Source organism: Cryptomeria japonica, chromosome 6, assembly GCF_030272615.1.
Source record: "Cryptomeria japonica chromosome 6, Sugi_1.0, whole genome shotgun sequence".
In the NCBI taxonomy this organism is placed as follows: domain Eukaryota; kingdom Viridiplantae; phylum Streptophyta; class Pinopsida; order Cupressales; family Cupressaceae; genus Cryptomeria; species Cryptomeria japonica.
The window spans coordinates 117350401-117638758 of NC_081410.1; the positions used below are offsets into that span (position 1 = coordinate 117350401).

At 37.1% G+C, this 288358-nt stretch overlaps 3 protein-coding genes, 1 long non-coding RNA gene, 2 other non-coding genes and 1 pseudogene across 7 annotated transcripts; 4 read left to right on the forward strand and 3 right to left on the reverse strand.

Moving 5' to 3' along the window:
• The first annotated feature begins 16849 nt into the window (after positions 1-16849).
• Positions 16850-38582, forward strand: LOC131074812 (cytosolic Fe-S cluster assembly factor NBP35). The gene is made up of 3 exons (XM_058011502.2): positions 16850-17072; positions 17185-17286; positions 37468-38582. The coding sequence occupies exons 1-3, from the start codon at positions 16997-16999 to the stop codon at positions 38370-38372; spliced, it is 1083 nt and encodes a 360-aa protein (XP_057867485.1). The 5' UTR covers positions 16850-16996; the 3' UTR covers positions 38373-38582.
• Positions 38583-43766: 5184 nt separating this feature from the next.
• On the reverse strand, positions 43767-43838 carry TRNAT-UGU (transfer RNA threonine (anticodon UGU)). Its single transcript has one exon. It is a non-coding gene; the product is annotated as a tRNA-Thr (tRNA).
• Positions 43839-49969: 6131 nt separating this feature from the next.
• LOC131074785 (uncharacterized) lies at positions 49970-50725 on the forward strand. Its single transcript, XM_058011465.1, has one exon. The coding sequence runs from the start codon at positions 49970-49972 to the stop codon at positions 50723-50725; it is 756 nt and encodes a 251-aa protein (XP_057867448.1).
• A 26103-nt stretch (positions 50726-76828) lies between these two features.
• LOC131074813 (phosphoglycerate mutase-like protein) lies at positions 76829-166066 on the forward strand. 2 transcript variants are annotated; one of them, XM_058011505.2, is made up of 12 exons: positions 76829-77044; positions 84126-84207; positions 92958-93019; positions 93196-93303; positions 93905-93984; positions 94239-94401; positions 124964-125038; positions 125243-125331; positions 133726-133845; positions 165188-165232; positions 165377-165523; positions 165625-166066. In XM_058011505.2, exons 3-11 carry the CDS (start codon positions 92960-92962, stop codon positions 165486-165488), a joined length of 852 nt encoding a protein of 283 aa, XP_057867488.1. In that variant the 5' UTR covers positions 76829-77044; positions 84126-84207; positions 92958-92959; the 3' UTR covers positions 165489-165523; positions 165625-166066. The 2 variants fall into 2 exon arrangements, with proteins under 2 accessions (XP_057867488.1, XP_057867486.1); XM_058011503.2 differs by lacking the exon at positions 84126-84207 and having other exon boundaries at positions 76831-77044.
• On the reverse strand, positions 83614-161469 carry LOC131074814 (uncharacterized). Its single transcript, XR_009113122.2, has 3 exons — positions 161271-161469; positions 84029-84293; positions 83614-83827 (listed from the first exon to the last, which is right to left on the reverse strand). It is a non-coding gene; the product is annotated as an uncharacterized LOC131074814 (long non-coding RNA).
• A 12645-nt stretch (positions 166067-178711) lies between the features above and the next one.
• Positions 178712-181136, forward strand: LOC131074786 (NAD(P)H-quinone oxidoreductase subunit 5, chloroplastic-like; annotated as a pseudogene).
• A 571-nt stretch (positions 181137-181707) lies between these two features.
• On the reverse strand, positions 181708-181779 carry TRNAN-GUU (transfer RNA asparagine (anticodon GUU)). The gene has a single exon. It is a non-coding gene; the product is annotated as a tRNA-Asn (tRNA).
• Between the last annotated feature and the right edge of the window lie 106579 nt (positions 181780-288358).

Genomic DNA, 288358 nt, shown 5'->3' on the forward strand with positions numbered 1-288358 from the left:
GGTGTTCGGAAATAAGATGGATGAAACCGGTAAGGTAATAAGAAAAAAGGCAAGATTAGTCTATAGGGGCTATGCTCAAGAAGAAGGTTTGGACTATGGAGAAACCTTTGCACCGGTAGCTAGACTGGAAGGGGTCAAAATTCTACTGGCCTATGTTGCTTATAAAAGGTTTAAAGTATACCAAATGGATGTCAAATCGACATTCTTAAATGGGGTGTTAGAGGAAGAAGTATACATAGAGCAACCGAAAGGGTTTACATCTGAAGATGGGAGGAATATGGTATGCAGATTGCAGAAGGCTTTGTATGGGCTAAAACAAGCACCGAGAGCTTGGTATGAGAGGTTACACTCATATCTGCTAAGCATTGGGTTCAAAAGAACCAGTGATAACAGTAACCTGTATTTGAAGAGTGGAGCTGAAGGCAAACACCTAATTACTGAGATCTTTGTAGATGACATCATCTTTGGGGGAGATGATGAGATGAGCAGAAGCTTTGTAGGACAAATGCAACAAGAATTTGAGATGTCCATGATTAGTGAGATTAAGTTCTTTATTGGCCTACAAGTCTCTCAATTAAAGAATGACATCTTTATCAGTTAGACTAAGTACATAAGAGAAATTCTTAAGACTTTCGGAATGGAAGATTGCAAACTTGTTGGAACTCCAATGGTTATAGGTTGCAAGCTATCTGAACATGATGAGGCTGAAGAAGTGAATGGGACACTTTACCAGTCCATGATCGGTAAATTGCAGTATGCAATACATAGCAGACTGGACACAACACAAGCTGTTGGCTTGGTTGCCAGATTTTTTTGCAAATCCGAAAGAAACTCACATGATGGCAATCAAAAGAATATTCAAATACCTAATGGGGACTGATGAGTATGGTCTCTGGTATCCACACAAAGGAGACTTTAGTTTAAGTGTCTTCATAGATTCAGATTGGGCTAGAAACATCGATGACAAGAAGAGCACAAGTGGAGGAGCATTCTTTCTTGGAGAAAGGATTGTATCTTGGACAAGTAAGAAAGAAAACTGCATATCTCAATCTACAGCTGAGGCTGAGTATGTAGCAGCTGCAATTAACTTCACATAGATAATTTGGATCAAGTAACTACTGGAAGGAATTCAAGAAAAAGTGGGGACCGGTAGTGATTCATTGTGACAACACCAGTGCCATTGACATATTTAAGAACCCAATGATGCACTCCAAAACAAAGCATATAGCCATCAAAGATCACTATCTAAGGGAACAAGTTCAAGAAAAGGAAGTGATGTTGGAATACATACCAACAAAAGAGCAGGTGGCTGATATATTCACCAAGCCACTATAGAAGGACACCTTTGACTATCTCAGAGGTAAGCTGGGGGTTATGCCCCTCCATTCAGTAAAGTAAGCAAATAGGGGTCTACATCAATCTGGTATGATTTCAAGTTTTTCAAATGAAAACAACTAGATTGATGAGTGTGGACTACTCCGGTTAGGGGGAGCAGTCTTGTAAGTGTTCAGAATGGACTCTTTGGCATTGTTGTCAAAGGGGGAGATATGTTTAGAGTGTTTGTTAGAGTGTTTGAGCATTGGCATATATCAATGAAAAGGGGAGATATTCATCACTTAGGGCAGAATGACTGGATTGTTACAGAGATGAAGAAACGTGCATCTAATTAGCCAAATTTTGAAGTGTTTGCCATCAATTCCAAAGGGGAGATTGTTTGATTGTTGGCATCGACAAAACCGATCAGTCTAGAAAACTGGTATATGTGCTAAGGTTTGTCATTGATGTCCAACACTTACCGGTGAAGACACTAATCGGTGAAGTGGTATAGGTAGAGTGGTGTTGCTTTTCAGTAAGCAATAGTGAATGGAAACAACATTGGTATTGAATGATCAAAGGTTACTTCAGCTAAAGGAAAGATAAATTAAGTCAACCAATCTATCATTCAGGAAGATCAGTCACTTTAGTGATGGTGAAGTCACAAAAGGTGACTTAGGCAAGAAAACTTGTTTGCTCTAACCAACCGGTAACTCACTGGTAAATAGGGGAAGAGACTTGGTGCTAGCACAACAAACCGGCAATCAAAGGATGAACCGGTAATATAAGAAGTGTAGTTGCATACCAGTACACCGGTATGACAGAAGGAAGATAGGTGATCACCATAAATCTAAGAGCATTGATCAGTTATTTAGTTGCGGTGGCAAAGGATGAGTTGGTAAGCTTGTGTCTATGCCAAAACATTTGTTGGTAAGGTTAACTTTCAGTTATCACACAGTCAAGCATGATTACATGCGGATTTTTTGGTACACATTTATTTGGCTGAACAAAACTCAGAAGTTTCTATCTTTGGGAGATGCGGTGGTAGAATTGGTTGAACACTTGGCGGAATTGCTATAAGGCGCACAAAGAAAGAGTGGGAGATTTTGAAATTGAAATCTTCTGAAATCCTTGATTAGTTCGATTGAGGATATGCCTGAAGGTGTTGATAGAAAATGTATAAAGAGTTCTTGAGCTCTTTCATAAATTTTTTATCATGAAATTTGAAACAAGGAAATCTTGTTGAAGGCGATCCAAGGTGAAGAGCAGAGCGAGAGGATGTGCTAAGAGGTGTTAGCACAGTTGAGTGTGTGTGTGTGAGGTAGACCAGCTGAGTGCAGAGCCGAAGGATAGAGAACCGACTGAGTGCAAAGCTGAAGGATAGAGAACCAGCTAAGGGCAGAGCCAAAGGACAGAGGATTGACAGAGTGCAGAGCCGAAGGTCAGAAGACCGACAGAGTGGAGTACCGAGGGATAGGTGACCGACTGAGTGAATAGCCGAAGGTTTAAGAAGGAAACCCATGTTGTGCAAAGAAGACACAACCAGTGTGTATTAAGTGGGATGCATATTGAGATCTGATCAAGCTATCAGTAGCTAATTCAATAGATCATCCATTTGTTGCTTTCTAACAACTGCAACATAAATCCCTTAACTGGGTGGACTTTAACAGGTCCCTATTGTAAAATCCCTTAACTGGGTAATGTATTAACTAATGTTCTAAGTCCTCTAACTAGGCTACCTTTAACAGGGTAAAGGCACTAACCAACCTTGATAAAAATCCCTTAACCGGGTGGCACCTAATAGTGTCTTTGTAATCTTCTAACAGGGATGTCTCTTAACCGGGTGTACTCCAGAAGAGTGCAAATTTTGTGAGTTCCTAATCACACTGTGGTTTTCTCCCTATTGGGTTTCCACAAGATTACTCCTTGGTGTCACTGTCAACTTTTCATGCTTGCATATTTTACTTCTGTGATTAAGTATATTATTGGATCTTAGATGAATGGAGATTTAAGATAAAAGTTAAATTGAGAAAATTTGTTTAAGTGTTGATTCACCCCTCCCCTCTCAGCGCCAGTTGGGACTAATAGTTTGGGTATGTTATCTATACCATATCTATGAGTACCATATTGAATATCTGATATGTGGTTCATGTAGCTAGATGGGAAAAGTACCCAACAACTCTATTATCCACATAATCACAGTTTGTAAAATCTTCCACTTGTGCTTTGGTGCTCATGGTTGATTTTTTTCTTGTGAGGGCCAAGAAAGCATATTGGCAGCCTCCTTTTTATGTACACCAATTGGAATTTCTGCAAGGACTCATTCTATTATTGTGCCTTGTTTGTTTCAATGTTCTACTTGAGATATCGAAGGTTTCGTTTCTTGTGGTGTGTTATCTTCATACAACCTTTTGTTGTAGGTGCAATAATCTATTCCAGTGCTAGGAAACATCTACAACCGATAGCATACACCTCTTTATTTGAGTAATGTGTCTGTAGCATAGTTAGAGGCATCAACCTCCACTTAAAAGGTCTGTCGTATATCTGGTGGATCATGAACTGGGTCTTGTTTTATTCTTCAATTGAGTTCTTCAAGTGCTTGTTGTTGTTCCTTCTTGTCATTTTTCAGGCCATGATAAGCAGATTCTGGTCTCAGAAACTGAGTCCTAAAAATAGGTAGCTTAAAACACAAAAATTTCAATCAAAACATAAATTTCTTAATATGCTAATCGACAAACATGAACTACTAAAAATATGTACAACAAATTCACAGTATTGAACTCTCAAACCAATTGTATTCTCTTTAAATCTGAAAGGAAATTCACTACATGGGAATGCAATTTTAGAAAAGAGTCTTTGTTCATCATAATTAAAATTAGAATATACACCATTTACTTAGACAAGTTTACTAAGAATCTAACTTAGAGAATTTTGTCTAATCAATCAATCTAGTCTAACAGCTAGTAACTCCCAATCAACGTTGTCGAGGCCAAGTCACATCCATAAATCACTTGAGTCTCAAATAGTTAATAGGATGTTAATCTCAAAATAAGGCTTTCTAAATAGCTGGGCTTTATTCTCCTATATAATTGTATACCCTTCATGTTGATCTTGCAGCTGTGCACGGGTTTGGATCTACTGTTGTCACTGTTGTTCTTTCACTATGAGAAGACTAAACAACTCAAGGTGAAAACTCTTAACGCATCTCACAAATTTTAAGTGGATGTGAGAGAATGTAAGGGTGCTGCAATTTGAGAAAGGAACAATTTTCCTATTTGTTGGGTAATCATGAAACTCACAATTCTTACAATTGACATACAATTGATTGTTCTTTTGCATCTTTATTACTAGTTGAGGATGGTGCATACTAGTCCCATGTGCCATTATTCTTTGGGATGAGTACAATTTCTGATCTACATGGGAGAGTGTTTGGGATGACCACTTGCTTTAACCATTTGTAGAAAATACTTCTTGATCTTTTCCTTTTCAATAATTGATTGGTAGTAATGTTTAATAACTCAGAGTGGAGTTCATATTTGTAATATCCCCATTTGAAATGGGATTTAATAATAAATAATGATAATAAACTAAAATATAAAAATAAAGAAAAATAAAACATAATATAATTAAACGTTAATTAAGTTTAATGAATGGTCAAAAGGCATGAAATAAAGTGTTATGGGTCATGACTATCAAAGGATTAAAGGTATAAAGGGAATAAAGGAATCAACCAACCAAGGAATGATCCATACGTCAATCAATAATCAATCAATGAAGAAGCAAATAATCGAACAATCAATTTGGGAACTGAATTATTATTCTCAAAAGGCAGCAATGAAGGCTGGTGACTCATTTCTTTTGAATTATGGCGACTCTTCCAAGAAATGGATATAAGGGGCAAATTAGTTCATTGACAAGCAACCAATCAATCGGCAATTCACCTTGGAATCAAGCAAACAAACAATTCAGCAATCAAGAAATAAATCAGTCAAACATTCAATCAAAGAATCAGCCTTGAATTTGAGGATGTGATCTGCAAATAAGGAGGATGAAACCCCTCCCAAGTTCATAAAGGGACTTAAGGACGAAAACCCTTATTTCTTCTTATCAAGCTTGGATGAAAACCCAAAAGCTTTGAAGGACAATCATCCTCCAAGGTTGAACAAAGAGTTTAAGGACGAAAACCCTTAAATACTCTTGGCAAGTTAAGGACAAAAACCCTTAATTTTGTCACTGCTGAGTTAGGGACGAAAAACTCTGATTGAGGAGATTTGAAAGCATTTCCAAATAATTCAAGTTATGATTGATTTTCATAATTATGTCATGAAATTATTAATCTAAATACTATAACAAATTCTTAATATTTGACAAAGCCATTATTGTCAAGGTTTGGAGGAGAATTATTGTAGAAAATCAAGATAAGTTTTATTTTCAAAATTATTGCATCATAAGTTTTAATCTAAATATTCTAATAAAATTTCATCATTTTAGATAAAGTTGTTTATAAATATAATGCAATTTTCATTTTAAGTTGGAATTATGATTTCAAGGCAAAAATAGAAAATGTCGCAGAAAGGGACATTATGATATTCAACCATCCTGTTTGGTGGAATTCCTTTAGGTGAGTGTAAAAATTCCTTTAATGCATCAATAATACTTTCTAGTTTGCACTTGTGACCTCAATAACACTTTCTACTTTCTAGTTTCAATAATACTTTCTACTTTCTAGTTTGCATCAATAATACTTTCTAGTTTGCACTTGTGCATCAATAATAGGCCAAAGTCGATAAGGTTTACATACCCTACCCCCTTGTGGGATTTGAACTTGTGACCTCTCTTTCAAGAGCACAAGTTCTCTACCACTAGGCCAACTCAAGTTGTACAAATATATAAGGTTTTTATTTAATAAATAATAAATAAATATAGTAAAAAAATGTATCTAATATCTATTAATCTAAACATAAATAATTTTTAGTATCTAATATATACATACATATGTATATGTATGTATATACATATACATATACATATGTATATGTATATATATATATATGTGTATACATATATATACATATACATATGTATATGTATATATCTATATGTATACATATGTATATGTATATGTATACATATGTATACATATACATATACATATGTATATGTATGTATATACATATACATATACATATGTATATGTATATATATATATATGTGTATACATATATATACATATACATATGTATATGTATATATCTATATGTATACATATGTATATGTATATGTATACATATGTATATGTATATGTATACATATGTATACATATACATATGCATATGTATACATATACATATGTATATGTATACATATGTATACATATGTATACATATACATATGTATATGTATACATATGCATATGTATATACATATACATATGCATATGTATATAGATATATATGTATATATATATATGTATACATATATATATATATGTATACATACATATATATATATGTATACATACATATATATCTATATATGTATCTATATATATACATATGTATATATATATGTATATATATACATACATATGTATATATATATGTATATATACATATGTATATATATGTATATATATACATCTATATATATACATATATATACATACATATATACATATGTATATACATATATATACATATGTATATATACATATATATATACATATATACATACATATATATATATACATATGTATATATATATACATACATATATATATGTATATATATATACATATGTATATATATATGTATGTATATATGTATATATACATATGTATATATATATATATACATATGTATATATATATGTATGTATATATATATATATATGTATATATATATATATATATATATATATATATATATATATATATATATATATATATGTATATGTAGATACATATACATATGTACATGTAGATACATATACATATACATATATATATGTATATACATATACATATACATGTATATACATATACATATACATGTATATACATATACATGTATATACATATACATATACATATATATATACATATACATACATATACATATATATATATATATATATATACACACACACATATATATATATACACACATATATACACACACACACACACACACACACACACACACATATATATATATATGTTGATTTGAATATAATTATAACATATTAATATATAATATCCATAGCATTCATGTTGGTATCAATGTATTTAAAATTATAAATAAATAAGTAAATTAAATATATTAATAATTATATATTTTTTATAAAATATATACACTATTAAATATTAATATTTTAATTTTTTTTTTAAATCTTGGTGTGGGCGGAATTCACATAAAATTTTACAACCATCAAGTTTCCCATCCCTAGAAAGAAGTCATGGAAACCCAAATCAGGTGTTTTGTCTACCCCTTTTGTGGTTTTTTTTGCTCTCCATGAACAAATCACCTCGCTCGCATCAAGGAAGGGAGCTAATCTAAGTTGTTGATTGACTAACTAGGGGGAATGAGTACATGTAGACGACGACATTGGAGAGCTATGTGAACTAGACCTCTTGGACTTGATCATTACTTATTTCCAAGAGTCTCGCCCCCTTGTCAAATTCATAAATTTTATATGCCCATCTATAAATGCATTGTAATATATAGATGCCTTTAAAATATACAACTATTTTGTTTTATCTTCTTGTGGGATTTTTAGTGCATGTATTTCACATTTTGCCTTGAAAACTACTAGTTAAGATTTTTTGCTCCATTCACTCTTTGCAAACATAAAATAATGAGATTTTCAAATATTTTAAAAACATGATTTACAGAGGAAAACTATTGATTCATCGTAGTATCAAAGAAAAATGTGGAAAATTCATAATGGGTTTTCTTGGGTTCATCATAGACGAAGCCGCAATGCTTTTCGAGGATCTATACGAGATCCCCCTTGCAAATTGAGCTTGAATCCATATTTGGGCTAGATCGGACCCAAATTTGTAGGTTGAAGGGGGCAAATCAGTAACATTGTTTTTGACCTTAGCATGGGTGGTACAAACTTTTTACTCTCATCAAGCAACCATTTGATTTGTTTGGTGGGGAGGAGGGAGAAGCTTTTTCTTTTCTTTGTGAATGTATACAACATAAAATCAACCATCCATGACAAATCTATATTTCTGAGAGAGCATGTCTCTACCATAAGCATGGATGGTCAGTTATGATGCCAAAAACATCCAATGAAGCAATATCACATGTAATCTCATCAATGTAGCAAGTGGTGATCCTTAACTTGAATGTGCATTGCTTGGCGTGTTTTTCCTTAGCTTTTTAATTTATATAACCAAAGGATTATGAGTGGTGGTTAGGATGAGTGTTGAGCTTTAGTTCTTCAACAAACTCTTCAAAGATTAGTTTCTTTTGATAGTTAGGGCTTGTAGTGCATGTATTTTCATATTTTTGACTTGCATATTAAAGATAAAAAACCACCGTTCACTTCTTCAAGTGTTGTATGGTCAATAATATGCATAGAAGTGTTAGTGGCTACTTGCTCTTCTTTGTGGGACAATGTTACATTTTTGGCTTTTACGTTCACATTATTGGCTTCATTTTTTAGCCTTCATGGCAGCCTCGTCATAGAGCAGAGATTATTGTCCTACTGTTCACATCTCATGCCCCATTCATTACCCATCAATTATAATTAATTCAAGAAATCTTAATGGGTTGTCCTACTCAAATATGCCCTTGGTGGTTATATTCACCTCTCCTAGGCTTCAATAAAAAACAGACTTGAAAAAATCCAAAATGGCCAAGTCCTTAGTCTTGTTGGCAAAAATTCATGGTTTTGAAGCCTATTTCGGGTCCTAATGAGGTTTCAAAAGCTCCTTAAGTATCGATGAAGTTATCCTTCAGTTTTGGCTTTTTTTGGTAGAAAATTCTCATGGTTGTGAAATCTTGGTTGGTGCTCGATAGGGTTCTCAAAACTTTACTAAACTCTGACAAAGTCATCTTTCTTTTGAAAATGCGTGTTGTCTTTCGGTTTTCTTCATTGGTTTCAAAATCGCCATTGGGTTTTGACATGGATGTGACAAGCTTATCGCTCCTTGACAAGGTTCTCGAAACCTTCCTATGTCCTGACAAGCTCTTCATTCCAAAGTTTTATAAAGTCTTTTTCTTTTGAGTCGGAAAAGTCTCGAGGTTTCGAAACACGAGTCAGATCTCGACAAGGTTCTCACAACTTTGAAGAAGTACTAGCCCTTTGAAGGGAGAAGTTTCAAAAACTCCAGATTTGGTCTTCAACTATGAAAAGGGGTTTGGAAACTATTGTTGGAGTCCAATAGGGTTCTCGAAACCAATGTAGGTGCTGACCAACTATTGTTGGAGTCCAATAGGGTTCTCGACATTATATTATAATAATTGTAGTAAAATTATTAAATTGTTTTTTGTTTTTGTTTTTAATGGGCCGAAACCGAATCACTTTTGATTGGATCTATAAACCAAAAAGACTATATTTTTGTTCGGCAATAACACCCTTATATCTCCTTGTGTCATCCTATCTTCAACGCCTAGGTGTCACCTTATCTCTCCATTGCCTGTGCGTGAGACATATGGGTCTCGAGTAAAGTTGAACTGAAGACCTCCCATGTAGAAGACTCGCAGCTAACCACTGTGTTGTGGGGTCACCCCTGTAAAATTATTAAATTATTAGAAAATATTTTTTTATTTTTTTAGCAAGAGATTTTTTTTGAGACATGTAATATAGCACTCCATAACATTTTGTTTATTTATTTTACCTATAGTAATTACAATTATCATGGTAATTTTATTAAAATAAAATAATACTAGCAATTGCACCTTGGTGTACAATAGGTACACCAAATAGATGTGGAATGATTATTAAAAGAAAATTGATCTATTTTTCATACATTTGTGCAACACATGAGATCAATTAGTAAACCATTTAGTAAATGATATTGTTTATTCAACAAAGGTCTCAACATTTGGAGATTTTATAGATTCAAATCAACTATTTATTCACCTTAATGGACAAATATAATCAAACAAAACCTTTAAATTGGGAAGATAATCAAGCTCAATTACCAATAGGCTTATGTTTTGTTTGTAATAAGGAGAGAAGGAGAGAGGGAGATATAGGGGTATAAAAAGAGAGATAGAGGAGGAAGAGTGAGAGAAAGGTAAATGAGTAAGGAGATAGAGTTAGGAGATAAAGATAGAGAGGAAGATAGAGATCAAGATGGATATGGATATGAAGAAGAATAGGGATATCTAGATGAGAGGGAGAGATAAAGAGAGAGGAGAGAGGAATCGATAGAGATAGAAGAGATAAATATATAGAGAGGCAGAGAGAGAATGTGTGATGGATAGAAAGATAAAGGTAGAGGTAAAAGATGATATACAAAAGTAGAATTATTTAAACCATATTTGTTATTACATGTTATATAAAAGTATACATTACTAAATATAAATATTATATAAATTATATATTTCATTGATAATATTAATTAAATATAAGCAAAATATATAGTTAAAGATGATATATAATAATAATATAATTTATTTAAAATTCATATATGTAGTATATATGCTATGGAGTGCATCTTTAGTAGATATGAATAATTGTCACCAGAGTTTCTCAAATTTAACATAATTCTATTTTTCATTTAACTTTAAATTTCTTAGAAATTTGATATATATGTACTTATTCATTTCAAATTAGGGTAGGATTACAATATGATCTATCTCTTTTCTATCCTTCCACCCTAAAATATCCCATAATCATAATACATGTCAGAGCTTATTCATTGACTATTTTGTGCACTTTTATATTGGATTATGTTATGTTTTTATCATTCATTTTTTCTTAACATATCTATTTTTGATATATGTAAACTTTTCATGTGATGGATATGAGTGTCTTCTTTCTAGAGATTTTACTTTGAACCATGCATTATCTCTCTCATCCTTCATTGAGATGATTAATGTATACCTTCATATGTTAGATATGCCTAAATATGAATTTTGTCTATACCTTCCATGATGTTCTTATAATTTATAAAAATGATTAGCATGCCTTAAGAAAGGATCTATCATGTAATTCATTTTATGACATGACTATGTTTCATAGTGACACATCATGTATTTGTCATCATAATCCTATTTCCACATATTCATTTACTTTGAATGCATTTCATTTATCTCTACATGATGATGAGCGTTATTATATATTATTACATTTGTATTACATAAAAAATATTTTACATATTATATTATATTTATATTTAATAATTTCTAATCATGTGTAAATTCTCTTAAGTCAATATTTGAATTTTTCTCCCTGGAAGAGATATAGATAGAGGTAGAGAGGGGGAGAGATATAGGAGTATAGAGAGATGAAGAGATGATGAGATATATATCACTGGAGAGATGGAAGATGAAATATGGAGAGATAAAGATAAAGAGGCAAAGAGATGTAGATATATAGGTCTAGGAAGAGGGAGAGGGAGAGATATGGATGGATAGGGAGGCATAACTATATAGAGATAAAGGTGAGAGATGAAGATAGGGTAAGAGAGGAAGAGGGATACAAATATATAGATAAATAGAGAGAGGTAGAGGAAGAGATAAAGATAGAGAGATATAAAGGAAGAGAGAGAGGGGGGATAGAGAGATGCAGATGGTGAGATAGAGTTATAAAGAGATGGAGATATAAGGGGATTAGAAAGGTGGAAAGAGATAAAGAGACATAAAAACATAGAGAATTAAAGATAGAGAAACATAGATGGAGAGAGGGAGAAAGAAATGGGGATAGTTATAGATATATGAGAAGAGAAAGATAGAGAGAGATGAAAATATATGGGAAGAAAAAGGTAGAGAGATAGAAGGGAGAGAGAAAAGAGGGGGACAAGGTAGATATAAAGAGATAGGTAGGGATAAGGAAACAAATAGAGAGATAGAGGTAGTGAAAGATATGGATATAAATAGATAGAGAGACAAGTGAGAGGGAGATATAGAGAGATAGATCTATACTAGGATAGATGGAGGGAGAGACAGAGTGAATGAGAAAGATAGAGAGAGGATCCAAAACACAAAACACAAAATATTTGTAACTATGATATTTTACATGTTATTCATTATTATACTAATTGGTAGGATGGGTTTTGTAGAGGAGAAAGTGCCAAGGGAGAATGTTATATGGAAATTGCATGAGACATGTCTTTCTTCATTGGATATGTATGAAGTTTTTAAATATTTGTTGTTTTGACTTTGTTACGATTGATCTATTGTATTTTATTTCTCACTTTCTTTTTTCTGTACTTGTTTCTCACCTTTGGGAGTCTTAAATTAAACTATGTCATTATTCCTTTATACCCATGCTTTGTTTTAGTTTCACGTACAACCTTATGACTATAAAGAAACATGGACAAAATAAGTTTATGGGCCATGGAGAGGCCATAAAAACTTCATAATTAAGTGTTGTATGTTCAATAAATAGTTTAATTATTTTTATAGTAATTGCATAAATAATTAATTTATATTTAAAAGTTGAAATTATTACATTGATCTTCCTTTCATTGGAATGAACAAGTTACTCTTTGCTATCAACCAACATATAATAATTACAAACAATCATAAATTAAATTAATTCTAATATCTTTCATTTATTATTTTTAATGAACAAGTTTGTTTTATTCAAGTGGTTCTTTCTACAACTACTACCATACAACTCTAATAGTGAACATCCACCAAAAACTTTTTTCAATCAAATCATTTTCAAATCTTATATTTGTAATAACAACCATAAACTCAAAATCTGCAATTGTAGAAACTTGCATAATAGACATTATACCTTGAAATATTTAAAATCTCTCTACAATTGTAATTGTAATTGTTCCAAATTTCAATTTGATCTACGCAAGCAAGGCTTAAACAAAATTATGGACATTTCACCTCCCTTAGCCCCAACGACTATTCAATCATAAAACAAAATACCTTATCTTTCTAATTTCCTTTCCAAAATAATAAATGTGATATCTCACTATGTTAAAGTTATTTAATTTCTTTTACATAAATATAAATCCAACTATACTAAAAATATATATCTAAATTCAATTCTTAATATTTAATATAAATTAACAAATATTTATTTATAAAATAAATGTTTGATTTCAACTCTTAAATTCAATCTAAATTACTAAATAGCTATATACACAGTTTATCAAATTCACCTAAACTTAAGATTGAAATGAATGCAATAATACTAAAAATAAAATTGGATATTTAGGAAACAAAAATAAAACTAAATTCACCTAAACTTAAGATTTTAAAAATGAATGTATTTATTCTAAAGCGGATCTGCAGAGTGTAAGTGCAGAAGGTGAAGAGGAGCTAAAGCGGATCTGCATTGGCATTGAGTGCTATTACCAGATCATTGTAATACCTGTTGATCTCTAACCACTTCAACAGTTGGGAAATCCCTTAACAGGGTAGCTTTAACTGACTTACTGTAAATCCTTTAACAAGGTGACTCAAAACCATTGAGTTCTTGAAATCCTCTAACAAGGTAACCTTTAACAGGGTTTAACCCTTAACCGGGTATTCTAGCCATCCCTTAACCAGGTGATCCCTAACAAGATCGGTTCCTAACATAACCTATTGTATCAGTCTTTAACTGGACAAGGCTCCTAACAGAGCAGACTTCTAAAGAGTTCAAAAACAGCTTGTGGGTATTCATCCCCACCGTGGTTTTTCCCAGTTGGGTTTCCACATGAAAAATCTTTGTGTCATGTGTGGTGTTATTCATGTGATGGTTTAAGTGATTTGTGTCTGAAGGTAAATCATGTTGATCTAGCTATTTTATATATCTTTTGATGATAGATTACCTGTTCATGCACTAGGGTGAAATGGAAACGAAGTATTAGATTGTATGAGAAGATAAGTGTCAACCGGTTTATACTTGTCTCAGTTATTCTGGGCTTTGCCGGTTGTACTCTGTTTAAGACCGGAGTTACTGTCTGTCTGCCTATGCACAGTCTCTGTTGACAAACCAAGTACTATCCGTTCATCATTGAGTTATCACCTTCATATGTTAGATATGCCTAAATATGAATTTTGTCTATACCTTCAATGATGTTCTTATAATTTATAAAAATGATTAGCATGCCTTAAGAAAGGATCTATCATGTAATTCATTTTATGACATGACTATGTTTCATAGTTGACACATCATGTATTTGTCATCATAATCCTATTTCCACATATTTATTTACTTTGAATGCATTTCATTTATCTCTACATGATGATGAGCGTTATTATATATTATTAAATTTGTATTGCATAAAAAATATATTATGTTTATATTTAATAATTTCTAATCATGTGTAAATTCTCTTAAGTCAATATTTAAATGTTTCTCCCTAGAAGAGATATAGATAGAGAGGTAGAGAGGGGGAGAGATATAAGAGTATAGAGAGATGAAGAGATGATGAGATATATATCGCTGGAGAGATGGAAGATCAAATATGGAGAGATAAAGATAAAGAGGCAAAGAGATGTAGATATATAGGTCTAGGAAGAGGGAGAGGGAGAGATATGGATGGATAAGGAGGCATAACTATATAGAGATAAAGGTGAGAGATGAAGATAGGGTAAGAGATGAAGAGGGATACAAATATATAGATAAATAGAGAGAGGTAGAGGAAGAGATAAAGATAGAGAGATATAAAGGAAGAGAGAGAGGGGTGGGTAGAAAGATGCAGATGGTGAGATAGAGTTATAAAGAGATGGAGATATAAGGGGATTAGAAAGGTGGAAAGAGATAAAGAGACATAAAAACATAGAGAATTAAAGATAGAGAAATAGAGATGGAGAGAGGGAGAAAGAAATGGGGATAATTATAGATATATGAGAAGAGAAAAATAGAGAGATAGAAGGGAGAGAGAAAAGAGGGGGACAAGACAGATATAAAGATATAGGTAGGGATAAGGAAACAAATAGAGAGATAGGGAGATAGAGGTAGTGAAAGATATGGATATAAATAGATAGAGAGACAAGTGAGAGGGAGATATAGAGAGATAGATCTATACTAGGATAGATGGAGGGAGAGATGGAGTGAATGAGAAAGATAGAGAGAGGATCCAAAACACAAAATATTTGTAACTATGATATTTTACATGTTATTCATTATTATACTAATTGGTAAGATGGGTTTTGTAGAGGAGAAAGTGCCAAGGGAGAATGTTATATGGAAATTGCATGAGACATGTCTTTCTTCATTGGATATGTATGAAGTTTTTAAATATTTGTTGTTTTGACTTTGTTACGATTGATCTATTGTATTTTATTTCTCACTTTTCTTTTTTTTGTACTTATTTCTCACCTTTGGGAGTCTTAAATTAAACTATGTCATTATTCCTTTATACCCATGCTTTGTTTTAGTTTCACGTACAACCTTATGACTACAAAGAAACATGGACAAAATAAGTTTATGGGCCATGGAGAGGCCATAAAAACTTCATAATTAAGTGTTGTATGTTCAATAAATAGTTTAATTATTTTTATAGTAATTGCATAAATAATTAATTTATAATTAAAAGTTGAAATTATTACATTGATCTTCCTTTCAGTGGAATGAACAAGTTAGTTTTTGCTATCAACCAACATATAATAATTACAAACAATCATATATTAAATTAATTCTAATATCTTTCATTTATTATTTTTAATGAACAAGTTTGTTTTATTCAAGTGGTTCTTTCTACAACTACTACCATACAACTCTAATAGTGAACATCCACCAAAAACTTTTTTCAATCAAATCATTTTCAAATCTTATATTTGTAATAACAACCATAAACTCAAAATTTGCAATTGTAGAAACTTGCATAATAGACATTATACCTTGAAATATTTAAAATCTCTCTACAATTGTAATTGTAATTGTTCCAAATTTCAATTTGATCTACGCAAGCCAGGCTTAAACAAAATTATGGACATTTCACCTCCCTTAGCCCCAACCATGACTATTCAATCATAAAACAAAATACCTTATCTTTCTAATTTCCTTTCCAAAATAATAAATGTGATAACTCACTATATTAAAGTTATTTAATTTATTTTACATAAATATAAATCCAACTATACTAAAAATAAATATCTAAATTCAATTCTTAATATTTAATATAAATTAACAAATATTTATTTATAAAATAAATGTCTAATTTCAACTCTTAAATTCAATCTAAATTACTAAATAGCTATATACATTTATCAAATTCACCTAACTTAAGATTGAAATGAATGCAATAATACTAAAAATAAAATTGGATATTTAGGAAAAAAAATAAAACTAAATTCACCTAAACTTAAGATTTAAAAAATGAATGTATTTATACTAAAAATAAAATTTGATATTTAATAAACAAAAATAAAACTAAAACAATACACATTACCTATCTCGGTCTTTTTCATTTTGCACTATAATTCAAGGCAATGCAAGGTAAACATCGTATATTGCAGGACTGTCATACATTTTTATTTAAAAAAATTCGGAAGGGTTCTTGATATTTTTTGATAAGACAAATCTGAGCTACGAAAATTCTCAGACCATGGAGAACGGAACGACAGAGTATGTCAACGGGGGCTCTTTGCCAGCCGGGCAAATTCCTGAAGACGCCAATGAACGTAAGATCGTTTTTTTCATTAGCTAACAGGTCACGGGTTCGATTCTCTCCCTCGTTTCTCCATTTCCTTTAGATTCATAATCTAAGTTTAGGATTCTTGTTTTTATGTGCAGATTGTCCAGGGCCGGAGGCAGAATCGGCAGGGAAGACAGACGCTTGCGAAGGATGCCCTAACCAGCAGATATGCGCCACCGCTCCCAAGGGACCTGATCCAGGTTTGTACAAAATATTATTCCTTAACATTTTTACCATGCGGTCTCATGGAGAAGGTTAATCCGTATTTTCTTGGCGGGTGCTTCTGAGAAAATTTGGAGGATTTTGCATTTTTGTGATCCCATGCTCTTCCTAAACCTGCTCGAAAAATTCACGAATTTATGAAGCTGAATTTAATTCTCCCTAATGTTATAGAATCCGACCAGCTAAAACTCTTATAATCCAGATGATGTCTTTTTGGTTGTATCAGGCATCTGTGGTATAAGACAATTACATGAAACTTGTCTATAGGAGAGAAAAATATCTGTACTTTTTATTTTCGTGCAGCCTTTATTGAACGCAAAAGATTTTATTAAAAAAGGACAATATAAGAGAAATTTAAGACCTCAATGTATAATGTTTTGAAACATTCAAAAAGAAATTGTGCCGAGATTTCATAGGATTGATGTTTTCGAACACACACTGTGGTCCATCATCTTGATCGGAGTAGTGTTTGGTTCACAAAGTTCAGACTGCAGTTTTGTTTAACAAAGTTTGCACTGCACTATATGGAGTCATTCAGTGTGAGGATTGACCAAAATTAATGATCTGAAACTTAGATCCTATCGAATTTGTATGGTCTGATATGTCAATATATTTAAATTTTTATGCCGTTTTTCCCAAAACTTTATTTCAGAACTTATAATATTATTTATAATTTTTTAGAAAGAGAACATGTTTAATAGAGCTTATATTCTATCTGTAATACTAGTATGCAAAACATGCAAGTAACAAAAGCACAAACTTGCTGTTGTGTTATTAGAAGAGAAAGAAACTGGCCTAGGAACGTGGAACGATAATTCAATGGATGTACTTCTTTATCTCTTCTCAATCAACTTGTTGGGATTAATTCTAAGATTGAAGATGATGATGCTAAAGCAATTTTATTCAGTAGTATGCCTTTAACTTTTGATAATGTTACACTCATATTAAACTAACTCAGTCTGAGTTTGAAGCTGTGATTTCTTTCTTTATTGGTGAAGAAAGTCAACTCAAGAAAAATTACTTGATTAATTCAGAAATTACTTTACTTATTAAAAAGTCAACTCAAGAAAAATTACTTGATTAATTCAGAAATTACTTTACTTATTAAAAAGTCTGCCATTTCAGTAGGGAAGGATAAAGTTTTTAAATGTTTCTGTTGTCATGAAAGAGGAGATTTCCCGATGAATTGATTCAATGTGCCAAGGATCTCATTGAAGGAAAGTTGAAGACAGATAAAAGCTGTGGCTGCCACTAAAGGCAAGATTGAAGATTGTGGTTTTGCAGCACACAATCAACACTCGCCCCGCCATGACATGAGGAGGAATATATATGCATCCATGTATGCATCCATGCATGCATGTATGTATATAGTATATAGATATATAGGTAGATACACATACACATATGCATACATATACATGTACATACATATATAAATACATATACGGACATATATAAATACAGAAACAACCAATTTTTAAGATCCGTCGATATCGATATAGCTAAATATGACAATTATAGAAATACATGTATATCTATTATTTATATATCTAGTGGAATGGAACAAATTTCAAAAATGTTTATTTTGTTATGTTTTTTAATTGTTATAGTTGCAACATTTGAATGTTTTTCATAAACTCTAAATTAGATATAGAAGATGTGGTGCCCTATCCAAATTTATCAGATATGGCCCAAATATTGTCGTCTTTAAGGATATGTTTGTGTTGGATTGTTGGCATTGACAAAACCGGTCAATCTAGAAAACCGGTATATGTGCTAAGGTTTGTCATTGATGTCCAACACTTACCGGTGAAGACACTAACCGGTGAAGTGGTATAGGTAGGGTGGTGTTGCTTTTTAGTAAGCAATAGTGAATGGAAACAACATTGGTATTGAATGATCAAAGGTTACTTCAGCTCAAGGAAAGATAAATTAAGTCAACCGATCTATCATTCAGGAAGATCGGTCACTTTGGTGATGGTGAAGTAACAAAAGGTGACTCAGGCAAGAAAACTTGTTTGCTCTAACCAACCGGTAACTCACTGGTAAACATGGGAAGAGACTTGGTGCTAGCACAACAAACCGGCAATCAAAGGATGAACCGGTAATATAAGAAGTGTAGTTGCATACCGGTACACCGGTATGATAGAAGGAAGACAGGTGATCACCATAAATCTCGAAGTAGTGATCGGTTATTCAGTTGCGGTGGCAAAGGATGAGTTGGTAAGCTTGTGTGTACGCCAAAACATTTGTTGGTAAGGTTAACTTTTAGTTATCATGCAGTCAAGCATGATTACATGCGGATTTTCTGGTTCGCATTTATTTGGCTGAACATGACTCAGAAGTTTCTATCTTTGGGAGATGCGGTGGCAGAATTGGTTGAACACTTGGCGGAATTGCTGTAAGGCGCGCAGAGAAAGAGTGGGAGATTTTGAAATTGAAATCTTCTGAAATCCTTGATTGATTTGATTGAGGATATGCCTGAAGGTGTTGACAGAAAATGATCGTGAAATTTGAAACAAGGAAATCTTGTTGAAGGCGATCCAAGGTGAAGAGCAGAGTGAGAGGAAGTGCTAAGAGGTGTTAGCACAGTTGAGTGTGTGTGTGAGGTAGACCGTCTGAGTGCAGAGCCTGAGTGCAAAGCCGAAGGACAAAACCGGCTGAGGGCAGAGCCGAAGGACAGAGGATCGACAGAGTGCAAAGCCAAAGGTCAGAAGACCGACAAAGTGCAGTGCCGAGGGATAGGTGACCGACTGAGTGAATAGCCGAAGGTGTAAGAAGGAAATTGGTTCTGTGCAGAGAAGACACAACCGGTGTGTATTGAGTGGGATGCATATTGAGATCTGATCAAGCTATCAGTAGCTAATTCAACAATTCATCCATTTGTTGCTTTCTAACAACTGCAACATAAATCCCTTAACTGGGTGGACTTTAATAGGTCCCTATTGTAAAATCCCTTAACCGGGTAACATTTTAACTGATGTTCTAAATCCTCTAACTAGGCTACCTTTAACAGGGTAAAGGCACTAACCGACCTTGATCAAAATCCCTTAACCGGGTGGCACGTAATAGTGTTTTTGTAATCTCCTATCAGGGATGGCTCTTAACCAGGCGTACTCTAGAAGAGTGCAAATTTTGTGAGTTCCTACTCACACCATGGTTTTCTCCCTATTGGGTTTCCACGAGATAACTCCTTGGTGTCACTGTCAACTTTTCATGCTTGCATATTTTACTTCAGTGATTAAGTATATTGTTGGATCTTAGATGATTGAAGATTTAAGATAAAAGTTAAATTGAGAAAATTTGTTTGAGTGCTGATTCACCCCTCCCCTCTCAGCACCGATTGGGACTAACAATTGGTATCAGAGCATTAGGTCCCTAGAATCAGAAGAAGCTTAACTGGCTTAGGGAGAGATCCAAGATGATGCGTAAGCAGGGCCCTAAGATCTCTAAGGAGAACTACACCTTATGGTGTGGAAGAATGAAACTTTATCTAAGATCTCTAGGTGAACACTACTGGAACCATGTGATCACAGAATACAATGAACCTTCAGGGACTCTTACTCCGAACCAGATAAAGGAAAGGCAAGATAATACTGCTGCTATGGATCTGATTGTTAGCACTCTTTCAGATAATGAATTTGCTGAAGTACAAGATTTGAAAACAACTTTTCAGATATGGAATAAGCTGAAGACAGTCTATGGGGGAGATCCCCATGTTCAAAAGGCCAAAGTAGACAGCCTAAGAGGAAAATATGACGAGATGAGAATGCAGGAAAGTGAAAACATAATGTGTTCCACTTGGTAGGTTTGCGCATTGTGACATTTTCACACATCGCCCCATTGCAAATGTGGACCCCCATTTTTATGCTTGGTAGCGTTAGTTGTCTTAGCTTAGTCGTCTAGCTTGGCAATAATTTTCGAGCCTTCAACCTCTTGCTTGTGAGGGAATGCAATGCCTTTGTTGTCAGGATGTGATCGATTCGGGTAGTCAGGTCTCTCTTTAGGTTAGAGTGGAGTCATTGTAGCTCTCAATGCTTAAGTAGGGAATAGAAGTCAAGGTGATCATTAAGTGATGCTTCATAGGGTGACCTTCAAGTCAAGTCAGGGTATGAGTCTTATATGTGATGAGTAGTCAAGTGGGCAAGTGGATATCTTCAAGTTAGAACATAGAAGCGAGGAACAATCAAGGAGAGATGAGCAATAAATTGAGATGAAGTCCTTGATGAGGATCAACCAAGACTGAAGTGATGATGAAAGAGAAGGAAAATACCAAGTCAATCTAACAATTGGTGAAAGCAATGGAGTGATCAACTCGAAGTGGAAGTAAGTGTTTTTCCCTCACTCAAATCCACAAGCAAGGTAACATCCTTCCCTCACTCACTCACTCAAAATCCCCGACCATCTTTACATTCTTCCTCCACTGCCCCAAATCCACGACCTTCCTTGCAAAATTCCTTTGCCTCCCAAAATCCCGACCATCACCAAAATCTTCCCTTACCTCCTCATATTCCCCGCCATATTGAAAATTTTCCTTGACATGCCCAAATCCATTGCCTAAGTAAATTTTTTCCTTGGCTTATTCAAATCCACAACATCCTTGGGTTGAGGAAATCCATAGCTTGGCAAAGGTAACACAACTTCATGATACTTGATCAAGCAAATGGCCAAGTTTGATGAAGGGTGAAAGTGATTAAGGAAACTACAACTTGAGAGAGGCAAGCAATTTCTTCCTTGGCTGGCTAAAATCCCTGGTCATCCTTGCAACATTCCTTCACCTCCCAAAATCCATGACCTTCCTCAAGTACTTCCTGGACCAACTCAAATACATGGCCAAGATAACATCCTTCCTTTGCTTGCTCAAATCCACGGCCAAGGAGGAGTTTTTCCCTCACTCACCAAAATCCACGGCCAAGGAAGAATTCATCCTTGGATTGAGGAAATCCATGTCTCAAGCATGAAAGATAGCTAGATTGATCCTTGAAGTGAAGATGAGACCTTGAACCCGCTCAACCCTTCCTTGGAACAAATTGAAGGATGATCAACATCATATTGAAGGTTAAGTGAATCGATCAACTAAGTGCTTGAAGTCAGCAAGCTTGAACTACAAAGAAGATTTTATTCCTTCACTGCCTCAAATCCACAACTGTCATCAAGATTATTCCTTTACCGCCTCAAATCCACGGTAGTCACCATCTTGTCCTTCACTCACGAAGATCCACGACGAAGAGCAGATCAGGGTGAAATCAGACTGGCAAAACTGAGGAATCAGACCTTTAAAGGATGAAAATCAGACCAAAAACATCACCATTTCCAGACCTGAAACTTCAGTTTTTCAAGTGAAAAATGTCATTTCCAGATTTTGAAGGGCTTCATGAAGTGAATTTTGTGAGTATTTTGCATTTTTACTTAGGGTTTTGTTTAGGGTTCATTTCCAGATTTTGAAGGGCTTCATGAAGTGAATTTTGTGAGTATTTTGCATTTTTACTTAGGGTTTTGTTTAGGGTTCTTTCCTTGTTTTTCCATGTTTGACACAAGCGAGGGATAGAGGACATGGAGCATGGAATGAAGAACTTTCCACCACATGAAGAGGGTAACACTTACAATATCTAGATTCATGCTTCAACATGGTGAATCAAGGAAGGAACATCTCAACATAGCAAGTGTGAGGATCAACACAAGGAAGGAATTTTACAACTATCTTGAATTTCTTCTGGAAATCCAAAAATTGTTGCCAGTACAACAAGAGAGGAATCCAAGGTGAAGGCTTAAGGTGAAGGGATCGAGGATCAAGGATAGGTGAAGGTGATCAAATTGAATAAGATGATGCAATTTGGGAATATCTCCCACCATCATCACCTCAAGCAATTGGAAATGTTGAGTATCAAGAGATATTGCTCAAATCACAAACTCTTCTTTGTGATCATCTATAAGGCGTGTAATTAGTTGAGGTGGCGCTTAGTCATCACCAACCCAATCACTTCATTCCAAGTCAAGGAATCTAGATTCAATGCAATTGACTCATCCAACGAGGAAGATAACTACCACATATGGAGGCACAAAGTTCGATATACCTAACCTCATCTCTCATTGGTCAACATTCAAAGGACATGTGTCTTATTTATTGTAATCAAATCATCGGTCAAGCATTAAATGTTATGTAGTGGGTGTAACAAGCCCTAATTAGGGTTTCTATCTTTCTATCTTGGCCGTTGATTTGGATTTGATCCTAGCCATTTATTTGTAATAAGAGCACTATAAAAGGCTTGCTCCCCTCTCTTGCAAAGGTTAATAGTTAGTAGACAATAATAGATAGTAGAAGCAATTAGAAGTAGCAGTAGAATAGGAGAAAAAGAGATTGTTGCCAAGACTTTGTTGCAAGAATCATATATTTTTATTGAAGATATGGTGAATTTCATGTGTTGATTCAACATTTGCATGGTCTCTACTTCTCATTTGTTTTGATGTTGATAGGATGGATGGAAGTTATTGTGGATGATTAATGGTGAAATTCACATGTTCACACTACCTGTATTTTGCTGATTGCTAAATACTTTGCGTGTTCAATCGAACTCTTTATATAAGCTCAACTTCGATTGCTACTCACCCATTGATATGCATCACATTGATGGTGTTTGTGTTGTTGTTGGTGATTTGAACATCATGAGATTACCTTAGAAGATTGCACTAGCTTTGTGGAGTTGTTCTTTGCATGGCAAAGCAAAGTCTAGTAGAGTTTCACTATGTCATTCATAATCTCTTACATTCTTAAGATTAGATTAGCTTTCTAAGTCCTTAATCTCTTTTATCTTTTTTTAATCAAGTAAATTTCCATGTTCCAGCCACATTCAAGCAAGAGTTCAAGTGCAAATGTAAGTTCCTCTTGTGATTCTGGCAATATCACATCAAACCATTGAGCTTATCCACATGTAGACTTGACATTTGGAACCTTGGAGTCACCTCAACTGATCACTTAGTTCAGCATTTGAGGAGATTTTGTTCAAGAGAGGATACGATACCTTGGTATTTTAATCTGTGTATCAAGTGCATAAAAACATATTAACATGCACATTTGCAGAGGCATGAAGATGGGATCACCTCCTAGACGCAATGGTGCGCTTTTATGACATGTGTTATCCTTGACACCATGGCTGTTCCTCATTTGTTGATGATTTTTCAATGCACGTCCTTGACTTTTCAAGTAGTGGGCAATGAGGCAAAGTGATGGCCGTCAATCTATTTGATTGACGACTTTGTTTTAAACTTGTATTGGAGCCCCTTGCACGATTTGATAGCTCGCCAACCAATGCTGATTGACAGTCAACATTTAAAAATTAAATAACAACTATGGCAATGAGTTTGTTTTTTGTAGGGGTCAAGTACAGAGCACAAATTATTGGTCCAATCGTCTCCAATGACATTTTCTTGGGCCTGAGGTTGTGGAATGACGCCATTACTCATTCCCCATTTAGATTTGCTCGAGGCCGTGGTTCTTTATGGCTTGTAGGGGTACTTTTCACCTAACAAAATGTCTTTGCAGATCTCAAAGGCCGATTTGTTGTTGTGATTGCCCATTTCCAGCCATTGAATTTAATGCTGATCCATCATTCTGTGCCAGGAAGATATTCTTCACACGTCTATAATCAGATTGTGCGTGGTTGGGTTGATTTCCATTTTTTGTTAACCCTGGTATGGTTAGGGTTCAAACCTTGATTTGTAATTTCTTATCTCAGTAATGCCTGACCTTAAAGGCAACTTTGTAATATTTTGTAAGTGTTCTTCTTGTTCTTCCCTCAGTTCTCTACAAAGACTCATGCATTTTTGCACCTGTCACTGTAACTTGGCCTTTGTCTTTGCATTAATGAGAATTACCCTTTTTTACCTCTTCTCTCCTTTAGATATGTTGTGTAAATCTCTCTTGCCTTCATGTCTGAATGCATTTTTTCTATTTTCTATGTTTATTTGCTGTGTTATTTATGTTTTGTAGGTGCTGGTTGTGAATGTCTCCTTTCCTTTCAACATTCTATCAAACCCTAACCTCCATATGTGCCTCTAGAGACTAGTAACATAGAGAATTGTGTTAGTTCTAGTTGTTTTCATCGATGCATTGTGCTGTTTTGGGCAGGAAGAAATATGTTCTAATCCTGGTGCATCACCTCCTTTTATTTCCTGCACTCTCTCTCCCTTTTCCTTTGCAAGCTGGTTGAATAGATTTAGCTATAGGGTTGGATCAACACCTTGCATCTAGATTAGAAAGGAAGCCGGCCTTCTTCGGAGACTCAAACCTCATTCACAAAGGTGCCACGCCTTGAGGTTGTTTCCATTGTGTCATTGGAATGCTGGACCCAGTCTAGCAGGGTGCAATTTAATGTGACGACCCCTACATTATCTTTGGAGATAGTATGGGCTGTTTGAGTGCATGGCAGCATGCAACCTTGTTGTCTGCATCACCAGTACAACTTATTTCATTACTTAAATAATATTTAAGAGCTATAATCTTTTCACCTTAGCCTTTTTTGGTTTTTGGATGCAACTGTGGCATTAGTTTCTGAAATAACCCTAGGGTTTAATATTCTGCTCTAATCAGACTCAGATGTTAACAGATCAAAACTTGAAACTTTAGAAGTTTAGACCCACTGAATTAACCAAGCAATTTCTGCAGGTCAGTTTACCAGTTAACCAAATTGAAATTTGAATTCACACAGTTGCACAGATGATAACAGTAATTAATTCAGATCTGGAACAATACAATAGGTATGGACCTGATACAATGCGTGTTGGAATATTGCTGTTGGTGAGGGTGAACTAGTAGAAACTTCGCAGATAGACTGGCCTTGGAAACCTCACATTCTCTAGACCAGATCTGCTGTTGATCCTTGGGTTGTGTGGCAGGTATGCTGGGGCAGGTTATTGCCTACAGGTAGCTGGGAAAATCCCACAATTGGTGTTCACCCTAACTTTAAGGCATGAAGCAAATGCACATCCTCATAGTACTGTCTTTTTTCTTCACTAACACTGCAGATGAAGCAAATGGACTGGAACTAGGTTGTATGTGCCTCATGTCCACTAACCTTGCTATTATTATTAAAGTTGTAATAAACACATTTTTGTTTGAATAAAATTGGATATCACTGAAATAGGGGGTGCAGGGGACATAATGGCTTCAAACAAAAGCCCTTGGCATAGCAATCGATTCCACAATGCTCACATATGTTTGTTGGACTTCAGCAAGCTTGGATTGTGTGGACATTCTTCTTCATGTTATTCTGGCTTCCTTGCTTTCTTTGGCTTTTACATGCTTGATTGCACATGGAAGAGTTAAAACTTGAGCTTGCTCTTTGCTGCATTTTGCCATTTTCTTTAAGATACATAGCTTTGATGGATGCTTCATCTCCATCCTTGGGATCAAAATGGATCATCTTCTTTCTAAAGCTATATTACAGCTCACTTACATACCTGAAAAGCACATCAAATTTAGTCAATAATGCTCTCATGAAAATATGCAATTTTTGAAATTTATTAGTTTACTCTTCAATTCTGTGGTCTTGCTTTTGCCTCAGGTATCTGGCTTCATTTTGAACTGATGCCTGTGACCTGTGGAGTAGAACTTCTTATGAATGCATCTGTTGAAACCTCCCCTGTTAGTGAATAAGGACTGTTTAATAATTCTAAGAGATTCCACATCATAGGTTAAAAACTCAGAGTTGGCAAGAACTTGGCAGGCCTAAATTTGAAAAAGTCAGCAAAGTTTCTGAACATTTAAAAACAGAAATTTGTAAAATAGTCTAAAAAAACTAGGCATAAAACTGAATATACAGAGGTTATCAGTAGGTTTTCCTTATTTTTAGAAAATTCAAATCATAGTGTCATATGATCATAAATTACAGATCCATATTAATATTTAACAAATTTCATCCTGGTAAAACATGGGGCCAAAACAATTTATTTTTGGGTTTTTAAAACAAGAGTGGGAGTTTCAGGGCAGCGTTCACTGTGGGCTTGAGGGGCAGCGCCTCCTTGCAAGGTCCAGGGATAGCACCCCTTGCTTGTAACCTGTTGTCATACAGAGCAGGGTCGAGGGGTGGAGTCCCTGCCACCAAGCCCAAATTGAGGCTGTTGAGACCACATGGACCTTAATGGCTCATGACTTTTTTTAAATGCAAATGAAAAACCCTCTAAAATCATTCAATCCTCACTCCAAATCACACAAATTTCCAGCAAATTATTGGCTAGTTTTAAGTGAGGTTTTGACAAGTTACTTGTTGGGCCTATTTTGATTTCAAGTTGCCGAGTACTCACAAGTCAACATGTACTCGCTTGGGTTTTGATCTATATTCCACGTAATGGATTCATTATATGCAAGCAGAGGTTATTATATTATTAACAGTTTATGTAATTTATCATCATCCTCACATAGGGTATCTTTTTTCAAATTTTCCATTATAATAGTCACAAGAATGGAAGTACCTCAATATGCCCAAACCATTTATCTTTTTTTCAAGCAGTAACCTTCATGTGAAAAGACTTCATAACATAATGTAATTTATTATCAGGTTTGATCGACATAGGCATTTTGCTTTGGCCCCAAGCCTTACTTGTAGACTAGAGGCTAGAAGACATAAAAATATGCAGATGTCTGTTTCCCAATAATCATTATACATTATTATGCCTTAAATTAGATTATTAATACTAAGGAACAATTAATATCCATAATACAAGTGATAATTACCATATTTAAGCTCCCAATCCTTACTTCTTTCGTAATCATCAACCCTAATGGAGGATGGGGAATTACTTATTAGATGGGTAGGAAACGTATTCTCCACAAATAGGCTCAAGAGTTTCAGGAACACCCATCCATACCACCTCTTGGGGCTCACTTATTTTGGGATGGAATTATTGCAGCCTTTGATGAATAATGATGAGCAACTAAGGTCTTGACCAATACTGAGAGGGGGGGGTGAATCAATACACACAAAAACTTCACAACACTTTATCATATTAAAACACAGCTGACCGGTTGTCTTCACCACTGAGCATAACCATGGCTATACCGGTTAAACACAGATACTTTAGACAACATTCCACGGATCTCAAATCTTGATGACTATTTTACCGATATAATCATGCATGAGTTTTATCTACAATACCACAACCATTTAGCACTGCTTGCATAACAAACTTAATCAGAAACACACAATCATCACATGAAAAACTCACAACCCATAACACAAAGATTTTTCACGTGGAAACCCAAACGGGAAAAACCACGGTAGGGATGAATACCCACAAGTTTGTTTTGAACTCTTTTGAAGTCCGCTCTGTTAGGAGCCTAGTCCAGTTAAAGACTTTACAATAAGGTTCTGTTAGGAACCGATCCTGTTAGGGATCACCCGGTTAAGGGATGGCTATATACTCTGTTAAAGGTTGAAACCTAGTTAAAGGTTACCTCGCTAGAGGATTTAAATAACTCAATAAACTTGAGCCACTTGGCTAGAGGATTTACAACAAACCCTGTTAAAGCTACCCAGTCAAGGGATTTTCCTTTTGTTGAAATGGTTAGAAGACAACAGGTAAAACTCCGATCTGATAACAACACTCCTTGCTAAAGCAGATCCTTTTCAGTTCCTCTCCTCTGCAATCACACTCTGCAGATTCCTCACTCTGGTTTGGCAAGTATCTAATCTCCAACATGCGGACACACACACAACTTTTACCAACACTTACAATAACAAAACTCATCGACCTTATAGACAAAGGTTAGGTCGGTAGCATAAACCCTAAATATTTTAGGTTTACAATTACAAGCGTTCCAATCTTGACCGTCCAAACACATTACATAGAATGAAATGATCTAAGACAGATCTCAAGACATTCTGCATCATCCAATCTTCACTGCATCTGGAAAATAGTAACCCATCACGCGCTCTTCACACACCGCTCAAAAAATCGCACATTCTCGAGATAGGCATTCAATGCATTCGATCTTCACGCGTAAGATCCTCAAGGAAATTCGTCACGTGCACACAGCTGACGTGGCATCCCGATCCTTATCCTTATCGTTCACAAAACACCATCGGTTGCACCCACAGGCCATACCGGAAACCCTAGAGCTGAACAGAGACTACCAACCGGTAGTCACACTTAGTGAACCCCGACACCAGTCCACTCCATCCCGGTTGACCATAACCGCTTCCAATCTTCATATTGGTGCATACCGGTTCACCTGCTTGAGCATATATTAACATCAATGACAACATGCATTGTCACCGCTTCATCATATGCCAACAATCTCCTCCTTTGGCATTGATGGCAATACTCAGTGTATCATTGCTCAGTATCTGCACCATGCTCATTAACATGTACCGGTTGACATATGCTGGTTCAAAGATCACCACCACCACCATCTGGACTCGTCAGTGTGCACTTTGCCATATGTCTTCATCATCAGATATCTTCTCCCCCTTTGACAGTAATGCCAATGTGGAGGCACAAGCTTCCAAGCTCCACTATGTTGCTCCCCCTATGGAGTAGCATCCTTCAACACATCAATCCTATAAGAGCTGACACGGTAGTACCTGACTGATGTGGAGCACACAACTTCAGTTTACTTCATGAAGGGGCAGAACCCCTAATTCACCTCTCAAATAGGTAAATGCAGTCTTCGGTAAGGGCTTAGTGAATATGTCTGCTAGTTGCTCCTTACTGGAAACATGTTCTAATACCTCTTTATTCTGAACCTTTTCTCTCAAAAAATGATATTTGAGCTCAATGAGCTTAGTCCTAGCAACAGTACTGGATTTTTGGAAATGTTTATTGCACTGGTATTATCACAAAAAATACTCACCAGTTCAGATATAGTCATTTTGAAGCCATTCAGTACATGCTTCATCCAGATTGCTTGAGTGCAGTTCATAAATGCTGCCACATACTCCGCTTCAGCTGTAGACTGGGAAATACAGCTCTGCTTCTTGCTCGTCCACGAGACTAGTCTTCCACTAAAGAAGAACGCTCCATCGGTTGTGCTCTTTCGGTCGTCCACATTACCTGCCCAATCTGCATCGGTAAACACTTTAATCAAAGTCGCCATTGTATGGATACCACAATCCATAATCAACTATCCCTTTCAAGTATCTAAGAATCCTCTTTACCACTACCAAGTGGGATTCTCTTGGACTCTTCTGAAAACGGGCCACTATGCCCACTGCATGAGCAATATCCGGTTTGCTGTGCACCACATAGTGTAGCTTACCGATCATTGACTGGTACTCCTCATTCACCAACGCTGAATCATTCTCCTTAGTCAGTTTGCAGCTAGTCACCATTGGTGATCCAACCGGTTTGCTCTCCTCCATACCAAAGGTCTTCAATACCTCTTTGATATACTTGGACTGGGTAATGAAAATACCCTCCTTCATTTGTTGAATCTGTAGACCAATGAAGAACTTTATCTCTCCAATCGGTGACATCTCAAACTCTTTCTTCATTTCATCTGCAAATGCATGACTCATTTCATCATCTCCTCGGAAGATTATGTCATCTACAAATACTTCACAACAATATTTGATCACTTTTAGATTTCAGGTATATGTTGTTGTCCTCACTTGTTCTCTGAAATCCTATCTTCACAAGATGAGAGTGTAACCGTTCATACCATGCCCTTGGTGCTTGTTTCAATTCATACAGGGCCTTGTGTAATCTACACACCATGTTGCTATCTTCTGACAAAGCAAACCCATCCGGTTGCTCAATATACACTTCTTCTTCTAGGATTCCATTCAAGAATGTAGACTTCACATCCATCTGGTATACCTTGAATCCCTTGAATGCTGCAAATGCAAGTAGCATTCAAACACCTTCCAGTCTAGCCACTGGGGCAAAGGTTTCTCCATAGTCTTCTCCTTCTTCCTGAGCATATCCCTTAAATACAAGTCTTGCCTTGTTTCTTACCACTGTGCTTTCTTCATTCATCTTATTCTTGAAGACCCATTTGGTACCAATGACATTCTTGTGTTCCGGTCTGGGTACCAAGGACCATGTTGCATTTTTCTCTATCTAGTCCAACTCCTCTTCCATTGCCTTTATCCAGTCTTCATCGGTAAGTGCCTCTCTAGTGGTCTTAGGCTCAAATTCTGAAATCATGCAAGAGTTTTCTTTCACCTTTCTCCTTGTAAGTATTCCTGCATCTTTGTCTCCTATGATCTTCTTCGGATCATGATGCAGTCTTACATACCTAGGAAGGATCGTAGCAGGTTCTTCTTGCTTTTCCTCTTCTTTTTCCGCTTCATCTTCTTCTTCACCCGCTGAAGCTTCTGCCGGTACAGAAACACTGAGGTCTTTGTAGTGTTTGTCATTTGTTTCATTCTTAACTGGTTCCCAGAAAGCTAAACCCGGTTCATCTTCCGTTTCCTTGCTGCCGGTTTCCTCAGCCTTCTCAGGGGATTCATCAACCCTGACATTGATACTCTCAACAATCTTCTGGGTCCTTCTGTTGTAGCACTTGAGAGCTTTGCTTTTAGTGGAATATCCAAGAAATATTCCTTCATAAGACTTAGCATCAAACTTACTCAGATGCTCACCTCTTTTGATATAGCATTTACTCCCAAACACTTTGAAATAACTCACATTGGGAGTTCTTCCATTCCAGTACTCATAGGGGGTTTTGTCTTTACCTTTCTTGATGAGTACTCGGTTCATGGCATAGACTGCAGTGCTCACCGCTTCTCTCCAAAATGTGTGAGCAACATTTCCTTGGATCAGCATAGTTCTGGCCGCTTCCACTACAGTCCTGTTATTCCTCTCTGCTATGCCGTTCTGCTGTGGTGTCCTTGGGGCAGACAACTGCCTCTTGATGTCGTTCTCTTCACAGTACTTGTTGAATTCATCAGAAGTGAATTCACCTCCTTGATCGGTTCTAAGACATTTTATTTTTCTGCTGCTCTCCTTCTCAACTAATGCTCTAAAGGCTTTGAACTTTCCAAACGCCTCAGACTTGTCTTTCAAGAATGTGACCCACATCATTCTTGAGCAGACATCGGTAAGAATCATGAAATACCGATCTCCCTGAATTCTTCTTGTTTTCATCGGACCACACAGATCGGTGTGCACAAGATCAAGTAAGTTCTCTGTTGAAAAGGACTTACCTTTGAATGTTGAGGAAGACATCTTCCCAAGTTGACATTCTTTGCACAAAGCATTCTCCGGTTTGCTCAACAAAGGCAACCCTCTTACTGCCTTGATCTTACTCGCTTTTACAATATTGTCAAAATTCACATGACAAAGTCTCCTTATGCCATATCCAACTGTCGTCAAATTTTGCCATCACGCACTGACTAATCTTGGCATTCAGCTGAAATAGGTTTCCTCTGGTCTGCTTACCGGTGGCAATAAGTTCACCACTCTTTCCAATTATTCTGCAGACTCTACCTTTGAACTCCAGAATGAGTCCTTTGTCGTTCAGCTGAGCAACACTCAAAAGGTTGTGCTTAAGGCCTTCCACCCAGTAGACATCATCCGCACTGCTCTTTTCATTCAGTGAGATAGATCCTTTTCCTTTCACCATGCAAGGTGCATCGTTGCCAAACCGGACAACACCTCCATCATATTCTTCCAAAGTCAAAAACTTTCTCCGGTCACCAGTCATGTGGTGAGAACACCCGCTATCAATGATCCACTCGTTGGAGTTGTCAATGCGACAGACAAGGGCTTTTTGGTCAAACACCTCTGCCCTGACAGCTACAAACACTATGACCTCACTCTCTTCATCCTCAAATTCTTCATCGGTAACACCTTCATCCACTGCAACAAGACAATTTCTCCTACCTCCTCCTTTATACTTTCTAAACCTTTCCAGTTTATCCTTATTGTCAATGTTAGGACAGTTAACAACTATATGTCCTATCTTATTGTAGGAAAAACACTTCAGAGGAAGCTTACCTTTGTATTTACCGGTGCCTTTTGGAAGTCTCTTGGCAAGAAGAGCTTCAAACTCCATCAGAATCTCCTCATCGTCCATATCTTTGCTTGGCTTGGATTCATAACTGGTACTAACCTCTTTTCCTTTCCTGGTCGGTACAGAGGAAGCAGATGCTCTAAAGGCAGATTCGGTCTTCTTAACACTACCATCATAGCTATTCAATTCATATGTAGTCAACTTTGCAATAATAGAGTCTAAGGATACCTTGGTTTTGTCGATAGACCTTAGCTCTTGAATAGTGGCAACCCTGATTGCATAGACTGGTAAAAGTGATCTCAGAACTTTACTGACAATAGTGGCATCATCAATTGTTCCACCAGTGCTCTTGATTTCTCCAACCACTGTCTTGATTCTTATGCCATACTGCTGAATGGTCTCTCCTTCAACCATCCTCCTATCTTCAAACTTTCCTCTCAGGCTTTCTTCCTTAGCCTGCTTGACATGTTCATCACCGCCATACATGGATTCCAGTTTGTCCCATACATCTTTTGGATTGTCCTTATCTTGTACATCAATGAACTTTATATCGGACAAACTGCTAATAAGGGCTTCCATGACTTGCCCATTTTCTTGTATCTCTTTTTTCCGATCATCGGTTAGAGTGCCGGTGGGGATTACATAGGCATTCTCAATATGTTTCCAGTGTTGTGCACCCAAACTCCTGATATATATCTTCATTCTGTCCTTCCATATTGTAAAGTTGTCCCTGTTGAACTTAGGACCTTCCCTCTTCATCATTACAACAGGATCTTTTGCCTCAAGCGGTTAAGCTTATATCACTAAGGACCTGGATGTGCTCTGATACCAATTGATGAATAATGATGAGCAACTAAGGTCTTGACCGGTACTGAGAGGGGGGGTGAATCAGTACACACAAAAACTTCACAACACTTTATCATATTAAAACACAGCTGACCGGTTGTCTTCACCACTGAGCATAACCATGGCTATACCGATTAAACATAGATACTTCAGACAACTTTCCACAGATCTCAAATCTTGATGACTACTTTACCGATATAATCATGCATGAGTTGTATCTACAATACCACAACCATTGAACACTGCTTGCATAACTAACTTAATCAGAAACACACAATCATCACATGAAAAACTCACAACCCATAACACAGAGATTTTCCATGTGGAAACCCAAACGGGAAAAACCACGGTGGGGATGAATACCCACAAGTTTGTTTTGAACTCTTTTGAAGTCCACTCTGTTAGGAGCCTAGTCCGGTTAAAGACTTTACAATAAGGTTCTATTAGGAACTGATCCTATTAGGGATCACCCGATTAAGGGATGGCTATATAACCTGTTAAAGGTTACCTCGCTAGAGGATTTAAATAACTCAATGAACTTGAGCCACCTGGTTAGAGGATTTACAACAAATCCTGTTAAAGCTACCCGGTCAGGGGATTTTCCTTCTGTTGAAATGGTTAGAAGATAACAAGTAAAACTCCGATCTGATATCAACACTCCTTGCTAAAGCAGATCCTTTTCAGTTCCTCTCCTCTACAATCACACTCTGCAGATTCCTCACTCTGGTTTGGCGAGTATCTAATCTCCAACACGCGGACACACACACAACTTTTGCCAACACTTACAATAACAAAACTCATCGACCTTATAGACAAAGGTTAGGTTGGTAGCATAAACCCTAAACCCTAAATATTTTAGGTTTACAATTACAAGCAATCCAATCCTGACCGTCCAAACACATTACATAGAATGAAATGATCTAAGACAGATCTCAAGACATTCTGCATCGTCCAATCTTCACTGCATCTGGAAAACAGTAACCCATCACGCGCTCTTCACACACCGCTCAGAAAACCGCGCATTCCCGAGATAGGCATTCAATGCATTCGATCTTCACGCGCAAGATCCTCAAGGAAATTCTTCATGTGCACACAACTGATGTGGCATCCCGATCCTTATCGTTCACAAAACACCATCGGTTGCACCGCACAGGCCATATCGGAAACCCTAGAGCTGAACAGAGACTACCAACTGGTAGTCACACTTAGTGAACCCCAACACCGGTCGACTCAATCGCGGTTGACCATAACTGCTTCCAATCTTCATACTGGTGCATACCGGTTCACTTGCTTGAGCATATATTGACATCAATGACAACATACATTGTCACCACTTCATCATATGCCAACAGCCTTTCCCTGACAAAACCAACCTACCCTCATGAGGGGCAATATAGAATGACTAAGGATTAGGTCATTAATATGCTAATCTCTCTGGTATTATGATTATATATGTAAATTAATGAAATTAAGTATAATTGTTATATAGATCTGATTACGCTATTACTAACACATATAAATCTATTAAATGTATATTTAAGAATAAATGAAACATGTTTGTATTATAGGCCATGTAGGTGCCCTTATTCCTAATCGAATTTGAATATAATATGACTGTAAATAAGTATTTAATTCATAAGTAGGACACTGCATACCAATCTGTTGTAATAGCAATGATTACCAGTAATTTTATATTATCTGCCTGTAAATTAATGCGATCTGCAGAGAGTATGATCTGCCAATAATTAATAATGATCTGCTCCTTTCATGCCCCTTACTTGAGGGTCAGTTTGCTGTTTATATATCCCTTTCATCGAATGGAAGGGTGTGTCTCTTCCTCAAATACCTTCCTTGTAAGAGTGGCAACCCAATTATGTGATCCTTGCTATTAATTACAATTGCTATGTTGATTGCCTCTTTCCACGGGTTAGTAATTCCTTAATCCCGTTGCCATCTTACTAACTTTTATTTGGATCGCTGCCTTATACCCTTTGACCCTGTGCCTCTTCATCTTACGTGGCTTTTGGGAATCTATTTTGTTACTGATTTGTTTCTTTCACAATCTGCCGATTAGGAGGAAGAGTCTAATATATATTAATCAATTTTGTCTGTAGTAATCAGTTTGGGATCGGCTCAGGGAGATGGAAAATGGCGAAGTCTTACTAGTAAGGCCATTTTCTAATTTTGTATAAGTTGCAATGGAGATACAGCATGGCGGGGGCATGACATGTATATGTATATAGAAGCATTTATATGGTCAGACAGAAATTTAGCAAATGAAACTACTCAGGAATTTGATAAATTCAAGAGGCAAACAATAAAATTCTTGAACAGGAAGTCAATACAGAACAACACAAAAACCTTTAAATGCCTGATAAACTTTGTGAGTCTCAATGCATGTTTTAATCTCAAGAGAAACAGACAAGTGGTACAAGAAAAAAACAGATTTATGCTTATTCTGCAAACTCATATGAATTCAATGTACAATATTTTTGTGTTCTAACATAATTTAATAATCTGAGGTTTGAAGCTGTTGAATCTGTTTAGACATGTGAAGCAAAAAAGATACGTCAAAAGAATCTAAAATCCTTAAGCATACTTCATTCTACCTAAATCCCTCATTAAGTCCATTTAGGCAATCCTGTTTGTAAAAGGGCAATCTTTACCTGATGTCTTTTGTGATTCTCCAGAAAGTTGTTGCAAATAAATTACCCATCGCCAATCAATGAAATCTACCAAGGATATTAAAAAAGACACTCCTAGTGGGTTGCAGCAAATTGTAAATCCTCATCAATCTCTTGTTTCAATAAACATGAAGTGGGCATGTCCAATGCTGAGGTATTTATTGGGCATGTATAAAAATCAACACAGCTATTAAGGAGGTGTGTCCTATTTACTTTTCATCAAGCTGCAATAAGTTGTGCATGTGCAATATATCTCTCTGTATTTTATTTACTGTTAATATATGAAGGTGTGTCCTATTTACTTTTCATCAAGCTGCAATAAGTTGTGCATGTGCAAGATATCTCTCTGTTTTTTATTTACTGTTAATATATGATTGATATTCAAGTTTGCCCATTGTTCATTTTAGCTTTAAGGATTTTGAATGACAGCCATAGTATTTTTATGGGCATCTACACACAAGTGAGTTGCATTTGTTAGTTTGTGCATTGTTAAAATTGTAAATAATGGCCTTTATGCTGTGTTACAGTTGTTTAAGCTTTCTTTATGTCTCCAAAAATGATGGTGCCTATGTAGACACAAGATATATTTGCTTTTGTGTTATGATATAGATTCCTTATTATCAGTTTACATGTAAAATCAAAATATTGCCTCACATTTGCTTTCCATCTTTTTGCAGATTTGGTTGCTATAGCAGAGCGTATGGCTACTGTGAAACACAAAATTTTAGTGTTGTCTGGAAAAGGTGGGGTGGGGAAGAGCACATTTGCAGCACAGCTTTCGTTTGCTTTAGCAGAGCAAGACAAGCAGGTTGGACTTCTTGACATTGATATATGTGGTCCTAGCATTCCCAAGATGCTTGGATTGGAAGGTCAGGAAATACATCAGAGCAATCTTGGCTGGTCTCCTGTGTACGTAGAAGACAATCTTGGTGTGATGTCTATTGGCTTCATGCTGCCAGATCCAGATGAGGCAGTCATATGGAGGGGACCACGCAAAAATGGACTGATCAAGCAGTTTCTGAAAGATGTTTACTGGGGAGAGTTAGACTATCTAATTGTGGATGCTCCACCTGGGACATCTGATGAACATATTTCTATAGCACAGTATCTGAAAGCAACTAATGTGGATGGTGCGTTAATAGTTACTACACCACAGGAAGTATCAATAATTGATGTTAGGAAGGAGATAAATTTTTGCAAGAAGGTTGGCATTAATGTCTTAGGTGTCGTAGAGAACATGAGTGGTATTCAACAACCCATCTCAAGTTTCATATTTAAGAAGATTGCAGATGATGGGGAGGAGGAAGATGTCACCGAGGAGACATTGAAGAGCATACAAACACATTCCCCTCAGTTGTTATCTTTATTTGCTTATACTGAAGTCTTTCATGTAACTGGTGGTGGAGCAGAGAAGATGGCTAAAGATATGAATGTTCCGTTTTTAGGCAAAGTACATATGGATCCGGAGTTGAGCAAAGCAGCTGAAGAAGGACGCTCTTGCTTTACAGATCCAAAATGCAGATCAAGTGCATCTGCGCTGCAAAGGATCATTAAAAAGATTGAGAATATCACAGAGCCATGATATTTGTAGATTTTAATATACAGATTTTGAACAAGATCATTTGATACACAACGTAGTATACTTTTGGTGGTTTCATTTTTGTTGAAATTATATTGGGTTTCTTTATATGTATGAGAAATTAGAAATTTTGGAAAAATATACCACTGTATTTGTAGTATTACTCATGTAACATTAATATCATACAGCATTGGCTTGCTAAAGCATTCTTTATCCTACGTGCATGCCCCCACATGTTAGATTTCTTAAGTGGATTTCATTTGGCCCTGAATAGTGCAAAACTCGGAACTGCATGCCTTGAAAGAGATCTCCATAACAGGGTATATTATTATTTTGAAGCAACACATTATTTTATCCTATTAATCTAGTAATGTAAATTAAGAAAAAAGATTGCTTGCAAGAAATCTGGGATCTCATGCATGTGAAATAATTGCGTGCTAGCACAGTAGCTGATTTTTTAATAAAAGTTCGATAATTTTGTGTTTACTTTAGAAACTTACATTACTTTAAGATATCAAGTTCTGGAGATTTGAGTCTGAAAGTGATTTACACACTGTTTAAGGTATGAATATATTTGCTACTTTTAAAAAAAAAAATTCATCTGCAATGGCAGGAGTGCTGTTGAATTTTAACAATTATCACCTTAAATTACCATCATAATTGCATGTTTATAACTTTAGGCTATGTATTCTCTGTATACATTTCCACTTTCTATTCTGATCTGTGAATCAAGCTAGCTGCAGTTGTCTACAATTGCATCCTCGAGAGACGGTGATGATTACCTCTGCCCCTTCGCCCGTTCACAGTATTGTCTTAAAACTTTTGCTTCTAGGGAAGACTCTTTGCAGGGATAATTTGCTTGACCTTTTTAACCATGACACAGAGAACATAGCGCACTCAAAATTCCTGATTTCAATGGTAAACATCTGCAATCAACAGATGAAGCCTTATAATCACTAATCATTAATCATTAATTATCTATGAAGGAAAATGACTCAAAATTGTGGAAATACTGGGAATATGAGGGCTGGAAACCTTCAGGACATATCAACCTTCTGTAATAATGTGTGTTGGGTTATTTTATTGACAAAGATGCGGTCTTAAAAGGGGTTTCCTGGACTGTCATTATTTTTTTTTCATGTATGAAACCACAGAATCCTGCATCAAACTCAACAGAAGAATTTCAGAGCTTGGTTCTGGTATGGTATGTATTCCCTTGTTACTTAGGAGAACATGTCAATCCTCATAGCAGACTTGGAGTCAGGAGGTCGTTAACTATTCTTGAATATATGTTAGCTTGAATGTAGAAAAACCTTTCCCAGATATAAGCCTGCTGGATTTTGCAGGCATTGTTTGGGTACCCTTAGATTATGAGAAACATACCTTAAAAATATAGAAATTCTCATTAGTATAGGTATTATGCTTGATCTTGTACAGTCAAAAATCGAATATTGGATTTTGAGCAATTCAATCTCATGTATCTAATATGGAGTGTGCACAGGGCATTTTCACATGGTGTAACGTATGAGAAGGAAAATGCTATATAGCATACCAATTGATGATAATCTCAGACCAGTGATGCGTCTTTGACCCCCTAGGATGCGTCTTGGACCGCAAGATGCATTTCCTGTACCAGAAATGCATCTAACAAACTTTCTATGATTGTGAAGCCCTCCATTTGCTTTATGCACAAGCGTTGAAGTGATTGTAGAAAAAACCACTTGATAATGCACAAATAACATGGTCCTTCGGTCCAACCACAGCTTTAACAGTTTGGATTTACTTTTCTGATACATCTTTTAGTGTCTTCATCCCATTTATCGAATGGGTCACTTGTAGAATGTGTTTTCAAATATAAAAGAGATTAGAAATAATGCAGCTATAGAATAAATAATTCTTGATAGAAACTAAGAAATACATACACGTTCTCATCATTGAATTAACGAGTTATAAATATGCCCTTGCAATCTTGAAGCTTAGGCATCAGGTCCTTTTCTAAGCCCATTGTTTTTATTGCAATGTAGGTTCGTATCATGAATTGTGCTGGTAAACTTGACTCCACTTAAATGGTCATATTATATTCAAATAATATAATATGATGGTCATTTTTTAACACCAGTCTCAGCTGCTTAGATGGTCATAATAATGGTAACCCCAATATCCATTAAAGAAGCCCCAGTTAGGCTCTGTCATGACTTGCTGTTGGCTCCAACTGGATCTTTTAGGCATCTGTTGTAGGAACTTCAAGTCAACATTGCTTACAATAATGAATAAACCCCTTAGCCAAACAAACATAATGAATTTGCATTACTCACAATTTCAGCATTAGGATCCACTGGGACTGAAACTGAAAACCTGTTGAAAAATTATTCAGTAATTGTAAGTTGTTTCCCCCTAACCTAAACAAACAGATGGCTCATCTTATCAAAATAAGAAATTAAGATGATTGATACACATCAAGGTAGCACCAAATGATGAAATATTTCTAAAAAGATTGTAGATTTCTGTGATCAATGAGTGCTTTCAAAAATAAGCTCAGATGCCTTTTTCAAAAGTGGCCCCAACTAATGGTGTATGTCTTATCATAAACTTCCACTTTTTGCCCAATCAAATCCTGTGTAGACCATTCCCTGAATTCTTTAAACAAAAATTAATAAAAAAAGAATTGATCTAAGGAACATATAATTCAAAAGGTCTTCATGTTTCACCTTTGGAAGTGTCAAAAGCCTCTACAATTCAATAATTTTTCAAACTAAACATTAGAATGAGGATCCAACTTAGGTATTCTAAGGGACAACCTGCTGCAAAATTATTCAGTAGCTAGCTTATACAGACAGGTGATTGACTCATCTTATAAAAAATGGGAAATTTTTATCAGTGATAAACATCAGGGTAGCGCCAAACTTTGCCATATTTCTAATAAGATTGTATATTTTTGTGATCGGTGAGTGCTATTGAAAACAAAATCAGATGCATTTCTTTTTGGGAGGTCGGTTAACATCTATCTATTTGTTTTACATATAACTTTTTTTTTATGATATATGTATGAGGGTGATACAGTTTTTTTTCACAATCAGAAGGTTTTTTTTTTGGTATATACTAACCACATCTTTTTTCTATGTTGTCTAGCTCTTACTTCTGTTGTGATATACCCTTACCTAGAGGATTATATCATTTTTATAGAAGTACAGATAAAAATGAATTTATCATTAAAATTTAGAATAAACAACTCTTATAATAATAAAAATTATTTAATTGTCACCACAATATAAATACTTGCAAACATTAATGGAACATTTTACAAGCTATAGTTCATATGCATATAGAGACTTTAGGTAGGCCTTCTAAAAGTTTCTCTTCACCATACTTTGGAGACCCTTTCATTTAACTATGCAAAATGACATGAATTAATGAGAAGCTTTTGTAGTTTCTTTTCTCACTCAAATAAGTTCTTAATAACTCGTGTACTATCCGTATGAGATCTCTAAACACCAAAAAAAAAGTATCAGCCTTAATAAATCATTTTAGAGTTTTAAAATCCTTATGCTTGAAAATACACCTTGAATTATTGATTCCACTATATATGGTATTCTTTTATCATACTTCCATAAAATCAATGTCCCTAGAATTAATTGTCACCTTAAAAATAAACGATCATGAATATTTGTAAATACTTGCAGTTGTTTTTGAATTACAATTCAATCAAGTTTAATAATTTTACCAAGATCATACATAGTTCACATATACATAAACAAATCAGCTATTTTTCAAAAGACTAAAAATATGTTTGGAAATGTGAGAAAAGAAGACTAAAATTAATGTTTGGAAATGTGAGAAAAATCATGTTTTTAGCACCACGTTCATAAAGCATCCACCTATGCTTCATAATAGCAGAAATTAAAACTAAATGAATCAAGTTATAACAAATAAACGTTATACACATCCACAATTGTGACAAGTTAAAGACATTCTAATTATGTGAAAATAAAATAGAACAAGCCTTGAAAAAGCCTATGCCCATCCCTTCTATAATGGATCTCATGTCAACTTAAATTTCCATGTAAAAAAGAAAATAGCACACAAAGAGGAGTTGATCTAACAATGGGTGCATTCTATCAACAAGATCAAATATAAGAGATACCATGGTCCACATAACTTAAGTATCCTCTAGGATTCATGCATCCATCAACAATTAGTGTCAAACACAAGAAATCAAGGTAGGGTTGAAGGTTGGGCAAGATCATTGACACATATTCAAGATGTTGAGGTGAAATGATATGTATGTGGCATGATGTATTGGTCAGTGCATATCATGGATATGATGTTGAAACTACAGATGTGGAGACATGCTAGCCATTTCAAAAACCCTAAGATGAGGTTAATAAAATTTGATCAAATTTTATGTTTAATGGTTAACATAGATTAATGTTAATCTATTGAAACCACAATAATTATGATTAGTTCTAAGATCTATATTTCATAAAGAATAAAACTATATAAATAAATCAAATCTTCTCATATGAGAATTTCTTCAATATATAATATTTTTACCATATCTTTCACCTATATCTAAGAAGAAGAGGTATGAAGAATTTCAATGTTTATGAAGTGAGTTCTCATATTAGCATGTCAACAAACATTTTTTAACATCTTTTATAAAATTCATGGCTAATCTATTGACCAAACACCACTTTATAATTTATAACACATTTTATACAAATTACAATAGATGTAATCATTGCAACTCTAATATTTTGCGTAAAATTTCCAAGTTATTAACTAGAACAAATAGACCATTAAAAGCATGAAGTAAAAATTCAAAAATAAAAATTATAGCTTGAACACACATCATCAATCCAAGGTCAAGATTGTATTTGAAAAATGTATATAGAAAAATACTAATTACACATGTAAGATATTGTAAATTAAATTAGTGTATCTTCTATAGACATAGAGAATTGTATTTTCTAACATATTGACTTATATATATTTTTCTATTGGTGAAACCTTTGCACTTCCTTTTCGATGCAAATGCTAGTTTATTAAGAAATACATAAATAATTATGAAAAGAGACATTCTACATTCGACAACTGTCAAAAGCTTTGAATAACTCTTAATAAATATACATTTTTAAAACTTTATTCTTTAAAGCTAACACTAAATAAAATTTAAATTTATTTATTTATTTTTCTATAATTTAACCACTCTTTTGTAACCTATTTATAATGATAGTAAATATATATGAAAAAACAAAATAGAATAAAACAAAACAAGAACCATTACTTTTAAAATTCACTCAAAATAAATATCTAAAATTTTCTACAACATTAACTTTTAAACCCGACACCTCCTGCTTCTGAGTCGCCTTGTAAACAACAAAGGGGATATTTCAGCATTGCCTCCACGCAGGATCGAACTGCGGACCTTCAGTTTACAAGACTGACGCTCTACCACTGAGCTATAAAGGCAGTTGTCAAAACACATACCATTGTTTATAATCTGTAGCCAATGACCATAAATTTGGAAACACCATTGTCCACATTGCTGGATGAAATCAAAATGTGAAAGTAACTTCAATCCATTGGGATGTAGTTCAAACGGTAGAGTGTTCGATTTGGGCTGAAGCTATTCTGGCTCCAAAACAGACCTTTCGTACAGCATGATAGCGACATGTTAGTCGATCGCAACTATTTATTATAAAATTGACGGTGTAAAACGCGCGACTAACACGCGTGTTAGTCAATTCGTACTGTCATTTTGGAGCCAGAATAGACGCGTCCCTCGCTTTGCATGCAAGAGGTATGGGGTTCGATACCCGGCATCTCCAAACATACTTTTTCCATTTACCACATCGCTATCTGATTTTTAAATATTCCTTTATCATCTGCCCCATCCATCTCTATCGATTTTCCTCTTTTTCCAACCACTGGTCTAGTGGTAGAATTATACTATGGCATGAAACAAATTTGGGTTCCATGTCATTATCATTCCTCATTCATTCAATTTCTTAATTATTATCTTAAAAAATAAAATATATTAAAATATTTCAATAATTGTTCATTTGTATAGCTTATAATTTGAGGTGTGCAAATAGATAATGGGTCATTTCTAAATGACCATTTTATGACTTTTGTGCACATAACAAATGATTCCATATTTTTTGTAACTATCTAGAAATTGAAACAATGGGATTAAGCTTTTAAGTCACATACGAAGAAAACCAAATTTGAGAGTACTTTGCCATTATTTGACCAACTAAACCAAGGTGAACTCAAATTTGTAGATTCGTTACATACTCTGCCATAGAACAAATTTGGGTTCCATCTATCCATGTTGTAATTATCGTTCACTCCTTGTTCATCCAACTTCTTAATTATTATCTTAAAAAAAACAAATACAAGAGAATTGAAAGTCCACTAAAATATTTCATATATACTAATAGTTATCCACTTAATCCTCTATTAGTTAAAATTTAAAGTTGTCACTCATGCAGGATAACTGTGTAACGACTTCTACCTTCTTCTCTAATTGATCTTAATACGAATGTTGGTGCATTTCATGCACCTTAGTTTGTATATTACATATTTCTTTGTAATAATTTGGATTACAAATATCTTGAATAGATTAAATAGATTGGTCATCTAGTTAGTTTAGATAACAAATTGAGACAAGTGTATTTGTAATTCAATTTCAACTATTTTGTTAAAAGTTGTTAAAATATATAAGAGATTGATTGATTAGTTAGATTGAATGTCATTTTATTGAGATGTACAATTTAAATAAAAGTTGTTAAACAATATAAGAGATTGATTTTCATCAAAAGTTAAATGACATAAGAGATTGATTGATTAGTTAGATTGATTATCATTTTATTGAGTTGTACAATCAACTTCTTTTTTGCTACTCAAATTTATTCAAGATTCTACTTGAATTGGAGAGAAAAGATTTGTGGGCAATGACTTTTTTTGGAAATTAAAACGTTCTTGTTAGACTTTCAATAGCTTTTGGAGATAAATCCAAGTTTCATGTTTCTCGAAGAGGACTAATTTTTACTTGCCCTTAGACTAGTAGAGATATCTTATATGCATCCATCTAAAGAAATGTTAAGAGATATCAATTGAAGACATTTTATTTACCTTAAAATTATTTTATTTTACTTTAACTTATATTTACTACATACAAAGACATTTAAATCTTATCGTATCTACATTGTTTATTTGTTTCCCTAACACAAATTTTAATTTTAAATTCTGAAATACGATTATCGACATCTATTTTTTTTTATATTTGAGTTTTAAACTTCTTATCATTATTTAAAAAAATATTAAAAATAAAAATTTATAAAACATATTTTTTAACTAAATTAATTATCTTTAATGTTTACTAATAATTAAAAAAACACATATTTGCTACATTGTAATTATGAAATGATTGATTACTTTTTAAAAATACATTTTTATATGAGGGTTTTTATTTTTTTAAATATTATGTTTACAATTAATATTAATATTGTAAAATAACATAGGATGGAGCGCATGAGGAAGTTAGGGTTTACAGGCAGAGGCGATTTTCAGTCGCGAGGGTAGGAGAATGGACCAAGAAGAATGGAAAACAAGTGGCCTTGGTATACACCACGATCAAACCAGTGGCAGTGGCAGGACACGGGACGAAGGAGGAGGGAGGGAGCTAGTTTTGGTGAAACCAGATTCCCTTTTGAGGACGACAAAACCAAATGGGGGCATTCGCGATTTTTGAACTTCCCGAAATGGAGCAAGCAGCAAATGGAAGAGAGATTGAGGAAGAAGGTTCTGACTCCTCTTATCACTGGTGAGAAACCAGAAACGTCTGAAAAGAGAACTGTCAGCATTTGCATTGACTCAGAGGCTTGGAAGGAATTGGTAGAAGTCTTGCGAGCCAGAGCTTTCTTCTTAAAGTGGGGAGGGGATTGACCAACTTTTCCAAAAATTAGGACCTAGGTCGATGAAGAATGGGGGAGCCACTTTGAGATTATCATCGCTGGGTTTTTCCTTATCATCACTGGGACAACTGAGGAGAAGATTGCAATGATGAATTCTGGGCCGTTTTTGATGATGGGAGTAGGGTTTTATATAAAGGACTGTGTTGAGCACTATTTTTGAAAAAAATAAAAAAATAAATAATATATGTTTCCATAAGCATGAAGGCTAATGGATATTTCGGCCAGTAAACTGTATCGAGCACTGCAGGAGAAGTTTCATCGAAAGAGCGTTTTCATCGACACAGGTCATATAAAGCATTAAGCAAAGGTATTTCGGCAAAAAGTTACCTTCGATGAACGCAAGAAACCGCTCATCGATACTCCAAGTTTCATCGAAAAGGTAAAAGCAAAAAGCGAAAAAGGCAAAAGGTGATTTCGAAGGAATGTCGTTACCGAAGAAACTCAAGAGACATTCATCGAAATGCAAGTTTCATCGATGAACGTGGTGTCGAACAAAAGAAAAGCTGTTTCATCGATAAAAAAAGGATATCGATGAAAAGGGGATATCGATGAACACTCATAAGCCTTCACCGAAGAAAGAAACTCATCGAAAGTATGGCATCGATGAAACTCACGAGCAACTTGTCGAAAAAGGGGTCTATCGATGAAAAGGTGATTTCGATGAGTCTTAAAAGTGGCTTCTCGACATGAGCCATTCACCGAAACAGTTGTATCGAAGAAAATGAGCTTTCGATGGAAAGTTTGAACACTCGGCCGAAGACAAGGGTTTCATCGATAACTTGAAACGCGCGCACTTTGAGCGAACTGTACTTCCCGCGAAAGAATTAAAGGCCCAACTGAAAGGTGTCACATCTGCAATTAAGTTTAAACACTTGAGTAGCCGTTATGGATGCAGAACATTAACTGTGCACAAGTTGCCCATACAATCACAGTTGAACTGAGTAAATTCTCGCAAGAATCAGATCGATGCTGAGAGATTGGAAGCTGTGAAGAACTTGCAGAGACTTGCAAACGATAACCAGAAGGGTTGAGCAGTCTACCAAGTAAGTGTTGTCTCTCTTATTTACTGTAACTATGGAACCTTCGTCTTCTTCTTCTAAGAAGAGTAGGAAAGGAAAAGAGTTAAACCCTGAAGAGAAGCCCAAGAGCCAGAAGAAAAGACTGAGGGCAATGCGTATATGGACAATCATGTCAAACTCGAAGATATGCTGAGAAGAGATTTAAAAGAATTAGATGATGAAAAACCCGTTGGAATGCCCTCCGTCTACAAGGAAGGAGAGGTAATAACCTTGGAGGATTTACGAAAAGAACTTATCAGCGTCAAGGATTGGGCCTTGTCATAAATTGATCGAAGTAAGGATATGGCCCCTACCGTCAACCAGATAATATTCAAGTATCTGACGCTGGGGGATGAATTGAAAAAGCAAACGCCTCGAATCAAAACATTTAAAGACGATGATTACATTCATCATTTGGGGCTTTTGAATCTCTTTTTACTTAAGTTTAGAAATGTTCAAGTTAATGATTAATTTTGTAAAGGGTCGTGTCTCTTCGTGAAGAGCTTTCATCCTCATATATATATGAGAATGATTTTTGTAATGTAGGGGATAGATTATTAGATAGGATTAAGAGCGAAAGACCGACAGCCTGTAAGTCTTCTGTGTACGAACTTCAATGGAATACAAATCTTGATCAATTGTTTCCCTGCATATGTGTTGTGGATTATTTCATTTTCTTTTGGCAATCGTCTGTGATATTGTCTGATAAAGATAAGGTTATTCATGTTCTTAAGATCAAATCTATGCTTTATGTTATAATGTTGCAACAAAAGTTTTGCTTGCGGATTATAATTGTTCCTTGCAAAGCTTAATTGACTGGTCCCTTAAGGGTAGGGTTAAATTCACTCAATCAGCATATAATATAAGCATTCATTTGGTTTTAACAGAAATAGTAACTGACAGGTTCATAAGGGATGAATTAAAAACTGTCTCACAGATTCGCACCATAAGTCCTGAAGAAAATTGTAATGACTCTGCAACCCAATTAACGAAGAAGGCACTGGCTAAATTACAAATTACCCTCATCATTTCTTCATTTTGACAGCTATAGAAGTAATTAAGAAACACAAAGCAAACAATTATCATAACAACAATCTTGAACTCGTCTGCTATATCTCCATTCAAGGAACTCATGCCATTTCAAGATCAGGAGATATCAGATTAGGATAACATATCTGCTATAAAAAGCACTGTTTATTGGAGACATTCAGTGAATAGGTATACCCGCCTTGGTCCTGCAGAGCCTAAAGTGAGAGAGTAAGCAACCAAACAGGTTCACTCTACATGTTGGCCAAGTCAATTGGAGGGTTTGACCATAGGGACTGGCATTTCCTTAGAACCTATCCAATCTGTTGATTTGAGACCCAACAGACTGGATCCCTAACTTTGACCCTCGACAAGCCACTGTAGAGGAAATTCTTGTTTGGATTAGGCTCTACAATCTCCCGAATGAGTATTGGAAGGAGGAAGTTTTTAAGAGCATAGGTGATAAGCTAGGGAGATTCATTAAGTCGGATGAAGCGATTGACAAGTTGAACTCATGCATGTATGCAAAAATCTGTGTCATGTGGAAACCACACCCAGGGCTTTCGAAGATAGTTGAGCTTAGATCGCTAGAGGGTCTTTGGAGACAAGAGATCGAAGTTGAAGAAATCATGGTTAAGTGTAAACTTTGCAAAGATTGGGGACACGAGGATTGTGATTGTCGGGTAGGCCAGAAGGGGAAGGGAAGGGTAGACCGCACTTTGGAGGAGCAGTTGATAGCAAGGTTGGAGGTGACGAAGCAACCATCCGGTCACACAGATGCCATCCAATGTTCGGATCAGGCTGTTTCAGTGGCTGGGAAACTTCATCATAGTTCAAAAGTTTTAGGTGGGTTGATAGTGCCATTGGATTTTTGCCCTGTTTAGGAAGCGTTGTTGAAGGTCTTTGGTCCTCCTGGAGGTGAGGTTGATGTGGTCGCAAATGGAAAATTAGGAGAGATTTCTGTGGACCACCCTCAAAATCTGGCAGGATGTGCCGAAGGGGTGCAGGTGCGCCAAGCTAATAGTGAAGAGTGTGGGGACGCTTGCTTCCACATAGAAGGAACAACAACAAAAGTTGATCTTGTGTCTTTGAGTCATGACTTTGTAGTAGGCAGTGGGATTCCTTCTTAGCATAGGTTTTACTCTACTTTTGAGACTAGGCTGGAGAACCTGGAGAAGGGATTGAGTGTAAAGCCTCTGGAGAATCAACTTTAAGACGCTTTAGCTGGGAGTGTAGAGGACAAAGTTACTTGCGTCAAAGACATCCACATGTCCCTGGGTAAGGTGGATAATGGCCTTCCAACAAAGATGGATTCAGATGAGGAGGATGGGTTAAGCAATGATTCTTTAGGGCTGTCTGTTGAGTTAGGGGAGATAGAGATTAGAACCATCAAACAGACCAAAACAAATCCCTCTAAGTCCAAAGGGAATTTGAGAGGAAGGAAAAATAGGCAGAAGCTGCTTGAGGAAGCAGGCAATATGAAGGGTCAGACAAGACTGCTTCGATCCGGGAGAGACTTGTTCTCTCCTGGGCAGCAATGAAGTTCCTAACTTGGAACGTCAAGGGCTACAATGCACCTGACAAGAGACGCCTGATCAAAAGAGGATTTGATCAGATTAAGCCGGAAATAATTTGTATTCAGGAAACAAAATTGGGAAGAGAAGATGCAGCTAGATTTTTTGGTGTTAGGCAGAGGTGGTCTGGTTTCTTTGTGGACTCAGAAGGGGCCTCAGGAGGGCTAGGCATTTTGTGGAATCCATTGGTAGTTCAGGTGGATCCTGTTTCTTGCTCTAAACATTGGCAGATGGTTATGGTGATTTTGAAGATCATGAATTTTTCTTGTTTCCTCATCAACGTCTATGGACCCACATTGGCTGCGGAGAAGTGTCGGTTATGGGAGGATATCTCCAAGCTTTTAGCGGAGGTGAGGCCGACCTTAGCTATTGTTGTTGGGGATTTCAAAGCCACTCTTTCTTTCTCGGAAAAGCGTGGAGGGGTGAGTAGGATGTGCAGGACACAATTGCACTTTCAGACATTTGTGGATTCTAGTGCCCTGTTTGAAGTGGTTGCTAAAGGGGGGAGCTTTACTTGGACAAATAGACGGCAGGGCTGTTCCAACATAGTTGAGAAACTAGATAGGTTCTTCCTTGCAGGGGATTGGAATTTGGCTCCCTTAGTCTTTGAGGCAGAAGTCTTAGCAATTTCAGGTTCGGACCATTTCTCGATCTCTTTGGTTGTGCAAAAAGATGGAATTCCGCTTCGGTTCCCTTTCAAGGTGGAAAAATATGGTTAAGAGAGTCAAGATTTAGAGATCGGGTGGTGGGTTGGTGGAAGGAGGCTCCGGTGGTGGAAGGCTTCTTGGCATTTAAGTTCTTCAAGAAGCTTAGTTATGTGAAACAGAAACAAAAATCTTGGAACAAGGATGTGTTCGGTAATATATTTGATGAAAAGAAAAGGATTGAAGGGGATCTGGGGGCTCTGAATGCGAAATTTTTGGCCGAAGGAATGTATGAAGTGGATTTCCTCATGGAGAAAGATCTGCTTAGTAGATATGGGGAAGTTTTGCAGAGGGAGGAGATTTATTGGAAGCAAAAATCGCGAGAGAACTAGCTTAAAGCAGGCGATAGAAACACACAAAAATTTCATAGTTCAGTGAAGGCAAGGAGATACCTCAATAGGATCCTCTCCTTGAGACTTATGGATGGCACGTCTACGAAGGACCCAGATCGCATTAATCAGGAGGCAATGGACTTCTTTGGTAATCTTTGGAGGAGGGACGGGGCTGGTCAGGCGTGCTTGCAGACCAAATTTTTAGAGTTAATTCCTCCCATAGTCTCTAAGGATGATAATAGGATGCTTGAGGAACCAGTCTCATTGAAGGAAGTGAAAGCTGCTATTTTTGGTCTAGGTGGGTGGTGCAAGAGCACCTGAGCACCTGAATGCTCAAATCCTAGCAGGTATAACATTTTATTGCAAATTAAGCATGTGTGTTTATTTTTATGCTTCTAGTAGGTTTAATAGGTTTTTTTTGTGGTGTAATAAGGTTTGGAACTCATTTTGTGAGTTTCCAAGATTTTTTTTGGTTTTTTGCTCGGTAGGCTAAAAATTGTCAATTTTGGGTCCAAATGAGCATTTTTGAATTTTTGATGTTGTAAAGCCTTGAAAGGCATTGGAGCATGTTTATTTAGTGTTTCTAAATGATGTTGAGTCATTGGTTTGAGTGCCAAGTCACCGGAAGTCAAAATGCAATTTTTGAGCAACAAAAAGTTGTCAAAAAGTTGTCAAAAGTTGTCAAAAAAGTGGTTTTTGGTGGTTTTGGTTAGTTCCAGCCTGTACCTATCCATACAAGGGCTTCAATAAGTTGGCACATGTATAAAAACCATATTCCAATCATTGTATGGGTTGATCATGTTGGAAAAATAAGAGAAATACTTGTTTGTGCTTGTATTTTGTGAGTTTTTAACTAGTTTTCTGCACTTTTTAGAGTACAGTCCGTACCATGGCTCCATGAGTCCGTACTGAACCTGTTTTTGATTGATATGATCTCCTTTGATGTTTTAGTAGTGATCTCTGATCTTTTCTTGGGGTTTGGAACAAGTTTTGTTTGAAGTGCTCTTGAGAAAGGCATTGTTTTGTGGTTCCAATGGAAGATCATTCATGGTCCAACTAATTTCTTCAAAGTCTCTTCATCCATGGCTTTGAGGGAATTTGTTGGATCTGTACATACTATACCATACATCCATTTTCCTTTTCTAACAATGCACAGGTGTTTGTAAACCCATGGCAAGTATGTGGAGTGAGCAACTTGGCTTGGGTATTCATAGATTTGTTTGAATGGTACTTTGTTGTTCATAGCACTGTACTTTTGAAATGTTGAAGAAGAGTTAAGTTGGCAAGAGTTATCATTGCCTTTTACCATCCTTGTCTTTCTCATGACTTGGTTGGATGCAAGAAGCAAAAGTGTAATCAGACTGTAAAACTGTGAGTCACTGTTTTCATTATTAAAACCTCATTTGCCAATCTTCCAAGACAGTATGGAATGATGGATTCTTGTTTTTATGCATCATGGAATGTATTTGTAAATGTATTCAATGCTAAGAAGACAAGGTACACTATTTGGTTGTAAAGGACCTAAATAAGGATCCTAGAAAGGTGTATTTTCTGTCATAGTCTCATAAGGCTGTCATGTTTTGTGGCATCCCTTGAGTGTTCAACTTTTAAGATCTTTAAGAGGCTATATGTATTGTTTTTGCCTTGCCATTAACACCCCTTTGCAGGCCAGGGATAGATTGAAGAAATAAATTAAAACAAAGAAAGAAAGTGTAAACAGTTTTAAGATTGTTAAAAGTGCAGTGATGGCGGTGTATGAACATCAGTCATAAAAATCCCTTCTTATTTGCTTTGCAGGGTGTTCAAACTCATGTTAAGTCTTTTTTGCATCCATATTTGATACACTTTCATTGTATTGGGTTTACAAATGTTCAAAAAGTATGCAAAATCTTAAAAACGTTGTTGTCCCAGTCATCTAGACTGTTATTTCTGTGTAAGGGCAGCAGTATGACACTTGTTTGATATCATGACAGTAGTCTAAGATGAAGTTTGATTCCTTGGGAGTGTTTGGCATATGTCATAGCAAGGTATAAAACATTTAATTGGGTCTAGTATCATGGAGAAGACTTTCAAATTGCAAACCCTCACTAAATCCCTCAAAGACCCTTGAAAAGTGCCTATTTTGTGGGGCAGTCCTCAAACAGTCCGTACAGTACTTGCCATAGCAAAAATCCTTGAGTCTTCATCATCAATAGACCACATCTCCAAGGGTTTTCCATGAAGTATAGCAGATTGAGCAGGGTGAACAAATTTCACTAAAAACTAGGGCTTATTCTAGTAGCCTTTTTGGAGCAAATTTGACAATTTCATGAAATCGGTAAGGAAGGAGGAGTAAGTGATGGTTTCAAATCATCAAAAATGATAAGTTAAGACCTGAGATACCCTACTACAAGCTCCTCAGCATTGCACTAAGTCATTTGATCAAAATGACCATTTGAACCTAGAAGTTGCCTTGAGTAAACCAACGTTCTTTGCACCCAACTTGAAAATTTTCATTCTTGAAAGGTGAAGGACAGTCATCACACTTTGCAGACCTGTTTAGATGCTCAGTCAACACATTAATATGATTGAAATCCTTAAAGGTGCAAACAAGGTTGGGTAAACCATGGTTCTCCAACAGTTGCCCATTCCTGGAAGAGAGGAGATTCAGCTAGTTGGACAACCAAACTTGTTCATTTTTGGTGACACACAAGAGGATCTCATTTCAGACTTGAATGCCTTAGCATGGAAGGTAAGGAGGAGTGATGTCCAATACAATAGGGTGCAAGCAGTGTTGAATAGAGAGGAGGAGATAGGAGAAAGGTTTAGAAGAATCCCATTTGTGCCTAGGGATTGATTTGGGAAGCACATTGAGAACAAAGCCCACCAACCTCAAAAGAAGACTAACTTCTATTCTACCTCCTCATCAGTGGGGAGAAAGCACTAGGCCCAGATGGGTTTCAGGCTTTCTTTTACCAGTTCTTTTGGGATGTGATTGGTGGAGAGTTGTTAGAAGTGGTCGAAGAGTCAAGGTCAAGGGGATTTATTTTGAAGGAATTCAACTGTACTCTGGTGGCGCTTATTCCCAAGAAAGCCAAGCCAGTTGGGTTTGAGGAATTTCGTTCAATTTCGTTGTGTAACACTATTTATAAAATCATAACAAAATCTGCTGCTAACAGGCTCAAATTAATTTTAGATAAGCTGACTTCTTGTGAACAGAGCGGTTTTACCCTAGGGAGGAACATTGTGGATGGGGTTATTGTGGCCCATGAGGCGATACACACAACCATGAAGAGTAGGCAGAGAAGAATGATCCTTAAGTTAGATATTCAGAAAGCCTACGATAGAGTTGATAGGTCCTTCCTGATGGCTGTGTTAGTAAGGCTTGAGTTTTGTAAGGCTTGAATTAAGTGGATTTCTAGTATGATTATGGAGTTCTCAGCCTCGGTTTTAGTCAATGGCAGTCCTCAAGGTTTCTTTCCCACTTCAAGGGGCATTCGGCAAGGGGATCCAATATCCCCCTTTCTCTTTATTTTAATGGCAGAAGTTCTTGGCCGATCAATTGCTCGAAAGCGTTCTCAGGGGATGTGGAAAGGCATTGAGATTGCACGAGCGGTGGATTCCACAACTCATTCACAGTTTGTTGATGATACTTGTCTTTTTGGAGTGGCCTCAATGCATGAAGCAACGGTTATCAAGAAAGTATTGGATAGATATAGTTGGGCTACTGGACAGGAAATTAATTGGGATAAATCGGAAATCTTTTTCTTCCACACTGAAGTTGGGCCACAAAGAGCAATCACTAGACTGTTTGGGATTAAGATTGGTCAGCTTCCTTGGAAATTCCTTGGTATGCCGCTCTTTGCTGGAGCTGGCAAGGCAGAAATTTGGAAAGGATTGCTAGATGGGTGCAAAGCAAAGATGGAGGGCTGGAAGAGCAAGTGACTCTCTTTGGCTGGTCGTCTTCTGATGCTGAAGATTGTTGTATCGACTATGCCTATTTTCCCTATGGCCTGTTTTAAACTCCCTGGTTTGGTCATTAAGAATATGCAGCAGAAGATGAGGAAGTTTTTATGGAATGGAAATCAAGAGCAGGACAAAATCCCGCTCATGGCTTGGGATAGAGTGTGCAAACCCAAAGGAGGAGGAGGCACGGGGCTTCGCAATTGGAGACTTATTAACGAGGCTATGGGGGCCAAGCTAGTGTGGCAGATGTACAGTAAGCCAGAGCAGAGGTGGGTTTGTATTTTACAAGTTAAGTATTTGGATAGTGGGGAAAAGGAAAGGATCCTAACGGCGGAAGACCCCTCGAGAGGATCCGCTCTGTGGAATTTTCTGGTGAGCTGCAAGAGTTTGATTATGAATCATATATCTTGGCGGATTGGAGATGGGTGAAAGGCGTGCTTCTGGCAAGACTCTTGGGACGGGCGACCATCGCTGGATTGTCAGGCTCCCCAGTGGATAAAGATCAAGACTACTCAGCTCTGGGGTTCAAAGGTGAGCGATTTCTTGTCACTAGATATGCCATTTTTGGGCCAGCGTTGGAACTGGAAGGATCCCCGAGAGTTAAATTTGGGGTAGGCGGATGAACGGCTGCTGAGGAATATCCTGAACAGTAGAGAGGTTTTGGGCTCTAGAGATGAGGATGAGATAGTTTGGAGTGGTGCCAAAAGCGGCAATTACTCTATTAAGTTGAGATTTACTCTTTTGGAGACTGAGGGCAGGGCAAAGGAATGGGAAACCAAGATATGCTGGAACAACGTTTGTTTACCAAAGGCGGGAGTCTTCTCCTGGCTTGCTGGCAATAGGCGGATTTTGTCAGGTGACCGTCTCAAAAAAATGGGGTTTGCAGGCCCCTTCCGTTGTGTGCTCTGTGAAAAAGCGGAGGAAGATGTGGACCACCTTCTAAAAAAGCAGAGGAAGAATTTCTATTCAAATTTTCGTAAATTGTTGAAGGACTTTAACAATGACTATGTTTATCATCAAAAACTAAATTATGTTTTCAACGTTATAAACTGTGGGAACAATTGACTTTGTTTTTTTTTATCGGAAAAGGCAGAGTCGAGATTCATATTATTTTTGAATTAATTACAATATTGTCATAGCTGAGTAGCATAGCATAAAAAACCATTCTCAGCATTTCAAACTAAAAATGGTTTCCAAGCAAGCAGAAAACCATAAGCATCATGATTTATCCTTATAAAACCTAACGAAATTATGCAGTCTTAAAATAATAAGCTAAAAAGAGTTTAGATGGCAGATTCTCAACTACCTAGATAATAGAGATTTTAAACATAAATAAGTAGCTAAAATAAACTATAGACAGTCTTGGATTAAGCTTAAAAAAAAAAGATTTTTCTCTGGAGGGTTCAGATTGGGACGGTTCAATTCTCACTCTCCCACGACCTCTGCCTGGAGAGCGGCCATGACCACCACCAGAACCCGAATTTGTTAGTTCAGTTAATTAGTGTTAGTTTTCTATTTACGAAACTGTAGATGTTTGTGCCCCCTTTGTGATCATATTCGAGCAACGAAGTCTTTTACCTGGGACAAGGAAATAACATCTTTTGAGAGTTATTGTCTATATCCTCTTATTAGACAAGATCGATTTACAAGCATGTGTGAGATTATTGGGAGCTCTAGCCCGTACGAAACAAAATTGGTATGTTGCATATACAGAAGTTTATACTTGGGTGTTTTGCTCGCCAGACAGCTACGATGAATACTAATAGTAGCTTTATGTGTAAATCTTGGTTTTGAGATTGATTTTGAACTAGTTATCTTAAGTTCTTAACACTAGTCAGTGATTTATTTGTGCATGCAGGTTTGCTAATTGTGAACTTCGATCATTTGTTATCTCTGACAGAAGGTGAAATTTTTTCACTTGTTCAAAATTCCATACATTAATTTAGGCAATCTGGTTCCTGCTGTTAAGTTGTCATGTTGTGTTAGTTTTTGCATTGTTTTAACTTTTAACATTCAACTCTTATGTTATTTACAGTGCCATTGGTACTAGTGTTCCTGTAACAGATTTTCCAGGGTGCGTTCCTACTGGTCCCGATGCCCCTAGTGACAATGGTTGGGTAGAGAATACACAGAATGAATATGCACTAGCTTCAAAATAATCACTATCCTACCAAAACATTGTAAGCGTTCAAAGAACTCCATTAAAAGTAATTCGTGATGAAGACAACACAATTCATTCAGTCATAATTTTGGTTTGCATGAACACATATTGGTAGCAAAATAAATGCTACGAGTTGGATACTTAGGCTGCAAGAAAGCTTACCATTTGCAAAGCCGAGGAAGTCTTGAGAGATTTAGTTGTGTCAAAATCAAATTGCAGTAATGCAGTTGCACAACCAAATTTGACAGAATTCGAAGGAAAGCAGCTGAAACTTCTTCGTGATTAATCCCCACAATTCAAATACCTGTTCCTTATAAAAAAAATTCTGTGGAGACATTTGTGATGATTGTGACCTTTAACTAACGACATATGTTTTTCATTCTGTTTTTTTCTATAAGCATCTCCTGTTTTCATTATACAACAATGCTATTGTACCATCAAATCTATGGAGAGTCTTCTATGTTTGATTTAAGTTGAAATGGAGTGCTCTTTTCTTTAAAAATAAAAAACTGATATGTTAAGGTTGGAGTCTTATGGAGGGGTTTCAGAATCTTTTTTAAGTAGATCTCATGAAGAAAAAAATTGCTACAGAATTATTTCAAAATCTTTTTTTAAATAGTAGTATCTATTTCGTTGGTTGAAAATTTTGTACACCCAAGAGGATTTGCAAAATTGTGATTTTAGCCACAGTGTGAATATAAACTCTCCTAATTTTAGGGAAGGCTCTCCTTTTTCTACTAACTAATTAAAACTAATTTAATCTAATATGAATAGAATAACAACCTTCTTTATTTTTATTTTTTTTTCAGGAAGACTACTTTTTTCTCTTCACAAAAAAGTAATAACAATTGTAAAGAAAATGATAACTACTTTTTAAAATAAAACCAAGAGAGGAAATAAAGTTTCTTGAAAGCACAAAGTCTTGAGTTTTTCAATTCCTATCTACCTTTTTCAGGATGATGAAATAAGAACAATGTACAACATACAACAACACAAAGTCTACAAGTATGTTGTACCTTCAAGTTACTTTAGATGGGAATTACTACAAACACAAAGTCTTGCAACTCTTCTCAACTTTTAATAACAAATTAAATTAATTCCAATTTTGATATTTGCAACACAAAGTTTGCAAATATTTAGAGTGAAGCTATTCTTAACAATTTTCCACATATTCAAGCAAGTACAAAGGAATGTTCCAATATGACATAAGAACACAAATGACACAACATATGGCTTCAACACAAAGTTTGAAATTCCAACTCTTTAATATTAATTGAGAGAACAATTTATAACTTCAAAACTCAATTTTTTACGAGTGCACAAATTTTGAGAGTTTTTTTGCTTGCCAAAAGATAAAAATTACAATAGACCCTCTCTAGTATATATAGGAAAGGAGCCTTGAGAAAAAGGTGGGAGGATCTTAATTAACTTGAGAAATTCTCTCAATCACCATGACTTATTCTATCTACAGTCCTAATCTAACTCAACTTGTGGATGCTTTACATGAAATTACATTTTACAAAAATGCTAGTGAAAGTGAGACATGCAATTACAAAATTTGTTTCTATATATAACTTGTCAAAAACAAAATATATAAAATAAAGAGTAAATGTCATGAGACACTTTTTATTCTTTTCCATCTCTGGCCCTGAAAGATTGGAAATTGTTGATGAATCTTTACAACTCATCAAGATTAGGACCTCCTGTGTTCCTGGCAACTGTAACAATTTTAATTATAACATCATAATATTTTACTGTTGCCTCCATGACCATGTGCTCTTCAAGAACGGTTTGCATTTTATCGAATAACACTTGGTAAATTACAAACTTATGGAGCAAATCCATAGTAAACTGTTTTGACTCTTGCGCCTGGTGAGGGCTTGATACCATTTCAATAATTATTGAATTTGTTGCAAGCAATTCTCCATCATGACTAAGAATTTTGCAAGATGTCTTGTCAAAATTAGAGAGTATGTCTTGTTCGACTTTGTCACTCATTTCAAGTGTAACCTGAACATCCTTTTTGAGCTCTTTGATAACCAATGACTTATTTGTCAAAAGTTCATCAAATTCAATATATTTTTCTCTACCTGGTATCACCATATTGTTGCATAAAATTTCTAGTTTGATCTGATCTATCTCGTGCCAAATCTTCAAATTTTCTTGGATTGAACCTAGACTTTGAAAGCTTCCAAAGTTTCGTTCAACTTAACTTTTATTGCTCTAACATTGTTCAATACATGCAATGCCTTCTTCACCACTTGGGTACCTTGATCAATCAACCGATATACCCAAGAATCAACTGCCCTGACGTTTTGAGCAACCTTTTCCAATTGCCTAACAAATTCTTCAGATGTGGAAGAAGTCAATGGATCAATCTACTTTGAAGAATTTGTTATTTTCTGAATTACCGTGAGGAGTTGTGGATTCTTCTCCTTGAGCTCGTTCTTCTTCGCCAGTAATTCATCATAATTCTAGACCAAAGAGGCTAGTGAATTTGTGACATCATGCATGATACCTGTATGTGTTTGCTTCCCAAGTTCTATCTTGGTGAGCCTATAATTTGATAGCTGCATCTCTTCTGGCGACTTCTACTTCTGCATATTTTATTCTATTCTTGTCGGCTACCACTGCCTTTTTAACAACTTTGGGCTTAAGTTTCACAAGTTGTCAAAAATCAAATATATCATGAGAGATCTCCTACTTCTTCCTCTTAGGTGTGATTGAACTCAACCATGGGGGTAGTTCTAATGAGTTCACATTAGAGACAACATTTGTGGTTTCTGAAGAAACAAACTCTACTTGTACCATAGTTGTGATTCGAGGAGAAGCTTCTATTTGGACAACGACGATCCTTTGCTCAAGTGGCAATTCATGACTTGCCTTTGTCACGATCTTATCAAAATTTAAAGCAGAAGTATCAACTTTAGGAAAAAAACACTAGACAAGATGGTGTACGAGGGATTCACATCAAAAACATTCTCCAAGCCATCGTGAGAGGTCTCAACAGGTACTTCAATACTAACACAAGAAGATGTTCTGGGTTCCACAGGTTCCACATGAACGGTGGAGAAAGAGTCCACATCTGTATCAATTGGAGACATGGGTACATCCAATGACAATTGGGGAAGGGTTGTATGAGGAGAATCTAAACCAACAAAAGGTGGTGATCCTGTTGTATTCTCCTCATGAGTATCATTGTTAGTATCAACAACCTGTATTTGCACTTCTAGCTTTTCCTTCCCTTTTTATGATGCTTATGATGGAGAAATAACCAAAGCTTTGCTTACTCTCAACTTGATCCTTATGCTAGAAGAAGAAGCACCTTCTTTAGACTTGACCCTGACCTCAGATCTTCGCCCAACAGGCCCAACTAAATCATTTTCTATCTCGACTTTGACCTTGATTGTCTTGACGTTATTATCCTTTAGCCATGTGTTAGTGTTAGCAAAGATGGGCTGAAATATGTCAATGATTGAGTCAGATTCCTTTTTGGACCATTGTGGAGAAGGAAGAGGAGCTTCTGCCACTCTTTGTTCAACGTATTCTAGATATCTTTCCATCATCTACCATGCCTTCTGGAATCTTGGTTAAATCAAGATCAACAATTTGCTCCAAAGAGAGTCTACTGTAATCGATTCTCCTGATTTCATCTTTAGTGTGGAGATCAATCCAAATATCCTCCAGACGATGGACATTGGTGAAGGCCCTCTTGATTTTGTCCTCCATCCCCTGGTAATCAAAATCCTTCCTTGCTATGAACTTCTTCAACTTAATCTCTTGAATTTTAGTTTCCATTGCTTTGGCTCTCACATAAGTTTTCAAGGAATATCGACCAATCTGCAATAGATTATGTGAAGAAATATTGATACCCAACTTATGATTGGCAAGTTGTATTGCATGAACTGCCATCAATTGTCTTGCCAATTCCATTAGAAGAATCTTATCAGTGGGGTATCAGGGTAACATGTATGGCTGCCCCCAAAACATCCAATTCTCATGTAAGTGAAAGTTGGGAACTACAGGAACAAACATTCGTACTCATTTACTTTTCTCCATGTTGCCTCATAAACTCTTTTGTTCTTGAGTGTCTTGTCAAAGAGACACATGAAGTGACCAAAGAATGCATCCTGCACTCTTCTATAATGAAGCCTACTGGGCCTCAGAGTCAACTGATCATAGTACTTCCACACTGGCACTAGCGACCTATCACCCTTGGTAGAAAGACCAGGAAATTGTTTTGAGTGACGCTACAATATACACCAAGTATGAATTCATATAAAAAGTGAAGGTAGTGGGAACTTTTGATAACTGCTCACACAGGTTGTCACTGATGATTTCTCCCCAGAAAATGTGAGATTGTCCCTTCCTCATGACTACGATATACTTGTACATCCAAATTTCAAACACATTGGAATGCCTCAAACCCATTATTTTGCTGAGAAGTGTGATCATATCGCCTACTTCTTTGATGAAGTCAGAACGGTACAACTTGGGCCATCTGCAAAAACAAGTTTGGGGAGTCTTCAGCCACTTAGCATTAATGTGCATGATGCAATCTGACCTTCTTTAATTGTAATGATCCAAGGCTCTCTTCATAGTGATGTTCGCATACACAAGAGTTGCGGGGACTTTGAAGATTTTATCAATCGTTTCTGGATCCAATCTTATTATAACATTCATCTTCATCTCTGATTGTCCTCGTTTCTTGGTCAAAATGAGCAGTACATGCGAGGACAAAATCAGGTTCTAAAGGAGCGACTGAGAATGAAGACACCAAATGAATATTGCTATTTAGGAGCAATGACATCTCATGGGTTGGCAAACACTCCGTTATTTCTAGAAATTTAGACATATCAACATGTTCAATCTCTGTGTCTCGGATATCATCAATGAGAGAGACCACTTGAGTGGGAGCAACCTCATTTTTCGTATTTTTCGTACTTATACTTCATTTTCTTGTTTGGAGGTGATGTCAACTCTTCTGTCATCGAACAAGAATCTACAACACTGCGATGAAAACTTAGAAGGGTAAAAACATCTTTAGCAACAATAGGTGATTCCATGATGCCAAATCCTTTGAAAAACAATGCTCCCATCAAAACTTGTGAGGGTATTTAACATGCAACAACTTGGAATGAATCAAAGATGCCTCAGGGATATGCTTTGGACGACGACATGAAGGAATTTAGATCTCAAGAGGCTGACTACAAGCGTGGAAAAGCTATAATTCACACATATAATCGGGTCTCCAAGACCCGACTGCAAGTATGAGTGTATTGAAGGAAAGTAAAATGGATACTTGTAGTTGGGTCTTGGAGACCCGACTACAAGTGGCTAATATGTGGCATGACATTTTGGAAAGTGCCTTGAGCATGGAGGGGTATGACTGAAAATAAAATGAGCTCACCATAAAGACAATTTTCATACTTGCAGTCGAGTCTTGGAAACCCGACTACAAGTGTGCAAAGGAGAGTAAAACAATATTCTTATATACTTGTATTCTGCAAGCAAAATGTATTTGCCAAGCACATGAAATTTGAAAATTTCACCTTGGCAACGAGAGTTTAAGGGGGAAAAAATATGCAGAAGGTATACTTGTAGTCGGGTCTTGGAAACCCGACTACAAGTCTATTTGCACTAGACTTGCACTTGTTATAAAACCCGATTGCATCTAGGCAATTTAAGCAAACTTGTAATCGAGTATATAAAACCCGACTGCAAGCAAACCACGCCTTGCAAGCAAAAACGACATACTTGCGAATGAAAGAAACTTGCCATCGGGTTAATAATGCCCGATTACAAGTAGCTCAAGGGAACACAAAGAATAATGGGAAAGACAATAGGATGAACTTCACACTGCAAATATACTCAAGGACGGAAAACGACTAGCAACCACAACATATAAGCAAAAATGCAAAAAAACCTTGCACAAACAATATAGAAAGAGCAATCGAAAGATCATACTTGGAAATAGGAAGTCATCCAACCAAGAAAAACATGACTAGAAGAAGCAACGAAAACTTGATGAGCTTTGCAAGGATAAAGCTCACACTTATAGGTGATATAGAAGAGAGACTCCCCTTTGGATGCAATCACTTCCACATTGATTGGACTCCCCAAAAATCGTAGACAATGATCAAGGGAATCAAACTCTTCGAAAAACTTGCAAATGAAAAATGAAGAACACACTTCTACTTGTAATCGAGCTATAACAACCCGACCACAAATACTTATAAAAAGCAAAAGACTTGTAGTCGGGTTAGAAACATCCGACTACAAGTAACTTAAAACACACACAAAAAAAACACTATCATACTTGTAATCAGGTTATTATAACACGACCACAAATAAAACAAACACTTGCACTTGCTTTACTAAAACCCCTTAACTTGTAAATAGATGTTCAAGACCCGATTAGAGCTTAGCAAGCAAAACAAAACCCTTTTTACTTGTAATAAAGTTTTAAGAGTCCCATTACAAGTGTTATAAAAGTCACTTGTAATGACTTCAAAAAACTCCTACAACTTGTAACAAGAGGCTAGAAACCCGATTTGGAGTGAAAAGAGCAAATACACATGACTAAAAAGCATTAAAACTTTATCTAAAAAGACCAAAACTCGCGTAAGAGCTTAAACACTAAACAAGGTACAAAAAATTCATTGAAAAGCGTGCATTAGAGAAACAACAATACGAATTTTTAAAGAAAAATCCGTATAGGCTATCCTCAATTTGTTTTACAAAAAGTGAGGACAACATACTTTTTAGAATTGTAGATTTGAGCAAGTGGAAAAGGTGGGGGGCTAGAAAGTTTCTCACCAACTTAAGCTATTTTCCTATCATTTGTCAAATTATAGAAGTTTTCCAATTTTTATCAAAAATTTTTATTTTATTTTACATTTATTTATTCAATTTAATTAAATATAGTAAACAATAAAATTCATGGGACCATCAACTTTCATAATTTTCAGAACTTAAAATTTCTAAGTGTAAACTACTAAAAAAAAATAAAAAGTCTGTCTATATTAAAATAATATTTAAAATGATCAACAACCCTTTAAAATTATGAAGTCATTCAAATTGAAAAATATTATGAAATTTCAATGAACAACCCTTTGAACTATTGATTATGATGTTGGCTTTTGAAAAAGATTATTGTGATAAATTTGAAGAAGATTTGCTATGGGTCATTAGTTACTAAATTGCTAATTTGGCTCAAGCTCCTTAAGGGTGTTAAAAAACCAAATAAGAAACCTAACATATCAACTTTTGTAAGGGTTAGAAAATCAATCGAGAAACTATTTTCTTTGAAGATATTTATTTTGGTTTCTTTTATTCACGTTTGATTGTTTTTCAAACTATTTGTCATAGCATTTTGAACTCATCTACAATTCATTCAAGTGTGACAAGTTTAAGATCAAAGATTGTGATGATTTGTGTGTTTAATCTACATATGAAATTTGATGTTTATGCAAGCTATTTATCTTTATAAGTAATGTTTCTATAGAATTGTATAATCTTGTATTTTAATTGTGTAAAGATTGGTTAAGTGAAAGATCAATTTTGATTGGATTTGTCTATTTCACATGTTTACATTTTAACTATGGAAAATCCTTGAAATTTTAGAATTTTTTCTATTTAGTTAATTTTGAAATTGATTTAGGCTTTTGTTTTGTATTTGAATTGTTAAATATTTTTGGTGAGAAGTCTTTATCATTAGTGTGCTCCAAAATGAATGTAATGAATGAATTTAATGTAATTTATTTAAGACCAAAGTAAGAACAAAGTTTATCTAAAAGTAAGAGTTTCGCTCTATATTCTTTTAGCTTTATGTAACCTCTTGAGTAGAACGATTATTGACTTTTAGGTTACTTAATTGTGTCAAGATGTGGTGATATAAACTATGGGGGTAATGATTCCCTTTCACAATTTGAACAAGACCAATTTTTCACTTAATTTAGTGTGTCAAAACATATATTATGCGATTGATGGTAGAAAGATGACTATTTGAAATTTAAAAATTAAAAGTATTTCGGTCTATTTTCTAGTATGGAATTTTTGTTATCAAATGGAATCGAGGGCAATTGTCACAAACTCAAAGTTTAGTGAAGGTGGCTTTGAGCTACTATACCTTCTTGGCATAGAGAGATTAGAGTTACCAAAAGAAAGCATAAATCTTGAACTAATCAATCTATACGCTTCGCCTAAGGTTATTATTCCAATCTGCCAACCTTGTTGATGTTCCTCATTATCACTTAATAGGCGACCCAACTCCATGGCTAGTAAAAATAGTTCTTCAAAACAAATCAAATGAGATAATTAACTTATATGTACATTCATTAGAGCTTAACATAAAACATGAAAAATTAATTGACCATTATATAATTTTTTTTGCAATTTAAAATGTGATGAAAAAAATTATAATTACTTTTAACAAAAACAATGACCATAATAACTTAGAAGGTAAATGCCAATAAGACTATACACATAGGACATTAAGGACTATAACCAATATTCATAAATGAGGATTATACTATTTTCTTTGCAAGGACAATTAGCAAAGCAAATTGTGACTTACAATAAATGATTATTCTATATGCAAATGCTTTAAAGAAATTCAAATCAAAGGACTTAATGATAACCTAGAATTTAGTGATCAACAAAACCAAAAATAAAGGAATGACAAATAGGCATATATCACAAGTAGGCATATATCACTAGTTCCTTAAATATTGGTCGATTGACAAATATATGTCTACAATCCTAAATAAAGATATCTTTGATCATCCTTAATGAACAATTTGATTATTATCTAGCCACCAAGTAGAGATACTTGACTTACCTAGATAATTGTTTGGATTATAAATATCATTTTTCATTTCATTTTTTCTTTGTAAATGTGACCTAGGAGTCACTCTCTTTATAAATACAAGAAGTTATAAAAGATTATTTGGAATGAACATCATACATAGAGAGAAAACGTTTGCCATCTTGATGGTAAAATGGCTAAACAAACATAGAATAACAAGCCCTTATTATCATTGTTTAATCCCTATAACAAAGCTAGTAAAATGATTGCCAAGTTGTACAAAAATCCATGCTAAATAGTAATAGGCCATGAAGCTTAGGGGGACTATATTGTCAGATCCATTTCCGAACCCCCTAAATGGTGTGCGATAAGTCAATTTTGCATGTTTTGATGCAATATGATGTTATGAAGTGATTTTGAACCAGTTACATCTCAAACTAATAAATTGGATGTGATATGTGAACCAGTAGCAAGTTCTAGGGTTGAACGGTGATTAGGGTATGTTCAACCAGTTTAGCATTAAATGCAGTTGGTAAAAGGCAAATATAAAGGTGTTTTATAGTCTCATTTTTTCACTTAGCATTTTTGAGAGCACATTTGGAGAGCGACAAAAACATAGGAGAGCATTTTATTGCTACTTTGGTGAAGTTGATAGATGATTGTGAAGATTTGTGGAAAAGTGAATCGGTGGAAGAGCATTCAGATCGGAAACCCTAGTTGCGAAGAAGTCTAATGCTTTCAACAAGTTTAAGGCATTCAAAGCCTTAGTGGAGAAAGAAACCGGTAAGAACCTAAAGTGTTTGAGATTTGACCGGGGTGGAGAATTTGCATCAGTTGAATTTATGAAATACTGTAATGAGAATGGAATCAAGAGACAATTATCTGCACCAAGGACACCACAGTAGAATAGGATTGCAGAAAGGAGGAACCAGACCATAGTTGAAGCAGCAAGAACAATGTTAATACAAGGGGATGTACCTAACATGTTTTGGAGAGAAGCAATTAGCACTGCAGTATACACAATGAACCAGATATTGGTCAAGAAAGGTAGTGACAAAACTCTCTATGAATTATGGTATGGTCATACTCCTAATGTTAGTTATTTCAAAGTCTTTGACAACATGTGTTACATAAAGAGAGATGAGTATATCGGAAAGTTTGATCCTAAAAGTGATGAAGGAACTTTCCTTGATTAATCAACTAAGATCAAAGCATTCAAGTGCTTTAACAAAAGAACCAAGAAGATTGTGGAAAGTGTTAATGTGAAAGTTGATGAGTATTCTGACATATTTGATGATATTAGCAAGTCTGATGCAGTAGATGAACAAAAGATAGTGATTATTGAATCGAAAGTTCAAAATGATGCTGAGCAGAATAGTGTGGAGGATGTTGCTCAACCGGTGGAAGATGAAGAAGAAGAAGAAGAGGCTTCTACATCGGAACCGGTTATACCTAGATATGTAAAATTGAATCACTCTACAGATCAGATAATTGGTGACAGGAATGCTGGAGTACAAACAAGAAGAAAGATCAAAGAAAGTGCTTGTCTGATTTCCACAATTAAACCTAAGACAATGAGGTAAGCTCTCAAGGATGATGATTGGATAAAGGCTATGAAGGAGGAGCTTGATCAAATAGAGAATAACAACATTTGGTCACTTGTCCCTAGACCAGCTGATAAAAATGTGATTGGTACTAAGTGGGTGTTCAGGAACAAATTGAATGAAAATGGTGAAGTGGTTAGGAACAAGGCTAGACTAGTTTGCAAAAGATATGCACAAGAAGAAGAAGGGATTATGGAGGAACCTTTGCACCGGTTGCTAGACTTGAAGGAGTAAGAATGCTACTTGCATTTGCAACATTCAAAGGATTCAAGGTATACCAAATGGATGTCAAGTTTGCATTTTTGAATGGAATTCTAGAAGAAGAGGTTTATATTGAACAACCAAACGAGTTTGCATTGACTAAAGACAAGAACATGGTGTGCAAACTTCATAAAGCTTTATATGGGTTAAAGAGAGCTCCAAGGGCATGGTATGAGAGAGTCCATTCACACTTGATAAAGATTGGATTTCAAAGAACTAGTGAGGATGACAACATTTACTTGAAGACAAAAGGAGACAAGTTATTGATTGCATAAGTGTTTGTAGATGATATCATATTTGGAGGAGATGATGACATGAGTTTAACTTTTGCAAAAGAAATGAAAAAGGATTTTGAAATGTCTTTGATAGGTGAAAACAAAATTTTCATTAGTTTGAAGGTCCAACAGATGAAAGGAGGAATCTTTATCAGTCAGTCCAAATATGTGAAGGAGGTATTGAAAACCTTTGGATTGAAAGACTCTAAACTAGTTGGAACCCTTATGGTTACTGGTTGTAGATTATCCAAAGAAGACGATTCAGATCCAATGGATGAAATTGAGTATAGATCAATGATTGGTAAACTACACTATGTTGTTCATAACAGACCGAATATTGTTCATGTAGTTGGTATAGTGGCTAGATATCATAAAAGTCCTAAAAGAAACTCATATGATGACAGTGAAGAGAATTTTTAGGTATCTTAGAGGAACTATTGATTACGGATTATGGTATCCATACAAAGGAAACTTCTCTTTGAATGTGTTCACAGATGTTGATTGGGCAGGTAATGTAGATGACCGAAAGAGCACAACCGGTGGTGCATTCTTTCTAGGAGGAAGACTGGTATCCTAGGCTAGTAAGAAACAAAGTTGCATTTCTCAGTCTACAACAAAAGTAGAGTATGTGGCTGCATCTATGAACTGTACTCAAGCAATATGGATGAGACATGTATTAGAAGGATTCAAGGAGAATATGACAGAATTGGTGGTCATATATTGTGATAATACAAGTGCAATAAACATTTCAAAGAACCCAATAATGCATGCTAGAACAAAGCATATTGAATTGAAGTATCATTATTTGAGAGAAAGACTGCAAGAAAAGCAAGTCAGGATGGATCATGTGTCAAACAAGGAGCAGTTGGGTGACATCTTCACTAAGCCATTGCCTAAAGCAACCTTTGAGTATCTCAGAGGCAAGCTAGGGGTTATACCCCTACAAAAGGTCAACTAAGATGATGTTGCAACATCAATCCAGTGGACTAATTGAAGGTCTTTCACTGTGGATTGATGAGAAAAGGGCTACTCCTTAGGGGGAGAAACATAGATGAAGAAAAAAATTGCAGACACTTTGCACCTTTGGCATTGTTGTCAAAGGGGGAGAAGAAAAGTAAAAGGAGAGAAGAACAATGAAGAGCAAACATAGAAGAACTAATGAAGGGAGAAGAATAGTACAACAGTCATAACAATTAGAGTTCCAATTTTGCATAGTGAGCTTTTGGTGTTGCCATCAATGCAAGAGGGGGAGATTGTTGGCATAATTGATGGAGATGATGATGAGATGAGAAGATGACCGGTAAAGTTGATATGACTAGGTATATGATGTCAAGGGGAGATTGTTGGCTTGATGATGATGATATAATTGTAATAGGATGTTTGATGACTTTATTTGTGTTGTCATTGATGACAACCATGTTTGTTTAGTCATCTAGGTCATCTAGACAACCGGTATAGCCTAACCGGTAGTGGAATCAGTTAGACAACAAAATTGCTAAGTTGCTGTCAACCGGTAAACAGGAACAAAGCGATGATCAAGTGACTGGTACGGACGATTGGAGAAGATTTAGGTGTTGTGGTTGAGAATATATGTTCATAACATTGGCATGAGTCTGTGATTGAAATCGCATCAAGTTTGGTGAACTGGAAAACACATTTATAATTGACTGATATGAACTTTGTGAAGAAGATTGAATACCGGTATCAGATCTTTAACTGGTAATGATTTAAGGTTTGGCGGTGGATCTTATCATGATCATAACTTAGTGATGACATGTCATAATCCATGTTTTAATGATAAGAAGGTATTTGAGTGCGTACAAGGATCAAATTTCTTGGGAAACAACAAAGTGCTTAGGAGAATGAAACAAGGGTTTGATTGCCTATCAAATCAATGTGTGGTGATCATTCAACGACAAAAATCATCTAGAAATTTGTTGTAATGATCTGTAATGTATTTTGGTGGAGTGTTTTGTAGCGCTAAAAGTAAATTCATTGTACCTTGTTGATGCAATTAGGGTTTGTATCCGCCCTTTAGAACTGAAAAGTGTATTTAGGGCTAGTTGGAGAAGATACTTTGTGTTAGTAGTTTGAGAAGAAGGTATTGCCGAACTAGATTGAAGTGTCTGCATGTGTGTAGCATAGTTGTGTTAAAAAGGATATGTACTAGCAAGCAAGGAAGTGTTGTAATCAAATCATTTTCCCTGTTGTTTCCTAATAGTTACAACGGTTTGAAATCCCTTAACCGGGTAGATCCCAACATGTCTTATATTGTAAATCCCTTGATCGAGAGGCTCATTAACTTGAATTTAAAATCCACTAACAAGGTTACTCTTAACAGGGTAGAGCTCCTAACAGGGTTGAGGCAAAATACCTTAATCGGGTGACTCCTAACAGGGTCTTCTCTTAACCGGGCATATTGTAAGCTCTTAACCGAGCTAAGCCTTTAATCGGGCGCATTCCGAAAGAGTACAAAATATTTTGTGGGTGCTAATTCCCACTGTGGTTTTTCCCAGTTGGGTTTCCACGTGAAAAATCATTGTGTTATGGTTTGCATGCTTTGTTGGATGTTTTCTTATGTGGTTATATATTTTGCATGCTTATTGATTATCAAGTTGGTGAAAGTAGTTATTAGATTTATTAGGTTTTTGCTTGCACTAATTCACCCCCCCTCTCAGTGCCTTATAAGTTTATCAATTTCTAGGTAGGGGACCATTGTGATAATCAAAGGATAAAATTCTAAAATTCTTCACCTAATACCTTGATTGCAACAACCTCATCCAAACAAACTCAAAAGTCTTTAATTTGAAATTTATGAGAGGCCTAAAGATGATACAGTAACAATGACTCTTTGGTTACTACTAGTTTTTTCTTGATTCAATTCACAAAACTACCTACTTAATCAAAAGAATCTTCCATCTAATTCAACTTCATAACATCTCTAACCACAGTTATGGTGATATCTTTACAGTTGTAGTGTCATAAATTGTACTCCTTTAATTTTTAGTCCAATTACACACTCTTCTTAGCAGTTATTTTAGTTTTCCCAAATTCCTCTAAGCACTATAGAACCTATTTTTGCCTTTGAGTCCTATGTTACTTTAATCCTTCAACACTTTCTTATTTGGGCCCTTATTTTAAGTGTGCCCTTTCTCCTATATCATTTTCAGCTTATATGGGTCCTATCTTATTTTAGAGTTCAATGCACTTTTTTTCCCACTTAAATACTGTCATTTTTCATATTATCTTGATCTAGTATTAGGGTCCTATTATCTTTTGACTCTTAAAAGTTGAACCTATTTTGTCAGGACTATGTGGCATAGCCACAAAGTTTGACACTTTTTGGTTAAATTTTTCAAAGGTTAATGTGTTGGTATTGACATCCAGATCTATCTTCGATGTAAAAAAATGCTTATTTTATGTCAGCCAAAAAATGAATTTACCTTGACAACCCTATATAAGACATCACTCTCTAATTCATTCCATAATCTCATTATCATCCCATCATTCCAATTCAAGAGGAATTATCATTCTTCAAGAGCATATCTGAGTCTAAGGAGTAGCAAGCTACATCAAGGCATCTTCAATAATGTTTTCATGATGAATTTTGTAGTGATTGATCATGTTATTGCATCAACATATGGAGGATTGCCTATGATACTTTACAAGATGTAGATGAAAAATTTGGGGTACAGATAGAAGCCTTGCATGCAGAGTTTCAAAAGTTCAAAATCAACGAGATTCAAGAAGCGATACATTTTAGCAATTAGTCGTTGATCCACATCATTAGAATACTCAAAGATGTGGAGAAATCGGCCCAACCAACAAATCCAAATTCCTAACACTCTTTCAGAGATCGAGTATCTATAAATACAAATTAAGGTACATTAAAAATAGTTGCAGTAGTCTAAGGCACAATGAGATAGCACTTTCACTCATCTCAAATAAATCTATAAGGACATTCTTCATACACAACGAGAAGCAAAATGGGCTTCAGGACAAGCCAAAATTTTGAGAAGGAGGGATGATGCTAGCAGGATAACAATAGAGCTTGTACAAACAACATAAATCTCGTGTGAGAAAGATCCCACAATTGAGGCTTCTATTGAATTACTATGAAGTCAATGATGATTTTAATGTTGTGAATACGAGAGACACAAATATTTTTATTGGTATGCAATGGCTTCATTCTCTATGTTAAATCACCTTGAACTTAACCATGGAGTTGATACTTCATAATTAGTGTTGAGAGGAATGGCAAAGGAGGGATCTTATATGGCTACATGCAAGATGATGCAAGGAATATCCGATCATGGGCCAAAAACAAAGTCACAACGAGGTAAAAATAATTTTCAAATATTGGTTAATCCCCTTTTGACATGGACATAGAGTTAGCATTTCATAATCCTCCTTTTGAGATGCATGTTGATAGTTTAGGGGAGAACACGTTTTTTATGATGGGTTTTTTCCTATGATGCATTATGGTGGTTGGGATCAATAATGGAATGGTGGATGACCTTGTGGATTCACCCTAAGGAGAGGAGTACTATATTACTTATAGGTTGATGGGGTTAGTAGCATTAATTTTGAGATTTCTAACATCACCAAATGCCCCCTAGATGAAATTCCTATGTTGATCAAGATGACACATCCTCAGCATGGTGAAGCCACTTTGGGGGTATCTATGCCCAAGATCATGAACATGGATTGTTGGGAATTAGAGATAGTGGGAGAGGCATACCATGGAAGGTTATGGATCAAAAATAAGAAAAAAATGTTGTTGTCATTTCTCATTACAGTTGTCTTATGACTTCATTTATGTTCATACAAGTAGATTGGAGGGTAGTTTTGATTAAAAAAATGGTATTCTACTAAGTTGGTGACTCTAAAAAGGCAATTTCAATTGAGGTAACGATCAATTTGATTTGGCTAATGGTTATCAGTGTTGAAGTGATTGTCCTTTATTTTGGGTGTTAATATTTCAAAATCAAAGTATAAGTTGTTAATTTCAGACTTGAACAATTGCAAATTTACACCATTTAAGACCATTTAGCCTCATGACTAGGTTAGTTTATGGTTTTGACTTTTAGATGAAGGGAATTACTAATGTACATAACTAAGTTCAGTGGTGGATGGGTGTTTAGGAACTAAACTATTGTTATTTACTGTTTCCAACTAGCACTTGTGGTTTGTACAACGAATTACTTTGCAGTTGTGACCATTATCTTGGAGTACAAAATGTTGAAAATGAGGGAGTTAACATTTACTTTCTCAAACTTTTTTCAATGGTGCCATAGATTCTTGACAATTGGGAGCAATTTTATAAGGATTTGATTGAGATCTTGTGGAGTTTGGTTGCCCTTTTTACGGGTCAACTTTAGGAGGTTTCATTTGAAGGTTCCTAGTTGTGTAGTGTCCCAAATAGAAGGAATGGCATACCTCTTAGACTGGGTTAGAATCTATGGATATTATTGATGATTTAAGGTTGATTTGGCTCTAAAACTAGCAATTTCTTGAAGGCAAGTGATTTTGGGGATGGAGAATTGTAATGTCCCCATTTCTATGCAATGTTTTTCCATGAGCATTTGGCCAGTTTTTGGGTTTTTTGAAAACCTATGGATGTGTTGTGAAGATCTCCAAGGATTTTGGAAAGCTAGGGCTAGTTTTTCTTAGCTTCCCACAACAATATAGTGATCATTTGACGTTCTAGTTTGTTATGACACTCTTTGTAGGGTTTTTGGCCTTCTAGATTGTTCTCTATAGTTCTTAGAAGACATCACTATTAGAGTAATTCGGATAATAATCTAATTATGTCATTTATTACTTTATTACACTTAAGCTAAACTTGGGAGTGTTTTTTTAATCTTTTATTAGATTGAGCTATATTTAGCAAATATTGTCTCGTTCATTATGATGTGGACACTTGTCAAGCTCTCTTTTAATCCTCTCCTAGGGTTTGCATCTAAGGTTTTATAAGTATGTTTTTATAAGCATTCATTGTAATATATCTAAAACATTACAACTTAATCTCAATATAAATATCTTCTTTGGATCAATCTCTCTCTCAAGGTTGCATAGCATCAATCATAACTTTATCTCTTTAGGTATGATAGACTTTTTGGTTGTAGGATATTTTTGGGAGCTGTGAGGTTAGCTATCAACTCCAATATGGTATCAAAGCACTAGATTTGTGACTTCTTGTTTATTTTCTAAGAGTTCCAAACTCGAGGAGAAAAATCGTCTCATTTTGGAGAATAACAATTTGTGGGTTTTGTTCATGGACACGAAAAATCATGTGGGTATTCATCAGTTTGCCAAAATTCATCAAATTTTGAAGAAGAAGAAAAAGAAAACAAAAAAAGATTTGGCCATAACTTTTTCTTTATAAATTTTTGAGAAAAAGGATTTTTGAGTTTTACTTGCAACCTCGAAAATCCAATTAGGTATCAATTAGATTTTGCATGTAGTGAGTAAATTTTGCAAAATAGACCAAAAGGGTCATGTTTGGTGTTTATCAACTAGCTAAATTTAGCCCATTTTCTTTTTTTCCATAACATTTGCATGCAATGTCAAAATTGGGTAAACAAGATATCATTGGAAAGCTGGTTCTGAGCACTTCTTAGTGGTGGAAGTTTCATTTTCATGTCTACTCTAAGTTCCTGTTATTTTTAGTCAAATTTAGATCATCATTTTCTACTTCAAATCATATGATTCAAAGCTCTCTAATTTTCACAATTCTTGTGGCTTTGGAAAGGCGATTCAAAGCTTTTCATATCCAAATATGCACTTTTTCTAAACTTTGCCCCAAGTACATTTTATTCAATTTTTTTGTATTTTCACATTCTAGTTAATTACTTAAATGTTTAGGCACTTGGAAAGGATCTATTTGCATGAGATTTTTTCATTTGATTTGTTTTATATGCACTGAAGTTATTTGGGTTTGATTTCATTATTTTGAGGAGGTATCAGGGTTTTTTTTGTTCATCCCGTTGTTGTCATCCTCGCAAAGGATAATTATGAGTCTTGGTGAAATGACATCTTGACAAATCTCAAGTGGCTAGATCTTTTGCCTTACTTGTATGGACTGAAACCTAAATTAGACACACCAAGGGGTAGATCAACTTGGGGTATTATCATAAACCATGTTTTAGGATTGATTTGTTCTAGTGCGGTACCAAACATTGTGTTATATTAGACATTGATTATCATCACATGCTATGGCCTAGATTTTAGGAGATCCATGGAGAAGGCCCTAATCTCTCTCCATTCGTAGAGGATCTTGCAATAGATTGTCTTATTCCCCTTGCATGTATGTAGATTACATACCCTATGATGATAATACTTTAGAGGAGATTTGAGTATATCATAGGTTTTGCATGTTCTAATGGATCAAAGATTCATGTTCCTACTCATATTGAGATATCATATGGAGCTTGAGTATATTGAGACCCCCTAGCAAAATTTGAGCAGTTTCCAAAGGCACACACTGTGGATTTGGATTCTCAATTCTTCTAGTTTATGGGAATGACACAAGAGCTACTTCTTTGTGTGGGGAAGTCTTATCCTCATTTTCTCTTCTATGGGGGGACATTCATTGTACTTGCATGACAAAAGCGGTCCTTGGGAGGTCACACAGAGTCCTTCTATCCTTCTATCACTAGTGTAGTTATTTCATTTTTTATTTTTTTTGAGATGAGTTTTTTCCCATATGGTTCCCTTCTTTTCTCTGATTATGAAAGATTGCATTTGTTTGTACATGGGTACCTAATCAAGCCTTGTTATTAGGATCCAACCATTCATGGATTCATCATTGTGGTTTTAGCCTCTCCCTTAGTTCATCTTAAGTGGGGGTGTTAGACTAATTAGGATAATCAACTAGTTAATTATCTAATAATTAGGTCTCGTGTTTTGTCTTTTTAGTTCATGTCTATATGGATTGAGGGTACAACACTAGTTCCAACTCCTCGACAACCCTAACAACATGATGCCTCTTTCTTTTCACACACTTTGACATGATGGCCAACTTAGTTACAACTCCATGAATCCATTCCTACTTTCTTGTTGGTGTTTTCATTTGAAAGTTGATATGATGAGACAATTTGCTTAGGATAAAGATCGATGTAATATCTTTTCTTATAAAATTGATACAAACTTTATGATTGATAAATGCTCTCAATTCCTTTCTCTAAATGTGATATATACTCCTCATATATCTTATGGAACTATTAACCTAAACCTTAACTTTGAATATGAAAATCTAAACCTCAATTTGAACACTTTAACATATAAATTGACAAGGAATGATCAAACTTTTGAATTACAATAGCTTAGAATAAGCAAAACATGAATTTCAATTAAATACATATAATTAACTAGCAATTCTATAGAGAGACATAATCCCGGCCACAATTATATCAGAAATATATAAATAAATTCTAAATAAAACATATAAATACATAAATGAAAGGTTAAAAAAATCTATGAAATTATACGTCAAAAAGAAAGAAGAGTGCGAATATGCATTGTTCAAAATTTCTCCTCAGATATTTTATAAAGTAAAAGACAGCTGGAGCAGCATTGATGCACGCCAATCTTGAAACGCAATTTTCAGTGGCCCCACTTGACTGATAATTTTCATACAAATGGCATGCAGGGCTGCTAACTTTTAAAATTCTTCTTTATGAAGTCGAGGTGTCCTTCAAAATTTGGCTTTTAGAGGATCTACATGGTTCCAAAATCGAATATTCGTCCACTTCGGACGAGATCGAATAGGCACATTCTTGTAGCAATTGTACGCAGTGTTGACTGGACTATAGGCCATTACTTCGATATTTTAAAAACGTTTACATTTTCAATTCATTTGATACATTCTGTCCTCTTTGCTCTTCTCCCTTGTTCTGCAACGCTAATCTCAAATTTCATACATTACAGGTCTTCATAATCAAAGGTGAGCTGTTATTTTCCATGTCTTTTTTTCAATGGTGTTTTCCTCTGTAAAATTTTACGCGAAAACTATCCCTGATTTGTGAGGATTGGTCGCAATTTTGTAGGTTATTTTTGTTGATTAAGGCAATCAACCCCACATATTTGTGATGCACATTTTGCCTCTTATGTTATTGTTAAATTTTGTTGAAGACAATGGCATCAGTTAGGACGTCTTAGGACCTTTCAAGGTATTGCAGGGCAGGCGCTCTGCCCAACCAGTGTCAACAGGGGAGAACTCTCCAACAAAAGTGAGGGATGGACTTGATCGATAGATCGAACTCTTCCAGTTACCTTAACCTTTCCTTAAATTTTCCTCTCCCTTATTACTTAAATCATCTACAATTATGGCCGATCATCATCTATGTCGAATGCTTCTTTTAGAATTTAGTAGGGATTTCCTCAATCATAGGTTTTAATTATTTGCTTATGAGATTTTAATAATATCATTAGTTTAATTTTTTTTAGGTAAAAGGTGGAACTTTGAAATATTAAATTATATAAAAAAATAAGATCATAATTACATAAGAGAATAACAGAATCAGAAAAGAGGGTAGTCCATCAACCCTCCAGCACTAAGAAGACCAAATCTAGACACACCCAATAGAGATACATTGACCAAAATGGGGAGGAGAACCATCAACCCACCGATACAAAGTAGCCAATAGCCAAAAAGAATCCCCTGCACTAAAACATATTGCAATAGTCATCCCAATACAGCGGGATAAACAAAATTCTGGAGAAAAGATAGAAAAGCCATCCCATAATTAAAGACCATTGATCATTAGTTTAAATATTGATCAAGAAGAATGATTAATTTGATCGAATACATATGTTGGACTTTATTGATTATTGACATTTGTTTAATTTTCATGAGTTGTATTTCGTGAAAGCAGAACAGATCTATTGTTTTTTATTAAGCAGACGTTTTGAAAGGGCTCAGACCTTTTTACAAGAAAAAAGATATAGCAAGGACAACAAGACAACAAAAGACAGTCAAGGAACAACACAACCTTACAAACTGCCAACCTAAAATCAGGGTGGTTGATAAAATTGTTCCAATGATATTTGTTTAAACATAGTAAAAGGATCCTTACCCTCTAAACTTATTTTTCTTGTAACAAAAAATAATTATAAAACCACAAGTAGAATCCTCTTCTAGTCCCGAACCTTTAAAAAAAGAATCCAACATTATACTATCTACAAAAGATTTCCCTATATTGTCCTCCTTCTGCACCTCCTCAAAGGAAGTAATAGACTCCTCAGTGGTAGTAGAGTGTGATCCTTTTTCCTCCAAACAAAATGACATTTCTTGTTGTTCGAACAACTAACTCATAGTAGTATGACCCATAGTTGTAAGACTCGTGGACTCGCCACGGACTTGCGAGTCCATGGGAGCCACGAGTTGACTCGCAAGGTGAGTCCTGGCGAGTCCATATGAAAGACCCGTGAGTCTTTTGCTCGGACTCGCGAGTCTTTCATATGGACTCGCGTAGTCCAAAAAACACGCCATTCAAGCAATAAAACTCAGTTTTTTTTTTCCCCTCATTTGGCATTTTTGCTTGGTTATAACAGGTTTTTAGGGTTTGAAGGAGGAGAGGAAAGAAGATAAAATCAGAAAAATTGAGCTATATTAGGAGAAATACAAAGAGGAAGATATAGTCTTCTCTTTAGTTTGTTCATTGTTGTTTTTCACATTTGGAGTTGGACATATCATTATATGTAATTTTGTAAACATTTGTAAACATTTATAAACTTATGCTGCTATTATACATTTTAGAGTTGAACTATGAGTATGAATGATGAAATTTCAAATATTGCGTGTTTGTAGATCATATGACATGTGTAATGTTTCAATTATGGCTCTTATGTTCTCTAAATGCATTAATTTCTTTATGTTTTATTTTTTGCCGAGTCTTTCACGAGTCCTTCATGAGTCCGAGTCCGAGTCCAAATTTTTGGTTTGCCGAGTCCGAGTTTTATAACTTTGATATGACCCACTTTAAAACAACAATGACAATTAAAATCTTCTAATTCAATCTACTGCATCCAATTCATATTTTGAAGATATAATAATCTGAATAAAAAGCACCATTTTTTTTTTCTCTTTTTCCTCTTTTAACCTTATAATTAATGGCCAACACGACTTGGTTAACAGAGGTTTTATTATGTGAATCCTCCTGTAACACTTTGGTCAGCATGCACCTAGGCACACCCTCTTTTGAGCTAGAAAGGGCTTCCTTTATTCAAAGTTTTGCTTTCTTTATTTGGGGTATCTTTGCTTTATTTAAACAAGCCAGTAATTTTATTCCTGACTATATCTTTATTCATGGAGGAGACCACATTGGTGAGATGGGCAAGTCGATCCGAATTAGAATCAATAAAGATATGAATGAGATTTTACAATTAAAAACGTCATCCTAGCTGAGAGATAGAAAAAGATTAAACACCATATTTATATTTAAGAGGCAAAAAAAAATTGTTGCCTAACAAGAATTTTACTTGAAATGAATATTAAGAGAAGCAATTGAATAAGAATTTAAATTCTCGTAATATCAATTTTTGATGGCCTTATTCTGAGCGATTCCTGGAGACCTATGATTAACTTGATCACGAGCAATGCTATTGTAAAGAGAGCTTAAAGTGAAATCTACATAGATTTGGAGTTGCAGGAAACCACAATTTATTTCGCTCATAAAGACATATTGTGTGGAAAGAGTGAAAATTCTCATAAAATTTCATATTTATTGTGAATCAAGAACATTATTTCCTTCGCAGAAAGATTAATTATTTTTTTACTTGAAGGTGCATCTTGAAGACTATATTCAAACAGTAGATCAGAAAATTTCACGGTGATCCCAGAAACACTATATTATATCCTTACATGGAAGGGCCATCTATAATGAGATACAACTACAGTTAAATTGGGCTAGAAGGTATTATATCTAGGGCTTTTCTAAAGGATAATGGAGTAGCTCCAACCTTAGTGAAGGTCGATCGATTACCATGTGCTCAACAAAGAAGTAACAGAATATATATCAATTCTGACATTGTGTTGGTTAGGTTAGAAAAAAAAGTTAGGAAAGATTTAGATTCCTTATTCAAGGATCTCTTGAATCTACATCAAGAGTTTAAAAATCTCTTGGACAAAATATTTATTCCTTATGGATACATGGACAAATACATGGAGAGATAATGAAATTTAGAAGTTTGTGAAAGACGTGAGACTAAAAATCATATATTCCTCAGGGGATACCATGGGCAGTGATGATGAAATTAGTTTAGCTCATTAAGACAGTGAATGCTCGGGGGCGTGGGGAGTCCAGGAGTTTGAAAGCTTTTACATATATTATTCAATTGAGTTTTTTTTGGACTGAGGAGAATAATGGTCAAGATAACACATAATCAGAGAATGAAGGTGAGGACAAAATAAACATGTATTAATGAGATGATCGAAGGTGAGGACAAAATAAACATGTATTAATGAGATGATAGATCATGAGGTTTGATCTTAAATATTAATGATAAAAAATTCTCACAGTCAAATTAAAAAATATGTGATAAACATTTTATTTTGCTTTCAAAGATAAGGTAAATGAACATAGGAAAGATTTGTAAAGTATATATACACACTTGAAACAATTACAGTTCACCGTAGAGGTGGGGTATAAAGGAAATGCCACTTAATATTTTTCTCTTGAGAAAAAGCAGATGGTTCACTTACTAATGGGGTGTATAGAAATAAAACACGCGCAACTCTATGGTTACAATTGGATTCCCACCATAGCCTAGTGCACAAGACATCAATTCTTGAATATTAGTAACCCCTGCCTCTAGAATCTTAGACGAACAACATATTGAAAAACAAGAGGCTCAGCTGTCCAAATACATAATTATTCAGAGACATAGGAAAAAACCATTTGTAAGCTCAATCAAAATGCATGTGGCCAAAATGAAATGATACACAGGAGGAATCACAAATTATCATCCTCTCTAGAAAGGACATATCTGAGAAGCAGCCAAGGATTCTAAAGGACAATATGAGGAGGTCTTTTACTCTTCAAACACCTTGAGAAACATGTTTGATACAATAAAGAATCCTCTCAAACCTTAACTACAGAATGGTGTATATCGTATCCATTGTTCATGTGGGACAACTTACAATGGCGAGACGGAAAGGTTAGGCAAAGTTGTAGTCAATGAATAAGCAAAGAACATTTTACATGACTAAGTTCAAAAGTCTCTTCGTTGAACGCATGCATAAGTTTAAACTTCATATTTCTGTTGAAAATGCCAAAATCATTACGAAGAACACTACATGAAACAGGGCAAAGGTGAAGTGATAGAGATAGAAAAAGATTCTAATAATCTCAATAGATACGAGTCTTAATCTAAACGACTCACGGAGACCCATGAATAATGTGATCAAGAGCAATAGCAGCGCAGAGTGAGCTTAAATTGATATTTCCAAAAAAAAAATGGAGTTATATAAAATTATTTTATTCAATATTATTAGATTCAATGGTTAAATAGTAGTTGTTCCTCTTATTCATTAAGAAGATTAAATAATAATTCTACTCTTATTTGCCAAAATTTATCTTTTACTAAATATTATTTAAACATTGCCATTAAAAAAAACATAATTATTCTGCTTATAAAAAATATTAATTATATGGAAAGGGTGACATGTCAAAAGATTCTCATTAATTATATTTCTTTGGCACCTGTGATGTTAAAAGCTAAAGATTAAAATATTTCTCGATTGAAGATGGGCTTAAAAAAAGGATTCCAAATTTTGGGTCTTAAAATCTCTCACATAATATTCCAGAAGCAAGCTGTCAAAAATTTAAATGCTGCGAAGCGTGAGCCTAAAAACACTCAATAGCTGTTTATCTTTCAAGCCTTCAGTAGATGGGATTATTGACGATGAAACTAAGTTGGTCAGCTGATAAATTATTAAATCCACGCCGGTCCTCATCCATTTCCACGACTTTAGCAGAACTGAGTTCCAACAGAAAAGGGAAGAGAAGAAGGAAGTGGCACAAAACCTTGCACACGGTCCTCATCCATTTCCACGACTTTAGCAGAACTGAGTTCCAACAGAAAAGGGAAGAGAAGAAGGAAGTGGCACAAAACCTTGCACACCATTAAGAGAGGTCTTCCGTAGAAAATATATTATCTGCACTCTGAATTTGTGATTAAATATGAATTTGTAGTGGAAAAAACTTGATAAATTTGTATATAATATGAAAAAAATGGAAAACAAAGATAATATCTGATATTTCTATTTGGAAAAAATCGTCAGATGAAAGCTAACAACGTAAAAGTTTTTATTATTGCAAAAACTTAACTGTTTTCTAATACAAAAATGAATCTCTTTTACTTCACAATTTTGTAAATTAGATGAAGTCATGCAAAAGAGAAACATGAGTGCTTTGAAACATCGGCAAAAACATAAAAATTTAAAGCAAAACCCTTTTCTCCAAAAAATACTAACTGTCCAATATTTAGTGAGGTTGATCCCATCCAAACTATTGAACATGACAAATATACAACATTTATAAAAAGAAATCAACTATTTTACAAAATTTCTGAAATATCCCACCCTTATTTTGCCTTGTTTTTCTTGATTGCTGGTCTGAATCTTCTGAGTTTGTTTTTGAGTCCTTTGGTTTGGTTTTTATCTACGTTACCCGGGGACACATCCCTAGGATAAAATCCCCCGTCCCCGTACCAGGACATTTCACAGAATTGGAGATGGCCAGGGGACATCCCCCCACTGTCCCCAAAATTGCAAAATCTGTGGGAAACGTCCTAGAAACTCGAGGACGACAATGATTCTCAAAGGGGATGCCCCTCCCGTCTTCTGGACGATTCAGGACGACAATGACTCTCAAAGGGGATGTCCCCAATCGTCCAACGCCTGTGATGTCCCCTAACCGTCCCGAGGACAGCCAGTCGTCCCCCTTTTCGCAGCACATTTAAAAATAAAAAAGGCTAAAATGCTTAAAATAAAACATATTTTTATTTCTTTTTGTGATCCCCACCCCTCAACAATAGTACATTTCTAGGATGGGGGATTCATTGTATTTTGAGAGTGAAATATTGATGGTTGCCATTTTTGTTCAGTTTGTTTCAGTAAATAAGTTATTACATATTCAAATCTATTGGTTGCCCACATTTTGGAAGGCATGTTGCATTATATTTATAGATCAGACATTTAATAAATTTCTGGGAGGTAATTTTGATTAGGTAATTTTCACTGATATGAAAGGTAAACAGGTCTAAATCATAGCCAAACGCACTCAGAAATATGAATAACAGCTTGGTAATAAGTTTTACAAACACCCAAAACTTGGTAGTGCATAAAGAAGCAGTTGTAGGTCATAATAGTAATGGAATACTATCAAAATATCTTCCAACCAGACAGAAACAATGAACTACATGCAAACAAGTGCTGGCATATTGATAATGAATTCTGAATTCTGAATGCATATTGAGTATTGACAATGAATTCTGAACACGAATGTGGTATGTTAAGGTTCATGATGTACATATACATGCTTTATCCATGTTTTCATATGAATATAATGTATATATACAATATATACATGCTTTATCTATTTTTCATATGAACATTTAAAATTTTCCTATATTTTATATAGCCGCCCCCTTTGCCGTCCCCCTTCCGTCCCCAAAATTGGCAAAAAAATTTGCTGTCTTGGAAACTCATCCTGCCGTCCCCATCCTGGAAACTTGGGGTAACATAAGTTTTTATGAGTTTTTAGAGCATAGAATGTTTTCACCATGATATGAAGCAATTATAGAAACATTTAACATACGAAATAACAACAAATATATGGACTGGAATTAAAATTAAAAGCCTGATATAGTTCTAAACAACAAGGTTTTCATATTGTATTCAATGAATTTCAATACAATGACATACCCGATTGTTGCCTTCAATGTTATGATGAATAAAATGCCAATCAACAAGGTATGGATGCTGATTACAAATCTGAATATAAATCTGATTTTTATGGCAGACCTAAAACAAGGATGAGGCTGTCTCAAATGTCTGAAATAGCTCCTTAAATCACCTCCAAAGGTTAGCGCTAAGTCTCCAAGGTAAGCGCTCAAATCCTTTGTACAGTTTAGCAATGAAGTTCTATAAGCCTTTGCTCAAACAAATCCAAGCCCTTTCAAATTGAAGCCTGATAAAAAATTGGTCAGTTCTGAAACACAAATCTGAATGATGATAGATGCCAACAATCACATGAAACCCTTCCAAAACATGGCGTTCATCTCCAAAAAAATGTCATCTAAGCTATTATGAAAATATGGCAAATAAGCTTCCAAATCTGAAGCAATATATTTTCCACCTGTCAAACCTTCCGGAGAGATTTCCAATTGAAACCTCCAACAATCTGATAATGAAGTGCAATGGTGAATTTTGGATGAATCCACACCAAAGATGGATTTGGTTTCCATGCAAACCACTAAAAAACTCCACGGGCGCTCTCAAACTTCTTAGAGAGAAATAAAATAACTCCAAATGAGCCCTTTTATAATTCTCCAAGGAAGCTTCTTGATAACCCATTTAATTTTCCCTCTTTTTTAATATTCATATTTACTCGCAATTGGGAATAATAATAAAGTGACCCCTTATATAATTTTAATTAACTTAAAGTCACTTTATGGAAACAAATTAAACATCACTTTAACCCCTTTATGTTGTCATATCATAAAGTCATTTAATATAATTAATATTATTAAAGTTAAACTTGATTTAACTTTAATAATTTAACTTTAATAATTTAACTTTAATAATTTAACTTTAATAATTTAACTTAAATCATTAAACCCCTGATAGTTGCCAATATCAACTCATGGGAATAATCCATCCACTTTCCAACTACAGATATGATGCCAACCGGCCAACTTGGTGACTTCCTATAAATAGTAAGTATGAGCAAAACATCCAAGTGACTTACTAAAAATAGTAAGTGTGAATCAAAGTGTCTTTAATAGAGTTCCCAAACTCACCACGAGTCAGTCGAGTTTGCCGTGTTGGCGAGTCGAGCCAAGATCGGCGAGTTTTGACAACTCATGACTCAGACTCGACGAGTTTTGCTCATAACTTGCTGAGTCTGAGCTCCAGGACTCGCACTGCGGCATGTTAGACATGGCAGATAGAGAGGCTGGGGTTGTGGCTATGGCAGAGGAGGAGGATAGAGCACGATCCAGCACGAACACAACTGATGTTGATCATTGTGGCACCTCACAGGCGGAGACTATGGCTACTCAGTCATCCAGGACCTACCTTAGATGCCTTTGTAGGAGGCAGACATACTACTCTAAGGGTGAGGCTGAGGATGAGCTAGAGCTTCTATTTGATGATGTTATAATGTCTTTAAGCTTTATTCAATAATGGGTGCATGAAACAAGTTTTAAATCGTTAAAAATCTCTAAATTTCAAGGGGTTTTTTATTTTGTCGAGTCGTTGCTGAGTCATAGCCGAGTCACGAGTCGAGTCGGCCTTGCCGAGTCACGAGTCGAGTCGGCCTTGCCGAGTCTGAGTCTAGGAACTTTGGTCTTTAATGATCTCCGAAAGGCACACCACAAATAAACTAGGACACTAAGCTGAAAAATACTAAAATAAGCACCAAAAGATCAGCTGAAGAGCCATAGAACACCCTTAGAAGGGTCCCCTAATCACCATGTTAGCCTATAGGGACCAAAGTCATAGGCTAACCTCTAGAAATAGCTGATGCCTAAAAAGGAGACATTACAATTTTAGAGTATCCTAGATGTGTTATTTTCTTAGGCTTTTTATAACAAAAATCATGAATAAGCTACGAGAAGGCCATCATATTTTTTATAGAACTTTTGAAACCTCATAAAGTTTTGTTTTGGGAAGGGTTGCACTATGGATGTTTTCAATGTCTCATCTTATGTTTAATAATGTTTTTAAGGGTCATCTTAGTTTTCGTCTTTAGGTCTTGCAATGATATGTATTAACTAGGGGATTGCAACATAACAAATGAGAGCTCATTAGATGTTTTGGACTGAATGGAAATATGTTCATTTGTACGGATTATTTGGGTTCCTTCTCCTGGTGCAATGTGTTTTTGTGCTCCCAAAATATTGCAAAGAAATAAAGAATAAAACTAATAATTTGCTTTATACAAAAAACCTTGGTGATTTAGATATAAAATTTAGCAATTTGATATTAAATTTGTGGTGTTAGGCATTCAAATATTTGAAACTTAAAAAATAAATGAGTTATATAGTGTGAGGATGGAAATTCCAATCCAACTAAATTGTGTCTCAAATTGCTTTAGGATTTGGTAGCACTCAATATTTATATTGACTCTCAAACTTCATAATTCGTTAACAATAAATTAGGAGAGGCAACCATGAAATTTTATTTGTATTATAAAGTCAAGAACATATTGTATAATGTTAGTTATTTTCAAGTCAATGAAGTGGGGAAATACATTTAGTATGTGAGGTACTTTTAAAAATAAATATATTTGATGGCTAACAATCCAATGCCTTTGGGATATTCAAATCTATTTGTCAAGATAGTCCTTGGCTCTAGTCCTATATGTGCCTAGTACTGAAGGATTTGGTTACCTCCTGGTTCACTTCGTGTTTGAGGGGCTGGTCAAAGATATTGCTTTACCTAATTGCTCAGCCTAGCTTGTTAATGGTAATTATGTAGATGATTCGTTCCTCACTCTCCTATAAGAGGAGCAAAATATCAAACAAACACTTGAGTGCCTATTTTTTGCAAAGCGTTTGGTTCTTCCATTCAGTGGCATAAGACTCAATGATATAGACAATTGTTCCTGTGTCTTCCTAGCTCAAATCCTATAGTTGAAAATTGATTGGTCATTGAGAAGTTTTTAGATTCCCGAGCATTCCTTTTGCCATCTAGGCTTCACAAGTATCTCTATGGCAAGCTATTCTTACTAAAATTTAAAAAAAGCTGGCATATTGGACCTTGAAACCCCTCTTTTTGGTAGAGAAATTTCAGGTTTGCTCCAAGATTCTTGTGATCACTCATGTGCATTATTCCTCATGTTGGAATCCTTCTAAAACCTTTTACATGAAGTTGGGAAAACTGCTATGTAATTTTCATTGGGCTTCCTTGGAAAATCACAAGAGATTTCATAGGGTGGCTTGGGAGTTTTGCTATCTCCCTCGAGATTTTAGAGTTTTGGGGCTTTTATTCACCCAACACTAGGGTTTGGGTCTTTGCACTAAGTGGATTATCCATGCCCTTCAAGGTAAAGAAGCTCAGAAAATTCTTATATAGCATTACATTGCCTTTGGCCATCCTTTTGGACGGCCTCCTTGGAAGGGGATTGGGCTTCAAACCCTTCTCACCATGAAATGTGGGGTGTAGATTCAAGAGACTTTTGTGATAAAAAGTATTTGGAGAGCTTGGGATGCCATGAAGCCTTGGGGCTTTTGGAATGGTTTTGGATTATGCGATGGGCTCTCCATCAACCAACAAAATATGTGGTGGTCCCCCATTCACAACACCAAGACCACCCATTGGCAAGGTTGCCATGGGTGCATGCCTTGAGATTTCATAGGAAAGGGTTTCAAACTATGCTAGACCTCTTCTCGAAAGCCTTAATGAATCTCTTGACTTGAATGAAGCTAAAGCCAAGTTTCACCTCTCTAATAAGGGTTGTGAAATTTTTGATACAATCATGGAGACAATCCCAATTGGTATGGTTCACAAAATTGGTATCAATTCTTCCCAATCCTAGTGGAAAGTTTGGAAGTGAGTTCCAAACACCAACTTTCAAAATTATAGACCTCTGCATGGATATCGTTGGCTCTCTCCCCACTTGCCCATGGTTCCTATGTCAAATCAACAATGGCATCTAAAATTGTGGTCTCAATTTGGCAATGTAGATTTAATACCATTTGGCTGGTTGTTTTGGAACCCAAATTGGCCCACTTTGCTTGGTCTATTCTTTTCCAAGGCCTTCTCGTGGGAATTCCAAGTTATTTCATTTGGGTTTTCCAACCCCTTTTGTGGGTAGTCAAAGTCTTTTAAGGGACCCCCCGGTTTTGTGCCTTTTTGTCTTTGCGGAAGAGGAAGGGGATATGAAGGATCAAGTTGATGAGTGATGGAGTCTGGAATGTCATCTTGATCTCCAAATGCCTTGAAATTTGGCTAAGTCTGGAATTTCTTGACCCTGAAATTTGGCTAAGTTTGGAATTTCCTGACCCTGAAATTTGGCTAAGTCTGGAATGTCCTGATCCTGAAATTTGACTAACTCTGAAAAACTGAGGAATCCTCCAAAAACTAGAATTTGCAATATAACTCCTGGAGGGCCGAAACCACTCTCAAACATCCTGAAAGTATATATGGAATATAACTTAAAGTATAAGAAGGAAATGTCACTTATACTTAAATGTTATATTCCATAAAATGATCCTTCAACGAGATCTGGACAAACTCGTCCAAGTGCCCAAGCTCGCACTTCTTGAAAAAAACGACTAAAATCGCTAAAATGCCCAATTTCGGACCCAGAAGCAAAAATTGCAAAATGTTTAAAAGTCTCAAAAAGCCTCCAGAGGTCCGAAAATCACTTAAGTCCTCCAATTTCGAACCCTGGGGCTAAAATGCAAAAAAGTGAAAAAGTTGACAAAACTGGCTGGAGGTCCGAAATTCACTTAACTTGCCAAAAGTGCTTTTAGGTCCGAATTTCACTTAAACGCCCAATTTTGGACCCTGGCTCCGAAATTTGAAAGTTTGTTATAAATTTGCAAAAAGACCCCAGAGGTCCGAAAATCACTTAAAATCCCCAATTTCGGACCATGGGGCAAAAAGTTGAAAAAGTAAAAAACTTGCCAAAAGGTGGTTTAGGTCCGAAAATATTCCCAGTTCGCCCAAAACGCTTGAAAACTCCGAAATTCCAAAAACGCCTAAGGACCCGAAATTCGTAGAATTTGCAAGAAAGGGTAAAGGGTCCGAGGTTTTTTTTTTTTTGCAAAAGTGTTAGATGGTCCGAAAATGCCTTTGGGCACCAAAACGTTAAAACCTCCGAATTTGCAAAAACGTTAAAACCTCCAAAAATCTGAACTTCACTTTAAAATTCGCAAAAACGTTGAATGGTCCGAAATTCTGGACAAGTTGTAAAAAGCGCCTTAAGCTCCGAATTTGGCATTAAAAATCGTGAAATTTGCAAACGCGTTTATAGATCCGAAGTTTTACAAAGGGCATTTAGGTCCGAAATTTCTACAGGTTACAAAAAAACGCTAAATGCTCCGAAATTTGCAAAACAGGCCAGAAGGTCCGAAAATGATAAAGCGTTTAAATTCATTCAAAACACTCCGCAATTTGCAAAAGGTGAAATAGCTCCGAAATTTCAAAATATATATCAAACTTGCAAAAAACGCATTTAGCTCCGAAATTTATAAAAATGCTGAATAGTCCGAAATTCTGGGCAAATTGCCAAAACCCCTCCAAGGTTCGAAATTGGCCATAGTGCCCAGAATCGCGACGCATAGGTCCAAATATAAGGAATGCGAAATTGATAGATCCCCATTCTTCCGAAGAACACAGCGCAGAAAGTTTATTGGACAAAGCGCGAAAACGCAGAGTTCATAATTTGGAAGATGGAGACGTAAAGTTTAAAGTCTGCAAAAGGGCTCTCCATTCTCCGAAATTCACCAGAAAAGGCATGAGAGTTAGAGTTTTAAAATTTGCAGAAGCTCTTCAAACCTCTAGAGTCGCGCTATAAGAAGTTTTCAAAACGCCCAAGACTCCAAAGGTAAAACACGCAGAAGTAAATCGCCCAAACACCATCAAGACCAAGGATCAGATTTCACGTTCGAAGAGAAAGGAGAAGCATTGTCAAGATACATCTCACAAAGAGCTTCTCAAGCTAGACGTCGTAATTAGATTTAATATTTGTTAAATTAATTAATTAATTTTTCAAATTAATTTAATGAAGTGAAATTGGTTGATTGATCGCAGGACGTCATTAAAGAACCAGGAGAAAGCCTCAAACGCAAATCAAGGAAGGATCGTAATCCAAAGCCAGGCGCCAAAGATTGGAAAAGAAAAGATGGGGGAGCGCGAGAACAACCAAGCATTGGGAACCGTGCCACTGAACAAAGATGAAGTCCACCACCGAGACCAAAGACCAAAGAACACTGAATGCTGCAAAGTTTATGCCTTCTTGAGAAAAAGCACACAGATGGATTTAAGTCCAGAAATTCAGTTTTAAAACTGAAACTACTTTATTGTAAATTGCCTATGGGTCCCGTGCAAGATATTTTTGTGGATAACTATTCCCAACCACCGAAAAGATTGGGTAGACCTGAATTAAAGCCAAATAGTGGCAAGTAGTTGAGATAGTTGCTGGTTGGATAACTGAGAATTAATTCGGCATGGGTTCAAGCTGCCAGCTTCTGGAAGGCAGATCAGGGCCCTTGGATGTAGTCCATCCTAGCCTTCGATTCAAAATTGTAATATCTATAAAAGGCAGAGGCCTTTCTTTTGTAAAGGGTTAGATGGTTAGATGGTTAGATAGTTAGATTTTAGAGTTAGAATAGGTTAGATCTTAGCAGTAGCATAGAGATGCTGCAAAAATTGTTGTAATAGGCAGATGAGATCAATATATAAACATTGATTTGGTGTTTATTGTCTTGTTTTCATCCTGTTTGCATGGTTTCTTTTAGTATTTTAGATAGATCTGTCTATTTTGGGTGTGCAGGTATTTGATAGATTCAGGCTCATACCACTGAGGATATACTGATTGTGTATCCTTTTGTGTGGTTAACCTGAGCCTTTGATTGTGCTTAGTTCAATTGCAGATGTCCATCTAAGCTGCACCAGAATTGGGTGTTTAGCCGTGTGTCTCCAGTCTGAAAATCTTCCAAGTCCCTTTGAAGATTGCACCGTTCCTGCAAGGTTGTGAGCTATTCTGGCCAAGTAGGAATTGGTTATGTTGAATCCGTCTACCCACATACCCGTGTTGTTAGTTTTAGATCTCCTAACCCTTTCCTTTTGCTCTTTATTGCGTAATTCGAGAATCACAACAGATTAGCTTGTTGCAAATCGTAAGTCCCCTTGTGTTTCCAGCATAAACACATCAAGCCACTGAGAGATCCCGCAGTCAAGACCTGACAAAAGAAACCTTGAGGTTGTCTCCTTTGATCAAACTTAGAAAACAACATTAGAGACTTCCTTATCTCAAGAGAGAGTAGGATAATCAGTTGGCTATTCTATTCTGCGTTGGCCGTATGGAGTTTGCAGCAATGTGACTTCAGACATGTCAACATGTCCCACAACATAGAATTTGGGACCTGCATCCATGACTTCTTCAAGCCATTCAAATCAAAAAGCATTTCATGGCATATGGTTCTTTTAGGTTATTTGGCTTCACATCCCTCACAAATTGAAGTAGATCTAGGATGTTTTTTGGGTGGAGATTCTCTTCAGCATTGGAAAGATAAATAATTCAGCTATTTTTGTCAATTATTATGTAGATTGACATGTTTTTCTTTTTTTTAGCTTAGCTATGATTTGTTCTAATGTCTTAGCTATGATTTGTTCTAATGTCTTATTGCAAATTCAAATGCAAGATAAAGTTGCACTTGAGGTAGCCAACTTATAGGTGCTCCTTGACCACTGGGACAATGCCACCTGTACAGTGATCAATGTTCCTTTGTCTCTCTCTTCTTCTCAGGGCTACTTGCCTCCTCACGAATATCAGTGTGGAAGGAATCTTTTTGCTCAAGGTAATTAGGAGACACTCCTAGGCTTCTCCCCCTGCTACAAGAAGGGACCATGGTCAACAAGATTGATTGTGGCCTGCTCATTGACACTCCACCTCGCCGTCCCCAGTGGGAGGAACCTATGGGTGGCCTACTAGTGGTGCTTCCAACTAGTTTGACTCTAGCAAGTTTTCTCAATTGGCTCTTCCCTTTTTGCTAGCTTGTGCTATTGAAGAAGAAGAAGACAAAGCTAAAGAAAAGGACGATGATGGATGGGACCCTCTTGTTGATCCTCTGGACCCTACCGATATATGGGGAAAGACAAATGATTGCGATCCTCCTCCTCCCCCCTTTGCTTCTGCATTAGCTGCCTAACAGCTTTGTATTTGTTTTTATGTTTTATGCTCCAGGCTTTACCCCATATGAACTCTAGGGGTGTGATTTTATATTCACCCGCGATTTTTAGGAATGTGTAGTATTTACTATTATTTTATAAATGATAATCTAGACACTTATTCATAAAAAAAATTATATATGTTTTATGTAGATTAATTTCTCAGATAGCTGGCAAGTTCAGCTGTAAATTATGAAAGACAGCCAAGCGAAGACTTGATTTTTTTTATATGTCAGAGATCACAATTTTCTAAATTCTTTCTTTTCTTTTGGAAATATTGCAATGGGTTGAATACTTTTTATATCCTAGCATCAATAGGGCTTCATTGTAATTTTGGATCTAGAGCTGATTTTTTTGTCATCCTCCCTGAGAAACTGACTGTGTATGTCATCAACAAATTTTCTTGCAGCTAATGGTGTTGTTCGTGTAGGGTCATTATATTAAATTTAGTGTTAACCCCTGAAAAGTCTTAGTTGGAAGGACTTTAGTTGTCTGGACTAGCATAAGATAAGTGATAATTATGAAGTATTTCCTATCCAACTAACTGGCAAACAGAAAAATGTTGGGAGTCTGAATGCAGACTAAGCAAGTTTTCGGTAGTTATAAATTAGTTAATCATATTACTTAAACGTGGTTGAAATGGGTTTTTGTTATTAAGAAGACTTTTTGTTGCTTCATATGCTCTTTAATTGATAAAATACTGTTTTTTGGGTTTATTTGATCTCTGCAGATATGTCTAAAGCTCCAGATTGCAGCTTATACCCTTTGCACCGCTGCAAAATTCTGCACATGGTATTTTGTATGCTGTTAAGTCGTTTTTTTGGCTCTTTAAAATTTAAACTATAATATATGTTCAAATTTTGATGTGCCCTTCTTCTCACGAGTTTGATTAGGTGAGTGAAAACTCAACATTTATGATCTGGTTTGTCGGTACTGATAGGGATTCGTGTGCTTTAATATATGTTCAGGTAAGGCATGCACAGGGCTATCACAATGTAGCTGGAGAAAAAGACCATAAAGCATACTTGTCCTATGAATTTGTCGATGCAAGCCTCACTCCTTTGGGATGGCAGCAGGTATATGTGTGTTCTCTAGTGGCTTCAGAAGTTTTTAATCTATAATGTGTGAATGGCCTTTATAAATAATTTGCAGATTTAAGAGACCTTAGGAATCAAAATGTGAGTGCAAGGGAGACATACTTTCTAATATTATATAGAGGCAGGTAGCAAACTTATATTTTACATTGTAGATTTTAGTTGGGCACAAGAATATACATTCTGTTTCTTAGTTATATTTTAGTGTAGTTCTAAGATGGGGAGATACATATGTAGATTATACACAGCTGATTTTTGTGTTTATTTTTAATGTGGCATACACGTCTGGTGCAAAACAATAGGAATTGTATCGTCTCTATCTTATTAAGCTCTTGTCATTTGTGAACAGTATGGTACATATATAGAGCATGCAATAAGCAATTTTACTGCTCTATAATAACTTCTGTCAGCAGGGCTAACCCTCTTTCTATTACTTCCACTGATATTAATCTCAATACTTTTGAGGAGGAAATCCGTTTGTTAGCATATGGAGCTTTTCTGGAAGTGTAAACTGTAAAGCATTGGTGTGCATGACATATTGTAATTTGTAACAAAACTATCTAAATTAACATATTCAAAACAGGTTGACAATCTTCGTAGGCATGTTACTAATAGCGGGATTGCATCTGGGATTGAGTTGGTTGTGACTTCTCCTTTGACAAGGTATTGACATGATTGGCATGCTTATCTCTATGTATTTTTGATTAAATCTAATGTCGAATTGAAATGGATGAAACCAAGAATAGATGCTTTCTCGTGATAGGGAAATAAAAGTTTCATTAGGCATACAATTATGTGGGCCACAAAATGAAAAAATGTCTGTGCTCTCAATCATCATGTAAGGCCAAGTACATTTTTTTTACCTGGAACATTAATCTTAAACAACACATGGTACATTAAGTGGAATTTCGTTACAGGACTATGCAAACTGCAGTAGGTGTTTTTGGTAGTGGAAGCTATATAGATGCTGATTTATCTCCTCCATTAATGGTTGCTGGTGGTGGCAAGAGTGATCATAATGCAATTTCAAGTTCAAACTGTCCACCTTTTGTAGCTGTGGAATATTGTCGAGAAATGATGGTAAGTATATGATATATTACAAGTTTTCTTTATAGTTGTAGTAGTATTATGTGTTACTCTCTATCCTTGTATTGTTCTGTTGGGAATGTTCTAGTGCTTTGTGAAGTTTACTATATTGTGTAGGTCTATTACATGTTATTTTTTTCTTGTATTGCTGTATGTGGAACATTCTAACAATGTACCAAAACCTCTCACCTTACCAATTATAAACAATACCAGGGATGAATTATGAAAATCTAGAACTAGCATATTCTGCTACCTGAGAAATAGTCCAGTTTAATTTCCAGTGCCTAGAAGGATTTCAAATTGCTAAGTATTTTCTAAATTATGCTTCCTAGAAATATATTTCCTCTCAATTTTAGGTACGAATTTTTGTTCATCCCTTTAAGTTTTCAGTTCCGCTATCTCAATTAGAAAAATATCTTTTGATGTTGACGGTCAAAGTTAGTTTATGTAAATAAGGCCAGAAGTAGTTCATTATATTGTTGTGGAGGGGAGTGGTCACCATTCCCTGTAAGACATTACTGCTGCGCTTACTTATTGCTGTTACATCCAGGTCACACTTTTCTTGACTATTTTGTCCAGACACCAAATTGAAGATTGTGAATGTACCTAACATAATATGCCTTAATGTCAACTTTTGCAAACAAACCAATTTTACAAAGATTAACTTTTATACATATACCTCTCTGACACTGCACCATGTGGAGTATGGTTTCCTGCTTCACCATGTTGTGATTGCTATTTTACTCTCTGTTGATTGCATGGTCCTTTCTCATTTTCCCGACAGCTTGATGCACTTATTGAGTTTTGTAATCTTTATCAGCTTGTGGTCAACCTTAATAAAACTAAGGTCATGGTCTTTAAAACCACCAAGGATTCTCTTTCTAGGTTTCCTTTCTTCTACAAAGGGAGCTATGTGGAGATAATGACTAATTATATTTATTTAGTTCAGTTTACAGGTCCTCCTTTCTCCTTTTGACCCGCCTCTCAGTCTCATCTTTGCAGGTGATATGCCTTGCTTCTTGTTCTTGACCAACAATTCTTTTAGGTACATTTCTAAGCTACCCTTTGAAAATGTGCCTTTTCAATCCAATGATTTAGCTTCCAACATTGTATGTTAACATTTGCAAAGTGCAATTTATAAACTAATTTCACAAAGATAAACTTTTTTAAACATATCTCTCTTAGATAGTGCACCCATGTGGAGTATGGTTGCTTGCTTCACCATGTTGTGATTGCTATTTCTCTCTTTGTTGTTGCCGTCGCCCTTTATCATTTCTCCACAACTTGATTCACTTTTTGAGTTTTGTATTTTTTTTCAACGTGTGGTCAACCTTAATAAAACTAAGGTTCTCTTTCTAGTTCATTTTTTGTAGAAAGGGGAGCCATGTGGAGATAATGACTAATTATATTTATTTAGGAGTTCAGTTTACAGGTCCTCTCTCCTTTTGACCTGCCTATCAGTCTCGTTTTTGCAAGGGATATGCTTCACTCTTTGTTCTTGGGCACCAATGCTTTTAGGTACATTTCCAAGACACCGTTTGAAAAATATGCCTTTTCAATGCAATGAATTAGCCTCCAGTAGTGTATGGTTTTGAAGTTTGGGGCCCTAGCTTGGGTTCTTGCGATTGTGTACTATTCTGGTCAAATTTTTAAAACCAAAATACTTCAATTTTCACAAGTTATGGTGCATGGGCATTTTGACAAGTAGTTTGCATTCCAGTTATTTTGGGGTTTGTTTGGACTTGTTTCGAGAGATATTACAAATAATTGTCATACCATCAACTTTAAATATTGCTAACAATTTTATTCATACAAAAGTATTGCATAATATAACCAATTGACAATTTTGTTATAATTTTGTGCATAGTTCACAAACTCAGATTCGGAAATTACTCTGCAAGACCAAAATTTTTGACTCAGAAAAAACTAGGCAAATTACTCGACAAAAACTCAGCAACTTAGAAAGTACTAAAAACTAAAATTTCTTACAGAATTTATTTTTTTGCAAAATTCAATTACAAAATGTATTAAATTAAAAATTGACATCTTGAAAGAAAAAATGCATGGTTTCATGGCAAAAATATGTGAAAAATGCATTTTAACTAGCATTTTATCCATGTTGGCATTTCTATCCACGTTTTTCATGCGTCTGTAAAAACTTGCAACTTAAACATGTAAAAATTTGCCTAGTAAACAAACAGAGTACTTGGCAACTCATAGAGTACTCACAGAGTTTGCAAACTATGCTTCTGTATATTGCTGTTATAAAAATGATATACTCAGAAATTTCTTACAGCAGTAGTACGCTTGATAAATCAACAATAATTACGAGTCAAAATTGCTGATCTGTATTGCTGAATAGTCAAACACCAATGAGTAACTCTTCATTTTCCCTTCAGCTGAGTAGCCTTCTCCACACTAGTACAACAGCCTTAGAAAGTAACGCCTCCTTAGAATATGTAGCAGCTAGTTTCAAAAAGCCTTGGGAATGCTATGTTGACTCTAGGAAAAAGTATTTTAAGCCCCCAAAGTATGAATCGACTCCTCCATCCTTGCTCCAAATGGTAAGACCCTCTTGGGGAGCCTTAGTGGGTTACGATTGGGGGTAGTCCAGCACAAATAAATATACCTTTTCTCTTTCTTTTCTTCACAGCACACAGAGCACATTACCTCTATTTCTTCTGCACTCGCACACACAACACATACAAATTTATTATTCTTTCCTAATCACATCTTTCTATATGATCATTTGTTGCCTTAACTATCTCAAAGCCAAATGTCAATCGACCATTAATTTGACTAAGAAGAAATCTTCCATCTTGAAGCCAAATACCTAATAGGGTTTTCGTTCTAGGGTTCGAAGTTGAACTTGTAATCCAAACTTCGCAAATGAGAGAAATAAAATGACCAAGCTATGAAAATGAGTTCCTTCATTCCTTTTTTATAGATTTCAAGGGAACTTTCAAGAAGTTATATTTTAAATTCACCTTTTTTAAATAATAGCCCTTTAGGCCCATAAAAAGTGACTTTATATTATTTTTGCGTTTTTACTTATGCACTTCATCAAAATTAATCAAATACAAGTCACCTGCAATATTTATTTAAAACAACTTAATTAATTAATCAAATTATTTCTTTTTTAATTCTTCGAATTAGCATACGAGAATAAAATAGGCAAATGGAACTTCCTTGAAAGCTTAAGTTGAAGAAGGGGACATTACAATCCTCCCTCCTTGAAATTGCTTGTCCTCAAGCAATAGTAGAATTGGGTGCGGAAGAATCTGCTCTCCTTCCCAAGTGGCATCTTTTGCAAGCAAATCCTGCCATCTAAGTACTCTAGAATACTCCTACTCCAAAGCCTCCCTAACGTTAATAATGGTTTTCAAAATTAGAACCAGTTTGCCCTCATCCAATGGTAGTAAATATGCAGAGGGTGTCATGTGCTGCCCCGTGTAATGCCCCCTTATGTAAATTCTATGCAATAAGGGATTGTCAACACACAAAATCAATTGCAAGAGACTTCTTTCCAATGAAAGATTCCAAAAAAGTAACTGATACCACTTAGTATAAAAATAATATATAAGGATTTGCTTATGAATGTTTATCCTTAGGATTTACAATTGCTACCACTTATAATATGATGATATAATACTCATCAATAGAGTATCACTGCTATCTCTGATATATCGATGGGATTTATGCAAGCTGATCTTGCCTATATATATCTGATCTGCACTTCTGCTATAACAATATAAAGTGTGCAATCAATATTGCTGATAGCTGTCTCTGATATGGCACTAAGGAATAGGCTAGAGTCTGCTTCTATCGCTTATAGTGATGATATATCTTGCTATTCCTGATCCATCTTTATAAATATGCAAATGTCTTCCACCATCGCTTACAGCGATGATATTGCTGTGTCTGGTCTGAACTTTATAAATGTGCAATGAATGGGCTGTTCCTGATAGCAATCTTGGATTATATGCCAAAAGGCAATTGCTCTAATAGAGTGATCCAAACTGGATATAAGAAACATGTTGACGGGAATAATCATTATGTTATGTTGGTATATTATGTTTATGTTGTCGTCGGTAATAATGAGTTACGGCGGTCAGTTAGTTAGCCGACGGGTAGGTAGTTGGAGTCGCGACGGTTGTGTCGCACCCCTTCGGCTGTCATATATTGTACCACCTCCGGGTGTTGGAGGACATGTAATGTTGACGACAGATTATAATATGAACATCTTTTGACATTAATGGCAAGCTTATTCTGGTACTTCTTTTGTATTTGCATTATGCATTGCTGTTTGATTTCTGTATTCTTCCTGTTTACCCAGTGAGGTAAACATTTGGCGCCGTTGCCGAAATTATTTCGGGAGGGACGGGAATATACTACATGGCACAGGGATAATGGGACAACCATTGCCCGAGGGGACGAGTAGTAACCCTGACGAGGATCACCAAGAACTGTTCGAAGGAGAACGAGCACTCACAAAAGATTTCTCTTGCATCCTTCAGGCGGCCATCGAAACACACATACGGAGGGAAGCCACCATTGAGGCTGTTCCAGAGGATGCTGTGTGGAGCACGCTTGGGGTAAGCCCGGCGGTGAATCGGTTGATGAGCAATTTGCCTAACCTTCTGGCTCAAGCATTTTTGGCTCTTCAAAACCGCAGAGAAGACACCTACCGGGAGAACCGACGACAACAAATCTTACGAGAATTTCACGAGCGCCGCGATGACGGACGTAGAGAAGACCGACGAAGGACAAATAATCCTTAATTTTTGAAGGGAGAGAAATAAAGAACACTGTTAGAAGAAGAATTATGTTGATTGTATACAAAAGAATGAATTAATAAAGACGTGTTGTGTTTTGATCTATGTGTTGTGAAACATGAAATTGTACCACAATTAATGCCCAATTTATTGAATAAAGACAGAAATAAGAAATTAGAAACCGACGAGTGGGAGGCTGCGCAGAAGGCTTTGATTCTGGAACAACGTGTAGAACGTAGACGGAGGCTGAGGCAACTTGCCGAAGGACGACCTGCCGAAGGGTTGCCCGAAGGGAACCAAGGAGGTGTCACGGAAGGTGCAGAAGCCGAGGGGAATTTCTACGCGTCGCCAGACTACGGTAGAGCGAGAAGCCTTGAAGAGTTTCTGGAGGAAACTAGGTTACGGAGAGAACTAGTTGAAGCGACTCGAGATCGGTTCAAAAACTTATCTCTCACGCCACAAAGGGAGGATCACCGAAGGGAGCCGGGCACGGGTGACGACGAAGGGGAAGCTAACCGCACGGTAGGTATAAGGCAGAACACCGTACCTTCGGTCACCACCACAGGAGACATCAGCGGCATTGGAGGAAGTAACCGCACGGTAGGTACAAGGCAGAACACCGTACCTTTGGTCACCACCACAGGAGGCATCAGCGGCATCGGAGGGAGCAGCGCCGGAGGGCAGACACAGCCACAACCACCTCCAAGTAGACGATTTCCATCAATGGCGACCAAACAGAAGTTGCCCAAATTCAACGGGGATAGCAAAGATGATCCCGCACGGCATTGCCGTACATGCGAAACCATCTGGACAGCCAACGGGGTGACTGACCAGGATGAATGGATGAAGCAGTTTCCCGCCACACTGAGAGGAGTGGCTATTGACTGGTATTCAGACTTGGATAAAACCGGGGTAACTACGTGGGATGAATTGAAGAAAGCATTCGAGAAGGAATTTCGGCTTCTTCGAGATGATAATGAGATCGTCTCTGAAATCTATGGAACAAAGCAAGGAAAGAAGGAGACCGTACGGGCATATGGCCGCCGGCTAAAGGAATTAGTCGGAAAGATGGAAAGCCAACCGGCTGATGGCTTAAAGAAGCGGTGGTTTGTCGAGGGTCTGAACCCTAAGCTACGACGAAAGATGAAAATTGTGCCTCCGACATCCTACGATGATGCATACAACCGGGCCATGGGCTTGGAAAATGAAAATAAGATGGCCAAAAAGAAGAAGAATAGATCTTCGTCATCCTCTGAAGATGATACGTCGGAAGAAGAGAGTAGCAGTGATGAGAAGCCGAAGAAGAAAGTCACGGCCCTTCAGAAGGATATGGAACGGATGTTAAAAGAGTTTAAGACAATGAAGGGGACCACAAGCAAGGATGATGAACTGTGGTGCACGAATTGTAAGGAGAGCGGCCACTCAAAGGGTGCCTGTCCCAAGAAGGCATTCTGTGACATCTGCCAGATCATGGGACATTCTACGAAGGAATGCCCATACAATCTGAAGGCACGTAACCAGCAAGTGCTCTTTGCACATGAGCAGCCCTCCACATCGGATTCAAACAATAATGCATCTTCCGGAGGCTACCGAGGAAACCAACGAGGCGGACGGGGGAATAATAATAATTCCACCAGAAACAGGGTCCAATACGACGCGAAGGGATGCCCGATGATTCAATGTAGGGCTTGCAATCAATGGGGTCATTACGCACGAGAGTGTAATAACAATGACACCGCTCAAAAGCTATGTCGGTGGTGTGGCCCCGGTGACCATGAAGATGCCGATTGTCCGAAGTCTGGCGTAGGGGCCAATCTGATTGATATCGAAGGCAACACACGAGGTAAAGAAGCCATCCTTGCTCTTACCCGAGGGCAGGCAAAGGAAGCCCGATACCCCCATCCCGCACCGAGAAGCAGAGAATGACGGAGGCAAGGGAGGAAATAGAAAGGGCCATGAAAGCCCAACGGGGAGACACACACGAGTCATCTGGACCCTACTGCACAGACGCGGAGAGGAACATTGTACGACAGATGCTCCAAATGGAGGTACCTGTGAAACTGGAAGACCTCCTACACACCATACCGCAATTGGGGACAGTGTTGTTGGGCACAAAGGTTGATAAACCCAAACCGAGAGACATGGACGCTCCCATACTAGGAAGCTCGGCAACAAATCCAGTTGTACTTACCGTCAACAATGGCCGACACCCAGCCGTGGTGGAGATGGGCATCCTGGGCACCATCCTGACGGATACTATAGTAGACGGCGGTTCCGGAGTAAATGTCCTTCCGGAGGACACATGGAAAAAGCTAGGAAAGCCCACTTTGTGGCCACCTACGTTTAATCTGCTAGGTGCAGACCAGCACGGGATTAAACCCCTCGGCATGTTGATGGCACAGCAAGTCACCGTGGGTGCACAACCTTTTGTACTCGACTTCGTGGTCATTCCATTGAAACAGAAAGGGTACGACGCTATACTTGGAAGAGGATGGTTGGTGGCAGCCAAAGCAAACCACAACTGGAAACGAAATACACTCTCGATGGAGAGTGGAGGCAAGAAATTCACTATTGACCTCCGGACGCAGTTGGTGAGCGAGGAACTTGCCTCTTCCTCGGGATCTGAATCCGAGAGGGAAAATGACCCACGAGACGAAGGGAGAGAGGGGATGGATCCAGATGCCGAAGGCATATTAAAAATCGGAGGTTGCTGTTCGGAGGATGACACAGATTCACTAAATGGATTGTTCCATTGGCAGCAGGAGGACTATGAGATGTTCTCACCCTCCTGTAACATATTAAGCGTCGAAGGAGAGGAGCCAGATCAATATCCTCCAGAATACAGAGAATATTGGAAGGGAGACGCCCCAAACCCTGGCGACGTAAATAATCCGAAGAGTGTCGGCAACGATTGGAACCCTGTGTGGAAGACCGCAGCCTTCAAAATATTTATTATCCTTCTTCTTCTTATGTACGGGAAGGAGACCGTGGTCCCTATAGAATTTGTGGTTCCAGGTCTTCGGATGGCCATGGAAAATAAACTTGCCACCAATAGGTTTAAATTGAAACCCTATCACGCGAAGCGCGCAGGGGACCCGAGAGGCCGGACGGACACCCGAGAGCCCGAAGGGGGACCCAAGAGGATGGAAGGGGACCTAAGAGGCCGGGCAAGCGACTTGAGAGGCACAGGACAAAAGCAGGAGACTTTTGGGCGAGGAAAACCGAGAAGGATGAAGGGCGATCCCAGAGACAGGGGACTCGAGCCGAAGACTCTCTAGAAAAAAAAAAAAAAAGAAAAAAGAAAAAAACCGTACAGTCGTATGACAGTGACCGTACGGTCAAAAAAAAAAATTTTAAAAAAAAAAGAGAGAGAAAAAGGCCACCGTACAGTGGGCCCACCGAATGTGGCATCACCGCACGATGGAACCACCGTGCGGTGGAACCACCGTGCAGTGGAGCCACCATGCGGTGGAACCACCGACGGTGGAGCCACCGTGCGGTGGAGCCACCCCGACGGTGGCACCACCGTGCGGTGGGAGCCACCGAAGGCCGCGAAAAATATAAAGCGCCGCATGAAGACACCGCCGCGCAAGGTTAACACGCCGCACACAGCACAACACCGAACACCGCCGCACAGCAAGGGATAGAGGAGGAGGAAGACGCACCGCACGGCCCGATCAACACGCACAACAAGGGTTACGCGCAACAGCCGCAAAAGGGAAAAGAAAAAAAAAAAAGAGACCAAGCCCGCACAATCCACACAGCGACGTAAAGGCAAAACGACCGCCACAGGTAGACCAAGCAACCGCACGATTGGAGGTGCCAGTGTTTTTGTTGACCGTACAGGGAGGTTGTATGGCCGGGGTGCCATCGGGGACATTACAGTGCCTAAAAAAAAAAAAAACGACGACGGATTGAAAAATGATTCGATGACATCTGGAGCCTGGACACTGAAAATATTGGAGTGTAGAAGAAGGGTTTTGACATCATAAAATATCACAGAAATGATGCGCGCCATGGACTTTCGTGGGGTTCTGAAGGTTGTAAATTGGTGTTGGCGGCGGGGGCGCTGCCCTTTGACCCCGCGAGGGGCGCTGCTCCTCGACCTTGCTGGGGCATTGCCCCAAACCCCGCGAGGGGCGCTGCCCCTCGACCCCGTTGGGGGCGTTGCCCCCAGACCCCAGTTTATTTTGAGCTACAAAAGACCACGGGAAGTGTTGTGGTTGTCCGTATTGTGCGAAAGAAGCCCACAGCTAAGCATTGGCAGGGAAGCCATAAGCCGTAGAGGGAGACGGATTTGGAGGTTGCGAACAAACAGAGTTTGAGGGAAGGCATTGCAGGTCCGTGCAGTTGTATGACACCAGGGAGTTATTCAGTTCAGTTTTTAACCTTTGGGGAGTGTGATGGAGGATTTGAGGTGTCTCCTAGCATTTGTGCCAGCGGATTGTGCCCACCTCCAGGCATGACTGGTACACTTTGAGGAACTCGGAGTATGTCTCGGCTGGACGTGAGGTTGCCTTGGTGGATGCACAGAGGGCTCGGGAGGAGCTGACCACCAGGTTGGAGGCAATAGTCGCGTGAGACTTAGTTTAGCGTACCCAAGAGTTGGATGCCGGGAGAGCAGCACGAGTGGCTATTGAGGACAAAGTGGCTAGGGAGATAGTATCAATTGAGTAGCAGTTGGTGGAAGCTGAGACTGAAAAAACGTGTTTTGTAGACAAGTTTGGGTTAGGCACAGGCGGACTGTGATGGCAAAGGAAGCAATATTGGTGAAATCTGCACTTGAGCATCGGATGGTAGCAGAAAAGGGTTTTCAGGCGAGGATATAGCAAGTGTATAAGATCCGGGCCCGACTGGCATCAGTAGTTCCTGCCGTTCATCTCTATTTTGTATTAAGTCGTCGGAGTCGACTTCTTTTCTTGGGGGGGATGATGTTGACAAGAATAATCATTATGTTATGTTGGTATATTATGTTTATGTTGTCGTCGGTAATAATGAGTTACGACGGTCAGTTAGTTAGCCGATGGGTAGGTAGTTGGAGTCGCGACGGTTGTGTCGCACCCCTTCGGCTGTCATATATTGTACCACCTCCGGGTGTTGGAGGACATTTAATGTTGACGACAGATTATAATATGAACATCTTTTGACATTAATGGCAAGCTTATTCTGGTACTTCTTTGTATTTGCATTATGCATTGCTGTTCGATTTCTATATTCTTCCTGTTTACCCAGTGAGGTAAACAAAACAAATGAGTAAGATTCGATGATTCTTGGAATGAAAATTGATCCCTTTAGATACCTTATGGACCGAATGGTTGTATCTCTCCTTGGGAATGGTCACATCCTTATTCTTTCCTAATCACATCTTTCTATATGATCATTTGTTGCCTTAACTATTTCCAAATCGTTGATCATTAATGTTTATTAATACAAACATAAGTTGATCCTTGCCTTCATTAGGAAATATAAATATTGTTGTATGTGAATTGCTGTTCTTAAACATCACTGCTCTCCTTGTAAATTGCTATTAGTGATGATAATAATTCCATTTGTTTTGGATCGCACCATTTGCAAATAAGAATGGTTATTAACTTCACTAGTCATTGGTCTTCAATGTACCATTAATTGCTGCCATGTGTTAAGTGCCCATCTCTTTCATATTTAATCAATGCTTTTTAACAAACAGATTTGCTTTGTTTAATGTAATCTTTAGTGACTGCTTTTTATACTCAAGTTGTTGCTCTCATCTTTTCCCTATCGGCTGTCTCCTTAATGTTAACTATTACGTTATTAATGAATCGATCTTGCTTCATAATCGCTGACTTGATTAAACTTATCACTGTCCATCCCTGTTTTGTAGTAGCTTATTCATGTATTGTATCATCTATAAAGATAATGCAAGGAGCTTTCTCAAGTTGACAATGCAATACAATGAAGTTTGATTTTGTTTTAGAATTTAGATGGGGACTTCAAAATTTTCCCCCCTTGAGATTGCTTGTCCACAAGCAATCTTCGATACCAAGGTCCCAAATAATTATATAGAATATTCCAGCACTTATTCTTTGCTTCGTGTTGTCATCATTGAACTCACAAGGTGTATCAATCTCTATCATATTATGAAACAATTTAATTCCATGATATTTGTCTATCGAGGTTATTCCCAGATCCCAAGGCTTGGAGTGCCATCTACTCAAAATGTAGTTAGGTTGAAAACCTGTAACAATGATCCTTGTATGACCACTGATAAGATGAGTAATCCGATGTTGCACTAACTCCTTAGAAGATGATCCTTGGAGAAACTCCAACCTTAATATCATAGGATTAGGCTTCTAAAAATCATCATAAGTTAATTCATTTTCAACAGCTGTTAGTCTTGGAAGTGAAACAACTCGTTGATGCTGAACAATTCTGATGTCTATAATCTGATTCTTATGTACTCCTTGCATCCTCTTCTCATGGAAATCCAAGGAATGTTTGTTTTCTAATGCCAAAATTAATTAATGGAAATGAAACTTTGTTCAACCATATGATTAAAATTTCTTTCTGAGTTTCCCAATCTATTACATTCATCATACCGTTAGAGGAATAATTGTATAACAATGTCCTGGAATGTTGATAGGAATTGTTGTTCACTATGGTGGACGCGAAAATCCTTATGGTACTTGTATTTTCACCTTTTTTTCCTTCGATGCTAGCAATGGTTCAATAACCATTTGGCCATCAATGGATGTCATAACTATGCAGCAATAACTATTTTGTATATGATATATACGGTAAGTGTTGCTTCCCCTTTCTACCCATCTCAAACATTCAACATTTGATCTTTGATAAAAGAAAGGAATCTTCTTTATTAACCTGATCCGAACTGCAATCCCTCGTAGTTTGATTGGAGAGTGATTAGTGATAGCATTGCTAGCGTTTGTCTCACTACTCCAAGCTTGTTTCCACACTTCATTGATAGGAGTTGCATCGGGGTTCCAAGTTTTGTGTTCATCTTCAATTTTATTATATGATTCCAAAATGGCTTCTTCATTCAATTCAAAAAGCTGATTGTCATAGGACATATTAGCTTTGACCTCAAACAAAAGGTTATTAACAATTTGAAAGTTACCCTTGCTTACTATCTTTGGCATCTCATCTCCCAAAACCTTCAATGTTACATTTCTTTGCTTATCTTCCTCAAGGTGATTAGATTGGACACACGATGTAACTTCTGATTCGCTGTCATTAGAAGTGTTCCTCTTCTCATCCACAACCACTGATTTGTTAGTTGATACCATGTACTTATCAAGAGGTGAAAGATAATTATGAAAGCTATTCTGATTTCTAACATCATTAGATAAGTTATCCTCCATACATGATCCTTGAGATGGATTAAGGACAGTCTCATAATCCTTATGAATCCATGTACTCAAGTCATTTGTGATAGAAGAAACACATGAAGAATCAACTGCTTCTATTTCTTTAGAAGTGTTGAAAACTATCTCCTCTCCTTGTATCTTTGGCTCCTTGAAATGCTTAGTGATTATGTTCTGTTTTTCAGGTTCTTGTCATGTTTGATGATTTGGATTAACCTTTTCTAAGACTTCATGATTGGTAGTTGTTGAACACTTTACACCTTCTTCCTTGGTGTAACAACCCTCAAAGCTTCTAAGGACATTGTGAGTGTATGTGTGAAACTATCGATGCAATTTTCCGATCACAATCATTCATCCTCTGTTCATTTAAGTGTTCAAGTTTTCCACTTCTCGATAAGGAACACAAGACAAACACACAATTTATTTGGAAACACAAGACAGACACAAGATTTATGTGGAAACCCTTACGAGAGAAAACTACAGCAAAATATTGCTTGTATAAACTTGTCTTACAAACTTTGTAAGCACCAACCTGTAGGAGACACCAATCCCATCTTAAGTGATTTATAGGCACCGACCCATTGCAGGCACCAATCCCCATGATTAATTTGTAGGCACCAACCCCCACTACCAACCACCAACTTAGCAAGAGACACAAATCTCTTCTTATCATAGGCACCAGCCTCTCCAATATGAGGCACCAATCTCAATCACAAAGTCTTTGTCTTCCTCAAAAACTGCTCAAACCAATCTGCTCAAATCTTCCTTGAAATCTGATATAAATCACCTTGAAAGGTCTGCTATAATTCTGCCTTAAATCACCTTCAAAATCTGCTATAAATCCTTAAAAAATCTGTTGCATTCTTCATCTTTTATCTCTGCTCTAGATCTGCTCTAATTCTGCTTTTAAATCTCTTTTAGAAATCTGCTTCTTTTCATTTTGGAAATCTTCTCTTCATCTTCTCCTTAGGTCTACTCTAAATCAGTTACGATTTGCATTACTTTGCTGTCAAATATGCTTCATTTCTGCACTAGATCTGCTCCTCAATTTGCCCTGAATGGGAAAGATATTTCATTGAGTTGCTTGACAAATAAACCTTAAACATCATCATTTTATACCTTGCAAAATGCCCCTTCAACCAAGAGATGCAACTTTCCAACTAGGTTGGCTCAAACAACATGTAAATTATTTTTAATTATTAAATTATGCTTGCCCAAGATGGGTGCCCATCCCAAGTATGTTGACCATGTTTTCATTTACTTTATTTTGAATTTCCCTTATGAAGGTCGGCCATCTAAAGAGTTGGATCTTGTTGTAGTGCTGCCTTTGTGACTATAATCACTTTCTTGTCTTCATTAATCGCTGCCTTGTATTCTTTAATTGCTGCTCTTTAAATTAATTTATGCTCATTGATCACTACCTTTTTTAGTAAGCTCTATCGCTTCATTTTTCAAAACATAATCACTGTTTTTAAAAATAAATAGCTGTCTTTATGAAACTTTCCAATCGCTCCTTATTGGAATTGCTTCTTCTTCATATCACTTAATTGACTTGGACAATCAATGCAGATTTATGTGTCTTTCTTTTCCTTTGAATCATTAACGATTTCTCCATCCCATCCTATGTGCAATTTCTCAAATATGATAAATGCATTCCTATTTCTTTGTATCATCATATCACACGTCAACCTTGTCTTTTACTCCTTTGATGTCAATAACAAATAATCTTCTTACCTTTGACATCAATGACAATATGTCCAACATGCTCCACCACTGTCCCCAAATTTAGGCCCTTGGTCCCTCCCCTATGCCTGAAACCCATCCCCATGTCCCCCCCTCAAGAAACTCCATGCAACTATGTTATTTTCTCTTCAAAAGCTATAAAAGGAGGTGTTGGGGCCCATTGTTGCATATGTTGATGAATGATACTATTATGTTGTCAAATTGAACTTGAGAGTTCTTCCACAATCTTCTGAGGATGAAAACCCTCTCACATTTTTTGGTTTTGGAATCGAAAGATAATCCCTAGCTAGACAGTGTGATTTCATTTCACAGATCATCATTGTACTTAAAACAAAATTTCTAATTTGGGTATTGTATTCATGGAGGATTTGATGTGTTTTGAATCTTTGATGTTCTATCATTTTCAATGTGCTTGTGAATTCTTTTGATGAAGGATTGATAGGGCAATTTAGAGGCCCAGCTGCTGGTCATACCATTTCATTTTGTACAGGCCATCCTATATATTGATTTTGCTCTGTATAAGGCCATACTGCTTGCAAGTGGGAGTATGAGTGTTGGATTGCTCAGAAGATTGTCATTTACCCATGATTTCTATCGCTGATTGAAGGGATATTTGGGAGTTTGAGGCTGGCTGTACACTTCATAGTATAGGCTGTACCCTATTTACTGGGGCATGAGAGTTAGAACATGGTTCAGTGCAGATCGAAGACTCAAAACACAAGGTCTGAAGGCGCCTTAATCATGAATTTCAACTTCAATACATTTCATGGTGTGCAAATGGAATAAGGTGGTGTTATGAGTGTTGTCGCTGACCTGCAAACCAGCAATCTTTTAAATTGTTTTCTGATCTGTTCATGATTATTTTATCATAGCAGTGTTGATGGTGTTTTTATGCACTATGCAACACAAAATAAAATACTAAGTATTCTATCCTCGAACAAAAGCTTCCCAAGTGCCAAGTTGCATGATCAAATGGGATGACTCCAAGGTTCTTGATTGTCAGTTCTTGAAGTGTTCTTGGATAGACTCAGTTGTTTGATGTGATATTGCTGGAATCACAAGGTGGACTTACGTTGAATCCTAAATGCTTGAATATTCCTGGAATGTAGAAAGTAACTTAATTTAAAAAAGGAAAAAAGGATAAAGGGTTGAGAAGGCTAATCTAATCCTAGGAATGTAAGAGCAATGTACAATCTTTGGTGAAACTCAACTAAGCTTTGCTTTGACATGTGGCGAACATCTTCACAAGGCTAGTGCGATCTTAGCTAATGATTTTCAAATTACCACTACAAGCATAGACACCATCAAGTTGATGCATATCAATGGAGCGATAATTGAAGTTAAGCTTGGCTAAGATGGGTCCAGTTGACTACACAAGACAGTTTACAATCAGCAAGGTGCTAGTAGTATGGATGTACGAATTTCACCATTGATCATACGCAAAGTTCTTCCATTCATCTATACAACATGAAAATCAAATGAGAAGTAGAGACCATGCAAATTGTTGAATCAACATATGAATTTCACCATGTCTTCAATGAAGTTTACATGCTTCTTACAACAAAGTCTTGGCAACAATCTTTTTCTTCTCCTCCTCCTCTATTCTAACTATTTTCTTGCTATCGAACTTCTATATGCTATCTATTATCTATTAACCTTTACAAATAAAGAAGTGGAGCCTTATATAGTGCTCTCATTACAATTAATGGCTCAGATTGATCCACAATCAATGGACAAGATCGAAAGAGAGAAACCCTAATTAGGGTTTGTTACACCAATGACAAAATTACATTTGATGGGACACATGTCCTTTAATAATTGACGAATAGATGACAACGGTAGGTGCATCGAACTTTGTGCCCACATGTGGTAGCTATCTCTTTGATGGATGAGCTAGGTGCATTGAATCTAGACGCCTTATCTCATAATGATGTGATTGGATATGTGATGACTGGGTGCCACCTCAGCTAGCTTGATCTTTGTAACTCATCACAAGTTTGTGATTGTAATTCTTCATGATCATCTCACTTTTCATCTTCTTGTTTGGGAATTTTGCCTTAGTGTTGCATTTGATGTAGACGTTGTGATGCTTATGCTTGATCCTTCCATCTTGCCTTATATGCATTGACCTTACTCCTTGTGTGATCTTATGAAATCTTTTCCTTCCAGCAGCTTCCTTGCATGAGCGTGAGACTTGAAGTGTTGCAATTGAAGTGTGCTAGCATATCATCATGCTGATGATGTTGTTTGCATTTACTGTCATCCTTATGTTGATCTTGAAGTCCTTTTTGTTACTTTGCAGTTGTGATGAAATCTTGATGTTGTATGTGGGCTGATGTTCCTTCCATGCCATGAAAACTTGACCCTCTTCACATTCCTTTGCATCAAACCTGGAAACAAACCTTAATTTGAATCAAGATATTAAAAAAAGTACTCAATCAAGCTTCCTAGTACCTTGTCTAAATCTGGAAATGAATTTTTTGATCATGGAAACATCTGATTTTGAGTCTGATTTTGTGTCTCAGGCCTGATTTATGTCTGATTTCTCAATTTTATATGCCTGATTTGATAGGTTTCAAGTGTCAAAGGAAGATACTCAATCCTTAAGTTGCATATTTTGGGTGTCAATGGAAATCTCTCCAAACCTTAAGTCGCACATTTGGGATAGCAAAGGAAACCATCAATCCCTTAAAGTTGCACTTTTAGGGGGTCAATGGAAATCACTTGATCTTAAGTTGCTCTTTTAGACCCTCAAAGGAAAGAAGTCCAAAATGCCTAAGTTGCACATTGGGAGCTTGATTGGAAGAGGCAAAGGAAATGATCTAAGATGCTTAAGTCGCTGATCCAGGCAATCAAAGGAAATGAAGTAACTTAGTTCGTGGGTTTGACTTTCCATTGGAAGTGACCGATTTTCTTCCACACCTACTATCAATTGAGCTTCTTAGCAGCGCATGTTGTTGGGTAATTATGTCATAGTGTAATTAGAATGTTACGTGTTAAGGGTCGGTGGTTATGTGACGGTTGTCGGCAGTTGGCACCGGACAACCTGCACTGACACCTATATATATGTACTTGGTTTCCTATTTCAGTGTGTAGATATTGTCGAAGAAAGCTATGTTTTGAATGTATTGGCATTTGATCTTAATGAATACAGACATATGAGTTCTTCTCTTTACTTGCATTTTTGTATACTGTCATATTTCCTACATTTTTGTACTATTATGCACTGAATACACACACACCCCTCAGGGGCAAAACATCTAGCGTCGTTGCTAAATTAAACTTGGAATGACGGGAACATACTACATGGCACAACAATAATGGGACAACTGGTGAGCGAGGGGACAAGTAGCAATCCCGAGGAAGAGCCAACGGAGTTGTTTGAAGGAGAGAGAGCATTGACAAGGGATTTCACCTGTATCCTACGGGCATTGATCAAAACTTACGTACGGAGGGAGGCCACGACTAAGGACATCCCTGAGAGCACAGTTTGGAGTGCCCTTGGCGTAAGTCCGGCCGTAAACCAGTTGATGAACAACTTGCCTAGCTTGTTGGCATAGGCGTTCCTTGCTCTCCAAACTTGCCGAGAAGAAACCTACCGCAAGACCCGTCAGCAACAAATTTTGTAGCAATTTGAAGAAAGGAGTCGATGAGAGGAGGAACGTGATGAAAGTCGTCGACGAACCTTCAACCCCACGACAAGAAGGAATTGATGCTCGTGACACTGAACAAGGATAGAAACCGTGTGCCGAAGGGACAGAAGAAGACGCGCACGAGGCAGCCGTGAGGACGCTGAGGTTAGAACAACAAGCAGAATGTCGACGACGACTGAAGAAACTTGTTGAAGAAAGCGCAACTGGCAATGATGGCTCGGGTGCTGAGGGCCAAGTTTCTGTACTAATAGAAACCACCAGAAAGCGGTTGGGGGACCTTTCCCTGATGTTGGAAGATATTGGTGATGGGAGTACGGTAGAGCCGTACACGCCATACAGAGGTGCCGAGACCAGGAGAGAAGAGGAGACCGAGATCAAGAACAGAGAGGTGGAGGATACCAGTGCGACCGAAGGTGTTGGGAGGATACAAGGTCACGGTAGTAGAAGCAATCTGTTCGGTTCAGGCTCATCACACCCTGGTAGTCAGAGTAACTTGGTGGGACCCAACGTACCAAATCTCGACGGAGTACCTTCTGGAGGACTAGTGTCTGTAGGAGTTACTGGAGGGTCGAGTTCGAGTTCCGGAGGGTAGACTGGGCCGCCGCCAAGGAGCGTGATGGCGAATCGGCAAAAATTGCCTAAGTTCAATGGAGACGGGAAAGAAGACCCGATATGACATTGTCATACATGTGAAACAATTTGGTCAGCCAATGGCATGACCGATAGGGCGGAATGGGTGGTGCAGTTCCCCGCCACCCTACGAGGGGTAGCCATCGACTGGTACTCCGATGTTGATAAAACAAAGCTAGCAACTTGGGACGAATTACATAAAGCTTTCGAAACAGAGTTTCGACTTCTTAGGGACGACAATAAAATCGTGGCGCAAATCCTGAGTACCAAGCAAGGGAAAAACGAGACCGTCCGAACGTATAGTTGGCGCCTGAAGGAATTGCTGGGAAAAATGGACAACCAACCCGGTGATGGATTACAAAAAAGGTGGTTTGTGGGGGGTTTGAAATCGTCCCTCAGGAGGAAAATGAAAATTGTACCACCCACCTCCTACGAAGATGCCTATAACCGGGCAATGGACCTGGAAAGTGAAGGCAAGACATCCGGGAAGAAGAAAGACAAATCCTTTGGGGAGGACTCCTCCGAGGGAAGTAGCAGTGACGAGGGGTTGAGCAAGAAGGTGCAAGCCCTCTAGAAGGACATGCATCGCATGATGAAGGAATTTAAAAGTATGAAGGGAAGCACTAGTAAGAGTGAGGAAGTGTGGTGCGCAGAGTGTAAGGAGGAAGGTCATACAAAAGGTACTTGTCCTAAAAAGGCCTTCTGCGACATTTGCCAAGTGTTGGGACACTCCACCAAAGAATGTCCCTACAACATGAAGACACGAGGGAATCAAGTGCTCTTCACCCAGGAGCAGCCATCACCCTCCGCTACAGCGGGCACATCCCAGCCTCAAGCCAACTCCACGACATCATTTGGCGGTTACAGAGGTAACCGAAGGGGAGGGAAAGGCAACAATAATAATAACAATAACTGGAGTCGAATGCAGTATGATGCCAAAGGACGACCGTTGATTCAGTGTCGGGCCTGCAACCAGTGGGGACACTTTGCGCAGGATTGCTAGAAAGAGGAAACACCCCAGAACTTGTGCAGATGGTGTGGTCCTCGACACCACGACGACACAAATTGCCCCAAGCCAGGGGTTAATCTTCTCAATATTGAGAAAATAGGTGATGATAAAGAAGTGCTGGCAATCACCCGTGCTCAGGCCAAGAAGGCCACTTATCCCGACCCCCGTACGAAAGAGAGATTACGGGAGGCAAAGGCCGACATTGAGCGGGAGATGACGGTAGAACAACGAAAAATGCAAGGGTGGTGAGTACCTCATCCCGTACTGAAGCAGAAAAGAACATTATTGGGCAAGTCTTGCAGATGGAGGTGTCGATAAGGGTGAAGGACCTTTTGGACACAATGTCACAGCTGAGGACCTCCATTCTCAGTACCGCACAAAGCACCGCACATACACCTTCAAGTATGACCCAGACAAAAGTCCCAGTCAGCCCTTCGGCTGATCCAATGTTGTTGGCCTTAAATAGTGGTTGGCATCCTGTGGTAGTGGAAATGGGAATCCTTGGGGCTATCCTCAAGGACACCATCATGGACGGAGGATCTGAGGTGAATGTGCTGCCGGAGGATACATGGAAGAAGCTCGGGAAGCCAACACTATGGCCACCCACATTCAATTTGGTGGGAGCAAACCGACACGGTATCAAGCCACTCGGCACCCTAATGGCCCAGCTCGTGACCACTGGCACACAACCCTTCTTACTGGATTTTGTGGTAATCCCACTTAAAAAGAAGGGCTATGACACCATCTTAGGGAGAGGGTGGTTGGTCAGTGATCACAACAAAAGTGAACCACAATTGGAAGAAGAACACCCTTTCCATGGAGAAAGGGGGGCGGAAGTACGTTATTGATTTGAGGACCCAGGACGTCAGCGAGGAACTTGAATCATCCGACTCCGACTCAAAAGACTCAAACAGATGGGAGTGGGATTCCTATGAAGGTAGAGACGAGATGGAACCAAATAATGGAGTGCTTGAACTCGATGGCTGCTCGGAAGACGACATCTGCTCATTGAATGGACTCTTCCACTGGCAGATGGAAGATTATGAAGTATTCCATCCTGCGTACCACATGCTGCAAATTGAAGAAGAGCCAGGCGAGAAAGATGAGTTCCCGCCAGAATATAGGGAGTATAAGGAGGGAGACACCAAAGTGAATGATGTTCCGGCGTACAAGTTTTCAAAGGATAAACCAATGCGGTACGAAGACCCCACCGTGAAGGAGACGAACTTAGGAGACACTGCCACCCGTCGAAATATCTGGGTAGGAGACAATTGGAGCCTGGTGCTGAAGGTTGCAGCATTCAAAATTTTCATGGAATATAAGGACGTGTTCGCTTGGTCCTACAAAGATCTGAAAGGAGTTCCGCCTGAATTGTGTGTCCATCGGATACCATTGGTCCCTAGAGCCCAGTCGGTATGGAAGAGGCCATATCGAATGAATAAGAACCACGTCGCCACGGTGAACGAAGAAATCTAACGGATGTTGGAGGCCGACATCATATTTCGGGTAGAGACAAGTGAGTGGGTCTCGCCAATCGTGATCTCCCTGAAGAAGGAGGCCAACCAGATCCGCATCTGCATAGATTTTCGGTGCCTCAACACAGTCACCATCAAAGATCCGTTCCCTATACCTTTCACAGACAACATCCTAGAGGAGGTGGCTGGCCATGAAATGTACTCATTTCTAGACAGCTTTTTTGGATACAATCAGATTTCGATAGCTGAGGAGGACAAGTTGAAGACCACCTTTGTGGTGGAGGACGGAGTCTATGCGTACAATCGAATGTCGTTCTGTTTGTGCAATGCTCTAGCAACATTTCAGAGGATAGTCCTTCACATCTTCGATAAGATGTCTGTGGTAAATTTTAAGGCCTTTTTGGATGACTGGTCAGTTTTTAGTAGTGAAGACACTCACTTGGTGGCACTGCGAGAATGCATGGAGAGATGCCGGAGGGCCGGGCTGGCCTTGAATCCGAAGAAGTACAGATTTATGGTACCGCAAGGAAAGTTGTTGGACCATATTGTTTGTAAAGTTGGATTAAGGTACGAGTAATTGTGGAGATAGAGTCGCCCATTGATGTAACAGGAGTAAAGTCCTTGGGACATATAGGATACTATCGGAAGTTCAATAAGAACTTTGCTCAACTTTCATTCCCATTGGACAAACTGACACGGAAGGGCGAACTTTACATATGGGAACCAACACAAGGGGAAGCATTTGAGGAACTCAAGAGGAGACTGGTGGCTACACCCATTCTGGCCTATCCAAACTAGGACCGAGAATTCCACGTACACGTGGATGCCTCGAACAATGCCATTGGGGCTACGCTAACATAGGAAGGGGGACATGGGTTGGACCATCCCATCTATTTTGCCAGTCGCTTGATGTCGAAAGCCAAGAAGAATTACAGTACCACCGAGAGGGAAGCCCTTGGAATGTTTATGCCGTACAAAATTTTTGGCACTACTTGCTGGCGACACCTTTCACTTTCTATGTGGATCACCAGGCATTGATGTACCTGGTAAATAAACCCATTATCCAAGGCATAATAAGTAGGTGGCTACTACTCCTTCAAGAGTTCACATTCACAATAATTGTACAGCTAGGCAAGAGCCATGTGATCGCTGATCAGTTGTCCCGGATTAGGTCAAGAGAGCCGTCGGAGGGAGTCAATGATGACTTTCCTAACGCACATCTGTTCCAAATTGTGGTACTACCTTCGTGGTATGCAAACATTGGGGAATACTTGTCCACCTCTCGGTTCCCAGCCGAGATGTTACCGAGTGAGAGAAGGAAGTTGGTCTTGAGAAGCAGGACATTCCAGCTAATTAATGGGTTGCTGTATAAAATGGGACCTGACCAAGTCCTCAGAAGGTGTGTGATGGAAGAAGAGATTCTGGGAAGCACACAAAGGGCCTGTAGGAGGCCACATGGGTCCAGACACCACCGCACGCAAAGTATTGCTGGCCAGACTATGGTGGCCCGCCTTGTATAATGATGCACGAGAATGGGTGGTGGGCTGTGATACTTGCCAAAGGGCAGGAAAACCATTAAAGCAAGACTTTATGCCCCTCAATCCATCCCATGCCCAGGAGTTGTTTGAATGCTGGGGTCTAGATTTCATTGGACCTTTGAAGGCCAACAAAACACGAAGATATCGTTACATTGTGGTGGCGACAGAATACCTTACCAAGTGGGCTGAGGCGCGAGCACTGCTGGATAACTCAGCTTTGAGTACAACCAAGTTCATTTATGAACAAATCATCACAAGGTACGACATCCCAATCCAACTGACGAGTGATCGCGATGGGCACTTTGTGAATCATGTCGTCAAACTGCTAACAACTGAACTCAAGATTTTTCATTCCTTGTCAAGCCCGTACTACCCGAGGGCCAACGGGCAGGCCGAGGCCACTAATAAAATATTGGTGTCTATGATCTATAAGTCCTGCGGAGTTGAACAGGAAGATTGGGAAGAGAAGTTGCCATCCATACTATGGGCATACAGGACCACCTACAAAGTCACGACAGGCCAAACACCCTTTCAGTTAATGTACGGCCAGGAGGCCATTGTACTGACAAAATTCATGGTTCCGAGGTTAAGGATTGCAATCGAGAATCGCCTAGTAGACATGGAAAGCCCGCGGGAGCGGTTGTACGCGTTAGGCAAGTTGGATGAACGCAGAATGATGGCCCAATGGGCCACTGAAGCTGCCCAATAAAGACGAAAATTTTGGCATGACAAACACATCCGGTGCATGGAATTTCGTCCAAGGCAGTGTGTGTTGAAGTATAATGGGCGGAAAGAGATTAAGCCTGGGAAATTTAAAGTCCGATGGCTGGGGCCAAATAAAATCCGCGAGGTAGCTGCGAATGGAGCAATTAAGTTGTCCACATTGGGTGACCAACCGATAAAGGAGACGGTAAACGGGTCAAAATTGAAAATTTACCACCACAGGCAGTAGCTGAATGACCCAGCTCGTCCGAAGGCGAGGGTCAGCCAGACAAATTGAAAAGGTAATTACATAATTTTTGGTTTAGTTAGAAAAAAAGAAATTAAAAGAAAAAAATAAATAAATATATATATATATATATAAATAAATAAAAAGTACGGTCATGTTATTACGTACGGTTGAGGAATAAGTAATAAAATAAACAGTCCGAGTTACATTTTGGTAATTCGTACGGTGGGCAAAGAATCTGTACAATGGAGGCAAACCACGATTTCAATACAGACTAAAGGAGAGTTCGTACAGTGGGAAGGAGATTTCAAATCCGTACATGCCTAGGTGATTAGAAGTAGTCGTACGGTCAAAGTGGAGGCATGAAATCCGTATGGTAGCTAAGGAGAGGAGTTCGTACAAGCATTCAAATCTGTACATTGGCAACAAGTGAGCATACTAAAACCGTATGGTAGCACAAAGACCACGTGAAATCCATACTGCGAGGTGATTTTGAAATCCGTACGGCCCAAGCAGATTTCGTACGGCCACGCACGCATATAAAATTCGTACGGTGGCGCAAGAACATATCGAACTTCGTACAGTCATCAGGGGAGGACAACCGTACGACCGCGTGAGCAGAGGACGTCATACGACGAAGGAAAACGGAGGGTCGTACGACGACAACATAAAAAATCCATACGATCGAAGAACATAAGCCAGCATCGTACATGAAATCCTTACGGTCGAGCAGTGATCCCACAGCGTAAAAAAAAAAAGGGTGACAAAGCAATGTTCCGTACAATTTCCCAGTTTGTACATCGGCTGTAGATGAAGACAAAAGACCGTACAAGCTATCCATTGCATTGGGGAAGCCGTACAACATAGCGTACAACGTGTCGTACAAGGGATTGCATAAAAAGTAGAAGTCGCTGTACAAGGTAAACCATAACGGAATTTGAAAAAGTTTATTAAGTGTTGATACGGGCAATCAAAACTAATTGATGGAGTTAGGAAAACCAAGACTAGGGAAGCTGGACTGGCGAAAACGGTTGCAGCAGTTAGACCAACCATCTAAGTCAAGGAAAATGGCAGAAGGAAGCACAACAACCAAGGACAAGGGTAAGCGGGTGCTGCAGTCTGGAGTAAAAGTTGTAGGGCCAGCAAATACAGGAAAGGCCAAAAAGAAGACAATGCCGGAGAAAATCACACCTGACACTGTTACATTTGAAGGATTGAGTGGAAATGTATGCAGGACTTGGTGGCTGGAGACCCCAGATAATTATGTGATTAAGGAATCTCTCAGGAAAGCACGGGTGCATTGGGTAATCCAAATGCCCATCTTTGCGATCAAGGATTTCGAATCATGTCTGCGAATGATGGTGGCCACATATGACAGCGCGACGCGGGCATCCACTTTCTCTTACTAGCAGAGCACTGTGACCGTCTCCTTTGCACCCGACGATTTTGCTAGGGCATTTGGCATACCAGATGAGGGAAAGAAAATAGACAAGAATGCCACTAAGATGTCGCCAGAGAGGAAAGAGCAACTGCTGCAGTTGATTTGTCAAAGTGATCTCTCTGAACAGGAATGGGCAGTGATCAAGGCACCTAAGGGCAGAGGGTTGAAAAAGTCCTACATCGTTCCAGGAGATTGGCAGTGTCTGCTGGATGTTATGAAAAGAAGACTTACGGAAGCCATCAGGGCATTAGACATGATGGTACCCATGATTGCACTTATGAATGGCCTGAGGAATGGGACGACGTACAATTGGGTTGCAGTCTTATCTGACAGAATTGATGAATTTTTGATCCTACAGCACAAAGATTTTTACATGCCGTTCCATGCCATAGGGTTGTTCCTGGATGCTGTATGCACACAGGTCTCTCCGGAGAAGCATGTCTGGAAACCTCGGAAGACGTTGGACCCCTCACAGCCAGCCCTTTTCTATTAGACCCACCTGGACACCATCGTAGGTAGCGAGGAAGCCCATTCCAATAGGAAACGAAGGAGACCACCACATGTAGTAGTGTTAGAACATGAGTAGGAGATAGAGACAGTTGACGAGGATGCAGAAGAAGAGGATGATAGTAGTGCAGAGGAAGGGGAAGATTCTGAGGACACTTCTTCTAGGAGTAGCCAGAGTCACGACACATTTCGCCTTGATAGCCGGAAAGAAGTAGAGAAAACCCCTTGCACAGAGGAGAGTAGTGGCCATGCAGTGTCTTTTGGGCACGTGATGAGAGGAATCCGTGGATTACCGGTGGGTGGAGTGCGACCTGCGGGAGTAGGCCGACTAGTGTATGCACTAGTAGTATTGACTCAGGATGGAGGACTGACACCTCTCTAGACTTCGGAGGTGACGGTGGGAGCCATTCTAGTCATACCCATCCCAAGATTTGGGCAGTTGAGACCTCGACCTTCATTGCCTACACCCTCTAGGGTCGCCACAACAGTTCCGACAAAGGAGGTTCCAGTAGTGTCATTGGTTCCCAGCGAACCTCCTTGCATTGGGTCTTCCGTATGGAGGGAACTGGTACGTACGGAGGTCACGGTAGCAAAGGGCACGGTGACCAGAGATGATGATGCCACCATGGATGCGTGGCTGGGTCGCTATGAGATGCCTCCTATGAGACCACTGGGACCCTCGCCTGCCTCACCCCAGCCACATCCTTTTCCTGAGATTGTGGACCTCGATGAGGGTAGTTCTCATCAGGAGGCGGGACAACAGGAGTTGGCAATGGACTTCCTGCAAGACATTGTTGGGTTTGAGGAAGATGACAGAGATGCAGCAACAAGAGCATGCCACTACCAAGAGCCAGTCGGAGGGCATAGAGATATTTTTGGCAGAGATGGGAGCCAGTGCACAGAGGATGGCAGCAGAGGTTGAGGCCAGTGCACGAAGATTGGCAGCCTCTGTTCAGGAGCTGACTCTCGGGCAGTCTGCCGTTGAGGGACTCATCGCCTTTGCCACCGAAGGGTGTGCTGAGGAGTTTTGGAGATGTTTTGAGGCCAGGGGTTGGCGTGTTGTGGAGACTCTCGAGATGTTGGCGGATTGGAGTGAGGAGACGACTGGGGTTAGTGGAGTACACTTGCTGCTACAATGGGTAGAGCAAGCCTTCCAAGACAGGTACTACCAACTCAGACGTACCCAGCATGGTGCCTCGACAGTAGAGACAGAGCGGGTGGCGGCCATCACAACTCGGGAGAAGCTAGCCACTCACATGCATATGATGGAGATGGAGTTGGCACAACAGAGGGCCCGAGCGACCAGCCTAGAGGAGGAGTTGGCTCGTGCCAAGGCAAAATTGGCCCAGGAGATGGCAGGGCGTGCACACGAGGTAGCAGAACGGGCAGCCCTTGAGACCCATCTCACATCTACCTTAGAGGAGTTGGATGGGAAGCAAAAGGAGCTTATGGAAGCAATTTTTATGGTGAAACGTTCTAGGGAGAGGCAGTTGGTAGCTGAGCGAGATCTCCAACATCAGACACAACAGGTTCACCAGCTGAGGGAGCAGTTGGCAACGACACCACCACCGGCCCCTTCTTCATCTAGGACGCCCTCTGTACCCCCTCAGCTTTGATTTTCATGTTTGGTCTTGGTGTCATTTCCCATTTTGTTTGTACGTCGTCAAGAGACAACCTCCTTTTTGGGGGGGGATGATGTTGTCGGGTAATCATGTCATAGTGTAATTAGAATGTTACGTGTGTTAAGGGTCGGTGGTTACGTGACGGTTGTCGGCAGTTGGCACCGGACAACCTGCACCGACACCTATATATATGTACTTGGTTTCCTATTTCAATGTGTAGATATTGTCGAAGAAAGCTATGTTTTGAATGTTCTGGCGTTTGGCCTTAATGAATACAGACATATGAGTTCTTCTCTTTACTTGTATTTCTGTATACTGTCACATTTCCTACATTTCTGTACTGTTATGCACTGAATACACACACACCCCTCAGGGGCAAAACAACACACTTAGCATGATCATGATCTCATTTCAAACAATAGACTGCAAAAAACCTTAGTTCACGGATTTGGGGGGTCAAAGGAAGTGGAAGACCTTAGTTCGTGGATTTGAGGCATCAAAGGAAGTCCCATTCCTTAGGTCATGGATTTTGAAGGGCAAAGGAAGTGATGTCAATGCCTTGGTTGACTAAAGGAAGTGCTGTCAATGCCTTGGTTGGGAAAAGGAAGTGCTTCAAGGTGCCAATACAACTTGCTCAACTAGCTGGTTCAAGGCATTTCCACCAACTGTGGGAATATTTTGACTTATCCCAATCACCATGATATTTCAATTAAAGTTCATCTTCGCCAAGCATAGAGACTCCATCACTTTGGTTGGGGATCTAAGAGGTCAAAGGAAGTGAGTTCAAGTGTTCAACTTGCTCGCACAACTACCTTGCCTTATCCCATGATTGTTTAAGCCTTGACTTGTCCTCCCTTCAAGCACTCATTCTCCTTTAACAATTCTCCAAACCCAGCACTTCATCTCTGATTTTGCAGGCAAATGATGATGATCAAATGGAATGTTCATCATGAAATCATTGATTTCTAAGATATTGAAAAGCCACACTGACTCAATTCGACCCAAAGGGAGAGAAGTGACCTGATCACCTCTTGTCAACCTAAGACACTATACTTCCTCGAGTGAAAAGCTAATAGCTAAAGACTCCACAACTAACCTAGAAAGCAGAAAAAAGTGGGGGTCCCCATTTGCAATGGGGGAATGTGTGAAAACGTCACAACAAGCAGATTATTAACAAAATATTGACAGTGTTCAATGTATCTTGAGAGACTTAGATGTGTGTCCAAGTGAAGATTCAATATTGGTGGTTTTCTAATATCCAGTTTGCCTCTTTTTATCAAAACAAAATCTGCAAATTCATTAGTCTTGTGTGGAATTAGACCTGCAACTATCTTGTCATTATTGTTGGATGCGTTTGATACTAGGTGGTGAAGATTTCTAAGCACTTGTTCGCTGTCCAGACCTGGTGTAGCATATTCTAGTGCATATCAGACCCATACCAGCAACCATATTCACCTTCATCTGAGGTATACTAATATTGTTTTCGATTTGGGTGATTTTGCTTATGTTACCTGTCATCATTTTGGGGTACAAACAATAGATATTATTTGTATCAACATTTATTATCAGCAACTAATCCTCTCATGATGATGTTTATGATGCAAATGTTCTAACATTGTAATGTTTCGAATGGTCTTAATGCCAAAAGCTTCTTTTCATGCATTTTAAATTGTACCACTGGATGGTAGTACTGCCAGTCAGTTCCTATTGTTGTTTGGTGGTACTTACCTTGCTAAAAACTGGTTCGTTGTAATCGCCCACCACTGGACAAGTGGAAGGAGCTTGTTATTACTTTCAGTTTTTTAAGCTTTCCCACTAAAAATTGGATGTGCCCTTACGCTTTCCCATGAAAGTGGACGTGTCATTGTAATTCCAGCTGAATAAGAAGATGTTTACTTTCCTATATTGTGTGGACCCCACTAAATAAGTGGTTTGACTTTGGCCGGCTTGCCACCAAATGCTTTCTTTCCAACAGTTGATTTCAGTTTAGTTGTATTATGTAAATTTTTGGTTTATAGTTTTAGGTTTTAGATCTTAATGAGCTTCCCCTTATAACTTGAAGAACGGTTTTACCATATGTGTTGTTCCATTTTGTATTGTTTAACAAAACACAAATTAAAATGTTGACAAACTGTGAGCATGCTACTTTGCTTCTAAAGACCTAGATTTAGAGATTGCTTGGGATAAATCAACCGTATCCATAATTTACATTCTACTACAATTATCTTCTTTTACTATTTAGTATCAAAATATGTTATTAAAATATGGTATCTACCTAAGTTACAAGGTTCGAATTCGAATTCAAATTCGACAACCATGAAATTTGGATGAAATTCGACAAAACAAAAATTTGAAAAAAATTCGGATAAAATTCGCCTTCTATAATTTTGTTTATTTTTAAATATATGTATACTTCTAATAAATTATCAGAATAGCGACTCTTGTTGGAGAAAATCTGAGGGCGACCCAGCAGTTGCAAACACCCATGACCCAATAGATACAAAGCATATACAAAGAATACCCACGACCAGCTGAGTTGTGTTTAGAGGCGGATAGCAGTGCTTTTTAGAAGAAATTTGATTAAATTCGATTTTTTTTATAGAAGTTTGAAATTCGATTAAATTCGGACCTCATCCATGAAAATCGCTGTATCCTGTGACTTAGGTATTTACCCATAGATACTTATTTAAGCAAATATCAAATTTCTTGAGTGCATTCAAGGACTCATCTTTCATGTTGTAATTAAAGGAGTTGATGCAAAAATGTTGGATAACAAGTGTTTTCATTTTGTCTAAACAAGTGTTTTCATGTTGTAATTAAAGGATTGTTGGGCATGTAGAAATCGTCTCTTGATCCATATTCTTTTCTTGACAATTTTCAGAACTTTTCTTTATAACCTCCATTTATTTGGACAGGAATTCAGTCTTACCTTTGTATTTGTGTGGATTCAATTCAAAAAAATATCTTTATATTACTAACCCTTGTTCTAACATCTTTTCTTTTCTCCAGGTCAATTTTTTTTAAATCAATTTCTTCTTTTAACCTAAGTTCTTGTTATTTTTCCCATGTTGTGAGGTGAACCATCTGTTGTTCCATTGCATGAGGTTTGATATTGATAAATTTGCTATTGTTTAGCCATATAATTAAAATTGTTAAATTTTTTGTTTGATTTGTCAATGTAATTGTTTCATTTTTCTTTGTGATTATAAGTATTTTTTCACTTTTGGTAAGGCCTTATTTGTTACAAGAGGTGTGGATAGTTATAGAGTCAAGAGTAATAAGAAATAATGAAAGCTGAAAAAGATATTACCTGTTAATTTTATTTTTGATAATGAAATTATGCAATCTTTTAAGTGTAAAGTTGACAATGGTAATACTTTAGCTTTATCATATTCTGTTTACAAGATTTAATGAACTTCAGCTCTAGTAAAAAAATGGTTGTTATGTCAAACATTAGAATGGTAATTATTAGGGTTTACATTTTTCTTCTTACAATAATGATCTTTTGCTTAGACGAAAAGCTGCCTTCACTTTTAAGTAAAAGCGGTTCTATATTTTAGAGCCAAAAGGAAGCTCTGGATTATTACCTTTATTTATTTTTTATTTCTCTTATTAATTCACTTATCTAATTATTGCTCCTTGACTTCTAAGTATACAAGATAATAGTTTCTCATGGGACAAATCAGAAAATGCTCTAATGCCAGTTGGAGCACAACTACTTATAGATAATAGTTATACCAATATAGCAATATTTTCATATAAATTTTTAAACAAAATTGCAGTATTTATATCACAAATGGAGTTATAAAAGGTTTAGCCCTCTAAGAAGGATAGTTAATATCCTTTCTCTTCCCAGGGACTACATCCATGTGACAAGAGGAAAAGCATCAGCGAGTATAAGACCCTTTTTCCTGGCATTGATTTTTCTATGGTAAGATATTAAGCAGCTGTTCTGTCAGGTTGTTGAATTAACCGTTATTGTTTATTCCTTAGAAATGGTTTCTTGTATAAGATGATTATTCCTATATTTGTGTGGATGATGGTTTCTTGTCTTTTAGTTTAGTTTTATTGTATTCTGATTTTTATTTTAACCATGGGAGCTGAAGTCCAGACCCTTTCTTATTACTTTTTATAGGTAGAAACAGATGAAGATGTTTTGTGGAAGCCAGATACTAGAGAAAAAGACAATGAAGTTGCAGCTCGTGGAAGAGCTTTCATTAACTGGTTTGTATCAATGATAATCCATGTCAAGCTTTTACCCACAAAGACATAAGGTACTATCCTAGAAATTTTGCAGTACACATGATATATATGCTAACAGATTACTCAGTCCTCTCATGGAAGTCTTGAATCATTACTGTGTGTGTCAAAAATGGAAGTGCAGTTACTTTTAACAAAGTCATACAATAAGATGAATGTAATACTTTAGTCTTTGGAAGGCCAATTTTGAAGATAATACTGCTGCTCAATAGGGTATCACATTTCTGCACAACTTTTACCATTGTTCTAATATTACAAAGTAAAATGTGTTGTCAGGTAATTAAGCATTAAGGTAAATTGTGTTAACATCGGCAGTTAACCCGTCCGTTGTCGGCAGTTGGCACCGGGTAACTGACCAAACTCCTTTATATTGTATCTGTTTCCAGTCTTTGGACATGCTATTGTAGTCGAACATATTGCTATCATTGTATGTACTGGCTTATTATTAATCAATAGAACACTTGTGAGTTCCATATATTCTGTGTACTTTTGTCATTTATGCAATGTCTTAACCTGACACCCTATGGGGAAAACATTTGGCGCCGCTACCTAAGTAAAAGCCTGGGAGCAACGGGAAAAGGACGTACTACATGGCACACGGATAATGGGACAACCATTACCAGAAGGAACGAGTGACCCTGACAAAGAACCCGAAGAATTGTTCGAGGGGGAAAAGACACTCACGAAGGGTTTCTCCTGCATCCTACAGGCGGCAATTGAAACACACGTACGGAGGGAAGCCACCGCCGAAGATGTCCCAGAAGATGCTGTGTGGAGTTCGTTCGGAGTAAGCGCCGCTGTGAATTGGTTGATGAGCGAACTACCTAACCTTTTGGCACAAGGATTTTTGGCTCTCCAGAACCGAAGGGAAGACATCTACCGAGAGAACCGATGGCAGCAAATTCTACGGGAATTTAGGGAGCGCCAAGAAGATGAGCGCAATACATGAACTCTGACGGTCAGAGAGAATAAATAAGAACACCCCATTGTAATGAGTATGTCAATGACATACGTTATGTACGAGGGATGAAGTAATAAAAGTTTTTTTTGGTTGTGTACATGGTGTGTGCTTGTTGTGTACAGAAGTGATTTATGCCCAATATACTAAATAAAGACAAAAATAAAAAGATACAAAGTGACGAATGGGAAGTGGCACAAAGAGCGTTGAATCTGAAACAACAAATAGAACGAAGGCGTAGGCTAAGGCAGCTTGCCAACGGACGACCGACCGAGGGGTTGCTCGAAGGGAACCCAGGAGGTGTCACGGAGGTTGCAGAGGCAGAGATAGACGGAGAGAATTACACTCTCTACACTGTTGTAGGGTTGCCCGAAGGGAACCTAGAAGAAGTCACGGAGGGTGCCGAAGGAGAACTCTACAATTCGCCAGAATACCACCATAGGATAAGAAGTCGCGAAGAGTTGGTGGAACAAACAAAGCGAAATCTAAACCTGATTGACGCTACCAGAGACCTACTAAAGAACTTATCCATTTCGAAGGACAACTAGAGGGAGACAACCAACCGGAGGGAGACGACCAAAGGTGACGGTATGGCCGAAGGTGCCAAGGGAACACAAGGGTACCGTACAGGAGGCAATTTGTTTGGTTCGGGGTCAGCAACCTTCTCCAAAAGACCCACGAGTGGAGGATCAGGTGCAAGAGGCGAAGGTGGCGGATCACCGGGTACAACCACACAAGGCATCAGAGGAGCGAGACCCAGCGGTGGGATGGCAAGTAAACAGAAATTGCCAAAGTTCACAGGGGACGGCAAGGAAGACCCCGTACGGCACTGCCACACATGTGAAACTATTTGGTCTGCCAACGGAGTGACGGACCAGGATGAGTGGGTACAGCAGTTCCCAGCCACGTTACGTGGGGTTGCCATAGATTGGTACTCCGATGTTGACAAGCAAAAAGTGGCCACATGGGCCAATCTACAGAAGGAATTCAAGGAGGAGTTTCGGTTGCTCCGTGATGACAATGAAATCGTAGCCGAGATATACAGTACCAAACAAGGTCCCAAGGAGACAGTACGGGCATACAGCCGGAGGCTGAAAGAATTGCTGGGTAAAATGGAAAGCCAACCCGCAGATGGGTTGAAGAAATGATGGTTCGTTGAAGGGTTGAAATCCTCCCTACGGAAGAAGATGAAAATTGTACCCTCGACGTCATATGACGACGCCTATAATAGGGTGATGGACCTCGAGAGTGAACACAAAACGTCAAAGAAGAAGAAAAGTAATAAATACTCATTCGACGATGATGGAGACTCTGACGGGGAAAGCAGCAACGGTGGCAAATCGAGTAAAAAGGTGCATGCACTCCAAAAGGATATGGAAGGAATGCTGAAAGAATTCAAAGCCATGAAGGGGAGTACAAGTAAGACTGAAGAAAACGACGTGTGGTGTACGGATTGTAGGAGTGACGGACATACCAAGGGGTCCTGCCCTAAGAAGGCTTTCTGCGACATTTGTCAATTTGTCGGACATTTGACAAAGGAATGTCCCTACAATATGAAAACCAGGAGCCAACAAGTTCTCTTCACGCAAGAGCAACTGGCCGTTGGAACTTCACAGAAAGCCAACAATAATGCATCATCTAGCGGATACCGGAACAACCAGCGAGGGGGAAGACCAATAATAACAATAATAATAGGAGCCGGATCCAATATGATGCGAAGGGACGACCAATGATCCAGTGTCGAGCCTGCAATCAATGGGGCCACTTTGCCAGGGAATGCACCTCAGAAGAAACTCCACAAAAACTATGCAAATGGTGTGGGCCTGGAGACCATGATGATGGAACTTGCCCAAAGTCTGGAGTGAACTTGCTCAACATTGACAGGACGGAGGAACGGGTATTGGCAATCACACGGTCACAGGCAAAGAAAGCCACATACCCGGACCCCCGCACGGAGAAGCAACGAGCGCTAGAGGCGAAGGCTGAAGTGGCGAAGGAAATGTTGGCACAAGGGAACACTCAAGAAGCGACAAGCACTTCTTGCTCTGAGGCCGAGGAAAATATCCTGAATCAAATGTTGCACGTTGAAGTACCTGTGAAGATGAAGGACCTCCTAGAAATGATGCCGCAATTACGTACGACACTCCTACGTACGGTGCAAGTAACTTCACAGAGTCGGGTGACCCGGAATATGGATGTTCCTAGCAGAACACCAACAGACCCATTGGTCGTGACACTATACAGTGGTCAGCACCCGACGGTGGTAGAAATGGGAATACTTGGCACCATTTTGACTGACACCATTGTTGACGGCGGGTTGGGAGTGAATGTGCTTTCGAAAGAAACCTGGAAGAAGCTTGACAAGCCGACACTGTGGCCATCAACCTTCAACTTACTGGGAGCGGATCAACATGGTATCAAACCTCTTGGAACGCTCATGGCGCAACAAGTGACCATCGGGACACAACCATTTGTCCTCGACTTTGTGGTGATTCCGCTCACCAAGAAAGGATATGACGCCATTCTTGGCAGAGAGTGGTTGGTGGCGGCCAGAGCGAATCACAATTGGAAGCGTAACACGCTGTCCATGGAGAAAGCCGGGCGAAAATTTATTATCGACTTGAACACACAACTAGTGAGTGGCGGAGTTGACAAAGGAAAGTACGGAAGGGAATCGGATGAGGAAGGCGTCTTGGGAATCCAAGGATGTTCGGAAGATGAGACCAATTCCCTTAATGGGCTCTTCCACTGGCAAATGGAAGTCTACGAGCTACTGTATGGGTGCAACATGTTGCAGGTTGACGAGGAGCTGGACAAAAATGAATTTCCGCCAGCATACGAGGAATACACGGAAGGGGATGCTCCTGTCAACGAGGCACCAACACATAGGTTTGACATGACGAAACCAATCCGGTACGAAGAGTCCGTAAAACCTACAAACCTCGGCACGGAAGCAGAGTCAAGGAACATCCTGGTTGGCGACGACTGGAATCCAGTCCTGAAAGTCGCCGCGTTTAAAATATTCATGGAATACAAGGATGTATTCGCCTGGATGTACAAGGACCTCAAAGGGGTGCCGCCAGAACTGTGCGTACACCAAATTTCACTCGTACCGGGGGTTGTACCTATACAGAAGAGGCCATACAAAATGAATAAAAACTATGCTGCGAGAGTGAATGATGAAATTGAACGTATGTTCGAAGTCGGGATTATTTTTAAAGTGCAGACCAACAAGTGGGTGTCGCCCATAGTGATATCCCTTAAAAAGGAGGCAAACCAAACCCGAATCTGCGTGAATTTCAGATGCCTTAACGCGGTCACCATAAAGGACCCGTTTCCAATACCATTTACGGATAGCATCTTGGAGGAAATGGCCGATCATGAAATTTATTCATTTATGGATGGATTTTCTGGGTGTAACCAAATATCCATTGCCAAAGAGGACAAATTAAAAACGACCTTTGTAGTGGAAGATGGCGTGTACGTGTATAACCGAATGCCATTCGGGTTATGCAACGCACCAGCGACATTCCAACGGATAATCCTTCACATATTTGGCAAGATGTCAGTAGGGAACTTCAAGGCATTCTTTGACGACTAGTCCATCTACAGTAACCAGGATGCACATCTGGCCGCACTTGGCGAATGCATGGAGAGATGCAGGCGAGCTCGCCTAGCACTCAATCCCCAAAAATGCAGATTCATGGTGCCTCAAGGGAAGCTGTTAGGACACATAGTGTGTAAGGCTGGACTCAAGACTGGCCCGGACAAGATTCGGGTGATAGTGGAAATGGAGGCATCGACAGATGTCACGGGAGTCAAATCCTTCCTAGGACACATAGGGTATTACAAGCGGTTTATCAAAAATTTTACTCAAGTATCCTGCCCTCTGGACAAGCTGACGAGGAGAGGTGAATGATATGCATGGGGGACGGCTCAGGCAGAAGCCTTCCAAGAACTGGAGTCACGGTTGGTAGGTGCGCCAATCCTAACATATCCGAATTGGGACAAAGAGTTCCATGTACACGTCGACGCATCAAATTTTGCCATAGGGGCCACACTGGCGTAGGTTGGCAATCACGGGCTAGATCACCCGGTATACTTCGCGAGCAAACTCTTGTCAAAGGCGGAAAAAAACTATAGTACGACAGAGAGGGAAGCCCAGGGGATGGTGTACTCCGTCCAGAAGTTTAGACATTACTTACTGGCCACGTCGTTCATATTCTATGTGGACCACCAGGCGTTAATGTACCTGATGAATAAGCTAATCATTCAGGGGTGAATTAGCTAATGGTTGCTGCTGCTGCAGGAGTTTACATTCAACATTATTGTACGACCTGGGAAAAGCCATGTGATAGCCAACCAGCTATCTAGAATCAAGTCAGGGGAGCCGGCGGAAGGAGTAAATGAAGACTTCTCGGACGCCCACTTATTCCACATTGTCGTTCTTCCTGCTTGGTACACAAGTATCGGGGAATATCTATCGACATCACAATTCCCTAGGAGAGATGCCACCAGGGGAGCGAAGGAAGCTCGTACTAAGGAGTAAGACGTTTCAACTCATTAATGGCCTTTTGTATAAAATGGTACTTGACCAGGTCCTACGGCGATGTGTCCTAGAGGAAGAAATTCAAGGTGTTTTACAAGAAGCACATGAAGGCTCGACAGGAGGGCACATGGGGCTTGACACCACGGCCAGGAAAGTTCTATTGGTAGGGCTATGGTGGCCGACACTACACAATGATGCCTGGGAGTGGGTGACAAGTTGTGACACGTGCCAACAGGCGGGGAGGCCGCTGAAGAGGGATTTTATGCCCCTCAACCCATCCAATGCCCAGGAACTATTTGAACGATGGGGGTTGGATTTCATCGGACCTTTGAAGGCAAGTCGAGCCCGACGGTGCAGATAATCACATAATCAGTTGTCTTGATTTGGATTTAAAAGGAGGAAGAAATCCATCTTCTCATACACACCTTAACCAAGTTTGGGGTCAGCCTTGAACATTTGAACATACCTAAGCAATTCTATTTGCCCTTTTCCAGCCATGGTCTCTCTTCTACCAAAGCAATCCTATATTCATAGGCTTCCTTCGTATTCACGTTGCCGTAAACACCAACTAAGCAATTTTATCCCATGTAAAGCTTCTCCAAGATACCTAAATTCCTTTCTTCACCACTCTCATTTTGACTTAGTACGGGACATTACCAAAGAGCTCAAAGCAATTCACAATTTGCTGAAGTACAGTGAAAACACAATACCTACCTTGAAAATGTCTTGTCTAGATTCCTTAATTATGCTTGAAAGCTATATGAAAAAATGGAAAAATTGAACGATTGGATGGAAGAAATTAGCAGGGCTGTGAAGCAGCATGAAAAATCCCTTGATGCCATTAATGACATGAAACTGTTCAAATCTGCAGAGAGGCGAATTGCTGCAATCATCCAAAAGCTTGCTGATATTAATCCTACTGCAAAGTGTGGCCAGTCAAGCAGAATTTCGATGGAGGAAAATTTTCATTGGAGCAAAAAAATTCTATTGAAAAATTGTGTGCATATTGAATATATAAGTTACACCATTTTTAAACAGAAATAAAATGATTGGTGTAGGATTTTATTTACTCAATCTGATTTAAAAACACAATAAAAAGTTGACAACTAAAAATAATACTTAGGGTAAAAGATATGGGTGTTAAATTTAGTCTAAAGTTGCATTTTGGGGCATGTTTATCAGTATAGAAGCATTTTAGGGCACATCTTTAGCATACTGTTGCATTTTGTCTATGTTTTAGTACACAATCACTTTCTAGTCTACAGTCATGTTTGAGGGCATATTTTCCAATATAAATGCATTCTTAGGGCATGTAATAGGGATAGCAAGAATACCAATGTTTGCAATGGGGCATTTTTAATTCCTAGCATTTTAGAAAGTTGAGTTAATCTAGGAAAAACATGTCCATGAAAAAAAGTCATGAGTACTTGGCAACTCATTGAGAGCTATGCAAGTTTGCAAACTATGCTTAAGATGATTGACATCCTCCTAGAAGTGGGAATTATCTTTTGTTGAATCTGCAATATGTGTGGGGCCAACATAATCTGCCATTGTTGGGTCATTGCTCGAACCTTTCATAACAACTAGAGCCTCAAATAACAACATCATCCAACACGATCTCATCAAACCAAAGAATCCACAAATGTCACCATAGAAGGAGCCTCCAGATGATGATTGGGATCAAGCTTCACCCTGTTGTCATTGGGAATATAGGCCCAAGCAAGATTGCCAAAAGTTAATTTGTATGATAATAAATGGCTTCTTGGAACTCTGCTTTTGTAGGAACAGTGTTTGCAATATAGTTAGCACTTAGCACAACAAACAATGTCAGCTCAAAATTTATCAGGCGTACCAGTGGCTTGGATCATACATCACACCATCTCAACCAATAATTTAAAATTTTTTTTTTTTCTTCATTAAATCATTTTGTTGGGGGCTGATACAATCAAGGATAGGGTGTTAAATTATTGATAGTGTTGTCCTTACAGCCAAGTCCCAAACTCACTCAGTACACACATTATACAAATATGACAAAAATGAGGTTGATTTTTTTCAGACAGACAGCACCAACCCAAGATTTTATTAACTGCTGCAAGTCATGCTACATGTGTATATTAATTGCTGCAAAACTTAACACATTAGAGGCAGATTATTATATGCATATTTTGTTTGCAACCACTTCCCTCTGGATAGGAAAGACCCCCACTTATTCCAGACTGAATCTTAAAGATTGGTACCCAGGGCAGTGCCAACTTTTTGCCTTCACACTGACTCATGACCTCCACTTCTTCGGTTCATACTGTTGTGATGCTTTGAACCATAGCAACAACTACTGCAGTATTATCAGATTACTTAACTAATGATGATGCTCATGTGCTTCAAAGCCAATGGAAGAGATTGGTTGTCTTTCTGGGCCCCCCTAAAAGGTATATCAATTGCATAAATTTGAATCTGACCAACACAGGACATTTTAAACCCAGTATAATTATATATAAATTTACCAATGGTATGCCACAGCATTGGTAACTCAGTGGACCTGACAAGATGGGTTTTACTTTCAAAACATGTACTCTCACAGTCACAATTATTATAATTCCAACAAGGGAAAACCTTTTTTAGAGATAATTACCAACAAGATGTGCTATATAGTTGGAAAAGTAAAACGTCAAGGGCACCTCACATACATTATTTGAATTTAAATTTATATAATGTTCAATGCTAATAAATATGAATTTATTTTTGCCCATGTGCTTTTAAAGGAAGTGCAAATATTGTTTGAGTCTCATTATCATGAAAAGGATTCTTGCAAGACTAATTATGTGCCAGCTAAAAGGGTTCCTTGTTTATGCAGGTTATTGACACGAAAGGAAAAAGAAATAGCAATTGTTTCACATAGTGCATTTTTCATATACGCTTTGGCCCTCTTTGGAGAGGATTGTCATCCCTTAGTTAGAAATGAGATTCGCAAACCGTAAGTGGAGGAATTATAAATGATTTGTTAAATCTAATATATGGAACATTATGTGGAAACATGAAAATTTTGGCATTGAAGATTGTGCATTCCAAGTTCAATTACTTATTCTAGTCTAGTAATATATCAATTTACTCCTGCATATTGCTTAAGAAATTTGAAATCAATGCATATACTGCATGTATGGATTAGAGGCATGTGAATGATCCATTTTGATCAGAGGATTTGTTTTGATAAAACAAACAAATATATGAAAGGAAATTAAATGTTTTACAGTTTCATAAGTCCTGGTCTAGAATGGACTTAGCAGCGTTGGTATTTCTGCTGTAGACCATGTGTACATTGATACCACAATTTACCCAAAAACATAAACACAAATGGGCTTGACAAACTTGCCTTGATTTCTTATGACTGATTCGATACCAATAATTATTGATACAAAAATAAACTGCATGCATCTCTTTCGGACTGCATACAGTTGTAAAAGGAGCAAATATGTGACTACATACAGCTGTAGCAAAAATTTATGATTACATACAGATGTAGAAAGAAAATATATAGCTGCTGAATGAGAACATTCACTGGCAACCCCTTTTATCAATGGGAAATGGTGTTATTGCAAACTGTTGTGGAATAAGAGCATACAGCTGTAGTGAACAGTTTTGTTATTGCATACAACTGTGAAGTGAAAATCTATCTATATAATGAGAGGACAGCTGCAACCCTTTTTAATCCATAGGCAAACATGTGAATACAACCATAGATTAAGAGCATATAACTGTATAAGGACAGAAAATAATTTAGCAGGATGTGGTACTTCTTGTTGCAAGGGATATGGAGGCACAGAGAAGTGTCTTTTGTGTTAGGGCCGTTGAAAAAACACATGATAAGAGCGGGGAAATTATATAGATGGGAATCAGTAACAATGCAAGCAAAAAATAAATGGACAAGTCTATTTGTATTAATGGTGTAGAAATAAGCAGGCACACACCCTTCGGAACAAGGAGGCTAAAAATTTAACATGCAAAGAACAAAGTGAAAAAGGAGACAAAATCATATTATGCTGCCCATAGGCTATAACATTTTAGAAAACTTGATGCTTGATATAACAATGGGTTTCGATGTGTCTATGTACATATCCAAAATGAGCTGACCAAGCACATATCTAAAGGATGCCAACATAAATAAGGCACTTACCCTAAAATTCATTAGAAAGTCCTCGGATAAGATTAAAAACATCAAAATCCCCCCTTAAGGTTGACTATGGAGGTTTGTTGCTAAACCTATTGTGGAGCAATAACACTTACAAGAGACCCTTGAAGGCTGATTAAAGACTGAAGATAAAGATATACATTGACATATTGAAGGATATGCAAGGTTGTGTATGTAATGCTAAATAATTAACTTCTTACGCTATGTTGTATTTGACTATGTTTTAATTATTTAAGAGCTTGTGGGTAGTCATTAGGAGTAGGTTATAAGTAGTGTCAATGGTTGAGTTCGATGTGGCAACCATCGGCACTTAAAATGGATTCTTGTAGTTTGGTAAGGGTGACTATCCTTAGTTGATCATACCTAGTCTACATGTATGTACACAAGCTCTTTTTAAATAAAGCTGCTATTGTGTTTGTCATGTCCTGTTTCCAGTCAATCTAAGTCCATACATATTAGGTTTGTACTTGTCTCTTCCCCATTTCCATATGTTGTGTGTTTTACCTTCCTAAATATGTATTTTTTTCTAACTCTACTCTTCCCTTCTTTCTATGGAATTTTCGGACTTCTATATCTTGTCATGTGTTCCATTAGACACCTTGCCTCACCATTGTATTTTTCATACTTTACCTTGTCATTATCATTTCTTGACCCTTGACACATCATCCTTTAGTTGAGTTTTTTGTTATGGCTGACACCCAATCCCCAATATTTTCACCTTTTGAAATGTTTTCTTTCTTAACTTCCTAGCACGTATCATATTGTTTCAAGTAGCTTGTTTTTGGCACCATTATTTTTGAAGTGGAACCTTTCCCACCCATGACACCATTCAATTTTGAAGTTGCAGATGTACATAGTGGCCGACTTGTTTTTTTTGTGGAGGATATAGAAGAGCGAATGCTTTCATCCAGATGATCATCTACACTTAACCAAATTTCTTTCAAAATTTGTTTTGAGAACTTGTGTTCAAGCATGTAGAAATGAGGATGAAAACCTGTAGATCTATCAAAGATTAGCGTATGAAATCCCCTTGATTTCGAAGTTAGAGGACACCGCCCCTTTAGTTGAAGGATGATCTCAATTAGAGGTCACATTGGAGCTTCATTTTTCATGGATTCAGCTGTATTGTTTGGTGTTGTTTGTCATTTTTCATGCATATAAAGCCTTGATTAGAGGGAAAAGAAGTGCTACCACAAGGAATGACAAATAAAGCACCAAGGATTGTATCAACAAAGAGAATGGAGAGGATTTTCCATCATGGACAAGCCACATGGGAAACTTTGTGTCTGGTGATTGTAACAAAACTTGTCGAAGGAGCATCTTGGAAAAGCAAAGTAGTCAGCAGCATTCCTCCAAGGAGACCACCAAATAGAGGCTTTGAGCACATCATTGAGTTGGAGGAGAGCGTGAAGTTTATCATCTCCACTCCCTACTACCACGGTAGGAGACATAAGGAGGAAATTGAAAAGGCCATTAAGGTGTAGATAGATAAATTACATATTAGTTTACTTTGATATGTTGTAAACTTGATGGAAATAGTTAAGACTCATTAGTGGGGTTGAGTAGTTGGGTAGTTTACCAATGGTTGGAAATTTCTTAGCAACCATGAACAAGTTTATATATTTCCTTGAGTCAAGACAAGGGACCACATCATGAAAGAAGTTCCTACCCCCAAACTTTGTATCAAATGCATTGATGAATAAAATATGCTTTTTACTCTCAAATTATAAATGGTTGAGTTTGTTCTTATCTACATCAATTCTTCATGAATAACTTTGTTTACTTAATTGTATTAATTGCTTAACCATAGTGCAAGTAAAAATTCGGCGTCATTTCTGTTAAGAATATAGCTTCATTCGGATTGAAGCAATCTGTATATACGTACATACACACACACACACACACACACACACACACACACACACACATATATATATATATATATTACTTTATATAATAAATTAATAATCGATATGGTTCAGAATAATCCCGATAACTATCGGGGTCGAATTAGTTAGTGAGCCCGAGCACCGTCATTGTTAACTAATGAACATCAGCAGTGAACAAGGGACGGAGGGTCATGTCCCCGTAGGGTCATGACTCTACGTGACATAAGCCACGTAGAATTCATGCCCCTGCGTGGACATGACTCTCCATCCTTATATATGCAAAGGCGTCGACAACTTGCTGGTAATTGAAATCAATAACTGTGGCAATCTCATGACCCAACAAGCTGTCGACATTATCGTAGAAGATTAATATAACAGAGTTATATAAATACACAGTGGAGGAAAACATATTCATTGCAGTGATCTCATTAAAGTCCATCCTTCCTAAATATTATCAGACTGTTATCTTCTCTATCTCTGGTTCAGATTCCTTAACATGGTATCAGAGCCAAGTTGGTAGAGAAATAATAAAAATAGAAACACCTCTTTTCTAAAAAATTCAGACTTGCATTCAGAACAATTCAGAACAATTATGGTGAACAATGTTAGAGTGGAGGATAGACTTGAAGGCGCATCCAACTTTGTCTCATGGAGAATTCGAATAACAACAATTCTTCAAGAACTCGAACTAGATGCATACATAGAAGAAGACACTAAGATGCCCAAAGATGAGCCAGAGAAAACAACCTAGAAAAGACACAACAACAAGGCTAAGAAAATCATAATTGATGTTGTTAAAGATCACATTCTCCCAACCATCTCAAAACTAACTACAGCTTATGATATGTTCAAGACCATTCAAAACTCATATGAAATAAATAATGCAAGCAGATTGCTCACTTTAAAGCAGCAATTAATGCATATCTACATGAACAAAGGAGAAACAATTACATCCTATTTCATGAAGATTTCAGAGTTGAAAGACCAATTATCAACTATTGGAAATAATGTAAATGATATGGAGCTATCTCTAATAGCACTTAAGGGATTACCATTCAGTTGGGAATCCTTTATTCAAGGCATTAGTGCCTGTCCGACACTACCAAAATTCGATCAACTCAAGAATGATTGCACTCAAGAAGAATCTCGACTAATCACAAGAGGATTGGGTCCAAACAAAGAGGGAGAAATTCAAGAACTACATGCTAACACAAGCAACAAAGGGAAAAAAAGGAAGTTCAAATGGAAGAGAGGAAATAACCACAAAAGCAGAGACTTCTCCAAGATCCAATGCTACAAGTGTGATAAATTTGGACACACTCACAAATTTTGTCTAGAAAGAAAGAAAGCTCAAGCTACCATAGCTGAAGTCAAGGAAGTAGAGAATCCTCTATTTTTCTTAGCCTTATCAAGTGAACTAAACTCAAACAAACATATGTGGATAATCAACAATGGAGCATCACGACACATAACCGGATTTAGAGATCAATTTGAAACCTTTGAAGACCACTCAACTGAAGAAGTTACAATAGGAGACAATTCTACCTATCCAGTGAAAGGAATTGGGATCTGCTGAATTCAATTAAGAACAAGAGTTACATTACAATTGAAAGATGTTCTTTTTGTACCAGTATCAAAAGGAATTTGGTCTCTATTTTAGGACTAGCTGATTAGGGATATCGTGTCACCTTCAATGAAGATAAAGTTCTACTCTGGCCTAAAAATTCTAACATAAAGAATGCTATTTCTTTGGGATCTAGAGATGGTAGTTTATACAAATTATGTAATATTCAAAAACAAGCACTAAATCATGAAGTATCAAACTCTGATGAAATTTGGCATAGAAGATTAGGACATCTTCGATTTAGTGCCCTACCTTCTATAGGAAAGATTACCACGGGATTACCCAATCTAAAATCTGATCATGTTGGAACTTGTAAAGGATGTGCTCTAGAGAAAAACTCAAAAGGGTCCTTTCCCTCAAGTGAACACAAATCAAAAGTTGTACTAAAACTTGTCCACACTGATTTGTGTGGTCCAATGTCATTACCATCACTAGGGGGATTCTTGTATTACATGATATTGTTGATGACTACTATAGGAAAACATGGATCTATTTCATAAAACTCAAGGAATCAAATGAAGTGTTATTAAAATTCAAAGAATTTAAAGCCTTAGTGGAAAATCAAACTAGGAAGAAAATAAAGACTCTAAGATCAAATAATGGGGGTGAATACATCTCTGAAAATTTTAAAGAATTCTGCATTTTTGTTGGGATTAAGAGGGAGTGTACTGTACCTTATAATCCTTAACAGAATGGAGTCACAGAAAGAAAAAACAGAACCATCATCGAAGCCGCCAAAGCCATGATGCATGATCAAAATCTACATATCTCATTTTGGGTTGAAGCCTCAAATACAGTTGTGTATATTCAAAACAGATGCCCTCATTCAATCCTAGAGAATATAACACCTAAAGAAGCCTTTACAGGAAATAAACTAGATTTAAGCCATCTAAGAATCTTTGGTTGCCACGTGTATATTCACGTTCCTAAAGAAAAGATAACCAAATGAGAACCCTCTAGGAAGAAAGGCATATTTGTTGGCTACAGTGAAACCACTAAAGGATACAGAGTCTATATTCCAGGACGAAGATCTATTGAAATCAGTAGAGATGTCAAATTTGAAGAAGATGCTACTTATAAACTCTCTCTAAGTGCAGAAGATGATCTAACCACAGAATCAAATGAAAATCTTACAATTGAGAATTAGAGGGAGAATACCATAGAAAGTCATGAACTTCAATCACCTAATTTCGAGAATGCTGAAAATCCTAACAACAAGAAAAGACCACTATGGGCAAGAAAGATGATTGAAGAAAATAATGTGGAACCTGATGAAATCTTCAAAGAGAATAAGAAAACAAGAAGTCAATCATGCTATGTTGCACTCATGACTGAACTTACAAAATCTGAACCATCAAATGTTGAAGAAGCCTTAACATGTCAAGCTTGGAAAGATGCAATGATTGAGGAATACCAATCTATCTTAAAGAATGATGTCTGGGACATTGTACCTAGACCAAAAGAAAAATCAGTTGTCTCATCAAAGTGGTTATTCAAAATCAAATATGCACCAAATGGTAGTATTGAAAAACACAAAGCTAGATTCATTGCCAAGGGGTTCTCTCAAAAGGCTGGCATTGATTACGAAGAGACATTTGCTCCAGTTGCCCGATATACTTCTGTGAGAACCATCATTGCCATTGCAGCTTCCAAAGGGTGGAAGATACACATGATATAAACCTCTGTGTGTAGACTAAAAAAAGCTCTCTATGGCCTTAAGCAAGCTCCCAGGGCATGGTACGAAAGGATAGATAGCTATCTCTCCAAACTAGGATATTCCAAAAATGAAGCAGATTCTAACATATACTTCAAAATATCGGATGGTGACATGCTAATACTTGTTCTCTATGTTGATGACTTGTTGATAACAGGAGAAGATCACCTCATTGCAAAATGCAAACAATATCTTGTGGCTGAATTTGATATGAAAGATCTAGGTCTACTGCACTAAATTTTGGGCCTAGAAGTGCCTAGAAGTATGACAAAAGGAGAATTATATTTTCCTAAATCAAGGAAAATACACCATTGATATCCTAACCAGATTTGGTATGATGGATTGTAAACCTCTCTCTATTCCAATGGAAACAAATCTTCATAAGCTCAAAAGTGAAGCAGTAGATTCAGAACCTACAGATCCTACCTACTATAGACAAATTATTGGATCTCTCATGTACCTGGTAAACACTCGCCATAATATTTGTTATGTACCAATGTGTTAAGTCACTTCATGTGCGAACCTAAGAAGATTCACCTAATGGCGGCTAAGCATATTCTAAGATACTTGCGTGGCACTGTTGGACTTGGCCTAAAATATAAAAATGTTGAGATACAACTCCAAGGGTATTCTGATTCCGACTGGGCAAGCAGTTCCATTGATCATAAAAGTACAACGGGGTGTTGTTTTAGTCTTGGATCAGCTATGATATCCTGGTTTATTATAAAACAGTCAGCAGTTGCTCAGAGTTCCACTGAAGCCGAATATATGGCTGCCTCCATGGGAGCACGTGAGGTAGTATGGTCAAGGAAATTGCTAGTTGGACTATTTGGGAAACCCCTAGACCCCACTGTGATTCACTGTGATAATCAAAGCTGCATCAAACTTTTTGTAAATCCAGTCTTTCATAATCGATCCAAGCATATAGAAATCCCATACCATTACATAAGAGATATGGTAGACAGAGATGTTATCAAATTGACCTACATCAGCACTGAAGAGCAAAGTGCCGACATATTCACCAAACCTCTTGCAAAATTGAAAGTGGAATACTTTAGAGGTAAACTTGGTATGACTAAATTATAATGGGAATTTCTGATATTAATATGATTCATATGTAATTTTATATATTCATGAATATCTTGGATGCAATATTGCATGTATGTGCTATGTCATGAAAGGTGACGATCTTTCATGTGATGTAAGTGTAAGATCGCTATTGTAAGGTGACGACTTTCACAATAGCCTGATCTGTTATTAAGATTGACTACATTAAGTTGTTGTCCCGGAGTGTGCCGGAAATCCTGATACTAAATTTTTCTATGATGAGTTATTGAATTGTTATCATTAAATGGTTGTTCCGAAATATGTCGGAAATTATGATAACAATCATATCATGATTGACTACATTAATTTGCTGTCCTGGAATGTGCCGGATATCATGATACTAAAATTATTTCACCTATGATAATGACAATGTTACAATTGTCACTAGAATCGAGGTTGTAATCTGATAAGACTTCAAGTAGTTGTTGTCCCAGAGTGTTGGATATCAGATAATCCATATCTCCCTGAGATATGAAGTATTTCACTAGTAAGTGTTACTGAGTGAATGATCGTGTCAAATGAAAATGTATATCTAGATGGTTGTTCCTTAAAACTCAATTATGAAATTCCATCCTCTTTTGCTAAGAGGGAGTGTTAAGGATATAGCTTCATTCGGATTGAAGCAATATATATATATAATCGATATGGTTCAAAATAATCCCGATAACTATAACTATCGGGGTCGAATTAGTTAGTGAGCCCGAGTACCATCATTGTTAACTAATGAACATCAGCGGTGAACAAGGGACGGAGGGTCATGTCCCCGTAGGGTCATGACTCTACGTGACATAAGCCACATAGAAGTCATGCCCCTACGTGGACATGACTCTCCATCCTTATATATGCAAAGGCGTCGACAACTTGTTGGTAATTGAAATCAATAACTGTGGCAATCTCATGACCTAGCAAGCTGTCGACATTATCGTAGAAGATTAATATAATAGAGTTATATAGATACGCAGTGGAGGAAAACATATTTATTGCAATGATCTCATTAAAGTCCATCCTTCCTTAATATTATCATACTGTTATCTTCTCTATCTCTGGTCTAGATTCCTTAACAATTTCCCTTCAAGAAGTCATGTTGAATGGCAAAATAATGGGACAATTGGTTGAAGAACTTGTTGGGTCAATCCAAGAGAGGGCAAATTCACTCAAGACTGGTTGAAATTGTAGGACATATTGGTTAAAGAGCACATATGAGCAGAAGCCGAGCAAAGGCAAACCCCACAAGAGGTAATCTGTGATAACTTCAAGGTAAATAAGCAAGTAGACATTCTTCTTAATCATATGCCACAATTGATCGTTGTTCATTAGATAATCCTTCAAGACCTTTGTGAGGAACATGATCATGAAATACAAATATAGCAAATAAGGCATCGCTTCGAAGATAGAAGTCGATGAGAAGAGGAAGAGAGCAACATAGAGTGACATTGGATCCCTAGAAATTAATGCCCTTATACCCAAACAAAAATATAAAGTTTCCAAAAAGTGATTAGACAAGACAAGAAGTCAAACAATCCCTAAGGATCTAAGAACAAAGAGAAAGGTGAAAATTACGAGAAGCACTTGAGGAAAGCACTACTATAAGATTTCCAAGTTGGAGTCCTTCCCAAGAATTAAGTCAAAGTTAGTGTAAGCTAAAGTCCAAGTGCAAGTCAAAATTGGAACTACAAGTTGGAAAACAATAACAATTCCATTACAAGCAATCACAGGAGTAAGAAGTGGCAAGAGATCGCAACACATCTACCCTTACTCGATGAAGTGTAGACTAATCTCTTTGATCAAGTAGACAAAGCAGCAAATGAAAATGAATAGGAGGTAGAATCTAATGACTGTGTACCCAAGACTAATATTGGAAGTACTAAATGATTGATGATTTAAGAAAAGGTAGTGGAAGGATGCAAACCTAAAACTCGTAGGCCAAAAATATGCAAAAGTGAAGGCAACCCTATATGGAACACTCAAGTAAAAGTTGAGGATTCTTGCGATTTAGAGTGCAAGTGAAGCACTAGAGACTTTAAATCAAAACATCTTTGTAAGTTAGGTCCAAGCATTGGCATTACATAAAAAAAGAATGGTGACTCCCCCCATCAAGTCTAAGCATTGAAAGACAAAACTTGCCTAAATTTACAAGCATTGGCTTGGAGGACCCCACATAACATTGCAAGACCCGTGAAACAATTTGGATAGCTAAAGGCCAGAAACATAGATCCTATTGGCTACAATCCTTTCTAACAACCTGAACAAGAATAGCTGTTGATTGGTGCATAAAGTCAATCTAGTCGCCAAAACTACTTGAGAGGGATCAAAGTAAGCCTTTGAGGAACAATTTAAATTGTTGAGAGATGACAATGAGATTGTAGCAAAGATCTATAATACAAAGTAGGGTAAGAATGAGAATGTAGGGGCTTACAACCAAAGACATAAGAGTTATTGTTGACGTTGGAGAAGGCAGATAATAGCTTGAAGAACAATGGTTCATCAAGAATACCTAATCCCCTTGTTAAGAAGAAAAAGGAAGTGGTACCTTCATCTTCTTTACCAAAACCATATAATTAGGCAATGGACATAGAGAGTGAGGAAAAAATGTCCCCAGATGGAAAAAGAAAAGTGGAAGATAATGATAGCTCAAATGATAACGGCAATGATGAATCTTGGACAGTCTAAGCACTCCAAAAAGACATGCTAGGGATGATGAAAGAACTAAAGGTAGACAAAGAGAGCATTAAGGAGAGAAAAGAACTCTAGTGCATAGAGTGCAAATATTAAGGACATGCTAAAACCAATTGCCCAAAGAAGTTATTTTGTGACATTTGTCAAGTCTCTAGACACTCCATTAAAGAGCGCTTGTACAATTTCAAATCTAGGGGTACAAAAGCACTCTTCATGTAGGGAGAAAAATCTACTCCACCAAGTATGCCACTGAAACTACAAAAAACTAATCCATCCTTGGATGGATATTAAAATAGATCTAATAGCAACAGATTCAATGACAATGACAGTGGAAGGAGAAGTAGAATACAATATGACTCCAAAGGGCATCTAATTATACAATGTGGGAATGCAATGAGTGGTTACAGGTTGTGCTCTACACAACACACTCTCGCCTTAGATAGGGGACCCCCCTCCTTCAGCCCAATAGGTCTTTAAACGACAACAAAGGTAAAGTTCGACAAAGTGAGTGAATGTTTCTTAGCCCCAACAAACCAATGAAAACCACGAACATAATTCCTTGCAATGCCGAGGAATCCCCATGAAGAAAAAGTGCTGGAAACATCGAAACAAATAGCAAAATACATAGAAGTTCGGGCTCACTAGTTGAATCACACTGTTTGCATTCTCCTTGCAAATCGCCAAGGACGTCCCGTGAAAAGATAGAGCTCGAAAAAATGAAGTCTTTGTGCCGATAGCCTCTGCAAGAGCCTTGCAAGAAATACCTGAAATCGCACCTATCACTGAAAAAAGCAGAATTCGAAAGGGGGCCAAAACATAGAAGTTCGGGCTTTTCCCTCTGAGTGCAAATCGAGATTCTCACATTTTCGCCCTATATGTCGCCTTCCAAAGTCGAGGAAAACCTCGAATTTCACAGTGCAAAGTTATTTTTCAAGTCAAAAATAAAAGTTTGCACATTTTCTTAAAAATGCCAAATTCTCTCGAAGGAAAAAAATCACCCGACTCAAAAGTAAGTTCACTCATTTAGGCCAAATTAGCCGAAATCCAAAATCGAGCAGGGGCATTTAAAACTAAAGAATGAAATTCGCTCATATTAAGTGAAATGTCTAAATTTTTGGCTAAAACAAGTGGTTTTAAAAAGTTTAAAATTTGCAAACCAAAGTTTGCTTATTTCCTTTAAAAATCGTGAATTTCATCAGAAAGAGGGCAATTAAAGGGGCTTGATGGTTTTGTCGCCCATTTCACTTAAAATGCACAATTTTATTAAAGTGAAAGGGGGTGTTAAAAGGGCAAAGTCAGCATTTTAATGGATTTTGCAAGTTAAAAGGGCGATTAAAAGTTCACTCATTTTTCATCACAGAGCCCGAATTCGCCCAAGGGCCGAGCTTCCAGACAAAGAGGGAAAGGTTTAAACTTAAAAATCACATATCTTCCTTTGAGCACCCGAGTTTTGTAAGTAAAGGGAGATTTCACACTTTTTGGTAAGGGTCGCAAGTTTTATTTAAGCAACCAAGGTCGCACTTCTATAAGCAAAAACAAGAATTTCTCTAGTGGAGGGCATTAAAATGAAACTCGACATTTTAACAAGTTTTGCAAGAAATAGAGCAAATCGCACATTTCCTTCATCAAGCCCAAATTTGGCATATGACTTTGGTGATTTAAACATTTCTCACATTTTCTTTCTAAATGCCCAACTCACTTAAACCCAAAAGGGCCAAGTTTTATCCTTTCATTGAATCGGACAATTAAAAGTGAAAAGGAGAGGATTCGAGATTAATTTTAAAAAAGTGAATATTTTTATTTTTCCCCTTCGGGCCTTGAAAAAATTTAATATTTGTTAAAATCATTTATATCTTTTCGAGGTGATTAATTCAAGTTGAAATTGATTGTTTACAAATCAACGATGTCAAGAAGATAGGATCGTGATTGACGTCGAGAAGAGAAAATGCAAGAGCGCAGGATCAAAACGATAGTCCCAAGCGCTGCCAATGAAGAACGTGTCGCAGGGCATAAAACAAAGCGCGCCATCACCAAACGACAAGTTGAAGTCCACCCTCAAGACCGAAGATAAAAAAACAGTCAAAATGTGCACTCAGAATTACACAGCTGGAATTAATTCCAGAAAGTCGATTTGCAAAAACTGAATTGCTTTATTGTAAAAGGGCTGCCTATGGGCCCCATTCAAGACATTTCAAAACAAAGGGACACAAGTCAGTTATGCTTCAGTTATTTCCAACTACCAAATTGACCGAATTAATGCCGAACAGTTGTAGGTGGCTGGGAAAGTGGTTGAAGAGGGCAGTTGGGAGTTATGGTAGTTATTAGGCATGGGCTAAAAGCTGCCAAGCTTCTGGAAGGCAGATCAAGGCCCTTGGATGCAGTCAATCCTGGCCCTTGATTCAAATTGTAAAATCTATAAAAGGCAAAGACCTCTCTCTTGTAAAGGGTTAGATTTTTAGACTCTTAGAGGTTAGAGAGTTAGATTTTAGTAGTTAGATTTTTTGGAGTTAGAATAGTTAGATGCGGTTTGGAGATTAGAAGTAAAGCATAACTGCTGTAAGAAATTGTTGTAATGGCAGCCAAAATCAATATATGAACATTGAATCTGTTGTTTGTTACCTTTGATTTTATTCTATTTGCATGGTTTACTTCCAACTGGTTAGAAGTAGAGTTCAATGGCTTTAATGGTGAAGTGTGGGCGCCTGCTGATTGCAAGTCACCGTGCATGGTTAGTCTGAACCCAAAACTGTGCTTAGTTCAACTGTAGGTATTCATTTCAAGTTGCGCTAGAATTGGGTGCCCGAATGAATCGCCATAGTCTGAAAATCCTTCGTCCCCTTGGAGATTGCACTGTTCTTGTCAAGTTGTGAGGGTCTCTCTGGCGAAACAAGAATTGGTTTATGGAAATTTTTCTACCCGTAGCACTAGTCATTCCTACCATTGTACTTAGGATCCCTAAACCCTTCCCTTTTGATTTTATTTCCCAGTCTAAGAATCGCAGCATCATTAGATGTGGACCATCTTGTTTTATACGTAAGGCCCCTTGTGTTCCCAGCAAAACACATCAATCACTGAGCTATCCCGAGTCATGACCTGATGATTGGAACCTTGAGGTTGTCCCCATTGATCAATTAAAACAACATTAGGGATTCCTTATTCAAGAGAGGATAGAACACTTAGCAAGAACATTCTATTCTGCGTTGACCGTAAGGAGTCGGTTATCTGACTTTAACCACGTCAACAGAACTGACGCTAGGAGGGCCTGATCATGATGAATATCTAAACAACTAAAACCAAATCATATCAATCCATATTTACGAGGAGTAACCTTATAGCCTTTTTTTACCCTCCTCCGCACTCTACAGAATTAGTGCTAGACGAAGGGGCCCTATCAGGTTCCTTGCAGCAAGTTGAGTCTATTACGCCATTTTAAATGCTATATTTGGGATATGTTAAATCCCTGTTAAACCAGAAAAACAAAAAAATATAAAAAATATAAAAATTATAAAAAAACAAACAAAAAAAATTTGAGCCAAATGTCGAGTCAGCCACTTCATTAAGACTGTCCTTAGACCAACATTTCCCAATTCCAACAAAGGCTTAGCATACAATTGTACCCCAAGCAGCTTTGAATTTACATCTACAGGTCATTGCAGAATCCATAACACAGCAGAGCACGAAGAATCGAACTGCTTGACATTTATGTCAAGAGTTGAGCTTGCATTGCAAGGACAAATATTTTTATGGGATATCCCCAAACCAGAGGAGCTCATACAGCCGGATATCCCTAGTCCTCCATCAAGCGTTGATGAGTTTACTCGATTTAAGAATTTGATTGAGAACAAGTTTGGTTTCAATGAAGAATTATGCTTGGAGGGCATGCTGTCACCTTGGTGGTGCAAAATTCATCACACCCCACACTCAGAATTCACCTACTCATTATGCATGGAGGCAGTTAGTCAAGTCAAAGCCCAATACAGATTGCCAGAAGCATCAGAGGAGTGCATCACCAGCAAAGTGTGGAGTGCCTACCTTGCTACAGACGAGTACCAAAGAACGCAAAATCACTGCAGCACCACACTCTCTGATGATGAAATGATGGAGTTGCCAAGTGCTAACCAAGATGAACATGTCAATCAAACTATGGCAGTGAAAGATCCTGTTATCCTTGTGCTTGAGGAAGACAGGGTTGAAGAAGATAATCAAGTGCACCCCGTAGAGCAGCTCGACACTGAGTAGTAGTTTACAGCAACCCCACCAATGGAGGATACAGTCCAAGAGCTTGTCGAAGACGTTTTTGAGGACCAAGCTATCGAAGGGTCCTTGTTGTTTGAGGATATGCTGACAGAAGTGCATAAAGCTACATGGATCATGCAATCTGAGGATGCACCGATGGATGATGCATTCCACTTTCCTGAGTTCGAATTCGAGACTACTTTTCAGCCAGTGCAACCTGTTGATGAATTCGATGTTGGTTCACACAAGTCGGACACGAGCGAGATGCTGCACCACCAGTTACGACCTCCTGAGGCTACTGAAGATCTCCCGCCGCACAACACCCCGCATGACTCAGAAACGCAACAAGTTGTTTCTTTCCTCCCTGTTGTTAATTCTGAAAATTTTTAGTTTGATTTTCAATATTTTGGGAAAACAACCTATAAATGGATTGACCACGGACCTAATGAACTTCCCCAACTGATAATACTGCCTGATGTCATGGTTAAAACCGAGTGTGGCCAACTGAAAATTTTCTTTTCAGTATACAAAGACAAGTTAGCCAAACTTAGGACTACCCCCGCTGCCCTGATACTACTGCATGTGTTAAGAAATCATCCTAGGTCGGGAACGCATGCGAACAGTCCGCATTTTGTACAGTTAGTCTCTATTGTACATAGTTAGTTTAGGCTTTTATTTTTTGTTTTAGAATAGTTCATTTTCTGTTCTTAGCTTAGATTTCCTATTTTCTGCTTTAGTTTAGTTTGCTTTGCTGTAGTGTAGGTGTCCTTTCGGAAGGGGCTGTCTCCCTGTCATTTTTGTAGGGGGTATGTTTGCTTTGCATAGCTTTGGTGTACAAAGTCAAGATGTTTTCCAGTCTATTTCTTGGATGCCAACTTTGGTAGAGCACCTAATTGACAGTTGCCCCCGTAGTCAATTCATTTGGTTTAAGGCTTAGTCATTCTAAAAATTTAGTTGCTTACTGCATCTCGTCACCAACATTGTGGTCACTGCACATTTATCGCTTAATATCGCTTAAGCCTGTTGTTTTGTCAAAGGGAAGTCATTGCAAGTGAAAATCTGAAGTTCTGCTTCAGCAACCCACTATAACACTCAATCCCACGTGAGCTTCACTGCTAATCAACCAATGGGAAAAAGTGAAAGTGAAAAATAAAATAAAAGAAATTGAAAAGCAAAGAAATATCAAATTGTTTGGCTTTGGGAGTGCAGACACCTCTGTCAATATTCAACAGAGCAATCTCTGTGAGCTTACAGGTGATAACCTTGCCGAGGCTATAGACGCTTGCTGGCAGTGAGGCAACATCCAGGTTGCTTTTGAAGTTAGATTCGCCCCACATAACTTGTCTTGACTAAACAATGATGTCTCAACTGTCTTTAAGTAGGAATGAACTTCACTGCACACTTGATTTTCAAAATTGGTGACTTGATTCAATTTACAACCTCTTTTTACTTTGAATCTGTCTTTTGTGGTGTATAAACCAGAGATTCTGGGGTTTGATCTGGATAGTCATCCTTGAAGTGTTCAAGAACATTTCCTAGCCGAGTCACCATTTGTTGTGCTCTACACAACACACCTCCATCTTAGACAAGAGACACCCCTCCTTCAGCCCAATAGGTCTTTAAACCACAACAAAGGTAAAATTTGGCAAAGTGAGTGAATCTTTCTTAAGCTCCGACAGGCTCGTGAAAACCATGAACATAATGCCGAGGAATCCCCGTGAAGAAAAAGCTTTGGAAATAGCAAAATACATAGAAGTTCTAGCTCCCTAGTTGAAACGCGCTATTCACATTCTCCTTGCAAATCGCCAAGGACGTCCCGCAAAAAGATAGAGCTCGACAAAATGAAGTCTTTGTGCCGATAGCCTCTACAAGCGCCTTGCAAGAAATACTTGAAATCACACATATTGCTGAAAAAAGGTGAATTCGAAAGGGGGCGAAAACATAGAAGTTTGGGCTTTTCCTTCTGAGTGCAAATCGAGATTCTCACATTTTCGCCTTGTATGTCGCCTTCCAAAGCCGAGGAAAACCTTGAATTTCACAATGCAAAGTCGTTTTTCAAGTCAAAAATAAAAGTTTGCACATTTTCTTTAAAATGTCGAATTCTCTCAAAGGAAAAAATCGCATGACTCAAAAGTAAGTCTGCTCATTTAGGCCAAATTAGCCAAATTTCAAACTCAGGGAGGGGCGTTTAAAACTAAAGAATGAAATTCCGAATTTTTGGCTAAAACAAGTGGTTTTAAAAAAATATATATATATTGCAAACCAAAGTTCGTTTATTTCCTTTAAAAATCACGAATTTCATCAGAAAGAGGACAATTAAAGGGGCTCGATGGTTTTGTCGCCCATTTCACTTAAAATGCACAATTTTATCATAAGTGAAAGGGGCATTAAAAGGGAAAAGTCGGCATTTTAATGGATTTTGCAAGTTAAAAGGGCGATTAAAAGTTCGCTCATTTTTCATCACAGAGCCTAAATTCGCCCAAGGGCCGAGCTTGCAGCCAAAGAGGGAAGGGTTTAAACTTAAAAATCGCATATCTTCCTTTGAGCACCCGAGTTTTGTAAGTAAAGGGAGATTTCGCACTTTTTGGTAAGGGTCGCGAGTTTTATTTAAGCAACCAAGGTTGAACTTCTGTAAGCAAAAACCTGGATTTCTCTAGTGGAGGGCGTTAAAATGAAACTCGACATTTTACCAAATTTTGCAAGAAATAGAGCAAATTGCACATTTCCTTCATCAAGCTCGAATTTGGCATATGACTTTGGCAATTTAAACATTTCTCACATTTTCTTTCCAAATATCCAATTCACTTAACCCAAAAGGGCCGAGTTTTATCCTTTCATTGAATCAGCCAAGTAAAAGTGAAAAGGAGAGGATTCAAGATTAATTTTAAAAAAGTGAATATTTTTATTTTTCCCCTCCGGGCCTTGAAAAAAATTAATATCTGTTAAAATCGTTTATATCTTTTCAAGATGATTAATTCAAGTTGAAATTGATTGTTTACAAATCAACAATGTCGAGAAGATAGGATCGTGATCAACGCCAGGAAGCAAAAATGCAGAAGCACAGGATCAAAACGACAGTCCCAAGTGTTGCGAATGAAGAACGTGTCACAAAGCGTAAAACGAAGCACAAGGAAGGGTGCCATCACCTAACAAGCAGCTGAAGTCCACCCTCAAGACCGAAGATAAAAGAACACTAAAAATGTGCAAACTCGGAATTACACAGTTGGAATTAATTCCAGAAAGTCATTTTGCAAAAACTGAATTGCTTTATTGTAAAAGGACTGCCTGTGGGCCCCATTCAAGACATTTCAAAACAAAGGGACATGGGTCAGCTATGCTTCAATTATTTCCAACTACCAAATTGACCGAATTAATGCCGAACAGTTGTAGGTGGCTGGGAAAGTGGTTGAAGAGGGCAGTTGGGAGTTATGGTAGTTATTAGGCATGGGCTAAAAGCTGCCAAGCTTTTGGAAGGCAAATCAGGGCCCTTGGATGTAGTCAATCCTGGCCCTTGATTCAAATTGTAAAATCTATAAAAGGCAGAGGCCTCTCTCTTGTAAAGGGTTAGATTTTTAGACTCTTAGAGGTTAGAGAGTTAGATTTTAGTAGTTAGATTTTTAGGAGTTGTAGTTAGATGCGGTTTGGAGATTAGAAGTAGAGCATAACTGTTGTAAGAAATTGTTGTAATGGCAGCCAAAATCAATATATGAACATTGAATCTGTTGTTTGTTATCTTTGGTTTTATTCTATTTGCATGGTTTACTTCTAGTTGGTTAGAAGTAGAGTTCAATGGTTTTAATGGTGAAGTGTGGGGGCTTGTTGATTGTAGGTCACCATGCATGGTTAGTTTGAACCCAAAACTATGCTTAGTTCAACTGTAGGTATTCGTTTCAAGTTGCGCCAGAATTGGGTGCCCGAATGAATCCCCATAGTCTGAAAATCCTTCGTCCCCTTGGAGATTGCACTGTTCTTGTCAAGTTGTGAGGGTGTCTCTGGCGAAACAAGAATTGGTTTATGGAAATTTGTCTACCCGTAGCACTAGTCATTCCTACCATTGTACTTAGGATCCCTAAACCCTTCCCTTTTGATTTTATTTCCCAGTCTAAGAATCGCAGCATCATTAGATGCGGACCATCTTGTTTAATATGTAAGGCCCCTTGTGTTCCCAGCAAAACACATCAATCACTAAGCTATCCCGAGTCATGACCTGACGATTGGAACCTTGAGGTTGTCCCCATTGATCAATTAAAACAACATTAGGGATTCCTTATTCAAGAGAGGATAGAACACTTAGCAAGAACATTCTATTCTGCGTTGACTAGAAGGAGTTGGTTATCCGACTTTAGCCACGTCAACAGTACGTTTTGCTAGATTGACCAAGTAAACAAACAAGACTAGACCAAATGGTGTGGACTAGGATGTTGGCAATATGTGTTGTCATTGATGTCAACCCGATGTCTGACAATGTGTTGTTCTTGATGATGTGTTCTTGATGTTGAGAAATTGTTATATAGCTATTAATGTTGTGTTGTTGTTGATGTCAATGGAGAGAGTGTTGGCAGTGTTGTCATGTGTTGTAAACCTGCAGCTTGTATTGGTATATCAGATATGTTTTTTTTTGGGTTGTGGATGTCCACCTTCTCAGTGTCTAATGTCTACATTCAGTATGAGGTTTTGATATGTTAATGATGGTCGTATAATGTTGTAGCATGATGGTGATGATGGTGAGGATGTGCTTTCCTTGGCATGGCACTCTTGTTCAAGTTAATCTTGTTTCTAAAATGTTTTCAGTATGAGATGTGATATGCAAGAAAGAGTATTTAAGGTCTAGTTGGAAGAATGCACCACATTCCTCCACATTTGAGAATTTTGTGTTGTGGATTTGGACATAATGTTTATGCTTTGTGGGCATTGCACTGCTATCTTTTCAGGTTCCTAATGTTGCAACCGATGTGACTAGTGATTGTTGTTTGTTGACAGTCAAACTGTCTGTCAAAAGTGGATTTGATTGGTCCAAAAAATAATCTATGTTTCTTGACATTGGTGTTTCAGGTGTTGCGACTTGGAGGACATGCTTGTGATCTTTGTGCATTGTCTCAATTCCAGTTTCAAGTGTTGAAGTGTTTTGCAAGAAGAATTATGGATGTTATGTTCAAAACTATGTTTCTTGGCATTCTAGCAATGGTATAGATGTGACAGTAAGAAAGAAGTATTTGGGAATGATGTTGGATGTTCTTGGAATGTCCTTATGTGCTTTGCATGGTGTTGAATGTTCTAGTTGGTGCTACATTGTGTCTGATGTTGTCTTCTGGGTAATTGTTGTGGTTTGGCCAACAGAGTTTTGCTTTCCAGCTTATGCTATGATCTTACTGATATATGCCAACTTTAGAAAATTTGAATAAACACTTCACTTTAAGAAGCCAATTAGCAAGAATTGAAATGTGTAGTTTGTTTACCCTCTCGGGTGAATAACTTAAAACATAAAGCACGTGATGCAGAATAATAACGCCATAGCTATCAGACAAGTATAAGAGATGTCATTCCATTCATAATTGTCCTTTCCCAAGTTACATTCGAAAGTATATAAAGATACCGAGGGGGTGCGAGCACCAATCGTCACACCGCAACTGCCACCCCTCGATTGCCAACTAACCAACACAATTACAACTTAATTAACTAGTTTTATTTCCGTGTACAATATTGCCGCCAACATCATCCCCCCCAAAAAGAAAAGTCGTCTCTAGGCGACTTACAACAAAATGGAGAATACATGGGGCGTACAGAACCCAAAAGCAAAAAAGAATACTAAGGGGGTGCAGAGGGCGTCCCTGATGAAGAAGGCGCCAGTGGTGGTGTAGCGGTTGACGCCAAGCGCCCACGGAGCTCATACACTTGCTCTGTCCTCTTCAGATCCCGTTCCGCTACCATCTGCCGCTCCATAGCAGTCTTTACCATATAGGCTGCCTCCAGCACCTCCTTATCCTTCTTGTCCACACTCTCCAGTGCACTGACCAATCGAGTCTCCAACAGCTCCCTGGATGCTCTTTCCTTTTCCAACTGTATCAGCAAGGCAGACTTCTCTGCTACTAAAGTGTCCATCCCTGTCTGGGTTTGTGCCATGGTAGCCTCTAGCTCTCGAAACCTGGTAGTCAGCTCCTCTCGAGCTGTCACTACTGCTACCCGCAAAGCCTCAACTATGGTTGCCGTCTGTTGTGTCCTTTGAAGCTCCAGATAACCTTCGCGGAAGGCCTGCTCCACCTCTCTCACCAACGACTACATCTAGGTCTCGCCAACCCCCTCAGTGAGGCGCCAAGCCTCCAGCATCGCCAGGCTCTCCGTCTCAAGCCATCCGGCACACTCAAAACACCTCTCAAACTCCTCTCTACATCCAGTGCGGGCAAAGGTCAACAGTCCCTCAATCCGCTCAACCATGGCAGCGTCCGCTTGGAGTGTGGCAGATGACACAAGCCGTTGTGCTCTCAAAGTCATCTCGCCAATAAACTGCTCCAACTCTCCTATACCCTGTTGTACTCCCACAGGCACCTCCTCTCCCCTGTACGAGCTGGTGACTACAACTGCAGGGGGTGACGCAACCCTCTGAAGCGCCCTACTGCTCGGGGAACTCCCTTCCTCCAGATCAATGATATCCAAGGAATGCATGGTCCTGCCTGGAGATAGAGCGGCCTCTCCTGCTGGTGCCATAGGTGTAAGCTGGTAGCGGCTCAACCACGCGCTAAGGTCATCATGAAGAGCGCCCACTTCTGCCACTGCCTCCTGCATATAGCCTGGCAACTCTGGCACATCCTGTCCTGTCACCTCCGGCACATCGTGCACCCTGGAAGCCTCTGCACTCGCCAAGGTCTCCACCCGCGGTGGTGTAATCGCTATCGTCACCCAAGGCTGCCTGAAGCTAGGAACTGGCACCGTGGTGACCACACTCACCGTCCCGAACGACCGCGGCACCGCCAACTGACAAGTCTCGGGTAAGCGGGCTAGTGTAAAGTGGACCTGCACCTGCGATGCTGAAATAGATCCTACTGTACCTGCCGATTCCACTACCTCCTCTTCAGGCAACTGGTCGCCTCCTCTTCCTGCCAATCGGAAGCTCCCTCCGCTCACCTGGGAGGTGTTTGCAGATTCCTCCCTGCCGCTATCGGCATCCTCCTTTGCGTCGGACTCATCTGTGTCGGACTCGGTGTCGGACATGGTGACCTTCTTTCTTTTTGTGCCCAGACATGCCTCGGCGCCATGTGCCAAGACGTCCAAGTGAGACCAATAAAATATGGGCGGCTGGTCTGGTGCGACCCATCCTTGTGGCTCCAATGGTTGTGAGCCCGAGGTGATCTGTGTGCGAACTGCATCCAGGAATAACCCAATGGCGTGGTGCGGCATGTAAAACTTCTTGTATTGCAGCGTCATGAACTCGTCCATCCTATCCGCCAATAGCGATGCCCAATCATACACCACACCGTTATGTAGCCCATTCATCAACGCTATTTGTGCGATGGCTATGTCCGACCCGCGGCTGGCACCTGTGAGGCGACTCTTCACCACGGACAACAGGCATCGCCATACTCCCTTGGCGAAAAATGTTTTCTTTACCCCGTGACTCTTGCCTGCACTCTTGAGGCTGTCTTTTTCTCCCTAGGTTAGGTTATCGCGCAACATCAACTGCAGCAATGTGGCACGATTTTCTGGAGATATTTTCTATGAAGTGTCTATTTTTTTCCCTTTCACCCCCGGTATGCCAAACACCCTGGTGAACTCGCCTGCCGTGAATGACACTGTTCTCCTCTGGTGTTGATAATCAAATACCGACTAGTGGCGATGTATGTCATAGCTGCCAATCATGGCACGCAAAACCACCTCAAAGTCCTTTATAGAAAAAACTGGCATCTGCACGGCCCAGTGTACTTGTGCCTAGCGAAGGCTTTTCTTTATCAGATCATCATGAGGTGTCTTCGCCCACCAGTTCCGACAGTCTATTCCATTCAGACCTTCGAACATAATATTATCTGTCGTTATTTCATCCCTGTCCTTTGTCGCCAAGGGTTTGGGACGATGCTTCTTGCTTTTTTGACTGCTGCCCATCCCGAGGCTGCCTGCAATACGCACCCCAGATGGCAAAACCCATTTACCTGTGTCTGCACTTGCTTCTTTTTTGCCCTCCCTGCAACTTGTCTTCTAACGGCTGCAACCGTTTTCGCCAATCTGCCTTGTTCCTGTTTGTGTCCATTAGTCCCAGATTACTTCTTCAATTCTGCTTTTATAACCTTTCTAAAAACCAAAACCCGTTTGTTGCGTTTCTAAAAAAAGAATAGGGCTAAATTAATAACCCCGTGCCTTTTCTCGGGCTGTTGTAGGCGTACGGTGTCACCATACGGTGCTTCCTCGTGCGGTTGCCTGCTATGCTGATGCGGCTGCGTGTGTGGACTGGGCCGGCTACGTGGTTTTATGCTGGTGCGAGCGTGTGCAGGGCTGTGTGGGGTTGTGCGGGGCTGTACGGGCTTTGTCTTTCTTTTTATTTTTATTTTTTGGTTTGCGCGGCCTTGTGCGGTTTTATCCCGCGGCGGTGTCCACCGCACGACGATGGTGTCCACCGTCGGTGGTGCCACCGCACGTCCACCATACGGCTGTGTTTGTTTGTGCAGTGTTGCGTTTATGGCTGCGTTGCTGTGCGTGTCTCTCCTTTTTTTTCTCTTCGTCTGTTTTTTGTTTTTTTATTTCTATCTTTATTCAATAGGTTGGGCATTAATTGCCGCACATTTCCATAATTCACAATACATAAACCAAAGCACCTCTTTATTAATTCATTTCGTCAGATACAACTCGTGTCAATGACACTTTTATTTGAATATAGAAAGTTCAAGTTTCAATTCCCTCCTGGCTTGGCGCCATCCCGTTCCGCCTCCCGTCGGCTGCTTTTTTCGTACTATTGAAGGATTTGTTGGCGTCGCTCTTCCTGGGCAATCTCCTCCAGGCGAGCTTGTTGTGCCACGATGCCTGTGCAAGCAACCGGGGGAGGTGGTTCATCAACCGATTTACTGTCGGGCTAACCTCCAGCGCTGTCCACACGGCACTTGGTGGGATTTTCGCCTCCGTCGCCTCTCGTTGGACGTAGGTTTGGATGGCTACCTAGAGCAAAATTGAAAATTCTCTCGTTGCGGTGTCTTCTCCTAGGTAGAGTTCTGTTTGCGCGTCGTCGGCCTCTAGGTTTACCTCACCAACAGGTAGGCCCATCGTGTCCATGTGCCATCCACGTCTTCCGTTCCCGAGTACGTCTAGGCAACGACACCAAATGTTTACCCTCTTGGGTGAATAACTTAAAACATAAAGCACGTGATGCATAATAATAACGCCATAGCTATCAGACAAGTATAAGAGATGTCATTCCATTCATAATTGTCCTTTCCCAAGTTACATTCGAAAGTAGATAAAGATACCGAGGGGGTGCGAGCACCAACCGTCGCACCGCAACTGCCACCCCTCAGTTGCCAACTAACCAACACAATTACAACTTAATTAACTAGTTTTATTTCCGTGTACAATATTGCCGCCAACATAGTTTGGACCCAATGATAGTCAAATTTAGACTTAAGAACCCTAATCAGCAGTGGCAATTGATTGAAAAAAAAAATCAGCAGTAATAAGCATCAATAGCTTTGTTTGAACCCTATAGTTTGGCACTAAGAAAATAATAACTTTTGCTAGAAATAAATGGTGACCTACTCATAGATTCGGCGACCAGGTTTGGGATAAAACTAATGAGTTACCTCGGTACAAACTGAAACAAAAGTATGACAGTCACCAATGACCTAATCCAATTATGTAAGCAACCTTCAACGCAAGCAACTAGGTTTATACTTGTGGTAGCCCATGAAAATTCAAATCAAACACTACTATAAATGCAGCAACCTTCCCAAATCCCCAAAATAAGCAATCGGCCCCTAAATGGCCAATGCTAGGTTTTAGGATTAAGTTGGTGGCTGTAGGAGTCAATCAACCCTACAAAAAAAAGTACCTGCCAACACAAGTAAATCACTATATAACCCTCAAATTAGGCATTGTTGATAAACCAGTAAAAAATGCAATATTTTATTCAAACACAAATTTTCTTGCACATTGTAAATGTTTCCAACTGAAGCAATGAATAAAATCATGATCCTTGAAGGAGAATTGCTCCAACCGGATGTGAGATTTTTCATTCTTTGGAATTCGCAACAAAGGGGTTTCGTCCTTGTTTGCACAATTTTGAAATTTTCAATTTGCAAATGATAACAATGGATAGTGAAAGGAGGGCACTAGCTTTGGCCTTTAATTTATAAGTGCTACAAATTGGGTCCTTAATCATTGTTCATCCCCACCCCCCGCCCGCCTCCCCCCCCCCAAAAAAAATAATGAAATAAATAGTTTTTTAATAATCAAATACATAGGCCATAAGGTCTCATTTAGACAGCCTAATAAAGAAACAATAGAATCACCCAAATAATGGAATGATTGGACCCCAAAATAAACAAAGCCTTCAACCCAAGGAAGAGGTTATGATAGTCCACCCTCCCCAATATTTCTCATCCCCAAGCAATCACAAATTTGGATGCTCAAAGATTCCCACATCTTCCCACTTGGCATCTTTTCTAGGAAGGTTCTTCCATTGCACTAACTATTCAGTGATATTCCTATTCCTCAATTTCTCTTAGGTGTCAATGATGACCTCCGAAATCAAGATTAGCTTTCTCTCATCACCTAAGAGAGGTAACTCCGTTGAAGGGCTAATGTGTTGTCCAAGTGCCCTTTTGAGGCATGAAACATGAAAAACATTACGAATCTTGTTGTATTCTAACAACTCCAATTCATAAGCAATCTCTCCAACTTTACACCAATCTACGTCCTCAAGCACACATCCTTCTCCTCATTCTAGTACTCACAATATGTATAATCCATGGGACTTGGGCTTCAACTTCTCAAATCCCTTCTTCTTGATGGAAAACTACTTATATGATTGCAACCTTAGGACCATCAAATCTTCAATCTCGAATGTCCTCTCCATCTAGTTCCAATTGGCATAGAGCTTCTGCATGTTATGTACTTGTTGAAGGTGATCCTTGAATGTCCTCAAAATGTTTTGACTATGATTGACCAAGTCAGTAGCAGCTGGCAGCTTTCTATCTACAAACACCAAATCAACAAAAGTCAACCTCATATCCATAAAGTGTCATAAATGGAGACATGCCTATTGGCATGTGGTAGGATGTGCAGTAACAATATTTGTCCAAACACAACCATTTGACCAAAGCCATTGTTAGTCCAAAATGTTGAAGTTTTATCAGATTTGAATATAGGATATTTTAAATTTAAGAATGTAATCTCCAAGTCTTATTACAGTATTATCAATCACTAAGAATATTGATTTATTATAATATGAGCTGCTGTTCCAGTGATAGATTTATAATAATATCGATCTCTCTACAAGTGTTGTTTTAAACAAAGAAACAATCGATATATTACTTATTGATTTTACCAGCATACAGGCTGCTGTGATGAAGGTGGCAGTCGGGCTTGTTTCAACACTTAATATTTCTGTGTGTTCACAATTACCGATTGACCACCTCTACATATAGAGGGAGACATGTAGCTACGTAGATATGTCTTATCAGCTGTGATAGTCACGCCGATACATAACAAAGGTTAATCGATTGTTATCGATTCCAATTTGCATTTGATTCCAATACACTTTAATAATATGATTCGCTTAGAATATATAATCTGATCGATACTCAATATCAATATACATATGATTAAATATGATTAATATAATCAATTTAATTATATGTATGTATTTAATAATGTATAAATATACATTATTAAATACATACATATAATTAATTTACAATCATATTTCATAGATTAATAATTAAAGCAAGAATCTTATTAAACACATAAAGCAAATAATTTGATTAATACTTGTGAAGGATAGATATCAAATGCTTAAGGCCGATAGGCCAATTAAGCATTTGATTTCATCAGTTAGAATAATCTGACCAAAGCTACAAAACATTAACACAAAATGTAGTTCCTCAAATTGCCTTTGACCCATTTGTTTGCAATTTCTATCTATCCATTGGTTCGCAAATGGTTACTTGCATTTGGTGTGTGTTTTCTATTTGTCAATCAAAATAATTGCTACCAAAAAGCACTAAGAAATTTGCTATCCCTATCACACAATATTTTTAGGTAATCCATGATATCTAAATACTTCTTTGAAAAGTAGGTTAGCCACTTTGAAAGCTTTAAAGTTCGAAGAAATAGCATTAAAAATGCACATATTTGGTTAGTCTATTCACAACAATATAAAACCAATCTTTACATTGTACTTAAGTTAGACCTGTGATAAAAACAACCTTTACATTGAACTTCAGGTAGATCTATGATAAAATTTATAGAAATGTTTTTCCACTTCTGATTTGGGTTAGGCAAGGACTGCAAACATTTGTCATAAGTGTGTTCCACTTTATTCTATTGGCAAGAATGCCTTCCAATATGCTTGATTAAGTCCTTCCATGAAAATCGTTCCCTAATTTGTTGATAAATCTTGTGGTACCCCCGCATGCCTTGCAAGGAGTCTCTTGGAAAGCTCTTAAAATCTTCTCCATTTCGGAATTAAGAATTAGGAAGATTCTTTTCTTTTAGAAAATGAGGCCTTCCTTTATGGTATAATTGTCATCCTTCACTAACCCATCAATGACGTTATAGAAAAAGTATTCTTAACGTACTCAGTCATAATATTAATTTTTCAATCAGCAAAAATAATTGAAATAAAACATAAAGTATATTTGCTAGAAAGCATATCAACAACAAGTGAACAACATTACCCTTACCTTTAACATATATTTTTTTTAAATCATAAGCTTGATATTCACATACCAATTTCTGTTGCCTATCATTCAAGTCTCTTTGGTTAAGAAAATACCTCAAGTTGTGATATGTTTTGACCACAAATCTTCCACATACAAGATATTGTTTAAACTTGGTCAAGGCAAGCATGATCATTGACATCTCCTTTATCATAGATCAAGAATCTCCTTTCAATTCCTTTTAGCTTTTGGCTCTCAAATGCTATAGATGCTTGTTTAGCACCGAGATTGCTCCAATTCCTTTTCTATAAGCTCGCCTCCTAAAACAAAAGAAAGTGAGAAAGTAGGAATAGTCAAAACAAGGTATGAACTCATTATCTATGTGATCTTATGAAAATTTTATTGTGCCATATCTATCCATGAACAAGCTCCCTTTCTTGTCAAGTCTACCTATGGAGCCATTCACTTTGAAAAAAACACTTAGCAAGCCTTCTATAATAGCTACAAAGATCAAAGAAACCTCTTAATTGTGTAAGTGTTATCAACGGAGGCCAATCTAGAATAGGTTGTATTTTTTTAATCCACTTAAACACAACACTCATTATTTGTCCCAAATATAAGATTTTTGTCATTCCAATCCCATTTCGCCTAATATGCCAAGTAACTCATCTATTGTCTTAAGTGATCTTTCCAAGTTTTGCTATAAACAAGAATGTCACCAAGGGTACTAGCACCAACTTTCTCAATTGCTAAATAAATATTTGACTTATGGGAGATTGAAAGGTGGTTGGTGCATTCATCAAATCAAAATGCATGGCAAGAATCTCATAATGCCCATAGTAACATCTAAAAGTTGTTTTATGAGCATCTTTTCTTATCTTGATTTGGTGATTACCTGGATGAAGATCAATCTTGGAGAAATAAACCACCCATGAATCTCATGTATGCATTCATCAATCCCAAATATGGGATGCTTATTCTTGATTATCTTCTTATTGCAAGCTCTATAGTCAATGCACATCTCCATTGAGTCATCCTTAATTTTCACCAAAACCACTAACGAATCAAATTGGCTTGAACTTGGTTGAATGTGCCCCAAATCTAAGAGTTCCTTATTTGCCTTCTCTCTCTTCCTTGTGTTGTTGGGGGTGATAGTAAGGAGTGGTGATGATGATCTTAGACCCCATCTCAAGCTCTCTCATGTGTTGAATACCTCTATTCAAGGGCAATAGTAGAGAGTCAGTTCAGTAGACGAGTCACTCGCATGGTAGCCTCCCATGGTTCCTTGCAAGAGAAATACAACTTCTTCCTTTGAAGCTCATTCTTGGAGTCATATTCTTTGTTGGATCTCTTTATTTGATCCTTGGGAGTACTCTTCTGAACCGTTTTCTTTTGAGATCAAAAGTTGGTGCATTGGTGTGAAATTCGTTCTTTGGAATCAAAATTTCCAAACTCAAAGCTCTCTTAGAAATCTGTTGTAAAAATTGCGATTCAAAATCCCTAAGCAACCTTCTAAATGACTCAATTAATCCTTTCATAAATAGAACTTATGAGCCTCCTTTTCGACAATTGGAAACCATCACTAAAAGCCTTCAAAATTATGTTACATAACTATTCATTGGTGTTTATTGTTTAAGTTGTGTCAATTCCCTTATTTGACTAAATTTGTCCAAGGTGGAATTACATCGTTGAGTGAGCATTCCATGATACCACCACTTGTAAGCTACTCGCTATTAATGGAGGGTTGCAAACTTTGATTGCTTCTTCTTCAAACATCGGATTCAAGGAGAAGCTGTTGTCCAATTTCTGTAAATATGATCTAAGCTAACATTTGTTAGATCCATTGTAAATAGGACTGGTCGGAACTAAGTTTCCAAACCAGAATTTTTCGCAATTTTCTCACACTTTACTTATGTAGACATTTCATCAAACAGTTTGCAATAGGCTGATGTGAAGTAGTTTTTCACTTGTTTTGGCAAAGATATATTTAAATTACCACCATAGCATCAATCTTCAAATCTTCATAATTGTGGCAACTCATTTCATACAGAAATCAATGAATAAAACTGTCAACAGAAAATTATTTTAAACTTCGTTTATTGCTGTTGAAAATGACATACACATTTTTTTTTATACAGCAGAAATATCATTAACGGAAATTCAATATATGCAAGTTAAGTGCTAACCTGGACTTGGGATAGTCCAACTCCAATCAGCAACCTTTTTACAACCTGCTTTGAGCTTAATAACCCCCTTTCCCCCTAGTACGGCACCTCATATTCATGTATGGCAGCATAATCTACAGTAGCGGCTCCCTTAAGAAGACTATACTGGCCATAAAGAACTCCAAAGGCTGCAGTTACTATGTTTTAAGGCTTTAAAGCCTCCTCTTCAAGCAATCGACTCTTTCATGGGGAGTTCTTAAATGTACGGCACCTTCCATAGCGAGATTAGAGAGGAAGGGGTACGACTGGGCAAAGTCTCAGCAACTTCTTAAATTATTAAAAATTCAATTCATCTCCTCCACAGCACACACATAACAGTAACCTTTGATTGATGATTCATTGGTACACCACTTATTAATTTCTGTTGTTTCACTACTTGTACACACCACGATGACAAATTTATTATTTGTCTACAAATCTCAATAAATTTGTATATGAAAATCCAAAGCCGGCAATTGCAGCCAAGTTCCTTGTTCATCCATTTAAGCACAAATGCCAATCCTGAGTTAATCTACCATAGATTTGATTAGGAAGAAATCTTTCATCTCCCAAGCCAAATACCTCTAGCATTTTTGTCCTAGGGTTTGTAGATGAATTTGTAGTCCAAATGTGCAAATGAGCATTTCATTCCTCTTTGATATCTTCCCTAGGAACTTCCAGAAGTTTTTATTTTTTTTTTATGAATAGGCAGCCCAATTCTATTAATCTAAAAAATAAGATACACTATTCACCTTTAATATTATAATCACTTTTGGCCCATAAAGTGACTTTATTTTATTTTTGTCTTTTAACTTGGTCACTTCATAAAATTAATTAATTAAAAATATTTTCTTATTTAATTCTCCGAATCAGCCTACAGGAATAAAATAAGCTAATGACACCTCTGAACGAATCTTTTGTTGAAATCTTCTTTCTCTCCTTAGTTCTTCCCTCATTCTTGAATCACAAGAGTCCCAAAAAAGACAAATCATTATGGATATTGGGACTTAGCTCTCCATACATTTCCCATAGTGCTCACAAGTTATTTCTTACTTGATAGCAAAGGGATTCATCTTTCCTTCGGAAGAATTTGGCTTGGAAGATATTGAATGGAGAATTGATTGAAATCCAATTATGACTTGAAAAGATTCTTTCATCCTGTTGTGCCTTGCCTGATTTAAACCATGTATTGCTTGTGCTATCATAGCCGGATCTCTGAATTTTCTTAGTTGTTTTCCTCTCACTTTGGACGATTACATCATGCAAGGAGATCATATCACCATTAAATGATCTATTCTCTCAATCCCCCATGATCTCTTTATCTAAATCGAGTGCCTAATACTTTCTTCTTTCTTGCTATTAATATCTCTACTCTTTTTCACTCACTAGCAAATAACATGCTCCAGAGAATTCCTAGACACATTTTCTCAAATATTTAAAGGACTTCAGTAATGACTAAGTTTATTAACAAATGCACCTCAATCGTTTTCCAGTAACAAGGAAATAGCAAATTTTTTTTATGTTATTGCTTATATACTCTTATTCTACAAGATTGATTTACAAACATGTCTCGGACTATTGGTAGCTTTAGTCCATATGCAACAAACTTGGTATCTTCCATAGGCAGGAGTTTTATATTTAGCTATTCTATTATAGCCACACGGCTACAACTAATGCTAATTGTAATATTATTATTTGTAAATCTTGCTTCTTGAGATTAATTTTAAACTAGTTATTATAACACTTGTCAGTGAATTCTTTCTGGGCAATATATTGTTTAATTGATTCTTTTAATTTATAATTTCTGAATCTACTTACAATTCATGCAGATTTGCTAATTGTGAACTTCGATCATTTGTTGTCTCGGACAGAAGGTGACAAGAACTTTTCTATTTCTTGTCTCAGAATTTTATTAAGTCATTAATTTAGGCACTTTGTGGTTCCTGCTGATAAATTGTCATGTTTTATGGCATTACAGTGTTCAAACTTCTAACATTCAACTCTTATGTGATTTACAGTGCCATTGGTACTAGCGTGCCTGTAACAAATTTTTCAGGGCACATTCCTCCTGTTCCTGATGTCCCTAATCACGATGATGGTGAAAAGAATATGGAGAATGAACATACCTAGCTTCAAAATAATCAGAATACTACAAAAAAAAAATTTCAAGCACTCAGAACTCCATCAAAATGATTTTTTTCTGTTGCAGACAACATAGTTCGTTCACATTTATCAAGAAGTGTTTTTTATACTAGATGCTTTATAGTTTGCATGAACAGATTGGTACCAACATATATGCCACTTGTTGAACACAAAAAAAAACCAAGAGAAGGAATACTTTGGCTGGAAGAAGACTTACCAGTGTTGAGAGGCAAAGAACTCTTGACATTTTTTAATTGTGATTAAATCAAATTGCTGTAATGCAGATGCGCAGCCAAATTCGACACAAAGGAGAAGGAAAGCACAAATTAAAATCTGTTCTTTAAAAAAATAAAATCATAGCCATATTTGTGATGACCGGCCTTTAACTCGTGGACGCAAGTTTTTAATTTTAAGATTAAATAAGCACCTCGTAAGCTGTTCTTCTTCTTCTTATTTATTATTAATATTTATGTGATAATACTATTGCACTATTGTTATTACATATATATGGAAAGAGATCTACTATTGATTTTAACCTTCAATTTGAGAGGCAATTTCAAAATTCAGTACTTTTTTTGGTAAGTAAAATTCTCAATATCACAAGTTTCAATGAGACTCAATTTTATAATCATCAATTCAAGAGTGCTTGATTTAATGGAAAAGTTTATGTTTTTGGCATTTAGATGGCGTTGAGTTCATATCTTCTACAATACAAAAAAATATCTTTATAATCATCTCGTAAGATTGCATATTATTACATCTTTGATTTTAAAAAAAAATTGCTTTTGACGTAGAAGCTATATAAGATAATACAATACACAATGTTATATGGGTAATCTAATTAAATGGAAACATGTTAATAAATAAATAAAAGTTGTAAGAGTGATAGATAAAACTTAAATGTTATTTAGAAAAATGAATATGAAGATTAGTGGATTTTTGTTCTAATAATTTTGATGGAAATCATGAATCTAGTTATCTCAAAATTAAAAGTGGATCTTTTTTGCATATGCTTCATCCTAGAATCTATGTAAGATTTATGTCTCTACATATGTTGAGTTTGTACCTATATATCATTTACATGTTTGTAGATATCTCCTCTTATATGCAAATCCAATCCTACTAGTTGTGTGCCTATGCTCTCTAATTTGTTGCATTCATTGATTTTTTGCCTTGCTCTAAAGACCAGCATTATTTATGACCACCTTTTTATAGGGTTCTCAAAATCACTAGAGGACACGTTGTCATAGGCCAATCCCTTGAAGCAACCAACTTTACAATCATACAAATGATAGGTAGACAACAAGCAATGCCCCAAAATGACCATGTAGATTTTAATTCATTTTAGTTGTCAAATTGAAGTGTTCTAATGATGGCTCCTTAAATACTTAAGGATGAGAGATGATGTTTAAATATGGGAGCATGTAAAATGAATATAATTGAATATTGTTGTATATAATGATAACAATAAATTGCATGAATGTGTTTGGTCAACTCATAATGGCTAGTCGAATGGAGAAGAGAAACAATTTTGATTTTTTTTAAAAACTTTTTTAGAATTTGGGTTAGATCTATGTACAAGGGATCAATCTACACCCATGAGAATGACCTTAGATGATAGAACAATAAAATTTTGTGCATGATTAAATGTTTGGATCATGGATGCTATAATAAAATTTGGATTGCATGGAGATGTTTAAAGAAATAGATAAGATATAGATAAGTGTATAGAATGTGTATAATAATAAAGGTGAAAGTTAGGGGAGTGTATCCAATTTCTCAGTAGATTGTGCCACTTGTTGATATGTAAATGTATTGAGTCATTCTCTCAAAATGGAAAAAATTAGCCAATGAGAATTGGCATATTGAGTCATTCTCTCAAAATGGAAAAAATTAACCAATGGGAATTGGCATAGGTATGTAAATTTCACCATTACATTTTGCGTCAACTATGAGGTGCATGCCAATCCTAAAATGATAATGTAGATAGTAGCCAAAAACATGCATGTTAAGGATTCAAACATAAAAAAGAATACCTTGGGACGTAAAGTAGTGGACCCTAAATGACATCATTTAAGTTCATCTTTTATCGGGTATGCTCCATGGAAATTGTAAAATAGAGGGAAAATGTGCAATGAGTAGCTTCTATCTCACAATTGAGAACTAGGGGGAAATGGGAGTTAATTATATATTTTTTTAAAAATAGGAAAAGTAAAAGTTAAGATTAAAAAAAATTGTTTTCTCAAAAAATGATAGGAATTAGATAATGTCATGCTATGTGACAATGCTCCATTTGGTCATGGTGATGACTCTTTAGGTAGCATATTACTTTTGAAAATCTCAATCATAAGAATATTAGTGACAATATGTGTCGTCTCCAATTGCTTGTATCTATAGGATGCAAGGAATCGAAGGTGAAAAAAGTAGTACACGAAATGTAAATTTAATTTAAAGATAAGCATGTAAGCTTGAAAATCACATAAAATAATAATTTAATAAATACATCATGTAATAAGCTAATAAAACACCTAGAATGATAAGGTGTGAAAATCATATCAGTTGTAGATAAATCTTAAAATATAAGCTTCCCCTAACATATGCAATGGAAATGGTGGTATAACCCTCAACGACTAAAAACACCCATGTAGTTTTTTTTTTAAGAGCGTGAATGTGCATAAAGATAGAGATAATGCATTAGGTCCCTAGTAAAGTAGTTCTCTGAATGTGAGGTGAGAATAACAATGAGGAGGAAAGGTACGATGTCTCCCATTATAAAGAGATAGGTAATAATGTCATTGAAAGAGAGTGGGGAGGGTAAGATGTGCCTATTCAACTTGGGGTGGATCTAAAAGAAAATTGAGACAATTTAGGTAGAAATGGATGTGGTGAGCCATGATTCCTTGATGTAAGAAGGATGGTTTTGTCGGTGCATATGGTATGGTGCAATTCAAACACTCACAATGTTAAGATAGTGGACTAAAAACACAAGATACAAAAGGGGGAAGACATAATGCCCCCAATTTAAAGAAATATTCCTCAAAACATAAGACTGCTATGTCCAAAAATACTAGTGTGAAAGCCATAGCCAAAAGATCAAGTTATGGGAATGAAGGTGATTCTTTGAGAGGTTCAAATCCTTAAACACCAAAAGAAAAACAATCGTTAAACCATATGATGGTCTTCACTAAATGCATGACAATATATGGCAATGCTAGGTGATAGAAGATATTTGTCATCAGTTTTGAGATAAAGTATGATATTCAAACATGGTAAATTAAGGAGAGGAGAATTCCCTACTTTTCATAATAGGAAAATGTAGTAGTGACTAGGATATTGTAGAGTCTACATAGTCATACCGAACATTAACAACAAATAACGACAAAGATGATAGTTATGCTTAGTCATAGTTATGTTGAGACAAAATAGGGCGCATTTAAAGTATGGCAAGGAATTAAAGAGATGACAATATAAGCTTACAAAAGGTGTGAAAGATAGATTAAAGTGGATATGATGAGGGTGGCATGCGTCGTTTCTCAAAATTACATCTTAACCTACACCCACCAAGGAATCAAAATCCTTTCAAACTATCAAATCACATGCACTAAATGCATGCTTATAAGGTTGCAGCATTTAGATGGGTTAAATGACCACTTGTGGTTTCTTTCAAGGAACATAGAGACAACTACAAGCATCTAGGGATTATTTTGGGGAGTTATGGAAAGTGAGGAGTAGATATAGAAACTAGCAAGGTGTAGAATGGAAGAAAAGGTCAATCTACTTCATTGTTTATGCTACCTATGCCTCTTTCCAACATTCAAAAGAAAGAGAAATCTTTCCCAATGCAAAAAAGAGGTGAACCAAGTCATATACACTAGACACATCTTGAGCATTGATTTTCATGATGTTGATTTGTAGAAGTTGACTCTAGGCTAAAACCAGTGCTTAGGCTTCATTTCTAAGGTAGTTCTTACTTTTCATTATGCTACTAGCAAATAGATGGTATTGCACGTCAAAAAATGGCTTCTTTTGTTGTTTTCTGTTATCCATTGTAACTGAAATATGGTTCTTTTTGGTAGAACAACAACATTGTAACACACTTTGAAGAAAATAAAGCATTCTAAGGTCTATTCTTGTTGTAGACACCTCTTTCATTAATAAAGCATAATAATTTTTCCTACAAAGGATTGTTTTTGTGTATAAAATGAATGATTGATGTAACTTATGTTGTGTCTCATTTCTTAGTACCTTCAAGCAGAAAGTACATGTATTATGCAAGTCACAAGTTGTGTTGTTGGTCTAAAAGTATGTTAGTTGTGAAAATATCCCATTTCCTTCTGAATTCATGAATATACCAAATCTACCTGTGAAATATTGGTGCATGAATATGTCAATATATTGAGTTGAGATTAAAATCAACTTAATTTTTGAGTAAAATGTGTGAGAAACAATAATATAGCTTTTTAGTTACAATTGTTTGGTGCATCACCATTGTAGTCATAGATTTCATTTCAAGTTATTTTCTCCCTTTTCCCAGCAAGTCAAGTAGATTAGGTAAGCTCCAAGGGAACCAACCCCTTTTGGAGGTTTACCTCTATTTATCAAAGCCTACAATTTGAGAGGTTTTTCCATGTTTTAACAAGTATTTGAGTTGGTAACTCTGTTGATTTTAAGGTAGTGCTCGTTAACCACAGGAAAACATCAGATTTGTTGCCTTCCCAACCATAGACGATAAGCTCTTATCGTCACCCCCGAGCACACTACATAAATTTCTCACCATCAATTGATCTGCTTGTACATGAATTCGATCTGCCTGATTATGATCGAACTTGTTGCCTTATCTATGTTCCAAAGAGGGAAGACCACGTCCATATATATCCATCGAAAGGAGATATCCAAGAGTCGACTCTCATCAAGGAGGCACGACCTTCATGAAGCATTGTGTGCCTTCAAATGAGGAGTGGCGAACTTTAACCAAAAGTCGGCCCCTTCGAAACAAATCCGATAATTCAAACTTGATAATGTATGTTTAATCATTAAACCTAATAATGCATATGTGACTTAATAAAGATATTAAAGGATTAATATAAGTTGATAGATTCATCAAATATGTAAGGCCAATAGGCCATTCACACATTTGATCTTGTTGAGTCAGCTTGTAGGATTTCTACCTATGCTATATCATCAACAAACTCAACAAGGGTGCATACTTAGTTCAAAATAGTTACAATGTACATAATAAATTAAAGTGGTGGCATATGGATCATAAAATAGTCAATAAATAGAAGGTAAAGAATCATAAGGATGCATGGAGTAAAATAGGAAGATAAGGAAACAAACAAGTAACATGCAAAAGAAAGATAAATGATAAAAAAAAGCATAGGAATAAAGATGTAAACAAGCATAGGAGCTAGAAGGAAAATTAGAGAAACAAAAAACCCCACCAAGTGGGGCAAGATGCATGAGACCAAATATAGAAGCTGAAATTAATTTGTAAAGCATAACAAACAAGGCATGATCTAAAAGTAAAAAATGTGCAAGAAATGAGAAAGTGAAAGGAAAAATAAATTTAAACTATAGTTATATGGGTATATATATTATAATGGTGCCCATGTATCATTAAACAAAATTGGGAGAGTCAATTGTGGCCTTCAATTGATCAATATTTTCATCATCCTCCAATAGATCATTGTCAACCCAATAAATGCCTTCATAAATTTATTCATGTTCTTATGATTCTTGTTCTTCTTTGCTTGCCTTCTCTATTACATTTTTTTATCTTTATAATCACTTGTGTTGGGTACAAATAAAATGTCAACAGTATAACACTTGGCACTTCTTTTATTATCCATATTTATTGTTTATTGGATTGTTGAACCATGGAGGAATAACATACCACATCTTCTTGTATTAGTTTCCAAGAAGTATTTAAAATTAAAAATTTGGTATTTGTGACACTTTATTTTTATTTCTTTTGTTACTTCTTTGTATCATCATTTTTTTGCTTTGGCACATGATATTCAACTTATAGGCTATTAGGTTTTTGTGGAATATCTTCAACATTCCATTTTTTTCTTTGTATTTATTGTTTCAATAATTCAACTTGATATGTGACATGAAGATTTTTTTCACTACATGAAGAGCTTCATTAGTGTTCATAAATATACGAGCTTAATTACCAAAGATTGGAAATTTCAATCTCTATCTAAATAAACAATTTATGAATTTAATGGATGTGATACAAGGATTAAAATACTATAATATAAAAATATGAAACTTAAATATGAAAATATGAAAATTAAGTGTTAAGAAATATAGATCAGTGATAGAGAAAAACAATAGTCTTTTAATCTCAATGTATATCTAATATTTACTTTCAGACTTTATCACAGTCTTTAGATATTTTGTTGTAAGAATAATCTCAGATTTGATCTAAGAATACAATGAGAATAATGCTATATAGTAAGAACAGACTTTCAAAGTGATCGTTGATATGTATATATTGATCACTGATACATATATTTGATTTTGTCAAATTATAACTGATGAATATATAAATTATTGACTGCTTGTTGTATAATGTAATTGCCACTGTTATTGATTATATTGTTCACATCAAGCATCGATATCATTGTGCATATATATTGGTGAAGGGTTATGTCTATGTAGGGTCATGACCCCTACGTGGCTTTATGCTACGAAGGGTCATGACCCTACGTAGCCATAACACTTCAACATATTAGCAATCATCATTAGGTATTCACCGAAGCATTTATCATGCTCGATACTATTGTGCTTAACAATAACAATTCGGTGATATTAGTATCGAACATGACTTCAACTTCATGTCTCGATAGTCATCAGATGATATAATGATAACAATCATTGATTTGTTGTAAGGCAATCAACAATATGTTAATGTCACTTTCATTCAATATATATATATGTATGTGATTTTAATTGAAATGATATATATATATATATATATATAGAGAGAGAGAGAGAGATAGATAGATAGATAGATAGATAGATAGATAGATAGATTTCCATTCAAACGTGTGTGTGTGTGTGTGTGTGTGTGTGTGTGTGTGTTTACTTATAATATATTGCTTGCTTCAATCTGAATGAGGCTATATCCTTAACACTCCTTCTTAGCAAAAGAGGATTGAATTTCATAATTATGTTAAGGAACAACATTCTAGATATATATTCATTTGGTATGTGTATATACATTCACTCAGTAACGCTTACCAGTGGAATACTTCATATCTCAGGGAGATATGGATTATCTGATCTCCAGCACTTTGGGACAACAACTACATGAATTCTATCAGATAACAACCTTGATCCTAGTAACAACTACAATATTGTCATTATCAAAGGTATTATGTTCTTCAACATATTAATTTTTGTCCATTTTTAGTCCGTCATGATAATTAATCAAAACTTAGGAGCAATAATTTTAGTATCATGCCATCCGGCACATTCCGGGATAGCAAATTAATGTAGTCAATCATGATATGATTGTTATCATAATCTTTGACACATTTCGGGACAACACTCAATGACAACAAATCAATAATTCAAACACAACAAATTCAATATCAAGATTTCCAACATATTTCGGGACAACAACTTAATGTAGTCAATCTTGATAACAGATCAAGCTATTGTTGAGGTCGTCACCTTACAATAGTGATCTTACACATTCATCACATGAAAGATCGTCACCTTTCATGACATAACACACAAATGCAATATTGCATCCAAAATATTCATGAATAAATCAAATTAGAAATTTCAATTACAATTTAGTCATACCAAGTTTACCTCTAAAGTACTCCACTTTCAACTCTGCGAGAGGTTTGGTGAATATGTCGACACTTTGCTCTTCAGTGCTGATGTAAGCCAATTTGATATCATCTTTGTCTACCATATCTCTCATGTAATGGTAAGGGATTTCTATATGCTTGGATCGATTATGAAAAACTGGATTTATAGAAAGTTTGATGCAGCTTTGATTTCATAGTGAATCACTGTGGGGTTCAAGGGCTTCCCAAATAGTCCAACTAGTAATTTCCTTAACCACATTGCTTCACGAGCTCCCATGGGGACAACCATATATTCGGCTTCAGTGGAACTCTAAGCAACTATTGATTGTTTCCTACTAAACCAGGATATCATAGCCGATCCAAGACTGAAACAACACCCCAGAGTACTTTTACGATCAATGGAACTGCCTACCCAGTCGGAATCGGAATACCCTTGGAGTTGTATCTCAACATTTTCATACTTCAAGCCAAGTCCAATAGTACCATGCAAGTATCCAAGAATATGCTTAGCAACCATTAGGTGAATCTTCTTAGGATCGCACATGAAATGACTTAACATATTAGTAGCATAACAAATATCAGGGCGAGTGTTTACCAAGTACATAAGAGATCCAATAATTTGTCTATAGTATGTAGGATCTTTAGGTTCTGAATCTACCGCTTCACTTTTAAGCTTATGAAAATGTGTTTCCTTTGGAGTGGATAGAGGTTTACAATCCATCATACTAAATCTGGTCAAGATATCAGTGGTATATTTTCCTTAATTTAGGAAAATATAATTCTCTTTTCACCATACTTCTAGGCCCAGAAAATAGTGCAGAAGACCTAGATCCTTCATATCAAATTCAGCCACAAGACCTTGTTTGCATTTTACAATAAGATGATCTTCCCCTTTTATCAATAAGTCATCAACATAGAGAACAAGTATTAACATGTCACCATCCGATATTTTGAAGTATATGTTAGGATCTGCTTCATTTTTGGAATATCCTAGCTTGGAGAGATAACTATCTATCCTTTCATACCATGCCCCGGGAGCTTGCTTAAGGCCATAGAGAGCTTTTTTTAGTTTACACATAGAGGTTTCTATCATGTGTAGCAAAGCCTTCAGGTTGTTCTATATATACTTCTTCCTCAATAACACCATTCAAAAATGTGGTCTTTACGTACATTTGGTGTATCTTCCACCCTTTAGACGTTGCAATGGCAATAATGGTTCTTACAGAAGTACATCGGGCAACTGGAGCAAACGTCTCTTCGTAATCAATTCCAGCCTTTTGAGAAAACCCCCTGGCAATGAATCTGGCTTTGTGTTTTTCAATACTACCATCTAGTGCATATTTGATTTTGAATAACCACTTTGAAGAGACAACCGATTTGTCTTTTGGTCTAGGTACAATATCTCAAACATCATTTTTTAAGATAGATTGGTATTCCTCAATCATTGCATCTTTCCAAGCATGACATGTCAAAGCCTCTTCAACATTTGATGGTTCAGATTTTGTAAGCTCGGTCATGAGTGCAACATAGCATGATTGACTTCTTGTTTTCTTACTCTCTGCAGATTTCATCAGGTTCCACATTATTTTCTTCAATCATCTTTCTTGCCCATAGCAACCTTTTCTTGTTGTTAGGAATTTCAGCATTCTCAAAATTACATGATGGAGGTTCATGATCTTCTATGATATTCTCCCTTTGATTCTCAATTGTATGATTTTCATTTGATTCTGTGATTTGATCATCTTTCTGCACTTAGAGAGAGTTTATAAGCAGTATCTTCTTCAAATTTGACATCTCTACTGATTTCAATAGATCTTCATCCTAGAATATAGACTCTGTATCCATTAGTGGTTTCACTATATCCAACAAATATGCCTTTCTTCCCAGAGGGTTCTAGTTTGGTCCTCTTTTCTTTAGGAACATGAATATACACATGACAACCAAATATTCTTAGATGGCTTAAATCTAGTTTATTCCTTGTAAAGGCTTCTTCAGGTGTTATATTCTCTAAGATTGAATGAGGGCATATGTTTTGAATGTAAATAGTTGTATTTGAGGCTTCAGCCCAAAATGAGATATGTAGATTTTGATCATGCATCATGGCTTTAGTGGCTTCGATGATGGTTCTGTTTTTCCTTTTTGCGACTCCATTTTGTTGAGGATTATAAGGTATTGTACACTCCCTTTTAATCCCAACAGAAAAGCAAAATTCTTTTAAAAAAATCAGAGATATATTCACTCCCATTCTCTGATCTTAGAGTCTTTATTTTCTTCCCAATTGATTTTCCACTAAGGCTTTAAATTCTCTGAATTTCAATAACACTTCATTTGATTCTTTAAGTTTTATGAAATAGATCCAAGTTTTCCTAGAGTAGTCATCAACAAATATCACGCAATACAAAAATCCCCCTAGTGATGGGAATGACATTGGACCACACAAATCAGTGTGGACAAGTTCTAGTACAACTTTTGATTTATGTTCACTTGGAGGAAAGGACCCTTTTGAGTTCTTCCCTAGAGAACATCCATTACAAGTTCCAACATGATCAGATTTTAGATTAGGTAATCATGTGGTGATCTTTCCTATATAAGGTAGGGCACTAAACCGAAGATGTCCAAATCTTCTATGCCAAATTTCATGAATTTGATACTTCATGATTTAGTGCATATTTTTTAGCATTACATAATTTATATAAACTACCATCTCTAGATCCTATAGGAATAGTATTCTTTATGTTAGAATTTTTAGGCCAGAGTAGAACTTTATCTTCATGGAAGGTGATGTGATATCCTTGATCAGCTAGTCCTGAAATAGAGACCAAATTTCTTTTGATACCCGATACAAAAAGAACATCTTTCAATTGTAATGTAGCTCCCGTTCTTAATTGAATTGAGCAAGTCCCAATTCATTTCATTGGATAGGTAGAATTGTCTCCAATTGTAACTTCTTCAGTTGAGTGCCCTTCAAAGGTTTCGAATTGATCTCTAAATCTAGTTATGTGTCATGATGCTCCGCTATTGATTATCCACATATTTTTGTTTGAATTTAGCTCGCTTGATAAGGCTAAGAAGAATAGAGGATTCTCTCCTTCCTTAACTTCAGCTATGGTTGCTTGGGCTTTCTTTCTTTCTGAGCAAAACCTGTGAGTGTATCCAAATTTATCACACCTGTAGCATTGAATCTTGGAGAAGTCTTTTATTTTGTGATTTTGATTGTTATTTCCTATCTTCCGTTTGAACTTATTTTTCTTCCCTTTGTTGCTTGTGTTGGCATGTAGTGCTTGAATTTCTCCCTCTTTATTTGGACCCATCCCTCTTGTAATTAGTCGAGATTCTTCTTGAATGCAATCGTTCTTGAGTTGATCGAATTTTGGTAGTGTAGGTCGAGCACTAATGCCTTGAATAAAGGATTCCCAATTGGATGGTAATCCCTTAAGTGCTATTAGAGATAGCTCCATATCATCTACATTATTTCTAATAGTTGACAATTGGTCTTTCAACTCTAAAATCCTCATGAAATAGGATGTGATTGTTTCTCCTTTGTTCATCTTGATATGCATTAATTGTTGTTTTAAAGTAAGCAATTTGCTTGCATTATTTATTTCATATGTATTTTGGATGGTCTTGAACATATCATAAGTTGTAGTTAGTTTTGATATGGTTGGAAGAATGTGATCTTTAACAACATCAATTATTATTTTCTTAGCCTTGTTATTGTGTCTTTTTCAGGTTGTTTTCTCTAGTTCGTCTTCGGGTATCTTAGTGTCTTCTTCTATATATGCATCCAATTCAAGTTCTTGAAGAATTGCTATTATTAGAATTTTCCATGAGACAAAGTTGGACGCACCTTCGAGTCTATCCTCCACTCTAACACCGTTCACCATGATTGTTCTTCCTTTGATTTTGAATGCAAGTCTGAATTTTAATTAAAAATATCACTATCTTTATTTATTTCTCTACCAATTTGGCTCTAATACCATGTTAAGAAATATAGATTAGTGATAGAGAAAAACAATAGTCTTTTAATCTCAATGTATATCCGATATTTACTTTCAGACTTTATCACAGTCTTTAGATATTCTTTCGTAAGAATAATCTCAGATTTGATCTGAGAATACAATGAGAATAATGCTATATAGTAAGAACAAACTTTCAAAGTGATCGTTGATATGTATATATTGATCATTGATATATATATTTGATTCTGTCAAATTATAACTGATGAATATATAAATTATCGACTGCTTGTTGTATAATGTAATTGTCACTGTTATTGATTATATTATTCACAACAAGCATCGATATCATTGTGCATATATATTGGTGAAGAGTTATGTCTATGTAGGGGCATGACCCCTACGTGGCTTTATGCCAGGTAGGGTCATGACCCTACATAGCCATAACACTTTAACATATTAGCAATCATCATTAGTTATTCACCGAAGCATTTATTGTGCTCGATACTATCGGACATAACAATAACAATTCGGTGTTATTAGTATTCATCTTCTTCATGATGCTAAAAATTGACCTACATATCATGCTTAACAACATCACCTTATGTGAACTTATATTAGCAATAAATAAAGCAAATCATCACTATAAGATAGCATCAGTGAAGCACAAATGAGCAACATAAGAGCATCACATAAAACAAGACTTATGTGGACAAACCCATGTGACAACAAACTCCTCCAAGAAGAGAGACCAAGCATGCATTTCTTAGTATCCATTTTTATACCTTGATTTTATTTAGAAAAAATATACTATTTTATATTATATACTTTTTTTTTTTTTTTGCTAACTTATTATATCTTTAAATTTATTTTTTAGAATATTATATCACAGTTTTCTTGCATTTTGCAACCTTATTATATAATATTGATTAGCAATAGGGTATCCATGATACAAATTGATAATAATTATCAATTCTTACATACGTATATACTCACAAATTTTGAGTAAATGAAAAGCCACTATGTCATTTTAACAGATTCAATTATTTCTTATCTTAAGAATTCCAATTGGTTCCATTTTCTATTAAGTTCCATTCTTAATAGTACTATTTATCTACAATATAAAATTTCATAAAATAAAAATGTGTGTGTACATGACTAATAGTGCAATACCTAGACTGAAAAAGAGTTCCTTCTTGCTCATCTTACAAATATTTGATTAGTATCAGTATTGATCGGTTCCCATCTGGTATTTGTAGAAAAAAGATGAAAAAAGGTCGCACTCAATATGAAATTGATAGGATTCCATCCCATATTCTATCATTCTTCTTTATTCATGATCTATCATTTTTATTTTATACTCTTCAGGATCTAGTGGATTGGAAACCAAGAATGTGGAATATAAAAATATTTAGAATAATCATTTAATCTTCCTATGGAATTTATATACAAATATGCTTGGATCGTGCCTTTCCTTCCGCTTTTAGCTTCTGTGCCAATCAGATTAGGCTCCTTATTTTTTCTAGGAGCAACTAAGAGTGTTTGTCCTATATGGGCTCTTATTAGCATTTTTCTGTCAAGCATAGCTATGTTTCTTTCTTTCAATTTGTTCTTGCAACATATTACTGGCGATCCCATCTATCGATATTTCTGGTCCTGGGTTATCAATAATAAGTTTTCATTAGAGTTGGGCTATTTGATTGATCCACTTACTTCCATTATGTTAGTTTTAATCACAACAGTTGGAACCATGGTTATGATCTACAATGATAATTATATGTCTCATGATAAAACATATGTGAGGTTTTTTGCTTACCTTAATTTTTTCAATGTTTCTATGTTGGGGCTAGTTATTAGCCCTAATTTCTTACAAATATATATATTTTGGGAATTAGTAGGAATGTGTTCCTATTTATTGATAGGTTTTTTATTTACGTGACCCAGTGCGGCTAATTCTTGTCAAAAAACATTTATAACTAACCGTGCAGGGGATTTTGGACTCTTATTAGGAATCCTAGGTTTTTATTGGGTAACAGGTAGTTTCGAATTTCAATATTTGTTTGAAAAATTAAATGAATTGACTGACATTGATGGGGTTGGTTCGATTTTTGTTACTTCATGTGCTTTTCTCTTATTTTTAGGTTCAGTAGCCAAATCTGCATAAGTCCCACTTCATGTATGGTTACTTGATGTTGTGGAAGGGCCTAATCCTATTTCAGCTCTTATACATGCCGCTATTATGGTAGCAACAAGAATTTATCTTGTAGCTTGATTGTTTCCTCTTTTTAAATCTCTACCTTTAATAATGTATCTTATCTCTTGGATAGGTGGAATAACAGCTCTATTGGGAGATACTATGGCTCTCGGTCAAAAAGATCTTAAAAGAGGCTTGGCTTATTCTACTATGTCTCAATTAAGTTACATGATGTTATCTCTAGGGATAGATTCCTATCGAATCACTCTCTTCCATTTGATTACACATGCTTATTCCAAGGCATTATTGTTCCTAGGATCCAGATCAGTGATCCATTCCATGGAACCCATTGTTGGATATTGCCCCCGTAAAAGTCAGAATATGGCTCTTATGGGTGGTTTGAGGAAATATATGCCAATTATAGGAATCACTTTTCTTTTAGGGACACTTTCTCTTTCTGGTATTCCACTGTTTGCTTGTTTTTGGTCTAAAGACCAAATTCTTAGTGATAGTAAGTTATCTTCTCCCATTTTTGGGGGGATAACTTGGTTCACAGCAAAATTAACTGCCTTTTACATGTTTCGTATGTACTTACTTACTTTTGAAAGGGACTTCTGCGTAAATTTAGTTAATTCATATAACAACCATATTACATTATATTCGACTTCTATGTGGGGAGAGGAGGAATCCAAGATATTAAATAGAACGAGAGCAAATTCTATGTCCAATCAAATTATAGGAAGGAATAATTCCTTTTCCAAAGAAGCATTTCAAATTTTGAATAAGATGGAAGGATTGTACAAAAAAGAACATAGGTTTGGTTGTCACTTGTCCTTTCTTTTATAAAGGATCTTTTGTATATCCAAAAGAATCGGGCAAGGCAATGTTATTTTCTTTAGTTGTATTGGGAATATTTACTCTGTTTGTTGGATTAGTAGGATTTCCTTTTTTCAAAGTGGAATGAGGTATGACATATTATCTCAATGGTTTACTTCATCGATGGCCCCTTTTGATAAGAAACATCCAGAGAATCAGTCCTAATTTTTCATAGACGCAGTCCCCTCAGTTGGTATAGCATTTCTTGGTATATTGATTGCATGTATTCTATATAAACCTATTTACTTCTTATCACAAGATGTATATCATAAAACAAAACCTCATATGAAGATTATTATGGACCAATCGATTAATATTATATATAATTGGTCTTTTTATCGAGCTTACATAGACATATATTATGACAAAATCTTGATTAAAGGTATACGAGAATTAGCTAAAACAAGTCATTCATTTGATCAATGGACAATTGATGGAATCCCAAATCGAGTAGGTTTTTTAGGTTTTTTTGTAGGAGAGGGAATGAGATGCTTAGGAGGGGAACGTATATCTTCGTATATATTTTTTTCCTTATTTTGTATATTAATATATTACTATTCATTTTCATAATGAATATTTTCATTCTATCCATAGAAAACGAGAATATATATATTGTGCTCTTTATCAGCATTGATGTCTATAATAGCATCCTTTTTCAATATCATTCCCTGGATTTATTTTTAAAATAATAAAATATTGTTAATTGATATTCTTTGTGAATGAATATGATTCAGTTATTTCATCAACTGGTTTACATGGAACAAATAGATATAGAGATTAAAAAAAATGAAAGATTATGAAAAAACTTATTGAAATGCTTGCAAAGACAAATAGGTGAGTCATTGATCCGATGAAGGTACGATCACTGAGATCCATTTTCATGCTTTACCACTTTAAAATACTTCATTTACCAAAATAAAATTCCTGAGTGGATCAACTAGCCCATGATTCAAAGGTTGTACACTCTACATAAGGTAGAAAGATGAAAGGCCTACTTGATGGAAATCAATTTGAGAGAATTGATGAATGCATTTTCAAAGAACTGCTAGTAACAAATCACCTTAGCTTGCTCATAATTTTAAATAAATGAGCGAGCTAGCCCTAGAATTTATTCCCAATCTACACGGGGATGTTGGTAACATTGTTGGGATAAAATTATCAATGAAATTAAAATAAGTTTTAAAAAAATGTGTCGAAGCGAATAGAGGGTTACTCCAATTCAACTCTAGAAATTGGACAGTTTTTTTACTCTTTTTATGGTCCGATCTTTGTTATCGATAATATCTTATTCATAATTTGAAACAATAATTTGCTATTTGTTCATTAAAAAAAAGTTCTTGAAGAAAAGATCTCTCCTCGAATAGGATTTGAACCTACAACCATTCGGTTAACAGCCAACCACTCTACCACTGAGCTACTGAGGAATAACGAAGGTATGAAGTTTCTATATATCTTTAAAATGAAACTACCTATAACAAGTGCATCAGCGATTGAAAAATTCAATGCAAAGGTTTATTCAAAACACCTCCACCTTCTTATGCCTATTCTAGGCTATATTATAAGCATAATAGGTTATGATAGCAATCCCTCCTTTGTTTCTCTGGAGACGGTGATCGATCACTACCACAATCTTATTCGTTGCCCCCCCTCCTCCATTCGAGATACATACTGATAGATCGATACAGTGTTGCAAAGCTTCCAATGAGCTAAGTATATTGCACTTTGTCCAAAGTCCAACAAAGACCTCTCTATCCCTGGCCTACTGGTTACCCTATAGAAACTACCCCTTTCTTTTTAAACCGTGAAACATAGCAGATATAGTAGCACTCGAAACTGCAATTCATAAATAGATGACCCTAATTTGAATAAGGAAGCATCTTAATGAATGAGTAAGAGCCCTTGGTTCTTACCAATACGTCTGGAACCAATGAGAAAGAGTTATAGAAGAAGGTCATACACAAATAATTGTTCTATATATAATATAATCTTGAACATATGAAAAATAGTAGTGTATGCAGTGTAGGGACCTTTATAGTAAACAACAAATTTAGCTATTGGTATTCGCAGTTCTCTTATTAGTTTGAGAGAAGTCATAGTAATTTGAGAATTTTATTCTATATAACTATTATAGAGACTCATAGTCTCTCTATAGTGGATTGGTTTGGGCGAGAAGGGATATGAACCCTCAACACCGTGGTTCGTAGCCACGTGCTCTAATCCTCTGAGCTATAGGCCCCATCTCCACCGAATAACAAAGATTGTGGTGGTCAATCACCACCACAATCTTATTCGTTGCCTCCCCTCCTCCATTCGAGATACATATTGATAGATCGATGCGGTGTTGCAGAGCTTCCAGTGAGCTAAGTATATTGTAATTTGTCCAAAGTCCAACAAAGACCGCTCTATCCCCGGCCTACTGGTTACCCTATAGCAACTACCCCTTTCTTTTTAAACCATGAAACATAGCGGATATAGAAGCACTCGAAACTGAAATTCGTAAATAGATGACCCTAATTTGAATAAGCAAGCATCTTAATGAATGAGTAAGAGCCCTTGGTTCTTACCAATACGCATGGCACCAATGAGAAAGAGTTATAGAAGAAGGTCATACACAAATAACTGTTCTCTATATAATATAATCTTGAACATATGAAAAATAGTAGTATACGCAGTGTAGGGACCTTAATAGTAAACCACAAATTTAGCTATTGGTATTCACAATTCTCTTATTAGTTTGAGAGTAGTCATAGTAATTTAAGAATTTTATTCTATATAACTATTATAGAGACTCATAGTCTCTCTATAGTGGATTGTTGTGGGTGAGGAGGGATATGAACCCCCGAAACCATGGTTTGTAGCCACGTGCTCTAATCCTCTAAGCTACAAGCCTCGTCTCCACCAGATAACAAATATTGCATTTCACAGTGTGGAATGGGAAAAAAAGAATGTCGGGGTTGGGTTTATTTTTAAAAATAAGTAAGCTTTTTTATTATTCTGGCATCAAGCTATTTTTCCACAGGGCTTCCCCTACAGTATCGTCACCGCAGTAAACTTTAACCACCAAGTTTGGGATGGATTGGTGTGGTTCCCCTACGCCTGAGACACCAGAATTTCAAACCATAAATGAAGAAGGTGACAAGATATTGGTTAGTACTTGTCGAGTTCTCTGCTCAGCATGGGCGCCTTTTTGGGGCCCTGCCAAGTAGAGAAGAGAACTCGGAATAATACGAATGGAGCTATGCAATAAAAACTTCTTGGATTTTTCAGCTTATTTTTTGGAAAGAAAAAGAAATTGATTAGGAGTTGGAAATACTCGATTCCCTTTATTAATCTATTTTTAATCTTTATCACATCTGCAGTAAAATGTTATATCAAAACATACTTTGTGTACCCGATCAGATCAATCGGGTCATGTAGTAACAAGGTTCAAATCTTTCGGTCTCTTAGGATGCCTTGGCTGCATGCATCATTGCACTTCCACTTGACACCTATCGTCTAATAAATGACTCCTCTCGCCATGACCTTATGAGAGCACTCATCTTGAGGTGGGCTTCTTAGTTATAGATGCTCAACAATTATCCGCTCCACACTTGGCTACCCAGTGTCTGTCAAGGGCACGATAACTGGTACACCAGAGGTGTGTCCTTCCCGATCCTCTCGTACTAAGGAAAATTCTTCTTAATGCTCTAACGCCTACACTGGATTTGGACCGAACTGTCTCACGATGTTCTGAACACAACTCACGTACCACTTTAATGGGTGAACAACCCAACCCTTGGAACATACTACTGCCCCGGGTGGCAAAGAGCCGACATTGAGGTGCCAAACCTTCCCGTCGATGTGAACTCTTGGGTAAGATCATCCTATTATCCCTAGAGTAAATTTTATCCATTGAGCGATGACCCTTCCACTCGGAACCATTAGATCACTAAGGCTGACTTTTGTCCCTGCTCGACGAGTCGGTCTTGCAATCAAGCTCCCTTCTACCTTTGCACTCGAGGACTAATTTCCGGTCAGCCTGAGGAAACCATTGCACGCCCCATAGAAATTGTTACAAGGTTAGACTTTTGGCTCTTCTACAGTGGTATCTCACTGATGGCTCATGCCCCCCGGAAGAGGGCCTTCTTCGCCTTCCACCTAAGTTGTGCAACAATCTCTATATGTATTAATTTTTCCTTGTTCCTACACAGTAACTCTACATTCAAATGTTCCTTTTAATTTCTACATCCAAGGGGATAATTATCTAGACATGTCAAGAGTTCTAAAGCACCAAACAAAGTCCCCAGATAAGACTCTTTGATAAGTTGAGACTTTGTCATGTTTTTATCATCAAAACTCTTAGGTTTTTGACATATTTTGGGTTGCATAGTAGTAGTGAAGTATTGTAAATTGACTATATGTATTCCATGTGTTAAACCTGAACTTATGAAATCATGTTTGAACTTTGTCGGTCTATTCCTATAGCTATGCCATTGATTCCTACAACCAAGTGATTTGTTCCTGTTGCTATGCGGATTATTTAGGGTAATGTCATATATGAATTAATGGATGTATTAATTAAATAAAATATGTATGCATGTCCTTGTATGTTGTTGTAGTGCAGATAATAAATGATGTTGCAGTGGATATTCTCCTTTCGCGCCTAAAGAAGGAAGAATCACTTAAGAAATAACTATAGATCAAACTGAAGAGGAGTCGAGCAAGCACAAGGTACGGCATGAGCGGAGCAGCTAGGCAGCACTACGGAAGTTTAACTCTAGTGGGCATTGAATTCGCAAAATATCACTACGGCATGCAAAGACTGTGGTTCGGTTTAGATCCACGTTTCCTGTAGCCAAGCTCTAGTTATCTTCTTCATCAGTCAATCATCCACCTCTTCTTCTGGGTATGATTTGAGTTGTCCATTGTAGTTGATATTTTCTTTATAATAAGCTCTTCCTTTTCTCTTAAGAGTTAGATAGAATAGAAAGGAATAGAGCAAAGAATTTTGATAAGCATTCTGGAGTTTTTCTTTTAGAACATGTAATCATTTTCAAGAAGCAATGAATGAAAGATATGTTGTTCTGATCTGTTAAAAGTATTTTTATGGAAGCTTGATATCACTCATCCAAGGGGGCCCACTTGGTGAGTGATACTGTGTTTATGCTCATTGAAATTAGTTCTTCTTTAGTTGCAGTAGAAGTTCGTGCCTTGACTGTTCCTGCATCCACTGGAAATAGATCCACTGACTGTTCCTGCAGCCAAGCCAAAACAGAGTGATTTATGTTATTTACATTAGATCATTCCAACATTGTTTTTATAAGTTTTTCTGTAGCCTTCTATGATTTCCATTCTTGCCTTTCCTTTCCGCATAATGTTAGTTACTGCAACAATGCAAAATAGCCATTGAAGGAGCTTAGTGCATATATAGTGCAGACCCATTTCAAGTTTTACATCCTTAGGTTGATAACTAAATGAACACTAGCCATGAAAATAGTAACTTTACCAGATGAATGTCCAAACTTCGGGTTAAGATTTCAATTAGAGTTATTATTATTATAGTTGGGGTAGACATTTTTGGCGCCGCTGCCGGGGATGGTGTCAAACTAAGAACCTTTCATGGTTATTATTGTTTGTAGTTAATTGTTTTTGATATTCCTAATTGTTTTAAAATTTCATGAATCTACATGCATAGCAGAAGAAGAGACCCCAGAGGTAGATTTCTGCCCACTCATCCTAATCATGCAGAAGATAATTTCCCAGATATAAATCCTTTTGCTGAACTTTACCAAGCCCCACAGAATTTGAACCACCCTGAATTTGAATTTCTGAAAGGTAGTCTTCAGTTCCCTTTTGGTCTTCAAGAAGAAGAATTTCCTATAGTAACAACCCCCACAAGTCTAATGCAAGAGAACCCTCCTCCTGGTGGGAATAATCCACCACCACCACCAGGTCCAATGTTTGAGTTTCCCATCTCTGATCAGCATGATAACGCTAATCTCAAGAACATTCCAGCATCTTCACTCCCTAAATTCTATGGATTGGTGATAGAGGATCTAGATACATTTCTGTTTGAGTTTGATGTTCTTTGTAGGAGTTTTGACTATACTACAGATGCCCATAGACTCAAAAAATTTCCTACCACTTTAAAGAAGTCATCCTTGAGATGGTTTATGAGCAGAGTTTACTTTAGTGGCGAATGTTCGCCAATGGCAAATTTTTCACATCGGCCATGTCGGAAATGGCGAATATTTTGTACTGACTCGGGGTGGCCATGTCGCCAGAACATTATCAATTTCCATCAAAGTCACGGCCCGATCGCCATATGTTTTATGCAAATAAATGTTTCTATGCAATGATTTTTCCAATACAATATATGGTGGACACACGGTAAATTTAATTGTTTCGCCTACACTCTCTGAGGTTGCCTTAATAGATGACCTTAATTCTCCTATAGGCATGTGAAGATTTGTTAGCCAGGGGGACCCAATTCGCCTGACATCTTGCCGACTCGTGTCTCCATTCACCCCAACTTTCGCCAACTATATTGTATTCGCCTATTATTTGGATGACCTATAATCGCCTCAAAAATTACATAAGTCGTATTTGGATGACCTATAATCACCTCGAAAATTACATAAGTCGTGTTATAGTTATGCGAGATTCGCCAAATATTTGTATACCATATAAAATTCCCGCGGAATTCGCCATATAAGGATTGGTATAAATACATGCAAAGATCGGATCTATCTCAACACAATCTGGTGGGTTCTAGGCTCTGAATTCTTATCAATAGCGAAGTTTCAGACCAAGGAAAATCATTGTTGTTGAGTCATTGACTATATTGGCGACTGCTAGTGACCTAAAGCCTAAAGGTGAGTGATCATATTTTTGAAGTGGTATATTATACATTATAGTCTATTATTGCTTCTTCAGCAAATTGATATTTTTTTGGCAGCCTTTATTTCATTGGAGATGTCGAATAGGAAGAGGGGTAGGAAACCTGAATGTGGGGAAGGCTAGGAGAGGCCAACAAAAAATAGAACGTTGTGTTCATACTTTGGCATTGGAAAAGATTGTGGTACTGGTGAAAATCAGGAAGGTACATCATCACAAGTACAAGTACAAAATTCACCACCTGCACCGCATGTTGAAGATGGCGGCGAACCTGATATCTTAGATCAGGATGATCTTGAAGAAGATTATCTGGTAGATACCCAAGTTAGCCAGAACAATATAATCGACTTGGGTGATAATGCCATTGATGATAATGCACGGAAGGGGAAAAGAAAAGCCATATCAAAAAAGGGTGAACAACAATCAAAAAAGAATTGGGAGTGGGATATGTCAGTGAGGAATTTTCAAATTAATATCAAAGTATCCATTCATTGAACGAGTGGAGAATCCAATTGAAGACGAGCCTCCAATAGAATGCAGGTGTAAGATTTGTACTTGGAAACATAACAAGGAAATTAGGTTGCAGCTAAAATTTGACACCATAGAAAAGCATATGGGTAAAGTTTATGAAAAATAAATGATAGACGGGGTTGAAAAATTAGTGATAAGATGGAAAACAAAGGATGAATGTAAGCATGTGAGGAATGTCGAAGAGTATTATTTTCATGAGAAATTACAAATGAAGCCTGCTGAAGTTAAAGGTTCTATTGAATTTGTTTTTGGAAAAGCAATGCAAATAGAGCAACTGGGAAAAGTTGTTCAGTTAAGCGTTGTTTTTCATATTTTGAGCACAAGGCGTGCTATGACAGATTTCCCATCAATTAGTGGTTTATTACACTTTTTGAAAGTTCCTAACTATCCTAATAGACACTGGTCAGTAAACAGTGGATGGGAATGGGCAAGTTGTCTTGCTGAGGTTGAAAAAGAAAATGTACAAGAAAAAATAAGAGAGTTAAACTTCATTGCATTTTCTTTAGACGAAGTTACCACAGTAGACAATACTTCATGGGTATGCATGCATGTTTATACTGTAGAGAATCATACCCGCCAACCTCATCTACTATCTGTTGCTAAAATAAGGAGAGTACGACAATGAAAATTTTATTTCAACTAGTAAAGAGAAGTTTAATTGAATATGGAGGTATGGATGACATGACGGTAGCCAAAAAATTGGTTTTTGTTGGAGTAGATGGAGCTTCAGTAATGAAAGGTCACAGGAACGGACTTTGTACAAAGATTGAAACTTCATTTACATCGTACATTACTGTAATTCACTGCATGGCTCACAGAATGAATCTAGCTTTTGGAATTGTGAGTAAGTTTACTTCAGTTAAAAAAATTGAAATTTTAATCAGAGAGCTCTACTCACACTTTTGTCAAAGTCCCAAGTGATTTATGGAATTTCAACACTTTGTTGATGGATTAACTGATGGGAACAAGCTTCTCAAGGATAATGATACTAGATGGATCTCTTTGGATGGTCCAGCGCATTGAGTGTTTTCAAAATATCCATCCTTGATTGGACTATTTCACACAACTCGCGACGAATCAAATCAACCAAAATTTCCTGAACTTCTTGGCAGGTTAAGTAATTTAGAGACACTCTTAACTTTAGCATCTCTTCTGCCCATGCTAGAGGAAATGAGGAATATTATGAAGGCTGCCCAAAAAAGAGCTCTGTATATTGCAGAATATGATATGCTACGTACGATGACATGCCTGACACTCGACAATCTCTATCGAAATCAACCAACACTATCTGATGAAAAATTTGTTAAGTGGCAGACACTCACAGATTTGAACAATCCTGATAAGTTTTTACAAATCAGTGCAAACGGGGAGGTATGTGCCAATGTATGGGGAGTTGAGATACCAATGCACTTTTATGCCATGGTCGACCCCGAGGAACCAGGAAAGCACCCCAGGAAGAAACTAGCAAGAGTTACAAAGGAAGATTTCGACAAGATTGTTGAGACTGTAACTACTTCTATGAACAAAATTGCATATGATCTTCCCTCACAAATTAGAAGCAGATTCCCTCCTGACAACCTACTCAAAGCCATGTCTATTGTGTTTCCTCATTATTGGAGCCTCAACAGTGCAACTGATTTTCAAAGTAAGCTACTGACTTTGGTAAAACAATTTTGCATATCCAAAGAATTTAATGGAGTAACTATAAATGGAATATTAGACGAAACTCATCTTTGAGAGCAATCGTCTCGTTTTGCATACACTATGAAAGAACAATATGCCAAAATGGAGAACCCCTGCGAAGAGGGATCAGTAACAAGGCTTTGGAAATATATAGTTGAGAACAAATCCTTGCATGATTCAATGCCAGAATATGTGAAGCTTGTTGATTTATGTCTTACTATGATATTGGGTTCGGTGGAAGATGAGGGAGTTTTTAGTGCTTTGGGGTTCCTAATATCAAAGCTAAGAAACAAACTAGACAAAAAATTGGAAAATTGCTTGAGGCTCTATACATCTAGGTATGATGTCCACACGTTTCCTTACGATAGGGCACTGCAAATCTGGAGGTCCAAATGTGAAAGAAGAGGTTTGGGCAACACTTCAAACCAAAGTGCCAGTGGGACTACTGGACCTACTGGTAGCATTGAGATGCAGTTCAGCGAAGATATGCAGACTCAAACTCAGAGTGAAGAAACCACAGACGGGAATCAAGAAAGCACTGAATTTGATGAGGATGAATGGCAACTGTAAGGGATTGGTATTTATTAATCTTATTACTGTATCTCATCATTCATATTAAAAAAGCATATTACCTTTTGCAATTAGAATTTAATATTGATTTGTAATTATATTTTTCAACTTTCTATTTCGAGATTTAAAATAGCATAATAAAAAAAAACCATAATGTGTTTATTGATACAAAGATGTTTATTGTTTATTTATACATGTTTGAGTCTCAAATATGTGTGATACATTTCAGAACCATATGATACAATTCATTCAATAGTAATACACATGTCAAGAACTTAGATTTTCATTAATTCTTTCAAAATATAGCCATATGATACAATTCATTCAATAGTAATACACCAATCTGTGTGATTCTCCATGCCAATTGCAAAAGTGAATACAAAGTTTCAGAACCCTTTGCAAATGACCCTGAATTCCCTTTTATAGAAACAAGAGAGCAACAACAACTCCTGTGTGATTCTCCAATGTCCATGCAAAAGTGAATACAAAGTTTCAGAAGTAGAACCCTTTGCAAAATTGCAAATGACCCTGAATTCCCTTTTATAGAAACAAGGGAGCAACAACAGCTTTAGGTCGAATTGCAAGTTTGCAACATGTGAACATTGAACATCAAAATCACAAACTCAACACATATTTATATGGCCATCACAGGCCGTATTAGCAATTTAACATCTGCTACATGTTTGATGTCTCTTGTTCAAAAAATAGAGTTCAAAATTAAATATTAATTCACGCCATGACAAATCAAACATAGATAATAGCAGTGCCTAAAACCTACTAATCAGAAATAGAGAAATGCATAAATGTTAAAGCAAGGGAGAATTTGAGAATACAAATTTACTGGCTGAAGTTTTGAATTGTGCATCATAGATTCATAGGCTGGATTAGCAAAATAGCAATAGCGAGTGTTGTTTTTTTCCTATTCATAAAATAGATTCATGGGCTGGATTAGCAAAATAGAATTAGTGAGTGCATCATAGATTCATAGGCTGGATTAGCAAAATAGCAAACAGAAAAAACATAAAACCTTGAAATTAAGAATAAAAGAAGAAAATTGTGCAATACATACTATGATTCTTAAGAATTTTGTGCCAGTTTTTGTAGGGTGCTCCACTCTTCGTCTGATGGAAGGTCAATATTCTGTAAACTATAGAAAGTCAACTCCAACTTCGTCATAATTCCATATTTATAAGATTTACTTGACATCACTGTTTCATCCAATACCATATTTAGAGTTGTAAATGGTTGAATGAATTCCAGAAAGCTTTTGGGAGATGTGTCCTTTGGAAGCAAGTCTAAATCAGACTTCATTTTTATCTCCATGATTTTTTTGTAAGCTTCTTCTCCAATGAATTTATTTGATGTGTCAACAGGCTTAGGCAAACCAAGTTTAATCAAATTATTTTTCTTTTCTTCCAGCTTCACTGTCTTTTTTCCACAACTGTCCATAACTTCTGATGTTTCCCTTAGCTTCTGGCATTTTTCAATGATAGATGATGTCTTAACTATGGCATCAATGCGGCTCTTAATTCCCTTGGATGCCAAGTAGCCGTCACTGGAACTGTAGACTACTTTCAGAATCTTTTTTGCCATTTCCTCTTTTGAATAAATATGTGTGCTCTTCTCATAGTGCCCTTTGATTTTTATAAAAATTTGTCTCATACTTTCAGTCAATTGAAACCATTCACACAACTTCTCACTCCTCTGCATTATTTGCCACCAAATGTTTTCTTGTATATACTTCGTTGTATTTTTCATATTATCTTTCAATCTATCCTCCAAAGTTTTTATTTTATCATTTGCATTGTGCAGGTCTTATTTCATTTGTGCACATTTTTTTCTTTCTTCCTCTACTTCCTCTTGCAAATGTTTTTCTTTTTCCTTCCCATGATCCAATAGGTCCTGTAACTTTCTCATTTCGGCAGCAGCAGACTCATAACTTTTGTATAATTTTTGAAAATTGGATTTTTCTTCAATAATTTTTTTACTGCTTTTAGCCAGTTTTTCAATCAGGTCCTTCAATTCTCCATCCTTCTTCTCCTGCTCTACAATTTCTACTGCAGAGCCCGAATTTTTAATCCTTTTCTGTAAATCATTGCACTTGCTATCTACTGCTTTCCTCCTTGATTTTTCATTTTCTAGGTCTGCCTGTAACTTTTCTATTTGTTTCTCCAGTTTATTTTTTTCTCTCTCCACCTTTAGCAGTGAAGTGTAGACCACTTCATTAGTCCTTTCTGACACACTAATTTTGTCCACATTATGTACTTTGGAAAAATCCATTTGGAGGATGCTAACTTGAAATTGAGAGGGATCTATTTGACTGTGTGGTGGATTTTTATCTTTAGATGTGTCCGGGGGCATAACAATCATGAACTCCATCATATCTTTCTGTGGGTCATATGTTGGAAATACCTTGTTCCTTGCAGGCTGTTCGTTTACAACTTTAGACACATAATTCCTATGAAATGCTTTCTTTTTTTCTTTATTTGCTTTTGTTGTGTGTTCATATTTTTCATAGTAATCACGAAATTGAAAATCTGGGCTTGCTGAAGCAATTGAATGTTTGAAAGGTGACATAGAAATACCATAGGCTCCAGTTCCACTTATTCCTATGGTTTTAACTAATGCTTGACCAGGATTACCAACAACAGTTCCTGATGCTGTCCCACTCCCACTAACACTTTCATGTGTAGTTTTCATTGTCTTTTGAGGTGTGTGATCTGAAGCTACAAATGATTGATTTGTAGTGTCAATGGCACTTGATATAGGATTCTCAATAGTATGAGATTGAGTATCTACCTCTAGTGGCCTCTTGCGAGAGATGTTTTGTTGTTGCCCTTGTCGAACACCAAGACAACTAGTATCAGTAGTAGTACCCATGCCAACCCCACCAATCACAGCGGCACTTGACTGAACAATAATAGGAATACTATCCCCAGATTCCCCACCAGTGGCAGTGGCACTTGATTCTCCACCAATGGGAATACCATGATGTGGTGGTGGTTGTGGATTTGAACCTGAAACAAATGAAGGTGGACCCTGAGGGTAATGAGTAGTACCTATCTATGATGAATCTGAAGAATCAAGTCCAATGACTAGTTTATAAGGACCTTTTGATTTTGACTGTGATGGAAGTTGTACCTGAAGTGGATACCAAATGCCATCTCCTCTGGCATCTAGACCACCACCTTCAAAACCCATTTTTTCCACAAGGTTTGCCCCTTTGCTATGTTTTTCTTTCATGGACTCACTGACTCCACCTAATATTTTTGGGATTGTAGTAGTTGTTGGAGGGGGCTCAACGGCAACCTCATGCTCATCATCATCACCTTCAGTCCTGCCATGCTCCATATCCCACAATTTGCTAAACTCTGCATCCTCGTCGATGCTCTCAAATTCTGCACTTGTCTTTGGTTCACCGAGATTCCTCCTCATAGTCCAAAAATCATTTATTTTGGTTTGAGCGAAATAATTATCTTTACATTCGTGCAGAATTGATTTGGGAATAGATTTTTTAGATGGATTAGCAGATTTTAGGTAGAAATTGTAGGACCTCCTATTTTGGATGCCCTGGCCCTCCTCTGTTGTCCTCTCTGTGTGCATTTGCAATGCCATAATTTGTGATGAAATATCTTCTGTTGAAATGTTATTGTCAGCTGCAATTTTCTCCATCTCTTTTTTAACCCCATCCTAGGAGTCCTTGTTTCTAAGCTTTTCTAGCAATGGTTTACTTTCATGTTGACATAACGTTGAAGAGTTCCCATTTGTCTTAAGCCTTTCTTGAACTACACCGATTGGATCATACTGCCAGAGACCCTCATCACCAAAGTAAAAAACTGTCAAGAAATCGTGTGCCACAATGAATGCTTTTTGTTGGTGTAAATAAATATTCATTTTGGATATTATTACACTTTACTTAAGTTAACTTAGGATAATGCATCTCTTCGTAGTTTGGATTTGAGACACTTAGGGAAGTGTGCACATAGGGATCGAGCTTGTAGGAGAAATTCCACCTTTTGTGGTCTTATTTTGCTGTTACACTCCACATTCGGTGGGTCATCCACCTCTTGTGGAATATTATATTATTTCTCCTACCTACCCCTAGTATTTCTTACCTACCCTTGTTTCTCATTGAGCCACATGTCATAATTGTGTGCTCGTACATCCATATGGCCTTGCCTATATAAGCAGGCCTATATTCATTGTATTGGTTAATCCAGTTGATCATTTGCATATTGATGAGAATACAGTTTTGTTCTTGTCATTCTATTGTCTCTCCTTTTATGCTTTTCATTGTGCCCTTGATCTTGGCAAAATCCTACATGGTATCAGAGCCATTGGGGCTTCATTGATTGGTTTTTGGAGACATCGTGGAAGGCTTCTATTTTTGGATTTGGGGATCTTCATTTTTTGGGGGCGTCGTACAGCGATTTGGACATCACCGTTGAATCCGGGAGACCGTTTCCATGAATTTCGACTATAAAGTCGACCTATTTTGGTGAGATTTTTTTTTTCCCATTTTGGCTATTATTGTACGGATTTCAAAAAAAAATTTAATATTTTCCTAAAAAAAAAAGGAAAAAATTTAGAAAATTTTCGGAAAAAAGCGATCAAAATAAATAAATAAATAAATAAAAATAAAATATTTTTTTTGCTATTTTTTTGGGGGTCCGCAGACCCCCCGACCCCGCAGTACTCTGCAGGTTGTAGGTTGCAGGGTCGTACCTGCGCTGTCGGAGCCGCCGCCGCCGTCATGTACCTTCCGCCACCGCCATGTCCCACCGCCGCCGTACACCTTCCGCCACCGCTGTGTCCCGCCGCCGCCATGTACCTCCTGCGCTGCCCAGCCTCTGCACCGCCTAGCCCCCGTGCCGCCAGGACCCGCGCCGCCCAGACCTCGTCGGTCACCGCCCACACCTTCCGGTGACCTGCTAGACTTCCCTCCCACCGGCGGTCCTCTAAACCGGTGGACCCGCGCCCACCACATGGCAGGCGGCCACTGGCCCGCGGTCAACAACCATATGCCCAGTCACAGCGCCACGTCAGCAGTCCGTACGCCCAGTCAACAGTCCGTATGGTACGAACGCCCAGTTAGCAGGGAGGTGAAGTTTTCATGACGGTCATATGGCCATCAAATTTAACCTTGTAAATTTTTTATATCAGCGCCACATACGCAAACTTTTGAAATTTTTTGACCCCCTCTTCATTGAGCTTTTCAGTTTTGCAGTCCAACTTTGAAAGGCCATATCTTGCTCATTTTTGCTCCTTTTTTGGTGCAATTTTTTTTGAAATGGGCTAAAATTTTGTGAGCTTCATAGTGGTGTAGTTATTTTCTGATTTTGGTGCATATATTTTTCAAAATTTTCAGATTCTCTCAGCTGTACCTGTCAAATCCTCAATTCTGCAACTTCAAAGGCCTCGTTTGAGCTCATACGACCTCCTTTTCAGGTACCGTTTTTTTTGAAAGTGCATGTTTTTTCATCTACTTTCATAATATATGATCATATTTCAGAGATTTTGAGTGAAAATTGTATTTTTAGATATTGGTCTTATTTGGCCTATTAGGTACTTGTAAAGTGTTTGGATCTTAGTTTAGATCTCTTGCATTATTAGTTTGAGTCTTTTTTGGCCTTATTGAGGCAGTTGTAACATTTTAATCAGAAGTCCACTTTGCCATTTTTTGCAAGTGGCCCATTGTATATGCACTAATTATAAAGTGCCAAATCATCACTTTTGGGGGGGTTCTTTGATTGAGTGAATTTGGGGGGGTGTCTTGTGTGATTGTGCCTCTCTTTGTGCTCTTTCATTTTTGTTGCAATGAGTCCTCATAAATTTCCACCTTTAACTCCACATAATTATGCATCATGGAAAATTAAAGTATGGAGTAAATTAATGGAAAAGGGTCTCACGCATTACATAGATGGAACAATAGCAGCACCACCTGATCCTAAGGTTGATCCAAATGCTCAGTTAGAATGGCTCACAAAGAATTGCATGGCTCTTGGAACTTTGCGCAAGTATGTATCAGATGACCTCATTTTTCACATTGAGAAGTGTACAACAATCAAGGAGGCTTGGGATATGTTTCAGAAATTGTATGGTCAAGTTGATGAAATTAGAGGTTGCAAAATTGACAATGAGCTCACCAACTTGGATCCCAAGAGTTTTGATACAATCCAAGATTATGTCACCAAAGCAAATGAGCTAAGAGCAAAGCTTAAGGATTGTGGAATTGACAAAAAGGATGCTCAGTTGATATTCAACTTGTTGGACAAGCTTGCACCAGAATATGCAGCATTTGTGTCTAGCTTCCAAACTCATCGTTTGACAGTGGGGAGTTCCTATGTTATGCCTTCATTTGATGCTTTCACAAAAATGTTGATATTGGAACAATCTAAGTTGTTGAACATGGGGCTTCTCAAGTCTTCAAAGTCCAAGGCTTTGGTGGCTAATCAAGGGAATCAAGGAAGTCAAGGCAAAGATTCCAACAAGAAGAAGAAGCACTCTAAGTCTAAGCCACAATAGGAAAAAGGACAATCATCCTCTCCATCACAAGGCAATTTTTCATCCTCTTCCAAGAAGGGGACACCACCTAAGAAGGATAAACCAACTTGTGCATATTGCAAGAAGTATGGTCATGATAAGCATCGATGCCATGCAAAGAAAGTTGATGAATTAACTAATCTTCTTAAGAAAAACAACATCAACTTGCCATCCGCCTACACCAAGAAGGATTCATCTCCTTCCTCTTCCTCACATTCTAAGGGAAAAGGGCAAGCATTTGTGGCTACAATAGGTTCTTCACAGCAATGGATACTTGACTCGGGTGCCTCATATCACATGGGTTCTACAAAGGAGCAGTTTTCTTCATTGGAGCCATCTAAGGTACCTCACATTTACATAGGTGATGATACTCAAGTAGAGGTTGAAGGGAAAGGTTCAGTTGACATGGATGATGGAACATTTGAGAATGTTCTCTATGTTCCTAACTTGTCTACTAGCCTTCTGTCTATCTACCAAATCACTCACTATGGGAATGGGAAAAAGGTTGAGTTTACACCAGATTCAGTTGTGGTAAAGGAACTTGATGATGATGTCTTGGTAGCAGTGGGACAAGTCAATGACAACTCGAGGCTTTATTCATTCTCCCACTTTGTGCCAAGTTCACCTTCTAGGGCCTTGCTTACTCATTCAAATTCAGAAAGTAAGCTATGGCATGAGCGGTTTGGTCACCTCAACTACCGCTATCTTCAGTAGCTCAGCACTAAAGACATGGTCACAGGTCTACCTCAAATCAGTTTTTCAGAGGGTGTATGTTTAGGTTGTTCCATGGACAAGCATCCTGAAGAGAAGTTTGATAAAGGGAAAGCTTGGAGAGCTTTGAAAGTTCTTCAACTTGTTCATAGCGATGTAGTAGATCCATTTCCAGCACCTTCATTTAGCAAGGCCTGCTATGTCCTCACCTTCATTGATGACTACTCCCGCTTCACTTGGGTCTACTTTCTCATTCATAAGAGTGAAGTATTTGACAGATTTCAGGACTTCAAGACTCGTGTGGAGAAGCAATCAGGGAAAGTGGTCAAGATTCTTCACACAGATAATGGAAGGGAATATGTGAACCAAAGACTTAGGATTTTTGTACATTTGAGGGGATTGATCTTCAGCATTCTATCGCATACACTCCACAGCAAAACGGGGTTGTAGAACGCAAGAATAGAACTCTCAAAGAAATGGCTAGCTGTATGATACATGCACATTCTCTTGATCCTGGCTTTTGAGTAGAGGCTATCAGTTGTGCCACACACATCCAGAATCGGGTTCCTCACAAAGCTTTACAAGGTATTACTCCTTTTGAAGCTTGGGCTGGTAGGAAACCGATTGTGAGACATTTCAGAGTCTTTGGGTGTCCAGCATGGGCTCGCATACCTCCGCAGAAATGCAAGGCATTGGAACCTCAGAGTCGGCCTTGCATATTTATTGGATATCCTGAGGGTGTTAAGGCATACAGATTGATAGATCCTAAGATAGATGAGGTGTTCATTGAGAGGAGTGTTCACTTTGAGGAAAGCTCTCCTAGCTTAGCCTCTCTACCTCCTCCACCTTCCTACATTGTGGATAGTGATGTTAGTGATTCAGATGATGAGACTCCTTCAACTCTGACTCGCAGGGTTACACCTCCACAGGGTCCACTTGTAGTTGAGGAGCCTCGTTCTCCACCTCCACCTAGACCTCGTTGGGCTCGACAGACACTTGAGTCCGCGGGTTCTCTTGTTGGGGATCCTTCAGATACACAGAGAACTCGATCACAGCATCAGGATCTACCACATGCATTCATTGCTACCGCTTCCGATCCACAGACATTTAGGGAAGCATCAGGGGTTCTTGAGTGGGACCAAGCTATAGAGGAAGAGTATAGTTCCTTGATGAGGAACAACACATGGGATCTAGTCCATCTCCCTAAGGAGAGAAAGATGGTTCGATGTAAGTGGATCTATCAGACCAAGTTTGTAGTGGATGGTAGTGTGGATAAGTATAAGGCTCGGCTTGTTGCGAAAGGTTTCTCTCAGGTTGTAGGTGTTGACTATACTGAGACCTTTGCACCCGTAGCCAAGATGAATTCCATTAGTTTGACTCTTGCTATTGTTGCAGCTCATGGTTGGGTTGTACATCAGATGGATGTGAAGAGTGCTTTTCTTCATGGTGATCTTGATGAGGAGATTTATATGGAGCAGCCATAAGGTTTCATCCAGGATACTTCCTTAGTTTGCAGACTCAGGAAATCTCTCTATGGCCTTAAGCAGGCCCCCAGGGCTTGGTATGCCAAGATGGATTCCTTTCTCCTCTCCGCAGGATTCACCAGGTGTCATTCCGATCCGAATGTCTACATTTTACGACAGGATGACTCTCACTTGATACTTGTGCTCTATGTTGATGACTTGATCATTACAGGGAGTACCGCATCCATCATTAGCAGGGTCAAATCTGCTTTGCATGACAGATTTGCTATGACTGACTTGGGTCTTTTGCACTACTTTCTCGGGATAGAGATTTCACGGTCATCTTCCGGGATTACACTATCGCAGCCCAAGTACGCTCTTGATCTACTTGCACGCTTTCATATGGTTGATTGTAAGCTTTCCCAAACTCCCTTTCTTTTAGGAGTCAAGCTTGAGGCTCAGTGTTCTTCTCCACCAGTTGATTCCACTTTGTATCGTCAGCTTGTGGGTAGTCTCATCTACTTGACTCATACATGCCCTGATATTTCATTTGCAGTTGGCATGGTTTCCCACTTCATGCAGGAACCACATGAGCTTCATTGGAAAGCCGCCAAACACATCCTTCATTACATCCAGGGTACACATCACTATGGGATTCACTATGCAGCAGGCACAGGACTTCGCTTGGTTGGTTACACAGACTCCGATTGGGCTGGCGATCTTGATGATTGTAAGTCTACTTCTAGTTATATTTTTCACCTTGGTTCGGACCCCATTTGTTGGCAGAGCAAGAAGCAACATGCTATTGCTTTCTCTTCGACTGAGGCTGAGTATCGAGGCGCTGTTAACGCAGCGACTGAGACCATTTGGCTCTAGCAGATTCTCTCAGAGTTTGGATTCACCACTCCACGGCCGACAATTCTACATTGCGACAATCAGAGTGCTATTGCAATCTTGAAGAACCCGATCCAGCACCAGTGGACCAAACACATCGAGATTCATATGCACTATATCTGAGAGCTCATTCAGGAGCAGGTCATTGATTTGCAGTATTGTCCTACAACAGAGCAGGTTGCTGACATATTCGCCAAACCTTTCAACGAGAGTAAGTTCCAGCAGTTGCAAGCTCTCTTGGGGGTGCAGGATGTGTCATTAGGGGGGGTCAGCTGACTTCTCCTTCCTCTCTTATGGGGGGGACTTTTTTCTCTTTGAGGTTTTGTCCTTCTTCTTTGAGAGTCTTTTGTACATTCATCTCTCTTTTGGGGGGGAGTTTTTTCCCACTGGGTTTTCTCCCTTTCTCCGTTTGTGAGAGATTGCATTGCATAGTTTTGCTTGCATTTTCATATTGTACATGGGTACCTATCATGGCCTAGTAGCCGGGACCCATCTTGCATTGTTGACTTGAGTCTTCATTCCCCTAAGTTGCACTTAAGGGGGGGTGTTGGTGTAAATAAATATTCATTTTGGATATTATTACACTTTACTTAAGTTAACTTAGGATAATGCATCTCTTCTTAGTTTGGATTTGAGACACTTAGGGAAGTGTGCACATAGGGATAGAGCTTGTAGGAGAAATTCCACCTTTTGTGGTCTTATTTTGCTGTTACACTCCACATTCGGTGGGTCATCCACCTCTTGTGGAATATTATATTATTTCTCCTACCTACCCCTAGTATTTCTTACCTGCCCTTGTTTCTCATTGAGCCACATGTCATAATTGTGTGCTCATACATCCATATGGCCTTGCCTATATAAGAAGACCTATATTCATTGTATTGGTTAATCCAGTTGATCATTTGCATATTGATGAGAATACAGTTTTGTTCTTGTCATTCTATTGTCTCTCCTTTTATGCTTTTCATTGTGCCCTTGATCTTGGCAAAATCCTACACTTTTCTCTCAAATGTGAACCCTCCACATGAGAAAGGCAAGGAAGGAAATATGCTCTTCTTTTGCTAACCATAGAAGTGCCTATCTGTGCTCTCCAATTGCCGTACATACTCTAATGCAAATACCCTCTCTGTCACATGTATTGGAAGTCTATATGGTTTTACTGCCGATCCGTAAAACCTTAGCACAATGAATTCTTCCATGAAGAACCAGTCAGCCAATTCTATTTGACTTTTGAGTTAAATGCAATCTCTACAAGACACAGGTAACCTAGGCATTGGAGTGCTTGTAATTTCATTATACATTGGTGCCAACAAGAAGTCTACAAAATAGTTGTAGTTCTTTTTGTTATCATGCATCCTTATCTTTGGGGTCCAATCATATATTGGACACTCTGTTCTCTTCCCAGTCTTCTCATCAATCTTATAGCTCACGATTTGAAGCTTGTTGGTCTCAAATATTGCATGATACTTGGATAGAAGGAGATAGCACAAGTAGGATGAGAACCTAAATGTCTTACAGGAACCTTTTTTGATCATTAGTAATTGTTTTTGCATGGATTTTACAATGTGCTCAATAAAATTATATCTTACTGGCTGACCTGCACAGTGGATATTATAAATCATTTCAAGAAGGCTTGCACCCACTTCCCTATCATTTTCCAATCCCAGGCAAAATGACAGCAAGGAAATAGTATACCCAACCCATGGAACAAAAATTTTAGAATCATAAGGAGGCTTATGATTCTGATCCAACAAAATACCAGTACCAATCTTTATTAAAGCTTTGATAAATGAATCTCTGCGACTTGGATCGAGACTCTCATAATTCCCTGCCAGCTTTTCAAGGTCAATTTGGACTTTTGAATTTTGGGCTTCAAATCCTAGGTTCAACAAACGAGCGAATTCTCCCTCGTTTATGGATATAATTTCCTCTTTTGTATTTTTATTGACAATTGCTTTTTTATCTCCATCATAATTTTCGGTGCAGACCATGACAAAATTAGGGCAAGGGAATACTTCAAGTAACACCATTCTTCCCAATCCAACATCCCACGATGCGATTTTATTTGTTTTTTGTTATAACATTGGGTTGAAAACAGTAAATTTTGCCCTGGATGCATCTGTCGCCTTACTAGACAATGTATATCTAATATCTATGATACGCTTTTCACCATGGATAGCATGGTCATAAATATCATGGTATTCATCAGTGAAACCTGGTGTTTTAACCAGTTCGGTTAGGTACATTTTGTTTTTCACTTGGCTTCTTGTTGAACTGCTGCTTCTCGTTTTCCCCATCACTATTATTGTTAATAATTCAAAATAATGCTAGATAAAAACCTGAAAATGCTAACCCTCAAATTGGACCACGGGATTACCAAAAGCAAAAAAGGCGAGATGTAGGTGTTCTAGATTTTACCCAGAAATTGGAATTTCTATTTCACTAGATTGGCACAGATAGTCTCTGTTGCAACTTGCATTCCTCAATCTAGTAGTTGTTTCTGAATCTCCCTCGATTTACGAGTCTCTTATTTTGAAAACTCTAAAAAGTAGAAAAGTAAAACCTAAAGGGCAAAATATCAAGAATCATGTTGTAATTTTATTAATTACTATTAATAACTATTCGATGCCAAAAGAAAAAACATTCATTACTTCAGTATAAATTCCAAGGACATTAAGAATCATGTTGTAATTTTATTAATTATTATTAATAACTATTCGATGCTGAAGGACAAAACATTCACTACTTCAGTATAAATTCCGAGGACATTAAATATAATACGTTCAATTCCGGATGAAGTTCTCCCAAATGTGTTCACTTCCCATATTCGGGCTGAAATCCACCCTAAGTCGTTGATCTTTGCTCATCCAACGGACGAGGGACCAAGGTACCTGTTGTGACTTTACGGGTCTGTTTTTAAAGTCTGTTTAATAGTTTTAAACTTCCATCCGAAAAAGTGCTTTATAGACTTACTTATATTTAATTAAATTTAAAACGTTTCAATTCTAGGCGAAGTTCTCCCAAATGTGTTCACTTCCCACATTCGGGCCAAATTCCACCCTAAGCCATTGATCTTTGCTCATCCAACGGACGATGGTACATGTTGTCAGTTGTCGTGGGTCCCATGACTTCTGCCAGTTTTCAGTCACATCACCATACTCGTGTCACTTTTCCGGGCAAAGTTCTCAGAAATCTGTTCACTTCCCACATTCGCCCTGAAATCCACCGTAAGTCGTTGATCTTTGTTCATCCGACCGTCGATGGTACCTGTTTTAAGGTGTAGTGGGTCCCACGACTTTTTCCATTTATATGGTACGTCACCATACTCGTCACTTTTCGGGTTTGATTTTTAGTCTATTTAATCATTTTAAACCTTCGCCCGAAAAAAAACTTTATAGACTTAATTATATTTAATTAAATTTAAAATGTCCAATTCCAGGCGAAGTTCTTAGAAAGGTGTTCACTTCCCACATTCGGAACGAAATCCACCCTAGCCGTTGATCTTTGTTCATCCAACGGTCGATGGTATCTATTTTAAGATGAAGTGGGTCCCACGACTTCTGCCATTTTTCTAGCACGTCACCATACTCATGTTACTTTTCGAGTCTGTTTTTAAAGTCTATTTAATCATTTTAAAATTTCGCCCGAAAAAGAGATCTATAGTCTATAGACTATAGACTTAATTCTATTTAATTAAATTTAAAATGTTCAATTTCGGGCAATAGTTTGAGATAACTATTAAATACAATGTTAATATTTTTTGTAATTAAAGATATGCAATAGTTTGAGATAACTATTAAATATAATGTTAATATTATTTGTAAAAATTTGAAATTCAAAAATAGTATAAAACATGAAACTTAGTTTCTAGAATAAAACAAATAACTACATAAAAATATAAATTTTGATATGCAATTTGAAAGGTAAAAGTCTAATATTAAAAAGAAAACATTCAATATTAAATCTAAAATATTAATTTAAAGTTTAACAAAATTCTTTGAAAATATGTTTACGATATATAATTTTTAAAAATAGTTTAAAAATATATATAAAAGTTCAACATAAATTTAGTCTATTAATTTTTAAAAATGTGCAACTGCAGTCCTCAACCTGTTAAGGCAAGCAAATTTGGAAAGTACAAATGCCAAGGTGACGATTAATTGTTGCACAAGGAGTTGTCTGTGTCATGCCGCACGAAAGGAGGAAGGGGAGTATGGCAGGAAATCTTTTTCCTGATCTCATGGCATTAATGTCTTATCGTGCATATTCATTACCCGGCCTATAAGACGAAGACAGATTTTTTTACCTTTTGATCTGTGTACCACTTTTTGCTTTGAAGCAGCTGCAGAAAAAATATGTAGTTCGTACAATCGTACCTTCTGTAAGACATTTTTTGTAGGAAGTGATTTTTAAATTGTAGGTGACAATGGAAGCCGATTTCACACTTCGAACAGACAAGAAGTTGGTGCCCTTTTTGGGCAAAGTATCTAATGAACGAATGCAAGGATTGTTCGGGTTTAAGGAGAAGTTGTGGGCGGTAGATCGACTGATGCTTGCAGAGGAGGTGGCACATATCAATCACCGGTATCGAACTAACATGGAGGTTTACTCTTTGATTATGGCGTGGGCCTGTGAATTCGAACCAAAGGTGGAAAAGGTAAAACTCACATTGGTCAAATTGATTGATGGGGAGTTTTTGATTAACCTGGATTCAATCTTGGAGTGGGTGGTGCCGGGAGTTGGCATTCGAATTAAGGAAGGGGACAACCAGGAGCAATTACTTCCTTTTATTCGTGGCCCAGAGGATGAAATCAAATACCAGTGCCGTGAACGAGCCTGAGTGGGGTGGGAAGCGATGAAACTCTTTGTTAAATTAACGAGGGTGGATGAAGTCCTTAATGCTTTGCATGTGGTGGCAAAGATGGAGGTTGGTAGGGCATTGAGAGATAGGGCTGAAGAAGGAAGGGCCATACAGCTACTGGCAAGCTTGGAGGGCGACCCCGACTTCAGGTTCCTAAACTGCATTCAAAAAATGAAAGCTGAAGCGGCAAAAGGGAAAGCCAAAGCATCAACCTCCGAGGAGGGAAGGGACTGGGAGGAGGCAACCCAGGGGATAGCGAGATTGAGTGAGCGGCCTATCGGCAATGAACTAGTTTTTTTGTCTGCTTGCTATAAGCTATGGGTAAATTTTGTATCTTGAAACTTTTCAATTAATTGAATGAAAAAACCTTTACCGATAAACTTTTGTATCTTGCAACTTTTGAAATTTTGTATTTTGAATGACTATATAGTATATATTTATAAAATTATAATCAACCATAATCAATGTACAAATAATTAATGGAACAAATTGAATTTTTTTTTTAATAGCATTACATAAAAAAGATCACGGTATTAAATTTATTTCCATTGTTTAACAAATAATTGAAATAACGTAGCTCATATACAAAAAGCATTTGAAAGAAATTAATTAATAAAAATGAAATAGAATTATAGAAAGCATTTTTATATCCATAAGACTATAAGAGGCAAAGTGAAACAAACTGAAATTGGAAAATTATCATTAACATTTATGCTTTTGAAATTTACAATTTTTTCGTCTGAGACTTGAGTCCCCCAAAAACTTAAAAGCCAAAATGAGTGATCCACTGGCAGCATGTTAGGGTTCAAGGACATAGGAAAAAAAAAACTATAGGGGGGCGGGGCTAGGGCATAGGTAGTGGAATTGTTTACAATTTTGCCCTAAGAATCTGGCCCTCCTTCCATGTAGAATTCTTCAGACAACATAAGCTAAGAGAATTTTGCAATCCACATGTAGTTTGGAAAGTCGTCCAGGAGGACCCATTTCTGGAGAAAGTCCCTGTCAATCCGCGCCCATTTTTTGTGACGCGTCAGCTGCTCTGCATTCAGGTTTAGGACAAATAGTTGCCTGGCCACTGGCAGTGTTTGGTCAAGGAGGAGAAGCTTGGATAAATCACTCGCCCAAGGGATCCCCACCCCTACTTCTGCAAGAACGACAAGAGTAATATAATCTCCGAGGAAGTCTTCCTTAAAAACCTTCCTCAACAGCATCAGCATATCCACCTTGTCTCCTCCCAGGTCCAGAAGAGACGCTAAGAAGCAGGATGTAAGGTCCGTGTTAACACGGTACCTATTTTCATGTCGCAGAAATTCTCTATCCAACACCATCCGCACAGCCTCATTGGTGAACGACCCAACCTCCTTGCAGACTGATTGGAGGGTTGGGTCTCTAACGGAGCCTAGAAAGGCCCTCTAGTCCTTTGCATAAATGTTTCTCAAGCGGATGGGAGTGTCCATCTTGAGAAAACAGATTAACAAATTAAACAACCTGAGCAGTGAGCCTATAAACCTAAAATACCATGAGCAAAGGCTAATTGAAGATGAAAGAAGCAGAGATCGTATATAAATTGTTGAAGCTCTTGATTGTAATAATTACTTCTTTAACAGTATTAATTGCTATAAGTTTTTTTAAATCTTTCGTATCTCTGCAAATCTTTCCCATAAATGCACTATTGTGCGAAAATGGAAATAGCTATGAACTAGTACCAAATTGACAAGTATCACATTGGAAGTCGTGGGGACAGAGTGGATTGCCGTAAGTGAATAGATATATATTAAATGAACAAAATTATCGATCGTGATTCGTGACATTTGATACGTGTCTATTGAATCCAATTCCATTCTGGGCACTTTCTAGTGAGCTATGTTCTCTTCAAAAAGTTGGGCCGAAATAAAACTTCAACCATTGATCTACAATCATCGAACGGTTTAAAATCATTGATAGATTTTAGGTATGTGTCACCCTTTACGTGTCAAAGAGGCCGCTCGTATTGATACATCGTGCAGAGTCCGAACTCAATGTATTATGTGATGTGATGTACTGATGTGATGTGATGTGCCTTGTCTATTAATGGCAATTGGCAATGAATTCATGAAATTGCCAATGAATTATATATTGTACCATAAATAACAAAATATTCGCCAAAACAAATTGAATAATTTTCAAGCGGTGGATAAAAATCGCCAATACATTTAAATAAGTTTTCCTTCGGAGTAAAATTTTTCACTCATGCAATTATATATTTTTTCCTTTTAACAATAATTATTCGCCTTCCACAATAAATATTTTCCCCATAGAACAAGGTATTATTCGCCAGAAATTTATGGCATTTTTCGTACCCTAGAAAAAAAATCGCCAATACAAAATAATTTTTTCTTCATTTAAAAAAAAATTTCGCAATCGATATGAAAATTCCCCCCCGAAAATAATGTCTGATTCGCCAAGATTTTACACAGTTGCCCGAGGGGGGGTTTCTTAAAGTTATCCCTGTTTATGAGCTTGGGTAGTAGCACAATCAATACATGGGATGAGATGAAACGGTTGTTTCTTGCAAAATACAAAGATTATTATAGAGGTACTGATCATCATGGGGATGATATCTTTAGAATGACACAAACTGAAGATGAGATTCTTGAAGATTACTTGGAGAGGTTTCTGTTTAGTGTCAAAAAGTCCAAGCATAGTAATCTCAATGAAGATTCCCTCAAATTGATATTTTTGAGGGGAATCAATGATGAATGCATTGATTCCTTGGATCTTATGGGAGGAGGTGACATTACACAATCCACTTGAGCTGAAATAGGACAAATTTGCAAGAAGTATTCCAGATCTACTTCTAAGAAGAATAGGAGATTTAAACTGGGGGCATCATTATCAGCATCTGGAACTGGAGTTTCTAGATTGGAACTTAGTCATATGTTAAAGGACTTCAAGGAGGACATTATAAACAATATGGCTACCCAATTGGATACATTGGTAGCCAAGAAGAAGCATGAGGAAGCTGATGCATTCCTTACAGAATTATGTCCTCATTGTAAACAACGAAAGAAAGATTGCAAATGTAAGATGGTTGCAAACATGGAGGTACCTGACTTTAGGCCAATTCAAGGTGAGGATGAGCAAGTCTTCTATGTTGCTCAAAGAAGACCAAATTTTCAAAGACAAGGTATGCCACCCAATCCACTTTCTTTTTCTGGTTATAGTGGAAATTCTTATGCACCAAATAACCAATGGCAACCATAGTATTCTCAAAATCTTGGTAACTATCCAAATTGGTATGGTTCACAAGGCCAAGGGCAGCATTTTACTAATCAAATGCCACAGTGGCAGCAACCACAGGAGAACTGGTACCCACCTCAGGGCCAGGGACACCAGTTTCAAGGGAATTGGCAACCTACTTCCCAATGGAGGGGAAACCAATCATGGCCAACCCAATCTTCTGGTTATCAGCCGCCTATTCAGTAGCCACAACCTCTTGCTTTAATGCCTCCTCCTGCAGCTACTGCTGCACTACCTAAACCAACACAGTTTCCTACTCAACCATTGCCAAATCCAAATATCAAATCTCAGCAACAACAACAAGCTTATTCAGCTGATGTTAATCAGTACCCAACCTATTCTTTATCACTGGATGACATTCACCTCCGATCTGAAACAACTTTACCTAATCCCTCTCATCCAGTTATCACTGAGGTACAGGAGGAGCAAGAAATCTCTAATCCAACAGATACAATACCCCAAAATCAAATATTGCCACCATTTCCCCATAGATTACAAGAAAAAGAAGTCCCCACTGAACAACAACAAAGCTTTGATATTATTGATCAACTGAAGCACATTTGTGTTAAAATTTCATTGTTGCAAGCAATAAAGGACGTTCCCATATATGGTAAGGCATTGAGAGAAGCATGTCTAAAAAAACCTGGCAGGAAGAAAAAGGATCCACAAATAGTGCATGTTATGGGTCAATTGGCTGATATTATGTTAGGTAAAATTGTCATTCCAAAGTATTCTGATCGAGGTAGTCTTGTTGTGAGTATAGTCATTAATGGCAGTCAAATAAAAAATATTTTGATTGATCTCGGGGAAGCCATTAATGTAATGACAAGGGAAGTAATAAAACATCTTGAGATCAATAGTTTAAGGGCTACACCCATAATTCTACAGCTTGCTGATGGCTCTATAGTGAGACCCGATGATATCATAGAGGATGTAGTAGTTATTCTAGATTCCTAGGAATATCCTGCAGACTTTATGATTTTATCTCCAAAGGCAACATTGGGAGGATATCCGATCATTTTGGGTAGACCTTGGCTTGCCACAACTGATGCATATATTGGGTGTAGATCAGGGGATATGAATATTTCAAATGGGAGTTCTACAAAAACATTAGCCTTGTATTCACTAGCACAACCCCAGGTTGAACAACAACAAGCTGTTTGGCCTATCTTGGGAGAAGAATCTGAAGAAATTGACTCTATTAATCACCTTATGATGATTAATCGAGGACCACTCATGCAGTTATATGATGAGGAATCAATTCTCTATAAAATCCTGATAAATGAATTTATAGAAGAGAAAAAATTGCAGGAATTGGTTCCAAATATTGCAGGTTTGGACTTTCCTGTAGCCACTGATATATTGCATACTCTATTGCCGCAAGAATTATCTTTTTTCTCATTTTTCTGATATAAACCGGATTGATCTTACTATTAAGATAGAGGTGGAATTGAATAAATATTTGAATATCAATAGAGATCTATCAGATACTCAAAAAGAGGGCCTCGTGGACTTGCTGAAACTTCATAAAAATATTTTTGCATGGGATTACAAGGATATGAATGGGATTGATCTAGCAGTTTGTACCCATCGTATTTATATAAAGGATGAGTGTTGCCCACTCAGACAACCTCAAAGAAGAGTCAATCCTACCTTGAAGGAGATAGTTAAAGAAGAATTACAGAAATTGTTGAAAGTTGGGTTTATCTATCCTATCTCTGACAGTCAATGGGTATCACCTCTGGTGATAGTCCCTAAAAAAGGAGGAAAATGGAGGGTATGTGTTGATTATAGAGCTATGAACTTAGCAACCAGAAAAGATCATTTTTCATTGCCATTTGTGGATCAGGTATTGGATTCTCTAGCTGGTAAGAGATATTTTTCATTCCTTGATGGATTTAGTGGCTACAATCATATCCAGATAGCCCCCGAGGATCAAGAGAAGACAACCTTTACTTGCCCATGGGGCACGTATGCATATTTTGTTCTTTCTTTTGGGTTGTGTAATGCTCCAGCCACTTTTCAAAGAGCAGTGATCAGTATCTTTTCTGATATTTCTCAAGATATTATGGAAATTTACATGGATGAATTTACAACTTATGGTTCTGAATTTGATCAAGCATTGGGTAATTTGAAGAAAGTTTTGCAGCGATGTGAAGACTCCAATTTGTCTTTAAATAGTTAGAAGTGTTTCATCATGATGGAAGAAGGAATAGTCCTTGGTCATCATATATTTGTACAAGGCATCCAAGTGGATCCAACAAAGATTGAGGTTATTTAGCATATTAATGACCTGTGAAGCAAAAAGATGTGAGAAGTTTTCTTGGTCATGCTGGATACTACAGACGGTTTATCAAAGATTTCAGTAAAATTGCAAGTCCCTTATATTCACTGCTTACTAAAGATTTAAAATTTAAATGGACCCAAGCATGCAATGGAGCTTTCTTAAAGCTTAAGCATGCTTTGACTCAAGAACCAGTTCTTAAAGGGTCAAATTGGTCTCTACCATTCCAAATCCATACAGATGCATCTGATTATGCAATAGGAGCAGTGCTAGGACAAAGAACTGACAAATTGGAAAATGCAATATATTATATTAGCAAGAATTTGCAGGGACCTAAATTGAATTACACAGTTACTGAAAATGAAATGCTAGCTGTAATATATGCACTTAACAAATTTAGACACTATATCACAGGGTATCCCATATTTGTGCATACAGATCATACTGCAATTAGATATCTCATGAATAAGTCATCAATCACTGGTAGATTAGCTCGCTGGTTATTATTGATGCAGGAATTTGATATCACAATTGTTGATAAACCAGGGAAGTCTAATGTGGTTGCAGATTATCTTTCACGTCTTCAATTGCAAGAAGATTCTACAATAATAGATGACACTTTTCCAGATGAACATTTGTTTCTCATTCAAGCTCACACTCCTTGGTATGCTGATATTGCCAACTATTTAGCTGCAACTAAGATGCCAATTTATTTCTCTCCTAAGGAAAGAAGGTTGCTAGTTGAAAAAAGTTTTAACTTCTCATGGATTGTTGATTGTCTATTTTATACTGGACCTAACCAAGTCATGAGAAGATGTATCAAAGAAGATGAAACATATAACATCCTGCATGCATGTCATGATGAGCCATGTGGAGGCCATTTTGCTACCAAAAGAACAGCATTGAAAATACTCAATACCGAATACTATTGGCCCACATTACATAAAGATGCAACTCAGTACACACGGAAATGTGACAGATGTCAGCGAATGGGAAGACCTACAAAATCTGATGAGATGCCACTATATCCTCAAATATCAATTGCACCATTTGATAAGTGGGGATTAGATTTTGTTGACCCAATTGATCCCCCTTTTAATGGCAAATCTTATATCTTGGTATGTACAGACTATGTAAAAAAATGGGTAGAAGCTCGTGCCATGACACATGCAAGAGATAATAGTGTAGCTGAGTTTCTTTATGAAGAGATATTTACAAGATATGGAGTACCAAGGGAGATTGTCTCAGACCAGGGACCTCAATTTACTTCAACATTGATGAAGGCTTTGGTCAATGAATACAATATAAGGCACAGGAAATCTACTCCATATCATCTGCAGGCTAATGGACAAGTAGAAGTTACAAATAGAGAGCTTGAGGCTATTCTAACAAAAACAATGTCTGTTCACAAGAAAGATTGGTCTCACCGGCTTTCAGAGGCAATTTGGGCATATAGAACAACTTGGAAAACACCAATTGGTTTCACACCTTTTGAGATGGTTTATGGCAAAATGGCAATGATGCCTATTGAATTTGAGCATAAAACCCTGAGGACAACTTTGCAATTAAATATGATATTGTCTGAAGCACAAAAAGAACGCATTCAACAACTAAATGCTCTAGATGAATGGAGAAAGATAGTTGTTCAACAAACAGAATTGATTCAAAATCAAAGAGCAAAATGGCATGATAAATATATCAGGGAAAAGAAATTCAAAGTTGGTGACTGGGCACTACTGTATGATTCCAGATATAAAGATGTTATGGGAAAGCTTCAAACCAGGTGGTTAGATCCTTATGAGACAAAAGAAGTTTTCCATAATGGAGTTGTTCGTTTATCCACAATTGATCCTATTCGATTTAAACTCTTAGTAAATGGTCACCGACTATGTCTACATCATAAGCCAGCTACTAAAGAAGAGTTCCTGCAGTAGTTTGCACCACAAAGTGACACAAAGGTTCCCGTAGCAACTGACAAGGTTCCTGCAGCAACTAACAATGAGCCTGCAGCAACTCATGAGCTTCCTGTTGCAATTGAGCAAGGTAATAAAGGTAAAGTTCCTGCAGCCTCTGCAGTGAACATATTTGCCACTTCATAATAAAATATTTCCATATTATATGGGAATATTCTTCTCCGTGCATAAAATCCCATCCATGACATTCCATCCCACATTCTTGACTATCATTTCATTTCATTTCGCCTTCATTTTCGTACAATTGCAGGTGCATGTATATTGTGTTTTATTTTAATTATGCATTTATTAGTTCATTATGATTATATCCTATTTAAATCCGCTCTACTTCCCGAAATCTTGTCAGCTTGTGTGGACACGTGCTAGCTTAAGTTGGGGGGGGGGTGTTTTATGGTTCAGTTTCCTAAGTGATTAATTATCAGTCCTTTTTGGTACTCCGAATTGATTTTCTCCCCATCATTACTTATTATGTTATTATTTCACACAAGTGAATAATAAATTCTACCGCCAGAATTGAGATATGTAAGGGAATTTTTATATTAGCAAGACTATCAGATATTTTGGTTCAGGTGCAGAGAGAAAAATAACAGAGTAAAAGATGGGTGGTGATCTAATTCGTCATGAGCCAACGGTTCATAAAGTGTTGCTGTAGGATGCTATTTGTGAGCATTATTTTAGACACAACGGCTGGTTGGATTACTTCTTGAAAATCGGGGATTACAACGAAGAAATTGCTGCAGAATTTATGCATTCCTTTAATGAAGGAGAAGCTACAGTTAAAGGTTTGAGGGTTATTGCTACGGAATAGCGAATAGTAAAAGTAACGGGGTTGCCACAGGAAGGAGAACTCTTTCTAGAATCAAAAGATGCAAGGAGTGCCAGGGCAGAGTTCACAATTCCCACAGATGAACCCTTAATGGTGGACAGACAAGGAACTAGAAGGGTTTCTCTACCAGCACATTGTCCTCAAGTAGCTTTGTATGTTATGAAATACATTACATGTGAAGGGTGATATTCAAATATGCATTCACCTCATTTTAAATTACTTAGTCATCTACGGTATGGTCGGCGAGTGAATGTTCCTAATTTCTTATACCACCTCATTTCTACAAGTGCTAAGGAGACGCGGAAAAATGGAAACCGCTCTGTTAGCCATCATGGATTGGTTAAGCTATTTGTATAGCAGTCCCTGAGAGATGTTTCACAAATGGAATGGGGTGTATTTGAGGAATTTAGGGTTGATGATGCCCCTATTGCAGATAACCTGCCGGTTGAAGAAGAGAATGTTGCAGAACCCTCTTCCCCAGTAGATGCTACAAATAAGGATTTGCTTGTTGTTGAAGGAGCCACGGTTATTATGGAAGAAAATATAGCGGAATCAAGTGAAGAACAACCCTCTACTTCTCTTCAAAGAGATTCACCAGTTCTGTGAAGGAAAGGAAAAGAGTTGGAAAGGGGTGAAACAGATGAAGAACTTATGACCCAGCCGCAGGTAACTTAGATTCCTCCTGCAGCCAAGAGGCGTAGGACAAAAATAAAAACTTCTGCAACCATTCCAAAATTTTATGTAAGAAGAACACGTAGCAAGACACAGAAGACTCATCCTATGGGTAATCTGACAGAGGTTATTGCAGTGGAAACTTCGGAAGAAGGAAGCCCTGCAGAGGATGAAATCCAAGAAAATGTTACTGAGGATAAACTAGCAAATCTTGCTTCTGTGGCACTGCAATTTGAAAAAATTGTTGAAGATATTCTACAGCAGCCTGAGGAAAATATTGGAGAAATGCCAACTCAAATTGAGGAGTTTATTGAGGAAATCCCACGGTCTAAGGTAGTACCTATTAGACCTCCTTCATCCCTAAGTAGTTTATCTATTGCTTTAACATTTTATAGACAATGGGAAATAGAGAAGGCTAGGTTGCAGGGGATTATTGATAAACAATCAAAAGAAATTGAAAAAAGAGATAACAGAATTGAGGAATTAGAGGCTAAGGTAGAAATAATTTATGGTATGGTTCCTGAGTTGATGTAGTGTAGGGCACCTCCAAGAGTTTATGCAGTACATTTGAAAGAGCGGTATCTAAACTTCAAACTAAACCGCATTGTTAGGGACCTTAATCCCTCTTTAGAAACACCTAAAGAATTATTTTATGCCTACCAAACCTCTCCACCTGCTGTGAAGAATTTTCTATGTGAATTATACTTACATAACTATGTTGTACCCTGAGACAGGGAGTGGAACCCTTTATTATATATTGGGGATATCCATATCAAAACTTTAATGTCATGGATCCAAAATGAGATTATCATGGGGCCACAAGTCAAGGAGTATGAAAAATTAGAGCTTGATTGTCCATTACCATTAAGAAGGGAATCAGAAGCACCAAGAGTTCTTTATTATGATTGGCAAAAGTTACTGGTAAGAGATGATGTAAGAAAATTAGTGCTTCCAACGAGAGAGGAAGTCTATCAAGCATATGAACATTTGATTCAGACTGACAGGACAGTTGCAATAGAAGGATTAACTCAGCATTGGAATAATCTACCGGAACAGTTAAAACAGGGAGAACCTTATTCACTACAAAATTTTCATGCAGTCATGCAAAGAGCCCCCAGATACATACAGTTAGGCAGGGAGAAAGCCAACAACTGGCTACCATTGATCTTTCAACCTCCAATCCTTATGTGGCCGCTTTTGGCATGTCAACCTACAAAACAAAACTATGATGCAGTCACAGAAGAAACAACTAGATGGTCCAGGCTAGAAAAAATGAAAAGATTTTATTGGAACTTGGCTTCAGGGAGGACAGGTCAGGGTACCGTTGGTGATTTGAGAGTCACAGCGAGAGTCAGAAATTTTCATTTTTCTATAGGATCAGCAAACTCTTAAAGTTGGGGGGCATGATAAGTTGAGACTTTGTCATGTTTTTATCATCAAAACTCTTAGGTTTTTGACATCTTTTGGGTTGCATACTAGTAGTGAAGTATTGTAAATTGACTATATGTATTCCATGTGTTAAACCTGAACTGATGAAATCATGTTTGAACTTTGCCGGTCTATTCCTGCAGCCATGCCATTAATTCCTGCTACCAAGTGATTTGTTCCTGTTGTTATGCGGATTATTTAGGGTAATGTCATATGTGAATTAATGAATGTATTAATTAAATAAAATATGTATGCATGTCCTTGTATGTTGTTGTAGTGCAGATAATAAATGATGTTGCAGTGGATATTCTCCTTTCGCGCCTAAAGAAGGAAGAATCACGCAAGAAATAACTATAGATCAAACTGAAGAGGAGCCAAGCGAGCACAAGGTACGACATGAGTGGAGCAGCTAGGCAGCACTATGGAAGTTTAACTCTAGTGGGCATTGAATTCGCAAAATATCGCTACGACATGCAAAGACTGTGGTTCGGTTTAGATCCACGTTTCTTGTAGCCAAGCTCTAGTTATCTTCTTCATCAGTCAATCATCTGCCTCTTCTTCTGGTCGTCATTTGAGTTGTCCATTGTAGTTGATCTTTGCTTTATAATAATCTCTTCCTTTTCTCTTAAGAGTTAGACAGAATAGAAAGGAATAGAGCAGATAATTTTGATAAGCATTCTAGAGTTTTTCTTTTAGAACATGTAATCATTTTCAGGAAGCAATGAATGAAAGATATGTTGTTATGATCTGTTAAAAGTATTTTTCTGGAAGCTTGATATCACTCATCCAAGGGGGCCCACTTGGTGAGTGATACTATGTTTATGCTCATTGAAATTAGTTCTTCTTTAGTTGCAGTAGAAGTTCGTTCCTTGACTGTTCCTGCAGCCACTGGAAATAGATCCACTGACTGTTCCTGCAGCCAAGCCAGAACAGAGTGATTTCTATTATTTACATTAGATCATTCTAGCATTGTTTTTATAAGTTTTCATGTAGCCTTCTATGATTTCCATTCTTGCCTTTCCTTTCCGCATAATTTTAGTTACTGCAGCAATGCAAAATAGCCATTGAAGGAGCTTAGTGCATATATAGTGCAGACCCATTTCAAGTTTTACGTCCCTAGGTTGATAACTAAATGAACACTAGCCATGAAATAGTAACTTTACCAGATGAATGTCCAAACTTCGGGTTGAGATTTCAATTAGAGTTATTATTATTATAGTTGGGGTAGACACTCTTCATTCCAAACATCCCAACCTTTTGGATTGCCTCCTCAAAATGTGAAAGGACACTGGTTTTGGCTCCAATACTTTCCCTCCAACTTGTGTGCCCAAACTTGGTAAATAAACATTAACGTTAAAGGCAATAAATGATTAAAAACCAAGAAACATTTGTTGCCTCTTTCCAAAATCCCATTGCGAGAAACCCAAGAGTCACCCATTTGTCCTCTTTTCATGTCATTAACCATCCCAATCTCTAGGTGTCCACAAGTAGAGAAACTAATGTTAAATAGTCGTGTCCACAAGTCACCTTTACTTATGGTAGTGGAACCCATTACCCCTTATGGATTTATTATAAACAACAGTGAGAATAAATATTATAAGTCATTTTCCCAATACACCCTAAACATCTATGGACACTTTCCAAATATGTCAAAACCATGCAATATGGCATAGGATTTACAAGGTAGATGACATCTTAATCCTAACACTTAAGACCAAGCATATATATGTTTGGAAAGTGGCTTAACTTCATTAGGGATTGATATGCATATTCATTAACCTTGTATCTCTACCAACATGTATGAACTTTACACATTGATGTGCCATGGAAGGCACTACTTATAAGTTCTCTAACCATGGCCTACCAAATGAAATAGAGAACTTATCAAAAGCAATGATATTATTGCATGACAAAGGCACTTATTTGGGTATGATTGTGATTGGTAGTATGTTGTAGGGCCTAAAATGTAAACCATAACGAATAAGTCTTTTCAATAATATGCTAAACAATGTGTACAATTGTGGTAGGCAATAGTAGGCTTGTAGGTCAAACTAATCCTAACACTTAAGACCAAGCATATATATGTCTGGAAAGTGGCTTAACTTCATAAGGGATTGATATGCATATTCATTAACATTGTATCTCTACCAACATGTATGAACTTTACACATTGATGTGCCATGGAAGGCACTACTTATAAGTTCTCTAACCATGGCCTACCAAGTGAAATAGAGAACTTGTCAAAAGCAATGATATTATTGCATGACAAAGGCACTTATTTGGGTATGATTGTGATTGGTAGTATGTTGTAGGGCCTAAAGGGTAAACCACAACAAATAAGTCTTTTCAATAATATGCTAAACAATGTGTACTGTAGACACCTAAAATTGTCCTGTCTAATTAAATAAATATTTTTATTTAATTAATTATTTAAGCTTAATTCTTCTATTAATTAAATAAATTTTTATTTATTTAATTAATTGATTTACCCTCTTCTAACCTTGTTTCTCATTTAAATAAATACATTTATTTATTTAAATTATCCTTTTTTCTAAATTAAATAAATACTTTTATTTATTTAATTGATCCCACTTCTTCTGTTAATTAAATAAATCTTTATTTATTTAATTAATTCATTAACCTTTTATACCCATGACACATGTCATTCATTTCTTAATTCTTACACTACCTACCCTCTCATTATTTTCTTATTTTCTCTACCTACCCTTTAATCCTAGCCGACCATTTATCTTTTACACCTCTCAATCTAATCCCTCCATTTATTATAGTGTCTTCTATATAAGAGGATACTCTCCTTCATTATCAACCCTAATCAGCTAATCGATCTTTGAAATCAACGAGCATTCAAACTTTCATATGCAATCAAGCCTACTTGCAACCACATTTTCGTTCTTTGTTGAGCTCTTGTGCACACATAAAATTTGAGAGCAAATATATCAAGTAAGATCAATGGATATAGGAATAATGGAGATCCAAACCCTATTGGACATGTGATGGTATAATCTTTGTAATTTTATTTGATTTGCATTGTCTTAGGTAATCTTCATATGTTATGGTGGATCTTTATTGTTGTTAGGCTAGGGTTTCGTGGTTGAATCTATTTAGTCTTTCAATGTTGTTTCCATTTTTAGAATAAACATTTTGGCACGCCCCGTGGGACATGGATTTTTGTTAGATCTATATTTTTTGCAGATTTTTCTAACCCTATATTGCGGTTTTGTAAAACAATTTGGAGAATAACCTTGTGCAGCTAGGGTTTTGGACACAAAATCAAGATCTTGGAGAGATTTGATCCAATCTCACAAATGGCTTGGAATTTTTGCACCCAATTTTATTGGCAGGTTGAAGACAGTATCAAGAGATCTCAATCCAAAATTCAGAATTTTTGGAGCACATTTGCATTTTCCATGAATATTTTATGAATTTTCATAAAAAATTAATTTTGAGAGAAAATGACAGAATTTTTCGGATTTTCTTACATTTTTGGAAATCTCTCAAAATTATAAACAGGATCTTTTCTTTGTGATTTTAATTTTGATGCAAAATATTTCCTTAAAAATTGGATCTTTAAAAATTAGGGTTTTTCATTATTTTTATCATATCTCACAAACGGCTTTGCATTTTGGCATCAATTTTTTTTTTTCAGGTCAAGAACATTATCATAGGTGCTTAGTAAAAATAATAATTTGGGAGCATATTTTAATTTTCTATGAATTTTTTATGTATTTTCATAAAAAAATAATTTTGAGAGCAAATGAACGAATTTTTTGGGATTTCTTACATTTTTGGAAATCTCTTAGAATTATACACAGGATCGATTGTTTGTTATTTTAAATTTGATGCAAAATCATTCCTAGAAAATCAGATCTTTGAAAATTAGGGTTTTGCATTATTTTCCTCATATCTCACAAACTGCTTTGAATGTTTGCAGGAATTTTTTTTTGCAAGTTTGGAAGGCTATCAGGAGTGTCCAGTAAAAATTTCAGAGTTTTTGGATCAGTTTTGCATTTTATATGATTTTTTTATGATTTTCATAAAAAAATAATTTTTGGATCAAATTAGCATTTTTTTTGGATTTTGTTACATTTTTGGAAATGTCTTGAAATTTTACAGGCTCTCTATTTTTTTATGATGCAAAAAAACTCATGGAAAATCAGATCTTTGAATTTGTCAAAAAACGCATTGTTGAAGGCCCCCTATTTCACAAAGTCTTTTGGATCTAAAATTTACCTAACTTGTGTGCTTGTAGGAGGGGTATTATTGAAAAACTACTAACAAAACTTTGTTGCAACGTTTTGGCAAGGGTTTTTGATCTTCATTGTGCGCCTTGTTTTCATAGATTATCAAATACTTCAATTGGTGCACTAAAATTGAACGAGTGTCTTTTGTGTCTTGGGCAATAAGCTCTTTTTGTTTAATCTCTACAGGGCCTGTCTGTCCATGTGGTCATTAGGACTACTAGTGAGGAGAGAATGACCCAAGTGGTAGCGAGGAAAACCCACTTCTTCCGAACCACTATAAATAATTGTATCCATGGTCAAAGCCATGGGTAACGTGTGTTGATTAGTTCATACTGACACTATGTCTCCCCATAAACCCATTTGATCAAATTTATTTGATCAGTTCTAGCGTGTAACCCCTACCAGTTGGGAGCCTTCTGTATTTATAGGGCTGAAAGTGTCGCATGTATGGCCACATGAGCGGATGCCCTTACTAGAACCTTTTTTGTTTTAGAAAGTCAAAATCCTTCTAGTTGTTGGGGCAGGAGGTCGGACCTCGGGAGTGGCTCACACACATACGGTTCTTAGTAGAGATACAAAGTTCACCACAGGGAGTTTTCATGGGGGCTGATGCTTGGCTGCCCCGGAGAAGTGAGTGCCGAGGGTGGAGCCAACAGGGTTAAGCATATAAGTATCCACTTTGAATAGCGTAGCCTTGGGGGAAACCCCATGTGGGATCAACAACTATTGTCCTAGCCAGTCATAAGAATCATGCTTGTCTTCTTTTGAACATTCAAGATCAAAGATCAAAAAATTGTGTCTTTTATGTCTTCAAGTGTATGCAAAACATTTTTACATCAAACAACACACTTTTCTTTGAGTCATTTTGAGTCTAAACACTTACAAACATCGAGTCTTCATCAACATTGTGTCCTCTTGTCATGGAAAAACAGTCAAAAATTTAGATTTGGTCACAACAAACAACTTTACAAATTGGAAAAATTGCACTCAGTTTCCAGAAATGCATATGTGTCAAACAAAAACACGTCTGTGTCATTTAACCGCGTCTATGTTATCCTAAAGAAAATTGCATTCACAAAATCTTAGAAACGCGTATGTGCAGTGTTCAACCATGTCTGTATCATTTAACCGTGTCTGTGAAGTATACAGGCATGTCTGTGTTCAGAATTGGAAAAAATTACAATCCAGCAAACAAGAGTAGTGAGTTTCAAACTTATTGAGCTTCCTAGGTTATCTCTCCGGGTTTGCATCTAGAATTCAGCCTATTTCTGGGTCTCACAAAGTCCATCATTTCTTTATACCTTGCATTGCATTCACATTTGTCTAAACTTGAGTCAAAGGGTCACTTGTTTGTCCTCATCTTTCTTTGTCAACACACTACATACAACAACATTTTGCTAAGTGATCCCTCATCAAGGTCTATCACCTTTGGGTCCCATTTGGTCTTACTTAGAGTCAAGGTCAACTTACCTCATCAAGAGAAACTATCATCTCTTTGGAAGCCACACCTACTCTACTACATACATACTTGGTCTTACACTTTGGACATTGCAAGTAAACCTCAAATTCATTTACATTCCATCCAACTCTTGGTATTCCATACTTTTCCATTTTCATCTAGTCTCCCACATCTTGGTCAATACCTAGTTCATGGTTGAAACCCGTTTCCAAAAATCTAGGAGAAAAGATAAAGAGGCTCAAGAATCCACAAACATGAGTGCCTATGAGCATGACAATGATGTCTTTTTCAATTCTAATCATACCATATTACCTGACATGGATGCCTATAGAAACATTCCAAATGTTGAGAACATGGACACTACAAACAACAATGATACACACAATGACAATATGGACAAGTTTTTCGTACATTCAGCAGAAGTGGATGACTCCATTATGGATCCCTGTTTTAGTCGATTGGTTGAGGAAATAATGAGGAGAGATAGACAATATTTCTTACAAGTGATGGCACAAAGTGGAGCCAAGATACCTCATGATTTTGACATGTCTCAAATAATGGAAAATCGACATATGCAAGAAGCTCAACTCAACATGGATCAAAGGAGGCCTAATAGTGGAGGCAATAGAGGACCACATCTTGTGCTTGAATCACCATCATCTTTATTTCAAAAACCCGAGGTCCCACATACACATGGTCAAGCATATGATACTCACCTTCGTAGACCATTATGGAAGTCTTATGCAAAAAAATACACTCAATCACATACCAATGCTAAGGACGAACCATCAAAGCAATTGGAAATCCAAAGGAATGCTCAAAATTTGGACACAAGGAAACCCCGTGTCAAATTTGGGGGCAACACACTAGAACAAACTCATGACATGCCTGTAGAGTATGGTATACATGGACAAAACAGATATTCCATTCCTCATCATGACTCTATACCAAGTGGTCCATATATGCAACATCATTATATACCTCCTCCATATGAACATGTGTATGATCAATACCACCCATATATGAAAAATGCTCCTCCTCCACCTGGTGGTTCAGGCATGGGGTATGGTCCAAGAAATTGGCCTCCACCTAAGAACAATTTGGAGCAGCAAATAAAGGATTTACAAAAGAAAATGGAGGACATAAATACACCGAAGTCAGCTTACATAATGAGAGACATATGTCCCTATCCATTTGACAAAAGCATTCCAATGCCTCATTTTCCTGCACATTTTGTGACACCTAAGTTCGATAAGTACAGAGGCAAAGGAGATCCTAAGGCACATATAAGACAGTTTTTCATGGCTTTCATTGAGGTAGCAGCAGAAGAGACATATTTGATGAGACTGTTCCCACAAATTTTAGGTGATCAAGCTATGGAATGGTTCTCCCAGCTTCCACCTGGAATTAAGTCATGGGGTCACTTAGCAGAGGCATTTATCCAACATTTCTCATACAACATAGAGACAAACATATCAGTCACTACTCTGTTCAACACCAAGCAAAATGATGGAGAGTCTTTTTCATCATTTTTACAAAGATGGAGGAATCTAGCCAGCAGATGCTCTTGTGAAATTCCACAAAAACAAATGGTAGAGATGTTCACCCAGAATGTTAACAAAGACATTGCTTATGACCTAAGAAAAGCTTGTTTGTCCACCTTCAAGGATGTCATTGAAAAAGGCTTAGCAACAGAAAATATCCTAATTGAGCAAGGCATCATCAAAATATTCAAAGAAAACAAAGAGGACTTTAAAGGAAAAGACAAGCCAAGATTTTGGAATAAAAACAAGAACACAGTCAATGATGGTGTTGTTGATGCTAATACAGTATGACCCAAAATCATTTTTTTTGGATCAAGCTTTACAAACAATCAAGTGAATACTCAAACAACTTCAAAATCACGAAGGAAATACGCACCATTGGGAGAACCACTTGAGTTAGCTTTCAAGAAGCTAGTGGCAAACAAAATAATAACAATTCCAGATTTGCCTCCATATGAGCCAAAGGTCAAACCAAATTGGTGAAATGATGATGAATACTATGAATATCACAAGAGCAAGGGTCGTAAAACAGGAAATTGTCATCGGCTGAAGAACATTATACAAGATCTTATTGATAGAGGAGACATTGAGATTGAAGGACACTCATCCAATCAAGAACATGAAAAGTTTAAAGAACCATTCCCAAAACATGACAAGAGAAAAGCTAAAGCCACAGACGAGCAGACCAACTATACCAAAGCATCCTATAACTATGATTCAACTGTCAATTACATTTTGATGGACAATTATGTCTCTACCATATCATCAAAGACAAAACACCTAAAAATTCTACCCAAAGACCCAAGGTTGTCCTAAAAGGCATTGGATCTTCTTCCGAACCTACCTCTGAATGTAATGTTACAACTCATCGAGGTAAATTCACTTTGCAAGGTGCTCCAGCTAAAAACACCGCTTCCTCATCAACCAAACCTGAGTATGACCTTGTAGAACAGTTAGGGAAAACACCCATGCTTATCTCAATCCTTGAGCTCTTATGCATATCCCCTACACATAAGGCCATTTTGGACAAAACTTTGAGAGACACTTTTGTCCCCACTGATCTGAACGTGGACTAGTTTCGAGCCATGGTGGGATACCTTTCCGTTCCACACTCCCTTACATTCACAAAAGCTAATGACGCCTTCATGAGCCAACCACATAATGCACCTTTACATATTGAAGCCTTCCTACACAAACATCGAATAAAACGAGTCTTGATAGATGGAGGAGCTAGTGTCAATATATGTACTTTGAACACAATAATACAATTCAGATATTCAGACAAAGTTGTGAATGCTACAAACAAAAATACCATCAAGGCATATGATGATGAAGAAAATTCATCTAAAGGCACAGTCACTTTACCTATCAGAGTTGGACCAGTTACGAAGGATGTGATTTGTCAAGTCCTTGATCTAGATATACTCTTGGGATGTCCATGGATTCATGAAATGAGAGTTGTTCCCTCTACATATCACCGATGTATCAAGTTCCCACACAATAGAGTTGAAGTGACCATCAAAGTTGACCCAAACCCATTCATATATTGCAACAATCTACGACCTAGATCAGAAATAACAATTCCATCCAATCGAGAGGTTGTTCCTTCTTCAACATATGTGGATCCAAAATCCTTGAAAGCTTCTACATCAAAACAAGCAGAGATCAAAGAAAAGTTCAATATTAAAAAAATGGGATGTGGTGATTATATCTTTCATGTTGATCAACTCCCACTATCTCCTAAGACATTTAGTCGACAAGAACAACCTACAAACAATTTTCAATGCCAAGGAATTGGGTGTGAACCACCTAGTGTTGTGGCTACTAAGTCTGATGCAAATCTTCTCTAGTGGTGCAAGCATATCTTGATATCAATAGTCCTAAGAGTGGTTCCAACGAAGAATCTATTAAGTGTATCACCAACCCTCTTGATAACTCACATACATATCCTTACCGTTTCATCCACTCATTCCATTTCTACTCCTCTCCCAGACTCGGATAAACAAGAATCACAAAAGCCCTTACTAATTGGGGATCAAGAATCAAGCTTTGAAAAGAAAAATCTAAAAGTCAAAAATAAAGAAAAGTCCTTTAGTCCAAATCAAAATCAAAAGCTATTGGACTCTGAAAAAATTAAGGTCAAAGATAAAAATCATATGAAGAAAAAAGAACAAGAGTTGATCTCCCCTAATATCAAATAAAAATGGGGGCAAAAGTTCTACAATTGCAAGTCAAAAAGCATACTTGTTGATCCTAAGTCTTCATCATGCTATCCTACTTTCACTTCTTTTCACAATCATAAGCCTTCATCACTCATCCACTTGTTCTGCACATCCTTTCCCTTGTGGTGATACATCATGGACCTTTAATGGAGCTTCCTCGAGGGACTTTGTTGTCAGGGATGCCCAAACTTCTTTAGGTGACACGCATATAGGCCTACGTAGTCCACACATTAGTAATTCTATCTCAGTTCCTTTATCAAGGAAGACACTCAATTGAGCCACATATCATTTAGTCAAGGAACGACACAACTACAATCATAAGGTAAAGCCTCATACATTTGAGGTAGGTGACTTACTTCTCAAAGAAAATCCTAAAAATCAGCAAGACAAAGAAAAGAAGGGCAAGTTTGAACCGAATTGGCTTGGTCCTTACATCATCACAACAACCTATGGATCCGGTGCATATTAGCTCTCAACCCCAAATGGCAAACTTTTGGAGGATTCTATCAACAACATGCACCTTCGCAGGTTTTACACATAGCTCTTCAGAGTATCTCAATTCAAAAAATACAAAAATAAATAAATAAATAATTCAAAAATACAAAAAAATCATAAAAATAAAAAATCGTTACTTGTTGAAAACCTGGCAAACAGGCACCTTGTGACACAAAAAATTAAAAAAGAAATAAAAAAAATAAAAAAAAAGTAAAAAGAAATAAATTTGTCCAATAGTGAAAACCACTTTGGTGGTGCCCTGGGCAATTACCATGGTGAAAATCGAGTCACCGGCACCATGTGTAGAGACATTGCTCCTCCCTCCTTCAAGATTCAATATCATCCTTTCATGTTGCACACACTCACGGTCTATCCATCCATAATAAACTTACCCACTCCCATCATGGCTTGTTATTGATCTACCCAAGATTGGTTAGCCATTCATAATAAACCTTCCTTTTCACCCTTTCCATCCATAATAAATCAGCTCTTATATGTGGCTAAGGAAAATCCTACGTCTAGTGTTGGGTGTGGAACTAAGAGCATCACATGTTCCGAGGAGTACATTTTCTTCCATCTTTCTTCAGTCTATCCACGCACGATCTACAATAAAACAACACTTGCATCGCAAATCCACAATAAAGTTTCATCTTCTCTACAATAAACTATTAGTTGCATGGATTCAGTCAATTTCATATGAGACACAACAACAATGGGCTTTAACAAATCAAATATTTCAACAGACTCAGACAACATTATGGTTCAGTGCTATCTATCCTTTTGTGAAAGTAAACATTGTGACTACAATCAAATAGACTTATACAAGTGACAAGAGACACTAAACTTGAGGACTACAGTGGATGTCGGTTTCGAGTCTTGGTTTTCTTTTGATTTTATCTTTCTGGTGACATGTCTTTTAGCTTTTTCAGGATGTCTCTGACTAGAGATTTTATCTCCAGGATGTCTTTGACTAGAAAGGCGAGGATGGGGTATCGTCACCTATTTTTCTTTGTTGTCTATGGATTGTCTCTTAGTAATGCTATGACTTGTCCAAGGATATGAGGACACTGTGAGTCTAGTATGAACTAAGGCATTCTTTGTTTGCAACTATCTAATCTCCATGCAAATGGGTACAATGACTTTCTGAGTCAAACATATACCTGGATTTTCATAACCTATTTGCCATAATAAAGCTCAATGATGATAACGCACAAGAAGCTCTTTCACTTCCATATCTTCTAACTTTCATCCCCCTTTCTTGATTGACCTCCATAGTCCTTCTTGAGTCTGTGTAGCTTGCTATCACATGACTGAGTGTAATGACACACAAAAAACATTTGCATTTCATGTAACTTGCACCTGCATTACCACATTTTAGTATTTCACACATACATATGGATATCACAATTGCATCACATCTTGCACATAACACATGTTAGCACATCTTATATTCTCATCATGTAAATAATTATTTGCATCATCATAGCCTTTTGCATTTCATACATTTACATTCACATATGCATAACATATTAAAAGCATAAAAGAACAAAAATATTGCATTGCATCATGTATATATTTGCATCCATATCATAAGCATCACATAGATACATGCATCACATAGAAACATACATCACATAGGTACACATGAATATAGCTGCCGCAAAGATGAATCATCTCATATATATATCAAAATCATAAGTGTCATGATACAATAATGTCAAATCATATGGTTACAATCACCCGAAGGTGTCTACATCATCATACAAAAATGGTACAAAAATTGATACATAGGGAGCCCTCTAAGGCTATGATGAACTCCCTCCCTTGGAGTTGACTTCCCTCGACAGAGTCTAAGCCCTGGAAGGACCCACCCCAGGATCATCTCTCATGTCCCCTCTATCTAGTGGTGGTGGAGGACCCATGACCCCACCACTAGATGCCTATCTCATGTCTCTCCCTCCAGAGGTCGTCGTCATCCGCGATGGTCTCCGAAAGCTCCTAGCCCACTGATCTGGTGGCACCACTCCATAGTACAGGTCTCTCCAGTAGGCTATCTCCTCCCCTACCTACAAAACATAGGTGTATATGGCCCCTATGTCCTCTATTGCATGCCTCCCTGCCCTCAGTGTTGTCTTAGCCTCTGCATAGCGTTGAATAGCTCGATCCCTCTCCCACTCAGTGTCCCTCAGCTGTCTCATGAGCCTAGTTGTCTCCCTCTCCAGATCCTGGATCTCATCTGTCTATCCCTAGCAGATCTCCCTCAAGGATAGTAACTCATCCTCCTCCTCTCCCCCCTCATCATGTCCCTATGGCTGCTCCTGTCCATGTCCCTGTCCTTGTGCCTATCTAGGAACCTGTGTTGCTAGCACCTGTAATGATAATCCACCTCTACCCCTCGCTACATGTGCATGCTGAGCCTTTCTCTCCTCTCTGCCCTCTCTCCTTCAAGCCACTTTCCTCTCTACCACTACGCCTCACCCTCCCCATCGGCCTCTACCTCCGCCATCTCCACTATCATCTCCATCACCTCCACCCTCTCCATCTATCGACTCCCCTAGATCTGTCAGTCATGGAAACAGATGCTCTCCCTAATATGCAGTGTACTATGCACCCATACCTGCATGCTCTATATCTGCCCACATATCCCAAGGCAAAGGAATCATCTCTACTAGCTGTGTCACAACCTGATCATACAAAAACAATGGACCCAAATGCACCTGATCCCTCATTGTTTGTGCATACATCCCTGAACTCCATGGCATCCATTGTATCCTATCAAACTACCTACCCACCCTATCTACCAACTGCCTCTCAATAACATACAGTGTCCGACCAATCAGATTCCTGCTCCAGAATACACATGGAAGCTCCACTGCGTCATCCTCCCACTTCTCACAATCCTGGTACGGCCTCCATACCACACTGTCTATCTCATCGATCACCCGATGCCAATACTCTAGCCTCCCAATCTATGGCTAAGAAGTAATCATATCATACAAATGTGCATAACTGCGCCCATGTCCTCTACCCCTAAAGTGTATCGGACATGTAACTGACAAATGCTCATAAGCCCATACCTGCAACAAGGTCACTTTGCATCCCAATCCTACTGACCCATGATATAAAAACTGATGCAGCTCATAATACAAGTGTGCCAGCAGACATGGCCCCCATGCAAACTTGGTGTTCTCTGTCACCAATGTCTCCAGTGTCCTCCCCCATCCCACTGCCAACCCTCATGTCGCTCTATCTAGACATGGGAAACCACTCATCACTCCTACTAGTACCGTTGGTAGTGTCAATCTTGTCGGTGTCATGGTATCCCAAGATATGTCTCCTGCCCTCATCTCCAAGCCTGGATCCTGAAACACTTGTCTCAATGCATCCCTACCTCCCTCTCGATCGTAAGGAACTAACTCCATGTCGATCAGTATCCTCAGTATTCTGTACACATCCTCTAAGGTGACTATCATCTCACCCATTGGCAAATGAAAAGTGTATGTCTCTGAGTGCCATCTCTCAGCTAATGTAGTCAGCAATACCATGTTTGCCTGAAATTCAAGCACATACAAAATATGTTGCAAGTCCATAGCCTGAACTGCTACTCTCTCCTCGAGTATCAGCTTTGGTCGTAAACTCTGAGTCGAAGGGAATCTCTCCCGTGACTCCAGCATCTGTAGGTCCTCCTGCAGTAAAGCAAATCAACTGTGTTAGTCATAGTGGCATTCCCTGTTCATCACAAAGTGTTTCTTTTTATCCTAGTGTTTATATCTATCATATGGTATTCTATCCTAGTGGCACTCCCTGTTCATCACAAAGTATTGCTTCCTATCCTAGTGGTACTCCCTGTTCATCACAAAGTACTACTTTCTATCCTAGTGGCATTCCTTGTTCATCACAAAGCGTTGCTCTCTTTTTAGTACTCCCTGTACATCACAAAGTACTACCTTTTGGCATTCTTTGTTCATCACAAAGTGCTGCTCTTTTTAGTACTCCCTGTTCATCACAAAGTACTATTTTTTTATCCTATTAGCATTCCCTGTTCATCACAAAGTGTTGCTTTGATCCTATCCTAAGGCCTCTACTTGAGTGTATCCTCTTGATTAGTTTCCTAATTGACAACGTATGTTCTATCACAGAATTGTCAATCCTAGCCCTATCTGCTATTCTAGTCTTCCCTAGAGGACCTGCTTGAGTGTATCATCTCCGCAGCTTATCCAATCGACAACATATGTTCATCACAGAACTATCGATTTGGCCTTGAAGACATAAACATCTATTCATGATGCAAACGAAACAATGTGTACAATTGTGACTTCATATGATTTGCTACCATGAAGTCTTTCATACATACATTGTATTGATTTTTAGGGTTCATGAGTATGTCCTCAATAGTATAACATTTATCTTCTTAACAACATATGATGGACCATAATAGTTAGTTTGTCTTATCTCCAATATTAAAAATTGTTGTGAGAGGAGAAGCAAGAGAAGAACATGAATATGTAGTATTAGCTTCAATAGTGCCCACAAAAACATGATTATGACAAATCCTTATTTTTTAATTTTTTAATCATGCCTTGTGTCTCAATATAATGTGTTATATGGAAAGGGGTTGGTATATTTTATTTAACTTTGGTTTGAGAGTAGAGGACAACCTTTCATGTAGAGTCATCCCACAATAGTGGGTTTCAATTCTAATGATGAAAAAGAATTGTCACTTCCCTAAAACAATTTGTGAATGCATTCAAACAAAGGGGGCCCTTCGTTTGAGCACCCTTTGGGCCTTCACTCAAACCACCCCCTTTGAGAAAAGGCCCTATCAACATAGCCTTCACTTGAAGGCTTGCTGATTGATTTTTTTATTAATAAAATAATGGGTTCATTTGAAGACCCCCTTTGAACAAACTCATTATTTTATTGATAAAAAAAGTTTATAACAAGTTTCATTTGTCATATGAACAAGTTCAAGAGAGTGATACTTTCGTGTGAACCAGCTAAACTTATTTGAAGCAAAGTAGTGAAGCTACCTTAGGATCCACCTGCCATGCCACATTATCCTAGTTTCTTTTTTATTGTTTGTTCTCTCATAAATAGTTTAGTTTTTGCATAATTTCTTTCTTTTTTCATTTTGTTTGCATTTGTCTTGAGAAGCTTTCCGATTATAGATTATTTTTATTTGATCCAGATCAATAACCATATACTTCTTTGTATTGTATGATTTATTTATTTCCCTATATGTAACACTAGAAGCTTTTTTACACCAATTTTAATTAGGGATTTATGTTATCATCACTAGGGTTGAGATCATTTGGCCATGCATGAATACACAAGTACTTTTCATACTTTAGTATTGTGGACACTTAAATTTGACCGATTAACTCAATCATATCAAATCTTCTAAGTCACTTGTATTAGTTGAATAATTCAAATTATTCAATCAAAATCAAGTATCATGTTGGCTAAATTAATTTAATTAATGAAGCCATGCCCCATAGCCAATTATTTAATTAATCCTCCCCTTTTCTTCCAATCCCTTGAATTAATTAATTCCCCCCTTTCCAATCCCTCAAATTAATTATTTAATCTAATTAATTAATCCCCTCTTTCCAATTCCTTGAATTAATTAATTCCCCCTTTTTCACCCCTTTATTTGAATTAATTTGATTCAAATAATCCCATGTAAGTCACATGTCTCCTAACTTCTAACCACTTAACTAACCCTCCTCCTAACCTAACCTCCAATCTAACCTTTGTGTTCTAACCAACCCTATCCTCCCAAACTAACCTTACCCTAACTTCCCCTCACATGTGCGTGCACACACATAATTCACTATTTTCCTTAATATTAGGAAATTGTAACCTATTTTTGGTGGCACCCTCTCAAAATGGACATGTCTTTGAGGACACATGTCAAGCCCCTTTTTTACACTTGGCCCTCTAAGGGACACTTTTCCTCCCTTGTTGAGCCACTTGACCTCTTTGAGGACAAGTGTGGAATCCTAATCCACATGGCACCCTTAGGATTGCCACTTGTCCTAACAAGTGTTGCATTTTCCCAATCCCCTACTTTCCTCACTCTCCTATTTAATCCCCCCTCTTTTTCAAGCAAATCATCCACTTTCTCACTACCATATCATGTTATCATGCAGAATTCTCTCCACCTTTATATACTCATAATGTCATAATGCAAGATTTTATCTACTTTTCATATAACCACATCGTTATAATGCAGAATTTTGTCCACCATTAGCACGTCCATATTGTCATAATGCCCAATTTCATCACCACTTCATATCATCCAATCCTCATATCTTGAATCCAATCAACATAATCACATCATGGAGAAATATCGAGCAACTGTTGCGTCAAGGAGCACACATCTTACCATGGGATAATCAAATCAAAGATTTAAATAGAGTTTGTATTTTGTTGTTTTTAATGTATTTAATGCTTTATTCATTTCTTTCTAGCATCCTAATCTCGAGGTGTTTGAGCTAATTGTGTTTGCTTGATTTTCATTGCAAGTATTTCAATCTCTCATATTCAAGCGTAATTTTCCCTCACACATTTTTTAGTACACCCAGTGGGATGCACTTCACAGGTATTTAATCCTATTTGCAGGTTGTCATTTTTAGTAGGTTTCTAAATCTAGTAGGTTTCAGTTTTTACTAGGTTTCCATTTTTGGTAGGTTTTTAAATTTGGTAGGTTTATGTTCTTAGCAGGTTGCCATTTTTAGCAGGTTTCTAAATCAGGCAGATTTTTGTTTTTAGCAAGTTTCTATTTTTAGTGGGTTTCCATTTTTAGCAAGTTGCCATTTGTAGTAGGTTTCTAAATCTAGCATGTTTTTTTTAGCAAGTTTTTGTTTTTAGTAGGTTGTCATTTTTAGTAGGTTTCTATTTTTAGTAGGTTTCTTTTTTAGCAAAGTTTTGTTTTTAGAAAATTGTCATTTTTAGCAGGCTTCTAAATCTAGCAGGTTTCCATTTTTAGCAAGTTCCTTGAGAAAAAAATAGAAAGAAATTTTTGATGTTGTAATTTTGATTTATGTTACTAATGGTCTATCTACAACATGTGGCAAGGATCACAAAGACGTTTCAATTAGACAAAGACTTACTTTGAAACTAGTAACATATTTGGTCTAGGACGTTGTCAAAGACTATATTTTCAAACCGAGTGTCTCTAATAGTTAAACAACATTTTCAATTGGGGTTTAAAATGAACCAAGTGTATTTTGTGTTTGGCACACTTGTGCACACATAGGGTGGACCAACTATTACACCAAGTATCCTCTCCCCTCACCTTCATGGACCTTGGGTGAAGAGAAAGGTGATTAACGACCCCCATTTTTTTTTAGTAGTGAATCGCCTCTTGGGGGCCTCATCACCTCAAGGAATTATTTCAAAACAGGGGCACGTTGGGGATATCATCTCTCCTAGCATGACCTCGAGCAGTGTTTTTCTAGTCGCTAGACAAATACCTAGTCAAACGTCTGGAGTGTTGAGTGAATTTGTCGTATGTGGACCTTCTCTGCACCAATAAGCTCAATTAGAGCCTTAAGTGGCTTGCTTTGTGAATTTGTTGTTAGACTAGACCTAACAAAAAACTATGAACCATTGTTATAGTGGCCCCAATCCTCCTACTCGTTGGCTCAGGTGTTGTGATACATGCATGCCGAAGATACCCCTCATGTACCCCTCAATTTGAGATAAAATAATTCTCGAGATCTTAGGATCTTTAAAAATTTGAAGTTTGGCATGCCCGAGAAGTGCGTGTCGTGGAGCGAAGCCAGTGCTGCCAAGCTTCTATCTATCCTGTTGAATGTGGTATTTTGGGATAGGGGATTCAACAAGTATTGTCTTTGACTATCCTATCAAGTGCATGCTTTCTTTTCATTCTCATACTTGCGTGTTTACTGTGTTTGGTGTCGAAATAATATTTGTCAAAAATCAATTCATAACATCAAACATCTCACTTCACTAGGTCCTAGTTTTGTCTTGTCCTTCAACAAATTTGTCTTCTCATTCTAATGAGTTTGTGTTAGTTGTCTCATTATGTTGTCGAAATTACTTAAGTGTCGAATCAATTCATCTTGGTCATCATTTCAAATTTGACGTTGTCATTATCGTCCACTAGGGTCTTCGACTTGCATGGTCACTCTTATCATCTCATTTGTTGGTCATAACTTTAGTTGCCATTCCAAATCTTACGTTGTTATTATCATCTCTTAAGGTCTTGACTTGCATGGTCACCTTTATCATCTTGGTTTTAAGCCATCACCTTGGTTTTCCTCGTCTCAATTCTTGTGTTGTCGCTATCGTCTATCATCATCTCTCATCTCCTAATTCGCGTCATCATTTCCTTCTTCCTAGGTCATCAATCCAAATATCAAATGTTCAAAATTAAACATCAAACCTCATCCTCTTTTCAACTTCCTTAGAGTCAGTCTCCATTCTAGTTTGAGCTTGTCATTCATCCTACTCTAAGCTTTAGTCTGTCATTATTTTTCATCTTTTATCTCTATCCAACTCATCAACTAATCATCATGTCACAATTTTATTATGATGAGTTTGGTTCATTTTCTTCCACTGCATTCCCTTATGATGATGATGAAGGTATGGTTGATCAAGATGAATATGAAATTGAAAATATTGATGCCCTTATCCTTAGAAAGCTTGCACCAAGTGTTAGATACCAAAATCCAATTTTTCATCCTAGCCATCCTACCATTCCTTAATGTTCATCCTCACATAATCATTATCGCACCTTTGACAAGGGAAATCCATCATGTCTTCTTCCCACAACTCCTTCATATATCACCTCCATGTATCCCTCATATGCAACATCCATACCTCCATCTTTTCCTCACAGGACTGCCACTTACATCCATAATCCAAATCCACCATCTCACTATCCCCAAATCCATTACACAATCCATAATCCCAATCCTCCATCCAATCCTAATCCCCCATCTTACCTCAATCCTCCATCTTCCACTCTATCCTATCTCAATCCACCATTTTCCACTCCATCCTACCTCAATCCTTCATCCAATCATAATCTGACATCCTACTTTAATCCTCCATCCAATCCTAATCCCCCATCCTATCTCAATCCACCACCATCCACTTCATCCTATCTTAATCCACCATCTTCCACTCCATCGTACACTAAAATATCTTCCTCTGCACCATCCTACCTTATTCCACCTTCATCCACCTCATCCTAACTCAATCCACCACCATCCTACCGCAATCCTCTACCCTCCATTCCCTCCTCCAATCCACCAACTTCACTTCCAACTCCCACAACTATCATTCCTCTCCCACCTCCTAACACCATCTAAAACCTCTCATCCATTGAGACCATTCAACTGCAATCCCCATCACATACTCCTACCATCATTCAAACTCAATTCAATGAATCCCCCATCCTTTCATTCACTTTGTCTATAGTAGTTGGTGAATCCCCCATCTTTCATCCACTTCATCTACCCTAGCTGGTAAATCCCCCATCCTTTCATCCACTTCATCTAACCCAGTTGGTGAATCGCCTATCCTTTCATCCACTTTGTCTACCCTAGTTGATGAACTTCACATCCTTCTGTCCTCTTCGTATATCCTAATTAAAGAACCTCTCATCCTTCCATCCAGTCCATCTACCCAATTCAAAGAACCTCTCATCCTTTCATCCATTCCACTTGAAGAGTCTACCCATTCACCCCTTGTCACACCATTCACACTAGTCCCATCATTCCAAGATCTTGTTTCAAAGCATGTTGAAAAAATTATCAATCCAAATCAAAATCCAACCATTTATCCTCCTCCACACTAAGAGCCCTTATCATCCCCTTGTCCAAGTAAATATCCTCCCGTTCCATATACTCTATTTCTTGATCCTCCATTTACTCCTATCCAAACCATTCCACCACCATCACTATATCCCCTTGGTTCGCTTGCATTCATCCATGATAGTTCACTTGCAGCAGAAGAACATCTCATATACACCACCCATTCTCCTCCATCTAATAATGGACTCACATCTTGTTACCCAGAGAACAAGTATCCTACTTTAGATAAAATGCTCAAAAAATAAACTATCAAGGTAAAGGCTTGGGCTTACATGAGAAAGATACTTTGGAGCCCATTCATGTCAAAGCATATCCAGGATCTCATGGTCTCGATTACACATCCCAAGACACTGCATCCAAAAATGTTGGTACAACTAATGCAAAATCCAAGTATGCTTCCACACACGCCATCACATCACCTCATCGTTCCTCCAAATCATTTATCACCATTCCCTCTCCTCCATCATATAATGCCAAAACAACCATCCATCTTCCTCCTTCATCCTCTAAATCCATTTTGGGTCCCTATATCCCAAAATCTACCTTCATATATCACCATGCTAAATCCTTTTTGGACCCATATATCCCAAAATACCATCCTCCATGTTTTCCTGCTCGCCCCTTCATGCACAAATCCCATATCTCCACCACCCATCATAAACCTCCTACTCCTTTCATTCCCAATCAGGATCAACAAACACACATATCCCCACATTCATCCAACATCCTACATCCATCACTTCATCCATATATCCTCTATCTCCTACACCTTCACACACTCCTTCCAAGGCTACTAGCATAAATTTGAATGCCAAATAAAAAATGCATAAAGCCAAATATCCACATCAATATAAAGATGACCATATCCACTCAAAAAAACATGTTCCAATAGTGCAAAAGTTGATACAAAAATGCAATGAATTTCACAGGCTGCAAAGACCCACTACAACAAAACCCAAAACAATGTGGCAAAAAGAAGCAGTGCATCCAAAAGAAAAGCTTGAAATGGCATCCAAAATTTCTAATTTGTCAACTAAATATTCTCCCCCTCCATATCCTTTGTATATTTTGGGTCCCTATGTCCCAAAGCTCCCTATCATAATTCCTCCATCATATCCATGTGCAACTTTCATCTCCCTTCCACTCATCCTGCATCCCCCACAACATGTGCCAATGTTGGTTTTGACAAAATTCCCCCATCACACTTAATTTCCCTCTTTCCATCTGAATGCTTGCCACTACCACATTCCCCATCAAAACCATCTAATCTAGGCCTCCACAATATCCACTCATTCCTATGAAATTTGTACCAATATCCAATGATCACTCCAAATGGGCTCCTAATACCTTGATATGGAACTTGATTATTGAGTCCTCCATCTCACCTATCCTCCAAATACATTTATCCTCATCCATCTCCATCCATAAAATTCCTCTCAAAAATCAGAAAATACCAAAAAAAAATAGAAAAATGGTGAAAACTTTGCAAACGGATGTCTTGGATAAGCATTGTGATGAAAACCTGGCAAATAGGCATCATGCATAATTCCCTTCATCCTTTTTCTCTCCACACTTGGGGACAAGTTCTTCTACCCATCTATCCATTTCCTCTTCCATCTCCATCTACCTACCATACCCATCATATCCAATCCATTTGACTTCATCCTCCTTTGTATCTTGGCCACCATGTATACATGCTTTGTACACCTCTTGGCCTTCATGACCCTTATCTCCCCTATCTTTAATCCACTTCCCTCATCTTCCTATCCCTTTGTTAGTCAAATTATCATATCCATCCACCCACCAATCCTTATTTCCCAGTTCCTCCATCACTTCATCCATAACCTAATCCATCCACCTATCCTTATCTCCCTGTTCCTCCATCCCTTCATCCATAACCGGTTCCTCTCCCAATCTTCATCTACCTCCATACATTCTTCCCTAATCCTTTCATCTCCCAACCACATCCACAATGCTTTTGTATCCAAAACCTTTTCATCCCATCCTTCATCCTTTCATCCCTCCTCTCATATCATTTCATCACCTCTTACGTCCCTTATCATTGGTATCTAACTCTTGGCTACCCCCATGCAATCTAATGTCTTTCATCAAATCAATTCATCTAATCTTCGCAATCTGCCATTGCAAACAAATCCTATCCATCTTCCTCATCTATCCAAGGTCAAAACACTAATCGAATCATCCAATCACATCCTTGGTCTTGTTCTCATCCTTATTGCAAGCCTTGATCGCAATCAAATCATCATCATTGGGATGTATCCTTCCCAATCCTTGTGTTGTTTCGGGATATATCATTCTCACATCAACAACACTCAATCAATCATCAATCTCTCATGGCTTTTCATCTTGACTAGGGCAACATCATGCCTATCCCTGGGTCTTCCTCTATCATCCATAGTTCTTGTACATCTTGTAAATAGTGTCTTGTACATAGCCTCGGTCGTGTCCGTTGAGATCATATCCTATCAACTGGTTCATCAAAAATCATCCTAGAGTATCTTTATCATCATGATCCTATCAGACCCCTTTTGTCGATCATCATCAATCTTTTATCTTGGCATTTTTTAGAGATATATCATTCTCACATCAACAACACCCATCATTAGTGTGTGAAGGATGTATCCTTCCTCAAGTCAAACATCATCAAATCCTTATCCAAATCCTTTCACAAAAGATATCTGAGACAAAAGTGTTGGATTTAATTTTTTTTTATCTTTGTTTATCTTTTTAGCTTCTCGAGTCTAATTTCTTCTTGGTCGCCACGATCTTTTATATCATCGTACACTAAGAATAACATGGCTCAGGATGCGATCTTGTTTTTGTTGGTTTTTTCTTACCATGTCTTTTGGATGTGTTCCTTGGTGTACCCTCATGAGGTCTCGGCTATCTCATGTTACATTGGGGCATGTCTTTTTCTTGTGGTTCTTCTAGAATCGTTGCCTATAATGTCTCTGTAACTTTGTGTGGTACTAGATTAACCTACATGTTTGTTTATATGTGTTAATCCATGCATTGGCTGTGAAATTTAACCTTGGTTCCTTATACCCTGGTAACTCACATACTCTGCTAAATCAAAATAAGTGTTACATGACATCTCATTTTGTAGGTGCTCGTACTCCATGATGTTTCCATCTCCATCTCCACTACATTTGCACTTTTCTCTCCTTCTCATCTGCTTCTTGTCTTTCATCCTACCCATTGGGGAACTGTTTCTTTCGAGACACCACTCAGGCCTTGTTTCCCATGCACCCTCTCAAGGGGGTACCCCTTCCCTCGTCCTCCATCCATCATTAGTCCAATATGAGGCATTTTTATTGCCTTGATCCCTTTTCTTCGAGTCGCAAATGTCTTATTGTCTTTGCACCGATGCTATTCTAGTGCTATCGCAAAGAGGGGCAAAATGTAGACACTTAAATTTGACTAATTAATTCAATTAGATCAAATCTCCTAAGTCACTTGTATTAGTTGAATAATTCATATTATTCAATCAAAATCAAGTATCATGTTGGATACATTAATTTGACTAATAAAGCTATGCCTCATAGCCAATTAATTAATTAATCCTACACTTTTCTTCCAATCCCTTGAATTAATTAATCTAATTAATTAATTCCCCCCTTTCCAATCCCTCAAATTAATTAATCTAATTAATTAATTCCCCCTTTCTAATTCCTTGAATTAATTGATCCAATTAATTTATTCCCCCTTTTTCATCCCTTTATTTGAATTAATTTAATTCAAATAATCCCATTTAAGTCACATGTCTCCTAACTTCTGACCACCTAACTAACCCTCCTGCTAACCTAACCTCCACTCTAACCTTTGGGTTCTAACCAAATCTATCCTCCCAAACTAACCTTATCCTAACTTCCCGTCACATGTGTGTGCACACACATAATTCCCTATTTTCCTTAATATTAGGAAATTGTAACCTATTTTAGGTGGCTTCCTCCCAAAAAGGACATGTGTCAAGCCCCTTTTTGACACTTCGCCCTCTAAGGGACACTTGTCCTCCCTTATTTAGGACAAGTGTAGAATCCTATTCCACATGGAACCCTGAGGATTGCCACTTGTCCTCCTTGAGGACAAGTGTTGCATTTTCCCAATCCCCTCCTATTTAATCCCCCCTCTTTTTCAAGCAAATCATCCACTTTCTCACTACCATATTGTTATCATGCAAAATTTTCTCCACTTTCATACACTCATAATGTCATAATGCAGGATTTTATCCACTTTTCATACAACCACATCGTTAAAATGCAGAAATTCATCCACCATTAGCACATGCATATTGTCATAATGCCCAATTTCATCCTCACTTCATATCATCCAACCCTCATATCTTGAATCCAATCATCCTAATCGCATCATGGAGCAATATCGAGCAGTTGTTATGTCAATGAGCACACATCTTACCATGGGATAATCAAATCAAAGATTTGAATAGAGTTTGCATTTTGTTGTTTTTAATGTCTTTAATGCTTTATTCATTTATTTCTAGCATACTAATCTCGAGGTGTTTGAGCTAATTGTGTTTTCTTGATTGTCATCATTGGTCTTTTAATCTCTCATATTCGAGCGCAATTTTCCCTCACACAAGTATAAATGGGTATTCACAATTCATAGATAAAACTTATTTTGAAGTACAAATCAAAATTGAGAATATATACTCAATTGGATATGGAGTTCCTATAGATCTCGTCAATTTACAAAAAAATGAAGCAAAGGCTAAAGTAAAGATCAATATGCGAGATTCAAGATATTAGACAAAAAAGCATTCTAAGCCTTTCAAGTATAATTCCAACAAGGAAATGATTCTAAATGCTATGCATGAAAGAATTAATAGCCATAGAATGACCAAAATAAGTAGCATAAGAATGACAAGTAGTGATGCAAGAGCATCCAAGAGTCCACCTGAGACCAAGGAGATTATAAACATGAACAAAGACCCCAGAGCATCCTTGAAAGTGAATTGGAATGTTTTGAAGCCAATAATGGCTCTATGTAATGCTCAATTTGATTTAAATGTAATAAGTCCTGATAAGGGACCTAAGACAAAATATGGTGTCAAGTAGGCCAATAGTGTTTCAAGGGTCTAGAATGGTTAGTAGGGTCTTTGGTAGGTTTATTTAGGTATATGAAATAAAATTCCATTGATTTGGAATGATTTTAGCAAATAGAATGTATTAAATAAAGTTGGAAAATTCAAATCTTTGTATTCCAACGTTTAGTAGCATTTTGGAGGGAAATTGAGTTTTAAGTCTTAATGAATTTATAAACCCCTCCAACCACCTTGGGTTGGTTGGGGAAGTTGTATTCATCATTTATGATGGAAAAAAGAGAGAGAAAAGTACAGATGGTACGGACTGGAGGTGCTGTTGTGCGGACAGAGACAGTTTTAACCCAATAAACTTGATTTTCCTTGAAAAACTTGCATTCCTTTGATGATTTTTGAGTTCAAATCATTGAGGAAGGTTGATAGGAATTTAATGTGCATGATCTGAAGCATTTTATATCATTTTTAATCTGATCTAAGGATTTATATTGACTGTCTTGTTTTAAAAGTCTGATTTTCCTTGTTTTCTCAAGTATGAATATGTAATCCATCCCCTTTATGTGCTTACTGTGACTTGGGGATGGAAACTAATGTTGTATAATATCAAAATAACATGAAAGTGCAAGATTGAAGTGGTTTTTCAGAGTGATCACTCACAAATGGTGAATTTGTTGGTTGATTGGAGCATGGGGATGGTGGCTAGAGTGTAGCAGCCACTAAAGTAGCCATTGGAGGGCTATCTTTTATGATTGGAATCAGTAGAGGGCACCAATTTAATGGTGAAACAACATTCATTTGATCAGAGAAGTGATTGGAGGCGTGATTTTGAGCAAGCCCTAGTTTAGAGGGTGATTTAAGGAGGGTTTTAGAGTTTGGACACTTAGAAGTTGAATCAAGCCATAAAACCTGTAAAATCCTTGGTTTGGGAACCTGATTGAATATTGTACAAAGTTTTGTAACCTGGTGTTAATTTTTTTTGGTACTTCCTTTGTAAAGTGGGTGGTTTTTAAGGCTAAAAAGGGGCACATTTGAGGACAGCAAAGGGTCCGTCCAAAACAACCTATATCGGTTTTCTGATATGTTGTGTAACATCCAAATGGGTGTCTAAATATGTAATTTTTTGGGCAATTTTTTTTGGAAAAGTTTTGAGTTAAAGGGAAATTACCCGATTTGAAGGGCTAGATGCTTGGTTGAATAAATGTATTGAGTTTGTGTTGAAGCTAGAGGCTTAGGGGTTTAGAAAACCTTTGAATCATGTTTTTTGATGTCCTTTGAAGTATGTGGAGGCAGGAGACACACCTGGTTTAGGTGGTGTTAGGTTTTGAGCCTATTGAGGCATTGAGTGCATTTGAGACACCTGAGGAGTGTAAGGGGTTTGGGTCCAAAATACACCTTTTATTTGCAAATTTGTATTAGATTCTCCTGTCTCTGCATCAAGTAGTATAGATTTCATGATTCTAGTCTCATTCCATGGAAGAGTGTTGCACTCGAAAGACTTTGTTTGCACAACTTGAAGTAATGGGTACTAATTCTATGTAACTAGAAAAAGAAAAGTACATTATAGAATCTAAATGTATTTCTATGAATGATAATAATATCTACTCCCCTTGTAGACAAAGATAAATAAGAAATATTGCTCCACTATTAGACTTGGATCAATGGTTAAAACCAATGCATTTCATTACATTGACGATGGAAGTCAAAAGAACCTAATTTCAATTGAATTTTTTTATTATTATAATTTTAACTTACTCCTACACAAAACCATACTAGATATTGTAGGATTCAACATGGGATCTAAAAATGCATCACTTAGAAATGTCAATTAGCGAACAATATTGAGCCTTTTCAAGATACAATCCTTATGATATTTCTTTATTTGAGGTATTCCATGTTTCACTTTGGAAACTACGTACTTACCATTGACATATATTCTATGAAGAAAATCCAAAAAATAATATAATAGATATTATCATGATAATAAATATTTATAATAGAGTTGGTTCCAAATCTATCACTTGAACTAGTGACAAACAATTTAAGAAGCTAGTACGTTCTAGTAAGAAGTTTGTTCTCTTGATGGTAAGACTTTAACATAATCAAATTATTGCAATATCAAAGCATATTTTATTTCCTCTTACAACAACAAAATATATATCACAAATAAACTTCAAGTTGTAAGAGTACAAAGATATGATTTAGCCACTAAAGGAAGTACCTACACATTCTGCAATAAGACATGCTATTGATTTAAATATTGGGGTACCTCTACCTAATTCATCTTTGTCAATTAGATAATTTATAAAGAATAAATAGATAAAGTAAATATCAAGCTTAGCTAATTTCCTTGTGGCGACTTAATTGTTCAAGATACATATAAGAAAGATGTAGCATGGAAGTTGTTTAGTGATTAGATATCTCTCAACAAGCTATACCTAAAGACCACTAACTTCTTTTGGGATTAAAGACATGTTGGGCTATCTCCACAATGCAAATTTCTCCACCAAAATTAATTTTAAACCTAAGTATCATCAAATTCTTATTAATATTACATTCATCTAGACTTCATAACCTTAAGGAAAGAGTGTTTCAAATATAGGTATGTTGTCATTGATGTCAAACTTGTTGGTCTAAGTGTGGTCTGGTACAGTGTGGTGCTACAGATTGGTGAAAGTTGAACTGTAACTATGTGCTCATTCAATTGTTGTGCAAGTGTGTGAAGACTCATTGAAGGATTATCTAGAATACATAGTATGATGTTTGGTGAAGATTTGGAACTATGGTGCTAATTCTTGAGGTCTGATGATACCATCTTATTGGTCCAAGTGTATAACTCACATACTTTGACATAGTCTAATATAGTGCAACATTGTTGGTTGGAGTTGAGGGTGTGTGGATATACAAAACTCACTTAAAGGCTTTCCAAATAGCATAGCATATTGTTTTGTGAAGTTTCTAAAGCATTGTTGGTGATCTTCATGGTCTAGAGTTGTGTTTCAAAGAAGTGTGACTATTCCGATGAACAGTTTGTTTGTTTGGTTTTTGATCCATTTGTGACAAATGTGTATCAAATGATTATGCGGTTAAAGTATGCTTGTTGTGAGTTCATATTCTTTAGATTTTAGATGTTCAAGTGTTGTACAATTGAAGACATGTTGTTCTATGTTCTGGATAGTACAATGACAATAAGATGGTATAGAAGGCTTTCCAATCCAATTTATGGAAAAACTATGATGGTTGATTATATAGTTGTAGTATAATGTTGATGGATTAAATATCTTATCATATTTCAGCTTTCAGGTACTCAAGTGGTCTGCAATTGAAGTTACTTTTATCTAAGTTCTATTTGGTGTTGACACGGTGTAGTAGTATGGATGAAAGTGTTGCATTCCTCATATCTCAATTGGATGGATGGTTGTGGATCACAATTTTGGTGTCCTAGATGTTTCTTGTTACCTCTTTGATCATCCACAAGTATTGTTTGTGGTCCAGATTGGAGATTGATTTAGTTGTGTTGGCATAAGTTAATTGTTTCATCTTTTTTACCAACTCATGTGGTAGTGTGTGGTTGCATACGAGCTAATTTGGGAGTATATGGAAGGTGTGTCGACATGGTGTGATCCTTCACATGTTTCATTTACCTTATTTATTTTTTGGAGACCATTTTGGGCCGATAGTTATTTATGAACATGTTACATCTTATTAGGTAAACCTAGTGGGTATTATTGAGGTTGAGGTTGGTATATAAAGGACAAAATTATTATGTCGATGCTTGAATATAAAGGACAATATTCATTTCTGGATTGCACTATGTCAAATTTTTCATCATCAACGTTTCGGATCTTACTACACTATATATAGACACACACACATACATACATATACATATACATATACATATACAAACACACACACACACACACACACACACACACACACACACACACACACACACATTCATATTTTTTCATCAATTCTTTCAACCAGGTGCATATGTTTTTGTTTATGAATATTTGCATTGTTTTTATTTCTAAATTTTTTTTGTTTCTATTTTGTATTTTGCTTTGGCTCCTTTCTTCTCATTGGTCTTCTTACCATTTTATCTCTTCCTTTTTTGTTTATCTTTCCCCCTCTTTTATTATTCTTCTTAGGTGTTCTTGCCAAGCTATTAATTTTGTCTTGTTGTTGCCTATGTTAGTGTTTTTATTAATTTTTTAACCTTTCTTGTCATTCCTTTCTTCCTCCCCTTGCATCTATTTATTGTCTTTAGTCTGCAGCTATCTTCCCATTTCTGCTCTCTAGCGATTGCTTTCATCTTGATGATGGATCATGTAGTATGATCTGAAACGTTGATGATGAAAAATTTGACGCAGTGCAATCTAGAATTGAATATTTTGGTAGATGTTTTTTCTATAGTTCAATCTTGTTGATATTATTGTATTGGAAGTGTAGACACCTGAAATTGTCCTAGCCTAATTGAATATATATTTTATTTATTTAATTATTTTATCCTAAGCCTTCAATTAATTAAATATATTTTTATATTTAATTAATTCATTTATCTTTTTCTAGCTTTTCTTCATTTAAATAAATATTTTTATTTATATAAATTATCCTTTCTCTAAATTGAATAAATATTTTATTTAATTGGCCCCACCTCTTCTATTAATCAAATAGATCTTTATTTATTTAATTAATTAATTCATTAGCTTTCTCCCTCCATGACACTTGTCATCCATCTCTTAATTTGCCTCCAACCACCTTCCTATTATTTTATCATTTTCTCCACCTACCCTTTAATCCTAGCCAACCATTTATCCTTCCACCTCTTAATTGTATCCCTCCATTTTCTAAGGTGTTCTCTATATAAGAGAATTTATTCATCCGTTCATGACCCTGATAACCAGAATTAGCAAACAATCAATCGCTCAAGCATCTACACAACCACAATATGATCTTTGTTGAGCTCTTGTACACACGTAAAATCTGAGAGCAACCATATCAAACAATATTAATAGAGATAGGAAACAATGGAGATCAAACCCTACCAAGCATGTGAATGGTATAATATTTTTATGTTTTTATGTATTGCATGTTTTAGGTTCTTCATTGGTGTATGGTGGATCTTTAATTGTAGAACTAGGGTTTTATGTGGTTGGATATTTGTTGGTTTTACAATAATTTTATCATTCCATTTTTACTATATGTAGGAAGGATTACATCTTGCCTTGAAGAAGTCATCTTTAATGTGTGCAAGTGATTATTGTATCTTTTCCCAAGTTTGTGTGCCTTAGCATGCAATTCATCTTTCGAAGTAGTGAGCACCCTGACGTTTGGCCTAAACTCTGTAATCAATTTTATATATATCGTGAGTTTGATTCTCACTGTGGTTTTTCCCAATTTGGATTTTCTAGGTAAAAATCTTGGTGTTCATGTGTGTGGTTTCAATTATTTTCTTTCATACATATTGTTGATAAAATGAATGATAAATTAAGAAGCTCAATCTAATCAAATTTTTAATATATGTTGATTCACCCCCCCTGTCAGCAATTCGGCAGTGTTCAACAAAGAGAATGTTTCTTAGAACGGTTATTCATGTCTTTCGGATTAAACAATGATTTTAATATATTTATGTCACTTCGTAATGAATGATATTAGTGGCCCATTCACCTCTTCACTTGTTGTAATCTACCTTTATGATATATAAATCTTGAATAGAACATGGAATAAGCATGTGAACCATATCTAGAGCATGTGCTTGACACTCTACATAAATATAAGTTGTATTTGTTAAACATGGAAAAATTATCATTTTCCATATGAGCCATACAATACTTAAGATACATAATAGATGCATGGGAGTGCATGTGGACCTGACCAAAATTCAATTCATCCAATATTAGCCACAACTTAAGAATCTATCATGAAATTAGTAAATTTTATAATATTATATATTTCTAAATCTCCATCAACCATTTTAGATCAAGAATAATATATCAAAATATGCACTTGGACTAATCCTCACCCAATATGATCATCCCTCTTCTTACCATGGTGAAATGTTAACCACGCTAATAAAGAACTAGAGAAACAAATAGGCTACAAATGATCCTTATTGAAGTGAATCACCTTATTACTAGAGCTACATGTATGCGTATTGCTAGAGTGGCTTAAACTAATGCTACACAAAATACAACCATGTTTTATTTTTCTATCAAAGTCAACTAGATCATTTTATATCCTTAGAATCATTCAAGTATTCCCCAAAATTATACTTGAACCTTTATCCCGTTTTTGGTTACAAATAAGATTAATCATGAATCTAGATGTTGCTACAACATTTTTGTAACTTTGCCAATGTGGATAAACAAAATTATTCAAATACAAAGTCACCCCAACTTGATATGGCCAAATTGAGAAAAGTTTAGAAAGTTCCTTGATTGATTAAAGTATGGTTGAGAGTTTGTTAGATTATTAGAACTACTTTAATTTTCATGAGAATTATGTGTTTGGTAAATTGAATATAAATAAATTTTTATTCTAGTTGCATTAGAGAAAAAATGATTTTGAAATTTACTCGTAAAATTTGTGTGTTTGGTAACATGAAAATATTTTTCATTAGAAATAAAGATATTATGAATTTTTTATTGATGATTATTATTAAATAAATATTTTTAAAATATAAATCTATTTTTTATAGAATTAATAACTTTAAGGTTCATCTAGGAAAATAAAATTATCAACCTATTTGACAATAGATTCATGAAAATTTCTTTAGGGACTTCTTGTGTATTCAAGTATATAGATATAAATAAATATTATAGTGACACATAAAACTACTCTAGATATAATCACAAAATAATAATTCTTCATGCCATCTATCATAATTCTTCCTCATGGAATTCTACATTATGATTAATCCTTATCCTTTTAATATTAGTGATTAAAACCATCTACATGGATTGCCCCTAGCGAATTTCACTTAGCCCATGGAGAATACTGGGATGGGATTTTGGTCCACAAAACATAATTTAATTAAAAGGGACATTAAAAAATTAGACCTTTCTCTTGTTAAATCTTGAAGGGCCAATCCAAACTACACATTTACAAGGTTAACAGGATACTTATGGGAGAAAATACAAAATTTAATTTGGATTGTTTACTCTAGGAAAAACATTAGTGATAATTAGTGTTTCACTAACTTCTCTACAACAAGAGTTGGGAAGATTCTTGTGTTGATACAGTGGATGGTCAAGGAATATTGACCCATGTGGCCTATGGTAACACTTTTTCTTTTTGGCTCTTACCATGCCAAAATGTTTATTATCAATCTTCTCGTTTTCCCACATGTGTGAGCATACTAGAAGTCGTCCCACTCTTTTATCACACATGTCTGAGAATGCTAACTTTGAGGCATGTTTATCCTCTATTTCACACCTTGACCATTGAATAAAATTTGGTGGTAGGAGAAGAAAAATAATTTAAGCTAAATAAATTAAACAGATTATTTTTATCTATTTCTTAATTATGAAATTGTAGGAACAAACTAGACATCTCTAATGTGTCACGAATCTATAATCTCGATTTGAAGTTTGTGATGTTTAGGCTCTTAGGTTTTCTGGGAGATCTCATCAAACTAATGTAACCAATCTTGTTTTGGGGACCAAGTGACATGATATAATTAGGCATGCAATATAACCTATATCCATGAAATTAGATAGATTGTTGGGACTATTATTTTAATGTCATGGGGATCCTTTATAAAATTTCTAGTTCCACACACTAAAGCTCACAAAATGAAGTTGCCACTTTTATATATGGTTTAATTTGGCACTAGGACATGAGAAACCCATTTGAATCAAGTATGAAATTGAGAGGATTTTTTAGAGGATATTTCTATGGATAGATTGATAAATAAATGAGGCATCTCTAAGTGACACGTTTTCATTCCATCTTGTTGTTCGGTTTGTTACTTTTAGGCTCTAATGTCTTTTAAGATCTCTCTCATTAGTTTGTACCTTGAAAGGTTTTGGGGCACCTTAGCAAAAAAATGAGCCTTAATACCCCTTATCTTGAACTAATATAAGATAAAAAATTGTGTTGAGTTACTAGTTAATATTGAGATCACATATTCAATCTAATATATATGAATTTCCTTCAAACATCTTGAATTAGTATTGTAGTGTCATAAATTTTCACTAGTCCAATTTACACATTATTTTTGTGCTCCTACTTTAGCATGTCTCCCCCTCATCTTTTATCCGAGTTCATTTAGTGCCTTAACTCCAACTTTGATGCCTCATATACTTGCAAATAGCTTCCCTGGAGGTGTGTCCTCCTCCCTGGACCCTAGTTTTGGTCCCCAATTGAGGACCAGGGTGGTGGATCCTTTGTCCCCCTCTTTGGGGCCCATTTTCCTAGGGGAGGGTGCCACCCATCCCTTTAGTGGGAAGTTAAGTTTGTGGCTTTATATGACCATTGGAGGTTGGCCTAATTGGTAATTTCGACCCTGGATCTCATATATAAAGGCATCAATCAATCCATTTCAATCTAAGTCTCCATCTCCAATCAATCAAGCCTTCAAGCAATGAAGCATTTGTCATCGAGCATTTCCAAAGGTCTTCAAGGCTGCATATTCTTCATTCATCTATTGTGTAGCAACAATACATCATTCGTGTGCAAGCATGCGTGTGTGATTAGGGTTTTGTCATGTTCATGCCATTTCATACAACAAATGTGATTACATTAAAAAAGCAAAGCATCATTATTAGTCACTGCAGATCTGAGGTATATCTTTCCATCATTTATTTCAGTATTTGCAATATTCCATTCAAATTTAATTCCTTAACTGGTGTTTGACCTAGGCAAACCTCTATTTCCCCTTCTTTCTTTGTGTAGGAAACAGGGAGCTGCAATCTTCAAAAATGACATTATTTAGAGTGACGAATCAATCCCCTATTAGAGTGAAAAAAGTTTGGAGGACCAATGTGACCACATTCACGATCCTAAAAAATCAAGAGGTCCTTCTAGGAATATATCTAAATCCATTTACATTGCTTAGATCCAAGTTTGTGGCTAAATCTGACAATTGTAGCTCATTGTTTTCGTATTTTTACCTTATTGCACATTTACCTTAATTTCAATAATTCAACTTAAAAGAGGTTTGATCCATTCATCTCCCAAAAGAAAACCCAATAAGAATTATCAACCCTGTCTTTGCTGATTTGTGGCTAGATCTATGGGGATTTCAACCTCTTTTTAATGTAATGTGCCCAAGTGAAATTTAGTGGTTTTTACTACATCTTGTGGTGGAAACCCTAATTTCACCACATTACATTTTGGTGAACCTGAATCCTTACACCTTTAATTTCTTATTTTTGTTCTCAAATTTGATTGTTTATTCATTTTAAAATCAAATTTACATTTACAAAATTAATTTCTAATTGAATTTCAAAAATTTAGAGGTTAATTTCACAAAAACCCTAATTTTTAAATTTAAAATTGAGTTTTGGATTAATTATTTTAGATTTTATTATTCATGCAATTTAAAATTCAAATTTGTGCTCATAGATCCAATTTCAAATTGAATTTTAAAAATTAAGAGGTTAAATTCACAAAACCCTAATTTTAAAATTTAAAATTTACTTGTGGGTTGCATAATTTTTTAAATTAATTTTCAGATCTGATTTTTATGTTATGCTATGATATAGATGCTATTATCTTTCAAATTCACAAATCAAATTCCTTAATTAATTGGTTAATCACATTTTTATAAAATTTTGTCTTCTTTAATCACTATTTTCAAAATTGAAATTCAAAATTTCCCTTCTTTATTCAATTTTTCATACATATATTCAGAGTGAACATTACTATATTACATGACATATGAGTTTCATGTTTGATCATAAGTGCATATGGAGTTCTTATCTTATTTTGCTAGTTCAATTTCAAGTTACATTAAAGATGTTCATGATGTTCCCTTTCATGCATATGATGACAACTTAGTTCTCCCTTTCATTCATAGCTATGATCTGCTCTATCCTAAAGATGGAGATTTGGAGAATGATGTTCATCCTTCTCCTAAAATGTACCTCCCTCATAAGGATTATTTGGTTCAAGAGGATGATATTGTGGCTACTTTTCCTAGCAATACCATACCTTCTTTTCATGACCTTCCCCCTAGAGATGAAGTATTAATGACATATGATGGTCCCTTTTCTAAAGTTTGTCTTAATCATAAAGATACCTTATAGAAAGAGGATGATACTATTTCCCATCATTATAATATTTCCAATGCTCTCTCTCCCAAAAATGAAGAACCTAACAAAGATCAAATCAATGTCATTCATATTGTTGAGAACTCTATGATTGTTCCTTATTATCATGCAGTGACTTGCACATATAATAATTAAGTGTTTACTTTGGAAACCGACAAGAACATGCAAATTGAAGCACAATATGCTTTGTTAGTTCCTATAATCGTATCTCCAATTCAAAAAAATACACCATCTCCTGCTAAAGAATTTTCTAAACAAGAATTCTCAGAGGTTGATTGGGGTTCATTATATTTCACACTTTCTTTTTGTAGAAAATCTAAGATGCTTGAATTTGATAATCATTTTTTTTTATCATAACACATGTCTATAAATTGATTGGGCCTCTTTAAACTCTAATCCAATTCCACCTAAAATTAAACCCTCTCTTAATCCTACATATGAATATAATGGACAAGTTTTAGAGTGTGTGCAAAAAAGTCTTTAAAGTCATGAGAAATCACACTTTTCTAATTAAAAGCTAAGTTTCCAGCCTCTTTATTTGTCAACATCCACTTCTCCATTATCTAGTGAATCCACATCTTCTCATTCTAATATGATATTACAACGAGATAATGTTTTGTCTGATCTTCTTCACACCAATTTAATATCTCTTCTTTGCCCTAGGAGAAGAAGGAAACATACACAACATCTTGAAAATTCTTCTTTTTGGAAGTACCATCAAATTCATGGTCATTCTACTAATGAGTGTCAAGCCTTTCAAATTAAAATACAACAATACATTAATTCAGACATCATAAATAACATTTGACAATGAATGGAATATTTCTCATAATCTTTTCAAACAAAATTCAAGTTCCTATTATGTTGCTCCTAACTATGTGACATTGTTAGCTTACCTATTGAGGGCTCATTGTCATTCATGGCAGTACAATTTTATGTGCAATCATAATTGGTGAGAAATATAATATCTATTTATTCTTGTCTCTATTCTTGGGGGGCAAGACTATTATCCTCTTCGTCTTTCTTTGGATTCACTTTTTCCTTTATGGGTTGCAAATTTCATAACTTGATGTCCTTTCTTGCATGGAATTATCCTTTAATGGAATACATGCGTGTTCCTTGGACCTATTCCTTATTTGGAATGGTACGTCTCTCATGAATAGTCTCTCCTTAGGAAATGTGTGATCATCCTATTTTTTCCTAGTCCTCTTTCTTCTAGGGGCAAGGATGGCATTTTCCTTCTCTCTCTCCTTTTTAGAGATTACAACTTCTTTTGCGTTGCATTTTTTATAACTTGATGCCCTTTCTTGCATAGAATTATCCTTCATACAAATACATGTGTTCCTTGGTTAGGACCTATTCTTTGTTTGAAATGGTACATCTCTTATGAATGATCTCTCTTTGGAAGCTGTGCAATCCTTCTCATTGTCCTTACCCTTAGGGGGCAATGATCTCTCTCCTTTCCTTTCTAATGATCCACTTTTCCTTTGTTGAGTGGTGTTTTCTTATGATTTGATGTCATTCCTTGTGTGAAATTTTTGTCTGCTCGAGGATTCTCTCTTATGCAAGAGGTATGTATCCTTGAATGCAACATCTTCTTCACTTGGTAATGTACATCTATTATAAACTTACCCCTCCACTTTAGGTCAAAAGCATGTCATCCTTCATTAAGAATTTCTTTCACATAGTAATAAGAGGAAGTTATGCATTCTTATTCTTCTTCCCTTCTTTTGGTAGAAGATGTTATGTTTGTCCAAAAGCTCCTCTTGGAGGTAGATGTCTTTTTTAGCAAATATCTCTTTTCCTCCAAGGATCCTCTTTGCACTTGTTGCAAGATATCTCTTTTTCAACTATCCTATCCTTGTTTGAAGAGTATTCCCTCTTTAGCTTTGATTTATAACATTTTTGCTTAAAGGATATCTCTTTAGTATTGAAGGCGAGTATCCTTATTTCTAGCTTCCTTAAGACATCAACATAGGACTATGTTGATGTCACAAGGGCGGGGCGAGTGTGGGGCACCTATATTGTACCATATCTTTGCATGTCTTAAATAGGGTGTTCATACTCAAAACCAAAGAAAATAAACTTTTATATGAGATGCTTCATGCTCGAACTAGATGTGTCATTGATATATGTCTTAGATAGGGTACACATCATCGAAACTAGAGAAAACAAACTTTTACACAAGATGTCCTCGAAACCAGGCATGTATACGTCTCAGTCAGGATTACACATTCTCAAAACTAGAGAAAAAGAACTCTTGAATGAGATGTTCCCAAATTCAAAAATTCACCTTTTAGCATTTGTATTTTCATTCTATGTCTTAAAATAGGTTGATGCATGCTTGAAACTAAAGGAAACAAACTCTTATACAGGGTGCTATATACTTGAAACCAAACATCACTTACACACACATGAGGATGATCGGAACTAGAAAAACATAGATAGACTATTCCTATTCTCCTCCCCAACATGGATCATCTAGAAAAATACATCTAGGGGAAAGTACCTATGTCCTTTTCCCATCATTATTCTCATGGATCACCTAGAAAAACACATCTAGGGCGTATTCATGCTCCCTTGTTTCTTCTCATGAGCACATAGCTTTTCTATTTGAAGTTCATGGATGATCACTTGTGTTCTTGAGATGGAATTTTTTCCAAGAATGATATTAGTGGTCGAGACATTTTGATATTGAGGTCTCTTTGGCTAGTTGACTTGAGGTCTTGTTTTTGGTCTTTAGCTTTTGTGTTGTGTATCTTTCACCTTTGTTTTTCTTTTTGTCTTTGTTTTGCCTTTGTTGTCTTTTTGCATGTGTTTGATTTCCCTTGCATGTGTTTGAGTGAGTTAAGATCTTAAGATTGGGGGCTTCATTCCTTGAGATTAGTGATGTCTTATACTCCTTGTGGTTATGATCCTCTTCCTCATCTCTCTTTTTTATACTCTACCATGAGTATTTGCATAGGCTCATACTCCCACTAACGTGGAATCTAAATGTATCATCATAAATTATCACCAGACCAATTTACACATCATTTTTATGCTCCTACTTCAGTGTGTCTCTCTCTCATCTTCTATCTAAGTTTATTTAGTGTCTAAACTCCAACTTTCATGCCTCATACATCTACCAATGGCTTCCTAGAGGTGTGTCCTCCTCCCTGGACCCTGGTTTTGGTCCCCAAGTTAGGAGGACCAGGGTAATTATGCCTTGGTCTTGGACCATGGCGGCCAACACTTTGATGTCCCTCTTTAGGGCCCATTTTCTTAGAGGAAGGTGTGACCCATCCGTCTAGCAGGAAGTTAAGTTAGTGGATTTATACAACCATTGGAGATCAGCCTAATTGGTAATTTCAACCCTAGATCTCATATATAAAGGCATCAATCAATTCATTGTAATCTAAGGCTCCATCTCCAAGCAATCAAGCATTGAAGCATTTATCATCAATCATTTCTAGAGGTCTTCAAGGCTACATATTCTTCATTCATCTATTGTGGAACAACATTACATCATTCATATCCAAGCATGTGTGTGTGATTAGGGTTTTCATGTTCATGCCATTTCATTTACAACATATGTGATTACATTCAAGAAGCAAATCATCATTATCAGTCATTACAGATTCGAGGTATATCTTTCCATTATTTATTTCAGTATTTGCAATATTTCATTCAAGGTTAATTACTAAACCGAGGCTTGACTTAGGCAAACCCCTATTTCCTCTTCTTTATGTGTGTAGGAAGAAGGTATGGAGTTGCAATCTTTAGAACCGACATTATTTACAGTGACAAATCAATCTCCCATTAGAGTGCAAAAATTTTAGAGGACCAAGGCAACCACCTCCATGTTGAAATGGTTGAATGGACCAAAATATTGAGAGGGGGGTGAATCAGTATTCCCACACTTATAAAACTTCTACTAATAAATTAACCTTATCAATTAATCTCATCAACATAAATCAACAAATGTAGAATAAGCAAATAAAATAGCCACAAAATGAACACGAGATTTTTATACGTAGAAAACCCAAAAGGGAAAAAACACAGAGAGGGTTAACTCTCAAGATAATATAACTAGCTATATGGTGTTTACAAAAGGGGTGGCTCACTTCCTGAATTAAAAAAAATGGCTAATAGTCTAAATACAAAGCAACTCACTATCAGAATGCTCACTGTCACATAAATAAGTGAACTGAAGAAAATTGCATCTGCAAATGAAGGAGGTCAGTTCTAATATAAGCTCAGATAAAAAAACAACTCATAGCAAATCTGGTGAGGGATCTCTACACCACTTTCTCCAACCTACTAATCACAATTGCTTATCACAGATCCGGTAAAGGATTAATATAGCACTACGCATTGTATGCATATCTAACTATCTCTAGCAAATTCGGTAAAGGATTACTACACCACTGCTCTTTGTCCACAACTTTGTCACTTGCAGACTTCTTACTCTGCTACACATATTCATTCATGCTCATATGTCCACATATCTTCTATATATATATATACACACACACATATATACATATATATATATATACATATACATATACATATACATATGCATACACACACACACACACACCAAGATAATATGTCGACCAATCACAAGTGATTTATACAGTAATGTATTGTTCGGATCAACACGTTACCAGAATATGCCTTGACCCAAAACAGGGTAACCAAGTCAGCCTTCACTAATCTTGTTCACACTTCCTTTACATGAAACATATGCCTCAATTACCGAGACAAAATAAGGATCTACCAGACCCATAGATACGAACCCATAAGCACAATCTTCAAGTACAAAAACTTCTAACTTCAAGATACAAATGTCATAGATTCTAGAACATGGAACTCATAGAATATAATGTAATACAAACATTCGAGAATACAACAAACACAACTAATACCAAAACTGCAAGCAAACCATGATAAGAGAAACACAAGATTTTAGAGAAGAAGGATCTTCCAGAAATAACTACAGTAGATCATATATACCTTATTGCTCAATATCACATACATACCTATCTTCCACAACTATTCAATATCACATACATACCTATCTTCCACAACTATTCAATATCACATACATACCTATCTTCCACTACTTCTCAACATACCACATCCGGTCCTAATCGATTCATCGGGTTTGACATTAATGAAAACAATGCAAATATTCACACAAGTCTCACAATCCCCCCCTTTGTCATTGATCTCAAAGCATCTCAAAAAGAACAATCTCACTACCCCTTACTCATTTGACTCATATCTCCATTTCTCCATCTCTCTCCATTTCTCTATTTCTCTACCCCTTTGACATCAAGGACAAAGGGTTCCTTCAATCATTAGCAACAAAAAAAGGAATGTCAAAACTGTGTATCAACCAAAAATAATTCTTAACTGCTCTTCTTCTGAAAAATCTACTTGTATTTCTCCTTCAATTCTAGAAGAAGAACCTTTTAGAAATGCACAACCAATTTGATACTTACTGATAGACTTTTGCACTCAACTGATACATCAATAGCATGAGATAAACTATCCAGAATGGATAGATTTTGCTCATACTCAATTGTATCACTAAGCAATCCTGAGAAATGTTCTAGTTTAGCTTCAACAATCTCCATCACTTTCCAAAAAACACTGATATAATCTTCCTTTTGCCTCTATAAAGATAACAACTCGGATTGTAGGGAATTTACCTTCTTCCTTTGTTCACCATCTTTGTCACTTAGAAAATCAAATGAATTGCCCATAAAATTTAATTCTACTTTAACAGATTCAACTTTTTCTTTGAATTTCACCATAGTTGTTGATCATTGTAAACAATATTTGTAAACTTTGATGGCACTATTGATACAATCTCTCATTTAATTTATGTATTTGGATAGAGTTCTTTGTGCATCACTACATTTTTTCAACAGATTTTGCATATTATCTGCTTCTGCCTCTGAATCATCTACATTAACATATTGCCCAATCAATTGCTCTTTGATTAACTTAGACAAAGCTTCCAGAAGAGTATCACTAATATCTTCAATTCTAACATTGTTCTAGAACATGTGACCTATCAGGACTTTCTTAATTCTATCTGACTCAACAAAAGTAAGCCGCATCTCTCCCATATTCTTTATTCTATCCCCTTTGTCAATATTTTTTAGCAAATCAAGCTCATAATCATCACACTTGGATACTTTTCTTCCTGCTCTACAACAACCAACTCTCCCTTAGCCACAGGGGATTCTAGATCTTTAATCTCAATAATGTCTTTCTCCTTCTTTTACTTCTTGGATTCTAGAGAATTGGTAGACACGGTTTCTTTCCTTTTTCTCTTTTCAGAGGAAGAACCCTCCTTAGCCAAACCGATAGAAATGGATATTGGGCCAATACACCATACCTTCTTAAATGATTTGAAGTAAATATCACAAGCTTCTTCTCTCTTTTCCAAACAACTCAGATATTGAAAGATTTCTCTAGTAACTGGGACTCAAGACTCCCACAACACATTTTCCTTCACCGATAAAGATCCCAGACAATACATTTCCAAGCATACAAGAAACGGTCCAAATCGAAAGGGGTAACCTTGATCTTTTGTCATTTTGATGTTCTCTAACAATTGATTCTTAAATAGTTCACACAAATTGTGTACTCTATCTTCCATAAAAAGCATATGCAAAACATACACAACAATAGCTGAGGTAGAACCTTCCCTATTTCTGAAATAAATCTTATAAGAGATACCATACACAACATACCTCACAATTGGATTAAAAATTTTGTCGATCAATAACGCTCTCTAATCTCCCATCATACCGATTAGGTCTTCAAATTCTTTATTCTTTATAGATTTCTTAACCGATACACTTCCTTTGTCGCAATGATGTCCTTAGAGATCAGATGGGGTTTATCCAAAATGATATAGTCATTATGCACTCAACTCAAAATTAATTCGATCACATCCTCATTGTCAAACCAAGGGAATTCACTCCACAAGTCCAATCCTGTATGCCCAAACTCCTTAACCTTTTGCAAATCTATTTAATTTAAACTCCTTTCCATCTTTCTGATCTTTTCAATGTCAAATTCATCTAATTGTACCTTTTCCAAAGTCTTAAAAATATTCATTGCTCAATTCTACGATGAACATCTTAGATTTCATGATTACTTGCTTTGCTTCTCTTCTCTTTTCTCTTCAATTGTACACAAGATCTTTAAATACTTCTATTTGCATAATGAAAAATAATCTCAAACATCGATGCTTATCTTGCCAATTTCTTCTAGGGTTTTTCCACCAAAAATTTCTTGTCGATGATGATGACATACTCACCGAATTATCAAATTGCACACCTAACACAGTCATTCTGGACCCACGACATGAACTAACTCAAAAGAGGGGATCAAATTTTTTCCTTGATAACTCCCCCTAAGCCAAAGCAATAAGCTCAATTACCATAGGAAGAGGTGCCTATATCAGATTTCGGTACATTAGGCTTTCTTTCATTGTTCACCTCCTTCTTTCTCCATACCATCACATCTCTCTTCTTTGATTCACCGATCTTCATCACATTCTTCTTTGTATACTTCTTCGTACCAATTTTATTTCTGTAATAATTAGCGCAATGTCTGGATTGCTTGCACTTATAATATTTGATGTTCCTCTACACTGAATTTATTGAATATGTTCTAGATCCACATTGATTAGCTTTGTGACCATAACCATTGCATATATGACAATATCCGTGAAGGTTATTATTCATCTTACTCATTCCAACTGGATAATGATTCTGATTCACCGCATGATTTCTACAGTAATTTTCTTTATGACCAAACTTCTTGCAATCGTAACATTGAATGCTTCTACAATTTGTAGCCTATGACCAAATTTATTGCATTGAAAACAATAACCATTAAAATATGGGTATCTTTGTGCAATAGGTTGATGAATCGGTTATCTCCTTAAAGTAGATCTTTGATTTTGAGTTTTTCTTATATCTTCAGGTTTCCTTTCTACTTCAATCTTAACTTCCTTGCCTTTGTCTTTGTCTTTTTTATTTGAGCATTCACTAGTCTAAAAACCAAGTCCGGTTTTGTCTAAAAGTACTTTTTGCATGCCAATTAATTCTTCAAGAACTTTCCTTTCTACCTTCAACTTCTGCACTTCTTGTTCCAGCTTCTCACATTCTTTGGTCTTCATCTTAATTGAATCTTTCAGGGTCTCCTCTATCTTGTTCTTTTCCTAAATATTCTATCTTGGTATTATTTGCCTACTTCGACTGATTATTAACATATTTATGCCTCAATTTGAATTTTTGAATTTTTTCTTGCAGCTTCACTACACAACCATTTGCTACTTTGATGTTTTCTTTCAATTCCTCATTCTCTGATTCCACATTTTCCAAATCTTCAAGAGCCATCCTTTATTCCTCATCCAGATTAAGTTCTTTAGTCAAACTCATCAGTACCATGATTCAACCAACAAGGATCTCCCAAAAGCAGTTAAGCTATTTGACAAGGGACCAGGCTATGATACCAATTGTTGAAATGGTTGAATGGACCAAAATACTAAGAGGCGGGGAGGGTGAATCAATATTCCCATACATAAAAATTTTACTGATAAATTAACCTTATCGATTAATCTCATCAACATGAATCAAGAAATGAAGAATAAGCAAATAAAATAGCCACAAGATGAACACCTAAACTCCTCCACTGATATGGTCATTCAAACCTCTAATAAAGTGTTGCACCAACATAGCCTCATCATTCCCTATATCATCATACTACTTGAGCTCATAAAATCTATTCTCATATTGCTCTACAATCATCCCTATTTGGCGCAACTTGTGGAACTCATATGCACGACGTTGCTTCCACTAAACTGAAAGGAAACAAGTCTTGAACCTCTCCAGAAATAACTCCATGAAGATGAACCTATATCCACATTAGTCTTTTGCCCCTTAAGTCTCCACTAGGTGGAAGCAAAATCTTTGAGATGCATGATGACACATCTCACCTTGGTGGTGCTACCATACGGATGCATGGCAATACACTAGTCCAAATCAATAAACTAAGTCTCGACCTCTAGTCCAATACCTGAACCATCAAATGTGGGAGGGCGAGACCTCAGAAAATCCCTCATGTGACCAATAGCTATAGCCTCCTAATCAACTACATTCTCTCTCCTCCTAGGGAACCTCTCTCTACTTCAATCCACATGCTCAAACTGGTGAGGTTCCCCAAACTGCATATTATCCTGCTACTCAACCTCGGGTCTAGGGCCTAATCAAGCCAAGACCTCCTAAAATATTTGATGCAACTCATCCATCTCAGGAACCTGTTGAACACTAGATCTGCTCATTATGTTGACTCACATCCCTCTGCTCACATAGGTGATTTGTCTGATGCTACTTTGCCTCAGCACTCTCATGAGTATCTTGAGGTGAAGGATTCTGATGGGTACCCCTACGACCATGTCCTATACTTCTACCTTGACCATGACCACAGTCACAACCACGACCTTTACCCTTACCAGGCATAATCCTAACAACAACACCACAAGAATAAAAGTTTAGATCCCCAACAAGGATACTAACAAGGAAGACACATGCACTAAGTCTTAGCAATTGGTCTAGTTAGATGGGCTCATATGAAACTAGAGTACCCAGTGTTGAAAGTTGGGCTCTGATACCAATTGTAATGCCCCGCAAAGAAACCCAAGATGAATAAACTAAAAACTCTCAAAAAGAGTGCAAAACAATTTTTTTAAAAACAATACTGAACTAAAAGACGCATTAAGATAAACATCACATTTAATTTGCACAAGTAGAAGAGTAAACTTAAACTCCTAAAGGGTTCCAATGAAGATTACTCAATTAAACTAATTAAGAATAAGGTTGATTGATCTAACTCAAGGTAGAATGGTTACAACATGAACATAGCATTTAAAATTTCATTAGGAGATTACAATAAGCATGTTTGAATACGTACAACTGTATTTATTTACATTACATTTCAAAAGCTACATTCATAAAAGTTCATTATATTGTATTTAATCCATAATTTCATTCATACAAATAAAAGATCTATCACCTAGGTTACATCATAATTACATTGCATTAATAATACCAAGTCTCATAAGAGTACATTGTGATTACATCAAAATTGCATCTTGCCATGAAGGCATACATAAACAAACGATACATCCGACCATATAAAGTCCAAGAAATAAAAAATGCTCCAAGAAGATCAAAGAGGATCCAACTAGAACACTTGCAAAGCCAACCCTCGCAAGAAAGGAATGAACACTCGATGGAAAGTGGCACTACCACTCGACCATGTGGCCCATAAAGGAACCATCACACCACGCTAGGAGATAGTAATAAGACCTTCTAGCAAACCACAAAGAATTCACACATGGTCTAAACATTACATCGGGTAACCACATAAAGCATTCACACACAAATGTGACTCCACAATAATACATCAAGTGACATCAACAAGACTACACATAAGTGAGCATAAGGGAAGAATGTCATCACATAACTTGAAATGGTTATCCTAGTAGGCCTCTATATGCCCCGGCCCCATCCTGGGTTATCTTGGAAGCCTCTCATGAACCCCCGGCCCCATCCAAGTCTCATGCGGACCCAACAAACCTTTTGTGAGGACAAGGTGGTTGGTTTTTCCATTCCAAGTCTTTCCATTGCATCCTAAGTCTGTACGAGCACTCAACCATGAGGGGGGTACAAATAATAGTAATTAGTATTTAAGCTACCCAAACCCCCTAATATATTATTAGGTTATCACTTAATTATCCAACTTCTGAGGGGATTATCCTGGCAACCTCTTTGGGCCCGACCCCCACTCGAAAGCCACTCTTCTTTATGACACTACACAATCCCAAAAGAACTCTAAGGAAAAAACATAAAATCCAACCATACACAGGGAGTTCAAACACAACCGAAGAAATACTCTTGGTCACTCAAACCCTTCCATCTAGGTTTAACCAATTGCAAGTGCAATACAGACAATTCTATCTACTCATAAGACAAGACCACAAAGGGAAAAGGCATGAAAAGGTCAAAATCAATATATACCCAAATTGACTTGCACAATGACTTGATTTAAGAAGCCATACTCACACACACATTAGAATTTCCCCTTTAAATAAAATTAAGCCATTAAGTTCCCAAACCAAAAGACTAAAAACAAGTTTCATTTGCAATATAATTTCTAATTAATCAATAACGCGTAAAGCCAAACATATAAGATACAAAACCATTATTCACATTTGAATATAGATTTTATTTTTTTTTCCATCTAGTTCATATTGACCAAGTTTTACTATAATTTATAAATTTTAATTTAAATCAATTTCTTACAATAATTTCCCAAAACAATAATAACCTCCAATCCATATTTTCTAATATCAATTTCAACTAAAAAAATAATATATAAATTTAGACAAACATATATAAATACATAATTATATATATTTAAATATAATAGTTCACAACTTAGAAAACACACTATTTATATACCATACATACATACATACATACATACATACATATATACATATACATATACATATACATATATATGTATATACATATACATATATATGTATATACATATACATATATATGTATATATACGTACATATATATACATACATACATATATATATATATACATATATATGTATATATATATATGTATATATATATATATGTATATATGTGTGTGTGTGTGTGTATGTATGTATATATATATACATACATACATACATATGTGTGTGTGTGTGTGTGTGTGTGTAATGTTGGGCCTATGAGAGGGGGTATGGAGGCATGGGTTTGTGGAGACCCACAATTGTGGGTAACCCACGTTGTGGGAAATCCCATAGCTGTGGGTTCCCACATTGTTGGTACCCCACAGACAATAAAAAACGCCCAACAAAAAAATAAGGAAAAAAAAAAAAAAAACACCTCCCTTCAATTTAATAAATAACAAAATTTACTTGTCGCCTCTGGGGTCACAATATCTGTGATTATGGTTATCCTATCCAATAAAATGGCATTGCTAAGTGGAAATGAAACTCCTTGGATCCCTTGAACCTGGATCAGCACCAGAAAGACTTGTTTGCCGACATTCTCAGCAAAAGAGTTATTTTCCCTTCCCCTGAAAAGGACATTATTAGGTGGTGCGGTTCCTCTGATGGTAAATACAAGGTATGTTTTGGTTACAAATTGAAAGAAGCGGCTAAAAAAGATTGGCCTGTTAATCTTTTTTGGCATCGACATCTCCTACCCAAAGCAGGTTGATTTGCCTAGCTGGCTTGTCAAAAAAAGATTCTAACTAAAGAAAGGCTCTATTCAATGGTATCAATGGACCCAGTAGATGCATTTTATGTCAAGAGAAAGAAGAGACTGTGGATTATCTACTTCTCCACTGTAAGTTCTCCAGTCACTGTTGGTGGCATTTCATGGGAAAATTTAGAATCTTTGGCCCCTTCCCATTAGGGTTGGATGAATGGTTTTTGCAATGGCCTAAACCGGCAGGAAAGGCTATATTTTCTGATTTACTTTATATTTTACCATCTCTTCTGATTTGGGAAATTTGGAAAGAAAGGAATCGCAGAATTTCCCAGGGTAAAGAGATGAGCTTATCGTCTCTATGTGGGAAAATTGAGAACCATTTGACTGAGCTCCTGAATGAGGTTGCTCAATCCAAATCATTAAAGAAAAATATATATACAGACTGGGATTGGAAGATTAAGCTGGCACTTCCAAATCTACTCATTCCACCTCTTTTTGGCAAGGGATCCCCAGTCGATCAGGTCAATCCAAGGTTGGGTGTTAAATGGGAAGCGCTAGAGCCTGGGTGGTGTAAGATAAACTTTGATGGTGCTTCTGCAGGAAACCCAGGTCAAAGTGGTATTGGGTGTATATTGAGGAACTCCGATGGTATCAGTATAAAAGAAATTTCTGAAAATATTGGAGTTGCCACTAACAATGAAGCTGAATTCAGAGCGGTGTTAAGAGGACTACAACTAGGGAAGGAGCTTGGGGTGCAAAGAATTCATCTGGAGGGAGAGTCATTAAATGTGGTTAATGCAGTCTGCTATAATAACACCCCTATTTGGCATCTTAACCAGTGGCTTCAACCGATTATGGTGCTTCTAGCTACCTTTGATGAATTTCGGATTAGCCACATCTTTAGGGAAGGAAATGGAGAGGTTGACAGAATCTCTAAAATGGCGATAGTCGATGGTGACCCCCCCTTGGCACTCTGATTGGGTCTCTCTGACTTGTTTGTTACCCCAAATGAGATTCCACCGATTATCTTGCTAGTAACAGTGCTTTTTGGTTGAGTTTGTCGGTTGTGGTATCAACTGATTGTCTTCTCCTTCCAGTTGATACATTTCTCTGATTAGCCTCTTGGTGATGGTGCTAACTGGTTGTATTGCCTCCACCGGTTGATATGGACTCCCACCTTTCTCACTGATGGTGGTTCTCACCGGTTGAGTTACTTTCTAGTTGCGTTCTCCATTTCTCCTTTCGGTTGATAATTTTCTTCATTTGAACTACCAGTTGTGGCATAAACTGGTGCATCGCCTCCTCGGTTGCCGCTAGTTTTTTACTTCTGATGGTCGTGGCTCCCGGTGGATTGATCGACCGATTGATTTGTTCACCAGCTAAGGTTTCTTCTTGTCACCGAGATGTGGCTCGCTGCCGTCATTATTGGTCTGTGTTGGTTTGTGCCCCGTGGTAATTGGACACGTGTGTACTTTTAATTGATATCTAGCTACAACTAGATCCTTGCAGGATATGCACATAATTACTTGAGGAATAAAGTTGGTCGACATTAAGTTGATGAGCTTTGGCTCAGAAGGTGTTTGGACACTGTCATTTCATGCCTTTGTGTATTCATTTGGCATGAACTACTTTCTTGGCACCCGTATCCCCTGGTTTGATAACTTGCTATTTAAAAATGGAATGCCCTCATTTTTCCATCCAAAATTTGCATTCTTCACTTGGTGACTTGCTATGGAGACCCCAATTCTCCTTGAAGCTACTTGTCGACAGATGGCCTTCCTGGGCAAAATCATAGACAAACGTCTACAAGAGGTCCTCTTCTCTCAACACCCTCTTATTCTTCACAGTCTTAAAAGGATATTGGGGAAGGAATTCCTTATGGTTTATCATAGGTACAAAGCCAATGCCAATATCTTGACCTTTTTCCTTGCAATGGTGATATACATGGGGAGTAGCAAGCAGAGCAAAGCTTTTAACTCAAATGGTGTTTAAAAACCGCCTACTAGGGGAAATTGATGTCGCATTGGACAATATTGATGCCAACCTCAATTACTATTTGTCTTTGAGCAACGGGGTGGAGGTGAGAAAGTTAGTGATTGTGAACTCTCTAGACTTTGATGCTCTTCAAGAAACCTGGCCTGTCATTACTAGGAATATTGAATTTTTGCTTAAAGCAGCAAGTATTCAAAATGGCTTCACGTCAGAATGAAGGGAAAAATTTCTTCGAGATGAAGGGTTAGTGGGTTCAGAAGGATTTGGTATTCTGGAGAATGGAGATTTGGTTGATGGCAATGACTAGGGGTTTGGGCTTGGTGAGGAGTGGTTCCCAAATGACTACCGACTCCCTTGGGAGAAGGCAGAATTGGTGACTCACTCGACCTATGGCATTGAATGCCCTATAATCCTGGATGTGGCTCATGGTCTTGTGGATGATGACTCTGAAGACTCATTGATTCTGGTTGTCACCTCTCTCTGATTTCTCTGTTTCGTAGTTATTGTTTTTCTTGTTTAAAAGCCTCCGTTATCTACTTCCAGCGGTTGTCAACTGGTGTTTTGTACTTGTCCATCCTCTATTGCTGGTTTTTTTTTGTATAGGAATAGAGCTAGGGTAGGGAGTTTTCTTCCCGGTTCTTTCCCCCTACTGCTCTCACTGAATTAGACCTTGTATTCTCCTATTTTGATTAATACAAGGGTGCTACCCCTTTGCAGCTATTTACTTATTTAAAAAAATAATAATAACAAAATTTAATTCCCTCTCTTTTGCATTTTTCTTAAACAAAAAATCAAATAAAATTGAATAAAATATAGTTGTATAAAGAAACAAAACAAACAATTTCTTTGCTCTCAGAATTCGAAAATTTGGAAACCCCTATCCCAATACCACAAATAGGAAAAGAATGAACTAATCATATGTTTGTTAAATTAACTTGAAAATCCTGAATACCTAGCTAATAAAAGGAATTTCTGAAAACAACCATTTCTTTCAACCAGACAAGGAAAGTGAAAGAAGAAAACAATATGAGATGTTTTCATAGTCACACATTCTCAGAAGATAAAAAATGAACAAAACAAGAATTTTAAAATCCAACCTTATATGCTTTCCTGGAAGAAAATTTGAAGATGAATCCAATGGATGCACACACAACAAGCCACACCAATCCTTCCAAAGCTTTTCACCAAAATGAATCCCTTCAAAATTTCATCAACACCTCCAGGCAAAAACCCCCAATCAACAACAAAGAGGAAATTTTCCCAAAATGCAAGAACTCCGTATTCTAAAAAAATCCTCCAATATAAAGGATTTTTATCTAAAATATCTTTTAGGGCAAAAATATTTTCCTAAAAAATTAAAATTGAATTTATTTCCTCTAATTTAATAACATTTATATTTTTTAATTTAAAATTAAATTCCCTCGCACACAAAAAGGCCATCTAGATATTTAATTTTTAAAAGTTAAAATATTTTTTTACAAATAAAAAAGACACAATATTAATTCCACTAGATGATATATATTAAACAATTAATTTAATTAATCAACCTAGTATGATTGATTTATTTATTTTAACACAAAAAGGTGCCCATATTAATTTTATCCTTGATTTAATTTATGCAAGACCATACACATTATTTATTAATTACCCTAAAATATTAATAATTAATTTCTCATAAAATAACACTAGAAGGATTTAATAGTCACAAAACGCATAACACACAAACTCATCGAAACAAAATAAAGACTTGACCTGCATACCAACACTGAAAAGGTTGACAGAAGACTGGCAATGCTCACTATCGAGCAAGGCTAGGGATGATAGTTAGGGCCTTAAGACTATCTCCTTTACTTTCATCGGGTTAATTAGGTACACTCAGATCTGTGGAGCCAGGTGGAGTCAGTACCTTGTACCTACAATTCCTGCATCACCGAATGACACATACATACATACATACATACATACATACATACATACATACATACATACATACATACATACATACATATATATATATATATATACAAACATGATAGACACACCAGTGAAGGAGAATCATGACATTTCGCATCTCATTGAAGTGACGAAAAATCATCTCCTCGCACCCCATATAGACTCCACACATATATGAAGACAGATACGTAATGCAACTAATATATAAGGTAAATGTGTTAGTCCATGGTCAATAGCACATAAATTGAGTTAACATCTAATCATCCACAAGGAACTAATGCATAATCAACATTCACTAAATCACACATCAAAGCATAGTCCATCATAGCATAATATCTGAATAAAAACATCACCACATAGTGTATCCACAAAACCACTGATAATTCAACCATGGTCAAAATGAGTATCAAAAAAGTCTGATCAAGGGAGGGGTCCTACATATATTTACATACATACATACATACATACATACATACACACACATATGTATGTATATGTATACATACATACATATGTATGTATATACACACATATATGTATATATATATATATATATATATATATATATATATATATATATATATAAGAGCTCTAGTGTTCCTTGTTCATATACACCAAAATATGTTCCTTGATAGCCCATAATTTCTAACTTAGCCTTGTGTTCACCATTCTCATACTTGATATCTTCCTCTATCACACTATTATCCATAGTTCCTCTATCTTGTCGACTAAATGTCTTAGGAGATAGTGGGATTTGGTCAACATGAAAGATATACTCACCACATCCCATGTCTTTAATCTTGCTCTTGGCCTTGAGATCTGCTTGCTTTGAAGTGGAAGCTTCAAATGTCACTAGACCAATGTATGTCATAGATGGTTTAGCTTCTCAGTTGATTGGGACTATTGTCTCTAGTCTTGCTCACAAATTATTGCAATATATGAATGGATCTGGATGACCATTGTTGGTCACTTTTAACCCATCATATGGAAAATTTATGGATTTATGGTAAGTAGAAGGAACTACTCTCATTTCATGTATCCATGGTTTTCCCAAGAGTATATTGTATGTAAGATCAAGATCAAGGACTTGGCAAAACACATCTTTTGTTACTAGCCCAACTCTCAAAGGCAAGGCAACTATCCCTTTTGATGAGCATTTTTCGTCATCATATGCTTTTTGGTGATCTTCTTTCTTGAATCTACAACTTGTTCAGAGTATCCCAATTGTAAGATGGTTTTCATTGTACATATATTGAGACCTGCTCCTTTGTCTATCAAGACTTGTTTAATGCGGTGTTTGTGGAGGAAAGCTTCAATGTGAAGTGGTGTATTGTGTGGTTGTTGTGGAGAGGTGTCATATACTTCTATGAATGTAAGGAAATGGGGGGTAGAAAGATGTTCTACCATGTCTTGAAAATGATCCACATTCAAATTAGTAAGAACAAGTGTTTCTCTCAAAATCTTGTTTAAAATAGCCTTATGTGAAGGTGATATGCGTAAAAGCTTAAGGATGGAGATAAGCGTAGGTATCTTCCCTAACAGATCTATAAGGTAATACTCATTCTTGGTAGATGATGAAGTTGGTGCTTTAGATGAAACACCTTGAAGAATGACCTTACCCCTTCAAGTGGTAACATTACATTCAAATTTAGGGGTTTTGCCTTTGATAGTTATGGTAGATACATGGTGGTCCATTTTTTGAAATGTGATTATCGATGTAGTCATAGGACATGGTGGTATAATTGGTATTGTTGTCTATTTTTGGGGCATTTCCCTTGTCAGTTTTTGGGAATGGTTCCTTAAACATCACATGTTCCTCATTGGAAGTGTGACCAACGACCTCTATCGCATCATTGTGAATGAGATATTGTAAATGTTCTTCAATATATGATAATTGCTAGTCTTATGCCCCTTGGTCTTATGATATTCTCAAAACTCATTATAATTCCACCATGTAGGTTTTACCTTTGGTTCAAATGGTTGGTTGTCTGGAAATGTGATGAGCTTGTTTGCAACCAATTTCTTCAATGTCGTTTCAATTGGCTCTCCTAATGGAGTGTATTTCCTTGGAGGTCTTGACGACCTTTGAGCATTTACTTGATTATTGGAAGATGAACTTGCGCCGAGGAAAGTCAACTTAGGTTTTACCATATTGGCATCCACTACCCCATCATTGATGATATTCTTATTCTTGTTCCCAAATCAAGGTTTATCCTTCCCATTGAAGTCATCTTTGTTGTCTTTAAATAGTTTAATGCTACCTTGTTCAATAAGGCCTTTCTCAACTGTTAAACCTGTTGGCTTGATGATGATGATATAGTTGTAATAGGTTGTTTGATGACTTTATTTGTGTCGTCATTGATGGCAACCATGTTTGTTTAGTCATCTATGTCATCTAGACCAACCGGTATAGCCTAACTGGCAGTGGAATCAGTTAGACAACAAAACTGCTAAGTTGTTGTCAACTGGTAAACAGGAACAAAGCGATGATCAAGTGACCAGTATGGACGATTGGAAAAGAGTTAGACGTTGCGGTTTTACAGGAGTGTTGGAGACAAGAACATGCACCTATGTTCCAAACCACATCAGTAGATTTAGTGTATTAAGCGAGTTATGATTGATTTTCCAGTTACAGTCAGGAAGAATAGAGAACCAGTATAGTAGAGTTAGTTTGATCAGTAACCGGTAGACTTATTGTTATGTTTTTAAGTTATGAATTGTTTTGTCGATAAAATAAAAGTGTAATGAGTGGGAAAATATAAAAGCTAACTAGATTCAATGAACCTAGGGAATTGTTCCAAGGTTCTTAACCGACTTAACAAAGTTCTTTATAAGGAGATGTAAGTTGTATGATTTCATGTATCAAGAGTGAGAATTTGATCATGTAGTTGAAGGAGAAAGGTTTTGATGTCTAGTCGGTGATAAAAGCTGAGCAGAAGCAGATTCGATTAGGCACAAAGGTGATAACTTCAGATCAGTTGAACTTATTGTCTTCCTAATAGTTGTAGCAAGAAAATCCTCTAAGAAGGTCACTCCTAACAGGGTGCGGTAGGATCCTAGCAAGTCCAAAGGTGAAATCCTCTAACTAGGTGACACATTAGCTTGTGTTTGTAAATCCTAGTAACGTGGAGAGCTCCTAACATGCCTTATTGTATATCTCTTAACTGGGCTAAAACACTCTTAACCGAGTGTGCCCCTAACAAGGTGGTTGTATGACCTTAACCAGTCAAATCTCTATACTACAGTTAGAAGATCCTTGTCGGTACTAATTCTCACCGTGGTTTTTCCCATTTGGTTTCCACATGAAAAATCATTGTGTTATGGTTTGCATTCTTTGTTGGATGTTTGCTTTTGTGGTTATATTTCTTGCATGCTTATTGATTTTGAAGTTGGTGAAAGTAGTTATCAGATTTATTAAGTTTTTGCTTGCACCGATTCACCCCCCCCACCTCTCAGTGCCTTTTATCAATTGGTATCAAAGCCTAATTCCCTTAAGGCTTAACCACTTGGGAAGGATCTCTAAGGCTAACATGGGGGAAGGTTCAAAGAGTTACATAGAGCTTTCAAACAGGCTTGCAAAATCTAAAGAAGTCCTTAATGAACTAAAGATCAACTTGTACAAAGCTTCATCAGCTAAGAGAAGAGAGTTGGCTGAGTAGTTGATGGAACTTAGTGAAAACAATTCATCTGAGGAAGCAACCATTGATGCCTTGTCTAAAGAGGTGGAAAAAGTGAATGATGAAAAGACAGATCTGAGGAGAGAGTTGGAAGTCCTTACCATCAGGATGAGCCAAGAGTTGGAAGCCAGGAGGACAACTGAAGACAAAATAAGAGATAAGGAGCATGAGATCTTTAAGATGGAATAGGTGATTGGTACCCTGCATGCACATCTTCATGAGGAAAAAGAGGAAATACAAACTAATCTAGACATGGCTATGTCTCTTAGAGAAAGTCTCATAAAGAAGAATGAGGAGATTACCAAGGATTTGGCTGATGCAAATGAGTTACTAGCTATATTCAACAAGAGCATTGTTATTCTTGATGAGCATATTCTTACACAAAGGCAGAAAGGAGATACACATGGCTTGGGATACACAACCTTTGAACAAGGAGAGCCATCTGGTACCAAGGATACCGTGCATGAAGCCAAATCTGCACCAAAGACCAAGAAGAACATCAGTACAAGAACCTACAAACCAGTATGTTTTAACTGTCATAAGGTAGGTCATACTGCAAATGTTTGTAGAAGTAGATCCAGTAATTTTGATGGATATAGACCTAATACATATGAAGGATATAAGCGTAGTACTTTTGATGGATATTGTTTCAATTGCAACAAGTATGGGCATAGAGTTGTTGAGTGTAGGTCAAGAGTGAACAATCAAAGATCTTACATGGATCAGAGGTCTAATGGTGAATGGAAGAGATCTTACAATGACCGGAGGAACCCTACTCGGCAGAGACCTTATGTGAACCAGTCTAGTCCATATGAAATGGAGAATAGATGGAATGTGACATGATCAATCTGTCACAACTATGGTCATGTGGCTATGAATTGTCGAAGAAGAACTGATAGAGGCAATGTTGGACCCTGGAGAGCATTTGGAATGGCATGTTTTCACTGTCACAAACTGGGACACATTGCAAGGTTTTGTAGAGCTAGAATGAACCAATTGGTTACTCAATATGTTGACCGGAAAGGAAAGAAGAAGGTAGATGTGGAAGAAATCAGCAGTGAGATGAATAAAATATGGAGGAAGAAAAGTGAGGAGAAACCATTGGAGGACTCCAATTCTACACCTAGGGTGGATAATCCCTCACTGAAAAAACTAAGCTATGTATGAAGCTTAGGGGGAGCATATTGTCAGATCCATTTCTAGACCCTCTAAATGGTGTGTGGTAAGTCAAATCTACATGCTTTGATGCAATATGATGTTATGAAGTTATTTTGAGATGTAATTGGTAAGTTGGATGTGATATGTGAACCAGTAGCAAGTTTTAGGGTTGAACGGTGATTAGGGTATGTTCAACCGGTTTAGCATTAAATGCAGTTGGTAAAAGGCAAATAAAAAGGTGTTTTATAGTATCATTTTTCACTTAGCATTTTTTAGAGCACATTTGGAGAGCAACATAAACATAGAAGAGAATTTGATTGCTACTTTGGTGAAGTTGATAGTGGATTGTGAAGATTTGTGGAAAAATGAATCAATGGAAGAGCATTCAGACCAGAAACCCTAGTTGCGAAGAAGTTTAAAGGTATTTCTCTATTAATCGAAATCTATGTTTAAATTTTCACAATGGATACACCACATATTGTTGATATTACCGAAAGACCTTAACCAGACTTTAAGAGACATCCTCATAAGTCCACGGAGACAGATCCAGCTAGAGCCCTATCCAGCGTGCCCTATGGTGTTTTGCATGTTGAGGATATTCGATCATATATCCATTACAAACTGTAGGATTTGGGCACATTTTCCATCTTTGAAAAATACTTAATACTATGTGATAAACAAGGATTGATGAAGGATGAATTTAGAAGGGTATCCAATAAAGGTTTTCACTATGTTGTAAACTTTCTAGATGATTTTGAAGAAGAGCACATGAGATATGTTATGAGCAGGATCCACGATCAGTTTATGTGGTTGGATAGACTGCACAAGATCACAAAAGAGGCTATCCATGTTGTCACCAGATTATGGGCCACCGGTGAAGTCCCTATTTTGAGATCAATCCCGAAGGATGAGGTTATCCAGCTGATAAAGTTGAAGTGGGATGGTCGTGCCATGACGGTGAATGATATAGAGGATCTAGAAGTGAATTATGCATCCATGGTAATCAGCTACATAGTATACCATTCAAGCCGGATGAATAGAATTCCTAGAGCTACTATCCACACAGCATATCAGATGTTAAAAGATAATGCTAATTATGACCTAACAAAGGCCTTGAGAGCCCAACTGGTATTGAATCTTGAATCAATCAAGAAGGACAAGCGACAAAAGTTCAAGTTTGTTCAGTTGATTATTGGATTATTTTTCTATTTCCAAAGTTACTTTCCTGGTATAGGTGATATCTAATGGTCTGAGGATACACCGTCAGTCTTGCAAATCAAGAACACCATTAAGATTATTGGCAATGAGTTCACTAAGACTATCTGGGGATACTTCAAGGATTTCCAGAAGAAAATGCATGCCAGAGAGAGGATACCGAAGCATGTGGTGAAAAGGTATGAAGACTCCATTTGTTTTATGGTTGATACCGATACTTGTCACATGGAGGATGCAGATCCAAGGACTTCATGGGTCATGCCTATGGGGTATGAGGTAGAAGAAGATATCTTGATTATTTATGTTGACCACCTCCTATCTAAACTGGTAGATCCAAATGTACCTAGGTTTGGCACATTAAAAGAGAAATCATTACAGGTACATGTTGAATTGGCCAAAAAGATTAGGAAAGAGGTTGAGGAATTTGCCATTACACAAGGCTTCACAAAGGAAATGATTGATGAAGAAAGAACTAGATTTGAAGCAAGGAAGGCATGAACCTCTAGTGTCTCCACCAGTAGACAAACTAGAAGTGTTAATGTCAAGAAGGAGAAGCCCCCTCCTCCTTCAAAGATACAAATCGGGAGAAAAGCAAAGGAAGATAACCCTCAAGCACCTAAAGCTACATGAAAAAGAAAGAAAGAACAAGCACAAAGAGTTTTCAAGGCTGTAGCAGAGGAAGAGATAGAGGAAACAAAATCTGAAAGTGGTAAGAAAGAGTTGAGGGAAAGTGGCAGGAAGTCTAAAGTGGTTGGTTCACCCACTGTCAAATCAGTTAAGCCACAAGTAACTAAACCTATTTCTCTTGAGACCTTGTTGAGTAATATAAGAAAGTATGGAATATCGATTGGTGTACATAAGCACAATAAAAAATTTGGTGAGGAAGAGAATAAACAAATTGAGGATTCAGTTGTTTGGTTTATGAATCATTACAGCAAATCATTGATTCAACTACAAGGACAAATACCTGATTCTTTGTATAGAAAATTGGAAGCTAGATGGCAAACTACAATGAAGCAAGATAAAGAAATAATACAGTATGTACTTATGCATTTACAATCGGAGACCCCCAAGGAGGAAGTGCAAGAAATTATTTCAGAATCAAAACCATTATTTCGTACCAAAAAGAGGTTAACAAGATTGCTTGTTGGTGAGTCCCAGTCTGTGCAAGATGAGACTGAGGAAGTTTTGAAAAAGTTTTTAGGACTTGAAAAAGAGGAACCGGAAAAGATAGATTTTTCTGAGGAGGAAGATCTCTCTGAAGCATCGGTAATTGAAGGTGAACTACTGGATATCGGATGTTACTCAAACAGAGATAGAACCAAAATGTGATGCCACATCAGTTCCTACTATTACAAAAGAACAACTAGTGATACCAGAAGATATTCCAGCCAGTAAAGATGAAGAGAAGACAGATACACGAGAGTGTACAAATAGATGTTGTGCAAACTACATAGCCACTCGTGAAGGAAGAAGAGAAGCAGAAAGAGGAAGCACAAGAATAGAAAGTGGCCTACTGGTCACTTACTCCAAATAAAATCATTGATGATGATGGGGATGATGATACAATGGCCATCCAAGGGCTAATAAATACGGATATGTTGAGTCCAATAGAACTGATGGATATTGTATCTACAATGCAATCCAAGGCCAAGAAGAAGATGATGATAACTCAGAGGAGAGAATCTCAAACTATACAAACTACAACTGACATGTTTTCAGTCTATTTACTGGAGACTGATATTGATAGTCTCACAACTCCCATTGAAAAACTAGACCACTTGGTCACATTTGCAGGGGAGCAAATGAAAAGTCTTGGAGAGGCTGCTCTACATAATGTAGAGAAAGAATATGAATAGAAAAAATTGAGACATTGATCAAGGCAATTGACAAAGATAGAGAAGGTATTACTATGAATATGGACCAAATCAAAGAAGCTTTAAAGAATGGAGGTAAAATTCTTTCTATATTTTGCAAATTTTCATTATTCTTTGATGATCTTGACAAGAAGAGAAAGGAAGCTCAAAAGGAGATAAAGAGTTTGAGTGAATCATTTGATTCACTAAATGATTTAGCAACATATTTTGGTAGATCTGTCATAATAATACAACATAAGATTAAGGAATATGAGGCATAACATATTAAGAGGACTACATCATTGCAGGAGTTACAAACTCATCTAGTCCCCAAATTAGAAATTTTGCAAAGAGGATACAAAGAGACAAAGGCAATTTTGACTACACCAGAAATGAGTACACTTGATGCTATGGAAGAGCTTATATACTAGGTCCGAACACACATTGAGATTACATCTACTCTTTTGCAGACATGGGAGAATGATTTGAAAGTCTTGAAGACTAATTTTGCTGATGTTTTTCTCAAAATGTAATTGTAAACTTTTGAACTCTTATACATTTGGTAATGCAAATTTTGGTGTGTTGTATTCATTTGTTTCAAATGTATTTGCTTACCTTTGTCATTGTTGTCAAAGGGAGAGTAGTATAAGTCAGTAAATTTTTTGTCATAACATGTAATTGCTAAGGGGGAGTTTTGCATTATGAGTTGAGTCATGATTGTTGTAATGTGACACTTAGACAAAAAAATTCCTAACTGTTGCCATCAATGCCAAAGGGGGAGATTGTTGGCTTGATGATGATGATATAGTTGTAATAGGTTGTTTGATGACTTTATTTGTGTTGTCATTGATGAAACCATGTTTGTTTAGTCATCTAGGTCATCTAGACCAACTGGTATAGCCTAACCGGTAGTGGAATAAGTTAGACAACAAAACTGCTAAGTTGTTGTCAACCGATAAATAGGAACAAAGTGGTGATCAAGTGACTAGTACAGACTATTGGAAAAGAGTTAGATGTTGTAGTTTTATAGGAGTGTTGTACATAGGAACATGCACCTATGTTCCAAACCACATAAATAGATTCAATATATTGAGTGAGTTATGATTGATTTTCAAGTCACGGTTAGGAAGAACAGAGAACTAGTACAACAGAGTTAGTTTGATCGGTAATCGATAGACTTATTGTTATGTTTTTAAGTTATGAATTGTTTTGTCTACAAAAGAAAAGTGTAATGAGAGGGAAAATAGAAAAGGTGGCTAGATTCAATGAACCTAGGGAATTGTTCCAAGGTTCTTAACCGCCTTAACAAAGTTCTTTATAAGGAGATGTAAGTTGTATGATTTCATGATTCAAGAGTGAGAATTTGATCATGCAGTTGAAGGAGAAGTTAGGTTTTGATGTCTACTTGGTGATAGAAGCTTAGTAAAAGTGGATATAATCAGGCATAAAGGTGCTAACTTTAGATCAATTGAACTTGTTGTCTTCCTAAAAGTTGCAGCAAGAAAACCATCTAACAAGGTCACTCCTAACAAGGTGCGATAGGATCCTAGCAGGTCTGAAGGTGAAATCCTCTAACCATGTGACACATTAGTTTGTGTTTGTAAATCCTAGTAATGTGGGTAGCTCCTAACACGGCTGGGTCCTAACATGCCTTATTGTCTAGCCCTTAACCGGGCTAAAACACTCTTAACCAAGTGTGCCCCTAACAAGGTGGTTGTATGACCTTAACCGGTCAAATCTATATACTACAGTTAGAAGATCCTTGTGGATACTAATTCCCTCCGTGGTTTTTACCATTTGGGTTTCCACATGAAAAATAATTGTGTTATGGTTTGCATTCTTTGTTGGATGTTTTCTTAGGTGGTTATATTTCTTGCATACTTATTGATTTTCAAGTTGGTGAAAGTAGTTGTCAGATTTATTAAGTTTTTGCTTACATTGATTCACCCCCCCCCCTCTCAGTGCCTTATAAGTTTATCAAAACCCTTCTCAATAAGATTCTTAAAGGTCAACAAACAAGCCATTATAAGTTCATATCCAATGTCTTTATTCACATTCTGGGTATACATTTCAACCATTTGTTTTTTGTGGAATATCACAAGAGCAACGACTAGCCAAGCTTCTCCATCATTGTAAGAATGATGCAAATGACTCTCCATTTTTCTACTTGGTATTACATAAGGTGGTCACCGATACATCCATTTCAATGCTATGTAAGAAGTGTTTATTGAAGCCTCTACTAATTCACCCCATGAATTGATCCCAAGAGGAAGTTGTGAAAACCATTCCATGGCTTGTCTACCTAAACTTTTTGGAAATAATCTCATCAAATAGGATTCTTCTCTTACCACTTTTATGCAAGCCATGAAAAACTCTCTAACATGTGCCTTGGGATCTCCCTTTACTTTGTATTTGTCAAACTTTGGTGTCATGAAATGTGGAGGGAAAGGAGGCATTCGTATCCTTTTGTCATATGGATAAGGACATGTGTATTTTATTGTGTAGACCTTTGTTGGTGTTTGCATATCTGCCATTTGTTTTTGCAAATCCCTAATTTATTGTTGTAAGTCATTGGTAGGTGGTTCCTTATCTCTTTGAGGTATTCCCATGCCCGAGCCCCCAGGTGGAGGTGGAATGTAATGCATGTAAGGATGATATTGGTTGTATATATGTTCATGTGGAGGAGGAACATAGTTATAACAATTGTATCAACCATTTCGTATGGTGTTATGATGGGGAACATTAGGCCTAGGACGATATGTATCATGACCATGGGTAAAATTGGCAATGTAACTATGGTCTTGGGTATTGCCCCCAAATCTAACATGTGGTCTCCTTGTATCATGATCTTGTGTATGTTTTTGTGTATTGGTATATGCATTGGTATTCCTTCGCCATGGGAAAGGGTGACCACAAGGTTGTTCATGAGTGTTTCTAGCATCATTGGTATAAGCATGAGTGTTTGTTACCATGGGTATTTGAAACAAGGATGAGGGTGACTCAAGCATAAGATGTTCTCTTCTATTACCACCATCGCTACCACTAGGATTTGCATTAACTTGATTGGGATTCTCTTCCAAGATTTGTGACACATCAAAGTCATGGGGTAATCTTGCCCCACTTTGCATAAAGAATTGTAAAAAGTATTGATGGTCCCTTCAAATGATTTCCTCAATAATTCTTTTAAATCTTGCATCAAATATTGTGTCTTGAATGTCTACAGTAGTAATGGACTCATTTTCATTGTCATTTTCTTGCTCTGGTGGAATAGTGCAATTTTCAAAACCTTGTGGTTTGTAAAATTCATCTCCATCAAACTCTAAGGTACTCATGTGGAGAAATCTTAGATCTTATTCGACTTCTCTTCTAGACCTTTGTGAATGGGTTTTAACCATGAACTAAGTTTGGCTATAATGGAAGATGGAAGTAAAAGCGAATATTATGGAAGACCGAGAGGATATGAAATGGGAATGAATCTAAAGTTGTTTTGCAATGTCCAAAAGTGTATGTCCAAAATAAATGTATGATCTAAAGAAAGGTGTGGCTTCCAAATAGATGATAGAATCTTGATGAGGTAAGTTGACCTTAACTAAAGATACCCAAGATGATAGATCTGATGTGAGAACCACCTAGTGATGTAATGTAATGTGTTTGCAATATAGGACGTGGACTACTAAACAACCTTTTCACCCTAGTTGAAAAGTGTGTATGGAAGATTGCAAAGGATGTCTAGAAATGACTGGATATGTATGAAAAGATCATGACAAAGACTAGGTGACTCAAAATGAAGCCCTAAGGAAGAAGCCTTAGAAACACTTTTGATCTCAAAACACAAACGTGCCAAAAATCCATTTATACGCAGTTTTAGAGTCCAAATACGCGTTTTCACTGTTGATATGAAAATTCTGTTTTTATCAAATAGGTGATATAATGTAGCAAATAAACATAAATATATGACATAAACATAGTAATATCAGACACATATGCACTCAAAATATTTTTTTAGTTTTCTATTTAGATACGTGTTAGAACAGTGCACAAACACGAAACGATCAGTCAGATATGCGATAACAATGTGCACAGACATGACCAGAGAGATTGTATACGCGCTAATACCATACACAAACGCATTTCTAGCAATTTCTAAATTCTATCAAAGTTTTGCAAATTGTTGAAAGTGACCAGATCTTGATGTTGAATGTCTTATGGCAAGAAGATACAAAAAACAATGAAGACACAATATCTGAAGGTGTTTTGTCAAAATGTAAGTGTAATGTGTATGTCCAATAGGCTGAATCAACTTAATTTCCATGGGTATAGCACAATTGAAAATACATCAAATACTTTCTTAGCGTAAGGTCAATGTTCTCATGGTGGTAACTTTAGCCCACAACCTAGAATCTTCATCAACTCAACTATAGGGACACCTTAAGGGATGTATTCACTATTTTGTCTTTATGTGGAAGGACAGATAGGGGCCTCCAAGATTGGAAGGATATCCCAACCACCCTCTCCCTAGAAAGCTACAAGTAGCTTATGCTAAGTCAAGGATTCATGTCTCATTCCACAGGAGCCTTATGATGAGTAATCTTGAGAGGAAAACAAGCTATCCCCTTGCACTAAAATTATTGTGATATTCGATCAAAAAAAGAGTGAGCCACTACTCTAAAGGTGTTTAGTCATGTTTTGAGGCATTTGGTGGCTATTAATGTGGCGGTTCACTTCATTAAGAGGCCTCCCAGACCTTGGGTTTTTATGCATCACTATGTGGATTACACATCACATGGATATTAAGGGAGATATCCATTGGTGTAACGCATCAGCACTAGGTGATAAGAGACTTTCATCTAAAACCAAAATCTTTTATATAGTTGACCAAAATAAAATATCGCTTGGGTTGTTCCCTCTCACAAGATGGGAGACAGACCCTTTAAAAGACAATAACAATTTCTCTTACACCTAAGGTCCAATGGAAGGCGAGGGGAGAGGATACTTTTGTTATTACCTTTAGGTTTCTAAACTAAACAAAAAAGTGTGCCAAAGGCATAAGACACTTCAAGCAAAGTTAATTAACCTCCAAAAAACAAAGAAATGATCAACGACAATGTGTGAGCCTAATTAAACTAGGAAATGAAAGACAAACACACACTAGATTACCCCTGTAAGCCAAATGATTATTAGTTTGAAAATAATTACCCCAACCTGCAAGCAAACCCATTAGGTTAATTTTAGAAATCCCAAAATGAAATGCAAAAAGGGGCCTTCGACAATACGATAGAGACAACTGCACCACTTTGCTAGGCCACAAGGGGTTAGAAAAAAAAAGCAAAATCAAATCTAAAAATGAAACCCTAAATGCAAAAAGGAAAATCAAAATGTCGAAATGCAAATAATGTTATACCTGACGCAAACACGAAAAGACCCAAAAAGAAACCTATCAGAAACTTGTAACCTACAAAATCACAAAGACCAAATACATAGCAAGACAAATCATATACACGATAATAAGGATCAAATACATAATATAAATTGGCATAAATGTGATATGAAGGATCAAATATGTGGCTCTACCCCATACGTACGTGGAAATACAGAACCCAGATGGGAAAATAGAATGCAAAATGTTACCAGATCTAGAACAAAAATATGATAAAAGGATACATATAGGCAAAATAACGATGTACAAATACGAAAATAAGATTCATACATGCAGTTCTGGTAAACCTGCAAAAAAAATAGAAATTCAGACAGAGACACATACATTATATGATGATTCATAGATGCAATTTCGCTTGTAATCGTGGCTGATCTAATCTGAAACTTGACAAAAAGATGAAAATTTCAAAGATGATGTTAAAAAAAAGGGACTAAGGTCCCAATGGACATGGAAAAATGTTTAGGGTGAAAATGGAATGATAAAAGTTATTGTATTTAACCATAAAAGATCCAACCATATAAAACCATAGTTCTACAATCAAGAATCCATCCTACACCATTAAAGAACTTAAAACATGCAAAACATAGAAAGATTATACCATTCACATGATTGGTAGGGTTTGATCTCCATTGTTTCTTATCTCCATTGATCTTTTTGATATGATTGCTCTCAAATTTTATGTGTGCACAAGAGCTCAACAAAGAACAAATTATCACTGTGTAGATGCTTGATCTCATGAAGATTGATTGATCGCATTCGTTAGGTAGACGTATTAGGGTTATGAAAGGATGAAGGAACCCTTTTATATAGAGAACGCCTTAGAAAATAGAGGGATAAAATTAAGAGGTGAAAGGATTATTGGTTGGCTGGGATTAAAGGGTAAGTGGAGAAAATAATAAAATAATAAGAAGGTAGTTAGGATAAAGGGAAAGATAAATGACAGGTGTCATGGAGGGAAAAATTTAATGAATTAATTAAATAAATATATATATATATATAATTAATAAAGGAAGTGGGACCAATTAAATAAATAAAATATTTATTTAAACAAGGAAAGGCTAGAAGAGGATAAATGAATTAATTAATAAATAAAAATCTATTTAATTAATAGAAGGCTTAGGATAAAATAATTAAATAAATAAAAATATTTATTTAATTAGGACAAAATAATTTTAGGTGTCTACACATACACATGGAGATAGCTCATTTTACTCTTAGCTCGAGGACATAAGGTGTGCAAAGGCTTGATTTGGTTGATGCTAATAATGCCAATGCACATGTGAGTTTAAAATTTTTAAACAATACATACATTTATTTAGTTTGTACAAATGTGTACATGTGTGTGTGTGTGTGTTCTTTAAGATAACATTTAATGTACACTTTTATGTATGTTTCGTACTATCTCCAATGCTCAGTGCATCCATTGGAGTGTGGTTAGGGGGTTGCTCAACTAGGAGCCGACGTAATGACCTTGCCACCTAAAGACATTTGTAGACATTTCAAGATATTTTCTCCCTCCCTTTCTCTTCACACACACACGCGCGTCTATACATACATACATACATGTTTGTATGCACACACACATACATATATACATATACATATTGTTATGCTTAATTTGGAAAAATTGGGGTAACCCTACAAATTTTTAACCCATTTGTGGCTTATATGCTCTATGCATTCTTTTCGAGGTAATTTGTGTCATTTCCCATGCATGATTTTCCGCCTTAGAACCTTCATTTGAAGTATTTTGGGTGTTTTGTGCATCTTGTAAATTCTAAATGTTCAAGTGCAATTTGGGTTTATAAATATGAATTACACCATTTATTCTTCCTAGTGCAAATCGAGATTGCAAACACAAATTTCACCTCGCATTTGCTCAACACCTTTTGGTGTTGTTCAAGTTGGTAGACCTGAACTACACGATGTTATTGGTGTTGTTCGAGCCTAAAAACTTGAACAACACTATATCTCCTTTGCTAACCTTGTGTGGACGGTACGTGGTAGTTCGTAGACCCGCCATACACCGAAAACCTTACTTGGTGCATGGTAGGTCTGCGACCCCACCTTGCACCCTACTAACCTTATGTGCCATATCCTAAGTGTATGGTGGGTTTGTGAAATTGACTTACACCATCTTTGGTTGCCATTGTGTATGGTGGGTTTACAAACCTGCCTTACTTTGTGATTTCATTTCTACCCTTTTCAAGTGCATGGCAGGTTAATAAACCCACCATACACTTTGATTCTTCCCCTTAGGTGTAGATCGGACCTGTAGGTCCGACTTACACCTAGTTTTGATATGCACTTTCTAGGTGTAGTTCGGACCTATAGGTTCGATCTACACCAATCACTTGTTTTTCCCCAAGGTGCAATTTGGGTCTATAGGTCCGAACTACACCTAGCCTTTTTTCCCAAGCGTAGTTCAAGTCTATGAACCTGAAGTGCACCTTTTAGCCACACATAGCCTTAAGTGAAAATTGGGCCTACGAGCCTAAATTACACCAAATGCACACACGTAAATCGAGGTCGTAGACCTAATTTATACTTGCTCTACCATGATATAATGGGGGTTTTGGAAACCCTAATGGCACCAAATTCAGTGCATATGTGATACTACTTAGTTCAAATAGTCAAGATGGTTGGTGATTGTTCTTCACAAATGTTGAATTTTTCCCAATGCTATAGTGTCATTCTTGTACAAATGTCAGAATCATCTCCGAGGAAAAGATAATGAAGTTCAAGAAGCAAGACTTCTATTAACTCTTCCTCTCATCCTCAGTGGCGTCAAACATTGTGAACACCAGATGAATCTAAAATATAGGCTACCTAACAACAATATGAAGGTTTTTTGAAGAAGGATGACCATAATAAAGATGTGTCTCCAGACACTTAGTCATTTTTATGCATCTCTAGTTTAGTGTCATTTTGTAATCTCAATCAACACTTCAAGTGTCATTTTGTAATAAGGTATCGACACCTCAAGTCTCATTCTATGTATGCACTAGTACACATGTAGGATCGTATGTGTCCCAAGTCAAACAGGACTCTACCTTTGACTTGGTCACAAATTAGTTGTAACTTTCCTAGTTTCATGTTGCACCTCTCCTCTATATATATGAGGATGCTCATTGTAATATGGATCTTTTTGGATCTTTTCCATCTTTGGATGAATCTTTCAGCAATGCAACAAAACTCTATCGGTTTGGGAAGCACTCTAAAACTTTGGTTTTAGATGTAAATCAAATTGCAATAAATAAAAGAGACAAGTTGCTTTCAATGTTTGTGTTGGAACAAGTTGTAATGTGATGATATTATTCAGATTTGATTGTGAGTATTGTGGTGTTATTTGAAAGAGATTTAAACCAAATCTTGTAGTCTTTGAGTTGCTTATTGTATTTATAATTAATGATATATTGTTAAACTTGATCTTGTAGTCTTTGAGCTACTTATCACGTTTGAAGCTAATGTTTTATGCTCAAGCAAAGAGATAACTCATAGTCTTTGTGTTGCTTTTACCTTCTACGTTTGTGCATTTAAGGTGAAGTGTATGTTGAAGTCTTTGAGCTGTACATATTTCATCTTTGTTCTTGAAGATTTATAGGAAGTCAAAGAAAGTTTTTGAGATTTCATGAGCTTCTTGGTTGTATTTAAAAGTTTACTGTAAGAAAGAGTCTAAAGGTTGATAAGATAGTGATAAAAATAAGATTTTGAGCTTTATTATTACTTTTTCATCCCAAAGTTATTTTCAGAAAAATGGAGCAATAGGAGGCTTTGTACTCTTATGGACACTTTGCTTCTAAGTTAGTATAGATTTTATATCATTGCAAATAATAACTGTTTTCAGCCTTAGGAAAGAAAATCCATTCTAAATAGAGAATTGGGTTAATACTTACTCTAAAAAAAGAGAGTAAATTAATTGTATCATCCTGGATTATTATAAAGTTAACAGATAGGATATAGTTTGTAGTACAAAGGGAGAGCCTTCCCTTATAATTAGGAGGGACTATATCTTGCCTTCTGAGAGATATCATGCCATGTGTTGTCGTGAAACACACATTTTGTGAACCTTCATCAATTTACAAAATTTACACCCAATGCATACATATGTATACATATACATATTGTTGGATATTGTTGCTGCTAGGATATGTTGTTGTCATTGATGTCAACATATTCTTGTGTTTTGGTGTTCCGGTGATTGCAGAGAGTTGATCTAGTTGGTTTATTTGTTTGATATGTTGAATAAACTAGAGATACTTGATTTAGTATTGATTTCATGATGATATGTGGTGATTTGATTGAGTTATGGATTCTGATATGAGGATTGGTTTTTCAATGTTCAATGTTGCAGTGTTTTGGTATTTGATCCATTGTGCTTTGAAATGACTATATCTTGAGGTGAGGATTTGGAAGAGTGTTTGGGATGTTCGTGTGTATCTTCAATTCAAATCGTTCGTGATTTGTTACTCCACAAGTTATCTTTCTAGTCCTAATTACTGTTGTTGAGTGTTTTTGAGTATCTGTGTGTTGATCAATGGAGATTTGATTAAGTGGTGTTGGTGCAGCTATTGTGGATGGTTCTAACGTGCTTGTTGGTGTTTCCTAATCATGTCCTATTTGTTTTGCTAGTCTACATTGATCATTGTGTGTGTTATTGAAGATCTTATGGGTTTGGTGATATTCATCATGTTATGCGACATTTTCGGTGGTGTAGCGTGTTGCGGATGATCTTAGCGAGATTTATGGTGGTGCTCCATGTTTGGTGGAGTTGATTTGGGTCCATTCTATATCGTCATGGCATTGTATTAGTCCAGTGGTTGATTTGTGTATCGTGTGATGTAATTTTTTAATTAGGTGTTAAGGGTTGAGTCAACCTTGTAGTCAAGGTTAATGCTTTGTATAAATAGGTATTAGATTCATGTAATTGGTGTATAGGTGGTGTGTTTGCATTATCAAAGTGGTGTATATGCGATCAAGCAAATTTATCTTTTGGTGTGAAGTGTAGAGCAGAGTGTGTTGCAGAGAAGACAATTATGCTTAATCGGAATTGTCATCAGACATTTGGAGATGTTATTCTTTTAGTTCATTTAAATCAGATTGTTGTTTAAATGTTATTGTAAGGTAGTGAACCTTCCCTAAGGGTTGTAGCCTTCTAGGTTATTATATATTGAGCAGTGAGCTCTAGGCAGTGTGCCTGAATACATGTGCATTCCCCATTGCAATATTTTCACGTACTATAGTAGAGTATCATCTTATTGTGGCTTGGTTCCCACAGTGGTTTTTCACTTAACTGGGTTTTCCATGTCAAAAATCTTGGTGTTATGTGTGTTGTTGTTATTGTGTTTATCTTTTTCTTGTTGCAGTTAATTAGATTTGAATTTGTGCTTAAATTGTTAAATTCGATGAAAACTGATTCACCCCCCTTTGAGTTTTCCTTCATTGTTGTTATCAACAATTCACACATATATACATATACAAATATATACATATATACATATTTACATATATATACATGTGCACACACACACACACACACACACACACACACACACACACACACACACACACACACACACACACACACACATGTACATATGTATATGTATACACACACACACACATATATATGTATCTACATATGTATATGTATATGCATATGCATATGCATATGTATATGTATATGTATATGTATATGTATATGTATGTATGTCTGTATGTATGTATGTCTATCTCCCCCTACTTCAATGGATGCACTGAGCACTGGAGATAGTACAACACATGCATAAAAGTGTACAATAAATGTTATTTTTGAAAATGTGTATGTGTGTGTGTGTTGGTTGAAAATTTTGTATACTTGGGAAGGTGTACAAAATAATGGTTTCAACCACAACATGTGAGTTAAAAAATCTACTAATTCCAAGGGAAGGCTCCCCCTTATCTAATTCTTTCAATTGTTACAAATTAACTGTAATCTATAAACACTAAAATTAATTTGGGTGAGACAACATCCTTTTCTCTTCTTTCAAAAAAGATATTCCTTTCTCTTTTTTCACAAATGAACCTACAACTTTGAGTAACAAGTTCAAAAAATTATACGAAATTTCAACAATTACAAAAATGCTTATATAGAAGGAAGCAAAGTTTCCAAGAAAGTGCAAAGTCTTCAGTCGCTTCCCCGAGACAGGAATGTAGAAACAAAAGCTCAAAGTCTTCACTCTTCTATTGTCCTATCAATCTCATAATTAGTATCCTAACAATATACAACATACAACAACTCATAGTTTGTCAATATGATGCACCTATAAGCTGCTATTGAATAAGAATAATTACAAGCATAAAGTCTTGTACTCACATCCTATCTTGACACTAAACTATGCTTATTTTAACCCTCAATACTCATGGCACAAAGTCTACAAATAAAATTAGATTAAACATTAATTTTAGAGTTTTTAGATTATAATTAATTTGTAATAGTTATAAGAATTGGGTAAGGGCGAGCCTTCCCTTAGAATTAGGAGACTTTTTAACTCACATGTTGTGGCTGAAACCATAATTTTGTACGCCTTCCCAAGTGTACAAAATTTTCAACCAACAGTTTTTGGTGACTTTTTTGGGGATACAATATGCATTCAAAGGCCTCATGCTTTAGTTTGAAGTACTCTCGTATCCTATTGATTGTAATTTGCCAAGCTTTCAGCAAGGGCGTGTAAAATGTTGCCCAAGGTCCTCAGGGGAGTGCTTTTGGTCCATTGACTCCACCTCTACATGCTCTTCTTGATGGCCCATGGAATAATATTCCCAAGTTCTATGAGGATGGCAAAAAACATCCAAATGAGCACATCTTTTCCTTCAATATTGCATGTGGTGTCCTTGGTGCAAAACATGAAGATGTTTTAGTAAGATTGTTTATTGAAACATTCCAAGGTGTTGTTGTTGACTGGTTCTATCATCTTGCACCACAAACCATTACCAATTGGCAAACACTCAGAACAAAATTCGAAGAGAGGTTCAAGCCTACAAAAGATGCTCATGCATTGTTAGCACAATTGACTCAAATGAAAAAAGAGCCTCGGGAACCCGTGCAAAAGTTTTTGGCTAAATTTAACAAGTTGTTTAATAAAATTCGAATGGTGGTTGAACCCACTACTGAAAATTTGAAGTGCTTCTTCATCAATTCTTAGTTGCTTGAGGTGAGTTTCTTCTTGTTGAGAAAGGCAGTTCTGAGAGACCTTACAACTACACAAACCTTATCAATTGACATTAATGATGATCTTATCCTTGTGGGTGAGATAAGGATAGAGCCAAATGGCTCCAAAGAAAATTCTTCTATGGAATCATTTTCTACCTATAGAACAAATCCTATTGTGCAAAGCTTGGCTAATGAGCTGCTTCCCCTCAAAAAGCAAATATCTCAAGGTTATTCTTTTATCCCTTACAGAGATATCCCAAAGACTTATCCAAGTAATGCGTCCAAATATGCAGTCAAGAATTTGAACAAGATTCCTTCATCACCAAAAAAGCTTGCACTTGAGGCACCGACAACAAATGTGGCAATGGGGAACTCTGAACCTGAAGAAAGTTATTTTGCTAATCTCTTCTAGGAGAAGGAAGCATATATAGTTGGTCACTCTCATATTTGGTCAATGCATTATCAAGGAGTTGTTGAGAAAGATACCATGTGGAATATATCTTCGGATGATAAAAGCTACTTTGCCAAAGTGTTGGTAAAGGAGGACAATCGTCTCTTGAGATGTGAAAATATGGACATGTGTGAAGGTACCATTCAAGTTGAACAAGATGAAAAGAATGCATCTATATTTCAAGGTCATGAAATTGAACATATTATGCATGAGAGAACTACCAAAGAACTTGATGAAGACCTTTTCGCAAGCATAATAGAGGAGTTTTTCTCAAGTTTTGATGATAAATCTCCCAAATATGAAGTTAGTGAATAACATGATGAAGCAAGTACTGCAACCATGTTTTCACCTACATCACATGAGGAAACTCATTTCACTCAACATGAGGTTGTGGATGAAGAAGCAACTAGTAAAGGTGGAACTAGCAAGAAGAGTTTGATTTTGTCCCATCAAGGGGATGTCCTATAAGACATCTAGCTTGGTTGGAAGTCAACAAGACATCAAAGGTCGCACTTGTTCCTGAACATGAAGATACACTTGAGAGTGAGGCCAAAGATGCATTGGCAGTTGAGCAGGAGCAGTCCTGGTTCATTCATCTACTTTGGAGTAGTAGTACATATAACCCATTTTACGTGGCAAGTGCATTTGTTCATTTCATTTAAAAATTGGTGCATCATCTCATGGTACTATTGTTCGTGCTTCATCTACACCTGGCATCTATGATCATGTCAAACATTACACCTTGCTTAAGAAAGACAACTACTTTGGAATGCCAACAAATAGTTTCATTTGAAGAAGTTTACATTATCAGCTAATCTAGGTTAGGTTAGTTTCCCTTTCCAATAAGTTCAATTGCACAAAGTTTAGCCTTGTCTCAATAAGTTGTTTTTAGTTAAGACTGGTCATCCTTTTGTCTTTTTGTTTCTTGACTATGTAGCCTAATGGATGGATAAAGACACTTAGAGTTTTGGATTCCA

Bases quoted from the DNA above. Each gene is read 5' to 3' on its own strand.
- LOC131074785 (XM_058011465.1), top strand. From the start codon at position 49,970: ATGAAGTTCCTAACTTGGAACGTCAAGGGCTACAATGCACCTGACAAG.
- LOC131074813 (XM_058011505.2), top strand. From the start codon at position 92,960: ATGTCTAAAGCTCCAGATTGCAGCTTATACCCTTTGCACCGCTGCAAA. The intron at 125,332-133,725 runs GTTTGTATCAAT...TTGTTTATGCAG, and splicing joins GGAAGAGCTTTCATTAACTG to GTTATTGACACGAAAGGAAA. The intron at 133,846-165,187 runs GTAAGTGGAGGA...CAATTCATGCAG, and splicing joins AGAAATGAGATTCGCAAACC to ATTTGCTAATTGTGAACTTC.
- LOC131074812 (XM_058011502.2), top strand. From the start codon at position 16,997: ATGGAGAACGGAACGACAGAGTATGTCAACGGGGGCTCTTTGCCAGCC. The intron at 17,073-17,184 runs GTAAGATCGTTT...TTTTATGTGCAG, and splicing joins TCCTGAAGACGCCAATGAAC to ATTGTCCAGGGCCGGAGGCA. The intron at 17,287-37,467 runs GTTTGTACAAAA...ATCTTTTTGCAG, and splicing joins TCCCAAGGGACCTGATCCAG to ATTTGGTTGCTATAGCAGAG.